Here is a 288358-nt window from a genome sequence, read left to right on the forward strand (position 1 = left end):
GAATTTTAAATTCTTGTTTATCAAACTCAGGAGATTATGTGTGAAAATTACAGCTAAGGTAAACTATATTAGGTTAAAATGTTTTGGAGTACAATTATTTACCATGATGTACTTCGAGTTTGAAGTTTGGGAGTCTTTGAAATGTCAATCTTTATGTTTCTAGAAAAATCACAAAAACGAGGCCGCACGCTGAATAAGTCATATCAGTCCATGTTGTTGCTGAGTGCATTAGCCATGTTCCTTTATCAAAGCTAATATATGAAAGAAAAGAAAAAAACTACAGACTATACCGCAAATCTCTTCATGTATGTTCTGTTTTCTAGAACAAATTTACAGTTATACATGGTTTAACAAATTAAAGATAATTTACACACATAGTAGCCTACTTGTAGTTAGGCCTTTACAAGGACATGAAGGTGCTAATTACAGAACAAATGAAAAAGGAGACATTTGACATATCACAAGCTGTATTTTTATCAAGGAATTAACTGTACAGAGTCAGTCAGGATCTGAATCATACAGCATTCATTCATTCATTCACTGTTTCCATGTGTATTAGTGTCACCCTTGAACAGTGGCTGTGAGTGAGAATGAGAGTGGTTTCATCATGCACAGCAGTACCATTACAGGGACAATGTTATTCATGCAACCTGAATTGCCCAGTTTCCTTTCAATTGATTTCCTTTGAGCTTTGGAGAAATAACCCCACGGATATTCAAAACTGATATTAAAACCCATAAAATGTTCTTATTTCACAGCAGAAAAAAAGAGCATTTTTGTTTGTACAGAAGCAATTACAATTTGTACAGGTCATCGAGCTGCTGAGCTAAAACCAGTGGTGCTTAAGGGTCTGAAACTATAGACATGACATGGGAAGCGAGTTTCAGCCGTACCCAAACATTTAAAGAGGATAAAAATATTACTATGAGGGTTCATCTGCCATAAAACCTGCTTAACGTGTGATACTGTATATATAAAAGTAATTAAACAACTTTTAAGAATATAGACATCACGAGAAACTCGAAAAAACAGTGGCTGAAGTAGACAAGGCTATTAAACCATAAAACAATATGTATTTACTGTCGGGGGTTGTGCTTTCTGTTGTTTCAATGGATCAGATCCTTCTTGGATTTAATAACATTTTATAAATGTTTCCAAATGCTTCCGGTTACACACAAAAGCTTGTACTGTACGTCTCAACAGTTTCACGTCCATCAACTTGCATGTGACGGAAGCAGCAGGTATTAAATGTGTGTGTGCATTTGTATGAATGAGAGTGCAAGCTGGTGGCATTCGTGATATTTTAAAATAAGTAGTGAAATGAACACATTGTTTTATGATACTTGTAGCTGAGCTGATCACAAAACACAGCAACTCGTCCCAGACCCTCAAGCACCAATCCTCCGCTCACAATAGCACTGTGCAATGGGGCAGTAATTTAGTGCAAAGGAAAAGTTGCATAAATTTTCTACTTGCAAGTGTATACATTATTTCCGTTCGCCACCACATTGGATACTTTTACTGCGTACCCTCTGCCTGTATAAGTTATTCTATTGCATAAAAATAGGATTTTTTTGTACCAAAAAGTAGACTTGGAGACAAAACCAAGGGCGTCAAAGGAAGAGAAATTTAGACCCAGACACAGAAAGCTCTTTCGATATATATACAATGCTTTAAGATTGTATAGAGAAATGAGAGCTGACAATTGTATATTTAAAAGCAGGGACATTACAAAAGCATTTGCATGATGCTCTGTTCAGATAAAGGAACAAACATGAGCTTGCAAAGAGAATACGACTAACTTTTTGATTGAAAAAAATGGTATATGAACATCATCTCCTCCCTCTCAATGATTGGTTTACATTTCTCTTTACAGAAAGAGGACCATTGCTTCTAACGTAATTTAGCTTCTTTTTTTTTTTTTTTTTTTACATTTAAAGATGACGTGTTAAGGACTACAGTTGACAGATTTTAGGACAATGAGGCACAAATATAATACCTGAAACCATTACGTTTCTGTTTAACACACACTTTTGACATTTAATTTCAACCCTGTATGCTGCATGAAAAATCGCATGTCTTTATGTAGTCACAATGTAGTCAGCTCATTTGTGTGCATGTATATGTATGGATCTCAAAAGAACCAAATTGGATTTGTGTCAACATCTGCAGAGCTGTCTAAAGCATGTACCGCTTTTCTTGCAATATACCTTGCATTTTTGCTAGCTATGGGCTTTCTATACTATTACCTGCGGAACTACACAATTCAAAGACATATTTATCCCAGCTTCTGCCAATCGGGAGACAATCACATAATATCTACATGGCTTTCAGCTGCCATCTTGCAAACAACACCAGTTAAATCAAACGCCTGCATCCATTTAGCCCTCAGTGCAATGCTTGGAAATAATGCTGGGAGAAAGTGACAAAAGGAAAAAAAACTTGTGGAGTTTTACAAAACAATCAGTTCTGTGCTTGGAAGACATCTGAGTATAAATAAAATGATGTAAACCCGATCTCGCATTCAGAATGGCTTGATGACGAATACGATGTGTACATGCATAGACACATACACACAACTGATTTGGTAATCTGTCATTAAAAGAGCAAATGAACTCACACTCGACATTTAATGCATAATATGAGATAAATGGTTGAGACTTGGGAAAACTCATGTACGAAACCAACAAACCCTAGTAATCAAATCTGAGAATACACACTCACAGCAGGTGAGCTGCTTCCCTTTATTTGAAACAGACCATTTATTTCTTCAGTTGAAAGTTAAACCTTGTAGGCATGCTCTGATATGTCATACGGCGTTCAAACATGTGGTCTACAAAGTGGCAAGACGAGAATCAAAATCGTGTGGAAGAGCCAATGAATACAAATCAACACTTTAACAGTATAAAAGAGCAAAACAACTTACAAAATAAACAGACAAATCATGCTCTTCAGAAAAAAGACCAACCTTGAGAAAGATTTTGGCATACTTCCATTCTCTTCAGCGCGAGATTGTATTGAACTGATGTTGAGACGTATAATATACAAAGAGAGAGACGGGTACACATACATATGGGTCATCTTTTTCACAGACGGATTAGAAAATAATCTTCATGAGCTACTTTACTATAACATCTTTCTCTTTTATCCTCCATTTGCCTATGCTATCAGTTCTTTGGCCCATATGGAGCTCCTGAATTGTCATGGTCCTCGGCAGCCACTAGAGGCGCTCACTGACACATGAGCTCCGTGCTCCTCCAAGTTGCCTGATTCCATACTCAACTGGACAGCAAGACATAAAGGGAGTTCACAGTGACGCCTTCGTTTCCTGATCCTGTCAGAGCACTTTCTTGGATTTCCGAAGTCCTGGCTCCTGTCTCACTGCTATTGTGTGCCTCATTTCTTCTTGCCTGTTTTTTTCTCAGGCTTTTCACCCTTGTCTGAGCGCACAGATCCCCCGTCGGCTCGGTCTGACTTTTCCCCTCTTTCCGAACCGCCTGCCCTGCTGCCATCCCTGCGCGTTCCCTCGTCAGTAGATGAGGTAGTTGGATTGGTCTGCCCCCGTTTGGCAATCTCTTCATGCTCACTTATACTGCTGTTTATACTTGTGATCCAGCTTTTCAGATCGTCCTGCAGACCAAAGAGAGATTGAAGACTTCACGTAAAAAGGTTGACCTGAATCAATGTAATGAGCTACAACCAGGACCGCTCAGAATCAGCAGAAAGAGGGACCCCCATAGAAAGCTTTGGAGATTTCTACAGAATCAAACGACCTGTCATTCACAAAGTTCTATACATTCCCCAACCCTGGTGTTTTTCTTTATTAAAGGGTTAGTTCACCCAAAAATGAAAAGTAGCCCATGATTTATTCACCCTCAGTGCATCCTAGGTATATATGACTTTCATCTTTCAGATGAATACAATTGGAGTTATTTTAAAAAATGTCCTGGCACTTTCAAGCTTTATCATGGCAGCGGGTGTTTTTGTTCAACAGTCCAAAAGAAGTGCAATGAAGCTCCGGTAAAAGCTCCAGTAAATAAAGGCCTCCTGTAGCGAATCGATGTGTTTTTGTAAGAAAAATATCCATATTTAAAATGTTATAAACAGTTTTCTCTAGCTTGCATTAACTGTCGCACACGGAAGCAGGTCCAGCGGATGACGTAGGACGTAGGCGTAGCACATGCGCCGGTGAGAAGTGATGAACACGGAAGCGCGAAAGAGAGAGCAAAACAAAACACATGAATTAGAAGTACACAACAAGGATTTGTAAAGAAAAATGTCAGAGGATTTCGATATAAGCCCAGAGGAGACTGACTTTCCTTTGCTAACGTAAGGAAACGTTCCTTCATTTGCTCCTGTGTAAACAAATGTTGGTTCTCGCGAGACTAGCATATGCTCACGGTGCATGCGCTACTTATATGTCCTACGTCATCCGCCTGGACAACAGTTAGCACAAGCTAGAGAAAACGGTTGACAAAATGCATCGATTCGCTACAGGAGGCCTTTATTCACCACCGGAGCCCTGTGTGGCACTGGATGCGCTTTATTGGACTTCTTTTGGACTGTTGAAAAAAAACACTCACCCACTGCCATTATAAAGCTTAGAAGAGCCAGGACATTTTTTAATACAACTCTGATTGGATTTGTCTGAAAGAAGAGGATGCCTTGAGGGTGAGTAAATCATGGGCTAATTTTCATTTTTGGGTGAACTAACCCTTTAAATATTTACATTTATTTGATTAATGCTTTCTGCCAATAAGTGTGTAGTCTGGACTACAAGCTGGTGGGACTGGCTTGGTCAGGCTAGTTCAAGCTGATAAACCAACTTAAAACAGCAATAAACCAGCTTCTACAGTATGCTACGCAAGTCAGCTTTTCTGAAAATGTCAGAAAAGATTTAATCTAGGCCTGGTTAAAAATTTATTACAGACTGAATTAAAGTCAGCCCAAAATTAGTACAGAACTGAAAACAATTTAAAAATCAACTAGGATACAAAAAAAAGAAAAGCAACTCACCTCATCTTTAGCATGGAACAGAAACTCACTTCCATCCTTAGTTCTAAAATTATAAAGCAAAATGAATGTTATGCAAAGAGAGCACTACACAAGTAACCAATCTTTTTGGAAAAGCTAATGAAAGTGCTAATGAAGTACTTGAGAGTGAAGACATTCTTCTTCTTTTTGTAACCATTGTTGATATCACAGGCACAACGGCTCAGGTTGATAAGCGGCTCGTTGTTGTAAGGTGTGGAGGTGTTCTTCGCATCCTTATAGAAGCCCAGCTCACCTTTATTCAGCACACAGTACAAGTTCACCCAAGATCTGCTGTAGTGTGGGAGAGACGGCAGAAGATTTGACCATCAGAGCCCAGATGACACCATGCACTAACTAGCTACTCACCTACTGAGTCTGGGATGACCAGCCTTTACGACTGAGCAAGACCAAACTGCTGCAGAAATCATTAGACCTTTAGAAAGAGACAGACAGACCATGGCTTACCTTTGTAGAGAGGGAGAAGAACAGTCAGCGGCAAAGAGTGCATAAGAAAGAAGAGAGATTTTGGTTAATGAGATATACTGCAACGTAAACGCAAATGCTAGTATGAAAATGGCTTCAGTGGACAGGCAGATTATGTGCAAATCATGCTACAAAAGAACAGACAGCCATTCTTTTGAGTTCCTTAAACTCCTCAATGCAATGAGTTGTTTTGTGTCTTGGGCTGCAAAGGTGGCGTATCCGGTTTTATACAAAATGGCTGTATAAAGCTGTGAAGGGTGAAGGCTTCATACCTTGCTAGCCATGGCTTCAGAGACCCAGCATCTGTTGGTCTTCTGACACAGTATCATCCACCATCCAAGCTGATTTTAGTATTACCATGCAAGTGGCAAGCAGTGCTAACAGCTAGCTATTTTCTGCCATTGCTGGGTATGAAACTTGTAATCAGAAATGACAGCCAAACAGCTGCTCCTCAGTTTAACTTCAGGAAACATTTTAGGCTCGTAAAGCATTCAAGCATATCCCAGTTTGACTTGAAACTTGGTGAAAGAAAATAAGAGCTGCCTTGTAATAACAAATGTTAGTGCTCTAAGCATAAGTAGCCTACGCAATGCTAATATCAACATTAGCATAGCTTTGAATAACCAATCATACTGATTGGCATATTTAGTTTAGCCATTTCCATGCTATTTCCATGCCATGTGCCCATAATTTTTAGACCACAAAGACCCACCTGTTCGAACTCTTCTTTTGGCCTTCAATGTCTACTTTGCGGAAGAGGAACCCTTCACGCTGGGCCATATGGGTAGCCGGCTGGGGAATTGGTGGGCTGCTCTGGGCTGGTGCAGACCTTGAGCGCCGTGTTTCGCCAGCTGTTGGCTCCTTGGGTCGTGGTCTTCTTCTCGGTTTGGGTCTGTCACGAGCACGTGGTCGGTCCAGTTTAGAAGACTTCTCAGGAATACCATTGGGTAGACGTGGAATCTCTCCTCGGGCCTGAGTTGGAAATAAACAGTAATGTACATGTGATAAAATGTAGTTTAAAACAAGATACACAAACATTAGATTGTCCACACACCTGTGCTGCTTCTCTTTCCTGAAGCTGCTCCACAATCTCAGCTAGCGTTGACCTTTTTTCCCTGCCAACATAAAAGGGAAATTTTGATTGAACAGAACAGAAAAAAGTTGCTTGGCTACTCCAAAGTCAATTGGGGCTTTCGTACCGCATAGTTCTAGGAAATCAGTTCTAGGAACTAGCCAGCATGTTGGTTTCTAGAGAACCAATTTCCCCCTTGGGCCGTTTTCCTGGTTGCACGTCAGCGACGTCTTTACTCGCACCATTTACAGACATCAACAACTGCTGGATAGAGGACGCCATGATCGGAGCTGTTTTTGTTGTGTTTCTTGGGTTTCATGATAACGGAGGTGAAATGTAAACGCATTATTTACGTTACTGAAAGAGCATGAAATTCTGACTAAATCGTCTATGACAACTTGCAGTGTTACATTTCGTCAAGGCTGAGAAAAGAACACAACAATGCCATCATTGCTATTTTCCATGTTCGTGGAGTAAATCTTTTTTTACATGGCTTTTTAAAAATACCAGGTGGCCAGTGTTTTGTGTGCGTTTGGCCAATCAGCACACACTTACGTCACTGATAGTTCCTATGTAATTATTTTAGACCCTACTCTGAAGTAGAAGCTATAAATTAGTTCCCCCAAGCGGAGTTCCTAGAACTAAAACCGTTCCTAGTTCCTGCGGTGCGAACACGACAAAATTCGCAAACTTCCACCAATAGTTCTAGGAACTATGAAAAGGTTCCACCGGTGCGAAAGCCCCTAATATGGGAAAGCATTTACAATCCTTTTACGTCCTTCATGTGACAAGTTAAACAGTTCAACAGGCAATGTACGAGAAGAATTTATCCATCTGGAATCGACTGGATCATGAAAAGTGAATGTGCAGTCGAGAAGTTTTCTTACAAATCTGTCCGTATTTATTTGAACCTCTGCTTGCTGTGAACTGACTTAGTGACCAGCATGTGGAAGCTTAAAGGTGATGTCCACATTCAGGAGAATCTCAACATATCAGTATATATCAGCAATGCTGTGACGTTTGTAATGTCTTTTGTAATGTTGTTTGTTTGTGATCACAAATACAGTCACTCACCCGCCACCAGAGCGTCTGTCCGACTGCTCCCTGGCCTCCTGCTCGCTGCTGTCCTGTCTCTCTGGTCGGTGTCTGTCCCTACGCCGCACCTCATGGCCTTCCTGTTCACTAGACGTCTGTCTCTCGAGCCTCCTCTCTGCCCTCTCAGCTCGTTCCCTCCACACCTCCTGAGGCAGCTCGTCCCTGCGTGCCTGAATCAGCTGCTCAGTAGACAGTTGTCTCTCCATCCGCGACTCCCTCGGTGGGGGATGCTGCTCCACCAGAAGCTCTGAGCGACTGCTCCCGCTCCCTCCCACCATGCTGTTAAGGCGTTCCCTTCCTCCGCCTGGCTCCTGGAGCACCACCTCTGCCATTACGTTCTCATGATACCGCTCCCGTTCCTTCTCTCTCTCCAGCAGGGGGTGGACCACCTCATGGATATGTTCGATCTTCTGCTGTGGGACTTGGACCTTGAATTCCGTTCGCAATTGGGTGACCTTGTGCTCCATAGCAGTGCCCAGTCCTGCAGCCACTCCAACAATCCCAGAATTCCTGGCTTCCTGAAGGCGATAAGTAGCAGCTCCATTCATGATGGGAGTGTAGTTGGCCACAGTAGAACCTAGTCTGCGGGCCACGGAAGAGGGAGATGGCTGAGGGGTGATGCGCTCCACCCGGGCCTCGCCCTGTTCGTATATGGTCTGTCTAATGATGGAGGAAGGGCTACTGCGAGCAGGAGAAGAGTCCTGAGGGTCCAAGAAAACCTTCCGTCCCAGCAAGGGAGTTGGAGGAAGCTTACTCTGCTCTGCTTTTATCTTCTCTACCTAAATCGTTAAACAAGAGAATGTGTTATTATTTATACACCCAAAATTCCATTATGTAACATTTATAAAAAGACATTATGCTATACACAATTTACCTTTTAGTAACACTTTTTGAATTTCAGTAGGTAGTCTATTGACAAGTTCAAACTATAGTAAAATTAAAGAAAAGTTTCCAACTAGTAAAAACTGCACAAGTAGAATGTTATGATAGTGACATCAGTGTGGATCTGTTTTGCTGTTATTAATGTTGCTCAGGGGTTGCTTGAATCATGCTCCTCCAGGGCCACTATCCTGCAGAGTTCAGCTCCAATCCTAATAAAAAAAAAACTGAACCAGCTGATCAAAGTCTTCAGAATAATTCAAAACTTCCACGCAAATGTGCTGGCCAGGTTGTAACTAAACTCTGCAAGACACTAGCCCTCCAGGAGCAGGACTGGATACCCCTGACCCTTGGGTTTGGTTGGCTGGTCTCTCTTACTGTGGTAAGACGACGTAAAGAGCTGAAGCGTTCTTCCCACGTGGCCGCAGCTTTGCGAAAAGATTCATGTCTGCGAATCAGCTGTTCAACCTCATCCACGCTGCCGCCCAGTTCATTACTACTTAGGAAGGGTTCCTGAGCAGTGAGCCAGGCCTCTGCTACCACTGCTTCCTGAGCAAACTGATGCACCTCCAACACTGAGAAGGCACAGAAAGAGAATGATATGTTGGGAAGCACATGACACCAATTACATAATTTATGCATAATGTTTGTTCTCCATTAGCCTCATTTCACCCACTCTGCTGCAACTCTTCCCAGTGTTTGTCCCATTTCTCAGTGAGCTCTTGCTGCTTGGCCAAAACCTTCTCCAGCTTTTCTTTAATCTGAAACGGTCAATACTTCGCAGTCAGGTACAGACAGAAGACAGCTTGGAATATCTTTTTAGTCATCATCTCTTAGACCAGAAACATGCTTTACACAAGTGCACCAACAGAGACAGAAATGCAGGCAGTTACATCGTACATACTTATTGTGCTTTCTTGCATTGCTGTGGCAGTAACAAACCACCATATTCAGGGGGGAATATTATTATTTGGGTCGCTACTTAAAAACATGCCAACTTCAAGCATCTTTTTGAAAGAGAATATTGATTGTAGAAGAAATGTTTATGGTAATACACACTATAGCACCCCTTCTGGCAATGTTGAGAATGCAATATGTAATTGCAGTCTGAAACATTTTGTACTACAACAATGCATGAAATTAAACATGCATAGAGTATGTTTTGGGCCTTGCAATGATTTCAAATTTCCAATAGTTTCTGAACAAGTTGTGCTTGCTGTTTTGTGTCACCTCTTCTGATGCAGGGTTACGGGCGGCCAGTAAAGTCTTGCCCATCTCGATACACTGTAAGACGCTCTTGTTTCTGGCCTCCACTTCACTCTTGAGGCTCTGGTGATAGTTCATCAGGACCTCCACAGATGACACGTCCCTGCAAGCACCAGAGACCCCATATCCCATTAAAGCTCTGAGGAAAGAGCTGACAGTGAGAGGAGAGAGAGTTATTCGAGCAAGAATACATGGGCCAAGTCTGCCCATAGAAAGAAATAGCAAAAGAAGGCCATTTTGGCACCATGAAGAGCAGGGGCGTCATGCACTCATTATATTTGAGGGGGCACGAGTTGGGGGGGAGGGGGGGGTCGTCATGTTACACACAGCAGCCACAACAGCACTTATGTTTTATTTGTTTTTTCCTTTTTATTCGAAACATTCCCAAACGCATTAACTATATCATGAAATATCTTGATTCTCACCTTTATAGATTATATTAGTTGATCTAGTGGGCGATGGTCAAAGTAACCTAATAATGTAATCTATTAAATAGGCTATGGGTGTCATGCCATAACATATTTTAATACGACTGACTTTATATTTAATGTGAATTTAACATTGAAAGTTAATGTGAATAAAAACATTGTAAGTTAGGCTACTAATCATAACACTTTCATTGTACAGAAAGAGCAAAGAACATTTTTACTGACAGAATTCAAGCACTCTCAAAAACTCCCATTAAAATCACTGAAGCTGTTTACACTATGAAATGAATAACTATAACTCATTTGAACGCCTCTGATTGGTCATTGCATTCATAAGCTCAACAGAATCGTGTGTGATTGGTTATAATGCATAGCGCCAGCCAGCGAACGCAGATTTGAATTTAGCAGCTAATGATATGACACACTGAACGTTTTAATCACGCCGGTGTGATCTGTATTAAATATAGAAAATATGAATCGACTATTTTTTGTCTTTTGGAAGCTGCATTCAAAATCCACTTGGCTCAAAAATCACTTTGAATGGGCATGACGCCTCTGATGAAGAGTGTCCATAAATGGCTCCTGAGCTTTTGCAGTATCACCGGTTCTTCGTTAAGATTTTCTAAATATGCCAAAACATATGCACTATAGCTCTGTTCCAAAACCTAGTAAGCTGCCAACCTAGACCTAAGCATTTTAAGGCATCTTAGGTGTGCTCCCGATGCCAGCAATATTATACTATGATAACATCTTTTGGCAAAATACCTTGCATGTACCCTTTACTCCAATACCTTTCATACTTGCATGTATAATAACTCCATTGGAATCAAATATTGACTATCGGAATATTTCTACGTTATTTTTAATAATTTCTACGTTAAGTCCTCTGTTCATTTCCCATAAATTAGTGTTTCAAAAAGGTAGTTGCCTATATAGGTACTGGACAACACAGCAGCTCAGTAAGTTTTCTAACAGATCTATTGTGTTGCCATACAGTGCTCCTAATGGGTACTAGTATGCTTAATCGTAATATGATGTACAAACACTATTGTGGTTCATGCACTTACCAACTTATCACTTATTTGTGCTCGCGGTATGATACCTATAGTACACTCCAGCGGCCACAGTGGATGCTCTTCAGCTGACCTGATGCAAACCTTCATGCATTACAACGATAAAGCATCTTAATGAGCTCCTATAAGCAGAGAGCAAGTGTCCCAGCATGTGTCCTACCTTGGTTTCTCCCCAGTTCCTATCTGACAGATGATGCTGTCCATCCACATCAACTGATCACGCACCATCCCAAAGAAGCGTAACTTGTCTGTCGCTGTGGTGATCTGCATTCGGCAGTCCTCACAGGATATGAGCAGCTCTTTCCATGTCTGCATCACTTCATGTTCTTGCATGGCAATAGCTTCTGCTTTCTCCCCGGCATAAACTGTTCGGAGCTGGGCTGCACTCTCCTGCAACTGTCTTACCTGAGGAAAACAACCCTCTTTATACAAATGCTGCCACTGTCATGAACTGTATTTTATCATCAAGTAACTAATGATATCTACAAACTATCTACAAACTTTACATATTTATCTTTCACTCCGTGCACAAGGATGCGTTGCATCAGTTCACCTGTGTAACAAGTAGCTGAATATCATGTTCAAAAGTCTGCATAAGTCTCTGCAGAGTGCTGGTATTTGAAGTGCCTCCTTGACATGCACGAACCTCAGGTAACCTCCGCTGCTTATCCTCGATCTGTGCTAAAACCTGAAACACACACACAGACTCATGCTATTCCACACCTGCAGACACATGAGACCACTGTGGTCTAAGCTTTCATACAGCATGAGCACTGCTCCTATTTATCATGTACACACAGTAAACACACAAACAGAGCTTAGACTCAGTCTCCTCAACACCTGCAGCAGAAGAACAAACATGCCTCAGCATTATCCCACAAATACCACAGTAATAAAACAAAATATATACACAAAAAGCTTCCCAGGGCATTAAGGAAAACTAGGACTGTTATTCAACCAATAATATCAGGTACACTGCCCATGCAACATTCTTGGAAAAGTTGAGATCCACTCCATCTACATTTTGATCATCGTTCTGAATCCGATCCAGACGTAGTCTTCGACAAAAATGCACATTTCTCAGCTTTTTGTTCAAAATGCTTTTTTTAGGAAACTTGCCCACATTCAAGTGTCGATAAAGAGAAAATGCATGAAGCTAGAATAAAACATTTAATTTAAAAGCAGAGGCTCTGTTCCTTCTTCTGACATATAATTGCACATTCAGATATTCATAAAACAAAATATTCTGGAGGCCATGAAAATTTTGTGAAGATAATAAAAAATGCTGGCATTTTATGAAACTATCTGTTTTATTGACATGCATCCATCCAAGCAACCATATAGCAATGCATTAAGCCAGCGTTTTTCAAAAAAAGTTGCCGCCCTGTTGAAAAATCCAGCATATGCTGGTTAGGTATGTTTTGAAGCATGGCTGCTGGTCATGTGCTGGTTCTAAGCTGGTCCTGAGCAGGAGCCAGTTGCTTAGGACCAGCACATGACCAGCTAAGGACCAGCTTAAACTAGCAGCCATGCTTCAAAACATACCTAACCAGAATATGCTGGCTTCTTTCAACAGGGCAGCAACTTTTTGAAAACACTGGCTTAATGCATTGCTATATGGTTGCTTGGATGGATGCATGTCAATAAAACAGATAGTTTAATTAACGAGCATTTGAAGAAAACCCCATGAGCAATAGTGACAGTGATAGTTAAGTATAAGTACTAGTCATAATAATGATGGCCTTAGCAAATCACTCAATTTAGATGACTTAATTAATCTGATGAAAGAATTCTTCTTTCTTCATACCTCTCGGCAGTCAGAGAAGAACTTGTGTAACTGGTGTGAAGCAGCGAGCATCTGTCCTCGCGTCTCCATCAGCTCCAGCAGATCCGCCCAGGCCTCGTTCACTCCATCCTTCCATTCAGCGATGGTGGCTGCATCCGCATGACCGTAATCAATGAGCTCGTCAACCATCTGGTTGACAGCTGTGACCCTCTCCTGCCCCAGGCTGCCAGTCTCCGATGCAAACTCTGTAAATTTCTCCTGCAGAATCTGAGGATCAGGATTTGAGTGCTAAGAAACCACGGAAGAATTACAAGAGCTACAGTTGATCATGTTTAAGAGCAGATAAATATGAAATAGCTGAAGCAACTGACCGTGACATGCTCAAAGTCCTGTCCGAGTTCAGTGGAGCTGGCGATGACCTCCCTCTCTGCTATCCACTGCTCAAGTTCATCCACCTCTCTGTTGAGCTGATAAAGCCAGTACTGCTGCTCCAGACGAGACTTCCTCTCCTCCGACAGGTCCTTCAGAGACACGTACAGCCTGTCGATCTGAGACTGATGCTTACTGATCTGCTCACTGAGGCACAAGCACACACACACACATACTTAGATTTCATTCAAAGGAAGAAAATCAGTGAAATCTGTTACTCTTGAAAGCTGTTATCACTGGAGTACAAAGAATGGCATCTGTGATTGCACAAAAGTGAAACTAGATAAGCCAAAAGATTGTTGTGTGTTTGTATGTTTGATCGGGTCAGCGAGTACTGCTGCACATTTACCAGTCTGGATGTCCGAGCTCCAGCAGCTGTCTGCACTGCTGAGAAAGCATCCCGATGGTCTCGGCATAGTCCTCTATGGTCTGCTCTAGAGCCAGCTGTTTCTTCAGCAGCTGCAGAGTACTGGCTTCATCCTTAAGCGAGAGAGGACACAGATCAGATACACATTGCTCCAGTGTCGTCATCTATTTATAACATCACAGCATCCCAGAAAACTTCCTAGGTATCCTTGCCTGAAAGTAAAGTTCTTAAAAACGTGCATTAAAAACATTTTTGGTCCAAAATGGTTCAACAATTTCCCTGGCCCCAGCAAAAAAAACAATAATTTTTTTTAAAATTATGATTTATTATTTATTTATAAACAATATTTATAATTAAATATGAATTATTATAATTACTGTTACAACCTTTTACTTTTTTTTTAATGCATTTCTGCATTTCTCTGCTCTAGCCTGTTTCCTAGTCTAGCTTTCAATAAACCTAGCATTGTATTCTACACATAGTATATTTATAATGAAATATTATTAGAATTTATTAATTATTAATGATTTAATTACATTATGACAATTATTACAATGAATTATTTTTGCAACACTTATTTTATTTACAACTTTTATTTTTGCACATTTTTTTGCTCTAACTTGTTTCCTAATTTTTCGAAACAAATGAACAATTTCCATTGAAAATCTGGAATATGAGGGTGCAAAAAAAATCAAAATATTGAGAAAATCGCCTTTAAAGTTGTCCAAATGAAGTTCTCAGCAATGCATATTACTAATCAAAAATTAAGTTTTGACATATTTACGGTAAGAAATGTACAAAATATCTTCATGGAACATGATCTTTACTTAATATCCTAATGATTTTTGGCATAAAAGAAAAAATGTGTGTGTATACTGTATAAATATATATGAGCCAGAAAGCTAACGTTTTGTTGATTAGAGTTATTTATTTGATACTATTTTATTTAAACAATATTTTACCCAATACCTATCACCCCAGTATGGCTGTTTGGTGTTTCCCGCCCCCACACGACCCGTCCGTTCTCTTCTCCTACCTTTCCCGTCTCCTCATTCATCATGTGCAGTTCCTGCTCGCTGAGCCAGGCCTCCACCTCTCCCGCATCAAAGTAGTACTGCTGCGCCTGGTACATGACATCCAGCCGGAGCTGCCGGTGCTCGGTCTCGGTCCACAGCACCTCCCACAGCTGATGGAGCTGCTCCATGCCGGCCCTGATGCTGTCTGCCTCAGGACTGCGGATGGACGCGATCACACCTGCTCTCTCCAGAACATCCTCCACACGTCCACGATGACCTTGAAGCTCTCTCTGCAGACTCTGAGAGGAGATGACCATGAGAAATCCATATTTCACGTTTCTGTTCAGTAGTTTTTTGATGCTGTCTTACTTGATTCTTCTTCATGAGTTGCTGTACAGCTTGTAAACTTGTGCCATGTTCCTGAGAAGTGGCCATTGGAAGACGCTCTTGCATCCACAACTGCGGACAAACACATTCGCAACATGTTGCACATTTCAAAATGTATTGAAGCTAATAGTTATAATGAGGTTGCTAGACTCACAATTTCGTCTTCAAGGTCACGGCCCACTTGGTGCACTTCTTTAGAGGCCAGCAGGATTCGACGTCTCTCTTTCAGAGGCTCAATCAGTCGTACAATTCGCGTTTCCACCCCGGCTTGTCTCTCGCACACCTTTTCCATCACCTGCCCCTGCTGAGGGATGGAGGCCGCCTGCGCCTGCAGCTCTCCAACCTCTTTATACCACTCCTCCATATGACACTCCATCGTCTGTTAGAGGTGAAGGTGGAGTGAACACGATGAATGAGCAAAAGAACATCAATGAAGAGATCGTTTGAAGTGTAGAACAGGAAAGACGGACAGGAGAACGAGGTGGATGTCAACGAGAGAAGGTTGGAGAAATACACAGTTCAGCACAGTGGAGCACAGTTAAAAATGTTGACAGTATAGATAGTGGGAAAGAGGAGAGGAAGAACACCAGAAAAACCAAAGGAGACAGGAAGTGAGTTATGACATCATCATAAACCTTTCAAACTTCCAAAGAAAACGCTCATTAAGGTCAAAATGTGCTTGGAAAAAGCTTAATTCCTCAAAAATGGCAAATTACACTAGGTATGGTAGCAAAGACCTACAATAAACATTCAAAAGTTTGGTGTCAGCTAGATTTTTAGAAAGAAATTCATACATTTATAAAGACATGATTAAAAAAAATATTTCTATTTCAAATAAATAATCTTGAGAATAAAGTATAACAGTTTAAAAAATATTTACTATTGATAATAATAATAAATGTTTCTTTAGCAGCATGTTATTAATGATTTCTGATCATGTGAGACTGAAGACTAATGATGCTCAAAATTCAGCTTTGATCACATTAAATGATATAAAAAATAAATACAAGTTAATAAAATAATACATTTTAAAATACATTAAAATAGAAAACAGCTATTTTAAATTGCAATAATATTTTGGATCAAATTAATGCAACCCAAACTTTTGAATGGTTAGTGTAAAGAAAGATCCACGTGCCGCCCGTAACCCATTCGGGTCAGATGTTACATAAATTACGACAGTGAAGTGAACCAGAGTAAATGACCAATCCAAACTCATATATCAAGGGCTACAGTAATTACAGTAATGGGATTCAAACCGGTGACCCATTATTACAAATACACCTTCTGAAATGAGACGCAGCAATTCATTGACTTAAACACAGTTAACGTCAAACTAAAAGAGACTTCATGTACTGCATTATTATTACTACTATTACAAAAAATGCAAATGAACCTTAAAAAGTATCTAGAATCAGAATTACTACTTGAAATGTTTAATTTTGACTGGCATACCTCCAGTAAACGGAGAGACAGAGAGCTAACATTAAAAAAAATAATAATAATAATTGTTTTAGAGAGCCTACATTTTTAGTTACAGTAAATGCTACTGAAGACAAAATGTTTGAAATATGCTGATGTATAAAAGGACAGGAAATATAACACAATAAAAACCACACACTCCCATACACACACACAGGCGCTTCATAGGACTGGTCACTCTGCATTGACCGCTACCTATGATATGCACATATGAAATCTATTCTGGTGAAGTAAAAGCAAATTGAAGAAAGAGAGAGGGCATGTGCAAATCAAGAAAGCGAAATGAAGATGCTACAATACCGCTGATGGTGATGAGGGTGGAGTGACGTGGGGACAGAGCTGAAACTGAACTCAGATCAGCTGAGAGCCATGGCATGCTGTCAGAGAGGAGAGCCACACCAGCGACATGAATTACACTCATACGGTGGACAGTGATGAGGCTCATATTACCAGTAAATGCAGCAGTGGAAAAGAAAATAAAAGTCTTCAGCACAGGAAAGAAATAAAGAGCAAATTAAGGCACGTTGGAAACCAGCAATCTGACAGATCAAAAATAAAAGCAAGATCTGGAGGAAACGTCATCTTGACGCACAAAGCGTTTCTAAACTGAAAGCTGCTGATACATGTGTCTGTGAAATAAGAGTAAAAGACCTGTAGTTTCTTCAGCTGCTTGTTGACAGTGGTCAGGTCCTGGCCGTAGTCCACGTGTGCCAGCTGTCCCTCAAGCTGCTCGAGTCGCTGGTCCAGGTTGGAGTAGCTCTGTACCAGCAGGTCGGCCCGGTTGGCTTCAAACAGCTGCCGGGCTTTGGCTTGTGTGGTGCTCTCCAGATCCTGCCAGCACTCACGGATCTCCTCCAGCTTCTTCTTCACCAGCGCGCTCAGCTCTGGCTTCTCCTGCATTAACCGCTGGCCCTCCTGAGAAAACCCATGACACACAGAGAAAACCATCAGCACTCAAAGGTGAAAACTGTAATTTCTCTTCCTCTAGTGGCACACAATGGAACTGCAAAAATAAATGAGAGCTTCCAGATAGGATTCCCAAACACTGCTGTAAAGAAATACATGCAAAAGTGCACTTTAGCATATTATAAGTTGAATATGTTTTCAGATCCTTATTTGCATGTTATTTATAATTAAATTATTATAATTATAGTTTAAATGTATATTAAATGTAACCTAAATATTACAACTTTATATGTAATTTCATAGTTGAAGTAATTATAAAACTTGAATGGCACGTATTTAAACATATTTGTAATCACACATTTCTAATGATAAAGTTGCAATTTAGGACATTTTAAATATATTATCTTTAAATGTAATATTGAATAACACACTACACTTAAAATTACTTTACATATGCTTTACTATGTTGTTCAACAAAAAATAAGTGTATATATATATATATATATATATATTAAAGAATATTTATTTAACTTTTACGATTTGAAGTACACTATAAGTGCACATTCAATACAATTAAGTGCATTTCTTTTTCACAAGGGTGTAGTATTTTATATACACAGACACACACACACACACACATTTAAAAATTTGACTGTAAAATGAACTTGTGCGGTAAACAGGCTGAGTCATGACTCGAACTGAATCAATGAATCTTTTTTTAGCCAGTTCAATTAAACTGAAAGACTGGAATCACTTAAACGTATCAGACTTCCCAACACTAAACAAGCTCATAAAAGCCAACATGTTCCAATATGGAAACAACAATAGCACTGGCAGTCGTGACGCCAACATCCTCCATCTCTGCTTTTAGCACTAAAAGCAAAAAAAAAAAAAAATACACTGGCCAAATCTGATGAACTAGTCATTATCAGCTCACAGCGATCATAGCTCGGTGTAACAGAGTGCTGAAGACTGTGATTCACACGAGTACAGTTGGCCGCGTCTGGACTCCAGCCTACCTAAAAGAAAACTGCACCTGCGTCACTTCAGATCAGCTCAGGACAGAGAAAGCTGATCTAACGATGAGAGCAGATGCTCCATCACAGACACACAGATTATAAAACTGCTAAAGTCTATTTGTTCCTCAGACACTCATCTGTGCCTCTACATTTAGATTAAAAAGTTAGAACTATATAAACAGTGCATAGTTTTAAAGCTATTAGCTACTATTACTACACTTGTGAAAAAAGCGCGCTTAATTGTACTGAAAGTGAACTTGTGGTGTACTTCAGATCTTTGACATACAAAGATCTTGACATAAAAGTTTCAATAGAAATTAATAGATATGTAAATTTATCATTAGCAATGTTTCACATTTGCATACTTAAAGGGATAGTTCACCCAAAAATGAAAATTCTGTCATTGATTACTCCCGCAACCCTCATTGCGTTCCAAACCCATAATACCTTCGTTCATCTTCAGAAACCAAATTTAGACATTTTTGATGAAATCCGAGAGCTTTCTGACCCTGACAGCAATGCAACAGAAATGTTGCCAGGACTTTGTTAAAATAGTCCATTTACGAAGCTATGAGAATACTTTCTGTGCGCAAAGAAAACAATAATAACGACTTTATTCAACAATTTTTACCCAGTGTGCATCATCAGCTGCAGGGCTTGTTTATGAGCAGAGGAATGCACATGCATGCGTCAAACATTTCAGTTGCATTGTTGTCTATGGAGGGTCAGAAAGCTGTCAGATTTCATCAAAAATATCTTAATTTGTGTTCCAAAGATGAATGAAGGTCTTATGGGTTTGGAACGACATGAGGGGGAGTACTTAATGACAGAATTTTTATTTTTGGGTGAACTAACACTTTAAGTACTGTATATATTTTAACAGTATATTATTTCCGTAATAAGTACTCTAAATGTGCTAAAGTGTACTTCTTTTTCACAAGGGTAGTGCTCAAATTGTTAGGGGTTTGATCCTAAATATTAAGAGTTGGCTTGTAACTCCCACCAATCAGAACGTGCTAGCAATTCCATAGCAATATTAAAAAAAAAAACAACTCATGTTTTTGGTGAACATTTTGTATTTGAATGCATTACAGACAGGTCTACAGAAGCTGGCACGAGCGCAGACTAAACTGGTACACCACACACACACACACACACAGCCCCTCCCCCCACCTGATCTCCACACAGAACACGGGGTCCCAAAACACACATGCACATACACACACATGCAGCATCCCTCCCCCAACACAGCCAACCATTATAATTCATCCTCTCTGTCAGGACTGGCTGAAGGGAAGGGGGTTGGTACAGCGATACAGCAGTGAACATGGAAATGATGCCCATGAGCGCAGGAATCAGACTGGCTGCTTCCCACACACTCACACACACACACACACACACACGCCGACAGCCAAACAGTGACATCACAGGCTATCTAAAGTATGTGAAAAAACAATGCTAGATGCATGTAGCTATGAAGTGAAAAAAAAAAAATAAAATGTGTAGGATTTTGTGGTAAATTTCAAATAATTACAAAGCAAGTAGTACATTGAATTAAACATGACATTTTGAAGTTGTACAATGTGAATGCAGCACAATTTTCTTTGTTTCATTTACAACTGATTGATAAATCTTTTTTTTTTTTTTTTTTTTGCAGTGCATGCACAGCATATGTTATCCAATTAAAGCATAATTACATAATATATTGAAAAATTAACCCTTTGACCTTTTTTAAACTCTGGGTTAATTGAGTTTAAACACTGGAATAAGCAATGTTTCACATTTATGAGTCCTGCTAAATGATGCTTATTTAATTAAATATTCATGCTTTTTAAATATATAAATGTGAGGTTAACACAGAATGATGACTATAATGGCCAAACACATGATTTAGCCCACACTGACATACATAGTTTCCACATTATTAGCGTCTCTCTGTGATGTTGCATATGTGCAATCTGATGGGAGTCTGTCCCAGTCGTGCATGTCACATTGCAGCAGCTGCCGCCAAGTCTTTTTTTTTTTTTTTTTGGATGTGAGAAGAAAGCTGGGAAATAGGACAAGTGATCTCTAAAGGTTACATTAGCTGTGTATTATAAATGGATATTTATTGCTCTGAATATGCCTGAAGATGAGATAAGAACACAGAGGCTGAGAAAGGGGGCGTTTACATGACACCGTTTTCAACTAAAAACTAAAACCTTTTCATGCATCTTGGCAGTTTCGTTTACATGACAACACCGTTTTGGGAGCCTGAAAACAAACGGGTTTTCAAAGTGCACATTTTTTTTAAAACAATACTGTTTTTAGTACATCATTGGTGTTTAAATGTACCCAAAGACATATGCTGTATGGATGAATCACATGTCCAGGCACATTTCACCCCAAAATCCATAGAAAAATATAGACAGAATCCATAAAAATTAGATAGCATTTGTGATCCTGGAACACAAAACCAGTCTTAAGTCGCTGGGGTATATTTGTAGCAATAGCCAAAAATACATTGTATGAGTCAGAATTATACATTTTTCTTTTATGCCAAAAATCATTAGAATATTAAGTAAAGATCATGTTCCATGAAGATATTTTGGAAATGTCCTACCGTAAATATATCAAAACTTAATTTTTGATTAGTAATATGCATTGCTAAGAACTTCATTTGGACAACTTTAAAGGCGATTTTCTTAATATTTTGATTTTTTTGCACCCTCAGATTTTCAAAAAGCTGTATCTCAGCCAAATATTGTCCCGATCCTAACAAACCATACATCAATGGGAACACTTATTTATCCAGCTTTCTGATCATGTATAAATCTCAATTTCCAAAAATTATGACTGGTTTTGACTTTAATTTCATGAGAATTAAGAATTCTCATTATTGAAAAGCATCCAAATGTTTTACTTTATCACCATTAATTTATATTATTCTTAAAGGGTTCTCATTACTTTAATACAGTAATACCTAAAAAAAAAAGTGTTAAAGATAATTTTTTTAAATTATGTTTAATGCCAGTACAGCATATAGCATGAAAAATGAATACCTAAAAATATATCTTTTTTTTTTTTTTTTAAATTACAGTGATTAATTGATTGATTGATTAATTTCATTGCCAATTTCTTTCTTTCTTTTTTTTTTTTAAGAAAAAAACTACTTCAATGAAACTACTTACCAAAGCTAATATCAGTACCTGTATCTAGTACTAATGGATTTGGGAAAGCAGCACCTGCATCATACTGGCATCTGTGGTTCAATGAAGAACCTTTAGCTGCCATGAAACCTTTCCACTGATCAAAAGCTTCTTTATAGCACAAAAAGGTTCTTTAGGTTTTTAAAATGTTCTTGACATTAAGACAAATGGTTCTTCCACATGTCATCGCCTGCTTTGGAAGCTTTATTTTGTGAGCTGGAGGACTGTAGTGGTTTGGGTGTGCAGTAGAGCGGCTTCACGCAGCAGAACTGGGCTAAACACAGTGCTGCGAGAGGCTTTACGTAACATCTCTCTCTCTCGATGACAGCCTCTCGTTCTCTTTGCCTCCTCAGGAATCTGGCCTGAGCTCCCAACATACACCGCGTGCGCTCACAGTCACATCGTTGACTTCAGCGTCGCCGTGCTGTGGCGATAACAAAACACTAAAGAGGGTACACTTGAGAGAAGGGTGGGTGTGGGAGGAATAAGATGGATAATCTGTGTCTGAGTGTGTAATGAGTCACAATGTAAGACTCTTGAAGTTTCATCAAAGCGATATTGTCTCGGTGATTTTGCGGCAAACTAAAATCAGATTATTGAAACGTCAGTAATTAATATGCAGGAGATCACACGCATGTGAACACACAAGGAACCAATGACACACAATACTGAACTGGTGAGGTACCATATTGCTCTGGGAATTAGTTTCCCCAGGCCCAGCTGTTAGCACGATTCCCAAAGGCGCAAAACGTAATAAATACCCTCCAGGAAACATTGTTTTGGCAGGAGATATTACGCTAATATTAAAAAAGGATGAAAACAATCATTTAAGGACAATTGTAAGAAATGGAGAAGGATTAATTGACGATGGATTAAAAACTTATGAGGGGCCAAGAAAAACTATTTGGATAACACTTTATTTTAAAGTGATGTTGTTACACATTATATGCACTTACTATAGTAACAGTAATTTATGCATAATTACAAGCAACTAATCCTACACCAAACCCTAATCCTAACCTTATAGTAAGTGCCTATAGTAACACTCTTAAAAACAAAGGTGCGATGCCATAGAAGTTTCATTTTAATTTTAGCTTCTGATAGTTACAATTTTCAATTATAGTATTTTTTGCTGCTTTAGCCCTAGTTATACATATTATCACATAAAAATGTGTACGTTATTTTATTTATTTAATTTTTGGGTGCTGTAAGAGGAAATAATTTATCAATACATATTGACATCTTTGTAAGTTACTTACATGGAAGTATTTGTGACCCTGGACCACAAAACCAGTCTTAAGTCGCTGGGGTATATTTGTAGCAATAGCCAAAAATACACTGTATGGGTCAAAATTATTGATTTTTCTTTTATGCCAAAAATCATTAGGATATTAAGTAAAGAGCATGTTCCATGAAGATATTTTGTAAATTTCTTACTGTAAATGTATCAAAACTTAATTTTTGATTAGTGATATGCATTGCCAAGAACTACATTTGGACAACTTTAAAGGCGATTTTCTCAATATTTAGATTTTTTTGCACCCTCAGATTCCAGATTTTCAAATAGCTGCATCTCAGCCAAATATTGTCCGATCCTAACAAACCATACATCAATGGAAAGCTTATTTATTCAGATGATGTATACATCTCAATTTTGAAAAATTGACACTTAAGACTGGTTTTGTCGTCCAGGGTCAAATTTGACACAGAAGGACAACAACATATATTGGTATGCATGTTTATATTATAAAACAAACAAACAAAGAAAAGAATGTCTAAAATGTCCATGAAAATCATATCCAAATATTGTCCCTGAAAAGGTCAAACGGAAAAGGTCATTTCTGGAAATATATGGGTTGAAGTCAAGACGTCCCATTTTGGTGACCGCATCAAATTAAATTGACAAAAGTTATTTTATATACACAGAAATCATACTAAATGCAAGTACACTGAAAAGTAAGTGGTAAGTGGTTGCAAACAATTTATTTTACCTATATTTAAATAAAAAAAAATAAAAAAAAATGTTAAAAGTTAGTCAACTAAATTTGTTTATTTAAATTTAAATTCAATGAATAATTTTTTTCAGTGTATAGTGTCTACTTTAATGTTTCAAAAACATTTTTGAAAATAAAATTGTTCCATTGTCATTCAGTGTAACAGATATATTTTTTATTAAGAATAAGTGATCGTACTAAATTTTATTATATTTTAAATTATTATAAACTTCTTGCTGACAAATGGGTAAAACATAGTGGTAAGATTTAAAATGACAATTAATTAGTTTCTGGCGGCTGCACTGATCCTTAAACAAAGTCTATTAATGTGTAATGATTCTAGTTATAAATATGGCGTACAGGATTTTTAAATATATATATATGTATACAAACCATTGTTAGACAATTACTTTTTTTCCTGTAAATCATGGTAAAAATGTATGAAAGTCATTATTTGATCAGAAAAAGTACAAATTAAACAGGACACATTCTGATGTTAAAAAACAACGACAACAGCAAAAAATGTAAATAAAAATGTTTTTTTGACCCATTTATACAGTATATGCTCAATATAAGAGACAAGAAAACAAGAGACAGCAAAGAAAGCATGGAGGAGAAGTGTGTAAAGAGAGATACAGATCACATTCACAAATCTTCCCTCAGGCTTTAAAACAAAGCAGTCCAGGTAATTGTGTGGTGTTAATTGAACATGCTTGCTAGATAAATCTCAATTACATAATGAGACCGTTTAATTATCTTCTGTGATAAACATGCCATTTTATGTTAATTATTATTTTTTTTTTTTAAATAAGCATCATTATTGCAATATCACTTTATATATTTATTTTGCTTTTAAAGAACCATTTCAGTATTAATGTTTTCTGGGTCACACTTTACAGTAAGGTTCTATTAGTTAACTGCATTAGATAAGATGAATTAAGTAAGGGATAATCAACGGCTAGCTGTGCATTAAACGATTTGAATGCATGACGTGGAGGCGAAGAACCCCCTGACGCGCAGCGGAGGGTGGTTGCCGCCGCAGTGCATTCAAATCATTTAATGCACAGCTAGCCGTTGATTATCCCGTTTATGCCATGGTCATTTACCAGCATTCACATATTAAAGATGTTAATAATATTTGCCCGAAACGATAAAAATGACGGTTATTTTCGTCTGTATTACTATTCAACTGTAACTGTATGTTACTATGGTTACCAATGTTTATAGGAAGCGCATTAATATAGAATTATATACCTGTGCAGTTAAACGAATTTAATCAACACCTGCCAGCCAATCAGAATCGAGTATTCAGACAGACCATGGCATAACAATAAACAATACTTCTAAAACATTCATTAATATCACTGTTACATTATATATACATATATAGCATAGAAATGCATAAAACAAAATAAAAAGTGTTAGTTTTGTTTTCTGGCATTTATATGCCACCACCGCACCTAAACCAAATCATGCATATCATTATTCCGGTTCATACTGACCTGGAAGTGCATCTCATCACTTCCTGTGAGCTACATACATGGATGTGTGAAGAGGAGGCAGCACAAATGACCTTCACACATGGGAGATCTGGGGATGGGGGGGTGAGGAGACGGTTACCTAGCAACAGATACATTCTCCCTCCCTCCCTCCCTCCCTCCCTTCCCTTCACTTGATTTGGCATGCCTGCTCCATCTGACAGCTGCTGGGTTAGTGACATTGGAGCAGAACTAGTCAAAACAGCATGTTGTAATTATAACGCATGTGTCCATTGCAAGGGTGAGGTGCTGCATAACGCTGTTTACTGGAGAATACAGATTAATGAACAGAAGCTCTTATTATATGAGCATATAAAGAATATACTGCTGCATATCAATGTTATTCCATAACAATGTTATTATGTTTTGACGAATTGGTGGCTAATTTGAATGAATCTGTATGATCGGATTAATTTGTTTTTGTACGATCTGCTGGCGGCCCAGTGGCAGTTATATCTAGTTATGTTCACTCAATACCATCAACTCAAACTAAAATCAAATATGAAATGAACTGCAGATAATGGAAACTCAACCAAAGTGACTTCTCTAAGTATCAACATGACTGACCACCAAACTCCACCAAATTCATGAGGACAGACCACTGCATAATAGATGTTTCGTTTTCATTATAATACACGATATTAGAGAAAGCAGGCATAATTGTAACACTCAATAAATGTAACCCTTAAAAATGGCCAAAAATGCTTAAATTCCTGACAAACTGTATTTTGTATATGGGCGTTTCTTCAACTAGGGGCACTTTTAGCCTTGTGAAGTTGAATAAAAAAAACTTGTTCAAAAGTCACGTAACACAGTCTCATAAGTTTCAATAATTTGTCTAGTTTTAAGGTCATTAAGAGGACAAACTTAGATTACAAGAGAAATTGTTAATATTTTACATTTTTCCGACCTGCAATGAACAAATGTCATTTCCACCACATCTCAATATACAGCTGTTATTTAAATATAGAATAACTTATGCCACTCAAGAATTGTCTAAGATAATTTTTGTAACTAGTTTTACCAGCAGAGATATTTATTAGAAAAAGTCTTAAACTCATCACACTCATTAAACTCAATTCACAAAGTTATTATACATATCAATTATACTTTGTAACCATAAATGTCATTTCCACCACAGAGGCAGTGTGGTGGAAATGACATTTCTGTAGTTTTTTGTGAAAAAATGGAAGATAGCTTCACTGATTAGCTTTGAATTAATACTTAGCATTTCATTTATGCAAAATACTCTTATTTAACTTAAGATTTTTAGCTTTTTAAAAACACCCTTGAAGGTACAGCATGTTTGGAAATGACATAGAATAAATATATTAACTGATCAAGCAATATTTACCTTGATTTCATATGTTGTTGATGAAAATTTAAATTTCCTCCATGTCCAACATGTGCTCTGATGTCACTGAACATTTCCATAGAAACCACCTAAACAATCTTTCACACAAACTTTTTAAAGGGACATTACAGTGTTGTGGTGGAAATGTCACCAATACTGTGCGACAGCTATATTTTGTATAAAAAGTAATATTGATAGTGGTCTCACATTAAATACTATAATGTATTTTAATTATTTTACTAGTGCTTAATTCAGGTACATTAATAGTTACCAGATAAGTCATATTTTTAAACTGCATTTTCATTGTTGAAGTTTAAAAGTCTGGGTGTGCGACAAGGAGAAAACAGTGATTTTGACACCTATAAGGAGGTTGAAAAGTATGAAAAAATCATAATAGAAAGGTAGTAAAACGTTTTTAAGGTGGTTTTATTGTTAGTTTGACAAAGAAAGAGGAATTTGTCCAAAATTATATGTATTTTTAAAAATTTGACCAAAGAACATAAAAGTGCACATAGTCTAAGAATCACCCATATATAGGGGTACATATAGAGTAGGTAAGCCATTTTTCTCTTAACCTAACAAACTAGGCATCATTTTTGACCACATATTTAGAAAGAGCCTGTCATAAGCAGCTGCATGTGATTGAGAGATGCGCATGAGCGAAGCCATTTTAATGCTAAAAACAGCTTGTAGCACGTCAAAGTACATTTTATGCATGGCAGATAAAATGAATTTTATATCAAGGCTAATTAATCCAATTGTATATTATACATGTTGGTGAATTGCCCATCTTTTTGGCTAAAGATCAGCGATGAATTATTAAACTAAGACACTATGACCAGAGCAAATACAAATTTTGACAAATTAACACTTCTGGTTTGCTGAACAGTAGGGCCAAGTACCTTTGGGGTTATAAAAAGAAAAAAAAAAACTGTCCAAACAAAAGATTGATTTGACCCTTGTGAGTACACCTGTGACCACTGTGAATGTGTAAAGCATTTATGTAGCAGGGACAGCAAGGCAAAGCTGTCCAAACGGGCCAAATTCAGCAGAAAATAAGAGCGTGGTACATGAATCCAGGTCGCTCTTATAAATATGTAGCCAACACAGTTCAGCATATTTCTATTCCTGGTAACTAGTTTAAGGTTATATGACAGAGAAATTAAATAGGCCCCAGCATTCAGCTGTCTATGGGAAGTACTAGGTCAAGAGAAATCTGCGCACACACACACACACACACACACACACACACACACATACACACACACACACCTAACATGCTATCACACACTATCAAGCATTTCCATTATATTCTTGATGATTATGCTGGTAATATCAAACAAACAGAATGTATAAACAACTTGAGTTTTGTGATTATTTTGTGTCATTTGTTTTGGTGTTGTCTCGGTAGGCCAGATATTAATAGCGACTTTAATTTAGGCTTCAGTTGCAAAAATAGGCATTAAAGGAATATTTCACTCAAAAATGAAAATTTGTTTAGTATACTAACTCTCAGGCCATCCAAGACGTAGATGAGTTTGTTTCTTCGTCGTAACAGATTTGAAGAAACACCTGATAAAAACATCACAATAATCCACACCACTTGGAATCACTTGAAAAAGCGTTATTATGGATTATGGACTCGTATTGTGGTCAAAAGCGATGGTTAAAAGTTAAAACGTCTTGATGGATTTGTTTCTTAAACACGCAGCTTTTCACTTCACAAGATGTTAACTGATGGACTGGAGTCGTGTGGATTATTGTGATGTTTTGATCAGCTGTTTGGACTCTCATTCTGACGGCACCCATTCACTGCAGAGCATCCATTGCTGAGAAAGTGAAGCAATGCTAAATATCTGTTTCCACAAAGAAACAAACTCATCTACACCTTGGATGGCAAATTTTCATTTTTGGGTGAACTAATCTTTAATAAATTCAAATCCTTTCCGTAGATCAGTTCAAACTCTGTATTTCAATGAATAAATTCTGATTTAACCAAGAAAATATACATATACTGTACATATATATAACATTTTAAAATGACTTTTTTTATTCACCGACCCTGTCACACACCCATATTATCTGTCCTGTCAGATTCACACACATATTCCTACTAATATGAGTAAATACGTCTGATTTGTTCCAGGTATCTCACACTTACTGACCCCAAAATACAGTTTACATTCACTGGTGTAGAAAATCTTGGCATATGCAGAATACATCAAACACACAACCTTGTCAAACCATACACAACAACAGTATTCAACAACAACATCTCTCATCCTCTCTTATTGCAGCTGACCACAGAATAAAATGTTTAATGGATTTTGCGAGATGCCTATGATCATTCTAGACGAGGAGGCTGAGGGCCTTGGCAGCTGAAGACAGTCCATTCAATCCAACAGCAATGTCAATAAAACAGTGTAACTGGCAGATTAAACGACATCAGTCTTTCAATCGGACATCAGTGTGCTACAAGCACCAGGGCTTTTTACATCTATCCAAAATTCACTTCAGAAACGCTTGATATTGTGCATAATCCATACAACCCCATAAATATGACTAACAATAATTACTAGCGAAACAATATAGAAAGTGTGTGTGCACCACTATATGTAAATGATACACTAAGTGGATATGCCCTTGTTAAATGCTATGTCATCTCTGATTACTGGCTCTGTTTCACGCGAGCCGTTGACTATAATGGAATATGAGTCAACGGAGAAAGACTTTCAGCTGAGTCGTGTTTTCATTTCAAGGTGCCTAACAGCATTTTTCAAGCTAAGTGAAGAATGGCACTGAGCATTTGCACACACTTAATTATCTGACAGAGAAAACCCTTTTATATTAACTACTATTAGCAAAGATAGTGAGCACAGCATAACCCTGAGAACTTACTTGCTCCATCTTGTCCAGCCACTCCTTATTCTGAGCAAGTTCTGCCATGAAGGTCTGGTGTTTCAGCCACTTCTTATGAAGCTTCTGAGTCTCGTCGCGGGAGGTGTCGCGAGCCATTAGCATCTTTTCTGCCACCCAATCTCCAATCTGTGAAACACACATCAACACACGCGTTAGGAATCACACTCAAAACTCATGTCAAAAAAAAAAGAAGATATAAGCAGACATAACTTGAATACACATCTTCTGTGATAAATGTTTTACATTTAATTTGAATAATATTTCATTATCATTATATTAGTATCAGGGTCTGTGTGGCATACCAACATGCATGTGCCATTTTTTCATGCATCAAGAATATCATAAAACAGAAATTTTTTTTAATGACTCTCTTTCAGAATTAAGAAGACTTTAAAATGCATAATATTTGCAAACAAATGTGTTTAAAAATTAGGCAAGGAAAAATGTTATTACTTTTTACTTTCACCACAATTTAGATTCAATAAATTAAATTTAATGCAATTTTTTATTTAATTAAAAAAAAAGTTTTGCTTGAAATTCCACATAAAATAAAATGAACATTACATTTCAAAGAACTTCATATATGTATTTTAACCTATATTTTTAAAAGATTTTTCTTACAATAGATCATATAAACAATTAACAGTAACATTTGTGATACACTACGTAGAGAATGCATATAGAAAACAACAAAACATTTACCATAGTAAAAGTATGTTTTACACTAAAGTATGTCACTAAAGATGATCAAAAACGACCCTTAGAAAGTTTCCAGTGTACAAACAAGTGATCCCAAACAAAATACCACTTTATCGTTCCTCTTCAAACAACAGTATATCATATATCTTTTATTATATTTTATAGTAGTTGTCAAGTAAATGCCGTGCTGTGACAGCAGTGTGACATGCATTACTTCATCAAAAACTATTTTAAACAACATCTTTCTCATTCTTTTGGAATTATTTATGTGTGATAAATATATAGTCAACTGCAGGACTATTTAATTGAACTGCAAAAAAATAAAAAAAATTTGATTAAAACAGTGAAAAACAGAAAATTGTGAACAGTACCTAAAATATACACTTCACATACAGTAACATCAAGAAATGCGTAAACATATTTCATGATGCAATATATAAAAATGGCAATATAATAATAGGAAGAAGTTGATGAGCATGTTATTTGTAAACTCATGGTTTATATACATATATTTTGAAATATTATTATAATTACCACCTGAATCAGTTTGTGAAGAATCTGTATCAGTCAAGTTCCCAAATCCACATGTTCACCTGCAGCCCAGGTGAGCAGCTAAACCCAGCGCTGGCCAGAACACACACGCAAGTACAGTCCAAAAACAAGACATGTGCGGACAACTCAGCGAGCGCTATTTTTGGACCAAACTAAACCCTTAAATGACTGTATAAAATCCAGAGCACACAAGAAGCAGTAGAAAACAAAGAAAATCCCCAAAAAGGTACAGGATATTAGCTGTCTGGAGCCCGAGTGGAGGCCCCACTGAGTTACAGCGAGGAGAGAAATGAGCCCAGTAGCGGTGATTATTGATGTACAAACACTAGCCACGGACGGACAGAGAGAGAGAGAGAGAGAGAGAGAGAGAGTGGGCGTTGGAGAGTGTCAAGAGGGAGGATGTGGGGAGCGTTTTTCCCTCCCCTCCTCAGAGCGATCCAGACACACTCCTCATCCCGTTTATGCAGCGTCTTGCATCTCAAACAAATCCATATTGTCTTCTTTCAGTCCGTGCTGCCTGTTTTCCTCTCCTCCTCCTGTTTTGTAATATAAGCTTGACTCAATACTGCGGTGCCTCTCCTGCCTGAGCTGAAAGACCCAGTTTCTCCCGCTGCAGCATCCACGATGAGAGAAAAGCATGCGGAGAGACAGATAGACGGAAAGCAAGGGAGAGAGACGAGGAGGGAGGGGGAGAAAACCATATTGAGAGAGAAAGAGAGAGAGAGGGGGAGCCTACGTAGTTACAGGCGTCAGAAGGACAACACCAGGCTCTTTAAGCGAATACGAATGAGCGACTGAGGTGCAGCGAAGCTACAGAGAAACAGAGGTTCAAAAAACAAGGGAACGAGCAGCAAATGACCTAAATCTGTCAGATCACAACCTGTACTCTTAAAAATAAAGGACCCAAAAGAGGGTTTTCACAGCGATGCCATAGAAGAACCCTTTTTGTGAACTTTTCAGTGATCATTTTTTAATGGAAGCTTGTTTCTGCCAAAGGATTCAAAAAAGGAAATTGTACATTTTTTTCCTCACAATTCTGAATTCATATCTCACAATTCACACAAATTGCGTGATAGACAGTCAGAATTGTGAGATGCAAACTCAGGATTGTAAACTCACAATTCTGAGGAAAAAGTAGGAATTGTGAAATGTTAAGGTTATAAATTTGAAGCTGTGAGAAAAAAAGTCAATTGGTCCAATTGGTAGAACCAAAAGAACAGTTTCCATAATTTTTCTTTTTAGTGTGAAGAACAAAATCTAAAAAATTATCTTTTTACACTGTATTGAATGGAAAGGTTCCAAGGATGTTAAAGGTTCTTAACGAAACCATCGAAATAAACTTTATTTTTAAGAGTGTGCACATATACTTTAGGACAAATTTAACCTCTCTAATGCCTACTGAACACTACAGTGACCTCTGCCCTCATGAGGCACCCAGCGCTCTCACCCATAAAGACATTCAGGTCAATCAAGGTTATTCCTCAAAGAGACCCTGGGGTGGAATGGAGCAATAGATCCAAGAAAGAGTGAATGACCTTCCAGGGACATGGGAATTAATTATCCAGTAAACCGATGGTTAACTACACCACCACCAACACCAGAGAGACATTTAAACTAACTCAGACAATGATGTGATCTTCAGATCAGGAAACATTTCAAAGGAACAACAACTGAGAGCAAAGTATTTCTGCTGTAGGCACTATACACTAGGCTGCAAGATCTGGGAGAAAAAAAAAAAATCTAATTGTGAAATCAATTTGTAATTTAAAATTGTAAAAAACAAAAACAGGTTTGCTGTGCTTGTTTGTAGGGCTGCACAATTTGGCCAAAATGTTGTAATATATATATATATATAATTCTTCTTCTTCTTCTGATAATATATAAATATGGCTATAATAATAATTAACTAACTAAAAACTAAACAATATTTTTTGCAATTCTGAGAAAAATTGTGGGAGAAATATATATTTTTTTAACTTTTTAAAATTTAACTTATAAAATTATTATTACTTTTAAATAAAATAAAAACAAATAAATATTACTATACTGTAGTAATGTTTCACTGAAAAAATTAAAAACTATATATTTAATAAAAATAATATTACTACAAACGAGTATTGTATCCCACAATACAATGTGCTCAGTTTGACTATCCAAACCATGAACAATTGAACTGGAATTAATATCAGCTCTGATTTGTGACTTTTTTATGATATATCTTGTTCTCGATCTGCAAAGAGATGTTACACAAAACTAGATTAAAAATGCAAAACAACACTTTCATTTGTACATGCCACTTGCTGAATTAAAAATGCAGGTCTGGTTACAAGACAACAGTGTAGTCCTGTTTAAAAGTTCACTGTTGTATAACGTTCTGTTTGAGATACAATTAAAAAAAATAAATAAGTAATAAAGTGTGTTACTGCATAGATTGCAGTATGCATTGATTCCCAGTCTAGCCAAAATCTGCCACTCACTCAGTGTTCAAAATCATACTGTTTAATGCAGGACACTGCCTACAATATAACAGGTATAACGCAAAGACAAAACATTTCAAACAGTAGTATGCAACAATATCCAGAAATCATTAGTATTTACAGTGCGTCAGAGAAACCAACAAATCCACTGATTTTGATTTGGATTGTGAAAACAAACAGTTATTTACTATTTTTAATCCAAAAATAAATAAAAAACATACAGTATACACACTGCATACACATATATTATAATTACTGTCTGCACATTATTATATATACTGTATACTATTTTACATTCTGGATATATATACTGTTATTATGTAAAAATACACTATGGCTTTGCATAGGACGTATTTCTGCTATTTGATTTTCTAAACACAGTGCATAAGAGAAAGTGATTCAGTGCACTCGGACCATCTCTGATCATTGTGTTCTCAGTCTCCACACGTGTTTGACAGCTCTTAGAGAAGGCAGAGATCCATCCCCAGCCCTGCAGTGAACACACACACACACACACACACACATATACACACATATACACACACACACACACACACACACACACACACACACACTCACTCACTCACTCACTCACTCACCCACCCACACACACACTACTGAAGTTCCCTCTCTCTCAACTGAATAAGTGATAAGGAGACCTGTTAAATAATTGAGCATGAGAAGGGAAGAACAAGCAAAGTCTAAATAAGCCTGCAGGTTTGGGCCACACTGGGAGCCTCCTACTGTACAACTGCTTTCACACGGCATTTACCCACAATGCTCAGCTGTTCAGAGTCATTTCAAGACACAAACTAAATGCCACATGTACTGGATGACTTTTGTAAAACATGACTAAGTCTTACCCGACTGCACAAATGTGTTTCTACGGTCTAAAAATGTTGTTTACTACAACACAGGAGACAAAACTGTTCATTCTGCTTTAGGAAATAACTGAACAACTGACAGACACCACCAAATTACACACAATACTAATGAAAAAAGGTCCAAAGAGATTTACAAACATCCAAAAAAATGGAAAAATTGTAAGCCTAATGAATCAGTGTCTCATTGTGAAAAAGAAATACATTTACAGTAAGTATACTTTTAAAAAGAGTACTCGTTATGGAAATAATATACTTTAAGAGAATATACTTGTGTGAGAACTAAATGTAATGTTTTCGGATTAGAAATTTCTGATTATAGTTTAAATTCCTATTAAATGCAAAAAATGGCTTATCTTACTTGGTATTTTTGTCTTGTTTCTAGTCAAAATATCTAAAAATTCTTAAATCAAGATACTTTTACTAGATAAGCAAAATGACTTAAGATATTTAGTATTGTTTCCAGGGGAAAAAAACTAAATTAAGTGCATTTTGCTTAAAACAAGTAAAATTATCTGCCAGTGGGATAAGTAAAATACTTAGCCCACTGGCAGATAATTATACTTGTTTTAATATCTTGACTTAAGAATTTAGATATTTTGACTAGAAACAAGACAAAAATACTAAGTAAGATAAGCCATTTTATTTTTTTTTGCAGTGAATTAGTTAAAGAGAGTGCTTTTTACCCACTTTAATAGGACTTAAGTATATCTTTAAATTTAATTTCATTAAATGTACTGAAATCTGGAAAACTAAAATGTACTTTAATGTAATTTCTATTAAAATCTGTATGTCATGCATTTAACAATATATAATGTTTTCTAAGTTATATAGCACATTTCAAATATTAACTTTAACTGTAATATCAATATCGTTTGAAATATGGATATTTTTCTTACAAAAACGCATGGATTCGCTACAGGAGGCCTTTATTCACCCCCCGGAGCTGTGTGAGGTACGTTTTATTATGGATGTGTGCACTTTATTTAACATCTCTTGGACTGTTGAACGAAAATTTGTTTGCAATGATAGAGCTTAGAAGAGCCAGGACAATTTTTAATATAACTCCGATTGGATTCGTCTGAAAGAAGAAAGTCATATACACCTAGGATGGCTTGAGGGTGAGTAAATAACAGGCTAATTTTCATTTTTGGGTGAACTAACCCTTTAAGTGTGTTAAAGCAACAAAGCCATGAAAGTGTCTCTCTTTAAGAGCACTTAAGTAGTCTTTTATTTCATTAAATTCTATTATCTTAAAACATTTACTTTTAAGATTAAAAGTGCACATTCAATACAATTAAACACACTACTTTTTCACAAGGGTCAGCAAAGTTTCCTGCAATAATTTGTCCATAGTGAAATGCAAATGCTGTGTCAAATCACAGTCAATCAAACATATCTGATGTTTAATGTACAATCATACGGAGCAGGGTTTTGGACCAATAAGCTTTTACTGTGGGTGGGATTAACCAGAATGATGACACTGTTTTTAAAACCAAGTGACCATTAAAATGTCCTGCAGCTTGACTAAAACACATATATCACTTTATTGTACTGCATATGGCTAGGACACTTCGTACGAGTAATTTATTTTAATTTCTCCAGAAACGGTTTTACATGTCCATTTACAACCCTAGAATGAAATGGTCTGTTATTGGGTTATTTGGAAGGGTCATGAATAATAATGTTGAGCTCTGCTCTGATTGGCTGTTTCACAGTGCGGCTCATTTCAGTAGCTCACAGCAGGAAGGAAACACAGGGAGGAAAATATATATTTCAATACTTTCTTGCGCAATTATATCGTTGGGTAATTATACTGTAAATAAAATGCGGGCATCAGGGAGCCGCTATTAATATGCGGGGCACTGAAACTGCTTTCAAATGCACAATCGCTTTTTAGTTTCACTTTCACTTTGGAGATTCGCGATCGCACGAACTCTGTTTATACTATGGAGCGGTAGTACTTACCACACATTTTACAAGATCAGATGCTTGTCAGTGGTGCTCAGGATCTGTAAATCATTCGCCATAATCCTCAGGCATCTCTCCTTACTCTGTTTATGTGGTAAGTGAAATCTTATGTACTGTAATGTAACAGGCTACCGCTAGCAAGGAGCTAACCATGTCCCTTTAGTGTTTCGCGTTATTTTATTAGAACACGTTATCTGCTTTCCGTGCCTTTCTGAATACAGACACCAACCCATCCCTGCACTTCACATCCCCTGCACAGCCTGGAACATAACATTTATTTCCATGATCTGCCATTTTCGCTGTTGTCCTCGCTTGTTTCTTCACAATACCTGCAGAACTTCTGATGGTTCGGCTGGCGGCTGGCCTAGAACATGGGCGGTATATGCAAATGTTGGGGACGTACATATTTGTGATCCCAACTGTAACATCACACTCGGTGTTATGTTCTGATTCGCCTATTTTTCAGTGGTCTTTTGCATTCACGAGATTTACATAAGAAGGAGGAAACAATGGTGTTTGAGGCTCACGGTATGTCATTTCCATGTACAGAACTCTTGTTATTCAACTATGCCAAGGTAAATACAGTTTTCCATTCTATGGCACCTTTAAGAAATGCTTTTTATAATACAAGTTATAAAGAACAGGAGAAACAAGCGTGAGCTTACGTCTAAACATTTACTTCAAAATCCTGCACTGCTGTCCACACTTAAGTGATGCACAGATTTACTTATAGAGAGGCAAACATCTTGGTTCAAATATCATCACTCGCACAAGCTTCACACAAAAACAAAGACAAAGCGTGACACAGTTTTTACTGTTTGTGCTCGGCTGGCACTCATCTACCTCATGGCAGTCTTGTAGAAACCTCTGGAGCTCCCACTGGTCATTGAGTTTATGAAGCCACTGCTGAGCGTGTTCACGGTTCTGGTTCCCTCTGTGAGACGCACACAGACACAGAAACAATCAGAAACTCGTTTCTTATTTGTGATTAAACAGTAAAAAACTCTTAATAATTATTTGTGACAGTGTTTCATAGATGAGTCTCCGTTTAAAACAGAAGGTAGACTGGGCCATAACAGATTCCATACACAAATACGCTTCGAAATCCAATTTCACGCTCCTCACTGAGACTGCATTCAGATCAGTGACCATGGATTCTCAGCGAGTTTCTTTGTTATGCCTCTATGGAAAAAACATTTGAAATTCAGTGTGTCTATAGGAGCAGCTGCACGTTCTGTGCCACAGTGAAAAGGACGGCAGATACAGATGTCAGGTGGTAGGTCGTCTTACAAGTACAAAAGCACTGCTTTTACAATGAAAGTGCAACACGGTTTTATTACCAATGCTACTTGATGACAGAATAGAGGTTTTGCTATAAAGAAGAATTAAAGAACAGTTGAACACAATACAGTTTAACAAATTGGTAAACTGTGCCAATTCTGCATCATTTATGACATACTAAGGATACAATTAACAGGATACTAAGCTTAGTCTTCTTATTTGATAAAGTCACAGATCAGTGTTTTTTAGTGATGCAAAATAAAAAAGTTTGTTTTTCATAGGACCATTTATCACCATTTAATTTAATGGAAAAATGTCAGACAGGATAAACAAGAAAAAAAAACAACCTAACGTTAGCTTTTATTGAAATTAAAATAGGTTTCCGTTGTCTATATTTCTTTAATAGTCATGTTTGTATTTTCAGGCTGCAACCTCTTGTGCAAAAGAAAGCACAGTTGAACTTTTGAGAGCTTTTTTGACCCACTTAAGTGGGACATCTTTATATGTAATTTCATAATTACTTCTATTGTCTTTGAAATATGGTTAAAGTGTACTCCCAAACGTACTGATAAGCATTTATTGTAAATGACTCCTTACAGTAATTTTCTCTTATAGTAATTTTTTAAGTGCACTTAGGTGGCCTTTTATTTAATTCAAATATTTTATCTGCAAGTACAGTTTATTAAAAACATACTTGATAGTTTTGAAGTATGCACTTTTAATATAATTACAAGGGCTGTTTAACCCCAAAACACTTCAACGCAACCAGTTTGACAATAGAAGTATCATGGAATATTAACATATTTTTGTTTTAATTAAAATGTGTGATTTATAACAGGGCACACAAAAATTAACCTAAATTTCCTCAGTCATCTTTTAGAATATAAGTAGCCTGTAGGATTTCAAACTTGCTGTGAAGTGGTTAATGTAGCGCTTTTAACTATTGTTACTTTGCAAGGCTGCAAACATAATTTATGGATTAAGGTTAATAGTTATTATTAATATTTATATTCAGTTAATATTTATTACATATGCATATTTTTTTGACCGATAATCTGAATAATGGATATTCCCTGACTTCTTATGTAAAGCTATTACATTTTAAAATGAAATCAGAAAAATTCTGGAAGTTTTTGGGACTAATTAATTTATTTCCTGAGAACCAACCTGGAAGCCTGTTTCAGCCACTGAACAAAAAAAAGAAAAAAAAGAAAAGTAATTGCGACTTTTTATCTCAAAATTGACTTTTTTCCTCGCAATTATGAGATATAAAGTTTCAATTCTGAGAAAAATGTCTTATTTACCTATTTTCTCAGATTTGCGTCTTTCTTAGAATTGCAACTTTATATTTCGCAATTGCTTCTTCTCTCAGAATTGTGAGATGCGAATTATAAAGTCCAATTGTCCAAGTTTATATTTCACATTTCTGAGAAAACCAAGTAGTCAGAACTGCAAGAAAAAAATATAGAATTGCTTGTTTATATCTCAGAATTGCGCAATTCTTACTTTTTTCTCACAATTCCGAATTTTAGAATTCTGAGATAAAAAGTCGCAATTACATTTTTATGTCGTGATTGGTCATGTGGCATGAGGGAAGCAATGCCGTTTCTCAAACTGCTCTGATTGGCCAAGATATCCACAAAAGGAAGACATTTCAATATGCTTTCATCATTACCCAATTCATTTTATTAAAATAAAAATTGAATTTTGAATTTTATGAAAAAATATCTGAAACCAAAATATATTTTAAACATAACTGTAACTTTAACTTCTCTTCTGCCCTATCACTTTTCTAGAAATTTGTTTAATATAAAAGTTTTAGAAGTTGCAATTGCCTTTTTTATTCAGTGGCAGAAACGGGCTTCCATACCAACCAGCTCTATGCGACATAAATGTTTTTATAAGTGTCGTGGTTTTGACCTGTTAGCGAGCAGATCCACTCTCTCTCTGATGCGCTCTGAATAGATGTTGTTCTGACTGATGAGGCTCTCTCCCGCCTCTATGACAGCTTTAATGCGGTGCAGGTTGAGCTCCATGGTGGTGGTAAAGTCCTTGTGCTTTTTGATGGCTGCCTCCACCGTCTCCACTGTGGTGGGAAGCTCCACATGGGCCAACGCTGACTCCTGAGGAGAGGAGAGGAGAGGAGAGGAGAGAAAGACAGGGTGAAATACTGCATACAGAAAGCATCTGAAACGAGTCCAGATCAATTACACTAAAAGCAAATCCATAATCAGGGCAAATGGCAAGCCGTTGGTGGTACTGCAATAATAAACACTTTGAAACAATATCAATGCTCACATATTCTTCTGTGACGATTCCACAAATGTTTTCTAACTCGGTCAGTTCTACAGATTGAAGGCACAAATACAAACGGTCTACTTAAATTCATTTTTCAGATATTAAATGATGGAAACAAAAAAACAATATTGATAAGTCTTAAAACCATAATTGTTAAATGTTGAGTTGTCCTTACAATGTTCTCATTTAGAAAGGTGAAAAGTGGCTAATGAATGCCACTGCCATGTGTTACTGCAAACCAGTTCACGCTCGATGACAGTGCGGATTCTTATTCTGTACCCGCAGGCAACAGAAAGCGACTCTGGGCTTTTAGCAAACCAGAAAAGACACAGCTTCTAACATACAGACGGGGTTGAGGAAATGCATGTCCTCTGGCATTTACGATATTCTTATGAAGTGATGACCCAACATGCAAGCAGCAAATGTCTCTGAATGTGAACCGAGCAATGACCTTAAACTGCCCTGATGCTCCTGACATTTACAGATGTGACCTGAAAAAGATCAGTCAGATCTGTTCTTGTGTCCTAATTGTCTGCTGACTCTAACCCGTAGAATAGAACGGTCATACATGAAGTGTCTTAAATATCTCAATTGTTTTTCCTAGATGGCAATGAGATCTAAAGGGGAGCAAATGGAGACTTTTCCACTTTTTTTCTCAATTGCATTTACCTTTTTACTCAGGTTTGCCTCATTTCTGAGGGTGAATTGGTTTGGGCTAAACACACGGCAGTATTCAAACCTGCCATGTCTAAACCCTAGCTTCAGAAGAGATCTCAACAATTACACCTATTAACATTTTTAATTTTACAAGAAACATTTGAGACAAAACTGGTAATTAAACAGAAGTACATTTATCTGTATTTGACTATATTTAACCTCTCCTCTGCTCTGTCACTTTTCTAGCAAATTGTTTAATATAAAAAGTTAAAATGTTTTTTTTTTTTTTTAAGTATCTTATGATCACCCGTGTGGCATTCATTTGATCAAAATACAGTAAAATTGCCATATTATGAAATATTACTAAAATTTAAAAGAATGTTTTTTTTTATTAAAAAAAATAAAAATAAAAAACAATCCACAAAAACTGTTTTTTAACATTTAGAATAATAATAAGAAATGTTTCTTGATCGTTGGAGCTTATAACTGGAGTAATGATGCTTTGCATCACAGGAAAAATACTCTTTAAAATATTTTCAAATAGAAAATTGTGATAATGTTTCACAATATAACTGAACATGTGACCCTGAACCACAAAAACAGTCTTAAGTCGCTGGGGTATATTTGTAGCAGTAGCCAAAAATACAGTGTATGGGTCAAAATTAGAGATTTTTCTTTTATGTCAAAAATCATTAGTATATTAAGTAAAGATCATGTTCCATGAAGATATTTTGTAAATTTCTTACCGTAAATATATCAAAACTTAAAAGTAATATGCATTGCTAAGAACTTTATTTGGACAACTTTAAAGGCAATTTTCTCAATATTTAGATTTTTTTGCATCCTCAGATTCCAGATTTTCAAATAGTTGTATCTCGGCCAAATATTGTCCGATCCTAACAAACCATACATCAATGAAAAGCATATATATGCAGCTTTCAGATGGTGTATAAATCTCCATTTCGAAAAAATGACACTTAAGACTGGTTTTGTGATCCAGGGTCACATATAACTGCTTTTAATGTTTTTTTTGTTTGATCAAATAAAGGCAGCCTCGATGAGCAAAAAATATACTTTTTTCAAAAACAATAATTATTTCTAAACTTTTGACTGGTAGTGAAACTAATTTAAGTAGTGTACGAATCATAAATGAGATCTCCTTTAAGATTCCTCATCTATAACAGAGCAACTTAGGAATAACATTTAGGAAACAAAAGCCTTATCTTTCTAATTTAAACTGTGTAACTACCACAAAGAGGTATCAGGGGCTTCACCTGGTTATTGAGGAAAGCCTCGGCCTGCTTGACGTCCCTCAGGAAGAGATGGAAGATGTGAGCTTGCACCAGCACCTCCCTCCTGCTCTCCCACATCTCCAGCAGTTTGTTCCAGCCCACGTCCAGCTTGTGCAACCACTGCTGCAGAGCTCCGTGAGGCAACGGCGCTTCCTCCGTCTCCAAGAGATCATTCACAGCCTGGAGACGCTCGTAGTCCTCTTCGTACCTTCCAATCTCCTCCTTGAGCGCGGCGTGCTGGTTTATCAGCCGTTCTGCATCCTCTAAAGCATTGGGAAGCTCATCTGAAGCAGCAGCTGTCTGAGTTTGCACCAACCAGGTGAGGAAGGAATCCAAGTCTTGGATGAACTGTTGCAAGCGGCCAGCGACGGTTAAAGAGTCTTCACAGCCTTGCAATGTATGCTTTAGCTCTTCCCACTCCACGCTGATGCCCTCAAAGGGAACCAGGATGTCTACGGCCTTGTCCGGATGGGATGTGGCGAGCTCCTCTGCTTCCTCCTGAAGGTGAAGGAGCTTAGGCTCGAGAACCGTCAGAGCTCCCTCCATGGTGGAGAGACGGCGCTGCAGAGCCAGCACGCTGCCCAGGTCACTGCCCACATACTGCGTGGCGTCTATGGCTTTCCGCTTGTCCTGAATCTGGGACTTGATCTCCGTGCATTCCAGTAAGTAGTTCTGGATGCGCAGGATCGAGTCCAGGTGATCTTTCTTCTGCTCGACCAGCTCCACGATGCGGTTCCACCTGTGATACACAAAAAGAAAGCAATTTAGTTGATTTTCTTGATTTCAGACAAGTTTAAACATTTGTATCTCTGTTAAAGTGAATCCATTCCGTTTCAAATCTTGCTCCTTCTTTTGTTGTGTTACTAAGTGTGCCTTGCAAAGTCCGTATGCTCCCTGCAAAGTTATTATACAACACTAAAAACTACAATCAATCAATCAATCAATCAATCAATCAATCAATACTTGAAATAAAATAAACATTATCTAAAATAAAAACTTATATTTCATTTAATAAAATAAGGAACATTTCTCATTTTCATGTACTTATTCTTGGTGTACTAAAATAACTAAAAAAAGGAAAAATGATAGACATTTAAAAAAAATGAAAGTGGAAAATACAAAAACAAAAAATAATTTTAAATGTAAAGCTATAATAATATCTCAATGCTAATAAAATAACACTGGTTTGCAGGGAAGTATATGCAATTTTATCCTATTAAATACTCTCTAGAACAGTGGTTTTCAACCTTATTGACTTCACGGCTATTCATTGTCCTCAACAATATTTGAAGGCCCACTACTAGTTTTGCAACTTCTTTTAATCAATAGGCACTCATACTTTCTGTAAATTAAAAAAATAATAACTAAAATAATTATAGTCAAAATTTAAATATTTTCTTTTCAAAATTCCATAAGCTTAAAGAGCCACTGATCTAGAATGAGAATGTCCTTCTCACTAATAAACTTATTTCACCAAGCAGCACTTGTTTCTTGAGCAACATTCTTGCTGGTTCTTGAATAACATATCGATCAACCAAACAGGCTTTATTTTTTAAGTTTCATCAGCATAACTAATTTACATTTATGTATTTAGCAGAATGTTCCATGCTCAAAAGCATGCAGCTCTGCTCACTACGCATGCACAACGACTCTTACAATGTTCCTAAGGTTTACAAATGTGTCTGGTACAGACAGGCTGTTAGATGATGATCTAAACATTAAGGATAATTGGAGGATAATTAATATAAATGGCAAATATAAAGTTGTATAAACTAACAACTTCCTATTTCAACAGAAAATGTGAATTAATAAATGTTTTAATAAATTAAATGTTAATAAATGTTAATTCAAAATAACTTTGACTGGAAAATTTGTACTACATCCCATTGTACATAATTCTGTTACGATCTAGAGTAAGGCTTGGATGATGCATAATAAAAATGACTCTGTTCCAGAAAACATGACTCAGTCTGAATCATTCTCAATTCATGGACGCACACACACACACATCAAGGACCCACCCACACAAAAAACAGTCCGAGGACACACCGGTGGGCCACAGCTCAAGGCCTGAGACACAATATCACAAATCAAACACAGATTTCCTACAGGGCACTCTTTAATGAAACATTCTTTTAAATGCACTGTGGCGTTAAATATTGAAGAACACAATAGCTGTGAATGTGTTTGGGTTCGGCCCGTAGTGCTTTTGAGCCGGGTCAGGCGCGCACTGTATGTGGCAGCCACAGCAGATGGCAGCACGCTGAGAGAGGCTATTTATGCCAAGGTCGGTCTAAAACGGATCACTGGAGTTTTTCACACATACGTCACAGCTTGCCAGTTCAGTGAAAGCTTGTGAAAGCAGCAGCCCATTTTCTAAAGACACCCATGTAGAGCCGTGTGTTAAAAGTGACAAACAACAGCAGCATCAGGAATGTGCAGGGTTTTCTGAATGACACCATTTCAAAATGAAAACAAATTTTCACAACAAAAAACAAAATTAACACATGTAATGCACCTCCCTGCCCGAGACCTACAGGGTACGTAGGGCATTTTTCATTTCATATAGTTCATTGGTGATGAACATGATGCAATACTAATTGCAGGGTAAATACATTCATGCCACCTTTGAGCTGCAACAAATAGACTAAATACCAATTCAGATGCAGCTTCTGAAAAAAAATATGGCCGCTGTAGCCTAAAGGTTTAATCAAATCAAATATGTATTTCTAAAGCTACTTTTTGTCTATTTGATCCTCTTCTCATTTAACACAATAGGATTGTTTTGTTAAGTTTAAATTACGCTAACGAATGGTTTCAACAGCAGTATATAATCAGTTAACAACCAAGAGCTCATGGCATGGTCTATCTTGAAAAGTTTTGTGCAATCATTAAAAATCTCTATGGAGAAAATGAAAAGAATTTTTACGTCCTGTTGCCCTCTGTGGTATTTGCCATTAAATATGCAGGATAATGCTATAAGTCACATAAACTGTACATATGATGTGGAGTTACCTGCTGTTCAAGTGATCTTGACAGCCCCTGACTTCGGTGGAACTCGGGTGGCCGCTGTCTAAGAGCTGCTGGACGATCTGATTAACATCTAGTATCCTTCCCATCAGGCTGTTCATCTCCTGGTCCAAACTTTCAAACCTAAAATGCAGAACATTCACTTCTCAGATAAGAAGATATTCAATGGTAAATCACAGTTAGGCTTTTGTGTCCATAAAAACAACTTTATCTGTGGGTAATTGCAAAAATGCAACATCTGGAAAAAAAAAAATTAGTAAAACACCAACAACATTTATTCCTTTTCACACAAATTATGATTAATTTGTAAATGAGCAGCAGATTATCAATTAATAAAGACTTATTTTCACACGGCTCCAAGCACAATACTATGTAATGATCTCAGAGCACTTAGCCATAGTGCATGATTTGTAAACTAATGCATTTTGAGGTTTGCATCATATTACCAGCTCCATATGCATGGCTTTTCTAATGTAGTAAACTTGCTCGATAGCACACCTGGTAAAGCATTGCACTTGCAATACAAAAGCAAGGCAAGGCAACTTTATTTATACAGCACATTTCATACACAATGGTAATTCAAAGTGCTTTACATAAAAGGAAGTAAAATAATGGAATTTAAAAACTGATTTAAAAATTGATTTAAAATGAATTAAAACAGTTAAGAATAGAAAATGATTACACATAAAATACAGTGCAATCAGTTCGGATGCAGCACAGTGCTCATTCAACAAGTCCACAGCTAAACAGATGAGTTTTGAGTCTGGATTTAAATGTGGCTAATGTTTTAGCACATCTGATCTCTTCTGGAAGCTGGTTCCAACTGCGGGCGGCATAATAGCTAAAAGCGGACTCCCCTTGTTTTGTGTGATCCCTTGGTATTTCTAACTGACTCGATCCTAATGATCTGAGTGGTCTGTTAGGTTTATATTCAGTGAGCATATCTGCAATGTATTTAGGTCCTAGGCCATTGAGTGATTTATAAATGAGTAAAAGTACTTTAAAATCAATCCTAAATGTAACTGGAAGCCAGTGTAAGGATCTGAGGACTGGTGTGATATGCTCAGATTTTCTGGCTCTTGTCAGGAATTAAAAAATACAAAGCACTTGCAGAAATGACATCACAGGTGTATTTTTCTAATGTGCCTCAGTTGCAAAAATGTCTCAAAGAAAAAACATTTCAAAAATTAGATTTCCAATGCAATGACATTTCTAAATATTTTCTGGGGTCAAAGTAGACAAGCAACACCTGGTGAACGCTCCTACCTGTGCGCGATCACCTCCACATCCTCTAGTCTTTCGGGAACCTCCATCCTGTTCATCCACTGCTCCTTCTCATCGATCCACACCTCACAGGCGTTCACCTCACTAAACATGCGATACACAGCCAGCGCGTCATGCAGCCACTGCTGCCGCAACACGGCAACTTCCGCCACCTCTGCGTAGAGCTGCTCCGTCTCAGCCATGCGTGCTCGCACCTCATCCAGCTCCCGATAATGCATTGGCAACGCAACCATGTGTTTCCGAAGGCCCACCACTTGTGTGCGGTGTTTATCGATACTCTCTCGGACACCTCTGTGCTTTTTAAGGAGAGACTGCGTTGAATACTCATCATGTCCAAAGTCCTCGCTAGAAACGAGCCTGTAAGCGTCCTGTAGCCAAGCTAGAAGATCGTCCGTCTCGGTGCTGAACTGAAAAAAGTCCAGCGCCTCCTGTAGGTTACACAGCCTCTGTGTGGCCTGGTCCTCCAGTCTCTTCCACTCGGCCTTGACCTCCATCAGTCGCTCTTGTATTCCGGCCGTACCGAAGCTCTTCTGGGTGAGGATCTGCTTGCCCTTCTTCATGGTCTGCTGAAGTAACGCACGTCGCGCCAACAGCTCTCCAGCTACGGTTTTGTGCTTCTGCAGCAGTCGCAGGACGCTGCTCAGGTCTTTCCCGCAGCTCTGTGTGGCCAAGATGGACGTCTTCTCTCGGATCCAATTCTCTGATTCCTCTACCTCTTGAAAGAAGGCCCATAGCTCACACGAATCCTCCAGCTCCAGGCGCCGTTTTGCAGCCAGCTGCTTTAATTCTTCCAGGCAGGTGTTGACGTGGTTGACCCGGTTACAAATTACCTGAGGGTCACACGGCTGGTAACCTGAGTCAGAAACAGAGACAAGAAGAAAAGCTTCACTGATTTGTCACCAAAGTAATGTTATTTAGCTGGCTAACAAAGATGAGGTTTTGTCAGATTAGCAAAAATGACTTGCGAAAGTTTTGAAAACTGCAAATTAATCAGTATGTTCTGCGTCTTTCATTGAGATACACTATAGCTGTATAATTTCCAGCTTGTTGCAAATTTTCTTTTAGTAATGTATGTATATAACTTTCTATTCAAAAAATCCTGAAAAAAATATATCACCATTTCCACAAGAATATGAAGCAGCACAACTGTTTTCAACATTGGTAATAAGAAGAAATGTTTATTGAGCACAACATTAACATATTAGAATGATTTCTGAAGGATCATGTGACACTGAAGACTGGAGTAATGCTGAAAATTCAGCTTTGCATCACAGAAATAAATTGCATTTTAAAATACATGAAGATAGAAAACAGTTATTTTAAATTGTAATACTATTTCTGTATTGTTAATCAAAATAACACAGCCTTAGTGAGAATAAGAGATATTAAAAATCTTACTGGTCCCAAACTTTTGAGAAAGAAACTCTTTTGTAAGGGAAACGTAATATTTAGTTAATTAGTTAAGCTTAACATTTAGTTCAAAGCTGAAAATACTCATTATTGAGCTCTGAACCAACAAGGAGTAGTAGTGTGTGCTGAATAGAGAGCAAAGCAACTCCAGCCCTCTTGTGGCGCATTATGCAAGCTCCTCGTGTAATATTATTTTACACACTCTACCCTGCAGAGGTCTCTGGACATCTCAGTGAAAGAAACGCATCCAGTAACCTTTATATCACAATCTGCCATCACATCTTGACCCAGACAGTGTCTCTGAATCAATATTCATCATGTTACTGTTTTAAGGTGCACTCACCTTCAATAGTGGTAAATTTGAGAGCTGCAGTGTTGAGGATTTGAACTCTGTCTGCTTGTATAGAGATGTCAGCCTCCTGTAAACTCTGTTTCTGGAGCATGTCCTCCACTTCAAGAAGATGTTTGCCGTAGTCCTTAGAGAGCAGCTTAACCTGGGGCAAGAATATGGGACTTTGGTCAAGAAAAGTATGTTTGATTGTGTCAATTTGACTACTGAATGAAAATAGTGGTAATACACAATGTATGTTTTAGTGGGGATTTTAATCACAAGTCAAACTGGTACAGTCGACCCACCTGCATCTCCTCCATCCAGTCGATCATGTAGACCATCTCTTGGAAGGTCTTCTGCAGGGCCAGGTTCTTCTCCAGACGGACTTTACGTCCCACCACCAGCTCCTTCAGAAGGCTCCACTGGCCGAGGATGTTTTCTTTGCGTGCCAAGATACGTCGGATGTCATAGTACCCTTCCGACTCCATCTCATTCGCCAGCTCCATCACGACACTGATGCGCTCCTCATATGATAGGATGTCTGCTTCGATCGCCTCGTGTTTCTTCATGGCAGCTTCTACCGCTGGCAGGTCATAGCCGAAGTTATCCTGAGGAAAATGCAGCACTCGTTTAAGGCAAAACGTCACCTGTTTTATTTTATACAGTTTTATTTTTTCTGTTCTGCACACCTGTGAGACCAGACGCTGGTTTTCATTCAGCCAAGCCTGCCTCATAGTGGTCTTATGATCGAATCGTTGAGCTAGAAGTTCTAGCTTTTCCTGACGAATCAGCTCTTTTCTAAGAGCCACGCCCCTCTCGTGCTCCGCCTTCTCCAGTCTCTCCCAGGCCTTTCATGAGAAAAACAAAATATGGGGATTGTTCAGTGAGACAATGTCAATAATCATACAATAATTTTGATTAATTTATTCAATAATATATGAATAAAATAAAATGTGAAAAGGGTAAATAGTAGGTAAATATTACTTCCAATAATAATAATATTTTAAAAAATTATAAAATTAGACACTATTGGTACTTACACAAATATTTTTTAAATAAGTCTTTTATTCTCACCAAGGTTGAATTTATTTAACCAAAAACAGTAAACACAGTAAAACACTAAAATTGTGAAATATTATTACAATTTAAAATAGCTGTTTTGTGTTTGAATATATTTTAAAATGTAATTTATTCCTGTGATCAAAGCTGAATTTTCAGCATCATTACTCCAGTCTTCAGTGTCACATGATCCTTCAGAAATCATTCTGATATGCTGATTTGCTGCTCAAGAAATTTTCTTCTTATTTGAAAACAGTTGTGCTGCATCATAAATGTTGTGGAAATCATGATACACTGCTATTCAAAAGTTTGGAGGAAGTACAATTAAAAAAAGACAAAAAACAAAAACAAATTAATACTTTTATTTAGCAAGGATGCATTCAAAAATTAAAACGACACTAAAGTCATATATAATGAAGCAAAAGTTTTCTATTTCTTTGAACTTTCTGTTCAGAGCTCTGAAAAAATTATCATGGTTTCCACAAAAATATTAAGCAGCAAAAACTGAGCACCATTAGTAATAACTGAGCACCAAAATGATTGATAATAACTAAGCAGAAAATCAGCATATTAGAATGATTTCTGAAGGATCAAGTGTATGGAAGCAGAATAATGACAATAGTTTTTGAAACAAAAAGCATGCTGAATTCCACAAATTGAAAAAAAGATGCATTGCAATTAACAGTGCTTGCATTTTTAGGTCCTGAAATTTAATTTGTTTACAAAATATTCAATCTGTTTAAAAATACGATGTATAATATTCGACGGGCAAATTTCGGTCATTTTATTTCACTTTCCAAATTCGCTGCCACAAATTCAGTGGTTAAAATTCGGGACAAATTTCAGCGTTGCACATCCGGGAACTGCAGGAATAGCAATAGAGCACCGATGCATGATCTCCAGCTGCTGTCAGCCGCTCACCAGCAGGTGGCCATATGTGGATCAACTCATTCATTTACAAAAACTGATTTGCAGAAATGAAGCAAGCGCTAAGTATAAGTTTTGATTATCAGGGCCAGTATAAACATGTGGAAACGCTGATTTTGTGTATGTTTAATTCATCTTCGCTGTTTCCCGTAGCCTACACGTAAGCAGCTTTCTCTACCACAAAGGAGATTATAATACTCTTTTACCCAACGCTGAAGTACAGAACTAACATTACATCTGAGGAAGACATATATTGCTTTCGGTTGCTTAGTTTCTGTAACTTTGTATCATGGCTTGTGTGACGCTGTGCTGTACGTCACACTCCAGGATTCCCCAACGAATTTTTTTCATCTTCCAGCGGTTGTAGGACGTTGCTAGATACAGAACTGACTTACTACAGGTTAGATTTTGCCAATATCTCCCTTATGGTTTGTACAGTACACAAATATCTTTAAAGGGGTGGTTGATTGCAATTTCACTTTTTTAACGTTAGGTAAAATGTTGCTGTTTGAGCATAAACAATATCTGCAAAGTTGCAGTGCTGAAAGTTCAATGCAAACAGAGATATCGTCTTTTAAAATTCTGGAAGTTTAATGCCTACAAAAACGGCTGGTAAGAGACTACAACGAACTACTTCCCGGGTCTGATACGTCACGGACCCAGATAAACCCCGCCCTCGGGAACATGTAAGGAAGGGGGCGGGGCCATGCTGCGCTGCTTTAGAGAAGAGGAAGAGAAAACTAGGGGTGCACGTAAAAATCTATTCATATATGATTCGCGATTCTGTCTTCTAACGATTCTAATGGATTCACAAGTTTCAGAATTAATGTTCTAAAACAGCGGTTCTCAATCCTGTTCCTCGTGTCCCCCTGCTCTGCATCTCTCTCTCTCTCTCATTCAGATCATCAGATCAGCTCCAACAAATTGTTCCAATTATACATTTTCACATAGCAATGAGAAGCGTTATACATGGACACGTGTGCGGTTGCCGTACTGTATTAAAGCTTTAATCAGAATAAAACCGTATATTAAAAGCTAACATAAGCAGTAGCATAATAACAGCATATCTAAAAGTATGAGACAACAAACAGACAAACATACCATTAAGAGCCGTGCTTGCACAAGTTCTGTGCGATCCTCTTCACTAATATCCTCTGCGTCTCAATAGGGCTCAAATTGATAAGCAATATAGACGACGCCATTGTTTACAATACAACCGGAGCACATGCCGCTGAGCTGAGGGGCGGGACATTTAGACGCACGCTCGGTGGTTTAGTGAATCACAACACACTGAGCCAGCTAACCAATCAGAGCCCATCACGTATTTCTGAGGGAGGGGCTTCATAAAAACAGGAATTAATCGAGGCGTTTGTCAGAGAAGGGACAGAGCGGTGTGGAATAAAGGTAAATTATATGAAAAATAATGTTTTTTAAAAAAACGAAGCATGAACACGTTAGACTGCACCCCATAAATACAATCAAGCCTAGAAAAAAAAAGTCAACCACCCCTTTAAAAAAAAAAAACTACAGTAATTCATCAAAAGGGTTTTTCATGTTCCACAGGTTGTAGTACGTTGTGAAATTTTGCCAATATCTCCCTTACTGTATGTACAATTCACAATTGACCTATCGGTAAGCCCCGCCCCCCTTAGTTACTGTTGCTCCCTCCGATAAACAAACAGAGTTGCTCACTGTCTTTCAATGACAGCTACAGTGTGAAAACCTTGTCCCACAATGTTTTTGCACAATTTTGGACACAGAAGGCCACCAAATGGGAATTAAATATTCCATGGAGGGATTTATAACATATTTAAAAATAAATACGGTGGGTAACTCGAAGGAGGGTTTACAGATCACAATGCGAGCGGGAGAAGTCTCATATAGAGAATGAGGAGTTACGTCACAATCTCATTCTCTATTACGGTCGGTCATCACGATCGCGGATGACAACATGCAGGATCAACACTGTTCATGTATCGCAGGGTACGATTAAATTAATGTACATTTAACCAGTTTAATATAGAGAGGCACTGAAATGTAGACCTTCGTTTATGTGTTTTTGACCTACACTGTACAAGACGCGAGAACAGTCCGCTATTTAGGTTTGTACATTAGCATGGATTCACTAACTTTACCGTTAGCTAGTTTTAGCCAGAGATACCTTGCTGAAGCACAAGATAACATTAACGTTCTGCTTGAGCAGATGAAAATTGTAACTTAATGAGTGTATGACAACCGGAAAATGAATGTTTTTGTCTTCATTTGTACTGGGGTTTGAATACTTAGGAACATTTTGCTCTGTTTTGTTTGGATTCAGGAAATGTAATAAAATAAATTATATTGCCCATCCTCTCAGGATACCTGGAATCAGTGTTACAAGTACCCCAGACACATCGTTTTTCCATTTTTGAAGCATAAACCCCATAAAACCGATGAGAGCTTCGGATCTTCCAATGATTCTCTACGGCGCTGAATCCTAAAGATGTCTGAGTTCCGCTCCCCGTGCAGCTGATACTCGACTGCCATTGGCTAGTCTGCGTTCGAGGGGAGGGGCTTACCGACAGGTCAATTATTTAAAACAAAAACAAAAAAAATCTGTAAGACCTCAAAAGGAATTGTTCATGTTCCAAAGGTTGTAGTATAAAATATTTATGTACTTTATGCACATTAAGGGAGGTATTAGCTAAATTTCACCTAGTCTAGTCACTAGGAATGTACTACAACCTTTGGAGCATATTTAAAAAAAGAAAGAAAAAAAAAAAACTTTGTGAATTACAGTAATTTCTTAAGAATAATTATGTACTGTATGTACAGTGAGGAAGATGTTGGCATAATTTCAACTGTAGTAAGTCACTAGTAACATACAACATTTGGAACACGAAAAATCCCATCTTGGTGAATTACTGTAATTCTTTTTCTTAAAAATATTTGTGTAGTGTACATAGGGAAATTATTGTTTAATGGCGAGTTATTGGCAATATATATTTAGTCAGTTTGAGTAAATTAGTCATTTACTGTAAACATTAATTACAGTAAATTATAAATTATTGTAATTTAATAATTAAATTTAAATAATTTAATAAATTATTACTTCGTTTTGTGCAGTGAGGTAAATTTGCAGATGGTCCCTAAAACAGCCTAGGCGAATATGCAGCTAATATCAAACCTAAAACTATCGCACGACGGCGTTTAATGCCATGTTAAAAAATTAAAAAAATCTAAAATTACGAGATTAAAGTCATAATATTTAGAGAATAAAGTCGAAATTACGAGAATAAAGTCGAAATATTACGAGAATAAAATCGAAACACTACAAGAATAAAGTCGAAATTACGAGAATAAAGTCGAAATATTACGAGAATAAAATCGAAACACTACAAGAATAAAGTCGAAATTACGAGAATAAAGTCGAAATATTACGAGAATAAAATCGAAACACTACAAGAAAAAAGTCGTAATATTTCGAGAATAAAGTCGAAACACAACGAGAATAAAGTCGAAATATTTCGAGAATAAAGTCGAAATTACGAGAATAAAGTCGAAACACTACGAAAATAAAGTCGAAATATTTCGAGAATAAAGCGAAATACAAACAATATGTAGGCTATATTGCAATAATGTGTTTGTCAAGCGGCATGTGAGTCAATCATCTTTCCAATTACAATAACGCACGACGAGACATTATTTTCATTATAAATTAGGCTAAACTGTTTTTTTTTTCATGCCTTATGATGTTCCTTCACTTTATATCTTGCTATAAACTTGAAATAAAGAGCAAAAACACATTTATAATTTGTATTTCGTTATAAAACTGGCAGAATTTGAAAGCTGAGCTGTGTGTAAAAGCAACAAAGCACAAAATTGTTGTGATTACTGGTTGGCTGGCGCGCTACAAATAATGAATGGAAGACGTTAAATATTATGTCCTTGTTTACAGTATACCCTGACTAAAAGAGCTTGTGAATAGTCACTTAACGTTTGCAGCAGAAAAGACAACAATATAATGTATGTTAACAAATTTGAGTCCACTTCAACCTTGAGAACGTTTTATTGCTGTTCAATTAAACAGGTTATGTGAGGAATGAAAGTTTGGACACCACAGACGTTTTTGCGGAGTAGGTGATGGAATTTTCACAATAATTTAATGAATTTATTCACATAAATACAGCGATCTGTCACGCCACATTAAAGATCTTGAAAATCACATTATTGTAAGACACATAATTTGTGTTTCGTTATAAAACTGATTTTGAAAGCTGAGACTTTGTTTTATATTAAAAGCACTAAAAGCACAAAGCTTAAGCTATTGCTATTGTGTGGCAATAATGAATGCAATGGAAGACATGAAATATTATGTCCCCGCGAGTATGACACATGGTATGATTTCTGCTAATAATCCCACATATATTTGTAGTGTATTGAAAAAGGGTTATATAAGAGAGCTACAGCGCCCCCCCCCCAAAGGAATGTCGATTGAGTGTGTGAGCTTATGTTAAGATAAACAGTTGTTCCTGTTTAGTCTGTTAATAAATATCATATTCTTGATATTAAGCTGTTTCCGCAAGTCTTTAAAATTGACATCCCAGTGAGATGATGCGGCCGCTCGGACGCAACAATATTCAAATCAATTCCGGTGGCCTGGCAACTTCTCCCGGTGCTCTCAATGCGGGCCATTTGCATGCGCAATATAGGCTATACTCTCAAAATATTATAACTTTAATTTCTACGATTTAAATTCTTGAAACATTTTGACTTTATTCTCGTAACATTTCGACTTTATTGTTGTAGTATTTCGACTTTATTCTTGAAACATTTCGACTTTATTCTCGTAATATTTCGACTTTAATCTCGTAATTTTAGATTTAGAAAATTTTTTTTAACGTGGCACTAAAATGCCGTCGTACTATCACGCTTGGTATTCTATGGGAGAAAAAATGATTTGGTGAAACTTGTTGGTTGTGGGCTCATATACATAATATACAGTAATATATTTTATTAATTAGATGCTGAATTTAATCATTTATTATCACTGAGGCAACCACGTTAAGTGTTTTCTTTGTGGGAAATGTTTAACATGCAGTTTTGCGCGTTAACTTGCATTCATATCCTTATCTGTTTGCATCATCAGTAAGATCTGAGTTTGGTCTTTCAATAAGCTTGTTTGAGATGAGCAAAATCTGCGCAGAACCGATCACCGCGAGATGCATGCCGGTCAGAAAAGTGTCCGAGTTTTTTATTTTTATTTTTATTTTTTTTATTAAACATATAACATTCACAGGGGATACAGTCAAAGCAATAAAATACATACACAACCAGAATACATAACAGTAAATACCTCAATAATAGTAATAACAAAAAAGAAATATAAAGAGAAAAACAAATAAATAATAGTTACCATAAACATCTTTTAAAATAAATAAATAAAAAGTGTCTGAGTTACGTCCGCCTTGTTCTGATGTCATGCTGACGTGTGCCAAAAAGCTCTCGCGACGGCGAGGCGGCTGAGTCAGATTGAGCAGTCGCGCGCAGTTGCTCTCCACCGACTGTGCTGATCAAAAGCATGATGGGAAACGACTTGCTGACGACACAGCTTAATGCTCATTGGTTCAGACAACTGTGATGCTACTGTGAAATCTGCTTTCATGTGATTGTGTATTTAAATTATGCATGAATGTTCCCAAACACTATGACAGTGCGATCTCTGTGTGAGATATGCGATTGTTGTAATATTTCTATAAAAATCTAAAATACATGTTTGTATTAAAGTAGAAATGGATGACAAATAAGCCTTTCATATGGGATTAAATAGCAAGCACTTTGAGTGTCTTGTTCATTATATTTATATTCATATAAAAGCAACAGAACTGAAATTATATCACATTTATTAGCAGCACAGCACATGAGTGAGAATAACGCGATATCTGCCTATCTGTTCCACTTCGAGAAGGCAGAACTGTCTGTCTTGACTGTGCTTATTTCAATCCTCCCCTCACTGCAACCGCCTACATTTCAGGCGAGGCGCATCTCAAACAAGCCTAATAGCTGTCATTGTGTTAGTGCACTACTGAGCCGCGTAATGTATTTTCTTTAACCGATTTCTGAGGGAAACAGCGTGAAACCTTGCGCATTCGTTCATATTCTACATCAGTCTGCTTAACTGTCGATATAATTCGCATAATCATCAATAAAGTGTATTCTGAGAACTGAGGTCTTATATCACTGTATTAGTTCACTGAGGCGCATTACGCGTCGTCGGGGAATCCTGGAGTGTGACGTATGAGGGGAACCCCAGTATTACAGCACAGCATCACACAAGTCATGATACAGAGTTACAGAAACTAAACAACCGAAAGCAATATATGTCTTCCTCAGATGTAATGTTAGTTCTGTACTTCAGCGTTGGGTAAAAGAGCATTATAATCTCCTTTGTGGTAGAGAAAGCTGCTTACATGTAGGCTACGGGAAACAGCGAAGATGTTGAATTAAACATACACACAATCAGCGTTTCCACATGTTTGAATACTGGCCCCGATAATCAAAACTTAGCGCTTGCTTCATTTCTGCAAATCAGTTTTTGTAAATGAATGAGTTGATCCACATATGGCCAGCTGCTGGTGAGCGGCTGACAGCAGCTGGAGATCACGCATCGGTGCTCTACTGCTATTCCTGCAGTTCCCGGTTGTGCAACGCTGAATTTTCTCCCGAATTTTAACCACTGAATTTGTGGCAGCGAATTTGGAAAGTAAAATAAAATGACCAAAATTTGCCCGTCGAATATTATACATCGTATTTTTAAACAGATTGAATATTTTGTAAGTGAATTCTGGAAGGTGAATATGAATTATTGAATTTTTTATTATGAAAATGTGTGTGAAATATTTTGAATTGAAATATTCACAGCTTAAATAAACAACTCAGGACCTAAAAATGCAAGCCCTGGAAATACAAGGCATTAAAATGCAAGCACTGTTAATTGCAATGCATCTTTTTTTCGATTTGTGGAATTCAGCATGCTTTATGTTTCAAAAACTATTGTCATTATTCTGCTTCCATACATGTTACACTGAAGACTGGAGTAATGATGATCAAATTTCAGCTTTGCATCACAGGAATAAATTATATTTTAAAACATATTCAAATCGAAAACAGTTATTATAATTTTTATTATTATTATATTTTAATATTATATTTTTACTGTATTTTTTCAAAATTGAGGGTTTTACAGTACATTAAAAATATTCTGAAATATTACAAAGATTATTAAATATTCCAAAACTTTTGACTGGTAGTGTATATTTCTTCTTTAGGTCATTAGTTAATATTTCATTCAGATGACATGACATGACATTTATACTTCCATACTGTCAAAAAAATGTTCTTCCATACTGTCAAAGAAAGTATTTTTCTGAAAGGTAATCTATGGAAGCCTGTTTCCGCCACTGAAAAAAAAAAAAGTTATTGCGACTTTTTATCTCACAATTCTGACTTTTTTTCACAGAATTGTGAGATATAATCTCGCAATAGCGAGTTATAAAGTCAGAATTGCGAGATATAAACGTACAAATCTGACTTTTTTTCTTGCAATTGCGAGTTTATACCTCGCAATTCAGACTTTTTTTCTCTGAATTGTGAGATATGAACTCGCAATTGTGAGTTATAAATCCAATTTTGAAGGGGAAAAAAGACTGATATGTTCTCGCAATCGCGTGTTATAAAGCCAGAATTGCGAGATAAAAAGTCGCAATTACCTTTTTTATTTTTTTATTCAGTGACGGCTTCCATAATAAATCAGCCCTGTTCTAGTTATACAAAAATACAAATTTGACACTGTAACCAGTCAAGAACCATATTAACTAAACAGTACACACCTTATTGATGTCTGAGATAAGTTTCCCGTCATGAGGCACATATGGCTTCTGATTGTTAGCTCTGAGCTTACTTTGGATGGTGAAAAGCAGCACCTCCAGGTTCCCTTTCTCCTGGAATCTGTTAAAAACAATCCACACTATAAATAACGACACAAACTGCACTACATCTGTCAAACAAATCTCTTTCCTAAGACTCCCTATGTGTTTCCATTCAAAACAGCACAGATACTTACTATTTCAGACCACATAACAAACTGTGCGTCAGTGTCAGTGTACAGTAACTTCGGTCACTGGGTGTTAAACAAGCTGCAGTACTTGCAGTGAAATTAACAGCTCTCTCAGGTTTCAGCACATTCCCTGATTGCAATATTTGATAAATGCAATAGTATGAACAAGTCTTTATGCCAAATGGACTGATATAATTAACTTAAAGCTTAAAAGCTTTAGTCCAGTAAACATGAGCCCATCAGCTGAGCACATCGACCATATTCTAAAAGTGAGTTTACACTGACAGTATGTGATAAAGTGACCAAAAATCACTCATTTTCAACAAGAGTTGGTGATTTTGTTTGTTCATAATATGAAAAGACAAACACTTTCTCTACAGAATGTTAAGCAGCAAGAAATTTACAATAATACAGCCTATTTGTGGTCAGACATTGAATAGCTATTAGTTTCACAATCTGCCAATAACCAGCAAAATCCTTTTGAAACTAAATACATTTTACAGGTAGGACACTTTTAAAAACAGTACTTATTACAGAAATAATATACTTTTAAAACACTATACTTAAGCACAGACTGAATGTAATGTTTTCAGACACTTATGTTAAATCCAATTAGCTGAATTTAAGAGTGATTTTATTTAACCTGCTTAAGTAGGACTTCAGTACAACTTTATATGTAATGTCATTAATACTTCTATTGACTTTGAAATATGGTTAAAGTGTACTGCAGACTGTACTGACAAGCATTTATGGTAAACTAAAACATTTCTATTGAAATTTGTATGTCATGTATTTAAATAAATTTGTAATGTTGCAATTTACATTTAAAACATTAGCACTTAAAATATATGAACTTTTAACGTTAATTTCAAATAACAACATACAGTTTAATTATAACCACACACAGTACTTCACATGTGTTTTAGTATGTTAGTCAACACAAAAAAATAAAGTGTACTTCTTTAAAGAACAACAAAAGATTATTAAAGCACACTCTTGCACTCTTTGCAAGTGTATTTAAAAAGAAAATTTAAAAATGAAACTTCTGTCATAATTTATTTATCCTTCAGTTGTTCCAAACCTATATAAGTTTCTTTCTTCTGTTAAACACAAAAGAAGATATTTTAAAGAATGTTGGTAAGCAAACAGTTGCTAGTAGCCACTGACTTATATAATATGGGGGAAAATACGGAAGTCAATGGCTACCAGCAACTGTTTGGTAACCAAAATTCTTTCAAATATCGTCTTTTGTGTTCAACAGAAGAAAGAAACTCAAACAATGACAGAACAATTTAGAACAATGACAGAATTTTCATTTTTGGGTGAACTATCCCTTTAAGAGTGCTAAGAAAATGTCATGAAAGTGTTCTCTCTTTAATTAAGTGCACTTAAGTGGCCCTTTATTTCATTAATATTATCTGCAAGCACAGGTTTTTTAAATATACTTTTAAGATTTGAAGTACGATACAAGTGCATGTGCAATATAACTAAGCGCACCTCTTTTTCTCTAGGGTAGGAACACCTTTGACCAACAATACAGTGACTAGTACCCTTAAATGGTAGCGTAATAAAGCAGTGAAAGAACCAGATGATTCACAGTCATAGTTTGAGTATTTTTCTGGCAGTCATGGGGCATCTGCCAACACTCAGACCTCTGTATCATTTATTCTCTCTTACTTGATAGGCTTCTCAATGGTGCAGTAGGTGGTAAAGGCTTGAAGCTGTTGCTGAACACCTGATAGCGAGTTTGCAAACTTCTGGTTGCTAATGATGCTTATGGTTCTCTCAATCCACTCTAACAGGTCGGATGCTAAAGCCTCGTAGCGGCGAACGATCTTCTCTGCTTCTATAGCATTGTCCAGCACCTAGAAAGAGAAAAAAGACAGAGAGAAAATATGCATCTGATAACACACTCGAGTTCATTTAAATGAGGTTTAGCTCTATCAAACATGCACAAAAACACCACCTACCTTTCCAACTCTCTTCCCTTCTACAATAAGTGCTTTCATTTTGGAGAAATAATGATAGTAGGAAACTACATAAGTGATGATGGACTTCTCATCTGGATTTTCTGTGTTTACATCTAGGTGGGAGAAAATGGTTGTTTTGAGTGATCATTCAGCTATTTAGCTGAATCAATATAACAAAAAATATCAAATCTGGGCCCCAACTAGTGCATTTAAAGGTTCATATTGTGTTAACTGTATATAGTGAGAGTACAATGCTGTTTGTTACCCTCAGGGTCTAGTAGTTTGGTGAGTCCGAGACTCTGTTCAGCTATGTTAAAGGCTTGCTGGAGGTTGTGTGTTGCATTGGATCTGGTCAACTTGTGGAATTCAATTAAATCAGGCCTGTGAAACACATAAACAGAAATCAGCTCACATAACAGCCTCTATCAATGATGTGAATGGAAGGAAGCCAAGTCAGTATGATGTGTGTTTGTCTGACCGCTGACCTGTGCCTGTGAATAAGAGCGTTGAAAGCCAGGCCGTCCCTCCAGCAGGTGGTGAAGTTGTGAATGTTGACCTCAGGATACCTGGGGCAAAACACATGAAACACCGCAGCATCATGAAAGATGTACAGGAAGATCATGTGTATTTCTATAAAGGCCTAAAAGAAAACATACACTACCAAACACTATCAAAATTTTGGAATAATTATGCTTTTTTTTTTTTTAAAGGTTTCTGAAAGAAGTCTCTTATGCTCACCATGGCTGGATTTATTTGATCAAAAACAGTAATATTGTGAAATATATTTTTTTAAGTTTTCTATTTGAATATATTTTAAATGTCATTTTATTCCTATGATGACAAAGCTGATTTTCAGCATCCTTACTTAAGTCTTCAGTGTCACATGAACCTTCAGAAACCATTCTAATATGCTGATTTGCTGCTCAAGAAACATTTATTATTGTTCTCATCAGGGCTTGACATTAACACCTGACAACCCGCCAAATGTGGGTGGATTTCAGCTGTGGCGGGTAACACGGTCACTCCTACTAGCCACTCTGGCGGTTTGAATTTTATACAGTAGCAGAGCTCGACATTAATGCTTGTCCGGGACAAGTAGATTTTTTTGAAGGGGCAAGTGTGATTAAAACTAATCTGATTAAAACATCTAATTGCACCGAAATTTTGGCGAGAACGGTTCTGATTTTATTACATTCGATGTAAACGGCCATTGATAATGGATAATCAGTAACAACAAGACGCAGCCTGTCTATGTGAGAGAATCTCGTGGAGAAATCAAAACAAAATATAGCTGCAAGCAGCGATTACCGGGGTTTAAGCACTTAAGACATTTAAGCACATAAGGAAAAAGATTTTGTGTTAAAATGGCTGTAACCACCTAAATTAATGATTAAAAACAGCATTTTGGACAAATGCAGGTAATTTACCAAAGAAATATGATGATTTTTAACAGTTCTGACTGTTGTAGCGCCACCTACAGTCCGATCTCCATGAAACTTTGCATGCTTGTTAAGAGTTATCAGTTAAATGTTTCGTTTCGTAAAAAGTTTCATAAAGTTTTGAGTTTTTGTTTAGGTTTTACAGGCTTTTGGGTATATTTGGCCACTCCCCTTTAATAAATGACCCCGTTATAGCTAACCAAAGGACAAAATTCTAATTTTTTTTTTATAATTATTGATCTAGAGAGTCCAGAGAATATTACTTCACCGGTTTGATCGAGACTGATCTAAAAACCTAGGACTAGTTCGCAAAAGTATGTTTTTAACATATTTGTGAATATTTAATGAACGATTTGATGCACAGCATTACTCCCAGAGGCAAAGTTGTTCAGACTGAGGAGATCTATCATATGATATGAAGATCATGTGTTTGTGTGAATATATGAATATGTTCTACAATTTGAGGTCTTTTTATACAGAAATATTGTGTTTTTTCGGCCTTTTTAACTGTTATAGCGCCATCTATGGTCTGACCTCCATGAAGCTTTGTATGCTTGTTAAGAGTCATCTGACACATGTTTTTACCAAGTTTCGTAAAGTTCAGTTTTTGTTTAGGTTTTATAGGCTTTTGGATATATTTGGGCACGCTCTTTTACTAAATTACCTCGTTATAGCTAACCAAAGCACAAAATTCAAAAATTTTTGATAATTATTGATCTAGAGAGTCCAGAGAATTGCGCTGTAGTGGTTTGATCGAGACTGAGCGAGAAGCCAGGGACTAGTTCTCAAAAGTAGTTTTTTAACATATTTGTGAATATTTAATGAACTATTTGATTGACAGCAATGTTTCTTGAGGCAAAGTTGCTAATTATGAGGAGATCTATCAAATGATATGCATAATGTGTGGATGTGTGAAACTGAGCCATAAAACTCATTAGCGCCAACTAGTGGTCGATTTCTTTCAAAATTCTTACAGACCTTTAGGTCCATGAGTCAAACATGCTCACTGAGTTTCGGTCTGATCGACCTCCGTTAACCTTGTCAAATAGGTGCTTAAAACTTTTTGGCCAATGGCAGCCATGTTTTTTGAGATACGTGAATGTCCTCAAAGACACGCGTGTCACTTCGGACAAAGACACTGCATACCAAATTTCAAGTCGATCGGACCAACGGTTACCCAGTCATAGTTTTTTGATCTTATAGCGCCACCAGGTGGCAGAGCTGCACATTTTTTTTATTTGACCAAAGATTGAGCTCATACACTTGTGTACCAAGTTTGGTGAAAAATATCTCATTTCGTTTACGAGTTATAACCTTTTTTGTCAAATTGGCCCACCACTTTCGAACGTTTTGGCAACCCATTGTGACAGTGAGTCGAATTTTCAACTTTTTTTTCATAATTATTGATATTCTCTGTTTAGAGAATATTTCTGCAGAGGTTTGGTTCCGATTGGGCAAAAAACCTAGGACTAGTTCGCAAAAGTAGGTTTTGGACATAATTGAGAATATTTAAATAACACTTCGATTGATGGCAGTGATCCTAAAGACAAAGTTGTTCAGAATGAGGAGGTCTATCATATGATATGAAGAGCTAGTGTATGTGTGAATATATTAACTTTTTTTTTTACAATTTACGTTCATGTACAATTGAAATATTGTGTTTTTGAAGGCTTTTTTTTACTGTTATAGCGCCAACTATGGTCCGATCTCCATGAAACTTTGTATGCTCGTTAAGAGTCATCTGACACATATTTTCACCAACTTTCGTAAAGTTTCAAGTTTTTGTTTAGGTTTTATAGGCTTTATGTGGCCCCTTTTTTAAATGAGCCAATTATAGCTAACCAAAGGACAAAATTCAAATTTTTTTTGATAATTATTGATCTAGAGAGTCCAAAGATTATCACTGCAGTGGTTTGATCAAGATTGAGTGAAAAACCTAGGACTAGGTCGCAAAAGTAGGTTTTTAACATATTTGTGAATATTTAATGAACGATTTGATTGACAGCAATGTTTCTTGAGGCAAAGTTGCTCATCATGAGGAGGTTTATCAAATGATATGCATATTGTGTGGATATGTTAAACGCCACGTGATTACAGAGCCATAAAACTCGTTAGCGCCAACTAGTGGCTGATTTCTTTAAAAATTCGTACAGACCTTTAGGGCCATGAGTCGAACATGCCTACTGAGTTTTGGCGCCCCATTGCGACAGTGAATTGATATATTGATATTCACTGTCCAGAGAATGTTTCTGCACTGGTTTGGTTCAGATTGGGCAAAAAACCTAGGACTAGTTCGCAAGAGTAGGTTTTGGACATAACTCAATTTTGCGGAAAAACCAGACCTCGCAGGGTGAATCTGATTTTTTAGGCTTTTAATCTTGTTGACCCAAGGATTGTACGGATTCTATTGAGTCTACGACAAGCGGTTTAGGAGTTATGAGCAGTTTTGCGTTTTTGATTGCTGTAGTCATTTGCTGCTATCATTTGTCCAAGTTTCAAGTTTCCAGACTTTAAGGTTTGGTCTGCACGATCAGTTTTACGGCGGAAGAATAATAATAAAAATCCTAACAATTACAATAGGGTTTCAGCACTGCACGCCTTGAACCCCTAATGAACGCAACTGCACACCGAAGAAACATAAAAATGTAACTTTTAAAAATGTAAGTTTTTATATTTATAACAGACAGCCTAGTTAAGCAACATAACACGACCAAGAGAGGGAAGTTCCCTGAAAACCACGACTGCAAATTTGAATTATACAAAAATTAAAATGAGTAGTTAATAATATAAATTTTAGTTCAATATTTGAATTTGAATTTATTAAAAGGATATATTGTCAGCATTGACTGTTTTTGCTCCATTTGGTTACTGAAAATTGTTCCAAACAAAGATCACAGCAGAACAGACGCTCATGTCTGAGCAACACACAGCGGTGTTTCGTTACTGAATGATTTGCGTTTTTGAATTTTGAATTATTTGAGTCAATGATTCAGTGGTCCATTCATGAGGACAGGCACTTGCTTCATTCTTGAATGATTCAGCTGTCTGAACGAATCGTTTGAAGGCATGCTTCAATGACTCATTAATTAAGACAGTCACTTTCTGCCACCTACTGGCGGTTAACTTTCATAGTAGCCTATCTTTGCATTTTTTCCAACATTTTATATCTGTATATTAATATATATACTGTATATATATACATATATATATATATATATATATATATATATATATATGTTTGTTTTTGTTTTTTAAACAGAGCTCACAACATTTATGCTGTTATAATTTAGCATGCAGTGTAAATGCATTCGTGTTATATTTCAGCTACATTGAACTATCTGTGTAAATGTATCTGAATGCCGCTCCAGTCACTTCTGTTTCTTCTGCAGTGGAAAGATCAATTTTGTAGATAGCCTACTGATTTCATATGATTGGGAACAGCCCTATATTATCTTATTATATTAAGTGAATTTATTAATAAAATGTAAGAATTTGATATGAAAGATGATGCATGCATTTAATACGGTTAGGGAAAAATGCCCTGGAAATCAATTTAAATAAATTTTTGTTTGCCGTATCAAGTCATATAAAAAGTAATTTCCCAACAACAAAATTGTGGCCAGTGAAAATGCTGAGTGGCTAGTAAATTTGGAAAACCACTAGTCACAGTGGCCGATGAGCAAAAAAGTTAATGTCAAGCCCTGGTTATCATGATTGTTGAAAACAGTTGTAATATTTTTGTGGAAACTGTGATACACTACCGGTCAAACGTCTGGGATAAATAAGACAAAAAAAGAAGCAACAATGCATGAAATTGATCAAAAGTAACAGTTAAGACATTTATAATATTACAGAATTATAGAAATTTGCTGTTCTTTTAAACTTTCTATTCATCAAAGAATCCAGAAAAAAATGTATCACAATTTCCACAAAAATATTAAACAGCAAAAACAGTTTTCCACACTGATTATAATAAGAATCATTATTGATAAATGAGCAACAGTGATAATTAAACAGCAAATCAGCATATTAGAATGATTTCTGAAGGATCATGCGACACTGATGGCTGCTTAAAGTTCTGCTTTACCATCACAGGAATAAATTACATTTTAAAATATATTCAAACAGAAACAAATTATAATAATTTTTAAAAAATTATTGTTTTTCTGTATTTTGATCAAATTAATGCACCCTTGGTGAGCATAAGACTTCTTTTAAAAACATTGGAATACCTTAATTATTCCAAATTATTATTTTGACCAGTAGTGTATATATAGTCATGGCCAAAAATATCGGCACCCTTGGTAAATATGATCAAAGAAGGCTGTGAAATTTAATCTGCATTGTTAATCCTTTTGATCTTTTATTTTAAAAATTCACAAAAATCTAACCTTTCATTGGATAATAAGAATTTAAAATGGGGGGAAATATCATTATGAAATAAATATTTTTTTCTAATACACATTGGCCACAATTAACGGCACCCTTTTATTCAATACTTTTTGAAACCTCCATTTGCCAGTTTAACAGCTCTAAATGTTCTCCTATAATGCCTGATGAGGTTAGAGACACCTGACAAGAGATCAGAGACCATTCCTTCATCCAGAATCACTCCAGACCCTTTAGATTCCCAGCTCCATGTTGGTGCTTCTTCTCTTCAGTTCACTCATGTTCTACAGGGTTCAGGTCAGAGGACTGGAATGGCCAGCAGAAGCTTGGTTTTGTTCTCAGTGACCCATTTTTGTGTTGTTTTTGAGGTTTGTGTTTGGATTATTGTACGGTTGGAAGATCCAAACATGGCCCATTATAAGATTTCTAACAGAGTCAGTCATTTATTGATTTTTTATCTGTTGGTATTCGATAGAATCCATGATGCCATGTGTCTAAACAAGATGTCCAGGACCTCCAGCAGAAATGTAGGCCCACAACATAAAAAATACAGCAGTATATTTCATTGTACACATGGGGTACTTTTTATCCCTGTGTTCACCAAACCCATCTTGAGTGTTTGCTGCTAAAAAGCTAATTTTTTTAGTTTCATCTGACCATAGAAGCCAGTGCCATTTGAAGTTCCAGTCGTGTCTGATAACCGAATATGCTGGAGTTTGTTTTTGGATGAGCGAGGATAATTTTTCTTGAAACCCTCCCGAACAACATGTGGTGATGTAGGTGCCGTTTGACAATTTTTTTCTTTAGCCACTCAAACTCTCCTCCTCACCGTGCATTAGGATGATATAGACACACATCCTCTTCCAGGCAGTTTCCTAACATTTTATGTTGATTGGAAATTCTTAATTATTGCCCTGATGGTGGAATGGGAATTTTCACTGCTCTAGCTCTTTTCATAAAGCCACTTCACTAATTTGTGAAGCTCAATCATCTTTTGCTGCACGTCAGAAATGTATTCTTTGTTTTTTTTCATTGTGATGGATGATTAGGTGGAACTTCCCATCACAGCCATGACGTTGTTTTATAGAGGGACAGTAGAGAGTCTGCTGACTTATTGTATCTCGTCCTGGTTTGGAAGCTGTACAGCAGAGGAGAGACACAATCTCAGCCGGATTGTGTGAACAGCGGAGAAAATTATTGGTGTCTCACTACCACAGCTACAAGACATTTACACAGAGCGCTGTGTACGGAGAGCTGGTAGTATCCTGAAGGACTGCATACATCCACTTAATGGATTGTTCTCATTGATGCAGTCAGGAAAAAGATACCGCAGCATAAAAACCAGAACTTCTCGGCTGTTGAATAGCTTTCTTCCCACAGCAATTAGGCTGCTAAATCAGAGTTTGTGACTCTTTTGTGATTTATTCTTTTAACATTTTAGAGCATTTGAAATAATTTTATTAGAATATTTATGCTTTATTATTTTAAATAATTTTATTGAACTGATTTATATGTATTATATAATGCACTGAATTGTAAGATGTGGACGTGTGAAACACAATTTCGTTTCTATGTGACATAGAAATGACAAATAAAGTATCATCATCATTAAGGGAATTTGGGCTTTGTTTTCCCTCCTATTTATATTTCTGTGAAACAGGAAGCCATGGCTGGATAATTTCATGTTCATAATCACCCAGGAGTGCTCAAAATTGTGAATATGAATGAGAATATACTTCAGAGATATTTTACTCATAAGAATTTCTGGGGGTACCAATAATTGTGTCCAACGTGTATTTGAGAAAAAAACATTTATTTCATAATGATGTTTCCCCCCATTTAAAATTCTTATTATCCAATGAAAGGTTAGTTTTTTGTGAATTTTTTTAATAAAAGATCAAAAGGATTAACAATGCAGATCAATTTTCACAGCCTTCTTTGATCATATCATATTTAATTTTCACAGCCTTCTTTGATCATATTTAGCAAAGGTGCCGATATTTTTGGCCATGATTGTATATATATATATATATATATATATATATATACTGCATATATACACACATACACACACACACACACACACACAAAATGACTGTCTTTGGGTTGGTTATGGGTAGTTGTGGGATAGATATATAGATGTTACCCTGCTGTTTTCATCTGACACCACAGAAGAAGGGCATCTTTAGCGGAGCGTGTCTCTCTGTTGTCCTCCGTCTCAATCTTAATCACCTGGATCTGTTAGGAATAAGAAACAACATAAAAAGTGCAATCTGAAATTCACAGACATTAAATGATTATGAGCTTTTTAAGGGATTAATCACAGGCTTTGCTTTCCTTGCTGGGATCATGAAGCCAAAAAATGTCATATTCATATTGCAATGAAACACCTGAAAGCACACCAGGAGAACCATGGACTATCCCAATCTTTAAAAAAGCGCTACATCTTGGCTGTTATTTTTGAACGGAAAACAGTAAATGTGTATTTGTTTTTTTAATGAAATGATATAACAATTCCCAGAAGCAGTATCAACAAAATTCTATACTTATACTTTTACTACACAAAATTATATATTTTTTTAAAAATTATTATTTTAGGTCTTACTTAAAGGTGGGGTATGTAATTTTAAATTTCCAAAACTCTTTAGAAAACTGAGTTGGTTACGAGTACCAAAACAAACTTGTAGCCAATCAGCAGTAAGGGGCGTGCAGGGGCGGATCTACCGGGGTGGCACCCTAAGAAAAAGCTGTGCCACCCCACCTGCCACCCCAGAATTATCACAGAATAAAATATAAATGTAAGCAGTGTTTCATGTGCTACTTTTCAGCCGCGGCGATGACCGCGCGCGATGGTTGCACGCGCACGCAGCGCGCCCAGTGTAGTCGGCTTCATTAACAAATGACTCTTAAGAATCGGTTCTTTTTGAGTCAAAAATACAAAGCGCAGCCCATTTGTTCGTGAATCAAATACTGCTTCTCGGTTTATTCAGAAATCCTCTGAGAAATCTAATCCCGTCCGGATGTGTTCTGAGATTCATCCCGTAATTGTTTGGTGATCCGATTCTCTGACCGCTCGCTCCACTTTCATCATGGATATAGAGGCCTTTCTGCCATATCGGACGAAACAATAACATGAGCCGATCACGAAAACTAATAGCAGAGTTAGGTAAGAATCTTGTATTGCAGTTTTCTCTATTGTTAATTTAATATAACTGATTTTAGTTGGCCCATTTTCCCAAACCATTAATTCAGTTCTCAAAACAAAGACACATTTCTCAAAAAGTTTAACAATGAGATTAGGCAGCAAAACTGATGACACCAATCAGAATCTCTGCATCCTAACAACGGAGAGAGCTGACCGAATAATATACATGGGTTTTATACTTACACATTCAATATAATTACAGTACAGTACCAGTACATGATGGAAATTTCACTCTTCTATATGTACAGTAAACTCTAGCACATGTTGTACACCTTCAAACGTGTGACTGTCAAATTTTATCTGTAACCATCTTTTATGTGTACTGCATGTTTGCAGAACTTAGAAATGACTGCCTTGAGATATAGTCTTGTGTCAGGAGACCAAGAAACTGCTATAGTACTGTACACTGTAATGAAATTTGACCAAATGTGCAGAGGATGCTGAATTTACTTTATTTTATTTTATTTTGTACTGTACTGTATTGTGGTGCATACCAAGTTCATATACAATTCTTTGGTATTTTAACTTTTCTAGTGTTTTTCATCTACTGCAAGATTACTTTCCAGTTGTAAAATTAAAATTATCCGTTCCCAAAAGTTAATTGCTGAATTATTATTATTATCTGTAATTTAATTTATGTTGTATACTGTAATAGACATGATTGAGCTGCAAAAATAATTGAATCCTAATAAGAGCTTTTTGTTAAGTGTTATTGATCTCATGAGTGTTCACTGGGCAGGAAAGTCATCTGTGTATTTTAATTGTTTGTAAGCATTTAAGAATAGGCTACCTGTAATAACTAGATTGAAAAGTTTGAAAGACAATTTTATGCTGGCTTGTCTTAAAGTCTTATTTAAGAAAAATAAATAGTTTGGTCAGTTAGATGTTCTAGATGTTTGCTAAAGTGTTGCTAGTTGGTTGCTAGGATATTCTGGATGGTTGCTAGGCTTTTGCTATGCAGTTGCTGGGGTGTTGCTAGACTATTGATAGTGTTCTGGGTGATTACAGACATTCCCACCTCTGGTAATAACAGAATGTCTTCTTTAATTATACAAGCTCAGAAACATTTATAACCTGTTGAAGTTTTTCATATTGTGTATTAACTTGGTGCCATGATGGATATTGAAATGTTGTTATTTATTTTTCATTTTAAACAGTATAGATGATTACTTAATGGTAATGCAATATTTGTGAACATAACTGTGCACGTCAGACAATAAATTGCCGGTTCCCGCCTCCTTCTTCCCGTATCTACGAACTGTGTTACAATCTCATTTTGCAGTTCATTTCACTCTCACTCTGAATGCGTGTTGTGTATGAGTATGAACCGTTTGCACTCTGGATGTTTACAGTCTCAATGCTTCATTATTGTGTGCCTACAATCAAGAATGTGGCTAATATATAGATTTTATTCAACACAATTTAAAAAAGAGAAATTGCTCTGTCTTAGAAAAATAAAATCAATCAAAAATGTCTGAAAAACTTACAAGGGTTAAAGAGATAGTTCACCCCAAAATGAAGATTGGTAACCAAACAATTGACAGTAGCCAATGACTTCCATAATATTTTTTATGCCATACTATGGTAGTCAATGGCTACTGTCAACTGTTTGGTTATCATCATACTTCTTTTGTGCTCAACAGAAGAAAGAAACTCATACATGTTTGGAACAGATTTGGTGATTAAATGATGACAGAACTTTCATTTTTGGGTGAATTATTCCTTTTTTATATTTTCTAAAGAAAACTGTGTGTTTCTCGGTTTCTGGGTAGCTGCTAGATGGTTACTTACTGGCCCAAGTCAAAACATTCAATCTTAAGTCAGGTCTCTCCTTCAATGAAAATTTATGATATTTTATTTTTCCCACCTATGTCAGTGCCATAATGATTAATTTTTTTCTCCCAGATTTTTGCAGCCCAAACTGGATAAATTTGCTTCGGCTTTTCTAAAAAACTGTGGTGATATTTACATTTTTGTTGCTTTGCAATAAAAACCCACCAATAATCATTAGTGACAATAAAATATTTTTTGTGAACAATTACTGAAATCAACTGTAGTCCTTGGAATTAGTAGTTTGTCCAAATCCCAAACCCTAGTTATTGTATGACTATTAATAACTACTCATACAACGGTTTTGCTTAAAACACTGGGTAATGGCATGTATAGCAATACTGTATTATCATTACAGTATTGTATTGTATTAGCCTATCTGCATTAGCCTATCTGTGGTTTAATAACTGGCCTGTTCTGTCAATCGACAATATATACACCAATTTGTTCATTTTTGACATACCGTAATACATAATAATGAGTGGCACAAGGACACACTCCACTATAGTGCGACATACAGTAGGTGAACCAAACACACACACACACACAAACATCTCCAACACATTTGTGTAAGCACATTACAAAACAACAGCGTCCCAAGATCATTCGTCATATTGAATTTCTCGCATCATGCAGTCAATACATGATCGATATCTACAACCTCAGAGAACAGCACTGCAAAAATCTGTATTTTAGTCTTGTTTTCCAGTAAAAAAATCCTTAAAACAAGATCCATTTGTGACATTAAGTTAGATAGGAAGACTCTTCCTCACAGAACACTGTATATCTTGAATTATGTAACATTTTTCTTATCCAGTTGAACGAGACTGCTTTTATTGCTTTAATTCCCAGATTTTACAAAGGTTATGCTTAAAACAAGAGTAGCCAAATTCTACAAAGGAAAGAAAGGAAATGCAAACACAGATTTATAATCAATAATACATAACAAGAGAAAGCAACTATGAAACCATTATCAAACTATACAGTTGTGATATATAGTTCTACATCTGTAACGTTTCTGATCCACAAGATTCTGAAGTTTGCATGTTTGTTTTGCCTTACTGCTTTCCCATCTGCCCTCTTCCTAATTCCTCCCTCTCTCTCTCTCTCTCTCTGTTCATCTGCTGCAGTGTTAGGCCTTACCTGCTGACTGGGCAGAGTGAACTCCAACAGAGATGGGGAGGGTAGAAAGGAGATAAACAGGGGAGCGGAGAGATATTCCGGCATGTATGGAGACAGGATATAAAGAGGAATATGGAGGAGGGAGGCGGGAGGCGGGAGAATGAATGAGAGAGGGGATGAGGAAGACTCACGAGAGGACGAGAGGTGAGCGTGAACGACAGCCCCACCCCGTGATCTCTACGGCACGCTCGTGGATCGAGTGACACTCCACCTCTTTCCGTCCCTGCGTCCACAATCGCCACAGCATCAGCTTACTGGGCTGCAGTCAGACGGCATTCTGGGTAACCTGCCACTGCTTTACTGACGGAGCCGAGAGATGACAGGCAATACAAACCAGGAGCTGCTCTGCGCTTTGTAGTTACATGAACAGAGCGCTTTAAAATATTCAGAGCGAGAAAATAAGACCCTGATATCCCTTGTGAAAATGGAGTACACTTTAGCATACTTCTAAAAAGCACTCATCACCATCCCACTCAACACCATTTCATTTTATTTAAAAATGTAGGTTAGATAGAATAAACAAAACAAACAAAAAATGACCTACATTTAGCTTTTAATGAAATTAAAATATCATGCTTTTGTTGTCTTCATGGTTTCTTTAATAGCCATATTTGCATTTTCATCCCTTGTGTAAAAGAAGTACACTTTAGCACACTTTAAAAAGAGTACTTAATTAAAAATATATATATATATTAAGAAGTAATGTACATACATATATATATACAGTATATTAAATATATTTAAAAGAATATAGTGAAGTGGGAACTGAATTGAATGTTTTTGGAAATTTAAGTGCATGTTATTTACAATTAAATGAAAATGTGTTATAGTTTACATTTGTATTAAATTAAATGCAATTAGTTTAACTTAAAACTGCTCATGGGTGCTTTTTTGACCCACTTAAGGAGGACTTAATTACATCTTTATACATAATTTCATAATTACTTCTATTGTTTTGAAATATGGTTAAAGTGTACTGCGGAATGTACAATAATTTATGATCAACTAAAATATACTTTATCGTCATTTTAACTGAATGTGTGTTGTTTATTTAAATATATTTGTAATTATATTCGTAATGATGAAGTTGCAATTTAGTTCATTTAAAATATATTGATTTAGTACATAATTAGTTAATTTAGAACATATATTAATATAGTACATACAAAATATATATTTGATAACTGTTTTAAGAAGAGACTCATCTTTTCAATGCTGTCTTGTCATTGAGTGTATTTATTTTTTATTTCTTATTACTTTATTGTTTTTATTGCGATGATTTTATGCCGAGCAAAGCTTTGGGTTTAAGAAAAGTTCAATAGAAATAATATGCATCATTGTTATTATTAATAATAATAATATAAATATTATATTATATATAGAGTATTATATTATTATTATACAAATGTAATAATCAAATAACACTACACTTACAATTATAATCAAGTACTTTATATGTACTTTAGTAGGTTAGTAAAAAACATAAATAAGTATACTTCTTTAAAGCGTTACAAAAGATTATTAAAAGATAATGTTTACAAATGTACTTTTAAAAAAGTGCACTTTTTAAAAGTGTACTTAAGTGTGTTAAGAATCATAGTCATGAAAGTGTTCTCTCTTTAAGTGCACTTAAAGGGATAGTTCACCCAAAAATGAGAATTCTGTCATCATTTACTCACCCTCAAGTAGTTCCAAACCTGTATGAATGTCTTTGTTCTGCTGAACACAAAGGAAGATATTCTGAAGAATGTGGGAAACAGAGCAGTTCTGGGGCACCATTGACTTCCATAGTATTTCTTTTTTCCTACTATGGAAGTCAATGGCACCCCAAAACAAGCCTGGTTACAAACTTTCTTCAAAATATCTTCCTTTGTGTGTAAATTTTCATTTTTGGGTGAACTATCCCTTTAAGTGGCCTTTTATTTCATTAATATTACATTATCTGCAAGTACAGTTTTCAAAATATATATTTTTAAGACTTGAAGTAGACATTTGATACAGGTAAGGACACTCTTTTTCACAGGGTAATCCTTGGTTGAAGACATGAAAACTGGGCAGAGTACATGAATTGGTCACCCTATGGTCTTGTGGACTTCACAGTCATATGCATACTGCGGCCATTGTAAGTAGACATGAAGTGAGCCATTTAGGACAGAGCCTTTGACTCAACTGTATTCAGCTAACTCCACTGCTATCAGTACTGCATACCTACAGAATGTAATGTAGGTATTGACAATCGGCCATAGAGACACACAGGCACCACACAGACAGTGATCACACACTCAGCAGGGACCATAAAGGGCAGACAGGGATCAAACACCCCCACAGGGTCCAAACATGGCCACCTCTTTACAGATCAGACCGCATCAGATCACATAAATCCATTGCTAGTCAATGACAGCATAGAGATCAGAGATCAGTACACAGAGCTTTCTCTTAAAGTCCCAAAGCAGTCTGAAGAAATCCAAGCAACTCTCACCTGGAAGCGGAGGATGATGGTCCAGATGAGGCCGAGAGTGAGGCGGTGGTTCCCATCAACTATATCATGGGAACCAACATTTTCTAGATGAACCCTCTGTTCTTTGAGGAACTGAAGAGCCTTATCCACATTCTCCAAACAGTGAATCCTCATCCTGCCTCTCGTGGGCCGAGGCTTAAAACAAGAACATGCATGAAACACACAAGCATGAACCTTGAAAGACAATTAATAAAGTATAGCATGTAGGCTGAATCAGGGTTATTATCATTAATTGAAAACTGAACCTATTATAAATAAACGTTATTTGAAAAAGATACAATATAAATATTTGGTGAAAAACTTAAACTAAACAAAAGCAAGATATTTTCCCATGAAAACTAACTGAAATATGTTTAATTTGAAGCAGAAAAATTACTTACTAGAAATAAATAAAAACTAAAACAAATAAAAATAAATTAAATCTGAATAATATAAAAAAAAAAAAAAAAAGTAAAGTAAATGCACATCCCAAAATTACTATACTTAAAATAAACACTGAACATATCACAATATATAAAAGCTCATTTAAAATAATAATACAAATTCTAATAGTATATAAATAATATTAAAATAACACTGGGCTGAATCAAATCTTAGTGCAAGTTATTAAAAAGAAAAACATGATTTTTTTTTTTTTTTATAGTATCAACACAACGCTGAGCGTTTTCATGACACTGCTATGTGTTGCTAGGTTTCTGGATGATGTTTTACTGGTCAAATCACCAGTAGGCAAAAATATTAGGTCAATTCCTATCTTCATTGAGTCAAATCAAAGCTATCATTCATTTGAGTTGGGCTCAACCCAAATAGAACAGCAAAGTGCTTGCATGTTATGATACTAGCAAGCAACACTAATAATCAGTGATGCACCAAAATTCTGGCAACCAAAAATATTTAACTGAAAATAAAATAGTTTTGGAAGGCAGAAATCATGGACCAAAATAAGTTGCTTTGGAAAAATGCATAAATGTAAAACCTTTGGGTGGAAAAAGGTTGTTCAGCTGGTGTTTTCTGAGGAAACTGAGAACTCACCAGCAGCTCTCCTGACAGCACCTCCAGCAATCTGATGAGCATGTATCCGTCTCTCAGGTCATTATACAGGTCAGCGATACGGCAGGACACACGGGCCAAGTGAGAGTTCACCCACTTAGTAAAGGTTTTCTTCTGGACTGCGTCCCTCTCATCTGGTAGAATGAGAGAGACAAACAACAATGTAAAGGATACACGATATCGGTACCATATCGGTTATCAGATATATTCTTTATTTACCAGTCAGTATTATATAATTCATAGCATAAGCTAATTTCTCCTGCTTTTACATTTAGATTATCTTTGTCGTGGTCTTGTTTAATGTTAAGCTTTAAAAAAACACCAGTTTAATAATGCTGTTAAATGTAATCTTTAGCAAATCTCAGAATTAATATTTATTTTGCATTCTGTAAATTATAAAGTCGATTTGCCTAATTCAATTGAACAATTGTTTTTCATTTTTAGTGTTTTATTTTTGACAAAGTGTTACAGAATTTTTATTTTAGCCATTTATTATTTCTCATCCATAACAAGAATATGGGTGTAGAAGAATTGTATCCTTATTATATACACTACCGTTTTAAGTTTGGGGTCGGTTTTCCAACAGTTTTGAAAGAAGTCTCTTATGCTCACAAAGGATGCAGAACAGTAATATTTAAAATGTGTTTTCTACTTTAATATATTTTAAAATGTAATTTATTCCTGTGATGCAAAACTGAATTTTCTCTAGTCTTTTGTGTCAAATGATCCTTCTTATTATTATCAATGTTGAAAGCAGTTTTAGCCGATTCATATTTTTATGGAAACCAAGATATATTCTTTCAGGATTTTTTGATTAATAGAAAGAACAGCATTTGTAAAATAAATGTCTTAAGTGTCATTTTTAGTGCATCGTTGCGAAATAAAAAACATTCATGTATACATCAAAATATAGACATACACATTCACAGATCTAGCAGATCCTCTACTCACCTGCTAGTGCTTTGATGCGAGAGCACTCAAATAGTTTGGAACTGGTGGTCTCTGTTTCCCAGAATCCTGTGCTTGCAGGCCTGTTGTTGTTGTTGAGCTGTCTCTGGGCCTCAGCATTGTCCAGGTCTGTTGAGGCATTGGCCATCGCGCCTGCTTCCTCAAGCAGCCCTGCATACAATGCAGTAAAAGTCAGTTTCCACAGTACCACCCAAACACATACAAACACAAACCTAATAGAATCCAAATCACTATTCATAAAAGGCACACAAACACAGACTTACACGCAGATATAGATTTCAGATACAGTTTACAGTAGATACAGACAAGGAGACAAGGCACTCACAGAAAAATGAATAGATCAAATGGCAACTCAACATGGCCAAATGCATTTTTGACATTTGGTCTTTTGTTTACTGTCAGATTTATAGCTGATTTGACATAATGTTGGTGAAATGTAAATTTGGCATGCAGTTTCAGTCTTTTCATATTGAAGTAGAAAGAAGCTGTTCTAGCATGACTAGGAACTAGCTGCCAAGGGGGTGTTATCAAGATGGCCGCCAGGTGAACTAACTTGCCTTAAAGGGACAGTTCACCTAAAAATGAAAATTCGGTCACACTTTATATTAGGTGGCCTTAACTACTATGTACTTACATCAAAAATAAATACAATGTACTTATTGTGTTCATACTGTATTGAAAAACACTATTGCTGCTATTGAGGTGGGATACAGGTAAGGTTAGGAGCAGGTTTGGTGGTATGGGTAGGTTTAAGGGTGGGTTAAGGTGTAAGGGACGGGTCAACAGCGTAATTATAAATGTAATTACAGAAATTAATTACAGATGTAATTACATATAAGTATTTTTAAAAATATAAGTACAATGTAAAAACATGTATGAACACAATAAGTGCATTGTACCACATGATTAATTCAAATGTAAGTACATAATAGTTAAGGCCACCTAATATAAAGTGGGACCGAAAATTCTGTCACCATTTAATCACCATCATGTCATTCCAAACCCACAAGACTTTTCAACAAAGGTTCATTGGGAAAAAGTGTGTTTGACAACATTTCTGCTAATAGTACATTGCTTTTGCATATGTCAGACTTTCAAAGTGAAATGTGCAGAGAGTAGCGCTAAAAGCACGTTCAGTTTTATTTGAAGCAGATGAACGTGAATCTGGCAACAGTTTGTTACAGTATGTTGGTTCTTGTATGTATCACAGCAATTTGGAAATTAAAAGTATGGTGAGTAGTGCTGAAAATGCCACCTACACTAAACACTACCTTAAAACTAACCGATATTGTTAACAAAATCAAATGTAACGCTTGCAACCATGCCATTTTAGCTTATTTATACAAGTGTTTGACCTTTATTTTTTAAGCTTACTTGTGATTCATGCGTCACAGAAGACTTGTACCTAAATGCTGTCAATGCTGTACCGGGTGTGCTACCGAGCAAGTTTACCATGTCAGAAAAGCCATACATATGGAGCAGGTCATGTAATGTAAACATAAAAATGTATTAGTTTACAAATGTTTTACTTTTTTCTTTTTACAAAAAATTGTTTTAGAAAAGTTAGAAAGATGTTTTTGAAGTTGTTTTACAGCCTCTATTTAATCTGGAAACTGCTGTGAATTGAATGTACAGGTGCATCTCTGGAGTTTTAAAAAAAATGTAGAGGCATGTTTTTTTCCCAATAAGCCTGGGTTGACTTTTCTTTATCTTTGAAACACAAATGAAGATCATTTTTAAATCTGAGAGATTTTTGTTCCACCATTTCAAGCCTTGTTCCATCAAGTCTTGTATGCTTCAAAAAGTTTAATAAAGAGATCATAAAGCTAATCCATGTGAATCGAGCTGTGCAATCAATGTGAATAATATGTGAATAAAAGGCTAAATTAAATCTGTTCATCATATAAAGCAATTATGTCCCTTCACAAAGATTGGATTTTATCACTCAATGTGGATTAATTTTACTGACCCTTTAAAGTGACGTTGCCAACATAAAGCTACACAGAGTACAGGTTTGTATGTTACAGACAGGGTTTCTCTCTGATATGCTTGATTGTCACATCTAGTGCAATTTACAATCACACACAAATATATCTAATTGTCTAGTAACCAATTTAATATGAAGAAAAATGTTCCTTTGTGTTTACTGCGGTGGTGTACAATGACTGATGGGTATATTTACCATTTTCACTTTCTGTGAAGATATACTGTACACTTGCCTTTTTAGTGTCTTTGAGACTGAGCCTAGATGCTGTCTACAACTAATGGCTTAATACCCTGCGAAGTCTACTTTGCAAGGCACTGTGAAGTGACTGGAACACAGCCATGGCTCCCGACATGTAAACTAATGTAAGGCCTATATGTGCTGTGCAAGCTAGCTTAACAGGTGTTTTGCGTCACAGTTATGAGCCTACTATGTTATCTAAAGTAGCTCAGAAACGCTGCATTGGCTCTATTCAGCATCCAGGACCGGAATGATTTGTTTTATGAGTCAGATCTTTCTGTGAAACCAAAACAAATAACTGTCCCATTTCCCCTCAAGCTGATGTACAGTAACTAGAGGGTGACGTCACAGGGTGACCTTTTTACAGGAATACAGAACAACTGGGTCAATTCACCTACCAATGTAAGAGAGAGCACCCCCTCTTTTTTTTTCTTCAGCGTCTTGAGAAGTGAATTTAGTATGAATGAATTTCTAATAGATTTAGGAGGCTAATCCTTCACCCCATCCCCCTTCCAGAAGCCTTTCCACTGTCTGCCAGTGAACAACCAGACCATCATTGGTCTGCTGAGTGCCATATGTGCTGTTCCTCGAATTTCCATCCATACAGTCACTGTTCTCATGGTTATAAACAAACACAGAGAGTCTTTGACAGGTGTGATCTGCTCTTTCTCCTCACACATTCATTGAGATTTCAGTCATTATTGTAGTGAGAGTATGCAGCACACAAATAAAGAGCGTTACCCTCCCCCAGTACTCATAAACCCAAAATCTCAACAGCACCATCCCCCCATAATAACACACACACACACACACACACACACACACACACACACACGTGCACACACACACACCATGGTTTTGGACATCCTGACAAATATTCCAAATGGCACATAAAGAGACAGAAAGAGATACGCTGAATTTATGTTTTGTGTGACAGATCTATGCCATTCATTCTTATTTCAAATATATATTTGCATTATATACATTTTCATATTTCACTTGTACATTCATATTTTTATATATTTTTACATTTATGAAGCGCCAAACATGAAACCTTAATAAATAAAATCTTAATATTTAAATGTATTTATTTTATATATGGAAGTAAATCAAAATATATTTTTATTAATCTGAATATATAAATGTAAATCGGAATATATATATATATATATATATATATAGTTGTAAGTCTGAATATATGGAATTAAATCAGAATGTATATTTATGAATCAGAATATATAAAAGTAAATCAGAATATCTAAAGATAAAAATCTTAATATATAAATGTAAAATGTGAATATTATAATTCTGAATATATAAATACAAATTGCAATATGTAGATATATTCAGGCTTACAACTAGTCAGCCACCAATTGTGCAAGTTCTCCCACTTAAAAAGATGAGAGAGGCCTGTAATTGTCATCATAGGTATACCTCAACTATGAGAGACAAAATGAGAAAAAAAAAATCCAGAAAATCACATTGTAGGATTTTTAAAGAATTTATTTGCAAATTATGGTGGAAAATAAGTATTTGGTCAATAACAAAATTTCATCTCAATACTTTGTTATATACCCTTTGTTGGCAATGACAGAGGTCAAATGTTTTCTGTAAGTCTTCACACACTGTTGCTGGTATTTTCACTCAAAATCTCACGATACATGGCCCCATTCATTCTTTCGTTTACACGGATCAGTCGTCCTGGTCCCTTTGCAGAAAAACAGCCCCAAAGCATGATGTTTCCGCCCCCATGCTTCACAGTAGGTATGGTGTTCTTTGGATGCAACTCAGCATTCTTTCTCCTCCAAACACGACAAGTTGCGTTTTTACCAAAAAGTTATATTTTGGTTTGATCTGACCATATGACATTCTCCCAATCCTCTTCTGGATCATCCAAATGCTCTCTAGCAAACTTCAGACGGGCCTGGACATGTACTGGCTTAAGCAGGGGGACACGTCTGGCACTGCAGGATTTGAGGCCTTTGTTACTTTGGTCCCAGCTCTCTGCAGGTCATTCACTAGGTCCCCCCGTGTGGTTCTGGGATTTTTGCTCACAGTTCTTGTGATCATGAATTCTTGTCTTCCATTTTTTAATAATTGCTCCCACAGTTGATTTCTTCACACCAAGCTAGTTACCTATTGCAGATTCAGTCTTCCCAGCCTGGTGCAGGTCTACAATTTTGTTTCTGGTGTCCTTTGACAGCTCTTTGGTCTTGGCCATGGTGGAGTTTGGAGTTGGACTGTTTGAGGTTGTGGACATGTGTCTTTTATACTGATAACGAGTTCAAACAGATGCCATTAATACAGGTAACGAGTGGAGGACAGAGGAGCCTCTTAAAGAAGAAGTTACAGGTCTGTGAGAGCCAGAAATCTTGCTTGTTTGTAGGTGACCAAATACTTATTTTACCGAGGAATTTACCAATTAATTCTTTAAAAATCCTACAATGTGATTTTCTGGATTTTTTCCTCCTCATTTTGTCTCTCATAGTTGAGGTATACCTATGATGAAAATTACAGGCCTCTCTCATCTTTTTAAGTGGGAGAACTTGCACAATTGGTGGCTGACTAAATACTTTTTTGCCCCACTGTATAAGTAAAAAACTGTAAAAAAATACATTCTGATTTACTTCTATATATTCACAATTTACATTTATACATTCAGATATTATATAATTATTTCCTGTTTGGTGCTTCATATAAATTATACTGTATATATTTGCATATATTTAAATGTGTGTGTGTGTGTATATATATATATATATATATTCATGAATGTATGTATGTATGTATGTAGGTACACACACACACACACACACACACATATGTACAAGTTTGACTTTTTTTTTTTTTTTAAATCCTCATGATGTTTAAACAGACTTGGCTCAAGAAAGTGTTTCAGATGTTTCACAGTTGGCCTATTTTCACAGATTCTTCACAAATCATGAGATTTAATGGGGAGGTATAGTATGTGGGCCATGTATTTTATGCAAAAAGGAACTCATGTCTTTAAGGCACACTGACATTTTCCGTTTTGTCACGGAGTAAAATTCACAATCACAATCCACTTGGCACATTCTTTTGTAATTTCATTTGATTTTTCAATGTATTAATAACACAAAAATACCCAAAATAGACTGTAGATAGCTTGGAAAATCATTTTTAGAACAAACTGTAAAAATGAAAATGATCAAATACTCTGTATCAAAAAGCAAACAGCAAAAGGGGGCACTGAGATATATCACTATCCCCAAATGAGAGACATATAAGTTTTCTTATCACATTAAACAAGTTCTTTGTCAATTAGATTAAGCACTGCAGTCCCACCACTGGAAAGTGAATTAGTCTAGAATTTTAGTAAACCAGAAATCTATGTGACCACAATTTAAGTTTTCAACAAATGAGTTTAGGATTAAAAAAAATAAAATAAAAAATCTATAAGCCAACATTTGTAATTAATTTCAGAGAGTGATATGTATCTTGCTAAACTGATCCCAACCACATAATATTAAAATGCAAACCTGACCTAGAAATATTACTCCCACTTTTGGGAAAATACACCCACAAAGTCTGTGAGCTGTTCAACACAAGCTCATAAGTGTGATCTCTGGTGAGAAATCAGGAAGCTTGTTCTAATTCATCTTAGTTGGTGTTCCACAATCTCTTCCTTTATTTGCAGCCTCATTTGATTAAGTGTGGGATTGTGGAGAATCAAGAATATCAGAGAGAAACCCTGTCTGTAACATACAACTTGTGCAGCAAAAAATAGTGTAATTTAAATGTTTATTTCTGATAAATACTTATTTAGTGAACTTTTAACTTTTTTAAATCTCAAAGCTAACATACATTGATTAAAAGACAAATGCTTTTATGTCATAGGATTAGTGCTGGGCAATGATTAATTGCGATTAATCGCATCCAAAATAAAAGTTTTTGTTTATATAATATATATGTGTACTGTGTATACTTATTATGTATATATAAAGACACACCCATACAGTATATATTTAGAAAATATTTACATGTATATATTTATTTTCATATAATTTATATTATATATAAATATATTTAATATAGAAATATAACATATTTTTCTTAAATATATACATGCATGTGTGTGTTTTTTTTTTACAGGATTAATGGAATATACTTATAGGTCCAAACTGAATTTAATGTTTACTGACACGAATGTTGTTACAATTAAATGAATATGTATTACAGTTTAAATTACTAAATGCAATTAGTTGAAATTAAGAGTGCTTTTTAACCAATAAAGTAAGACCTGAGTGCATCTTTATATGTAATTACTTCTATTTATGGTGAACTAATTAAAAAAAATGACAAAAGTTATTATATCATAATATATAATAAAATACTTTAAAGTAAAACTTATAATTTGACATTATTAAAAAGTGCACTTTGTAAAAGTGTACTTAAGTGAACACTTTAAGTGCACTTTCAACACAATTAAGCGCACTTCTTTTTCACAAGTGTTCACATATTAATAATACACAAACAACAGGAAATCTACACACACAAATTTAGCTAGTAAGAAAACAAATTTGCAATGTATCTCTTACACAACCTGTGTATCGAATGACATTGGGAGTCAGTATAATGTACCCAGGGCTTCCCTGACCACTTCTCCGATACCAGTAGTAATGGTTTGACCTCGTGTCAGGCTCTCTTGTCCTTATACCAGGCCTGTCGGGGCTTTATTCCTGCCCAGCACCTGGTGTCCACGGACATGACAGGCGTCTGACTGCAGGATCTGACTGACATGTGTTTCTCCCTGACAAACAAACACAGCTGTGAGAGGAGCACGAGTCTTCAGGCGTTCACAAGTTCACAATTAACTGCACTCCTCACAGGCTGTCTCAAGAATCAGACACGACTGCACCACACACACACACACACACACACACACACACAGTGACTACGTTTGATTCAGGTCATTTATCTTCTGAGGTTTCAGGCAAAATCAGTAGTTCTGGTTGATGGACTGTGGATTTTAGCGAGTAAATGTGTCGAAAAGGCCTGTTTTTTTGAAGGTGGGTAAATCAAGGAGTTGAAGCCTTATTCTACCACTGTTCCTTGCAGAGTATTGCTCATTATTATACGGCTTTGGCTGTGCTCTGGACCTTCCTCACAGTACCGGCCAGTCGATAAATCTCAGCCTCTCTTACAGAGCTGACAAACGTAAACTCTGCTCAGCCTTTCACCTCCTTAGAGATACACAGATTCACCAAGAAATGATGAAGGGACAATGATGTAATCAAAAGGACACTATTCAACAGCTGACCATGACACTGGAGTTAAAACGACCGTGTCATTTATTTAAAGTAATGGTCTAATGAAAAATCATGGTTTTGTTCGGTTTGTCTATAGAAGCAAATACCTTTTTCAACATTGAACAAAATTAAAGATTATTATGTTTAAAGTTCCCTTGACACCAGAGTATTCATGTGCAGAACATATACTGTACTAGCTTTACTTACTGCAGAGTTTTTTTTTAAATGATAACATCTAAATTTACTGGTTTTATTCAAATATAAAATATTATTTAACATGACTGCTTCCACATTGATTTTTATGTGTAAAAAAAGTTAGAAATAATTATTTAAGATGACACTTTTTACAGAGTAGTACATAACATAAAATATTATATTTTCCAAAGACATCTCAATGAATATTAAAATTAAACACTGACTTAGAAAGTTTTTTTTGTTTTTGGTTTTATATTAATGAAAATTGATTGAAAATTGGTGTATGGTGAAATTATGTTTTAAAAAGCCAAATGCCTAAAGAAAATATATTATTAATTTTTACTTTGTATGATTTTTTTTGTCTTATGGGAAATAAAATGTTTTTATTAATATTAAATAAAAATTTAAGGTTTGAATGAAACTATAAATAGTAATACTAATACTAAACGAATAAATTTGGCTGTAACAAGAGTATTTTTATTTATTTTTTTTAATTTGGTCCAAAGTATAATTATTTCAGTGCATAGGAAATTTTCACAGAATTGGAACACATCAAGTTCTGCACATGTCCCACTGCTTGTTTATATTTTTATTAAATATTTGAGCTAATTTAATTATGTTTTCAGCTATTCAGCATTAAGAGTGTAGTTCTTTCAGCTCATTTGAACACATTTTTACCATACCACGAAATCCATTTCTCAGAATTCCACAGATGTTTGGCCCAGAAAATACAATATGATTTGGTCTGGGCCAGCTTATATTAATTAGTTAGCTCTTTTTAATTTATGAAAGCAGCAGGTACCGTCCACCCTGTCTCCTCACGGTCAAGAAATAAGCATTAGGCATAAGCACAAATCTGCTTTAATATCATAATGACATCATGTTCCTAAATCAGTTTCCATCTTCTCAAGACAATGTGAGACAGACGGACTGGATGTGGATAATCTGACAGAAGAATCTGCCTCAACAAAAACAGCGGTTGCCCTTTAAAAAGGACATTCTACATTTAAACTCAAATAGGTCAGATATAGATCAGGAGCTGGGGCTTCGTCTCAGACTGTATAGGTTGCTTTCAGGGGAATAAAAAAAGTGATCCAGTCCTCAAAGAGTCGAGGAGGACCTGAGGGAGATCATGCCATGCTGCATTAACATGAAGGCCGTCAGTCCCCGGGCAGAGGACTTCTCTCTCTCTCTCTGCTTGCTGCCACCTTCCTTCATTTCTTGATTGAATTAAGTAGATATAGACATAATGATGAATTTATTCCACTGAAAATCTGCTTGGGGATCAATGACATCAATAGAACTGGACTACACATTAAACACATGCACTTATAAACAGAGCTGTGCATATTGTGTTTCAGAAACCCAATATGATTTGATTTTTATTTCAAATTTATTTTAAAAGACAACCAACCGATAGGTGCAATAGTGAACGTCAACACTACGGACTATGACACTGGTTAAAATATTTGTTACGAAATCTATTGCTAATAAAGCAAGCATTCAATCTCTTCACTGTAAAAGACTGAATTATTAATGTGCAAAAAAAACTCTTTTTAAAAAATATGCATTTGCATCAAATTAACTGAATGCATAAGTATCAAAACAAGTGCGTGTTGCAAATAAAAAAGTTGCTCTGTGTCTAAGTTGAGCATCAATAAATTTATACCACAATTATAGTATAAATCTATTAGAACACCAACATACTGGTATGCAGCAGTGTTTGCAAATATAATGACACATGTATATGGTTTCATACATAATTGAGTGTCTCTACACAGCCCAGTTAGATGGCTCAAAGTGTATTTTAAAAGGTACAATTTCATATTATGTAAAATAAATATGATTTAATATAACAAGCATAAATACATTTTTTATAATTTAAAATGGTTCTTCTTTTTAAATTTTATTTTTAAAAATGTATTTTAAATTGTTGTTTTTAAATTAAACGATTAATTAATTTTAATATAAGTTTATATTATATTTTTATTGCATTTATATTCATTCATTATTTTTTTCATAATCATAAAACATCAATTTCATAACATTATTTTTGCTATTATAACTCCTGTGTAAATGGATTTATTCCACCTGCTCTATGTGCAGAATTTAACAGTATGCATAAACAAACATTTTTGTGCCATATATGCTGCTTTAGGTGCAGCTTCTGTGCCTCCTTTGCAGTCTAAATACTACATACAGTAAGGTTGTGCATCGATATCGGGAGACTATACGACTGGAGCAATGCAGACACCAACATATATAACCTACTGATTGCATTTAACCTTACTATGACTCATACGTCCTGCCTCTTGTTTCAACTAACCAAGATCCGAAAATTAGACACCTCACACGAGACTATTCTTTTAATGCTGCTAAATGGATGGCAGTTTGACGTTTTACACAAAAAGTCCACTCCTGCTGCTAATTTCTGACACATGACTGGAGCTGTGGGTGCAGCTAGAATGCATGGATGATGTATTTCTTCAATGCCTTTACCGCATTGTTGACCATTATTCCCATCACCGTTTACACCCAGCGCTGTTTATTCTCGTCGGTTTACATATCTGCTGTTCATGCCACATATTAAATATTTTCTTCCATTCAGGCCTGTCACTTTACATTGGCACTTATTGGGCTTACAAGCAACTTTCCTCAATGTGGTCCAATGGGCAGTGTGTTGGAAAATGCAGCAGCCGCGTGCGGATAGAAATATCAGGCCTGGCTTTCTTAAACACAAAACAAGCGGTTGACATTTACAACAAGCACAATATCGCTGAAGACACGGCCCAGAAATGACTGCAGTGTGTGGCCAGCACAGGCCGGTGTTCGCTGCATTCACCGTACAGGCATCAACGGACATTATAACAGCGTACGTGAATCACTGTTCTCCAGTACGGACCTCAATGCGATTCACTGCGTCCTTACCTGCACACCCACTCCTAAGGATGAATGATTATGGCACAGATCGGCGCGGTAAAATGCTTCTCATGCGATGTATGAATAATCCCGGATGGATTGAGCGCTGTCTCTTTTCTCTGGCATACTTCAGTCAGGTGCGCGATGAGAAGAAGGGGATGCGTGGCGCAAAACGACACTCGGTACATTCGATGACACCGGTCAGTGCGCGGCTTCTTCAAGGGTGATATCACTCGCATCACATTAAAAATGTGTCTGAGGCCAGATTTGCTTGCTCGGTCAGATCGCCGGTGTGCTCGGATATCCCGTGCACCGGATACTCTCTCTCTCTCTCTCTCTCTCCCCTGCGCTCTCAATAACGCGGAGGATACAGCAGCAGTGTGATGGGGGAGCCACGCACACACACGCACGCACGCACGCGCACACACACAGGTACAGCCTAAGTGACTAGATTAAAACCCTGACAAAAAAAAAAAAAAAAAAACTATTTATGATAGGCTATAAACTAGTCTAAACTGGTACTTTACTGAGTTAGTCTCACAGCCCTCTGTGCACACACACCCGCACACACACCCACACACACACACAGCGGCGTCATGCCCATTCAAAGTGAGGGGGCACGTGCCCCCTCAGATTTTTGAGCCAAGTGGATTTTGAATGCAGCTTCCAAAAGACAAAAAATATCCTATTCATATTTTCTATATTTAATACAATCGCACCGGCGTGATTAAAACGTTCAGTGCGTCATATCATCAGCTGCTAAATTCAAATCTGCGTTCGCTGGCTGGCGCTGACGTGTTTTACAGCACTGCGCATTATAACCAATCACACACGATTCTGTTGAGCTTATGAATGCAATGACCAATCAGAGGCGTTCAAATGAGTCATCGCTAAAATGCCTGTGTTTTCTTCTCTCGCTCGCTGACTGAATACCTCTTTCTGGCGAATTCTCTCTTTAGAAACAATAAAGTGCAAATGTGTGTACGAATATGTAAGTAAGATATTCATTTCATAGTGTAAACAGCTTCAGTGATTTTAATGGGAGTTTTTGAGAGTGCTTGAACTCTAGACTGTCAGTGAAAATGTTCTTTGATCATGTAAATGTTCTTTGCTCTCTTTCTGTACAATGAAAGTGTTATGATTAGTAGCCTAACTTAAAATGTTTTTATTCACATTAACTTTCAATGTTAAATTCACATTAAATATAAAGTCAGTCGTATTAAAATATGTTATGGCATGACACCCATAGCCTATTTAATAGATTACATTATTAGGTTACTTTGACCATCGCCCACTAGATCAACTAATATAATCTATAAAGGTGCGAATCAAGATATTTCATGATATAGTTAATGCATTTGGGAATGTTTCGAATAAAAAGGAAAAAGTGCTGTTGTGGCTGCTGTGTGTCACATGATGACCCCCAAAATAAACTTATTTTATTTCAGCTAGTTGCCAGAACAAGATTTCTAATTTTCATTAATTTTAAGATAACCAAAATCGCAACTGATAAAAAACTTAAACTGAAAAACTTTAGTCTATAGACATATTTAAAAATAAAAACAATAAATTAACCAAAATAAAATATACTAGGCCTATATTTATGTCACGAATCTGGTTCGTGGTCTTCCGTCCACTCGCTAACCCTTCCTTCATATTGACTCTTACACCACACAGACATGTCACTCCGGACTACAGTTCCCATCATCCATTGCACTGATTACACATACTCAGCTGAATGCACTGAACACACAGCTGTCAACAATCACAGGCTCAACTGAGAGCCATTGCACACACTACATAACACCCACTCAGATCCTGTTCAGATCGTTGAGTATTGTCTGTGTTTAGCACTCTCCTAGTGTTAGCTACTTACCAAGCCTTTCCATGTTTGTTTTGTGTTTAGTCTCCTGTATTGTTCTGTGTGTATCACTCTCCTAGTGATAGCTGTCTTACAGAGTCTTGTTCTAGTTTAGTCTAGTCTTTTCGGATTGCCTTGTTTCCTGCTTCCTGCTTGTGTACCTTGGATTCACCCTTGTCTCGCCGCTCGGACTCTGTCTGTACCTCGTTTGGACTATTGCTCATGTTTCTGGATTACTCTTCTTGTTAAGCCCTCTGGATTCTGTTTTGCCCGTGCCATACCTGTTTGCTAGTGTTTCGATGCTGCCTGTGTTTGTTGACCACGTCTATCAATAAAAAGCTTGCACATGGATCCGCACGCCTCACGCTTCTGTCACTGTTACAGTTCATATACTTTATTTAAATACTTTATATATAAAATATAATAAATGAATAAAATATACTAGGCCTATATTTCTATACTTCATATGTAAAATATATCAAATTATAGCCTATTTAATGTTACATTTAAATAACAAAATTTAGTAAAAGTATTATCGAAAGTATTATCAAGTAGGCTAAATTTGCTTTAATGTGTTAAAAAGCTTAAAAGCATGACAAGAGATTATTATAATAATAGAATAAAATAATAGAAACATTTTAAATTTTCATGTGACATTATTACATATGAGCACTTAAGTGTGTTAAGAAAAATAGTCATGTATACATGTTTAAGCATTTTTAAGTTCATTTAAGTGGCCTTTTATTTCATTAATATAACATATGCAAGAACATTTATTTAGTAATCGACACAGTTAAGAGCACATCTTTTTCACAAGGTACAGCCATCTTGACTCTGTTATATCACCTGCATTATCATGGGGGTAAACATCAAGACTTTTGTATAATTTGGTATATTAACATTGAATTAGTTATGAAATATACACTTTAATAAAAACCTAAACATGATTTAACAGTATATTATTTTGAAGGAGGTTTTATTTTTAACCGTGAGTCCATAGCAGGTGCATGCCAAAGATGTTCATTGTAATTCACTTACTCACACCTTGGTTGACAAGTAGACAACACACAGAATCATGGTAACCTATGGTAATAAATTATGGTTTCAAAATGAACTATTACAAGTGAGAAAAGTCTAAAACCAACTGCATTTAATGACTGATAATAGCCTAAATAACCCATGATATTCTAAAAGGTAGTTAAAATACTAGTGAGCAGTTTTGAATTTATTTAGGAGTCGTTTCACCTTTAAAAGAGTTTTAGGAGGAGTTAAAGGCGTGTTACATTCGCCCACCGACAAGCTCCGCCCTTGACCTGAGCATTCTTGCTGTGATTGGTTAGCGCTAGTCATAAGCATTCAGCGATTGGACAGTTGAGAAGTCAGTCATGTAGCCGTAGCAACAACAGCAAACAGAGATCAGATCAAAAGGCGGGGCTTGTCACAATACTACGCACGCTCCCTAGTTTCCTGAAGGAGGCGTTACATACATGATAGCAGTGACATAAACGTTGAAGATCAAGATTGCAGCAAAACACACTGCTAGTGACAGAGCGCGGGGTTTCAGTAAAATCTCTCTTTGCACGTGGAATTGACCGAGTGCATTTCTACTCAGGATGACTGATGCTGTAAAAAATGTGGCAATATTCGGCAGCACGGGGATGACGGGGTTAGCGACCTTACCTATCGCAGTGGCCGCAGGTACACTTACACAGTGACACTTGGGATATACTGTACATGTTATATAAAATGTTTTTTTCTTCTCCTATGCGCTTAAGGATATTTAAATGCAGCGCTTGTGTTTGACCTTGCAAAGGTGTGACTTTGATTAAAAATAGAAACTTGTGTGGAAAGTTGGGGTCGTTCAAATTTACTAAATGCATGCAGGATTAACAGTTGCATAGTTGTTGATTAATAACACGGCAGATGTTGTTAAACTTTGTTTAAAAGTCTTTGTTATTTTTGTTTTATTTGTTTTGTTCCTTCTCTTATGCATTGTGATCACGAGATGTTTGCGAAACTTCTTAGTCATGCATAATAACTAACCTGCTGAGTCATAGTATGCGTGTTAAAGATAAGCATAAACTGACAGTTTTTATCTGAACATTGCAGAGGTCTTGATCAGCTTGCCTCCACTTCAGTTGGATTCATTGTCATTTTTGTTGAGAGTAAATAACTATGCATGAATATATAAAGGTGGGCGATTAACATAAATATAATACAAAGTAGTGCTCAGTTTTTGTTTCTTTTTAAATAAATTGTCAGTAATCAAATATTGTACTTTTATAAAATGATTGTCTCATTTTCGTATGAGCTGTTTCAAAATTATTTTGGCTGCACTTTGCTTTATTGTGATATCTTATGGTCACCTTGACCAAACAGGCACGGCATCTTGCATGACCTTTCATTTCAAGCAGTATTACCAAGTCTTCTCACTTAGATGTTTGGCTGTTCCAGGTTACAATGTGACTGTGCTGGTGAGAGACGCTGCAAGGCTTCCTCCAGACCACAAGGCCTCCAGAGTGGTGGTGGGAGACGTTCTGAACAAAGACGATGTGAAGAAGACCCTGGAGGGTCAAGATGCGGTCATCATCATTCTGGGGACAAGAACTGATCTCAGTGAGTCTACATAAACTCAAAGCACGTTTTTGGTTATATGTGACCCTGGACGACAAAACCAGTCTTAAGTGTCAATTTTTCGAAAAAGCTGAATGAATAAGATTTCCATTGATGTATAGTTTGTTAGGATCGGACAATATTTGGCTGAGATGCAGCTATTTGAAAATCTGGAATCTGAGGGTGCAAAAAAATCTAAATATTGAGAAAAACGCCTTTAAAGTTGTACAAATGAAGTTCTTAGCAATGCATATTACTAATCAAAAATTAAGTTTTGATACATTTACGGTAAGAAATTTACAAAATATCTTCATGGAACATGATCTTTACTTAATATCCTAATGATTTTTGGCATAAAAGAAAAATCGATAATTTTGACCCATACACTGTATTTTTGGCTATTGCTACAAATATACCCCAGCGACTTAAGACTGGTTTTGTGGTCACATATATGCATCATTCTTACTATAAATGAAATAATTTTACTCAAAATTCAAAATAAAATCAGCATGAAAAACTGGTTTTACTTCCGTATTGTGGCGTAATTTAGAGTAAAAAAATCCTTTGGGTATTAATTGCATCATGAAATATGATGCTTGGATGGAAGGTTTGAAATAAGTGGTTGAAAATCAAACAAGCTTGGCGTTACTAATAATTGTATCCAAATATTATTCAAGTAAGCGCACTTTATTTACTTGTTCTCTGAAATTTTGTCTGCTGGTCCCACAACGATGATGTCCGAGGGAACCCGGAACATTCTGGAGGTCATGAAAGCCCGTGGAATCCGCAAAGTTATTGCGTGCATGTCAGGTATCTATGTCTGAGCCGTATTTCTGCTTCATTAGTGTGCAAGTGCATACTGACATTTGAAGAAACTGCTGTATCTCGCTTTTTTACTTTTCACAGCGTTCCTCCTGTGGGATCGTGCCAAAGTTCCTCCTCGCCTGGTGCCGGTCACTGAAGATCATGACCGAATGTACACTGTCCTGAAGGAGTCGGGATTGGACTATGTAGCTGTCATGCCTCCACATATTGCTGGTAATAATGAGCACTAAAAAAATCGACATCCCTAAAATATGGATTTAATTATACAGTATTTAGTCTGTTTCGGTTATTTTTCTACAAGGACCTTTACTGTATGTTTAAGAAAATATGTCATTGTTGTCTTTCTAGGTGACAAACCTCTGACGGAAAAATACACTGTGACTGAGAACATGTTAAAAGGAAGAGTTATCTCCAAATATGACCTGGGCCATTTCTTTGTCAAGTGCCTTTCCATTTCTGAATGGGATGGAAAGACCGTTGGAGTTTGTGGAGAATATAGTTAATCTACTCAGGGGCACTTAGTAATTGTTGATTTAGTCTTCACTGGTCAAAATGACTTTACTTTTGCAGCATCCTTATTTTTTATTTTGCTACTCATGCCATTGTAGAAGTGTCAAATAACTCAAACTTTTTTAAAGTGCCCCTATTATGGATTTTTGAAAATTACCTTTCATGCAGTGTGTAGCACAGCTCTAAGTGAATGAAAACATCCTGCAAAGTTTTAAATCTGAAAGTGCACCGTGTGTAAAGTTATTGTCTCTCAAAAGAAAGAGTCGACTCTGAATCATTCAAAGGAGTCGTTTTTAAAACGAATCCCAAGCCGTTATTGCCCGCCCACTTGTTGCGCACGCAGACCTGGTTAAGGCTAGAAGGGATACGTATGGAGCTACTGGGCATGCGCACATCAATACAGCGTCATTTATGTCACACTGTACAACAATAATTATTATTTTTACATTATTGTAAGGGGTGGGTTTAGGGTTGGGGTAGGTGTAGACGTTAATAAAAACACAATCTAATAGGTAGAAAATTAATTTCATAGTTCGTTTCCGGTCGGAGCTGTATCCCTTCTAGCCACAACCCGCAGACTTGGGAAAACTTGATTTTCGCGTTGGTCTGAATGAAAATGCAAATTCATTCTTTGCCACTAGATGCCGCTTTTGGAGAGTTAAAAGCTCACAAACACTTCTTTAAATGAAATCGACCAATCACCGCAGATTAGCGTCATGCAAAGGAGGAGTTTGGAAAAATGAATCGTTGAGCGAATCGTTTGGGAGTCGTTGAGCAAATAAGGTAAAAAATAAAAGCATATTATAAGAAAATGAAAGTGTTTTTGACCTCGCATGCATGTCAACCTGTTGTTGGGGACTCCCAAAACCAAAATATGAACCTTTCATAACTCATAATAGGGGCACTTTAAAGGTACTGATTGCACATATAAAGTTTTTTTGTATTTTTTTTCATAAACACATAAACTGACCAGCCATAAGTGTATCTATAGTTAATCTTAGAAGTTTTGTTCTTACTGAAAAATGGATTGTAGGAGAACTCGCTGTTTGTTTTGCCTTAAGAATCATTGAATGAAAATGTAATGTGCCTAATAATGTAGTCATTTTATGTTCTGTTTTTAAATAAAGATGTTAATTTACAAAGTTATTGTTTCTCATTTACGTTGGTAGTATATTATGTGGTGTAAAAGCTATTTTGTACCCGCTTTAACTATCCTCTTTAGATACACAAGAGCTAGCAGGTACTTATGCAACTACAATACCCAGCGTTCATTTCGCGCGTGACGTCAGAACTGATTGAATCACTGGCGGGACAAAAAAAACTCCAGCAAACGATTCCAGTCACCCGACGCCTCAGCAGCGTTATATAATCAACAGAAGTCGAATGAATATAAACCTACAAGAGTTACATCGATTTTGGAGTTCGTTTACATACTTTACAGGTGAGTAAAACATGTCATCCAGAAAGTAACGGTGGGTAGTTAACATGCTAAGCTAGCGCACTGATTTCTGCTCACACAAACTTCTGGATACATTGAATACTTGTTTTTGTGTCGATTTAAAAGTTTTACTTTTGTAACGTTATTCAGTTGCTGTTCCGGAAGGCTGATATTGTAAATATGCCAAGTTCAATTCTAATGAATGACTTTTTATATAAAACTTAATAAGTTGTCGCAATGCATACAGGCCCGTGTCGTCTTCGAAATAAATATACGAAATAAAATTAAATATGATACATTCCGTCCTACACATCTGGAGTTTGTACAACACCTGCCTTCGTTTCTGTCAGTTATAGTTTAGGTTGTGTATTTAGATAATTATATTAAATATGATAGGATAAGACGAGTCCCACCTTCTTTTCTCTCTTGATGATAAATGGCACAAAGTCTCATCTCAACTCATTTAATGAATGGCTTTCCTCTTCTTAATTTTGTCATTTGATCTGGCTGTGAACATATGTGAGATTCAATCACTCAAACACTTAATTAAGCTCTTTTTGGAAATGTGGAATGTTTTTAGGATTGTGGAATAAAAATCTTTTTGCTAAGATGCTATTTTTTTTTAAACTATTTAATTTAAAACTTAATTTTTGGTGTACTTAATGGGGATATTATTGAGTAATTCAATTAGTTGTACATTTCAGACATCTAAACTGTTCATTAAAACCTATAGGCTATTTTGACACATCATCAATTTAAATATGGGAAATTAAATATTTATATATTCGCATGTATTAAAGTCACTGAATAAATTTACCTTACAGATTAATGTTTTACTTTTTGCTTTTCTGTCTTTGAGTATTCTATTATCAAGTCTCTAAATTATTAAAACAACTTTAATTTGAATAGTTGATTTAGTACTTTACATGAATTGTATGAAAAACCATTTATACATTCTGTAAAGCTTTAGCAAATGGTGCGGTAATATGTCTTCTTTCGCTCTACTGTGTGAAGGGTATGTTTTGCATTTTTCATAAGAGCAGACTCAAACTCACTGTTGTTTTGCAGTGTGAGAAATGGTGGCCAAGGGACAGAAGCGTAAACTCCACGGGGAGGATGAGGGAGGAGGTTCAGCGTGGGAAAGTCAGCTGCAGTCCGTGTTGGACATCTCCATGGATAAGTTCCACCGCGACCAGGCTCTCGTGGAGCCCTGCTTATTACGGTCGGTTCTGATCAACAACACACTGCGGCAGGTCCAGTCCGAGGTCCGGGCGCAGGTCGAATCGCTGTCCGCTGTAAATATTCCCACAAAATTAAAACCAGAGCCCGATTTTCCACAATTATCTCCTCCAGCGGAGCATAATGCACCTTTGTTCTCAGCGAATGCTGAAAATACGGAGGATGAGTTCATGGCCTGGACTTCAGAGGAGGATTTCTCTCTATCTTCAGCCATTTCTGCCATTCTCAAAGATCTAGACACAGTCATCGACGCCGGTCAAGGGCCTTGTGCATCTCAACGGGCTCCGCTCAGCTCTCTAGAGAATCTAACACAGTATCCTCTGAGGACTGAAAGAACGTCTGACATAGCATCGTCCATCAAAACGGAGGTGATGTCTCCAGGTTGTCCTCAGGATGGAGCTCTAGATAAATTTCTCCTGGACATCGACGCGTCTGTGTTTGAACCAGAGGTGAACCTTCTGCAAGGTTTCTCCGTCACGGCCGATGATCTAGTGAAGTATCTGCCATCCCTGTCCAAATCCCCATCAGCATCCTCTTCCTCATCTTTAGTCTCTCACAGTCAGGCCACATGGGAAATCCAGGAGTTAGAGCATGTTATGGACATCTTGATGCGAACGTACCCGCAAAGCTGATTTTGATGAAATCATGTTCCTGACGTTTGAGGTTATAAACAGTTTTTATGGAGGTATACTAAAGAAATTTCCACTGAATCGAGTTATGTCACTAAGGCTTTGCTACCTCATGTTTACCAACTTGTCATGTTGAAAGTAGTTGATCTCAATGTCAGATGGTTTAGTCCTCTGGTTTATGCACATCTCGTTCTGTTTCAAGAAATGATCTTTCATGCAGATTCATTCAAGGCATCACTTAACAAAGTTCAGCGACTGTTATACACTTTTATTTTTTTTGAAGCGAGTCATTCCAAATGTGCCATTTTTTTTTTTTTTTATTGCTTTATGAAATAATGTTATTCTCTGACATATGCACTTTCCATTGAGTTTGTTAAATATGGATTCTTACACAGTTTGCAGGTTACCATTAGGAGTAAATAGACCAAGGTCATTAAAATATGAGTGTGTATATTTTTAGTTTAAAGATATGATGCGCAGTAAATGTTACATGAGCATTATGAATATACTGGTGCTGTTTCAGCAGATGAACGTGTAGTTACCTATGCAAAATATTTACTATGCCAATATGAAATTATAATGTGAATATTAATCACTTTGTATTCTATTGTTGTACTTTAAATAGAGTGGTATTTGGTGACATCAAGTGGCTGAATGAGGAATTATTTTTAAGAAAAAGACTGTTCCTATACTGGACCATGTCAAATTGCTATTTGGAGAGAAAATGTAAATGGGAATTATTTCCTATATGAAAGAGATAAGAAACATGCCATTTTCAAGCTACAAAATTTTACAAGGAAAAGATTTTTAACCAATCCACAGGAAAAATTGTCACGTGAAAAAAAACAAAACACTAATTTGATTAATATTTCAGTAATAATAGTCCTAATATGTACCGAAACAACATGGGAGATGGGAAACTTGTTTATTCCACTTAGGTTTTTTTTTTTTTGATTGAGTGGTAGGTTATTTAAACTTATCTAGGCCTACATACTGATGTTTATCACAGGTTTTCTGAAACCTATTTAAAGAGCGATAAAACAGGGTGTGTAAAGTACAACCTTCCTTTAACTCCACAGCTACAAACATAAGAGATTTTATCACACCTAGCCATGCAAATGCGTCAAATCAGAATAAAGTATCAAAATTCATTTTATTTTTCTGTGCATGCATTTCTTAAAAATCCATTTGTTGTTCTGACAGCAAATATCAGGCACCTTTTTCTTCCTTACAATCCAACATTGAAAATACAATTGCAATGATACAAAGAATATTTAATGAACATACAGTACTATAATAAAGACAAAAAGATTGTGTTCAGCATAACCACTGGCTGCACAAACCTAAGTAAAAAGCCAATTATAAAGTGCATCTGAAGTTCTCCACATGCCTGGACATCAAGAACCACATTTAACTAGCTATGAAAACAGTGATTCGATTCCATTCTTTTCTCACACACACACACACACACACACACACACACACACACACACACACACACACACACACACACACAGAACAGTATTGGATGGGTGGCAAGCAGCAGCGTTCTCTTCCTGTTTCTGTGGTCCAGAACGGTCTTGGTCCATGCGACAAAAAAATAGTCACAATCTGAAAACAGTCATCAGTTACGAATCCTACACAAAACAACACTAAAGATGATTCACACTTAGGACACAATGAGCAAGTTTTCAATTTCCTAAAGCAATGTCAATATCCCTATAGTCTTAAAGATCAGATTTGTCATATGGTTCATGAAAATGTTCTTCCCAGATGCTTTGCTCCTACAAAACATCAGCGAGGTGTACTGTATTGCACGTGTTCATAGTCGATTGTCTTGACCTTAAATTGCAACGTGTTGGTGTTACATGTCCAAACAATTACAAGTGCAGGACCACTGTGAAAATAAGTGACCTCATCTGAATGTGGAGCAAACTGGTGTTTTATCTATTGATGGAGTTGTAGGACACTTGAGAGCTGGGATCCAGAGGCTTAACTGAGGCCTGCTCAGCCTCCGGCGATTCTTCATCAGGCTCTCGCTCTATTATTGGCTCTTTATCCTCATCTTCCTCGTCGCAGCTCGGCAGCTGGAAGAACGCAGTCCAGCCGTGCACATCTGCAAGCTTGTGGAAAGTACGAAGGACCAGGAACATGACCATCAAACCCACAAACAGGTAGACTGTAAGGGAAAAGAAAGAACTCGTGTAACCAAACAATTCAGACAACAATTTCAGGTGCAGTTTCAAGTATTTCAGAGCTTTTCTGTTGGAGAAAGGTTTAAAAGGCCTTTCTTGGTTAAACCCTTAAACAAGCAAAAAGTCTCTCTAAAAGAAACCAGCATTACTGAAATTGGAAAGTGGCTTCTCTCACCCATGACTGATATCTTGTACAAAGCTCTGAGTCTCTGTCCTGGCTTTTCTGCCGGCACAAAGTCCCCCAGTCCTATAGTGCAGAGGGAGATAAAACAAAAGTAGAAGGCGTCTAAGAAGGACCAGGTTTCTTCTATGGCGCTGAACACCAGTGCAGGCAACACAAAGAAGCCGAGCACCACCAGAAACAGCAGTACGATGAAGTGCACCACACTGGCGGCGCGTGGCTGCAGGCCTGCCCTCCGCTGGCACACAGAGATCGGCCCGTAGGTCAGAGGGTGCATGAGGCGCTGGACACAGGCTGTGAGCACTAGCATGGTGAAGGGCACTCCGATCAGAGCGTACACGATGGAGAAAGCTTTACCCGCATCAGAGAGCGGCGTAGTGTGGCCATATCCTGGAAAAGAGGGAAAGAAAAATAAATATTTCCAACAAAATGCAAGAGAAGTCAATTTTATTTTTCACAATGCATATTGCTTCAAATCTTGTCTATAATGCTTGAAGTTGATAATACTAGATAATTCTTGCTATATTGTATTTATAGTGTTGTCTAGCACATATACAAGTGCTGCAGTGACTAAGCCACATGTCTGAACATTCAAAGTCAATTAAAAGAATCAAATATCGTTCTAGTAAGAGATTTCTAACAAAAAGGGAAGTTATTGTCCCATGAATAACACTAAAGGGGAAAAAAAAAAAAAAAGTTCTAAGAACTGTTCACTGAAAAGTTTTTATAAGTCTTTATAATGGAAAGAGATTCTTTAGATTATGTTCTTTACACTAAGAGAAAAAAATCTGTCATCACTCTGAAAACCTCCTTTTGGAATTGGATTTAGATAATGGTCAATTTTGTTCCAAGTGAGACTATTCTCAAAATGCAATAAATATACAGTTGTCTTAAGTGAAAAATAGATCGCCAAAGAGTGTGATGCGAGTTTAATATTTTCCAAATCTAATTAGAAATAATTTACGCACAGATGTTGGCATGTATCTTCCATTTCAATTAGTCATGTTTATGATTACAGACAGAAGTACTATATTGTGAGGTTCCTTACTGTGGTTAAAAATTACTTACTGTAGACTGCATCATGGATAGAAGATTCTCAAATTGGTTAAAGATTTAGCATTTTCATGTGAGATTTCTTTGTGAGATGCTCTGACTTGCATCAAGGACATTTTACCTAAAAATGAAAATTCTTATGTCACGGTCCAAACCTGCATGACTTTCTTTTTTCAAAGGAACACAAAAGAAGATATTTTAAACTGTGTATATTAAAAAAAAAAAAACAACAACTTTGGACCCCACTGACTTTCATTGTGTGGATTAAAAAACAAAACCGAGACATTTTTCTACATTTCTTTTGTCGTACAGATTTGGAACCACATGAGGATGAGTAAATGTTGACAGAATCTTTATTTTTGGCTGAAATATCCCTTCATCTTACCAATTATACAGTGCACATGATTTCCTGACAGCATAAAGCTTTTAGTGTAATCTAATATAGAGCAGGGGTCAGCTAAACAGGTTAACATGCTCAAAGGATTGATTTCCCATGATACTGTTTGCAGGACCTAAACTGAGAAGTCCAGTTAAAGCAAACAAAGCTTGCACTATGCCTAAACTTAGAAGACTGAAACAGAGTCATATGTGGGTTTGCCAAAAACAAATTTCATCCAATAACCTTAACATCACTTTTAAGGATAATGTTCATACACCAAACACGGAACTGCGGTCTGTCAGAGCTGTAATGCATAACTCATGCACAACGCAATTTGAATGTTTCCGCACACATTTGTGTTGCATGCAAATTTGAAAACTCACTATTCAAGAGGAAACAGTTATTTATAACCTTACGATATAATTAATAGGTCAGATGACAGCTACAATTAAAATGGATGAAATCATATGGTAGTTATTCTAATTAAATGCCTCACAAATACATGAGAAGTATTTAAGCTATGTATACACTGCACTCGAAAAACTACACAACACTACACTTAAAATGTTAGTTATTGTTATAGAAAAAAAGAAGAGATACTGAATTACTTCTCATTTGAAACCATACTTCCACTTCTGTTATCCTGCACATTTTTAATCATAATTAAATGAACAAAGGGGTGAATTTGACATATTTTCAATTTCTAACATGATTCAAGAAGATTAAATATTTTATTTGTTTATCTGCATGTCATGCAACAACTGACATAACAGAGCCTAGAACAATTAATTCAATTAATTGAAATTTTTAAAATCTTTACTTTTAAAGTAATTAAAAGCTGACAAATAACTTTTGAGAATCCATTAACTAAGTTTTTGTTCTGCTGTTTAAACATTTGTCAGAAGTCATGTTATTAATCAAATTTTGTTTTAATGAAAGGTCTAGTTTTGTTTGTTTGTTTGTTTGTTTACACATGAAAATATGTTTCTCCCTTCACATTTTAGGCAGAAGTGCAACACAAAGTGCAATCAAAACGTTTGAAAAACCCTGTTGCCAACATTTCCATCCTGTTGAACATCCTGTTAGTTCTGCCATTGTGCAAATAAGTAAAGTTAAATATACTTAAGTGACAAAGTGCCTAGGCGAAGACTGATATCTATCTATCTATCTATCTATCTATCTATCTATCTAGCGAAGCAACAAAATTCAAAAGCACTGTAACAGAAATGAACGCTACTCCACTTTTTACTGTTTACACTTGCTTACAGTAGCTACTAGTTAGTTCAGTTCTGGCGAACTTTGGAACTTTTGCAGCACTTGTAATGTCTGTAGTGTTCTCTGAGATGAACTAACTGTGGTATTCTACACTCGCCTATTCAGATAAAACTGACTACTAAACTTATAAACGTCCGAGTTGAGCAGCATCGAGCAAACATCGCGCAACATCCGTTAAACTTCGTTCCTGTAAGACTCACCCACTGTCGTGACCATCGTGTTCGCGAAGAACAGAGAAGACGCCAAATCCCAGTTCGTACGGAGTGTGGCGTTTTCAAGCACCGACACGCCGTATTTATTCGCTCTTAAAACTTTTTCCAAGAAGACTTCAAGAGCCGTGGCGTTGATGCAGCTCAGGTTGAGGAACTCTGCCTTCAGGGAGCTCAGGTCTGATTTCAGTGTTTCTTCGACGGGCCGCTCGATGGCAGAGAAAACCAGAGCTCCCAACAACAAATAAGTGATGTACGCCAATATGAAGCCGCTGAGCACAAAACAGGACCTGAACGCCGTGGACATGATGGGATTTGTGAGCAACACGATGACAGCGATTCTTAAGCTGCTGCACTGATGTGCTGGACTGATTGAACTCCACCCTCTTGCAAAAGTTGGCCACGGTGGCCAGGAAATAACCCGTGTACTCAGTCACATGGGTGATGCTTTGAATTGTGTGGGGTTGCATGGTGCCTTTTCGTCCCTCAAACGAGCGCTTTCATTTACACTCGACTGAGAAATGCATTATACACCTATAGTGCAAATGCTATCAGGAGCTCTCATCGCAGTGCCAAGAGACTTAAAGGTGTACTCTGTCCTAAAAAAGTTTTACCCCTACAGAAAATAATAGTTTTGGGATATATCATTAAATGATGAAGACTCACTTCAGTCTTCTAGATAATGCTGTTTTGTTTGCACAGAGTGAGTGGGTGGGTCGCCCCTTCGTGTTGTATTTTTAATTTTTTTCCCTCAGAATTGTGAGTTTATATGTCATACTCCAGGGGCCTGTTTCATAAAACAAGTTTACCAAATAGGTTTATTTCAGTTAGTCTGACTTAATGTCAGTTGATTTGGTTGAAAATAAGTCAGACTAACTGAAATAAACCTGGCTTATTTGGTAAGCTTGTTTTATAGACCTGAACTTGTGAGAAAAAAAAAAGTCTGAATTGTGAGATATAAATTAAGAATTGTGAGGGGGAAAAGTCACAATTATTATTATTTTTTATTAAATGGCATAAGCTTCTATAATGTTAACTTAACATAAACAAAAACCTTTATGAGTGTGCTTGCTTACTAAGCAATTACTAGTATTGTGTTATTTTACTCAAAAATGTGATGTATGCTTATAAAAGTAATCGATAGGTTGATTATTCCAATACTGGACGTCTTAATACAGACTGTGAGTCTTAGGTGCCCTCCATTGGGCAGTACCGGTGCTTTCTATTGGATTGAATTTACTGTTAAGTGAACCAATGAACTTTGGGTGATTTCCACCATGTGGCAGGTACAACACAAATAGCCTAAGTTTGATGTGAACACTTCCAACCAATAGGAGCAATAGCAACCAACTTTTTAATAAAAGTTTTATTAAAAAAGGCCAATCTGTCCAGATTCCACAATTTAAAAATGAGCCAGGTGGACCATTAATTACTTGTGGGAAATCAGACAAGCGAAACCAATAAAAAAACCAGATAAATCAATAAAAAATACTGATAAGAACAAGGTATAACTATGGGTGCCTGGACTGACGGAGACTCGGATGCATCTCGACTTTCTTGCTTTGGACTTATTTTGACATCTGGAACTCTGCTTCTCGAGCTTCATTGACTTCATAGAGAAGACCATTGCTTTCTCCAGTTTTACGCTTAAGCTGTAGATGTTTATTCATGTGCCATACTGTATATGATGCAGTGGTTTGCATCCTGTATATATTACAGTACTTTTGGACAATTTTTGCACTGTGGGTACATCATGTCCCAAAATTACCTTAATTCTCTCACTTTATAGTTTTCTGGCGAAATACAAAATAACAGAAAAAAAAAACTCAAACTCGTGATGGAGTCTGTTGTGAAGATGAAGTGAGGGAGAGAGTCACATGTCGCTGAGGGGATAGAAATAGCTGCAGTCTCTGTCAAAACAGTTTATTGCATTTCTCGTCATATTGTCGACTCGGAGTAAACAGCCCTCACTGCCATATACACTCATGATGAGGGTGTGTGAGGACAGCAGTGTGAACAGCTGGAGACAGTGAACTGTTATCTTGGTAAACAAGCAGCTAAGTCACTCAGATCAGGCAAAGTTAACCAATGTCCTCAAGTGTTTTGATGGCATAACTGGAACTAAAGCTTATGAAATGTGCTTTTATTATGCAATATTAAAAATATCATGTAGATTTGTGCACATTAGTTGAAATGTGCCTTAAATTCGTTTGTGTTCATAAATCATATGAGCTTTTCTCACATTTGCTCAGGTCTCTTATCAAACGTTAAATGGTTGATCCCTCAGTTATCCACTTCATTCAGTCCTTCAAAGATGTTTTAATTACGTCAATCAACAAACAAGCGTACAGGTTCAATTTAAAATGTCAACATTCATTTTAAAACACTTCTGAAAATATGGTCTCTATTCGTCAGGAGTTAAAAATGGTACACTACAGTGTCATATTTAGTACTTCAAGCACAGGGAAAAAAGACATGGAAACAAGAAAATTGATTCTGTGTGAGGTGGTGTATGAAAATACATTTTGTGGAAATTTGCTTTGACAGTTTTCAGGCGAGGGAGAGATTGCGGGGAGCCATAGTTGATCCTAATCTCCCTAAAATCACATTATTACTTTTTATACAATTTTACGTCATGTGAGCCAGTAGAAAGGAAAGTTCGGGACGTGGATCAGGACGTGACAGGCCAGATATGAATCTACATCCCTGTGAGAATGTGCACTAACTGGTTTGCTATGACTCTTATTCTAACAAATATAATCCATAGCAATGATTGAAAGTAATACACAAATGCATCTTGACATATTTTCATCTGATTATATCAGTTATATCAAAATGGGTCCGATAACTGGATTGAACAATTTGGCAAAGGGTTTTTTAACTTGACATTTTTTATATTTGTCCTAATTCAACCCCAATATTCTGAAATGCTGAAAAACATATATGTGACCCTGGAACACAAAACCAGTCTTAAGTCGCTGGGGTATATTTGCAGCAATAGCCAAAAATACATTGTATGGGTCAAAATTATACATTTTTCTTTTATGCCAAAAATCATTAGGATATTAAGTAAAGATCATGTTCCATGAAGATATTTTGTAAATTTCTTACCGTAAATGTATAAAAACTTCATTTTTGATTAGTAATATGCATTGCTAAGAACTTCATTTGGACAACTTTAAAGGCGATTTTCTCAATATTTAGATTTTTTTTGCACCCTCAGATTCCAGATTTTCAAATAGTTGTATCTCGGTAAATATTGTGCGATCCAAACAAACCATACATCAATGGAAAGCTTATTTATTCTGCTTTCAGATGATGCATAAAATCTCAATTTCGAAAAATTGACACTTAAGACTGGTTTTGTGGTCCAGGGTCACATATTTGGTTGAACATAGGTCTAGTGTGTCTTGATACACAGCTGAATGAGAAACAGAATCTACCAGACACTGAGTGAGAACAGACACTGAAAGAAGAAATACACTTTAAATAAACCTCGAATAGAAGTCAATCTATGGAAACTCAGTTATTCAGTTTTTCAGCATGTATTTTTCCTCTGTCCTCTATTTCCTGTTTTCAAGGAAGCATAGGTCAAAGAGGTTCAGCAGATATAGAGACTAGGTCATGATATTTCTGTTGAAGTCATATGACAGTCTTCTCTTAGCATTTGCAGCTAATTGCTGGTTGGACGTTGGGAGATTTGGAGAAAATCTGGCACTGGTCTTCAGTCGAACTGTTGCACATTCCTGAGGCAGAAAAGGATGATGGTTATTTAAAACATGCACTTAACGGGGGTTTCTTATACCAAGCTATATTTATGGTAAATACAGAGTATATAAATCCATTTGCTATTTCAAATTACATTACGTGTATTCAAGTGTTTGATGTAGCAAACTCTCACCAGGATTATATATTATTGCAGTGGTTTTATATTTCATTACAGCAAACTCACAGAGCTGGGACGTTCCAAATGCAGTGACCGAAGGAGAAGTTTACAGGACGGAGACTCCGCCCTTTTATATTTCACACCAATCATCCGGTCCAGATCCTGGAGGCCATCAAGTAAGCTCTGCTCCCTTTGGGCCAAAGCAAAATGATTAACTCGGAATTTTATAGCATGTAACGAGAAAAACAAATACCGTTATTTTACATGAAATTATGAAAGAAAGACTTGTTTTTACATTTTCAGTCATCTCGAGGATGAAATACAAAATTTCATGCAAAACAGTAAGTCCTTTGTGCTTTATGTGATGCAATGCAGTAGTATTTTCTATTACCACAAGGTGGCGATAGAAGACTAATATACTGTATGTCAGGGTTTTTTTTAAACTGTTCAGCATTGCACATTTTGGATGTTTTCCTTATTAGCCGACAAGTGTTAAATAAGGGAGGCATCCAAAATGTGCATTCATTTGGAGGCTCTAAGAATGGCCTGAAAACCCCTGAAGTATGTCTTTAAATAAAAATATTCTAACTAACTTTATAAGTAAGTCATAATTAGTGCAGCCCAACTACAAATAATGCAACATACTTGTGCTCCCCTGTATTGCTGTTTTCAGCTGGTCCTTGCAGAAGCTGCTTCAGACTAGGAATGTATTCAGGATCTTCACAGGGGGACTTTTCTGAGGGAAAGGCCTCTAGAAACACATTTGACTACACACACAAACACACACATACAGTAAGAATCACTAATCATCAGAGCATCAGCAGTGATGAAAAGATGTTTTAGTTACTCATTTGTAAAGTTACAATATTTTAGAATTTAAAGATTTTTTTAGTACAATGTATAATTGATTTTCTATTCATATCACAGGGTCTCTTTTATCTCACATACTGTAAAAATGTACATTTATTAATTGGAATAATGTACATTCATTAGGTCAAGGTTAGGACAGATTAGGACACCAATATGAAGGTGCTGACACCACATAATTGCTAACTGCACTCTTTTCAGTGTCTTTAAAATACTTGAGAATAATCAAAAAACATAATTCTTATAACAGAGCATAAACTTTTACCACATTATGGAGAGGAGAGAGAGGAAGGTTTGGCTTTTCGGTAGAAGGCCACCACTGGCCACCAGGCACTATCTTCAGCTCCACAGTCTCCTGGCTGAAGGCAGTCCATGTGCTCTCTGACTGCTGGAATGACTGGACTGCAGTCCAATCAGATGCCCAGGATGCAGGTTCATTTGCATCAGCAGAACTTGTGTGTTCCTCTGAGAGGAGATAAAGGCTCATTTAAGTCTTTATAGTTTCATTTTCAAGGCTCTCATACAAAAACTCTATGTTACTGGAAAGATGTTCTGCTTTCTGCGGTGGAAAGGTTTCACACACTGTACAACATGTGCAATAACTGACAAGTGGTGAAAGTGTTTAACCAAGCTTCGGTTCTCATGTCTAATGTGGTATTTATAGACCATGGTGGAAAGGTACAACATAGGTTCATAAGAAAAATGTGCCTTTACCTATATTTTTGCAAAACTTAAAAAAACACCTATACATTCAATTCACTAGAGCTGTAAAACACCAATAACTTATATTCCTTTTCACACAAATTATGATTACAGGGCCAGATCATTAATTAATAAAGACTTGTTTTTGTGCGGCTTCTTGTGATTACCTCAGAACATTTTTACCATAGTGCATGATTTGTAAATGAATTAACTAGCTTCATATGTATAGAAGTGCTTTCAAATCGATTAATCGCATCCAAAATAAAAGTTTGTGTTTACATAGCATGTGTGTACTGTGTATATATCAATATATATTTTTTCTTAAATATATACATGTATGTGTGAGTATTTATATATACATATAAATATACACAGTACACACACACACATACTATGTAAACGCAAACTTCGATTAATCGATTTGACAGCGCTATGGTTTTTCTGACATGGTAAACTTGCTCGGTAGCTCACCTGGTACAGCATTAGACTTGCGATGTGGAACACTGAGGTACGAGTCCTCTAAAACATGAGTCACGATAAAAAAATAAGTAAATCAAAAGACTTATAGAAGCAAGCTAAAATGGCTTGGTTGCTTCAGCAAATGTATTTTATCTCGTGTTTGCTAAAGTTTAGTGTAGGTGGCACATTATTAAGGCATTAGAGCACCACTCACCAAACATTTAGTTTCCATTCTGCCACGATATATACAACAACCAACATAATAAAACATTACCAGATTCGTGTTCATCTTTTCAGATAAAACTGAACACACTTTTACCACCACTCACTGGATATTTCACTTTAAAATGCATCATGAAATGTGCAAGAAACAATGTAATATGATTCTGAAGAAATGTCTCAACAGGATAGCTTCTAGAGATAACTTGTCATTTTAAATATCTACTTGTGTGATGCAATTTCAGAATTAAAAACTATAAAAAGTAGGTTAAACCTGTTTATGCTCACTACCGGAATCACCAGGTTTTCAGCTTTTTAGAGAACAGGATTACTCCTGTGGATTAAGATTACACAGAGGTTGCCAAAAATGGAATTGAATCCATAAAATTATTAAGTGGAAAGTGTTTGTGGTTACACTTTATTTTAAGGTGTACAGTGTTAATCATACATTTAAGTACTGAGTAATATTAATTAACTACAGGTACTTACTATATGGTTAGGGTTAAGATTAGGGTTTGGTTTAGGGTTATTAGAGTTATCGTTATTCTAATAGTAAGTACAAGCAACGTGTAATAAGCACCTTAAAATAAAGTGTTACCGTGTTTGTTTTTGACCTAAGATTATAGTTAGAAGACGTACTAGATGAATAAACAATGAAGGGTTTGTCGTCTATTTTGATCAAGCCATTCCCTCTAGACATGCTGCCTTTGGCATTGTGAAGGTTGGCCTCCCCTCTTGTCCCATTGGCCTTGTGTTTGCATGTCTTTTTAATGCTGCCTCCTGCCTTAGGCTGGTACACAGCAACAGGGGAAGAGTGAGTGGTTGGGGGTAGGAATTCCAAGCAGTGCTTTAAATAATTAATATCTTCACATGAGGTCGGGGGAAGCGAGGGGGTCTGCAGGAATCCAGGTCAATCCAGCCAGACTATTTAATACATTGGGACTGCATGTTTATCTGCTCACTCAAACCCAAACAATGCCAGATTCCTACTCCAGAAGACAACTTACTGTACCTTTTAATTTCTGTGACAAAATGTTTTACCTTGCTACTTTCAAGACAGCGTACTTACCACAGTTGTAATCCTCAGCCAACTGTTGGACCTCATTGAACCCATCCGTCCACAGCTGCTCTCCACCTGCCTGCATGAAAGCCCCAAACTCATCCTCCTCCTCCTCGCCCACATCAAGAGACCCCTCGTCAGTGGCCACCTTGTCCTTGTCGTCAACTCTTGCCAGCTCTGATAGCAACTCTGAGTTCACCAGAGGCAGCAAGTCTCCACCTCTAGCCCCCGCCTCCCCCTTGCTTAATGCTGGGATGGCTGTTGCTATGGCTGCGGTGGTGGTAGGGGCAGGATTAGGCAGGGAGTGAATAGTGGATACAGTTATATTGGCTGTTGGTGTACTAAAGCCTTGTGAAGAGGATTTGTCAGACTGCTGTACTTCAAGTTCTCCATGCTCTGTGATTAATTCCTCCCAATGCTGAGGTGAGCACATGGACGGCCTCCTTTTCTTTTCTGTAGTGCTACATTCAGCACCCCCTGGAGTGCGGCCCTCAGGCACAACTGTATTCTTTGTGTCTGGAGTCCCATCTCTCTGTGTTGCAAGATCGCCAGGCTCCACCGAGTGTAGATTCTCGCGGTCCAGTAGGCGCTCGTCTGGCCTGGATTCTTGATTCTTCTGAATGCTGACAGGGACTTCAGAGGGAGTTATCATGGGAGAATGATCTATGCTTGGCTCAGTATTACAGTTTGTTGTGGTCAATTTGATTCCTAGACTATCAGAGTGAGTCTCAGATGCTACAGATGACCCTAGGTTTGGCACATCAGCAACAATGTTCTGGCGATCATTTGCGTCAAGGTCACATTTACTGACCTCGGTGTCACCTTGTGCATTGGCACAACTTGATTCTTCTTTAGAACAGTTATCGGATTGATTGCTCATCTCATCTTCGGCCTGCTCACCTGGTTTGGCAGAAGAGCAGCAGGTTTGTGGATCTGTGCTCTCGGATGTGACAGCTTTCACTAATATGGGGGAATGAGCCCTTTTGTCTTTGCCCTTCAACTTCAAGTCGTCCTGACTTGGATAGCTACCCGTCTGGTCTTGTGTTATTGTGTTATCTGGTGTTACATTAAGTGGCTGCACGTCTGAAATCACTGCATTTTTTTGACTGGCGTTTTCCCCTTTGCCGTGAGCCGCTGTTCTTTTCTCTGTTGTTTTACCGCATTTCCTCCATTTTCGTATGGCCCTGGGCTTGGCCTTGAACAATCCTCCATCGTCTGGCCCATCCTGGCTCACCTTCTGCCCTTTAGAGGAACATCTATGCTCTTCCTTTGTCCCTTCAAGAATGACAGCGTGAGTCCGTGGACCCGTGACTCTCGTCCCAGTCCCGCGGTTTCCAACAGCACAGATGTAGCTGCCCCTTCCCTGGGCCTTGAGAAAGAGGCAGCGCGTCTGAGTCTGCCTACCACCCCCCTCAGTGCCCTTCAAAGTGGCCACAGTTACAAGAGCGCCAAGACCGCCTTGCCTGACCCCTGGCATTCTGGTTGCACTAATTGTGCTATCTAATGTGTGCCCATAGCCACTGCTGACCTGACCTGACCAGCTTCTCTGCCCTACCCTGTTTTCAGGAGGCTGTTGGCATGTGCCCTGTGCCCGAGATCCATTAGCAGCCTTTCTTCTGGCTTTAGAGTAGCCGCCACTCACAGCCCATGCTCTCAGGCCTTTAATCAGGGGTATGGCTCCAAACTCAAGGGCACTGGCGAATGAGACATTGGTTCTTCGGCATTCATGCAGTAGCTCCCTATGGGCCATCTCCAAGCAGTTATTGTTGTTGTTCTGTTGCAGCATTCTTCTTGGGGGTAATAATATCAGATGCTGTAGTGGGTAAGAATGGCATTTAGAATGTCAAAATCTTGAAATCCTTCTTTACAGCACAGCATTTAGCAATCAGTTAAGGAAGGCAAATTGCATATATGTTAATTTAATGATGATTTAAGTTCAATACCTGACATTCAAAGGTCAACATACAAGTGCAAGCTCAAATTTTAGTTTAGGTCTTTGCAAATTGTCTTCAAATAAAAATATCCAGTAAAATAATCCAGTTAATCAATTTAATCCATTCGCTCCATTAATTTTAAATTCTCTCTCTCTCTCTCTCTCTCACACACACACACACACACACATAATTTTCTTGCAATATTTAAAACTGTAATATGTATTGTAATAGTTTTTAAAACTGTAATACAACTTGTATACAATTACTTGTTTATATACTACAGTTTTGTAATTTGTATTCTTGACAATTAAAGGTCAATGCAAAAAACAAGTGCAGGCTCAAATATTTCTTTAGGTCATGACAAATTGATTTGAATTAATATTCTATACACTATATATTCTATGTCTATATACGCACACAAACTGTGATATACTACAACTTGTATATAGACTACAATTACTTTATATACTACAACATATAGTATAATTTTGTAGTTTAATGTATATCATAATTATAGGCATACTGTAATAACTATGAAATATAATAATGTTAAATAAAATACATATTCAGTATTTAAAATGCAATTTTTATTTTTATACTCTTAGTTTTTTCAACTATATTAAAAAAATGGATACTGTCATGTCAAACCACGTTCTATTTCTACTTAATATGATTATTCCTATATTTTATATGTAGTTATTATAACTGTATTTTATAATGCACATGATTGTTTTATTTGATAATGTTATTTTATTAAGAGCTGGTGCATTTAATACTGAAGTTACTGTATAATGTATCTTGTATAATCATTTTTCTCTCGTGTCACGAACTGTGTCATGATGATCAGAGGACGCTGCGTTACGTCGTCTACACACACAATACGTGATCACATCACTTGCACCAAATCGGGAGTCTATCATTAACTAATACTTGCCCACACAGATGTATCTTACATGAGGTAACCTCGGGGAGGGGGGATTATCTGCATCGATTCTTTTCGTGGTTTGACAAGATAATATCCATCTTTTTCGGGATATCATAAATAACCCATCTTTCTTTCTTTCTTTGTATCCTCTTACCTTTACAGTGTGCCAGTCATTTTCCTCATACGGATGCGATGTCACGAATCACACAATTCCAGCTGTCGTGCGTTGTGAAGATGCTGCTGGGCTGAAGGATTTTGGCTTTAACCTTCATGAGGATTTTGAACCGTCTAGAAATGATGATATCCATGACACCACTACGTTTTAAGACAGCATATCCGAATACAGACCACCGTAGATATAGTATAACCTATTATATCCCGTGTACGGCTCAGGTGCTCCGTTGAAGTGAACGTCACGCTACTCCTCCGTGTCTCATCATAGCGCAGGCTGCTTTCACTGGCAATGCAACGCAGAGCCTCCGCAATCTAGTGCGTGCGCTCAGCTGACCAATAGCGGTGCTTTAACGCTTACGCACACGCGCGCGAACACATTACTTCATTATAGCTTTTCGTTTAGCTCTTCAGCCAGCTCTGGTGAGTGGAGGCTACTTTTGCACTCACTCTTTTGCTCGACTTCGTTTAGCCATAATTGGTAGGCTATAGAAACTCAATTTAAAGAGACTTTTGTGTTAATAACATAGTGATCTATGTTTATAGTAGGCACTTTGATTCTAATCAGAATCATTCATGTGCAAACTAGTTTAGTTTCATTTGTGTGCGATACACGGTTCACACTTCAGAGAAAATGAACATTTTCATAATTTACTCACCCTTGTGTTGTTCCAAACCTGCCTATGACTTTATTTCCTCAGGGGAAAATAAAAAGGAAAATTATCTTTATTTTTCAGAAGACATTTGTGTATGAAACACAGACTCTTTTTATGTCACTTTAATGATGCATTTATGGTGTTTTTGTGTTTTGTTGCCTCCTTTCATTGTAATTACTTGGACAAATACAACCGAGACATTCTTCAAAGTGTCTGTTTTCATGACAGAAAATAAATTATAAGGGTTTGGAATGACATGTGGATGAGTAAATTATGATCACATTTCTTTTTATATGTTTGTACTATGTGGTTTCATCTGGATGTGGGTTTCATCAATCATGAAACATTTTTAGATATTACGGTAGGATATTGCAATCTTGGGGAAGGCTGTCTGCTGTAGTTTGTACATTTTTCTTTCCGTGTCAGTTTCAGAACTGGACCACTACTCATCATTAGAGCTGCCACATTAGAAGAATTATGAGAAAATCAGTGGAAAACATACATCAGGAAATAATTATGTACGACTAATTAGAATGTTAATATTTTATTTGACTGTTCTATTTTTGCATTAGATGGAGATAAGCATCATCTAAATGATTGTTTCAAAAAAAGCAACACATTACAAGCATGCAGTTCAGAATGAAACCTGCCTTAAATGTAATATATATATATATATATATATATATATATACAATGATATTGCTTGCATGTAGGTCAATTCCATCACCAACACAAGAGTTAATTTTAAAAAGAAAATAATGTCACACTCAGTGTTTTCAATTCATAATAATTCAGAGCCTTTCTCCTGAGCAGAGAAATGCTTTCTGGTACAGCATGTCACAATCCTTAGAAAATGTGAATGAAAAAAACTTCATATTGTTTAAATTCATCTTAAAAGTCACAAAATATGTATCACAAAAATACTCTACATTACAGGCTTTCTTTTTAGTGTCTTATCTGTACAGATCATGCATATAAATATGTAAAAATAGTACATGTATTTCTAATAATATCTAAAATAAACAAAATTCCATAACAACAACCAAAAACTACAGAGACAAACCAGGCATCGAAAAACCAATATTACCAAAATACTGTAATTCTACAGCATAAATGTCATGCAAGACTGCACAAGAAAAGCATGAGCAAATGTAAAAATGTAATGCTTTTAAATATCTTTACATCTGTCTATGTTCTACAGATTTGTGCCTATGTTGTTTTTTTTTTATCTACAACTAAAATATTTTTGTGTAAATGTGTGTGATCTTTACAAAGATATCAATTTAAAGTGTCATACAGATTGGCAAGTTACAAAACATGAAAATAATGTCTATAATAAATAATTTTCTTTTTGTAGCAACATTTTCATTATGTATAAGTTATGTTTTTCTTGCAAAAGCTGGAGAAAATATGTTTGCTTTCTGTACTTTAAATAGAATAACACCCGCAAGACTGAAACAATTGTCACATATACAAATATGTAGGCCTAATTATTATTCCACTACCGATTGTAACTGAGATTGTTACTGTTTCGAACTGGTACATTTTGTTTCTGTATACTTTGTCGTCTTAGTCATTACAGTAAGAGTTCCCTCTGTTTTAGTAATCAGATGCTCTGAGGGCATTTCATGGGTCAAAAATTCTACGCTTGGCATCTTCACATAGAAACCTCCAGAGGCTTCCTCGCTAGAGCAAGGAAGAGAGGACTTGCTTCCTTTTGGAGAGCTTTCTGGTGTGATATGAAGGATGCCAGTAGAATGGGGACTAAGGGTGACCTTGGGTACTTTGAACCATGTTTTCTCCTCTCTTTCTTCACACTTCATTACAGAAACGAATCCAGATGACACTGTGGGTACTGGAGACTCTGATCCCTCCCGTTCTGCCAACATTTCAGTCCTTGCTTTTGAGAATACTATAGTACTAATCTTTCTCACCTCCTCATCCTTCTCTGTTTTCTTCTTGAGACCTGGGAAAGACATTGTGCCTGATATTGTCTTTGACTCCTTGCTCTCTTTGCTTTCTGCTGAGGTCTCCTTCCTGAGTTTCATGCTTGTTTCCATTTCCTCTTCCTCACTTGCATCTTTTGAGTATGGTGAGAAAAACTCCACTTTAGGCAATTTAAGCTTTCCAAACATTGATTTGTCATCTTTGTCACCATTTAGATTTGGACTTGTTCCATCATCAGACCCACTCGGTGTTACATCAAATGATCCTCTCTGCCCAGAAGAAAATGTGACTTTGGGCAATTTAAGCTTACCAGTTTTTGACTTTCCCTCAGTTTCCACCTCATCTTCGCAATATATTGCTTTCCCCTTTTCATTTGATCGACTTTTTGACTTGCCAAAACTTGGCTTCATTTTGATCTTTGGCTGTTTGAGCTTCACATCTCCAATTTCTGCACTTGCTTCACCACCTACACTAGCAGAGCTCTCCGTTTCTGGATTCACCATAACAAATACAGCTTTTGTTACTTTTGGCAAATGTGGGCTTTCATACTCTACCTCGGAGTCTATGTTTATAGAGTGACCTTTTCCCTGAGATGATTTGATGTGGGCTTCAGGTGAACTTAAAGAAGGCAGAGGAATCCCAAACTTTGGAATTTTAACTTTACCAGTCTGCTTTTTATCTTCATTGGAATTATTAGTGTCAGCTTGGGCAGTCTCAATGTCAAAGTCAAGTTCGGGAATCTTTGGTGCTTGTAAATCAGCTTTCAAGTTTGCATCAATTCCTCCTTTTAGAAATTTAGCATCCATTTTTCCAGACTTCTTTATGTCGGTTTCTAATCCAGAAATTATTACTTTTGGCATTCCAATATTAAATTTTGTACCTTTAACTTTTGGCCCTTTTATTTTTTCTTTCGGTGCGGGTTCCAGATCAGTGTCTTGAAGTTCAGATTTCTTTTTATTCTTTTTTCCGTCTCTTGATAAGCCAAGATCCAGCTCTATATCCACATTAGACATCCTCGTCTTTTTACCCTCTTTATGTGAATCCTTAAGGCTTGCATCAGTAGAAGGATCTGACATGTCTGCATCTCTAGACATTCCTATATCTAGTTTTGGGATTTTAACATTTGGCATTGTCAATTTTCCACCCCCTCCTCTAGATTCTCCCTCTTTGGTATCAAACTCTCCAGTTCTACTTTCTGGTAATGATATGTCTACCTGTGGTATCTTAATATCAGGTATTTTACACTGTCCACCTTTTACTTCCACAGATCCCCTAATCCCAGGGATCATGACTTTACCTTTTCCTACATCAGGTTGAAGTTCTTTAGATTTTACAACATCTTTAGATTTTATTTTAGGAAGGGGTATATCAATTTTTGGCGTCTTTAATTGTCCACCTTCTAGTTCTGAATCAAGTGTGTGACTTTCTTCTTTCCTTCCATGAGGTAGTGATAAATCTATTTTAGGCACTATAATGTCTGGCATTTTTAATTTACTCCCTTTCACTCCAAATTCTATATCAGGATCATCATTTTCCTTTCCATGAGGCAATGATATTTTTGGTATTTTTAGCTTTTCACCTTTAATTTCAGTGTCAGTGTAAGTTGTGTAATGTTTTGCATGTGGTAATGATATTTCCACTTCTGGCATTCTTAATTTACCCTTCCTTCCAACCTCCACCTCATGGTTATCTGTATCACCCATTTTTGCATGAGGAAGTGAAATGTCTACTTTAGGGATCTTGACATGGGGAAAATTTACTGTACCCCTACTACCATCAATGTTAAAGACCGAAGAGTCCACTGGTTCATGAAGTTTCACCCTACGCAAGGAAACATCCAAATCAACTTTTGGAACTGATATGTCAATTGTTGGCATCTTAGGAATTTTTAAACTGCCCTCATAACCTCTGATATCTGCCTCAGATACATCAACCTCAGTTTTAGGAAGCAATACCTCACATTCTGGAATATTTGCTGTTGGCAATGATATCTCAACTGCTGGCATTCTGACCTTTCCTTTGTTATCCACATATCCAGGCATACCTATTTCTACATCTTTGACCTTTGCTTTAGGAGTAGGTGTCTTGAATTTGGGGAATTTGAGCTTGGGTTTGATCTTATCTTCAGAACCCTCTACTCTGAATTCTGGTTTTGTAGTTTTTCCAGCACCTGCTTTTATCTTCATTTCAGTGTCAGGACCAATTATTTCAGTATCCTTTTTAGAAGGTGATGTTTCTTCCATTTCCAAATCTATAGATAAGTCAGGACTCTCTAGTTCTAGTTTGTCTCCACTTTTCAATTTTCTGCCAAATTTAGGAAGTGAAATTTTGGGCATTTTTACAGAGACTTCTGGAACATCAAAACTTGCCCCAGATGACGGCCTTCCACCCTCCGCCTTAAGAAGTTCGATGCTTTCTCTATCACTGCCCTTTCCCTTGGGAAGAGTAAAGTCCAGGCCAACTTTAGGAGCAGATATGTCAACAGTTGGTATTTTCACACTTGGCAGCTTGATGTTCCCACCTAAAGTTACTTCAGGGACATTTAAATCACTAATTTTGGCAACAGAGGCTTTGGTCTGTATATCAGAATCATGAGTCAAGTTCAAGTCTATGTCTTTCTTCTCTGACCCAACTTTTAGTTCACGATCGGTTTGTTTCATTTTAGGGACAGAGATATCAACAGTGGGCATGTGAAATCTTAAACCTTTTTTAGTATCATCTCCCAGTTCAAGCCCTCCCTCTGCGATATCTACAGAGGGAATGTGAAACTTTCCACCCTTGATATCGGGACCTTCAACATTGATTTCACCTCCTGATGGTTTGAATTTAGGCAAGGAAACATCTAATTTAGGCATTTCAAATTTTCTTCCTTTTCCTGTATGCCCTTTAACATCTACATCTCCTTCTGCTCCTCCCCTGGCAGAGAGATATCTATAGACGGCATGTGAATCTTTCCACCCTTGATATCGGGAACTTCAACGTTGATTTCACCTTCTGATGGTTTTAATTTAGGCAAGGAAACATCTAATTTAGGCATTTCAAATTTTCTTCCTTTTCCTGTATGCCCTTTAACATCTACATCTCCTCCTGCTCTTCCTCCAGGCAGACAGATATCTATAGAGGGCATGTGAATCTTTCCACCCTTGATATCGGGGCCTTCAACATTGATTTCTCCTGCTGATGGTTTTAATTTAGGCAAGGAAACATCAAATTTAGGCATTTCATATTTTCTTCCTGCAGGTCCTTCAACATCTACATCTCCTCCTGCTCCTCCTCCAGGAAGAGAGATATCTATAGAGGGCATGTGAAACTTTCCACCCTTGATATCAGGACCTTGAACGTCAACTTCACCTCCTGATGGTTTTAATTTTGGCATTTTAAATTTTCTTCCTTTTCCTGCAGGTCCTTCAACATCTACATCTCCCCCTGCTCCTCCTCCAGGTAGAGAGATATCAATAGAGGGCATGTGAAACTTTCCACCCTTGATATCGGGACCTTCAACATTGATTTCACCTCCTGATGGTTTTAATTTTGGCATTTTGAATTTTATTCCTTTGCCTGCAGGTCCTTCAACATCTACATCTCCCCCTGCTCCTCCTCCAGGCAGAGATATATCTATAGAGGGCATGTGAATCTTTCCACCCTTGATATCGGGGCCTTCAACATTGATTTCTCCTGCTGATGGTTTTAATTTAGGCAAGGAAACATCTAATTTAGGCATTTCAAATTTTCTTCCTTTTCCTGCAGGTCCTTCAACATCTACATCTCCTCCTGCTCCTCCTCCAGGCAGAGATATCTATAGAGGGCATGTGAAACTTTCCACCCTTCATATCGGGACCTTGAACGTCAACTTCACCTCCTGATGGATTTAATTTTGGCATTTTGAATTTTATTCCTTTGCCTGCAGGTCCTTCAACATCTACATCTCCCCCTGCTCCTCCTCCAGGCAGAGATATATCTATAGAGGGCATGTGAATCTTTCCACCCTTGATATCGGGGCCTTCAACATTGATTTCTCCTGCTGATGGTTTTAATTTAGGCAAGGAAACATCTAATTTAGGCATTTCAATTTTTTCCTTTTCCTGCATGTCCTTCAACATCTGCATCTCCTCCTGCTCCTCCTCCAGGCAGAGATATATCTATAGAGGGCATGTGAAACTTTCCACCCTTCATATCGGGACCTTGAACATCAACTTCACCTCCTGATGGTTTTAATTTTGGCATTTTAATTTTCTTCCTTTTCCTGCAGGTCCTTCAACATCTACATCTCCCCCTGCTCCTCCTCCAGGTAGAGAGATATCAATAGAGGGCATGTGAAACTTTCCACCCTTCATATCGGGACCTTGAACGTCAACTTCACCTCCTGATGGATTTAATTTTGGCATTTTGAATTTTATTCCTTTGCCTGCAGGTCCTTCAACATCTACATCTCCCCCTGCTCCTCCTCCAGGCAGAGATATATCTATAGAGGGCATGTGAATCTTTCCACCCTTGATATCGGGGCCTTCAACATTGATTTCTCCTGCTGATGGTTTTAATTTAGGCAAGGAAACATCTAATTTAGGCATTTCAAATTTTCTTCCTTTTCCTGCATGTCCTTCAACATCTGCATCTCCTCCTGCTCCTCCTCCAGGCAGAGATATATCTATAGAGGGCATGTGAAACTTTCCACCCTTCATATCGGGACCTTGAACATCAACTTCACCTCCTGATGGTTTTAATTTTGGCATTTTGAATTTTCTTCCTTTTCCTGCAGGTCCTTCAACATCTACATCTCCCCTGCTCCTCCTCCAGGCAGAGAGATATCTATAGAGGGCATGTGAATCTTTCCACCCTTGATATCGGGGCCTTCAACATTGATTTCTCCTGCTGATGGTTTTAATTTTGGCATTTTGAATTTAGGCAAGGAAACATCTAATTTAGGCATTTCAAATTTTCTTCCTTTTCCTGCATGTCCTTCAACATCTGCATCTCCTCCTGCTCCTCCTCCAGGCAGAGATATCTATAGAGGGCATGTGAATCTTTCCACCCTTGATATCGGGGCCTTTAACATTGATTTCTCCTGCTGATGGTTTTAATTTTGGCATTTTTAATTTTCTTCCTTTTCCTGCAGGTCCTTCAACATCTACATCTCCTCCTGCTCCTCCTCCAGGCAGAGAGATATCAACAGAGGGCATGTGAAACTTTCCACCCTTCATATCGGGACCTTGAACATTGATTTCACCTCCTGATTGGTTTTAATTTTGGCATTTTGAATTTTCCTCCTTTTCCTGCAGGTCCTTCAACATCTACATCTCCCCTGCTCCTCCTCCAGGCAGAGAGATATCTATAGAGGGCATGTGAATCTTTCCACCCTTGATATCGGGGCCTTCAACATTGATTTCTCCTGCTGATGGTTTTAATTTAGGCAAGGAAATATCTAATTTAGGCATTTCAATTTTTTCCTTTTCCTGCATGTCCTTCAACAACTACATCTCCTCCTGCTCCTCCTCCAGGCAGAGATATCTATAGAGGGCATGTGAATCTTTCCACCCTTGATATCGGGGCCTTTAACATTGATTTCTCCTGCTGATGGTTTTAATTTAGGCAAGGAAACATCTAATTTAGGCATTTCAAATTTTCTTCCCTTTCCACCATGTCCTTCAACATCTACATCTCCTCCTGCTCCTCCTCCTGGCAGAGAGATATCAATAGACGGCATGTGAAATTTTCCACCCTTGATATCGGGGCCTTCAACATTGATTTCTCCTGCTGATGGTTTTAATTTAGGCAAGGAAACATCTAATTTAGGCATTTCAAATTGTCTTCCTTTTCCTGCATGTCCTTCAACATCTACATCTCCTCCTGCTCCTCCTCCAGGCAGAGAGATATCTATAGAGGGCATGTGAAACTTTCCACCCTTCATATCGGGACCTTGAACGTCAACTTCACCTCCTGATGGTTTTAATTTAGGCAAGGAAACATCTAATTTAGGCATTTCAATTTTTTCCTTTTCCTGCATGTCCTTCAACATCTACATCTCCTCCTGCTCCTCCTCCAGGCAGAGATATCTATAGAGGGCATGTGAAACTTTCCACCCTTGATATCAGGACCTTGAACGTCAACTTCACCTCCTGATGGATTTAATTTTGGCATTTTGAATTTTATTCCTTTGCCTGCAGGTCCTTCAACATCTACATCTCCCCCTGCTCCTCCTCCAGGCAGAGATATATCTATAGAGGGCATGTGAATCTTTCCACCCTTGATATCGGGGCCTTCAACATTGATTTCTCCTGCTGATGGTTTTAATTTAGGCAAGGAAACATCTAATTTAGGCATTTCAAATTTTCTTCCTTTTCCTGCATGTCCTTCAACATCTGCATCTCCTCCTGCTCCTCCTCCAGGCAGAGATATATCTATAGAGGGCATGTGAAACTTTCCACCCTTCATATCGGGACCTTGAACATCAACTTCACCTCCTGATGGTTTTAATTTTGGCATTTTTAATTTTCTTCCTTTTCCTGCAGGTCCTTCAGCATCTACATCTCCCCTTGCTCCTCCTCCAGGTAGAGAGATATCAACAGAGGGCATGTGAAACTTTCCACCCTTCATATCGGGACCTTGAACGTCAACTTCACCTCCTATTGGTTTTAATTTTGGCATTTTGAATTTTCCTCCTTTTCCTGCAGGTCCTTCAACATCTACATCTCCCCCTGCTCCTCCTCCAGGCAGAGAGATATCTATAGAGGGCATGTGAATCTTTCCACCCTTGATATCGGGGCCTTCAACATTGATTTCTCCTGCTGATGGTTTTAATTTAGGCAAGGAAATATCTAATTTAGGCATTTCAATTTTTTTTCCTTTTCCTGCATGTCCTTCAACAACTACATCTCCTCCTGCTCCTCCTCCAGGCAGAGAGATATCTATAGAGGGCATGTGAATCTTTCCACCCTTGATATCGGGGCCTTTAACATTGATTTCTCCTGCTGATGGTTTTAATTTAGGCAAGGAAACATCTAATTTAGGCATTTCAAATTTTCTTCCCTTTCCACCATGTCCTTCAACATCTACATCTCCTCCTGCTCCTCCTCCAGGCAGAGATATCAATAGAGGCATGTGAAATTTTCCACCCTTGATATCGGGGCCTTCAACATTGATTTCTCCTGCTGATGGTTTTAATTTAGGCAAGGAAACATCTAATTTAGGCATTTCAAATTGTCTTCCTTTTCCTGCATGTCCTTCAACATCTACATCTCCTCCTGCTCCTCCTCCAGGCAGCGATATATCTATAGAGGGCATGTGAAACTTTCCACCCTTCATATCGGGACCTTGAACGTCAACTTCACCTCCTATTGGTTTTAATTTTGGCATTTTGAATTTTTTTCCTTTTCCTGCATGTCCTTCAACATCTACATCTCCTCCTGCTCCTCCTCCTGGCAGAGAGATATCAATAGAGGGCATGTGAAACTTTCCACCCTTCATATCGGGACCTTCAATGTTGATTTCACCTCCTGATGGTTTAAATTTAGGCAAGGAAACATCAAATTTAGGCATTTCAATTTTTTTCCCTTTTTTTGCATGGCCTTCAACATATACTTCTCCTCCTGCTCCTCCCCCAGGCAGAGAGATATCTATAGAGGGCATGGGAATCTTTCCACCCTTGATATCGGGGCCTTCAACATTGATTTCTCCTGCTGATGGTTTTAATTTAGGCAAGGAAATATCAAATTTAGGCATTTCAAATTTTCTTCCCTTTCCACCATGTCCTTCAACATCTACATCTCCTCCTGCTCCTCCTCCTGGCAGAGAGATATCAATAGACGGCATGTGAAATTTTCCACCCTTGATATCGGGGCCTTCAATGTTGATTTCACCTCCTGATGGTTTTAATTTAGGCAAGGAAACATCAAATTTAGGCATTTCAATTTTTTTTCCTTTTTTTGCATGGCCTTCAACATATACTTCTCCTCCTGCTCCTCCCCCAGGCAGAGAGATATCTATAGAGGGCATGTGAAACTTTCCACCCTTCATATCGGGACCTTGAACGTCAACTTCACCTCCTATTGGTTTTAATTTTGGCATTTTGAATTTTCTTCCTTTTCCTGCAGGTCCTTCAACATCTACATCTCCTCCTGCTCCTCCTCCAGGCAGAGAGATATCTATAGAGGGCATGTGAATCTTCCCACCCTTGATATCGGGGCCTTCAACATTGATTTCTCCTGGTGATGGTTTTAATTTAGGCAAGGAAACATCAAATTTAGGCATTTCAAATTTTCTTCCTTTTCCTGCATGTCCTTCAACATCTACATCTCCTCCTGCTCCTCCTCCAGGCAGAGAGATATCTATAGAGGGCATGTGAATCTTTCCACCCTTGATATCGGGGCCTTCAACATTGATTTCTCCTGCTGATGGTTTTAATTTAGGCAAGGAAATATCTAATTTAGGCATTTCAAATTTTCTTCCCTTTCCACCATGTCCTTCAACATCTACATCTCCTCCTGCTCCTCCTCCTGGCAGAGATATATCAATAGAGGGCATGTGAAACTTTCCACCCATGATATTGGGGTCTTCAACATTGATTTCACCTCCTGATGGTTTTAATTTAGGCAAAGAAACATCTAATTTTGGTATTTCAAATTTTCCTCCTTTTCCTGCAGGTCCTTCAACATCTACATCTCCTCCTGCAGGCAGAGAGATATCTATAGAGGGCATGTGAATCTTTCCACCCTTGATATCGGGACCTTCAACATTGATTTCTCCTGCTGATGGTTTTAATTTAGGCAAGGAAATATCTAATTTAGGCATTTCAAATTTTCTTCCCTTTCCACCATGTCCTTCAACATCTACATCTCCTCCTGCTCCTCCTCCTGGCAGAGAGATATCTATAGAGGGCATGTGAAATTTTCCACCCTTGATATCGGGGCCTTCAATGTTGATTTCACCTCCTGATGGTTTTAATTTAGGCAAGGAAACATCAAATTTAGGCATTTCAATTTTTTCCTTTTCCTGCATGTCCTTCAACATCTACATCTCCTCCTGCTCCTCCTCCAGGCAGAGAGATATCTATAGAGGGCATGTGAATCTTTCCACCCTTGATATCGGGGCCTTTAACATTGATTTCTCCTGCTGATGGTTTTAATTTAGGCAAGGAAACATCTAATTTAGGCATTTCAAATTTTCTTCCTTTCCACCATGTCCTTCAACATCTACATCTCCTCCTGCTCCTCCTCCAGGCAGAGAGATATCTATAGAGGGCATGTGAATCTTTCCACCCTTGATATCGGGGCCTTCAACATTGATTTCTCCTGCTGATGGTTTTAATTTAGGCAAGGAAACATCTAATTTAGGCATTTCAAATTTTCTTCCTTTTCCTGCATGTCCTTCAACATCTACATCTCCTCCTGCTCCTCCTCCAGGCAGAGATATATCTATAGAGGGCATGTGAAACTTTCCACCCTTGATATCGGGGCCTTCAATGTTGATTTCACCTCCTGATGGTTTTAATTTAGGCAAGGAAACATCAAATTTAGGCATTTCAATTTTTTCCTTTTCCTGCATGTCCTTCAACATCTACATCTCCTCCTGCTCCTCCCCAGGCAGAGAGATATCTATAGAGGGCATGTGAAACTTTCCACCCTTCATATCGGGACCTTCAATGTTGATTTCACCTCCTGATGGTTTAATTTAGGCAAGGAAACATCAAATTTAGGCATTTCAATTTTCTTCCTTTTCCTGCAGGTCCTTCAACATCTACATCTCCTCCTGCTCCTCCTCCAGGCAGAGAGATATCTATAGAGGGCATGTGAATCTTTCCACCCTTGATATCGGGGCCTTCAACATTGATTTCACCTCCTGATGGTTTTAATTTAGGCAAGGAAATATCTAATTTAGGCATTTCAAATTTTCTTCCTTTTCCTGCAGGTCCTTCAACATCTACATCTCCTCCTGCAGGCAGAGAGATATCTATAGAGGGCATGTGAAATTTTCCACCCTTGATATCGGGGCCTTCAATGTTGATTTCTCCTGCTGATGGTTTTAATTTAGGCAAGGAAACATCAAATTTAGGCATTTCAATTTTTTCCTTTTTGCATGTCCTTCAACAGCTACATCTCCTCCTGCTCCTCCTCCTGGCAGAGAGATATCTATAGAGGGCATGTGAAATTTTCCACCCTTGATATCGGGGCCTTCAACATTGATTTCTCCTGGTGATGGTTTTAATTTAGGCAAGAAACATCAAATTTAGGCATTTCAAATTTTCTTCCTTTTCCTGCATGACCTTCAACAGCTACATCTCCTCCTGCTCCTCCTCCTGGCAGAGAGATATCTATAGAGGGCATGTGAAATTTTCCACCCTTGATATCGGTACCTTTAACATTGATTTCTCCTGCTGATGGTTTTAATTTAGGCAAGGAAACATCAAATTTAGGCATTTCAATTTTTTCCTTTTCCTGCAGGTCCTTCAACATCTACATCTCCCCCCGCTCCTCCTGCAGGCAGAGAGATATCTATAGAGGGCATTTGAATCTTTCCACCCTTGATATCGGGGCCGTCAACATTGATTTCTCCTACTGATGGTTTTAATTTAGGCAAGGAAACATCAAATTTAGGCATTTCAAATTTTCTTCCTTTTCCTGCAGGTCCTTCAACATCTACATCTCCCCCTGCTCCTCCTGCAGGCAGAGAGATATCTATAGAGGGCATGTGAAACATTCCACCCTTGATATCAGGACCTTGAACATTGATTTCTCCTGGTGATGGTTTTAATTTAGGCAAGGAAACATCAAATTTAGGCATTTCAAATTTTCTTCCTTTTCCTGCATGTCCTTCAACATTTACATCTCCTCCTGCTCCTCCTCCTGGCAGAGAGATATCTATAGAGGGCATGTGAAATTTTCCACCCTTGATATCGGGACCTTCAACATTGATTTCTCCTGCTGATGGTTTTAATTTAGGCAAGGAAACATCAAATTTAGGCATTTCAAATTTTCTTTCTTTTCCAGCATGTCCTTCAACAGCTACATCTCCTCCTGCTCCTCCTGCAGGCAGAGAGATATCTATAGAGGGCATTTGAATCTTTCCACCCTTGATATCGGGGCCGTCAACATTGATTTCTCCTACTGATGGTTTTAATTTTGGCAAAGAAACATCTAATTTTGGCATTTCAAATTTTCTTCCTTTTCCTGCATGACCTTCAACATCTACATCTCCTGCTCCTCCTGGCAGAGAGATATCTATAGAGGGCATTTGAATCTTTCCACCCTTGATATCGGGGCCGTCAACATTGATTTCTCCTGCTGATGGTTTTAATTTAGGCAAGGAAACATCAAATTTAGGCATTTCAAATTTTCTTCCTTTTCCTGCAGGTCCTTCAACATCTACATCTCCCCCCGCTCCTCCTGCAGGCAGAGAGATATCTATAGAGGGCATTTGAATCTTTCCACCCTTGATATCGGGGCCGTCAACATTGATTTCTCCTACTGATGGTTTTAATTTAGGCAAGGAAACATCAAATTTAGGCATTTCAAATTTTCTTCCTTTTCCTGCAGGTCCTTCAACATCTACATCTCCCCCTGCTCCTCCTGCAGGCAGAGATATCTATAGAGGGCATGTGAAACATTTTCCACCCTTGATATCGGTACCTTTAACATTGATTTCTCCTGCTGATGGTTTTAATTTAGGCAAGAAACATCAAATTTAGGCATTTCAAATTTTCTTCCTTTTCCTGCATGACCTTCAACAGCTACATCTCCTCCTGCTCCTCCTCCTGGCAGAGAGATATCTATAGAGGGCATGTGAAATTTTCCACCCTTGATATCGGTACCTTTAACATTGATTTCTCCTGCTGATGGTTTTAATTTAGGCAAGGAAACATCAAATTTAGGCATTTCAAATTTTCTTCCTTTTCCTGCAGGTCCTTCAACATCTACATCTCCCCCCGCTCCTCCTGCAGGCAGAGAGATAGCTATAGAGGGCATTTGAATCTTTCCACCCTTGATATCGGGGCCTTCAACATTGATTTCTCCTACTGATGGTTTTAATTTAGGCAAGGAAACATCAAATTTAGGCATTTCAAATTTTCTTCCTTTTCCTGCAGGTCCTTCAACATCTACATCTCCCCCTGCTCCTCCTGCAGGCAGAGATATATCTATTGAGGGCATGTGAAATTTTCCACCCTTGGTATCGGGACCTTTAACATTGATTTCTCCTGCTGATGGTTTTAATTTAGGCAAGGAAACATCAAATTTAGGCATTTCAAATTTTCTTCCTTTTCCTGCAGGTCCTTCAACATCTACATCTCCCCTGCTCCTCCTGCAGGCAGAGATATCTATAGAGGGCATTTGAATCTTTCCACCCTTGATATCGGGGCCTTCAACATTGATTTCTCCTGCTGATGGTTTTAATTTAGGCAAGGAAACATCAAATTTAGGCATTTCAAATTTTCTTCCTTTTCCTGCATGTCCTTCAACATCTAAATCTCCTCCTGCTCCTCCTGCAGGCAGAGATATCTATAGAGGGCATGTGAAACATTTTCCACCCTTGATATCAGGACCTTTAACATTGATTTCTCCTGCTGATGGTTTTAATTTTGGCAAAGAAACATCTAATTTTGGCATTTCAAATTTTCTTCCTTTTCCTGCAGGTCCTTCAACATCTACATCTCCTCCTGCTCCTCCTGCAGGCAGAGAGATATCTATAGAGGGCATTTGAATCTTTTCACCCTTGATATCGGGACCTTCAACATTGATTTCTCCTGCTGATGGTTTTAATTTAGGCAAGGAAACATCAAATTTAGGCATTTCAAATTTTCTTCCTTTTCCACCATGTCCTTCAACATCTAAATCTCCTCCTGCTCCTCCTCCAGGCAGAGAGATATCTATAGAGGTCATGTGAAACATTCCACCCTTGATATCAGGACCTTGAACGTCAACTTCACCGCCGGATGGTTTTAATTTTGGCAAGGAAACATCTAATTTAGGCATTTCAAATTTTCTTCCTTTTCCTGCAGGTCCTTCAACATCTACATCTCCTCCTGCTCCTCCTCCTCCTCCAGATAGAGAGATATCAATAGAGGGCATGTGAAACTTTCCACCCTCGATATCGGGACCTTCAATGTCCATTTCACCTCCTGATGGTTTTAATTTAGGCAAGGAAACATCAAATTTAGGCATTTCAAATTTTCTTCCTTTTCCTGCATGTCCTTCAACATCTACATCTCCTCCTGCTCCTCCTCCAGGCAGAGCGATATCTATAGAGGGCATGTGAAACTTTCCACCCTTGATATTGGGGTCTTCAACATTGATTTCTCCTGCTGATGGTTTTAATTTAGGCAAGGAAACATCAAATTTAGGCATTTCAAATTTTCTTCCTTTTCCTGCAGGTCCTTCAACATCTACATCTCCTCCTGCTCCTCCTCCTGGCAGAGAGATATCTATAGAGGGCATGTGAAACTTTCCACCCTTGATATTGGGGTCTTCAACATTGATTTCTCCTGCTAATGGTTTTAATTTAGGCAAGGAAACATCAAATTTAGGCATTTCAAATTTTCTTCCTTTTCCTGCATGTCCTTCAACATCTACATCTCCTCCTGCTCCTCCTCCTGGCAGAGAGATATCTATAGATGGCATGTGAAACTTTCCACCCTTGATATCGGGGCCTTCAACACTGATTTCTCCTGCTGATGGTTTTAATTTAGGCAAGGAAACATCAAATTTAGGCATTTCACATTTTCTTCCCTTTCCTTCATGTCCTTCGACAGCCACATCTCCTTCTGGAGCTTTTACTTTTGGCAGTGAAACATCAATTTTTGGCATTTCATACTTTATACCTGTTCCAGAATGGCCTTCTATATCAATGTTTGTCTCTGTTTTATCTTTAGGCAAAGAAATGTCAAGGGAAGGTGTGTGAACTTTGCTTCTTTTTACCTCAAGTCCTTCAATATTGACTTCCACAGATCTTGTTTTAAACTTTGGAAGTGACAAATCAACTTGAGGGAAATGAAACTTGCCCCGCTTACTGACATTAACTTTGCCATCTCCCTTTACCTTTCCTTGTGGAAGAGAAATGTCAACATCTGGCATATCTATCTTTCCACCTTTCACTTCAGGTCCTTCAATATTTGTTTCAGTCCCTACTGATTTTATTTGTGGTAAATTAATATCCAATTTTGGCATTTGAAATTTTGTGCCCTTTTTGGTTTCTCCCTCCAGACAAACATCACCCTCTGTTTTAACCTCTGCTGAGGAGATATTAAAAGACGGTATATTTAATTTGCCACCTTTGAATTCAGGTCCTTCCACGCTGAGTTCCCCTTTGGTTGATTCAAATTTTGGTAAGGAAATATCCAGTTTTGGAATATCAAACTTCCCTATTTTTCCTGAATGTCTCTTGAGATCAACATTACCTGTGTCTGTTACTTTTGGAAATGATATATCAACAGATGGCATGTTCAATCTTTTGCAGTCAGGCCCTTCAATACTGATGTCACCTTGTGGCGACTTCAATTTTGGCAAGGAAATCTCAACACCAGAAGCTTTCACTGCAGGCAGAGAGATATCAACCTTTGGCATTTCAACCTTTCCACCTTTACCAGAGGGTTCCACATGAATATCTTTTTGATCTTTTCTATGTGGCAAAGAAATATCAATTGCTGGCATGTGAAACTTCCCATCGGTTCTTTTAACATCAAAATCAACTTCTCCTAATTTGAGTTTAGGTAGATTTATATCAGATTTAGGAATCTGAAACATATCTCCCTTCTCAACCTCAAGATTTATCTGTTCATTTGTTTTTCCTTTTGGTAATGAAATATCAGCTCCAACCTCAGTTTCGCCTGTAGGAAGTAAAATTTCAATTGATGGCATACTCAATTTTCCTGCTTTTATATCATGCCCTTCAGCAATGGCATGCTCAGATGATTTCACATTAGGTAGGGTGACATCTACTCTAGGCATTTTAATCTTTCCCCCTTTTCCAAAGTGGCCCTCAATATTTGCATCCCCCTCTAGCCTTTCTTTCGGCAAAGAAATGTCAACCTCAGGCCCTTCAATATCAATTTTACCTTGTGGTAATTTCATTTTGGGGAGGGAAATGTCTATTTGTGGCATTTTCACACTTGGCCCTTTCTCAGAATGACCATCCACCTTTGCTTCACCTTTACCTTTTGGTAATGGAATACTGATGTTTGGCTTGTGAATTGTTCCACCTTTTCCTCCAGGTTCTTCAACTATGATGTCACCCTCAGGGGATGTTATTTTTGGAAGAGAGATGTCTAATTTTGTCATTTCAAATTTTACCCCAGTACTCGCATGTCCCTCAGTATCAATGTTTTTTGTAGCCATCTTTGGTAATGACATATCTAATGTAGGAAGACCAATGTCCACATCTGACGTCTCTATCTTGGGCCCTGCAATGTCAAATTTGGGGAGGGAAATCTTATGCACTTTGTCCATGGATCCATCAATGTCATCTCCAAATTTTTGTTTTACATCAAGGTTTAGCACTGGTAATGATGTGTCAGGCTTGGTGGTGTTGATTTTTGTTCCTCTTACAATGCAATCGGGAACTTCAACATCTTTGAATTCAGCCTTGCCCTTAGTCTTTGAGAGATGCAAGTCCAAATCCACATTTGGTGCTTTAATGTCAATCTTGGGCATTTTCAGTTTATTTTCAAATGTATCGGTTTCTTTACTTGCCTCTCCATCAATTTCATCTGAATGAGAAGAAAGTCTTACCTTTGGCAGTTTGAACTTTGGGACTGTCACCTTTGTATCTGAGACATCCAGATTTATATTTGGCATTTTTATCTCAGGACCCTCTCCTTTTCCTTTAACACTAACCTCGAAATTAGAAACATTAGTTTCAGCCTTGCTCTGAGGGATGTTGAAATCACACTCTACTGATGGAGGCTTAAATTTGCCTTCTAGTTCTTTCACCTCAAAGCCGTCATTTGAAGATTGTACATCTAACTTTGACTTTTTAATTTTTGGGAAATTCATTCCAAATTTTGGACCTTTCGTCTTGGCCTTCAGCTTGGATCCAGAGGCCTCTCCCTCATGTGTTGAAACATCTACATTAAACTTCCCTTCACCAACAGCAGCATCCATGGCCTTCATCTTTGGAAATCTGATCTTCCTCTTCTTCTTAGTACTAGTGATAACACCCTCCAGATGTTCTGATCCATCTGCAGTGGCCTTCCCACCTTTCCTTATCTTGAACTTCGGGAATACAAACTCAACATCTACAGGACTGAGGTCTGATCTACCAGGTGATCCCTCAACATCCAGCTCTGCCCATGCTCTAGCTTTTTTGTTCTCTTTCAGTCTTTTCAACCCAAATCTTCCTCCTCTCCTTTTCTTGGTTTTGAATGGTTTCACACTTTTGACGCTCTGCAAGAGAAAGGTTATCATTCCTTCTAGTTTCTACTGTTGTAAGTTCTTTTGTTAAAATTAATTCACTTTAAGAAATACTGTGGATGTTCAAAACATAATTCTATTGTATAGCAATATTTCAGCATGTACCATTTTTTGCATCTTGGCCTTAGGTCCTCTGAGCTCAAGATTTTGTGCACCTGGATGTATGCTGACTTCACTTCCTGGCACAGTCCTCTTCAAAAAGAAGGACACTTTGTAGGGTTCTGCACACTGAAGAATTTTTAATGCGTCCTCATATTTGACGTTATCAAAATACACCCTGGCACTTAGCAGTTGATCTCCTGCAATAACACATCATCAAAAAATAATTATAACTTACATGATTTGTCTTTGTATTCTTAGTACATCAGGAAACTAAATCAATTACTCAACATGGAATTTTTGTCCATTAATGATTATAAGGTTAAAGTTGTTTCTCCTGCTTGTCTCTTCAAGGACAGTGTACAGTATTTGACATTGCACTTTGTAATGTAAAATACAGTCCCTTGGTACCTTTCTGTAGACTGAGGTGCTTTGCAGCGGGGGAGTCTTTCAAGACCTCTTTGATGAAGATGCCTTGCTCCCCTCCACCCACAACACTGTACCCACTAGCTCCAACCTCAGCCTCTGTTTCAACAACCACTTCCACAAGCTCTGACAACTGGTTGTCCTTCTCCACCTGTTCGTTAAATTTACAAAATCAACTTTATTGTCATTTTTAGCACATTGCATGGCAATGGATAAAAATGAAATACATTTCCTTCAGAAAACAATAGTGTATATATGTGTGTGTATATATATATATGTATATATATATATATATATATATATATATATATATATATATATATATATATATATTAGTGCTGTCAAATGATTAATCGCATTCAAAATAAAAGTTTTTGTTTACATTATATATGTATATGCACTGTGTATATTTATTATGTATATATAAATACACATACATACAGTATATATATATTTGAAAATATTTACGTTTATACATTTATATTTTCACATTCTTATATTTTATATTATATATAAATATATTTAATATATAAACAACATATTTTTCTTGAATATATATATATGCATGTGTTTGTATTTATTTATACATAATAAATATACACAGTATACACATATTATGTAAACAAAAACTTTTATTTTAGATGCGATTAATTGCGATTAATCATTTGACAGCAATAATATATATATATAGAGAGAGAGAGAGAGTTCTGATTCATTTTGATTGAAGTAAAAATAATAATAATAATAACTAAATAAATAAATATACATACTGTGTATATATATATATATATATATATATATATATATATATATATATATATATATATATATATATATTAGTCGACATTTGAAGTGGATCATAACCTTTCATCAAACTAGTCCTAAAACCTAAATCCAAAATGCATTATTGTCTTAGGACAACTTTGATTAACTTTTTGATCCACTTCAAATGTTGACTACTATATATATATATATATATATATATATATATATATATATATATATATATATATACACAGTATCTTCTCAAGGGACAATACTACACAAATTAAACTTGTGTGCAGCTTGTATAGAAGTACAAATTTACTGTCCTCCAAATATAACTCAACATATAGCCATTATTGTCCAAATAGCTGGCAACAAAAATGAGTACACTCTAAGTGAACATGTCCAAAGTGTCAATATTTTGTAGGGGCACCATTGTTATCTAGCACTGTTTTAATCCTCCTGGGCTTGGAGTTCACCAGAGCTGTGCAGGTTGTTGCTGGGATCCTCTTCCACTCCTGACATCATGGAGCTGCTGGATGTTAGACACATTGTTAGACACATTGTGCTTCTCCACCTTCCGCTTGAGGATGCCCCACATGTGCTCAATAGGGTTCAGGTCTGGAGACATACTTGGCCACTCCATCACCTTCACCTTCAGCTTCATCAGCAAGGCAGTTGTCATCTTGGCAGTGTGTTTGGGGTCGTTATTATGATGGAAAACTGCCGTTCGGCCCAGTTTCTGAAGGAAGGGCATCATCTTCTGCTTCAGAATGTCTCAGTACATGTTGGAATCCATGTTTCCCTCAATGAACCTCAGCTCTGCAGAACCGGCAGCACTCATGCAGCACCAGACCATGATGCTACCACCACCATGCTTGACTGTAGGCAAGATACAATTTTCTTGGTGCTCCTCACCAGGGCGTCACCACACATGCTGGACACCATCTGAGCCAAACAAGTTTACCTTAGACTCACCAGACCACAGGACATGGTTCCAGTAATTCATGCTCTTGGCCAGGTTGTCTTCAGCAAACTGTTTGCAGGCTTTTTTGTGAGCCAGCTTCAGAAGAGGCTTCCTTCTGGGACGACGGCCATGCAAGCCAACTTGTTGCAGTGTGCGGCGTATGGTCTGAGCACTGACAAGCTGATCTTCCTCGTCTGCAACCTCTAAAGCAATGCTGGCAGCACTCATGCGTCTGTTTTTTGAAGCCAGCTTCTGCACCTGACGCAGAAGGACTCAACTTCTTTGATCGACCCTTGTGAGGCCTGTTCCGAGTGAAACCCGTCTTGGAAAACCTCTGTATGACCCTGGCCACTGTACTGTAATTCAGTTCCAGGGTGTTACCGAACTTCTTATAGCCTCGGCCATCTTTGTGGAGAGCAATCATTCTGATTCTCAAATCCTCAGAGAGTTCTTTGCCATGAGGTGCCATGTTGAACATCCAGTGGTCAGTATGAGAGAATTGTACTCAAAGGACCACATTTTAACTGCTCTAAAACAAGATACACAAATTGGTATAGTCCTGTCAAGCAGACAAAAACATGAACATGATGAATAGGACATGTGGCTTTGCATGGTTAAACGACATATAGCTGTTTTCACGTAGGGTGTACTCACTTTTGTTGCCAGCTTTTTTGACAATAATGGCTGTATGTTGAGTTATTTTCAGAGGACAGTAAATCTGTACTGCTATACAAGTTGCACATTGACTACTCTAAAATATATCCAAGTTTAATTTCTATAGAATTGCCCCTTGAAAAGATATACTAAAATGATTGCCGAAATGTGAGGGGTGTACTCACTTTTGTGAGATACTGTATATATATATATTACACGGTATATACTGTATATACAGGGTTTGAAATTAACACCCGCCAACCTGCCAAATGCGGGTAAAAATCAGCTGTGGCGGGTAACACTGCCAAATCACTAGCCAATTTGGCGAGTTACTTTTTGTAAATTATGTTCACTCTTTGATTTCTTGGGCAGGTTCATTTAAGCCAAATCTGCACAGATTTAGCGCACATACTGAACTGGTGAGCCATCATGATATATTAAATACAGCCTAATTGCGCAGCATCTGTGCATATTTAGCTTACTTGAACATACCCGATAAATAACGGTGCAGAGGGCGCGCTGGTTTCCTTTGCATTAAAGTAAATAACTAAGAGTCGAAAAACGATTTTAGACTCACACCGTGTCTACAGCTAGATGCAAGCGGCACGACAAAATACAGTAGAACCCATTATGATCAGTGACGCTGTCTACGCTGGATGCAGCAGGACACGACAAATCCCCGACAGAAAACTGATGCCTCGTTCTATTTATAACTTACTGACATACTGGCCATCGGGAGCACCCATATTTATTATAAATGTTACTCTTATTACTTACATTAAATAGTGGGGAAATTATTTAAAAAAACATAACCATGGTAATAAGTATGATGGTTTTACTTCTTGTGACCACCATCTCGCTAATACTAATTCTAAGCAACAACTTCATTCTCTTTAGATGTTTAGTTCTGATTAATTTAAATTGAAGTAAAATATTAATTTATTAAGAGTTTGATTAAAGATAAATATCAGCATCTTATATAAATTAGGTGTTTACAATTTACAAATATTAAAGCTCTTAAAGTTTAATTCCACCAAACATTAACTTTTTTAAAATAATTTTTTCATTGCAATAATTTCACTTTCAAATTTCACATTTCATCCTTAAATTAATGTACAAACAACATAAAGACAGTATGTTTTTAATATTTATATAATGGCATATTTGTTTATGACTGAAGGCCAGTCTCACTGATACCAATACTACTGATGTCTCCAGGAAATTTTTTCCCAAAGATTTAGCCATTGACTTGCCATTCATCGTTACAGTATAATTGAGAGCTATCAATTTTAACATTTATTAGACTACTTAAATATACAGAAATTTAATAAGGTTCTTTTAAAATTCTTTACTCAACATCATGTCATTCCAAACCTGTATGGATTTCTTTCTTATGTGGAATGAGAAATTCAAGAAGTTTTTTGTCCATACAGTAGAAATCAAGGGTATCCACAATGTTTTGGTAACATTCTACAAAATATCCTTTGTGTTCCACAAAAGAAAGTAAGTCATACAGGTTTGCAATGACATGAGGGTGAGGAAATGATGACAGAATTTATTAGCAATAAATATCCTGCATTCTAGCTCAAAATCAGTGCATTTCTGTGACAAAAATGCATTATTAGTTTGTTGCATTTGCAGTGAATTCAGTAATATCTATCATTGTTTTATTTATTCATTTATTTACTCCAATTGAAGGCCCTATAACCCAGCAAAACATTCACATGGGAACTCATGGGCCGGATGGGCTGGATTTGTCCCATTCCAGCCCTGCTTACTGACACAAAGTTCAAGTGATTTGCAATGCCCGCTTTATCACATCCAGTGTGGACAGCCACAAGCTGTTGGTTTAGTTTGGTTAAAACTTTGGTAAACTTTGGGCTAGTAGAAGTTATGAATGGCTGGTAACTTAAAAAGTTAGTTGCCAAATTGGCTTGTGAGTAAAAAAGTTAAATTCAAACCCTGTGTATATATATATATATATATATATATATATATATATATAGTGAATTACTAGGTGAATATAAAGTATTTTATATACTGTATATTGTATATAACGTTTAAGTATAAATTGTAAAATTTTAATATAAAATGATAAAATACAAATGTGCAACAGTGAAGGCTGGGGGTTAAACAAGTCATTTAATTTCAAAAACAGATTTCGAAGACTTTCTAAAAGCTAATAATCTTACTTAAACTTTGAGTTGCATACATTACATTTTTTTAAAGGAAGTTCAAAGGATGTTGTTATTATGGGATGTTTTCATTCGTACCTCATTCTTATTGTCTGTCTTGGGGGGTTCCTCCATGTCTGTGAGGGTGGATTGGGTGTCTCTAAGCTGGCTTCTCTTTTGACTCAAAACTTGTTTTAGTTCTGCATGGAGTTTTTCCTTCTGAACCTTGAAAAAACAATTTTGGAAGTAAGATCGAGAGAGGTCTGAGATCCACATCTCCACATGGCTGGGCTCACAGATTACATCTGTAGTACTCACAATTCGCTCTGGGCTGTCCTGTTCATCAGCAGAGATGCTGTGGTGTGTACTTAGATGAGCGCCAAAGGGAGGCCTGTCTGAGGGCGGAGAGCGTTTTTTGTTGTTTACCTGTTTGTAAAGAGGCAAACACGGCAGACATGAGATCAGTAAAATAAAACAGCCATTTTTATTGGCTTTAATGAGGTAATAGTTTGACAAGTGACAACCTACAGGTAAATCTCTGGCTTCTGGACTCCCATGACTGTCCTCTCGGTCAGAGTCTGAAATTAGAGCAGGTTTACAGTGTCAGAAGCCATCAGTCAAAATTACTTGACTGTAATAATGCATTTAGGCCCATTTAGACCAGGTACAGTATGTAAATTATATACTTTAAAACGATAACATACTTAAGAGTGTTTTCAGACACGTACAGTAATACAATTCAATTGTTTAATTATCGTTTAACTTAATTATTATTTAAATATTAATGTATTGAATGCAATTAGTCGAATTTTTCTCCCACTTAAGAAGGACATAAGTACGTCTTTATATGTAATTTCATAATATTGTCTTTGAAATATGGTACTGCTAAATGTACTGACAAGCATTTATTAACTATAACTGTAATATCAAATAATACACTACAGTTATAATCAAGTACTTTACATGTGCTTTAGTATGTAAGTCAACACATCAAAATAAGTGTACTTCTTTAAAACTTTTAATTTGGAATTATTAAAGTATACTTAATCATGTTAAGAAACAGTAATAAAAGTGTCTCTCAGTAATAAAAGTACACTTAAGTGGCTTTTTATTTTATTAATGTTATATGTGACCCTGGACCACAAAACCAGTCTTAAGTCGCTGGGGTATATTTGTAGCAATAGCCAATAATACACTGTATGGGTCAAAATTATCCATTTTTATTATATTCCAAAAATCATTAGGATATTAAGTAAAGATCATGTTCCATGAAGATATTTAGTACCGTAAATATATCAAAACTTCATTTTTGATCAGTAATATGCATAGCTAAGAACTTCATTTGGACAACTTTAAAGGTGATTTTCTCAGTATTTAGATTTTTTGCATTCTCAGATTCCAGATTTTCAAATAGTCGTATCTTGGCCAAATATTGTCTGATCCTAACAAACCATGCATCGATTGAAAGCTTATTTATTCAGATGATGTAGAAATCTCAATTTTGAAAAATTGACACTTATGACTGGTTTTGTGGTCCAGGGTCACATATTTTCCGCAAGTACAGTTTTTTGAAATACCTTTTTTTAGATTTGAAGAACAAGTGCGCATTCAATACAATCAAGCACAAGGATATTAAGAAGCATTTTATGTGATCCAGTCACAGTTGACCACACATCACCATTTACATCTGGTTGTAAATGCATCTTAAATGTGTCTCGTGTGATCAAATGTGTTTGAATTTCATGGGAAGGGGAACTAATTTCATAACGGACTACATCACTTGACATGGTTGTGATAAGCAGGGAACAAAAATAAAAAAGGAAAAGCTTTACATGATTCTCTATCCTCTTGAAACTTTTCAAACTCATTCTGTGATATTACAAGGCCTCCAACTTTGCCTATAGTGTAAACCTACCTCACTATATCAACCCTGCTGTTATCTATGGGACTAAAAAAAAATCCTGTCCCACCATAGATCAAGTTGCCATCAGGTTAGTAGGCCTGCAAACGGTGTCCTCTCTCTGCATGCTTCTCATTCCTCATTCTCCAGTGGTGTCTGGTATCTGTGTCTGTCGTAAGAGTGTGTAACCAACATTTAAGAGATCTGTAGACTAGCGAGCGGGTAATTTCTAATGGGCTCAGACACCCACACTGGATAACCTAGGCTGTTACACAAGACAGGCACACATAACACTAGCAGGTGCTCTTTTATCGTGCTGTGCCAGCTGTCTAAGTAAAAAAAAAATTACGGTAAAAAACCGGCAGCTGTGGTTGCCGGAATGCTACCGTAAAATATACAGTAGCAACATTTTAGGTTTTACGGTTTTAACTTAAATTTACAGTTAAATACCGTAATTTCATTAACTGATATAATGTTAATATACCAACCTATTGAAGTACTGAAATCTGTTTTGTACCTTTGAAATACACTGATAACCACCAAATGCAGGCGGTGATGAGAGTCACATGATGAATCAAAGCCCATCACAAGCAGCTTTTAAATAATAACATATAGAAGGTGCACAGTGTCATTCACACAAGCACTAAACACCATTAAACTGGTGAGACTCATTAAACTGAAATATGCAATAAACATTAATTTTACAACATTAGATGTAATATACAACCCTAATAAACATAACTGATAAGAAAAAACTAAGAAGAAACCTAGTTATTTCAAAGAAAAAACATCAAATTGAAACAAAATTTGAAATGCAATGCAGGGAATTCTGAGAACGTCAATTTACGTTTTTTCCCTGTAAATTTTACATTCTTTTTCGCTTCCATAAGCGGTATTTCACCGTATATATTAGGTGAACTTACCGTTAACCATTTAACAGGTTTTTACCGTAGCTTTTTCACAGTTTTTTACCATTAAAATCATGGTCATTTTTTACAGTGAGCGTTTCCCAACCTTATTTAGCCCCTCATCAGTAAGACTGCAAGACGATAAAATGTGTGTAACTCACGTTATTCTGCATATGTTGCAATCATGAAAAAAATGATTCATTGAATTTACTGCATTTTTTTAAGGTAAGTGGTTGCAATCAATTTATTTTAGCTACATTTAAATAAACAAATTTTGCTTGTTTATTAAAATGTAGCTAAAATAAATTGATTGCAACCACTTACCTTAAAAAAATGCAGTAAATTCAATGAATAATTTATTTATTTCAGTGTATTACTACAGTCACTTTTACAAAAAACACTTTTAAAATAAAAACACTTGACACTGTGGGTGAAAAAACAAACTTTTGGTTTCTTTCTTACTGGAAAAAATATTTGTATATGAATGTCTGTGTGTCTATGACAGTGTTACGTTTGTATTATTTATTCACTGTTACAGTTTTTATTAATTCATTTTATTTTTGTTAAATTTTTAGTAGTTTTTGTATGTGCTTATGTCATTTCAATAGTTTTTTGACTTGGTTATTTTAGTAATTGTAGTACTTATTTCAGTTTTTGTCTTTTTTGTCTGTAATATTTATATTTAATTTCAGCTTAATTTCAATAAAAAATATTTATAATAGTTTTAGTTTTAGTTAACAAAAATAACACTGGTTTGCGGTCGACTGGCCATCCTGTCAGGGTGCTACGGCCAGAAATGCTGGAAGAGACTCCAGCATACCTACGATAGGACAGTTGGTTTGGAAAATGGATTGGTGGATGTCTGTGTGTATATTTGTGTGTGTGTTTGTGAGTGAAAGAGGCAGCTGTTCCCTAGTGATGCTATGTGTGTCCAGAGGAGGGGACAGAAGACTGGAATGGTACTGCACATATCTGATCTTTATATAAACACGCGCTGGCCTGACCTACATGTGCTTGTGTATTGACAGAGCTGTTCACACTGGAGCTCCTACAAATGCTGCCAAGCAATAGGCAAGCTGGGCACACATCAGCCAAACTCAACGGCGGTTAATGAATGCTCTTGAATTATATAATGAATACTTGAGGAAGAAGCTGAGAGACTAAAAGGTTTGTCTGAAAGTAAGAAAAGCTCATTTATGCAATTTAGAACAAAAGTTCAGGAGATTAATGGCTCTAACTGATTCATGGGTACTGATGCGTAACACAGAGAACAGTGATAGAGAGGGAAATTAAGATGTGATTTTCCAGTTCCTTGCTAAATTTGTTACTTATGATCATGAAAAATGTTTTGATTTAAAGACTTGCTCTTTATATAAACATAAAATGTTTAGCATAATAATTAGTTTAGTATATTTTTCATTTATTTATCTATTTTTTGGTCAATGCATCATTCCCATACTTTCATTTATGTTATTTTTGATAGTTTTGGAAAAAAATGTAGAAATAAAAAACAAGTAGGTCCAATCTTTTGACTGGTAATATATATAGCTGTACAGAATTAATATAAATTGAGTTAGCTCCGATTCAGTCCAGCTGCCTCAACCTCCACTGTTCAATTATGTCCTATTGAACACACAAGCCAGCCACTTACAACAGAGGATAGAGAAGTAATTCTATTGCTGTTGATTCAATACAGTCACAAGATCGTTTCGTATGAGAATAGGCACTTGATAATGGCTCAAGAGTTACAACTGGACCAATGCCTGAGCCCTTACCCATATGGGTATTTGTGCATCCCTAATCCAAACAAAGACACGAGGATAAGTATGTGTCATTAGATACAACGGTCCAAAATAAACAACTAAAATTAAAAAACTTTGAAGGGTCACAAAAAAATCCAAATTTTGCAATCCTCAGAAAAACAAAGCCACGTCAAACGCTCAGTTATGGTCACTGATGGCTGTCAATTCTCTGTTTATAAGAGGACAATAAGGGGAAGCATTGCTGATATTCTCAGAAAAGATCCGAGACTGTCTGGAGGTTTCATTTGGATGCTAAGAAGACGAGTTTTGGTTTTGATTAATGTGTTTATCTCTGAAATCCTGTCTTTTGGCGACCGTTTAATTTGGTATTTTGCAAAACTTAGAGCCCATTCTAAAACGTAAAAGTATGACAATGTAATTTGTTCCTAATGCAGACACAAACCACCCCATTAAATCAAAATTAGTTTTCAGACTCTCAGTTAATACCTGTGTTTGTTAGCTTTGAGTTCATTATTATGTCCTAAATGTTCGTAGATGTTAATCAAATTCACTTCTGTGTTCTCTTTGAAAATTTACAGTCTCGGTCTTCCAGCAAAATAGAGCAAAATATTGGTGACGCATCCTGCATTGTAGATTTTGTCCAGATTCTTGTCTTTAGGGAAATGAGAAACATTTATTAGCTGTAATTATCTTTGTGGGTAAAAGTTGCTTCTACAGGGAAAAATAAATAAATCTCTCTTTCTTGGTTTGTCAGAATTTAGTATTTTTACTCGGCACGTACGTCCTGCCTCAGGGGAGGAACACATGATGGAGCAGCCTCTCCTGAGGGCGTGTAAAGCCAAGGAGGAAATGCCTCCCTTTAAACAGGAAACTAGGATATTTACTAAGATAAAATAACAACCAACACCAAATCTGAGAGAGAAAACAAGTTAGTCGGTAGTTAGTAAGTCCAGTTGACCAGAATGATGTCACATGCGTCAGTGCTGTTACAGGAATGCATGATTACCCTTTCCGCTTGACCTTTAACTTCCAACCTAATAATATATCATAAAATAATAATAAAAATGGAAAAAAAAAAACGTTCCCACTTTTTATAAATCAGTAATATATAATTACAAATATTGTAAACGCTAAATATACTGTATATAATTTTGCAACTTGTGAGCATTATTTACCTATTATATTAAATGTGACCCTGGAGCACAAAACCAGTCTTAAGTCGCTGGGGTATATTTGTAGCAATAGCCAAAAATACATTGTATGGATCAAAATTATTCATTTTTCTTTTATGCCAAAAATCATTTGGATATTAAGTAAAGATCATGTTCCATGAAGATATTTTGTAAATTTCTTACCGTGAATGTATCAAAACTTCATTTTTGATTAGTAATATGCATTGCTAAGAATTCATTTGGACAATTTTAAAGACGATTTTCTCAATATTTAGATTTTTTTGCACCCTCAGATTCCAGATTTTCAAATAGCTGCATCTCAGCCAAATATTGTCCGATCCTAACAAACCAAACGTCAACGGAAAGCTTATTTATTCAGACACTTGTGTCAAAATTGACACTTAAGACTGGTTTTGTCGTCCCGCGTCACAAATAGTTAACTTTTAGAAAATAATCGATAAGTGGCCTATGCATTTGTAATTATTTTGAAAGACCTTCCAGAAACTCTTTTACAGTTTGTGTAGCATGATACCATTCATCCGCTGCAATTTGTTACCTAATTGTGCAATATTTGCACACCGTCATTGCATTTCATGTAATTGTTTGTATTAAGATACAGTGTCTCCAAAAGGTATTTGGACACTTACGCCACACCTCAAAAATGTCATTGCAATGCATTGGATAACAAAATGTCAAACTACTTTTCAAGCAAAGCATTTCAGAAAGTATTTAGATACTTTCTGCAGTCACACTGCATATACTTTTTGGGGATGCTGTATATAATAATTAGCTAGATTAGTAAAATAAATGTGACATAACCTCATCCACAGCAGCAGCATCAGTTTGAACAACAGCTTGATCCTCTTCCTCCAAACAGAACCTGATTAGCGTGTGAGAGTCTGCATATTTCAGCAGCATCACAGCCTATCTATAGTGACATAGACAAGTCTCAACTCCGAGCCCCCCGTACCCTGACCCCCTCCCCAGCGCAACGGTGTCCCATTAACACATCTGACTCCTGAAACATGGCAGGAATGGCACTAGAATCACACACGCAGACATTATTCCCATACTCATGTTGGGAGGAGCTGGCTGAGGGATATCGCTTCCAGTGAAGCACACCTGCAGCGTTTATCAAAACATATCAAACATCGCTGACAGAGTCTGCAAGACATTGAGCACTGCTGTAGAGCATAAAATTTTTTGACAAAAATAATAAAGCATAAAGTCTTAGAGTTGATTAATTGCTGTTCCCCATTGACCGTTAGGTTACAAACATTCTTCAAAATATCTTCTTTTGTGTTCAGCAGAAGAAAGACATTCATACAGGTTTGAGGGTGTGTAAATGATGGCAGGATTTTCATTTTTGGGTGAACTATCTCTTTAACTCTCGCTGTATTTCATCACATGCTGCTATCTTAACTATGGCATGTTGGGCCATGAACTCCACACAGTACCGTGAGACTGATCTTATGACCAGGGCCGCAGCTGTTGCAACTGTGTAAGACTAATACAGAAGAAACACACACACACACACACACACACCTCTTCAGTGCCACTCAGCATTTCAGTGCCTTCAGCAAGTATGACTGGCAGTACAAGGAAAAACATTAAGATGCTCAGGTAAGCTACATCTGTTCAGCATTTAGAGTTTCTCCTATTATGGGCTTATAAAACCCCTAGCACAAATTACATTAAATACATTTAAAGCAGTTGGTCTCTTATCAGAAAAATAATGAAAGCACCAAAACATAAATAAAAGTAACAAGCAATCTTCACCAAATTTGTGCAAATCCTCAATTTACCAAGTTCATCCTACACATCTGTATTAAAGTTTCCACGTCAGTCTGAGAGTCTTGTCATGTTGTTATTGAGCCAGACAGTAATGTCACCCAACGTAACCCAACACAAGTCCTCTATTACCTACCTTTATTGAGTGTTTCCTTGTGCAGAATCAGTTATTCCCTCAGTAACAAACTCTCTTTCTCCCCCCAACTCTCTGCCAGCTTATTCTCTGACTGACGCCTACGGAGCGGGACATTTGCAGTATTATTATGGTTTCTGTTAGGGGAGGCGGTCAGCAATCTAATTGGATGAAGCCAGTGGGATGCCCCATATACAGAGGGTGGGAGAGCAGGAGTCAGAGCCAGTCTTATACGGACACGGACAGTTTACTATCATAACACACAAGAATATGACTCAGGGCTGATGGTAAGTTCAAGTCATGTCGGAAAGATCGTATTTTACAGGTTGAACGGACATTAACGTCACCAAAAAGTCGTAATTCTGAGCGGGAAAGTAAACTTTTTTTAAGCCTGATTTCTGAGTTGTGGGCGTGTCAGTGAGAAAATGTCAGACGCCATGGACGCACACTGTAAAAAAAAAAATTTGAGACAACTTAAAATTTTAAGGCAACCAGTTTCAACTTCAGCAGATTTTTGAGTTTTCTCAACTTGTTGTTTTAAGTTTATACAACAAAAATTTGAGAATCTCCCACAAAAATAAGTTGAGCAAACTCAAAAATCTGCTGAAGCTGGTAAAAATTATTATTTTTTAAATTCAATTTTTTTTTTTTTTTACAGTGCAGTCTGATGATGAATTTGTTGAAAATAATGAAATTACGTATATTTATTCTATGCACAAAACAATATTGTACAATTACGAATATATAATGAATAGATTTAAGTCTTATAGGTAACTCACCCTTCCACAAATGAATTAATAGCCTTAAGGTAAAAGTTTAAGTTTTAAATAAAGTTTCAAGTAAAATGAAATAAAATTAAATGTAAAATAATAATAAAAAATATATATTTCAGCTAGTTGCCAAAGCAACATTTCTCATTTACAATTAGTTTAACTTGATGCACTAAAATGACAAAATAAAAGACATAAAATCACACAAAACCTAATTATATAATAACATAAATATAATATATAAATATAATTAAAAAATAATATATATGACCTTGGACCACAAAACCAGTCATAGGTAGCACAGGTAGGCTATATTTGTAGCAATAGCCAACAATACATTGTATAGGTCAAAATTATAAATTTTTCTTTCATGCCAAAAATCATTAGGATATTAAGTAAAGATTATGTTCCATGAAGATATTTAGTGAATTTCCTACCATAAATATATCCAAACTTAATTTTTGATTAGTAATATGCATAGCTAAGAACTTAATTCGGACAACATTAAAGGCGATTTTCTCAATATTTTGATTTTTTTTTTTTTTTTTGCACTCTCAGATTCCAGATTTTTAAAGAGTTGTATCTCAGCCACATATTGTCCTATCCATACGTCAATGGAAAGCTTATTTATTCAGCTTTCAGATGATGTATAAATCTCAATGATACTAAAATAACACTGGACATGAGTTGTTTTCATATTTTCAACATTTTCATATTGATGAATTGTTTTCTTTAATTGGTCTTTAAAAGGCCTTTTAAAAGTCTTGCATGAAACTCTTAGAAACCCTGTCACTCAACACCTTCATAAAAGAAATAAAAACATAAAAAAGCAAAACCACACCTGATGCGCATTCTTTATTCATCAGTATATCATTTGTAGAAAGAGAGTTTAATAAAAAAATGTGTTGATTTTTTTGTAGAAAAGGTACATCGTCAATCACTATCATGCGCAACCAAAGTGACCTAATAGTGTAACTATGACTTCCCAACTCATAAATACGCACTTCCCCGGAGGACTCGATGCAGATTTACAGTGAAACAGTAACAAACAAAACTCTATTCAAACAAGCAAAATCCAAACATCTGGAAAAGTAAAAAGAAGTTATGATGGGGTATTTTCGGTCCTCTAAAGCCAAAAACAAGACGGAATGATAGGCCTGTGTTTATTCTAAGGGAAAATGACAGTTTGACTTTCTTGAGGTCTGGCAGCTGTTGTCTCGGGCTTAACACTCAAGGATAGCGCTTGCACAAGTAGCTTTCTATTCAGCAGCGAGGCATGTCTGCTTGTTTTTTGGGCAACCCGCCCGTGTTGAAACCGAGCCGGGCCGGTGCCCAAACAACTCTTAACCGGTCACAAGACACTGCCAAAATTCATTATCCCCACAGCGTGACATGCAGGTGCATCCACGGGGTCAAAATAGCAAAATAGCACTTGAAGCCTGTAGCCGGGCACCCGGCAGTCGGGGTGTTCACATTGTTGTAATGCCTGCATTGTTTCAAAACATAAAAGTAGGATAAGCAGCATAATGGGATGGACAGGCATTCGAATGAGCTGGAGCGGCTTCCCTGGCACAAGGTGAGGTGTCCAGTTTATTAACGAATGCAGCTATCAGCAGAACAGACAGCTGGGTGTAGATGACGCTGATGGACTAACAGACAGGCATTGTGACTGATCACATGACAAAGCAAAATAGAGGGATGAAAAATGTATGTTTTCTACGATATCTTTCGACATTGATTCATCACTGAAATCCTGATCAAGAAAAGCAAATATAGATCCGCCATTCTTCCTTTCTTTCTCAGATAAGCCATTGTAAATATTTGAAAGACAAAATCTGCCAACTCGAAAACTTCACCTTTCTTTTAAAATGATTTGTAACTGACAAGCTGGGGAGCAAATGAATTTAAGTCATTTTAAGTAACTTTAATAACGGAATCATTTCAAAGCTCTGTTTAGAGCAGATGTTACCGTTTTTGTTGTGCTCCTCTAACATGCAATTGATAAATAATAGATTATTATGAATTATTAACTGTGTCCTCTGTTTCATCAAAAAGCCAGATCCTTAATGACATCATTCACCAGGAAGTGACATCATTTTCAGCAGGAAAACAACAACACAAACATCAGTAAGTTTTAGCTTGTAAAATGCTGACATTTTGTGGTATTAATTGGTTTATGTCATTTACAAAAACATTTGATATAAGAACAGAAATTAGTATAATACGGTAATAACCAATTTCAAGTGATGATCGCAAAACATCAAAATGAATGTATATAACCAAGTTATAATTAGTACCGTTAATGTGTCGGAGCTTGACCACCCTTGTAAAAGAAATGCACTTTAGCACACTTTTGAGATGGCACTTAATGTACTTAATTTGTGACCTGAATGTAGTTGCTTGCATGTTAAATGAAAACATGTTAAAAGAGGAACTGGTTTGATTTAAGGAGAAGTCTGAGCTTCTGATCTGGATCCAACAGTATATATATCACTGAAATGAGCTTATAAGAAACTTAACCACTATCTTCAACTTCTAGTGTATAAAAGAAGTTTGAAATTGAGGACAATGCACTATAGCCACACACTACTGACTGCAGTCCCTTGTGATTTTAGCATACTTTTAAAAACAGTAATTATTACAGAAATAATATACTATACAAACAGAATATGCTTAATTGTGAATTGAATGCAATGTTTTTGACACTTAATTGAATGTTATTTACAATTAAAGTGTATTATAGTTTTTTTTGATAGTTTGTTTTTTTAAGTGTCACTTGAGTACAACTTTATGGCCTGGTTTCACAGACAGGGCTTAGACTAAGCTGGGATTAGGCCATAGTTCAATTAGGATACTTAAGTCATTTTTATAATCGTGCCTTAGAAAAAAAAAAAACATTACTGGTGTCCATCTTGAGACAAAACAAAGACATCGATATATTTTAAGATAAATCAGTGTAAGTTTCTTTCAGTTGAAACAGCTCAGATTTACATTTTAGTCTGGGACTAGGTTTAAGCCTCGTCTGTGAAACCGGGGGTATATGAAATTTCATAATTATTTCTATTGTCTTTGAAATATGGTTAAAGGTTCATAGTAAACTAAAATATACTTTAATGTCATTTCTATTGAAGCTTGTATGTCATGCATTTAAAAATATATGTAATGGTAAAGTGCAATTAAAATATATGTGAACTTTTACTGTAATATCAAATAACACTATAGTTCAAATTACAATCAAGTACTTTACATGTGCTTTAGTATATTAGTCAATACAAAGTGTACTTGAACGTAAAGCTTTTAATTTGACATCACAAAATCACAAAGTGCGCTACTTAAAAGTGTGTTAAGAAACATTGTCATGAAAGAATCTCTCTTTAAGTGCAACTTAAGTAGTCTTTTATTTAATTAATATTATATTGTCTACAAGTAGTGTTTAAAAATACACTTGTAAGATTCGAAAGTGAACATTCAATACAGTTGAGCACACTTCTTTTTCACGAGGGGTCAGCAAACCCACCTGCATCTGAAGAGGGTGTCCAGGTGACACGGAAGATCCCTCGCAGACACTCACACATGGCAGAAGACAAGATACACGCTCACGCATCCCACGCACCACTGATACGGGTCAGACCTCGGGCCGGGTGCTGTGAGCAGATCACTTCCAGCGAGCATGAAGCGGAGACGGTCACTGACTCGGGAAGAGAGGGCAAACCGATACAGGAGGGGGTCGGAGGTAGACACAGAGAGTGTGATTTCGGGTTTCTTTGTTGGGGGGCATGTTGGTGTCAAAAGTGAACGAGAATGCAGTGGAGAAAAAAAAAAAAAGAGAAGGATGTGGACAGAGGCCGACAACAGGGAGACAGGACAGAATGCTGCATTAGCTGGCGCTGAGAGTCAGCAGTTTGCGGACCCCTGACTAAAGCTCCTGTCTTTTGTTCATCAGTGCCGTGGCTTTAGTCCCGGCCCAACAGGGCCTTGTTATCGGGCTTAGTGAGAAACAGCTATCAGGGCTTCTGTCAGACAGAGCTCAACAGCTCCCACAATATAATTAAAAGAAAAACACATTCCCTCACTCACAGCCACAAACAGGCCCGGACAGGCATCACTGCCAGCACACCTCTGCACTTCCTTCACTGCCATTGATTCTCAGATTGAAGAGGCAAGGGCCTACATCCATGAAAAGGGGACTGTCAAAAGATATACAGGACAAATATGCATGATTGTGGTTAGTTTGAAATGGATAGATCTGGTCCTGATTGGTCAAAACAGCATCCCAGTTATGCAATATGCACCAAAGACCAACATTAGTTTATATGTCAAAGTTTGACACACTTCATATGTTTTAAAAGAGGCAGTGTGTTCGGTTTGAATACTTTTAAAAAGAGTAATATTATGAATGTAACATTTTCAGACACTTAATTGTATGTTATTTACAATTACATTAAAATGTGTTGTAGTTTCAATTTATATTAAATGCAGTTACTTTCTTGACCTACTTAAGTGGGATTTAAGTACAGCACATCTTTGTATGTAACTTTCTATTTGAATATATTTTAAAATGTAATTTATTCCAAAAATAAATCAAAGCTGAATTCTCAGCGTCGCTACTCGAGTCTAATGATGCTAAAAATTCAGCTTTTTAACACAGGAATAAATTTCATTTCAAAATATATTCAAATGGAAAAGAGTTATTTTAAATTGTAATAATGTTTCAATTTTTTTTTTTTTTAATTAAAAAGATTCAGACTTAGTGAGCATAAGGGACTTATAAAAAAAAAAAAATAAACTTTTAAAACCGGTAGTGTACATCATTTAAATGCAGTTAGTTGAACTTAAGACAACTTTCTTGACTCACTTAAGTTGGTTTTAAGTACACTACATATTTGTACATATTTTCACAATTACTTCAATTGTCTTTGAAATATGGTTAAATTGTACTGCTGGATGTACTGACAAGCATTTATGGTACACTTAAGAATATATGTCATAGGTACATTACGTATTTAAATATATTTGGAATTAAATTTATTACATTTAAGATATATTAACTTGAAATGTAATATTAAATAATATACAGTTAAAATTACAAAATGTATTTTAAAAGTGTACTTATGTGTATAAAGAAAGAGTAATGAAAATATACTCTTTAGTGCCCTTTAATTTCATTAATATTATATTATATGCATGCACAGTTTTAAAAAAAATATATACCTTTAAGATTTGAAACCACTACAAGTGCACATTCAATACAGTTAAGCACACTTATTTACTTTTTTCACAATGTAAAGCATGGCCTCTTGTATATTATTGCCCAATTATGACTATTTAAGTTTTGATGTTTATAACTGGAACTATGTGTTGTGTGGTAATAGTGGGTTTCTTCATCCAAGGCAAAACTAAAGCAGTTTTGAAACAGTTCATAAATGCACATGTGGCAGATTATAAACCAACAGCCTCCCTCTTAAACCATTTTCTGGATGAAGCCACTTGAATAATCTTAATTTTTCACACATTAGAACCACAGACTCCAGGCTCATGATTTTTCATTTGAGCTATGGTGTTTGTAAACATATTTATAATTCATGCTCAGCGAATAATACTGTCTTTAAAATGCATGACTACCTCGTACAACAACTTAATCTACTTTTTGGAGTAAAGGCCTCAGTAAGAATTGTATACATCAGCCTAATTAATACATGCCATAAAACTCAAAGCCTTCTAACTATACTAAAAATACTTCATCTGCTGTGCAGACCACAAACACATGATTTCTTTTGACTAGAAAGTATCCTGTTTAACTGTTCAAATCAAGATTATTCACGAACAGGATCTGAATCAAAGGGTTATTTATAGCATTGCTCCACTTTGAGGAAAGCAAATCAATCAGTGGACTGTCTTTATAGCCTTCACATGTAAACTGAAGCTCACTGACTAAAGATCAAAACAAAACACACCAGGACTATATACAGCAAATTAATTTATTCAGCAGGACAATTTATTTACAGTGGCAATGGCACAGAGACATACAAAAAGTAAAACCTAATTCACAATTGTTTTGTATTACAAAAACAATTCTATAATATTTAGTATTATGTTCTTCCAGTATTTTTTTGTTTTTGTTTTTTAAACATAATCAAACGTTTATGCAAAAACAGCTACTTCCATGTCTTCATAAAAGCTGACTTCTGGATCATTCTCATTAGGAGTCCTGAAATGAAAGAAATATGAAATCAGACAAAAATTTTACTGGTTAATTATGAATAATAGATTAAGTAATGACGTAATACACTACAGGTCAAAAGTCTCTTATGTTCATCAAGGCTGCATTTATTTGATAACAAATACAGTAAAAACAGTAATATTGTGAAATATTATTACAATTTAAAATAACTGTTTTCTATTTGAATATATTTGAATATGTAAATTATTCCTGTGATACAAAGTTGAATTTTCTAATGATTCTGAAAATTCAGCTTTTCATCACAGGAATAAATTACATTTCAAAATATACTTAAACAGTTATTTTAAATTGTATTAATATTTGATAATTTTATTGTATTTTTGATCAAATAAATGCAGACTTGGTGAGCATAAGAGACTTTAAAAAAAAAATTCCAAACCGGTAGTGTATATCATTTATCAAAAGTATACACGTCAATTAGGCCACCAATTTAGATTAGAATCTCCTGTAGCGTCATTTTGAGGGTGTATGACCACATCACACCTCCACCCATCTTCCCCTGGGTGACACACACACAACACACGAACACACAAACACACAAACACACACGCTAATGCTGTCGAGGCGACCCCGGGCGCAGGGTTTGAGCCTGTAACAGGCACTCTGCGGGGTTTGGGGGTCTCCTCTGATTGCTGTCTGCACCTTCGTCACCATACCGGCCCACCGACAGGGCTGGATGGTAATTAAAATGCAAGAGATTTCACAGTCACACACACACACACACACACACACAGAAAGCTACAGTCTCACAACAAAATACTGTAGATGCTGAAATGGTTGAGAACCCAAATTAAACCCCAAGCTGTGAGCTAGATACGTTGTAACCTTGAGTAATCAATTATTAATAATGGTTCTTATTATTATCAATGTTGAAAACAGTTTTGCTTAATATTTTTGCATGTTGATTTACTGCTCAAGAAACTTTAAAAAAAAAATTATTATTATCAATGTTGAAGACAGTTGTGCTGCTTAATATTTTATGGAAACCATGATACAATTTTCCAGATTTGTTTTTAATGAATAGAATGTTCAAAAGAGCATGATTTATTTGAAATAGAAATCTTTTGTAACATTATAAATGTCTTTAATGTCACTTTTGGTTAATTTGATGCATCCTGAATAAAAGTACTTTTTTTTTCACTTACCCCAAACTTTTGAAAGTTTCCACAGATATGTGACCCTGGACCACAAAACCAGTCTTAAGTCGCACAGGTATATTTGTAGCAATTGCTAATAATACATTGTATGGGTCAAAATGACCGATTTGTCTTTTATGCCAAAAATCATTAGGATATTAAGTAAAGATATTTTGTAAATTTCCTACAGTAAATATATCAAAGCTTAATGTTTGATTATTAATATGCATTGCTAAGAACTTAATTCGGACAATTTTAAAGGTGATTTTCTCAATATTTAGATTTTTTTGCACCCTCAGATTCCAGATTTTCAAATAGTTGTATTTCGGCCAAATATTGTCCGATCCTAACAAACCATACATCAATGGAAAGCTTATTTATTCAGCTTTCAGATGATGTATAAATCTCAATTTCAAAAAAATTGACCTTTATGACTGGTTTTGTCATCCAGGGTCACAGCACAAGTGTTTTCAACATTGATGATAATCAGAACTGTTTCTTGAGCAGCAAATCATCATATTAGAATGATTTCTGAAGGATCATGTGACACTGAAGACTGGAGTAATGATGCTGAAAATACAACATTAACATCACAAGAAAAAATTACATTTTAAAATATATTCACATAGAAAACAGTTATTTCTTACTGTAATAATATTTCAAATTATTACTGTTTTTACAGTATTTTCCATCAAATAAAAATGCAGCCTTGGTGAACATAAGAGACTTCTTTCAGAAACATTAAAAAAATCTTTTGGACTTTATTCCAGAAATAGTCTCATAGTACTACTAGTGACTTGTTGCTTTTTTGAAGCAGACTGTGGACACAGCAAAGAAGCTGATAGTCAATCCTGTGATCTCTGAGACCTTGTGGAGGTCCAAAAGTCTCAATGAAAATCACACCGCAGTCATTTTTAGATGTTACAGCCAATTTAAAGAGGAGGGCACATGCTCCTCTTGTGTATAAACACAGGACGTCCTTGCAGTGACCCTCAGCTTCAGTGGCGATGCCCAGCCACAGACACACCCTGACTGACCACGTACAGGCTGCAAAATAAACAGTTATATAGCCTTATGCAGTTTATAAGCCTTGATATGGACTGTTTCAACCATTTAAAACTTGTCTGAAATGATGAAAGTTGTAGCATCGACCTTTCTGATTTTATAATGATGACACACTGGACATCATGCCTAAAAATTCAATGCAGACTCAGAGTTCAAATGATTACATTTACATTTAGGTTATAATTTCCCTGTGAAAAATACATTTAAAAGAGTATTAAATAATATAAAAGAATATACTTCAGCGTGAAGTGAATGTAATGTTTTTGAACACTTAATCGCATGTTAATTGCAATTAACAATGTATTATAGTTTAAATTGATATTAAATTATTTGACATTGAAGAGCGCTTTTTAACCCTCTTAACCCTCATACATCTTTGTACGTAATTTAATAATTACTTCTATTGTCTTTGAAATATTGTTAGCATACTTGGGAAAATACTGGTTCTGAAAATACTAGTTATGTGTATGTCATGTTTCAGTATATATTTGCAATTACACATTTATAATGATAAAATTACACAATTTTGTTAGTTTAAAATATATTCACACTACAGTTTAAATTATTATCAAGTACTTTACATGTGCTTTAGTGTGTTGGTCAACACATCGAAATAAGTGTAGATCTTTAAATAACGACAAAAGGTTATTAAAACATTATTACAAAAGTGACATTATTACAAAGTGTACTGCTTACTCTCTTTAAGTAGCTACACTTCAGTTGCCTTTTATTTTCTTATATTACATTATCTGCAAGTGTTTTTCAATGTAGGCTACTTTTAAGTACTGAAGTACACTACAAGTACACTACAAGTGCACTTCTTTTTCACAAAGGACAGGTAGCCTACTCTGAAAAGAGTTTTGTCGCATTAAAATGGTAAAATGTTGCCGTAAAAAAAAAAAAAAAAAACATAACATAAAAAAATCTATACAGTTAGTACCAATTATCAAGTGCTAAAATCGTTAATGGAATCTGAACTGTTATGTAGGTGTCAGGTTTGTGGTTAACATACTGCCCTCTGGTGTAAAGTTATATGCAAGACAAAAGAAGATTATAAATCTTGAAAGAACTGCATTTATTTTTTTAACATTAGTAATAGAAGCAGAAATATTTAGCTTAAGAATGACATAGGCTGACCATAAAAATACGCAAAATAAAATATAGCCTACCTGTTTTTTACTGAACACCAATTTTACAGTGAATACCAACAAGTGTCTAACGGCCCAAATCTAGGCATTCATTTCAGCCTCAGTGTAAAATTACCTATGTTACATCTCACTGTGTTAAAACAAGCGCGAATTTACATTCAATTTTCATTGTGTGCATAAAAAAACTAAAAAAAAAAACTAAAAAAAATAAATAATAAATAATAAGCAACACCCACCACCGCTGCCTGATTAAATGAGATGAGCCATAACACTCAAATCATACAGATGTCTGACCCATTGTGTAACGTAATGTACATTATTTTCCATTATCTTTGACTGTATTTCTTCAGTAAAATCTCAACTTTTCAGTTTCTCCGCCCAATCGAGCAGGCTGGAGATATGATAGTCAATTATGAATGACATTGGAGTCGTTCATACCCAATGCAGGAATAAAAAAAACGCGTATATATTTATAAATGATGTCTTATTGTGTATCGAGCGAACACTCACCGCCATCTTCAGCTCTCTGCTGCGCTCCTCCTCCACAGACAATCCCATTATTTTCCAGGAGTGTTCCGACAAATCCCGCCTTCGATTCATCACGGTTTGCTTTGATTGGTAAAGCTCTATGAACGACTTCTTAACTGTCCAATCACAGACTACACATAACTTATATTAGCCAATCGTACACAAGGAGGCGTGGCCTGTTAATACGGGCGATAAAAAATAACGCTGAGAACATGGTCCATGAGAGATGCCCATTTATGGGAATAAAGCCAAGGTTACATTTACATTTACATTTATGCATTTAGCAGACGCTTTTATCCAAAGCGACTTACATTGCATTTAAGTTACAGTTTTTACATTTGATCAGCTCTTGCTTTCCTGGGACTCGAACCCATGATCTTGGCGTTGCTAGCGCCATGCTCTACTATTTGAGCTACAGGAAAAAATAGATCAAATAATTAAACGCTTGAAACTGAGTTTGTAGACAAATGAATAGTGCCTACGTTGTTGTACAAAACGAGCATTTAAAGAGATGGTGAAACAGAATTTAATTTAAGAATTTAAGGTGGAGGATGGTGACGCAGGTGAGATTAAAAATTCAGATTGCTAACATAAATAATAAACCACATTTTTTATTTTTATTTTTCACAATCCGAGCATCTGAGTCCTTAGCTATCTTCAAGAAACGGCTAAAAACGCATCTCTTCCATCTTTATTTGACCCTCTAACTCTAGCACTCTCTATTCTAATTCTATTTAATCTATTTATTTTCTTTTTTTTATTTTAAAAAACATGAACCTTTAAGACTTGCACTCTATTTGTTTTCTATAAAAAGACCTCTAACACTAACTTTCTGTTTTCTTTTTATCTATTATATGATTAACAAAAAAAAAAAAGTGTTAGGCTAACTGAGACTTGTTATAGTACTTGCTTATTATTGCTCTTTTATTGATTGTGATTGCTTCCATTGTCCTCATTTGTAAGTCGCTTTGGATAAAAGCGTCTGCTAAATGACTAAATGTAAATTTATGTGATATGAAAGAATCAAACAATCAGAAGAATGAACATGTTACATTGCAACTGGGATAATATCTTATCAAGCGTATGAAAAGTAATTAAAAAAAGTGAGTGTGGCGAAAGGGTGTGTACTTCTGATTTGATTTGTTTTCATGGCATGTGTTAAACATGTTGTCCCTCCTAAACCATCTGAAATAACCCGTGCCTTTATAAATGCATTGTTTGATGGAAGTCCAGGAGAATCCAGAATTATTTTCTATGCTACGACAAGAGTGCTGCAATACTAGTCAACAGCCATTTGAACAACGTAAAATGACTTAGAAATGACTAGGAAAAAAAAGTTGCATTGGACCAAGTGTTTCTTTATTTGTAACAGTTTACACTTTCATGAAACACAGCTCCCCCCCCAAAAAAGAGATGTAAAATGAACTTAATTTGAAAAGAAACTCCCTTGAAAAGGTTTATGTTCAAAAATAAAAATGTTTTAAAAGTTTAAAACTGACTCACACATCCCTCATTACTTGCTCACTGTTCCTCTTTATAAAGATGAACATGTGTAGCAATGACTCTTTTACATGAACGCCAAGACATTTTCACTTCCAGATTAATAGACAATAAAAGCCCACATACTTCTCAATTTCTCACCTCGCAAGTCTTGAAGTACAAACTCGCGTGTGGTGTGTGAATTAAAACGGTCAAGAGCTGCTGGTGACACGACAACAAATGCCTTCAGAGACGTTCATGACGATAGACTGCCGATTAAACCCTGCTTCTTTGAGGAGTCAGATCTGATTTTTAAAAACATGAATACTGTTGAGATTATTTTTAAATGCAGCATTTGAAATCACTTTAGAAAGAGAAAGCAGCTATATATGAACAACACACTGAATCAATGAAAATACGATTTTTCCTGAAAAACCACATTAGAAATAATCAACAGGAAAGTGTTTCTGTTAAGAGGTATTGCATTGCATTGTCATTTAAAAGACATTTTGTGCAAAATATATGCAACTGGTCAGAGGTGAGAGTGGCATCATTATTATTAAGTGCAAAAGTAGCTCATGGTAAGATGCTCAGGGAAGCTGGTATTTTTGAACCCAGAACCCAGAACCTTATACTATATACGCCCTGAAAACCATCCCCCAGCAAATGCCATTTAACAGTGTTTTGCTCTCTCCTGCGCCCCCTGCAGCGTGAAGGCCACAGCACAGGCACAAAGCCTGGCCTAGCACATGTCTTTGCGGTTGGTTCTGTGGTTGATGTCAGTGCTGTACGGAGAGTCCCAGTCTCTCTCAAACACTGCCTGCAGCTGCTCCTGGACTGTAGGGGTTGTGGACTGAGCCGAAGTCTGGTTCACCACTAATGCAGACCCAGCTGTGTTCACAAAGTAGTCACCTGACCAATTAGACGTGCCTGGAAAGTACAAAGGCAGTAAGTATAGCAACAGGATAATCGTTTCTGATCATTCAGGTCTTCAGAAGATAAATTGGTTTAGATGTTTTAGAAATGCAATAAGAAGAACAGAATGGAAAAACGAAAAGTAATGTGCCGTACCTATATAAGCAACTTTATCTGTGACCATGTACTTGTTATGGTTGACTCTGGCATAGGGAATTCGTTTCTGTTGAGGGTTGGCAGGCACAGTAAAAATCCTCTGTGAAAGGAAAAATGGTTTGTATTCATTTATTGCAGACATATTAAGCGTTTTTTATTTAGCAAGGACATTTTAAACTGATCCGAAAGTGAAAGTTAAGACAATGATTTCTAGTTCAAATAAATGCTTTCTATTCATCAAAAATCTTGAAAACAATCTAATAATATTTTACAATTGTACTGTATTTTTCATCAAATAAATGCAGACTTGGTGGTAACATTTGAAAAATCTTAAATCAACCCCAAACCTCAATGAGACTGTATGCAATGTGCATAAATGCAAGGCAACCGTATCATGGCCTCCGAGGTAATATATCACACAACCTGTCGAATACTTAAAGCGCACCTCTGAGGGCACTCACCACTTGAATGTCCAGCTTGCTCTTGTTCTGTAAGGAAGCTAGCGAGTGGAGGAAAGGGAACATGATGGGGTTGGTATTGTCCCAACAACTGATCAGCAGACGCACGTGAACTTTACGCTCATAAGCCACGCGCCGCAGCTGGGTATCGATATCCGCCCAGTACCTGCGGGGAATCAGGGAGAGCAAGGGTTAAACTTTAAAGGTTCAAAATGTGCAGTGATCAGACAGCTCCATGTAGACTGAGACCATTCTGCTCCTGTGAACTTCTAAGTGATCTATTTGGTCCTTTATTGCTTCACTTGGACTGGGAGGGCCCAAATACTAAAAGAAACTTGTTGCAGCAGCAGGGTTATTTTCATTAACTACAGCTAAATTAAACCATAAATTGTTTTTTTTGTTTTTTTAAATCACTTGAAATAAACATTAACTGAAATAAAATTATTTCAGCTAGTTGGCAAAGCGAAAGTTATAATTTTCTTTTAGTTTAAATGGCAGTACTAAAATAAAGTACAAAAAATAACAACCTAAAAATAACTTGGTAACACTTTATTTTAAGGTGTCCTTGTTACAGGTTACGTGTAATTACTATAGTATTAGCACAAAATTATGGATAATATCATGCAATAACCCTAAAGCAAACCTAAACCTATAGTAAATACATGTTGTTAATTAATATTACTCAGTATTTAAGCGTATAATTACACTGTAATAGGGACACCTTAAAATAAAGTGTAACCGATAACTTAAGTTGAAGTACTAAAATAAAAAATTTAAACTTTATTATATTAAAAAGAAACTAAAAAAAAGACAAACCCCCCAAAATGACTAAACTAGAACTAAACTAAAAATACACTGTTAATAACAATATTAACTATAATAGTGCATCAGTGACACTAAAAACACTTGCTGTGTATGCTAATAATTTCTTTTTTGGGACTGGGGAGGAACTTTTGAGCTTCCTCATAATATGCTTACTGGTTCAAAAAGCCTATGATAAGCAGATTTCATAATGAAGGCTTTAGGCTGGTTGGTTATGAATGCATGAAGGAGGAGGCAGGGAATACACCACAGACCTTTTGTGGCTGGAGTACTCCATAGTAGGGAGATAGTTCATCACAGCGATGTAGACGAACTGCTGGGCATCAGCAATCACACTGAGGATAGACTGCAGGTCTGGAGTCCGGCCCTCGGCACACAGTGAAGGAGGAGAGCTCTGTGAGAGAGAGGAAGACTTCCTCAATAATGCCAAACAAAACTGCAAACAGCTCAGTAAACATCACCAGAATAAGGAACAACAAAAGCCACAAAAATTCCAATAGCATTGACAGAAACACAGTTACAATCAGTGCATTAGTTTTGTCTTTGCTTTACTCCTTTTCATGATTGAGCTCAGTTTATTCAGTGTTTGCAGGATCTCTCTTACTGATAGATAGGCGCTGGCATCGGTCCCATTGAGTGACAGCTGCATGGGTGTGTCCTTATTGTACAGAGTGGAGTATTTTTGGGGCCAGTGTGCAGGAACGGTCTCGGTCTGATTCAAGTACCAATAAGCCTCGAAGATCTTCCCGAGATCCTTAGCAAGACAGCTGCAGTCATACACAACCGCACCCAACTCCTTCACCTGAGCATAAATCAACACATCAGACATATAAAACATACACAATACTGCTGAGATCCCAAGGAGATGAGAAATATATAGAGTATTGGTGCTATTTCTGGGTGGATTCTAGGTGGTTAATACTTAGGAAAGTATTAGCACATCTCTTCTCCTGTATTAAAATGTTTATATTCATTATCATTCAAAGGTTAGGGGTCAATAAGATTTGTAATGTTTTTTTTTTCTTTCACCAAAGCTGCATTTGATTAAAAAAAAAAATACAGTAAAAACAGTAAATTGTGAAATATTATTACAATTTTAAATAACTGTTTTATGTTTGAATATATTTTAAAATGTAATTTATTCATGTGATGCATTCATCATTAAATGCAGACAACAAATTCTGAGTATGGGTTACCATACTTGGCCACATGTTACGTTATTTTCACTTTACTCCGGTCTTCAGTATCACATGATCCTTCAGAAATCATTCTAATGTGCTGATTTGCTGCTCAATAAACATTTCTTATTTGTGATACATTTTGTTTTTACAGGATTTTTGATGAATAAAAAAAAAAAAAACAGCTTTTATTTGAAATAGAAGTTTTTTTGTTACATTATAAATATTTTTAAAGTTTTTATTCAGCAAGGATGCCTTAAATCAATCAAAAATCAGTAATTTCTTTAAAAAACATACACTTTTGAATGGTAGTCAAACTTATTTCTACTGTATAAGAGATGTATGAGTTGGTGAGGAAGCAAACATTTTAAAGGTTATAGGACATAATCCTTAAAAGAAAAAAAAGACTGACCTGTGTTAGTGACCTCCAGTCCATATTGGCGCTTCCTATGTAAATGTGCTTCTTATCTACAATCCAGAATTTAGTATGCAGCACACCTGACGTCAGCTCTCGCATATTCACCATCCGCACATCAGCTCCTGCAGAAAGTAAGGCTTTATTTAATATATGTTTATGCCTGTGCTTATATACTTTGTTATTTTTAAGTTGTCAAGCTGACTAACCAGAACCAGTCAGGAACTTAATGTCATCCATGGGTTTTTTATCTGATGGTTTATCGACTGCAATTCGGACAGAGACTTTCCCCGAGAGCTGCCCTAGTTCCTGCAGAATCTGCTCACCCTAGAATGAACAGCTCACTTGGGTGAGACGTCGCTAACACAGCCTATTATTCAGTGAGAAGTCAGTACACGTCACATCCAAACCTGATTAGCTGTGGCTTCGTGTGTGTGTGTGTCGTCATTGGTAAGAGTCCAGTAGAAGGAGGCGATGTCCAGACTGGATTGAGCACCAGATATAAGGTTGAGCCAGGCTTCATATATGGACTGATGAGTGGTTGAGGAGTTAAACACCAGCCCCTCAGGAATACTCTCCACTAAAACAATCCTGTAAATGACACGCATATAAACTATTGTAGGCAACAAATCCATGAATGCAGACTTCATTGAAAGTGCAGATGTGAAACGGTGTGCTATGGTTAACCTCATTTACCAGCAGACCACTAAAACACTCAAAAAACAAAGAGATGTGTGACAGAATCATAAGTGCCCCAAATAAAGTTCCCTAGGTGGGCGTCTACCTGCAGGGATCAGTACAGGTTTCTCTGATTAGAAGGTGCTCCTGCTGTCCAGATGATTTTGAGGAGGAGGAGGAGGATGTTGTTATGGGAACAAGCAGGGTTTGTAGTGACAGGAGTATCAACAATACTGTGATTAAACTGGTGAGGATGATCAGACACCTGTAATACTAAACACAGAGATGGACATGTTCAAAATCCCTACAGTTACTGGTCATTATGACAGTCATCATTCATATGATGACCATTATCCAGCTCATTACACAGATACTTATAAAAATAACTGGACATGTAAAATGATTTGAACTGAAATTATTTTCATCTAATCAGAAGAAAAATGACGCAACGTGTAATTAAAAGTACTTATACAAAATATAATGGTACCAAATCTGTTACTGGTTGATATTAGAGATTTCTTTTTGATTTATCATTAACAACACTGGACATACATCAGCTCATAATGGATATTTAAGTGTCCTAAGATTTTAAAAAAAATAAAAAATGAGTCACACATTGGCTGTTAATTTCTGTTACTTTTTTAATGAAATCATATGAAACTAATTTCCCTATAGTACTAACAATAAAATTATGTTTATGTTTAGGTCATTTAGATTTTTGTGTGTGTAAATTGATCTATTTCACCATCATTTTTATAAGCAAATCTTATAAAAATCTGTAAATTTATTTCCATTTCTATAATTTATACAAGTTAAAACAAAGAAAATATGAGAATGTATCATGGATTTGTTTGCTGGCTATCTGGTGAAGAAAAATCAAAATAACCTGACTTCATATCAGGTCAATGCAAGAATTCTAGATTTTAAGCTTTGAAAATATACATTTGTATGTTTAGACAATATCCAACTATTATATGTCAAAGTTTGATATATATATATTTTTGAAGTCTGTGTAAGAGTGTGTGAATCTTTCACTCTGAATGTTTTACAGTCTCACCTTTTCATTTCTGTGTTTGTTCAACATTGTGGCTGATACACACATTTTATTCAAGATATATGAGAAAAAATATTTGATAGATTTTGACCACGAACAGCCAATGTGTGACTTTTTTTTATAACCACTTAGACTCATCCAATTAAGCTTAATTTGTTGTTTAAACTGTACATGTGACATTTGACTTCAAGAGAAAATAAAGAAATTGGTCAAAAATGGCTGAAAAGATTATTACGCATGCTTATTTCTTATTTTGACATGTAGATTACATTTGCTGTCATCTAAAGTTGATCTTTAAAAACGCCAATAATGTAATAACAGCAATACCTCAAAGTAATGATCTTTAGCTATTTTTCCACACTGTTCATTACAATGTCACGAGGCCTAAACTGACTTGTAGCATTTAATACAGGATCAGGATACATTGATTTAATACCTTTTGTGAGCCAAGATGCGTTTCTCCTCTGCTTAGCTCCACATCAACCATCTTGATCAAGACACGAAAATAAAAAGAATTGTGGTTATTTAAACACAGTGTCTGAAGTTTGCACATTCGTTTATAAGTTAAAACCACTAGATAACAATAAGTGCATTTAAAGAGCGTAGAAATCAGTAATCATGTGTAACACACCTTTTCGTATGGTATATCTGACGTCATTGTGTCGAGGTTCACCAGCACATCAGGAGGAAATACAAATCCTAAAAAAAAATGAAAGATGAGTCAGTCTTGCTCTGGGGAATCTGTGTTCACGTAAGCTGGATGGTGAACATTTGTGTGCGTGTTTGTGCCATTCATTGTTCTGTCTCCTGTGTCCAGCACTTCTATACAAACAGGCTTTTTGCCAGCTCATTATAGTGAAAGAGCCAGACGTCAGCATTCAGACTGAACAGCCAGGTGACTGACACACGAGTCTCGATGAGCTTGGCAAATCTTTCAAAGTGGATTTCAAAAGTGGAAGTGTTTTTGAAGACGCGAGGAAAATGAAGAAATGTTGATGCTGTGCAGAGTCATGAGCACGGGGTCACGTGACTGAGCTTCCTGATAGTAACATGATCTAGTTATGCGTTTTCTGTAACGGTTTGCGCAATCTTGTTGACAGGAGGAGGAAAAGCAGAAAAAAAACACACTTTCATTTAACACACTCAGTGTACAAATCAATGTGTGAATTGCTTAATTATAACTAATCAATTACCTAAGAATTTCAAATGCCCTTAAGTTACTAGCATGATCAAAACTTCGCTGAAAAATCTGTTTAGCATAATTCTAAAAACATCCACCTTCAGCTCTTGGTTCACGAGATTTTTCACATGCTAGTAATATTTCAAGATGAACAATTATTGGACTGAAGTAACTTTTTTTTTTTTTTTTTTTAAATCATGTTTAAATATATCAAATATGATCTATGAGCTTTTGAGGAATGTTTATTTGTCCATCTCTCAATCATCACTGCATTATATTTGACCTCCACAATTAAAACTACAGATATTTGATCATAAAACTACATTTACATTTACATTTACATTTATGCATTTAGCAGACGCTTTTATCCAAAGCGACTTACATTGCATTCAAGTTACAGTTTTTACATTTTATCAGCTCTTGCTTTCCCTGGGAATCGAACCCATGATCTTGGCGTTGCTAGCGCCATGCTCTACTATTTGAGCTACAGGAAAGATTTTAAACTAAGCATTTAAAATCAGATATGTATATGTATATCCATTTTATGTAAGGAGTCTGATATACTGTTTAAAAATCTTAATGATTTCCATTAAATGCTATCAGAATTTCATCTTACTTTTTGGCCATATAAATACCAACTACGCCAAACCGAGCTCCATATTCTCACAATATCACATTATATGAGACATAAAATCATAATGTATCAAATAAGATTTTCTTTTATATTTTGGCTAATAGTAAAATGAGCTGTTTACATTATTATTGTTTACTTTGAATTGTTAACAAAAAAAAAAAAAAAATGGCCTTATTTTTTGACTCTTTCAGAGACTCTTCTAATGTATCCCATGACATAACTGTGTGTAAATGAGAACATGGTCTCTTGTGCAAAATGAGTCCTCCTCACATGAGTCTAATCATGTACATTAAGAAGTCTTGAAGATACTTTTATCATATATAAAATATCCATAGTATCTGTGCAACCTTAAAAGGATCATTTGCCCTACAAAGAAAGTAAGTCAAACAGGTTTTGAACGACAGGAGGGTGAGTAACTGATGACAAAACATGTATCGGTGAAATAGTCTTTTAACTAAGATTTGTGAATGCCATGTACTGACACACACACACACACACACACACATATATATATATACATATATATATATATATAACCCTAGTGAGCTGTTTACCGAGATAGCGTCTTCACTAATGTTTGACACACAGCCGTGGTCTATTTTTGCTTCCGCAAGTGTAGTGTACCTACAGTAAAGCACACATCTGTAGTTGCTGCATACTGAATGCGCAACACAACCTTTGTCAAAACACAGCGTTTGAGAAGTTAAAGGAAATGTTAAGAAAAGGTAACGTTAGAGGAAATGAAGGACGTACCTGTGATCTAACAGCTCTCAAAGCAAACCATCCCGTCTGAGACACGGCGGTAAATCAGCTATCAATGAGCTCTATTTACAGACGAAAACAAGTGCTCTCTGTTAACAATAACGAGGTGAAATCGGCGTAACGTTAAACAATGAGCACCGTTCTCTGTTTGCGGTACGCTGTTGTCCTTCTTCAGCTCCTACTGTATCGGGCTCGCGAGGGTCACGTGATCACATTTAAGTAACCTATGGGTGAAAGCCGTGACAGTGACGTAGGCTGTAAAAATTCACTTTAGTGCAGATCAAGGTTATGTTGAAGAAAACCGTTTTCTTAGAGGAACCGGAAACAATAGGACATCGGTTAATTGTTATTTCACGAGTTATTATCAGATTATTTTTCCACTGCCCTCCGGTCATAATTAGTTCTGCTGTGTTTTATTTATTTATTTACTTTATTTACTATTATTTTCAAGTAGACCTACATAAAAGCAACAACGACTATATCTACACCATTTTGCTGTTTATATATATATATATATATATATATATATATATATACACACACATTATGACTAGTAAATCGATATATACTATTTTTGTAAATTAATTATAATTAATTAATTATAATTATAATTCCAACACATTTTGTCAATAAACACGAATGTATTTGGTTTGTATATTTGTTATAGATAGATAGATAGATAGATAGATAGATAGATAGATAGATGTTATGATAGATATATAGCTCTGCAAAGTGACCTTGGACCACACAACCAGTCTTAAGTCGCTGGGGTATATTTGTAGCAATAGCCAAAAATACATTTTTGGTCAAAAATATAAATTTTTCTTTTTCTTTTAAGTAAAGATCATGTTCCATGAAGATATTTTGTACATTTTTTACTGTAAATATATCAAAACTTCATTTTTGATTAATAATATGCATTGCTAAGAACTTCATTTGGACAACTTTAAAGGCGATTTTCTCAATATTTAGATTTTTTTGCACCCTCAGATTCCAGATTTTCAAACCATACATCAATGGAAAGCTTATTTATTCAGCTTTCAGATGATGTATAAATCTAAATTTCGAAAAATTGACACTTAAGACTGGTTTTGTGGTCCAGGGTCACAGTATGTTAAATAATGAAAAAGACAATATTATATTTAGAATTATTAATCATATTCATTTATGTTTAAAGATACACTTTTGACTTCAGGACCATAAAAAGAAAGAAAGAAAGAAAGAAAGAATGCACATAGCGGTGGAGTAACAACGACAATCAACAGGTGAAGGCCTATTTATGATAAGTTGAGTGTGTTTTTCTCCAGCAGAGGGCGATATGGGACTACATTTCATTTGAAGACTAACATTGCACACGCGGCGTGATGGTGGTAACTTTGAATTTAGTTTATGATGCCAAAATAATGCGGTGAGTAATAATGATTTATTCATGTTAATCTCTGGAGGCAGTTCCTTTAATAAATGATACTTCATCATAAAGGTGGCAGACAAAACTAACTATCCACGGTGCCACACGTAGGCTATGAAATGGCACTCCAGAAGAAACCTCATTAATAAATTAAATAATATTATATTTGTTAATGCTCAAACTGAACGACTCAGGACTGAATTAATTGTAAGGCTGGCCTGGTAAATTAATTTTCCTCAATATTTTAAATCGCCAATTTTGAATCCTTGGAAGAAGTCACATGATAAGAAGCACAAAATTAGCATAATTCATAAAACGAACAAACATGCGAACGTGAAAAGTTTCCTTCTGACGCTGTTCTGGAGCGCGCGCAGACCGGTATATCTGCCCTCGGGCTGCACGGCAGTTATGGGAGAGTCAGGAACCTTCCGCCTGTCCAGGATGCAGTCAGGTGTCTATCCTTAAAAATAAAACCCTCACGTTACTGACATTAACGGATGAGTTTAACATAGGCCTCCAGCTAACAGGGAACGCTCTCAGAATATCGGCGGACGCGTTGGTGACTAACGTTCTCTTCCAGTTACATTAATAGAACGTTCGGTCAGAATTGTCCGGTCTTTACAAAATGTGCTACATTGTTCATGCAACTTTTTATTTTATTTGATTTTTTTCTGAAACGTTTTCGTTTGGACATACGTCTAATGTTTTAAACATTTTTATTACTATTGTTTAGAAAATGTCTGCAAAATGTTAAAACGGAACGTTCCCTTAATGTTCTCCCTTAACGTTCACATAACCAATAAAACATGTTTTTAAACCATTTTAAAAAATCTGTGAACATTCGAAATGAATCTCCTCATAACTTTATGGCAACATTAGTAAAACGTTCTTAAAATATAGGCTGTTTTTGAATAAAATGGGATGTCCCTTTTCTTTTTGTGTTTGCTTTTCTATTTTAGTGCCCGTTCAACCCTTATTACAGCTCCCTGAAAGAGATTAAACATATGTGTTTAACTTTTGATAATGTTTTATTTTGTCTAAAATATTTTCTCAAATTATTTGCTATAAAAAAAAAAATTAAAATGAATCATGCAGTGGATCACAATAATGACCAATCACCAAAAACAAGAACAAGAGTTGCTACATTTTTATGACCCCACATCCTCCTTTAATTGGATGCTGTCATACTGTTTATATATTCCTGTGCAGTTTTTTTCCAGGAACTGAGAATAACACATTTTTTTTTTTTTTTTGTCATTGCCATGGTTAGATATTGTAATACATATGAATATATAAATATTATTATATTAATTTCAAGGCTGTCAAGGCTCCTTATATTGGCTCTGGTGTACAGGGATGTAGGTTGTTGTCTTTGTGGTTGTTACTCAGAGCAAATGGTGTGTGTACATTACAACAGGTTACTTCATTAGCATGCAAGCTCCACAGAGGTGGCTTTACAAGAACTGAAGATTAAGATCATAGTCACAAAAGCTATTTTTCATGTCTGCATTTTAAACACAAAACTGAACATTAACATGAAAATGTGAGCAGTTGTGATATTTAAATTCCCTTTGACCATGTCATGACCGTTTATCCCACGCACTGTCCTTTTGATACGTCACAATGCCTGTGTTCTCCTTTATTCTCAGCTCTCGCTCACCTGTACACATCATAAACCCAGGTTAGTCATTTCCCACCTGCCCATTTGCTTTTACCTGTTCTAAAATGAAACCTGTGTTGTAAACCTGCCTCTCATAATCCCACAAAACTTATGCAATTTCCTGCCAGATGAAAGGAGACTTTAAAAACGCTTTATTGGCAAATAAGTCCCCCTCCACCCTGCCATTGGAAATCTCCTTCAAACAGCCCGTGTGGAGAGAGAACGAAAACAGGCCAGTATTTGCTCTCTGGCGCTGTATCTCTGATAAACGTCACCTGTATGTTCTCATTCATCCACAATAGAGACTGGAATATGTGTGGTTGGGTGAAATGAACGTGAAAAGCACACGCAACGCACACACACGAGCTGGTGTAAATGTTGACCGAGAGCGATTGGAGGCATGTATTGTCATATGTGTGCGCTTCGGGAAACTCTTCACCTTTGCCTGTTTGTCTTTGGTCGTTTTTTTTTCTTTCTGCCAGGATCAAGGAAAAGAGAGAAACTTACACACCTATGACCACCCAAACACGGAAGTAACCAGGACACACCCGGAGTCATAAACTGTGGCAAAGAGCCAAACCATTGCACATAGAGAAACAATACCTGAAGCACAATTCCTGGTAAATGAGCAATAGTACAAAGCGAAGGAGTAATAAACACAATAGTGGAAGAAAGAATGATGGGGATATGTGTAATAAAGTTTGCTCCCCATCTGACATGGTTTACTATAGTAATCAAGGCTTTTATGTGACCTAAATACTGTTTCAGATTCACTATATAGAAACTTTCTCATAATACTAGTTCGTAATATAACAATTATTAATTTTGTATCATTTTAAAAACATTTTATGTAATATAATTTAACCGCTCATTTTCTGAGTCAGCGTCGTATCACATATTTCACTCATCTTTTGATACATGTGAGAAAGTTTTTGTTCTGAAATACTCTCGCCGCTCTCAATGTGGCTGTGAAATAACCTGCACGTCAGGTTGGTGTACTGGCCACCTGCATCATTTCTGACCAGGATGCGGTTTGTAATCCCGAGGCTCGGAGCCGACCATTGTCAAAGTCACATAGCGTGTAAAAAGGCTCCAGACACAACCTGTGCACACCCGCCTCTGGCAGACCTCGCCCTTTCCAATACAGATTGATCCCGGCCTGCAGTCTCACGGCAAACATCAGCATCGCTCCAACCAGAGTTATAGTTTATGATACTCAATGTTCTGATGCTTTCAATAATTTTTATAAACTGTTACCCCTTGAGGTTTCTCTCAATGCTTAGTATACTGCAACGAATGAAATGAATTGAATGAAGCTCGCAAATTGAAAACCTGAAGACAGCTATGATATGATATGCCAGGGATTCACAAACTTGTTTTGTTAGCCACACCCCTTTGACCTAAAACTTTCTGAGATATATATAAGTTCATATTTCAATTTTATAATTGAATATAATAATAATTGAACAACACATTCACATGCTCATTGTTCTCTGATGTTGATTAATGGTCACATGACTTGCAGATAAACAATTATTGTCGACTTTAGTTTTAAAAATGATTTATTTATTTAAATGTTATATATTTTTTTATTGAATGTATTGACATGAATTTAAAGTTAAGTCTCATAACTTACTTTAAAAACTTAATTCAACGGATACATTTGCAGATAAACCCATATTATTATTATGACTTGAATAAGTTTAACTTGAAAACCTAATGTCAGCTGTGATAGTGCTTTAACTAGTATTAATTAATTTTTTGATCTCTGTTAACATTAGTTAGTAAAAATACAACTGTTCATTGTTAGTTTCTGTTAACTCCGGTCCATTAAATAATAATGGTAACACTTTACAATAAGGTGTCATTTGTTAACATTAGTTAATGTATTAACTAACATGAACAATGCATGTATTACACTATTTATTAATCTTTGTTAATGTTAGTGAATGAAAATACAGTTGTTTGTTGTTTATTCATGTTAGTTCACAGTGCATTAACTAATGTTAACAAACACAACTTATGATTTTAATAATGCATTAGTAAATGCTGAAATTAACATTAACTAAGATTAATAAATGCTGTAGAAGTATTGTTCATTCTTAGTTCATGTTAACTAATGTAGTTAACTAATGAACCTTATTGTAAAGTGTTACCAATAATATTAACAGATACAACTTTTGATTTTAAAAATGTATCAGTAAATGTTGAAATGAATATTAAGATTAATGCCTTAAAAGTATTCATTGTGAATTCATGTTAACTAATGTAGTTAACTAATGTTAACAAACAAAACCTTTGTTATAAAGTGATTCATATAACCTTTTACAACTTTATATTTCTTGCAATGCACTATAAAAATTGAATTGAACTTGGTGTACAACTTTAAATTTTCTAATTCATTAAAAAAGCATGCTCTTGTATACTGTTGCTCTCTTGTTGCTTTGATTACTTCTATTGCTCTCATCATTTGTAACTCGCTTTGGATAAAAGCATCTGCTAAATGATTAAATGTAAACGTAAATGTTCAATCTCAAATAAACTATGATAACTGATTACCATTTTGTTTCTCTTGATTTGAATCAAATTATTTGAACTGAAATCAGTTGAATTGACTCACAGCCTTATTGCGACTGTATTTTCTAACCGAATGTTGGCAGGATCGTCAGCGTGGGCCAGTCTGAGTGGGTGAAATAAACAGAGAGCAAGAAAGCAAGAGAGGGAACGAGGATCTAAACAGTTTGTTCACCCGGGTGAAGGCTAGAAGATCAAGGTGAGTCACTGTGGAGGAGGGGATCAGGGGTGTGGGGGATTGGTTAATGGGGGTTTGAAGGTGCAGAGTGGCATAAGTAACTCATTACCCCGCCTGGTCGAACAAGGACGGTGTGCGGGAAGAGGTGGACCGGCAGAAACCTGCTTATTGATCCAGTCTTCAGTGTGTGACCCACTCACACTCCATGACACAGTGTGATAAGCCAGGATTGAGCAACAGAACTGTGCAGACTTCACAAACCTGCAGAGTGCAATTGAAATTAAGGTGGAATCAATGTTAAATGCACACAATACACACATTTAAAGTCAGATTTCAAAGGTCAGACAGACCTGCCACAGCCATCACATGCATTATCAAACTGATCAACAGCTCCAGTTGTGCTAAATACATGATATAGCAACAACGTTGTGTGTTTAGGATTAAATGCCAGCTATGAAATCAGCCTTGGCAGGACAACAGATTTTTTTTTAGAACTGCTCAAAATGTCAGAGCAACAGCATGCCAACATACGGTGCAATACAAAACGGTCGATTTTGTACGTTGTGTTTTTGCTATTTTGTACATTGTCTATTTTGTATATTAGTATATTATTCTTTTTATTACCTATGTCTTGTCTTGTCATTCTGTCGCACCTTGTATGTGTAAACATACCTGGCAATAAAGCTCATTCTGATTCTGATTCTGAATAGTGCTTTGGGCGACCTGAGATTACGGTCCTTTCCTGATCACATTCCACTGACTTCTCTCCAGTCATTCCCTGACCTTCCTTGAACATTCTTTTCAAAAATAGAACTAAGATGTTCAAAATGTCATTTTCAATACATAATTGAAGTTGTGGTGGGAGTTTCACAAGTTTCAGAAAAAAAAGGAAATGCTAAGATTTTGGTGTGAAGCATGCATTTTCACTGTTGGACAATGTTAGACAAAAAGAAAAATTAAATGAATATTGTAATACATTTTTATAATAATAATAATAAAAAAATATATATATTTTTATGTAAATTTATGTTTGTTTGATTTTATTTTAAAGACCATGAGTAAAAAAAATAAAAATAATAATATACCATTTCCAAAACATGAAGATGTGGTGGAGGTTAAAGTTGAATCTATCCATCCATCCATCCATCCACAAGCAAGTTTCATCTAAATATTTAACTAAAATGTTCCAAATGTGATTTACAAAACATAATTGTAGATGTGGTGGGACTTTTTACAAATTTCAGAAAAATTACAAAAAAATAATAAGACTTTTCTGTGATTGATGTATGTTTAGCCCATACAATGAAAAACAAAATAAAAAACATTTAAATAAATGTAAAATGTAATTTATTTTGTTTGTTTGTTTTAAGGATCGTGGGCATGATTCCACTCTTATCATAAAATAGAATTAAAAATGTTAAACATTTCCAAAACATAAGTTTCTGAAAAAAATTAAATATGAAAGTGTGTTTTAAGATATATCTTATCTATATATAGATTAACAAGGCCAAAAGTGCCCTGAAACACCATTTAATTAATGATTCATATCATATTTTTGTTATGCAGTAACCATTTCATAAAAGGTACTTAAAGTCATGCTAACGATTATAGTCATGGCTCAGTGGGTTGCAGGCACTCAGCTTTGCATCTGGCCTAATGTTTTTCCGTTTTAGCCCTCTTATCTACCGGATTGCTTAAAAGTGATGTATAATTTTTTTCAGTGTTAATATACTTCTCCAATCTCCAATCCAACAGCTCTATAGTGTAAAAGTCATGTGGGCCGGATACCGTTATATGCTGATGAATATAGGCTTGTCTCTTAGTAACGGCAGGTCATTGATATCTGTGCAACACCTCCTCCAGTCCTCCCTCTGTTTTGCGGTTGTTTTCTCTTCCCCCTCTCCTGGTCATGTCTAGTCTTATCAGCTGCTGTCCTTGGCCCCCACACCTGTAACAGAGGGCCACAACTCAGCACAGGCTACTCATTAACCAGCATTTCCTCCTGCACAACAGACACAGCTGAGTTTGGCCATCGGTCCGGGCTTCGGCCGTACAGTGGTTTTGGGTCAGAGAGCAGCAGCCAAAACCAACACAATCTCATGACAATACGTAATATATTATGTTTTAGTGAATTGGTGACTATTTTGTAAGTATTTGCTCCACTGAGCCCCATGTTTAGGGGTGGGGCTTCATGCAAAAAAAATTTTTTTTTTTTTTTTGAAGTTCTGAATAAAAAGCAAATTTTACTGGAATATGTTTTATAAGAAAATACTATTTCAGTCTTTCTACTTCAAAATTTCATGTTTAATTTAATGTCATTTTATGTAAATCTTATATTAATTTGTTTTTCAGTATACTTTTTCGCACAAATCACATCATACGAATCGATCTGAAATTGGCACCTTGTAAAATAGTTGTTTTATTTTAGATATGGTTTATGATTGCAAAAATCCAGCAATTCAAAACTGGACTAAATTTGGTTGACCATACTGTGCTTTTCAAAAATAAAAAAGGCACTTAATTAGTTCACTTTACCTAATGCATTAACTGATGTTAACAAACCTTATTGTAAAGTGTTTCATTTAGTTAATTTAACTCATAAACTCACCCCTGTGGCTAATGTTATGTGCTTTGCTAGACTATAATGTGTGCTACTATATGGTTTGCACCATTATTTGTCACAGACACTTTTGTAAGCGATCCCAACTGGGATAAATACATGGGAATTTCTCCTGGATTTACATTTTTGTTTGGGCACTGTTTTACTCAGTCCTTCACTACTGTACCTGAAGCTCTGCAATACTTTTCACATTCCCTCAACAAAAAACCCAATAGGATTTTCCCATTGGCTCTGTGACCAGCAAAAGTTTATGATTCGTACGTGCTTTGCTCATCGGGAAAATCTTCTCAAATGAAAAAAATCTATTATGAATTTAAATAAATACAATCGGCAGATGGAAAAAGTTAAATAAACTACACCAGAATAGACACCACGATCACATGACTTCAACATTACCATCATTAAACTCTTTGTGGTTATTTAAAAAATTTTTCCTGAAAGTTTGAGTTAGAATAGTTTGCAAGAGTGCAATGAGGCTGTGAAAGCAACTAGTGAGTAGATGAGTTTATCTTTTTGGCCTGATGACGTTTCACATCCCCAACAACCTCTGTAGTCCCATCTAGGCACTTGTAAGAACCACCTTTTTCAGGACAAGTAAAAGTAAAAAAAAAATTATAATTAAAATCTCACAAGTGTGGTTTACTGATGTATTTTATGTCTTAGAATAAAACGGGAAAATATAACCATTTAACCAAAAACCCATGTAAAAAACCCATTGACTTCAGGGCGATGAATTCAGATATGCTAAAATGCTAATTCCTAGATTTTTGACAACAAAAATACATCAACCGACTCAACCCTGTAGCACACTATTGTGGCATGCAAGACTTACAAGCAATGCAATTATGCGTATAAAGAATGTAGAGAGCAAGTCAATACCAACACAAAGCCAAATCCTAGACATTTTAGGCAAAGTCCAAAAAAGAGGTCACTCGGTTATACTTTATTTTAAGGTCCATTTCTCACTATTAACTAACTATTAAGTGTGACTTTTGCCTCAATAAACTCCTAATTTGCTGCTTGTTAAAGGTGGGGTATGTAATTTTTCAGAAACACTTTAGAAAACTGAGTCGGGGGCGAGCACCAAAACAAACTTGTAGCCAATCAGCAGTAAGGGGCGTGTCTACTCATGATGTGGAGGAGAGAGCGTTCTGCACATGACAGACAGCCGAGCGACAGAAAGATAGAGATGGCGGATAAAAAACAAAAGAGGAAAACGTCTCCAGAACAATAAGGCAAGAAGTAGGACCCGTGTAAATATCGGATCAGCTTTCCAGCGCTGGAGAGAACTCAAGGAACTGAAGGCCTGCGATCGGACGCCGAGGTTGCTTTGTTTCTTCTCGATAGGTGAGTAAGGCCCCGATCACACCGAACGCATTTTGTTTTCTGTTGGCAGTGAGCGTTCTGCACGCTGTGTCTGCGCCCCAGGCGCCTCGCGTTTTTTCGCCACCTGCAGTGTCTGAAGTTGAAAAAAAAGCAACTCTGAGCGGAAAAGCGCCCCACGTCATCACGTTTTTTTCCATTGTCCAATCGAATGAAAGGAGAGGCGGGCCTTCCGTTGTGGTGACGAAAGTTTACGGTTGCTTAGAAAGTCCGGAGACTGCAACGATGGAGGAGAAACGTTTTGGTGTCTGTCGCGGGTTACCCGGAGCTGTATTTTTTAAGGTTTTTGCTATTATGACAGTTTACTTAAAAGCAAAAACCAAAGATTTTAGAGAGCTCGTGCTATAATCCTGATTAGACTGACAGGACAGATTTAGTGGTTGCCTAGCAACATAAAAAAACCGCAGCGCACTGCTCTTTTTTTAAAAGTCACCAAAAAGACAGTGAGGTGCGCCTCGCGTTTTCAGAACTACAAAACACGTTCGGTGTGATCGGCGCCTTACACCGTGTCTACACCGGACGCGCCACAACAGCTAAGTCTGACTACACTGGACGCGATAAAGCGACCGTTGAAAATCATTTGAAATTTGTGTCAGCACGTCATAAATAGAATGCGGCAGCAGTTTTCTGTCGCTAACAGTCGCTAATGAGGCATCTACGCATATATATCTATGGTGTAGACAGCATCACTGATTATAATGACTTCTATAGTATTGTGTTGCGCCGCTTGCGTCCGGTGTAGTCACGGTGTAACATTGGTTTTGCTTTGTTTCACAGAACTAATCGTTGCCTGGGTTGCGTAGGCTACGTATGTGTGGGGCGGAGCTATCAAAATAGGGGCGAGACCCTTTTGGGACAGGGGCATGTTTGTTTTGGATGATTTCAGATATCAACATTGGCTACCAGGAATCGCTTACCCCACCTTTAATAGTTAGTAAGCTAGTTGTTAAATTTAGGCATGGGGTTGGATTAGGGGATCTAGAATATGCAGAATAAGCCATTAATAAGTGCTTTATAATTACTAAGAAACAGCCAACATGCTAGTAATAAGCATGCTAGTTAATAGTGAGAATTGGTCCTTAAAATAAAGTGTTACTGGTCACCTGATAGACTCATGAAAAAGTCCCAATTTTCCACATAATTTGTGTTTTATAGTTGTCTTGCTGCCTGTTAACTAATTAACTAATGTTATCAAGATGTTAAAGTACCTTTCATGCCATGTCTGGTGACGTAAGCTTCCTTATAAAGCTTTTTTTCTGCCTGCTTTCTTTAGTTCCTGAACGAATGTTGCCATAGCAGTGTTAGAACAGATTGCTTTTGTTGGGTGGAGCTCAGACGTGGTCATTACGGAAAGATCCTTCATTTTACCTGCCGGGGGGTTCGTGCTCCGGCCCGGGACTTGACCAATCATTAATAAAGATGGTATGTGACTGTGTTATCAGTTGGCTTTGGGCCAGGCCTGTGAGTGGGGACTGAAAGAGTGTTATCTGTCCACAGTGGACGACACAAGCACCTCTTAACCTCTCCAACTTTCACAATAAATGCTCAAGAGATCACTTACCCCAACCAGGGGTCGCTCAATAAAATGCAGTTTACGAACCCTTATTTGCATGCTTTGCACATTGCACGTCAGAAATAACTCGAAAATGTGTCATTTGCATTAGTTCCAGCTCTGCCTTGGCATATGCGGTGAGTCACATTTAAATGGACCAAACGATCAATAGATTATCGAGAAGAACATTCAGAGAAGAACAGCCTCTTTTTCTGTCCACTCTTCAGAATTTAAAGAGATAGTTGACTCAGAAATTAAAATCTTGTCATTCTTTACTCACCCTCGTGTCATTTCAAACATGTATGACTTTCTTTCTTCTGCAGGAATGCAAAAAAGTTATTTTGAGGAGTTTCACGTGTTTTAGTCCACACAATGGGTTCCAAGAATGTGATTTTCATTGTAAATATGTATGCGACTTTCATTTGAAAATACTGTATTCCAAAGAAGCAAGAATGTCTGCTTTGGCACGACATGAGGGTGAGTAAACGATAACAGAATTTTCACTTTTTGATGAACTATCCCTTTAAATTATGTTGTTTGATTTGAAACTTCCTGGTTAACAAAGCATGGTGCAATACGCTTAGTCACATATGAGTAAAAGGAAGATCAATGATCAGTGATCTGGTGGTTTTTAGATCCTTTAAGTCATAACTGCATACTGATCCTCAACCAAACTCTCTATGTTAGCTCAGCGCTTCTCTCTTTGGTTTCGCCATACTCTCATCAAACACAAGACTCATCACTAGGTCATATAGTACATCATGACTCGTTCCAGCTGATGGCCTTCATTCGTGTAGCACTGAGAGAAGAGTAGGAGAACACTGTTGAGTAGGAGAACAGCCTATGAAAGAGTTGAATGCCTCTGTCTCAAAACTGCCAAAACTCAGTGGGCCTGGCGCAGCTTTTCACAGTCACACTTCCTCTGTTGCTCTGCTCATGTTGATGTCTGGAGACCTTCCTGGTTAACATCATCCATCTGTATCTTTAGGTTCTGTCCCAGGGATCCTGCGCATTAATGCATAAATAAATTAATAAATAATAAATAAACACAAAATCTCCCACAACAGTGTAATTTCCATCAAATCTCAGTTTTTAATTATTATTATTTTTTTTAATTTTCATTCTGCAATGCAAATAACATTTTTAGAATACAAGAAGCCAGTTAGAAAATAGTGATCAAAATAAAGTGATTTACCTACTGTAATTTGTCAAACAAATTCTGTTTATAAGCAATATTTTTGGTACCTTGATTTGTCTTTATTTTCCAGTACTTTAACGTAAAAAATTAAATGACACCAAAACTGAGGAACAGTCATGAAAAAATTCAATGTTACATATAAAATAAATAATAAATGGTTTATTATTTCATTCTGTGCTTGGATGATCATAGTTTTGAACATGGAATAATTCCTATTTTTATAATGGATTACTTTCCATATATTATATGGTCATACAGAATATGTGCTTTATAAGCACTAATAAACATCCAATATGTTAATAATATGCATGCTAAAGTAAGCAACTAGTTAATAGTGAGAATTGGTTCCTATACTGAAGTGTTACCTATGTATGTGATCTTCATATAACAACAATGAAAAGTTGAAATCTGTTGGTTTTGCCGAATAGGGGCATTATAGGTTTTGGTCAGAGTGTCCTTCAGCTGTTCCGCTCTCAACTGTCCCATCACAAAGGTGTCTGTGCTCCTGAGAGTGGATGTGTGTTTGCATTTACGTGTGCTGGATTACACGGGCCCTTTCAAGAGCAGTAATGAGAAGTGAGCTTACACTTACCCGACATCCCGCTGTTGGTCAGGGCAGGGCTGAATCTCACAGAGGCCTCTAGTTGATCCCATTAAAAGCAATCAGCCTACTGTTTGCACAGTGGTAAAAGCTTTAAAGCTGCCCTCCTCTCTCGCTCGCTCTCCCCGGCCAGGTGCGGGTCCTTCACTTCTCTAAAGCACTCACATACTGCACACACTACATACTGTTATTCTGCTTCGCACAAAACACCCGATACGTGAATGCATGTGCATTTACATTGACTCAGTTCATTATAGATATCTGAGACTTCATCAAAATCCCGTGACAATCGGAAAAGGCTACATATATGAAAGAAAGATCAGTTTAATGCCTTAATTGTTATTTTATTAAATGGTGATTAAATGGAGAAGTCTCATGCTTCTAAGAGTTTTCTCCTCTATGTAATCTCAGGTATATCTCAATGATGATTTGCATAAAATATCTCAGTAACACTTCACAATAAGATTCCATTGGTTAACTGCATTACATAAACTAACAATGAAAATTTATTATTCCCAATTAAAGTTAACACCAACAATTACTAATACATTATTAAAATCAAAAGTTGTATCTGTTAATTTTATTTAATGGATATGAGCAAACATGAACTAACAATGAAAGAAACACTAGATTTTTGAAAGTTCTTATTAAAACAAAGATTACTGGATTACATTTGACAAGATTACAGATTTTTTTTACTTCAACATTTTACGTTTAATTCAATGTGTTAATTAATTATATGATCAATAAGTCATGGCAACATATGTTTTCCCATTATTTTAAATTCATAAACTTAGTTTAACCAATTTCATTTTAATTTTCTAAGTTATGCAAACATCAACTTGATTTTTAAAGTCAGTTTAACACAATTTAAGTTGAAATGACTTGTGCAGCCAAGCACCAATTTTTTTTTTTTTTTGCAGCGAAATGCCATTGTTAGCAATATTTTGGTGAAATTTTTTTTTTTTTTCAGTGTATTGCACACTGGTAGTTAACTAACGTTAACTAATGGGACCTTATTGTAAAATGTTTCCAATATCTATCTCAATATGAATGAACCAGTTGAGATGTCTCTAAAACTCTAAAGCTTTTCTGAATGTCTGAATGTGGTTTTGATTTTTAGGAGAACCATCTGAGACGTTAATATTTAAATTACACATAAATGAGAACTCGTTAAGTATCCACAGCAAATCATTTTAGGATCTAACAACATATATTGAGCAATAAAATGCTGATTGGTCCTGATTGGTTCATTGTCACAACAGAGTGCCTCCTATTTTTATTCATTCACATTCTATTGCCAGCCTCATCTTCACGGGAAAACGCATGGTATTCATTCTCTGGGTTATGAAAAGCCATGCAACCTTTTTTTCCAGCAGCACATGTTCTGCTCCCATCATTGTCTCCGGCAGCAGCAGTTCTGTCCGCTACATCTAATCAACTGCTCAGGTGTCAGTGAACAGAGCCGTGCATCTGCCTGCCTGCTGGGTGAGCAAACAGACGGTACAATACCTGCGGCCTGACCCACCAATCTCGTTTCTCTTCTCTCTCAATCCCCTCTGTTTCTTTGGAGTGGTCAGGCATTGTATTTACCTGAGTGATCTCTCTCTACATCCCTTCTTCATTCCTCTCAGGACTCCACCCTTCTGCTGATAAGAAACACTTCACTGTTTACTCCAGTTAAAACTCTAAAACCAACACCAAGAAAAGAAATCTGACACTAAAACCTCTCCATGAAATTCTGATCATTGATAATAAAGAGCAATCTTTCACTCTCTAGCCTTATTTTTAACACGAGTGGCGTGGCCATTTGTAACAAAACAGCTCGTTAAGCTGTTTGATATTGTAAACTGCTAATTATTATCATATTATTTTGTTGTAATTAAAAAAGCAAAAAACAAACAAAAAAAAAACACTGGTTTCTAGCACAAATACTTTCACTGTTTTCTGTTATTATTCTAGTTAATCGTAAGTCTTGCATATTCAGAGAAAAATTGCTTACTTTGGTTTTGCAAAATAAGATGGATTTAAGATCTCATTAAATTTGTCAAGATCAAATTTTAACCCAAGATCAAAAGAAGGAAATAAGAAATTAAATGTTTACATTTGCATAAAGAAAAACACAGCATATTTTAATACTAATATTTTTGTGATAGTATCACTTTCCTCCTTAATTCTCTTGAACAATTCTCATATTTTTCAATGCAAAAAATCTCATTCTTATTACTGTAATATAAAATAAATTTAATTTAAATTATATTTAGCATTAAGTATTTAATAATAATAATGGTGGTATTGAGTATTTAGTATTTATTCATCATAGTAGTATTGATCACACTGCATTTATATGTTTACTATTATTAAATATTTTTAATAAACAATGCATTTTTTTCACCGTGATGCAGTAAAATATTACTGTTTTACAGTAGCGAGAACTTAATGAGAATCACTATTTGCCAAAAAAACAACAACTCAAAAGTCAACTGTCCAGATGTATTAATTTCATGAAAACAAAAAGCAATAAATGAGTCCTATAAACAGTCTGTTTTAAGAGAATAGTTTGAATGTCATTTTTCAATTTTTAGAAGAAACGTCCGAGACAAAGTTGTTTTTTTCACTATAATGCCTAATGAGCATCACAATGTGACAATAACAGGAACAAAATGCAAAAAAAAAACAAACAAAAAAAGATAAAAATCAAAAAAAGGTGTTTTATCTATAAAAATGAGCATTTTCATTTTGTTTCCTCTTGATTTTGTGGATAAAATACGATTCTGCACATGTTATTGTGAGGGTTAACCAATTACAGTAACACCCAAATTGTATCTTGTGTCCTTAGACTGACCTAAAGTTATGTGTAATGGCCATAATAACATGCACGTTTAGCGTCCCGTGCTCTAAGGGTTTCGCGGACGGTGCTCTAACTAGCACAGCGCAGGTCTCTCTGGTCCCGAAGACCCTCCACCCACACGCCATATTGAGCAAACATGACGAACAAACAGCGGGGTGTGCCTCAGATACCCCTCTCTGTCTCTCGTCTCTCCATCTCCAGCGCACTCCACCCAGAGCCCAGGCCATTAGCAAACACTCCGAACAAAGGGGCGGATGAATAATCGGAGGGAAATGTCAACGTTTCATCATGGCCGCCTGACTGCGGCAGTTATCCATTAACCACACAGAGAAGTGCTGTATCGGCCAACCACCTAAACCACAGCGCTACAGTCAGAGAGACAGGTGCGGACAAACACATTTCCCTATAGAGAAGTAGATGGAGAAACAGACAGACACATTTTTCAATAATGAGAAAAAGAATAGAGAACAATGAGAAACACACATTCACACAACATGAAATCTGAACGGTCAGTTTTTTTTATGAGTTCCGATTGTTTTTACAAATCTGAGGTCATTACAAAGAAGAAAAATCACAGACTGAAATCTGTTTCTCCTGAAAAAGACATCTCAATAATGGCTCAGATTTGCCATCAAAACTCAAAAACTTCCTCACTACCACGACCAAAACTACCAACAAGACTAAAGTTATTTTCATAGCTCTACAAATGCTTACTGTATTTCTCTAAAGAGGTTTTTCTTTGAAACAGTTTGTTAACATTACTTGAAAAAATCTTGCTAACTTATTGCCTCAGAAAAATCTAGTTAAGTTTGCTCAATATATTCAATTTATGGAAACTTGAATATACTAAGTAACCTTAACTAAATTTTTATGTTTTTAAATTTAATATTTTTATGCAGTGTTATTGAATTTAGTTGGCTATAACTAAAATTAAAACCATAAAAAACATGTTGATACTCGAAATAAAAATAAACTGAAATAAAATAAAATATAAAAAACCTATTTCGGATATAGTTGCCAAGGCGACATTTCTCAAATAACTTGAGTTTAAGTTGATACTAAAATAAAAAATAATAAAAATAAAAAAGACAAACACACACACACACACAAAATACTAATAAGAAAATGAAAAATAAAAACTGATTCAAAATATTAATAAAATGAACAATAAAAAAATGCACATTATTTTGATGCCATCTTCTAACTGACATGAACAATTAGCGTTATATATATTTGTTGTATTTATTAGATAATAGAAAACAACAACTGCTCTTTGTTAGTTAGCTCAGGACCAAATAATATAATATATCAAATAAATAAATAATATAAATACTATTAACAGATACAACTTTCAATTTCAATAATGTATTAGTAAATGTTGAAATAAGAAATGTCAATGTAGAAAGAACATTAACTAAGATTAAGAGGTATTTTTCCTTATTAGCTCACGTGAACTAGTGTAGCAAACTAATGTTAACTTTTAGAACCTTATTGTAAAGTGTTACCAAAATGATACATAACTGCTTTATTTAAGTTTCCGGAGATATAAAAGAGCAACAACCGACCAATAAAATAGTTCTAGAACTCTAATTTAGTAGCAAACATCATTTCTCTTCCTTCCAACCAACTGATGTAAATGAGGCTCCAATCTATTTATTTGCTTTCATTACATAGGTGCACTGTACAAAAGACAGTGTGTTGAACCCAGAAGGTCTGGGGGAGGGAGACGAAGCAGCACAGCAGGTTTTTTTATTCCAAACGAAGCCGAGCTGAGGATCTGGAGAGCCAGAGGCCTGCAGCACAGGTAAATAAGATGTCTAATTCATGGAGCGGATGTTTTGAAGGAAACTGTCTGAGGATGTCGCTGTGCAGACCTGCTCTCCGACTCTGCCCTTCCAAACTCCGTCTCTTCGCTGCCATGTCCGTCCCGCTGGCGTCGCAGCATGCGTGCGAGCGTTAATGTGTGTTCGTGCGAATAAAAGTGTGTGTGCATGGCCCCCAAAAGCATTTGGACTCTTAAGACTAAGAAAAAGAATGCATTTATCATTGCATTGCCTTGTGAAAAAGAAGTGCGCTCAATTGTATCGAATGTGCACTTGTAGCGTACTTCAAATATTAACAGTATATATATTTTTAAAAACTGTACTTGCTGATAATATAATATTAATGAAATAAAAAGGCAGGCACTTACAAGCCACTATAATAACTGTTTCTTAACACACTTCTAAGAAGCGCACTTTATAATTTAACAGTGTCAAATTAAAAGTTTTACATTCTTAATAATTGTGTTGTAATCATCTTTTGTTGTGCTTTAAAGAAGTACACTCATACACTTATATTGATGTGTTTAAAAGTGATTATAATTTTAACTGCAGTGTGTATTTGATTATATTTAATGTTTAATATATTTTAAATGTACTAAATTAAAAACTTTTACATTAAAAACATTACATATATTTTTTAAATAGATGACATCAAAGTATATTTAAGTTGATGCGAATGTAAAACTATGCATTTAGTTCACATTTAAGTATATTATTTCCATAATAAGTAGTTTTTATAAGCTAAAGTGTACTTATTTTTCACAAATGTCAGAAAAAGATCAATCCAAGTGCCATTTATTAAAAAAGAGACACTTTTCAAGCAAAACATTTCCCTGAATAAAGTTTGTTACAGGCTTTAAATGATAAAATGATCCATATAAGAATAATTTTTGGATCATGTTCTTAATGTGATGAACTACAAATGTGCAGATGTTGACAATCAGACATTTTAAGTCATTCAAATACTTGACGCCAGCATGGCCAAAATATATTTCTGTGCTATTCATCATCTGTTAAAACGCAGCTTGGCAAAGGAGGCTGTTCTTTTTCTGGTCATTAGTGTTTTTCAGGCAGGTAAGAATACTTCCTCTAGGAGTGATGCTGGAAAGTTAGCGTCAGGACAGCTGAAGTATGGAGGCCCAGAGCGAAGCCTGTTAAACTGAGCTGACCCACACATTAAAACGCTATTTATCCTTTCCTATTTGTTCACCTATTTATGTTTCGAGTGGGAAGGATTTTTTCAGCTTGGAATGTCTGTATGACAGATAGAAAGAGGAGGAGAGAACAGTGAATGAGCCGGTGTTATTTATTTGGTTTGGAGCAGTGAAAAATCACCCGCCGTATCACTAATTCCGTCTCCCCCCGGCCACCGGACGAATGAAAGCACTTTGAGAGCCAAACAGACCAGAGCAGTGTGTGTCGGACTACAGTGGACGTACAGCATCCAGCCGCTGTCACACACTCGCACACACTCGCTCTCTGTCTCGCGCACAAACACTCACACGCAAACTCACACTCGGGCAGAGGTGTCAACCACACCGCACCCATTCAATGGAAGCAAAACGCTGTTGTTTGTGCTTTTATGATTTAAAAACAGAGTCTTTGGGGTTTTATATATTTTTTCCCTTTTTTGGCCATATTTCATTATTACATGATTCTTAAATAAAAGTTATAGACATACACATACACCAAGCTACTTCTAAAATAAAACAGCTCTGATATCCCTTTTCCTACAGTCTCTCTCTCTCTCTCTCTCTCACGCACACACACACACACACACACACACACACACACACTTTATGTATGTATAATTATTACATAAAAGATTAAGACATTTTTAAATAAAATATATTAAAAAAGATTAAAATGTATGTATGTATATGTATATATATATATATGTGTGTGTGTGTGTGTATATATATATATGTATATAATATATTAAAAATATTACTTAAATATTTAAATAATAATTAATGCAAATTAATAAAAATATTTAAAGATGAATTAATTCAATTTATCAATTTCTATACAAAATATTAGTTCAAATTGAAAAGCTTAAAAACTACTTATTGAATTTGTTTTTGTAAAAATATAAAAATATGCACATCATTTTATAAAAATGCACATATATTCATATAAATATATTCATATAAATAAATGCAAGCAACTGTAGAATAATACGAATATTATTGTAGAATAGATTTTATATTGAAGATTATATATACAGTATTTATTTTTCTTTGGTGGTCTGGCCAGTGGAAAAAATTGTTGACTCATGTAAAAATTAATTGAAAGTGGTCTGTATCCATTTACACTGAATTGAATAACTGGCTGACTATGGCTAAATAAAATTACAAGACTGCTAATTATAAGAGAGACAGATCAAATGATACAGAAAACGAGGGAGAGAAGGAGAGCGCGACAGGAGAAGGCTAAAAGGTTGAGTGAAGTTTAAGCAGCCATGAGTCATGAATGAGCACACATTGTTAGCTCAGTGAAAATCCTCGCAAGTTCTTGGAAAAAAAAGTCCTGCGTGACACCAGGATGCAAGACAGAGTCGAAAAAAGAACAGAGAAGAACACAGCTGTGCTTCTGCTAACATTGCAGCTCCGGCGTTAATCTACAGCGCAAACCAGCCTCCCGCCGCCAGCACTATTCAACCTACACAATGACTGACGCACGGTCTCACATAATGCCTTAAACTTGCCTGAAGACGGCTCAAGATTAAAAGAGTTTCGATATTTCCACTCCCTATTTAACCTAGCTATTTTTTTTCATCTGATCCCTTTCTCTGTTTATCGTCTTTTTCTGGCCTTCACCTTTCCTTCATTTGAATAAAGTACACAGCTCGTTTACGGGAACTACCGAGGAAAACCATCACTCCTGGCCCCTGTTTTCCGCTCTCACACTCTCCACCTTTTTCCAAATGGTTTTTGCGAACCTAGAAATGTTTTTAATTTTACTCTACGCAACAACCCGCACCTAAGAAATGGACAGCGGTGAAGAAGGAGGCTAAATATAAACCTGTAAAAGGTAGCTTTGTGAAGGCGGGCGCTGGAGAGAGTGAGAGCTAGAGACATTCTCCCTGCGGCCTAACTGCTAGGAAGGAGCCAGGGGCCGAATTTTTTGCCCTCAATGAAAGAAGCGATTGTCCGGGGCCCTGCAGAGCCAGGAAAGTTACCCCAGTGGTCTGGTCCTATCTGGCAGGAATGCAAAAGAGAGAAAGAGAGGGGGACAGACAGACTCGCATTCGTTCGGTCGGATGCCTTCCACCTTTCAAGAAAAAAGCAGCTTTTGAGGTGTTTATAAATATCACCTGTGAAGCGTGCAGCGGGCTGACTTAAAATGAGCGTGTTGGGAACGTTCAAAAGCGACTCTCGACTTGTTTGTTTAGACAGCGAGAGCGGGACAGGGGAAGAGAACAGGTATTTTAGGAGCAGATTCATTGAGAAGAAGGCCCCATTGATGATGATGATGGTGAGGAGGGGATGCTCTTAGGAGAACACACCGCTGTTTGACCAGCCACGGAAATCTCTAGTGTCATTTCATAAGGTGTCTTCCTATTATAACACCAGCACTGACTTGAGAACAATGAGCTTCTGTGAAGATATGAATACTCAAAAACATAACTAGGAAAAAGCATTTTAAGCGCAGCTTGCGAAGGTAAACAACCCTAACCATTGGCTGGAAACATAAGTCATTTAGTTATTTTTCACCTGGCAGATGATAACAAACGTCAGGATTCATTTTTCAAACACTTTTACTCAAAAATTTAACTCTGGCACATAACTTGTTCTCAGTCTACACTGTAAATGATTTTCAAGTTTCAAGATTTTCAACAAAATTACATTTTCTTCTTTCTACTAAGTCTCACATTTAATTCAGTGTGTTCCTTTGTAACTATTTGTGAAATTTACTAGCAATTTCTGAGCAAAAATGGTTTCAAAGTAAACCCTACACCAATTTTTTTAAGCTAAGCTAAGCTAAAAGCAACTCTTCAGAAAAAGTAGCTAGCGTAGTTAGCGTAGTTTTTTTTATTGTGTGACATATTAAAGACAATAAACTTTAATTTGCTCAAATGCCTGTTTATTACACAAACATCTCCAAAGCTACTTCTTTAAAATAAAATAGCTTTGATATCCCTTTTCCTACACTCACACACACACACACACGCACACACACACACACACACACACACACACACACACACGCACACACACACACATATATTAGCTGCCAAGAAAACGTATGATTTTTTGAAAAAAAAAAGTAAGCATGACGGTCCACCCTAAACCTAAGATTACATGAAAACACACATATTAAAGCAAATGAATTCATAGTTAGCCACCAATTTGCCAAACTGTAACTTAGGTACAAATAGTTGTGAGATGTGTGATTGATTCAGCCCATGCCATCAAAATCTCACTCCAGCCAGGGGACCACAAGATATTTCTTTTGCCTCGACCCAAAACACCCTTGCAACCATATAACAAGATGCTAAAAACCACTCGGAACATCTCAGCAATGCTCTGGCAATCCCTCCACATCATGATTAGTAAGACACTATTCAAATTTTGTTCAGAAACTGTAAAAAAAAGAACTTGTCAGAAGTGTTTTACTGTGGAATAAGACATTTGTGTGTCACACTCATAGAAACGAGCAATGAGCGCTGCTGGACATTAGCTCTATTCATCCCTCTCCCCCTCCGCTCCAGCCACGGCTGTTTATGGACCCCAGCAGCCTAAAAACAGATAGATGGAAAAAGCGAGGGAGGAGAGGAAAAAAGGTAAAACTCTGTTCTGTTCTGGATGAACTGCTCCAGTTCGGGGGGGAACCTCCACCCATTAAAACATTGACAGGTATTTTACCGACCTGTTGCATAACTGTGTTATTCAGATTCAATTTACTTCACTTAGAGTTTCAGGAGAAAATCTGATCATGCCCTTTTTTTTTTTTTTTTTTAAATTAGGAGTGTGAATTGAGTATGTGTGAGAATGTTAACTGAGTATACTACTGTTTATTGTAATATTTTGTCCATTTCCTTGACCTTAAGCAGTTTGGAGAATGGATGGATGGATAGACAAATCCCATTTTCATTAACGTTTGTTTAATCTGTGCTGTACTTTTTAAATAATTATCCTATATAGTAACACTTTAAAATAAAGTACCATTAGTTAATATTAGTTAGTGCTTTAACTAACATTTGTTACAGTATTTATTAATCTTTGTTAACGTTAGTTAATAAAAATGTAACTGTTCATTGTTAGTTCATGTTAGCTCAGGTCCATTAAATAATATTAACAACTTTTGATTTTAATTATACTAAAATAATAATAATTTATATTGTTTACACTTTATTTTAAGGTATCCTTGTTACAGTGTAATTACACATTTAAGTCCTAAGTAATATTAATTAACTACAGGCACTTACTCTATGGTTAGGGTTTGGCTTAGGGTTACTTGCATGTAATTATGCATATTATATTGTTATTATAATAGTAATCGCATGTAACGTGTAACAAGGACACCTTAAAATAAAGTGTTGCCTTTATATTTAAGTGTTTTTGGAAGTATTTTTCATAGTTAGTTCACATTAAATAATGTAGTTAACTAATGACCTTATTATAAGTGTTACCGGTGTTTTTTTTGTTGCTCAGTTGACTTTTTATTAAAATTTTGAATTGTAATTATCGTTTTACTTACTGATCCAAGTCAAAGTCTGATGTCTGGATATTGCTCGGGTCTCTCCAGTTTAAGGGATTTCTGGGGATCATCTGTTCGGCCAACAGACTGGGATAATGTGAATATTATGTGTATTATGTACAATAAAAAACACATTGTTAAACACTTTGACAGCAGTGATATTATTTCTGTTACATTCCCCGAAACCTGCCCTTTCTGAAGGCTTGCCTGTTCTAGTTAAAGTGTTAAAGTGTTCACCCAAAATCATTTTGTCATCCTTTATTCTGTGAAACGTTAAATTAGACATTTTGAGAAGTGTCTCAGTTTTTTTTTTTTTTTTTTCACTCAATAAAAGTGGGATTCAATGTTGTTTGGACCCTAACAATCTTCAAAGTAGAAAGAAGCAAGAAAATCATACAGGTTTGGAATGACACGAAGGTGAGTAAATGACGGATGCTTGATGGAAGACTACTGTTCTTTAAATATTACATCGAAAGGTTGTGAGGCCCAATGTCACAGTCAGCCTTTAGGACGGACAGGAACCTAAAAGTGATTTGATCTGATGTAAGGGACAAAAGCAGCCTTAGAGAATGATCTATTAGAGTTTCTGCATGGTGAACATAAAGAAAATGTGTGTTTGTGCTAGATAAATATACTGGTAATGCACACGTGAAGGGATGTGTGTGTATGTGCGAGTGGAATGTACAGATGTGTGTATGAGAGCAGACATGAGAGAATGTGCGAGGGAAGTATTCGACACATTCCAGTGCTACGGCTAGTGAATGATGTGATTCTCTCTTTCTCACACGCGGGTGTTGTTTTTAGACCCTCGCACTGCTATAAGGAGAGGAGGGTGCTGGTGGACCATTAATTTAGCCCAGCTGGATTCCTGTCATTGCTAATTGGTGCAAACGAGGGGAACCTGAGATTGGCAGGGCACGAAAACAAACCCCCCAGTAACGGGACCGTGGCAAGGGCTGGGAAGCTGGAGGGGGGTGAGAACTTGGTGGCGCTTTACTTTCACCAGAGATGTTTATCTGACCATCTTCAGCGAGGTGTGATGCATCGCTGCCTTCCAAATATAATTGACAAGAGTTACAGTTGTGGCCACAGGCAAAAAGCCTGTCGATTGAACACATCACTCAATTGGCCGAGACACTACAAAGACTGCGATGTTTCCCTCGGGTGATAGATGCAAATGAGAAGCTGCTTTCAAGACATTTACTTAAAGAAATGCAAAAGAGCTAGCAAATAGTGAGAGTGAGCGAGAAAATATTTTAATACTTTACTTAAATTGTAATACTTTTTTAATACTTTTATTTACATTATTTTATTACATTTAATAGAATTCCATTTTATAATATTTATCATTTAAATATTTTATTATTAATATTTTTAATTGTTTATTTATTTACTTATTTTGTTTAAAATGCCTTGGAAATATTGTATGGAAGCATAATTGAAATATACAGTATGTATGTGACGGTATAATGTGATTTGACAAGGAAGACTTTTGAGACAAACTGTCTGCAGCCAAATATTGTATTTAATAACCACCAAATTATTTAATTGAGCATAGTCATATCACTCTGTGGACTCTTTATTCATTTGAAATAAATTGTAAATTTAAACATTAAAATAAAAATATTTCACGTGCATTTAAATTGATTTGGTCAGAAATAAAGAAATTCAGAATTTTCAATAAATAAGAAAACCAGAAGTTCTGCATTTAAAGAATGTTAAGACAGTTTTACAGCTCAATTAACACTCATTTTTTGAAGAATTAAAATTAGTACTTTAACAAACATACTAATTAACAAAATGAACAAATAAATATAGGTCACCACAAACCTCCACAATTCCTAATAAACATTCCCTGTAATTGCATTACTGTAAACATGATTTTTCTCATGCAGCACATGTTGCTATCAATACAATTGATCTCAAATACACATATTATGTAAGTGGCAATTGGCTAAGAATAGTTTGTAGTTTAAGTGAAAAGTAAAGGTATTGTTGCTGCTTATTAAACGTGTTTCTTGAGGAATGCAGAGGACAGGTAAAGTATAGCTATTAACATCATGAATAATTTATTAGATCACTGACATGCCAGAATGAGTATTCATGGTGGATGAGGTCATACATGAGAGGGCGGAGCCTATGGCGAACCGTGACCAATGATAGTAGTGTGTGAGCAAGGAAGAGGAGGCGTGTTCTGCTTCAGCAGATAATTCGACACAATTTGTCTGCACCTGCTTGTTATCAGTCTGCCATATTTTATATTTGTGTTATGACCGACAGTCACTCATCTGTAGTCTTTTGGTCACTTTTAGTTTAGACCCACTAACCTCAGCTTACTCCAGACACTATCACTATAACGAGATAGTTTTTATTACTTATGGAGGCGTGAAAGAAGATAAAACACGGCTGTATATATATATATATATATATATATATATATATAATAATATGACCAAAAAATGGCAATCCTAATATGGAGATTCAACAGTGGAGATAAATGAAGCATGTAGAATAGTGAAAGGTTTTGGGAAGGGCCTTTATCAATTCAGTCAAGTTATTTGATCTCGAAAGTGTCCTTAGAGGCCAAAGGTGAGGTTTGAGGGTTTGTGTGTATGTTTGAAGACACTATGGGAATGAACTCAACTGGAATGTCTGTGCACATCTGGGGTCCATGTGGACATAAGGGGACAGATCAGGAAGAAAGTGTCAGTCTTGACTAGACCAAAAGACAACACAGCCTGACTTGACAACCACCATCCATGGCCTCGTAAATCACCAAAGCACTAATACACACTCACACGTATCACAGCCTTCCCTATGTGAATTTTAGCCCATATAAACCTCTTTTCTTCAACACAAAAGAGTAGTTTCAACATAGTTTGGTCAGTTTTACAACCAGAAAGTCAGGCACACACATAAAAAAAAAAAAAAGTACTCACTTAGTCTGACCTATGTTTAAAAGCAGGGGTGAAAAGCACTCACTTACTATGCAAGCATAATTTTCGTGAATGTTTTCTTAACCTAAAAAATGCACTTGTTAAAGATGCATTTACAATTTCATTCAGACCATCTAAGTACACTTTGCATGCTATTAAAGCAACACTAGAAGATTGTTTGGTTAAAAATGAACGAAATTACATAGAGCAAGTAGCCTACTACACAAAAATTGTGTTCAATTTTCCTTTCTTGCTTTTCTCGAAATGTTAGGATAGGCTTATTATATTCATTTAAATTTTGATCTGTCGGGTCGTATTCCGCGCGAAATCCCATGCCTACGTCATTGGCTTTTGCTTGTTTACACAGAATGTAAACACAGAAGGTCCGGCTAATATATCGCGTAGCCTATAAGGGTGCATTTTGTTGCTACAATAAATACTGTTGTTTAAACTAGTTAGCTAGCTAGCATTTAACACAGACATTTCTAACAAGAATCCCTAACAAGTAGGTAAAGCGGCAGAGTCGGTACCAAAACAAGATCCGAACCACAACGGCAGATAGCCTACTTAAAGGTTCAGACGACACTTTTTTTTTTTTTTTTTTTTATGAAATAATCCGCTTTGATATGGTGATCACCTGTAACCACTGACCTTCAAAAGCATCGGATTGTTCCGGAAGCAGCGAAATGCCGAAGCAGGACTCCGTAAATGACGTGTAATTTTAGGTTTCAACCACAGATGGCGATAAAGAGACCATTCAAACAAAAGTTTTTTAGTGCAGCTTTAAATATTTCAGTTTATCCTTCTTACTGAGCTAACAATCAAATCAGCTTTCATTTAAACCCAGAAAAATCCATTAGATAGTAAAATATAGCTAAATGGACATGGAAACCTCCTCCATTGATTTCATGAAAAAAAGAGAAAAGTTTTCTTTTAAATACTGAAAGTACATTAACTGGTTATTATTATTATTTGTTTAATTTTACTCCTGTTGTTTTTGGTTAGACACTTTGTGTAAAATGACAACAATACTTATGTAAATGTCTATGTGCTTTTTACACCTCTGATTCAGAAGGAAGAAAATATTTCAACACAGCTATGTGACGGATTTAGAGCATTTAAGAGTAGCTAGGACTGGCTCTAATGTGTGCGTTCAAGGTAGAATGAACTGACTCCATTGACAGACTGCATTTGACTGCGGCTATGAGGCCTATACAGTGACGAGAACAGCAGGTCTCTGTTTTGTTGACACAGTGATCAAGCCAAGATCAATCTGCCTCTGAAAGGAAAATTTAATCATGCTGTTCGGCTGTCGTTGTCTCTGTCTGGCCTAATCAGCAGCCATTTTACCTCACCCACAGCATGCCATAGAGCAAAGTCCAGCCCTTTATCTGCCTCTAACCTGCACACTATGAATGCTCCCTGTGACACACGCTCGCTCTTTCCCGCTCTTGTTTATGTTCTTTTGCTGGCTCAGTTTCTTCACTGAAACCTGTTGTAGACAGAGAGCCAATGGAGTGACAGTAACTTGTGCTCAAAATAGCTTATGGATGGTTTAAAGTAGAAATACCTTGAAAAAAATGTAGAAAGACAAAATGGCCAAAGACACAGCAGGCACATGCAATACTGAGAAGCGTTATCAATATGGGTTTTTCAATGACTGATTCTAAAAGTTTTACATTTGGTCCCACCCATGCACCTTGATTATTTGGTTTCATTCTCGATTAGATAAAAAAAAAGTGACAACAGTTCACTCAAAACCACATCATTTACCAGTCATTCATACTAATAAAGTCACTTTCTACTTTCCATTCTGGAAAAAGTACATTTTATTGATATGCAAATGCTTCAAATGAATGTCACTCTGACAGACTCTTTATGACTAATATGCAAATGGATCGTTTATCATCATAAATATCTCAAACGTCAGCACTCATAGAGAAAAAAAGGAAAAGAAGAAAAGAAAGTTTAAATCCATCCGCCTCAGGGCACACCTTGAAAAAACCTGACACCTAAGCAATCGCCTGTGGCTTGAACAGGTTGTTGCTCCGTGAGGCCCATAAGCACGTCTTTAAAGAACGCCCGCTAAAGTCAACAGTGCACACCCCTCCTACAGGATACAGTTAAGGATGCTGCGCTCGTCATTTGCATAGCACATCTTCTGGGATGACCAAGTGCGTGTGTTAGCTCTCCTTTTCCTTATTCCCTTCTCTCCGTTTCAGTTTTCTTACTTTATCATTACACATTGTGCAGTTCTAAAAAAGTTTTTGTCCCCGGTCAAAAATGACTGACCTTTTAAAAATAGCTATGCTATATTATCACCAAATCTTGGATTCAGCTTTTTGCCAAATTGTTTTCTTTCAATTAGCAGAAGTTTTGTATTTCTTTTTGGAACTGACTGATCAAAGGCCTCGTTGATCTGGGCTTATGCACTTTAGGTTTTAAGTGAAAAAAAAAGGCATTATTTGTCAATAATTTTGGCAATGTTCACTCAAAACCTGAAGCTTACGATCAAAATAAATATAAAACCTGTGCTATCTGAAAGAAAACAAGTTGAAGGTTTAATCTAAGATATGGTGATGATATAGCAAAAGGAGTCATGTACAAGCAATGTTTAAAAGGTCGGTCATTTTTTACCCAAAACACCAAACTTGAGTTAAAGGTTTTCTTTTTAGAGCATAATGAAAAACTTTTGAGTAAGCTGGTCATTTTTGACCACAAGCGTGACAAAGTAGGAAAAAAAAAAAAATTTTGGGAAAGATATTATACCCTGTGTTAGCAAAATCAGTAAGTTTTAGTTCAATAAAGGTAAAACGACCAGTCAAGTCAAGTCATCTTTATTTATATAGTGCTTTATACAATACAGATTGTGTCAAAGCAGCTTTACAGTGTTTCACAGAAAAATAATGTGTCAATAATGGAAACTATTTTTTTTAAAGGGAAATGCTGTTATAATTGAATCACCCTCATGTTGTTCCAAACCTGTATGACGTTTTATTTCATCTGTGAAACCCGAAATAACATATTTTGAAACCAGAACCCAACATGAGGATCAACTGTATTGCATATGCTCGATTCACTTTAAAAAGTGACGAACAGAATGAATCAGAAACGTGGCAAGACTAAAGAAGCAATAGAGATGAAAGTGATTTTATACACGAATGTCTCTTATCAGCGCCTGGTGTCCTATCAGCAGAATATGGCTCCTAACAGCCTGGATTAATACTGCAAGAACGGAAGTTATTACTCACCTTCACAGTGTCCAGTAAAAGACAGACGCCACAAATGCCATGTTTTTCCACAAGCGCTGTGTAGCACCTGTTGCATTTTAAACACTCTGTGGTTTGGTGTATGAGACTATTAGGGCTAATATTGTTGTGATCATTAATCTTGTTTGTAAAAAAGAATTGCACTTAATAGTATCGAATGTGCAGTGTGCTTCAAATCATAAATGTGTATATATATACACAGTATATATATTTTAAAACCTGTACTTTCAGATAATATATTAATTAAATAAAAGGCCTCCTTAAAGAGAGACACTTTGCTTTTAAAAAGTGCAATCTGTAATAATGTCAAATTAAAAGTTTTACTTTAAAGTGCATTTTAAATCATGATTTAATAATCTTCAAAAAAGTCAGGCTTCAAAGAAGCACACTTATTTTGATGTGTTGACTAACATACTAAAGCACACGTAAAGATTATAATTTTAACTGTAGTGTGTTATTCAAAGTTAATATATTTTACATGCTCTGCAGCTTCATCGTTACAAATGTGCATTTTTGTTGTTGTTTCTATTGAAATCTGTATGTCATGCATACACATATTTCAGTTTAACATAAACGCTTGTTAGTACATTCAGCAGCAGACTTCAACCATATTTCAAACACAATAGACATAATTATGAAATTGCATATAAAGATGAGTGGGGCAAAAAAATCAGTCTTAAGTTAAACTTACTGCATTTAATATAAATTTAAACTATTATGCATTTTCATTTAATTGTAAATAACATACAATTACGTGTCCAAAAATATTATACATTCAGTTCACACTTAAGTATATTCTTTTTTTTCTGTAAAAAGTACTCTAAATAAAGAGTATAATACTATATAGTGTACTTCTTTTACTAAAAGGCTTTCTATTTTTTGACATTGCATTTAAAGGGACAGTTCATCCAAAATTAAAATTTTGTCATAATTTACTCACCCTCATGTTGTTCCAATCCTGTATGACTTTTTTATTTCATCTGTGGAACCCAAAGGAACATTTTTTGAAAATGTTCCAATGTTGTTTGGGACCCTACTGACTTCCAATAAACAGTTTTCGCAGAAGAAAGTAGGTCATACAGGTTTGGACCAACATTAGAGTGCGCATTTTGCAATGAACCATTTAAGACTGAAACAAGCAAAGTTTTTAATTAGGTCACAAAGGAAAAGGTACGTTCCAGTTTAGTCATGATGGGAAGGGCCCTCTGTTCCTTGTCCTTAATTTGCCATTGTGTCACCGTGGAAACCATATCAGTGGCGTATTGGCGTATCTTATCAGGCTAGAGCCCCAGCAGCAAGGTCCCTTTGTGTTTCTCATGAAGAAATAGCTACTATAGATTCCCACCAGGAGACCCAGGGCAGAGTCTACTTTACATTCTCTCTCTTTCTTTCATCCTTCCCTCGCTTTTGCATGTGATCCGCTCTGCCTTTGAAAAAGCTCTCCAGAGTGACGTGACAAGAGAGAATGCTTTCACAGCTCTCTGCGATAAAACAAAAAACACTGAGCTGAACCGTGGCTTCAGAGTTCTGCCGCCATCAATCTCACAAGAGAGAAGTAACGAGACAAAAAGAGACAGGGTGGGACATTTCACACCAAAATAGAAGATACACAATAAAATGCATGTTTAAAAATGATTCTGTGAACTTGTTTGGTTCTTGAGGTATAAATGATTCATTGCCGGATGCTCTTGGGACAATAAAAGATGATAGGCTTATTATCCTGGCAGATGGAACATGTCTGCAACGTGGTTATTATATTGCTCATGCTCATTTTACAGTAAGGGGCTTCGAAATGTCACTCTTCAGATTGTGAATTGTTTTATTTAGACATTCAGTGGGCTCCACTAGTGAACATGCTTCTGTTTTCTAACTTAATACAAAAGTTTGCATTACAAATGATATCATCAGCATAACAATTTGACTGCAGCACTCTAGCTGCATTAACTCCACACGTTCATGTCAAACCCAATAATTATGTTGATCTCAAATTTCAAAACTGGTCTCAAATGGGCTCAAATGTATGTCTACATCTTACAATTCTGCATTATTCTCTAGTTGTGCAATAAACAGATCTGCTTATATTGATTATTTCTGCACTCTACACACACAAAAAAAAAAAAACCTTTGTTCCTTATCTACTACTAAAAGGTGCATATTAGGGTATGAACCTCTTAGGGGAAAATTAGGTACCATTTTGCTCATTTTTCCTGTCATTGTACAGTTTTAATTTGGTGTATTGTAGTATTTTAAGCCATCACACAAATTACAAAAATTCACACAAAACCTGTAAAACTACACTGTTCATGTCTATTTGTTCTAAGATTTAGCACTGCATTATATATATTTAAAACCTTAATACATTTTAACGTTTTCAATAGTCACATTTTTACTTTAAGAACATGTAATAATGAAAAGAACTCCAAAGGATATGTGAGGGTTTTTTTTAATAAGAAAAGAACATAACAAACTTTAAGAACATACCATGAAACAATCAACCAAATAAAGCAATATATATATATATATATATATATATATATATATATATATATAAGACACTTATCTTTTAAGCCCAATGGCCAAAAAGCTGGGTTTAAATAAACGAAACAGTACAAGAACATCAATTCTGACCTGCTTTCTTACAAATTTCGAAAAGACTTGCAAGAATTCGTGAATGACATGATGGCTTGAGACAAAGTTTTTATTATTGAAATGGCTTTGAAATCTCTGAGGGAGATTTTTGAATGACGAGATCTTACAAAAATACATCATGGCAAATTCAATAGGGTCTGTACGATTTTCTGATAAAAAGGTAGTTACAAAGCATTGTTGTAACAAAACGATCTCACCCCTCCCCAGCAGTGAAGAACAGAGAGGTCACTAGTGCAAGTATTGTATGGAAATGGCCCTTATAGTGCATTGTCTGCTGATCTTACTAACAGCTTCAGCTGAGCTGAGCAGACCATGAGGCACACTGGAATAACAGTGAAACACCTTCAACCTCTTTTTCGTGAATGTTATTGCCAGCATTTCTAAAAAGGGAAGTCTGTAAAACAAATAGTTGGATTTACCACAGTTTTATCCGTCTTTGTCAAACTTTTATCTCTATTTATACTTAACACAAAACTCTTCAGAATATACAAAATGACTTCATGGCCAAGAGTAAAAAAGTAATTTCTTCAGCTTCTCTATAGGGACAAGCATAATGATACACACTCTCCATACACGTACACTGTATGCTAGTGCACTTCAACCGGACATGCGTTGTGCTGTAACACAAAACAGGAGAGTTTCCCTGTAACACAGTAACACCTGCTCACAGCAGTAACCTGAACTCAAACGCTTCCGCAATCACGCTCACGTCCTCTTATTATCACATTGTTAACGTTGTAACTTCACGACACAAAATCATACAAGATATATTAAATTCTTCCCTTCATAAATAAATGCCTGACTCCTGCTTCCCCAAAACAGTATATACACGTGGCATCATTTGTATACATCTTCTGTGTTACATCCGAAACCAGAACCTTTAGTTCCTGAATATATGTTAATTAAATTAGCTTCTGGAAATAAAAAGCATCGCAACTCGTTCCTTGGTTCTGGTAAAAGCACTTTTCTCAGCACACTCTTAAAAATAAAGGTTATTTATTGGCATGGATCCATGAAGAACCTTCAAGATTCTTCACACTGAGAAGCATGGCTCTTCTAAGCACTGAAAGGTTCTTTGAGCAGCCAAAAACGGTTCTTCTGTGGCATCACTGTGAAAACCCCCTTTATTTTTAAGAGTGCAGGAACCGAAGCTTAGTTATCAATGGCGAAGCAAGCTCTGTGTTGAATATGTAAGAGTCCTGCCATTAAGAGTCTGTAGAGTTCAAATGGCTGGTAAACACATTAGGATGCATTGAGGACAGACCTGCTGTAGAGGGTCTGGTAGTACGCACCAGAGTCAATGGCGGACGGACCTGCGCTGTCATAGATCTGTTTGGTGGCCACCGGAGAAGTTGTGGTGTAGCTGTTGTAAGCCATCACCTGGTCCTGGTACGACTTGAGGTCCATCTTCTGCTCGTTGGACATGAGGTTGGTGATGGAGAACGGATGGTTGAAGTTGTAGTGGGGGTCCATGGACTTCAGTGGGTCGTTCTGCAGATCCAGGTGCTGCATCGGGCTGGCCAACAGGTGAGGGCTGCCGCCCATTCCCTGAGAGTGCAGGTGTGAGCCGGACGGGGGCATGGAGGAGGACACCGAAGACGGGATTGGCACTGGCGAGCTGTGTGAAAGACTCGGGGCTTGGGACGGGCAATCCAGCTGCACCAGGCTCCTCTGCTGCTCCTCCGAGGCATGGGAGCTGTCGGAATGGGCAGAGTCGGCACCTTCGGAGCCGGTGGCGGGACTGTGCTCCTCTTGAATCCCCTCACCGCTGTGGCCGCCCTTGGTGCTGCTGCTGCCATCCTGAGACTTCGCCGAGCTCTTTTTGCCAGATTTCTCCTCCAGCTTGAAGCGCTTCTGGCGACGCAGGTAGCAGCCGTTCTCGAACATGTTCCCGGAATTGGGATGAAGCGCCCAGTAGGAGCCCTTGCCCGGCTTGTCGGGGGAACGCGCCACTTTGACGAAGCAATCGTTGAAGGACAGAGAGTGGCGGATGGAGTTCTGCCAGCGCTGCTGGTTCTCGCGGTAATATGGGAACAGATCCATGATCCACTGGTAGATTTCGTTGAGTGTCAGCATCTTGCTGTTGGACTGCTGGATGGCCATCGTGATGAGGGATATGTAGGAGTACGGTGGCTTGGCATGGGTCAGCGAGCGACGGTAAGGCTTTGGCATCTCCTTAGTCCGGTTGAGAGAGGTAGGAGAAGGGTAGCTGATTTGGGACATTGGTTGACCCATGCTTTGGTAATGCGAGAGGGGACCCAGGGAGGAGGCAGGAGAGCCCAGCTGGGTCAGAGGACTGGGGTTCAGAGAGGAGCCGACAGGGGACAGGCTCATGTGGTTGGGGCCTCCACCCATGCTGCTCAATGGGCTGCTGTTGAGACCTGTGCTGGGATAGCCCATATTCATGCTGGATGTGGAACAGGCAGAGTTCAGATTTATGTAGCTGTTCAAGCTGCTCACTGAGTTCATGGCGCTCGGAGAAGAGTACATCTAAAAAAAGAAACACCACAGAACATTAATGTTTGTCATCAACTCAAAAGCAAAATCTTATCATTTATAAACACACAAAATTATAATATAAGGTATTTCACCTAGGCTTCTATATTATAAAGTTTATGCCAAACAAAAATACATTTGAACTATATATATATATATATATATATATATATATATATATATATAGCCTATATATATATATATATATATATATATATATATATACCACTTCATTTCGTTTAACATATAAAACTCATTATTAGTTAAACTGACATCATGGGTCGATGTTTTTAAAACTCATCAGATTTATTAGAGTGAATATCAAAAACAGAATTAAACAAATAAAAAATAACAATAATTCCAATCTCACGCAGTGTTTGCGGTCACAAAGTAGCTGTGCGCAGAAATAACAGTAAATGCAGAATGGAGAAGAAAATTAGAAGTTAATGCTGCTTTATATGTTTCATAGAATTCACAAAGAAAGTTTTTGTCGGATCTACTGAAATGTAAAATTGGTACACAAGACTGTAACGTGAAATTACAAAAGCTAAATGTGGACCCTTAAATAGGCTATAATATATAGCCTATTAATAAAGTAAGATTAACTACTTGCAAATATTACAATACATCATTTTTGTCGTACAAACATTTACATGTAATATTTAAATGTTACTTCGCATTTTATTTTTTTCTTTCTATCTATCTATCTATCTATCTATCTATCTATCTATCTATCTATCAAGAACATATATAGGCTATATATATATTATTATCTAAATAAAAGAATATTGCAGACCTTCTCGAACTTACCTCACTTGCCTCGCTGTAGAAAGCATTCCATTCCGGAATTTCATGAGATTCCATCTTCACGGAGCTCAACATCCCCAAATAAAGTTGTAACTCGTAAGAAACGCGATATTGACAGGAGACTAAACGTATATCAAAATGTCCTTGAGTTTTTTTTTATATTTTTTTAGAGGTTTTCTTAAAAACAACGTCCCACAAGACGACACACTTTGTAATTCCACGTAATTTTACAGCATGAACTGTAATAAAAAGTTTAAAAAAGTGAAGCTCTTCTATTGTCTTCAGTCCCGTGGATCAATAAGTTGCTTTCTCATGATTAGTTGACTTGGTTCACTCTGTTTTTTTGCGTGGCAGGACCCGTAAACATTTTCAAGTAATCCTGAGAAGTCCAAAGTGAAGCTGTCGTGGAGACGGCGTCAGGTCTCTGTGGTGAGTAATGTAGGAAAGCCTCACCTCAGGCTTTAAACAGGCGCAGGTGAGGGACCGCCCAAGAGGCCCCGGGACTCAGGAAGACGTCCCTAAAGGCCTCCCCTGCCCCCTGCTGTTCTGTATATTGGCCTGCCGACGCGTCCATCTCAATTGTCATCCCAGACAACTTCAGGCCTACAATGAAAATGAATGGAATTGAATGAAACGAAATGGAGAAGGGAATCTGCTGCAATTTACAGAAGGACGGGAGTCTTCTTTACACAGATAAGTCAGGCTGCTCTGTGCCTGCTCAAAATTCTTGTAAAAATGCATAACCGCATTAAAGCCAGATTAAATGATACCTGCTCTGTCCCACCTCAGCTCCTAAATGATCAAGCTCCATAAAGGTGCATTTGCTGTGTAAATGCGTTTGTGCCACTTCAGAAGCGCTTCTGTGCCACCTTTGCGGTGTAAATTTGGACTGGCGTTATATAGCCAATTGACGTCTGTTAGTCTAGAGATAGATAGATAGATAGATAGATAGATAGATAGATAGATAGATAGATAGATAAGGGTTTTTTCATGACCGATGACATAGTCTTACTTTTGATTTGTCGTTATCAGTCAATGGTTTAATGCTTCTGTCATCAGTGATGTGTTCAGGGTGGTATAAACTCATCAAGGCTTAAACTCATCACAGCAGGGGTCCACATCAGTAATCTGAGGTGCCAGTTTTAAAAGTTGTTAAATCCCCTCGGCTATCACTTTCACGTCGGTCACAGTGAGCGAAGGACGGTCATTAATTCTCGAGATTTAAAAAGATGCTCTCATGCGGTCTTTTCTCAAAAATAAAGCAAAATAGCCTACAACAGAATCGAAATACACCGATTTGATTGCTAAACAGAATATGATTCGAATACTCGAATATTCGAATACTTAATTTTCGTTTTAATTTAATATTTCTCTTATTTTGTTTTGACAATTTTATATAGTCTATTAAGCTATATTCATTTGAATTATATTTTCTTCTTGTTTTGTTTCAAACAAATCGCCATGCAAGTTTATAGTGGTCAAACTTACATATTTTTCTTGCACAAGAGCGGATTTTAATTTTGAAGACTTTTTCCCCACAAAATATCAACGTGAGCAAACTTTTCTTGGCTTGAAATGACCCGTGAAGAAGCAGCAACAGCGATGCGCGACTGTGGTAGCCCAGGCTCTGTGAATACACATCTGTTGTTAGGCGCAGACAGGAACATCACAATGTCAATGCATTTCCTAATGGCTAATGAATGGAGATGTAATTGATCAATTGGCGGGGGGTCGACAGGATTAGGAGAGACCTGACCCCCAAAATGCAACTTTATGGGATGTTCCCACAACCCTTGTGGCACCAAATGTCTATCTAAAAGAGTCTACAACTAGAATTATTTACAGGATTCCTTCGATTCTTGATTAGCCATTGCTTTTAATTTTATGATAGCCTGCATCAGATCAGAATGCTTGCGATTGGATTTTTTTCACTGCAAATGTCCCTCTAATAGGTTAATTGAAATGCCTAGCGGTGCACGATCACAATAAAAATGTCTTGCGAACTTGCAAACGTGTCTATCTAGTGTTCGGCACGCTCTTCTTCTCAGTAATCCCTGCAGTGTCTTGAGATGGTGTATTGGCGAACACACATCTGAACATCCTCCTGCTGTCTCAGCGCTTCTCATGCCAATGCAGCGGTGCATCGTTCATTAACACCTCTATAATTGGATAACAATAGTCTTAATGGGTGACGCTAATGGAGGAAGCAGAATATTAGAAACGTGTCTTAAGGCTTTTGAGGACGACAAACAGCAGTGAGTCATTAATGATAGTCTAAAACACGGAGGATTCACACGGAAGCCTTCAAATAGGCTAACATGCAGACTTCAGGCAGGAAGTGTGATAATCTGTTAAAATAGCCTAAATGGGCTACAAGAAGTAGCCTATGTCTCGCAAGAACAATATCAGTATAGCCCAGGCTATTGTGATATGTGACCCTGGACCACAAAACCAGTCATAATGGTCAATTTTTTGAAATTGAGATTTATACATCATTTGAATAAAGCTGAATAAATGAGCTTTCCATTGATGTATGGTTTGTTAGGATCGGACAACATGTGGCTGAGATACAACTATAGCGCATAGCCTATTTGAAATCTGGAATCTGAGGGTGCAAAAAAAAATCAAAATATCGAGAAAATCGTCTTTAAAGTTGTCCAAATGAAGTAGCAATGCATATTACTAATCAAAAATTAAGTTTTGATATATTCACAGTAGGAAATTTACAAAATATCTTCATGGAACATGATCTTTACTTAATATCCTATAGATAGAAATGTATAATTTTGACTCATACAATGTCTTTTTGGCTATTGCTACAAATATACCTGTGCTACTTATGACTGGTTTTGAGCTCCAGGGTTACATATAATAATATCGTGATATTAATATAGCCTAATAGTAGGCTACATAGGCCTATGTATAATAGCATATGGTAATATTATTATTATTTTATGTTTGTTTGTTTATTTATGTATTTATTCATTTGTGGCCAATAAGCTGAGGCTGTACATTCGATTCTGTTATAACATAACCTATAGCCATAGCCTATGTTCGATAATTCTGTAGAAAAGTATATCTGTAGGATTACACACAGCGTTCTTTGTGGGTTGTACAGGTACCAAAATGCATGACTATGTGAGAAATGTTGATTTAAATCTAAAACTAGCCTATTGCCCCTTTTCTGTTGTGTTGTTGGTATTTTTGAAAACTCCAACTTATAGACTTTATAAATTCTGTCATGTTCCATGAGGTCAATTTATTGAACATTACTTTTTGTTTAGCATTTAATTCCACCGTTTACTCATTTAAGTATCTTTCTGTTGGGAGAATATTTCCATCTGCTGGACAAAGTTTAGCATTACAGCAAAGAGAGACTTGTGCAAATCCCAGAGCGAGATTTTCTTCAAGCATTGGTATTTTAGTATTATTTATATACTAGTTTTGTTTTCCGTTTTTATTTTAATTGTTGCTAAAGTTTTAGTAATTTTGTTGTGTGTATTTTGCTGTTTGTAAACTAAATGAAAACGAGAACTTTGTCTTTGGTGACTGAAATAATTTCATATTTATAATATTAAAATCATATTTTATTTCAGTAAACATTTATTTGATTATTTTTAGTTAAGTAAATAATAGCCCTTCCATTTTGACATTACATTGCAGCGGGTCACAGATTTGAACTAACAAACATTGCATATGTATGACAATACTGTAAATAAATCTAAACTCTGTTTGAAATCATGTCCTTTCCCCACACAAACACAGCAAACACGCTCTGACCTTGAACAGTTCTGAGTCTCCAGTACATATAAAAGCAACCCAGTGAGGTTTACACATAATCACACTTTCATAATGATCTATTCAAAGTCCAGTGCAGTTCCACCTTTTATTGGGTCATACCGTTTCCACACTGCACTGTGCAGTTACCCAAGCCAAATATACTGTAAAAATGTTTTGCCAGCTAAAAGTGTAATTTTTTTCCAAGTCAAAGAAAGTATTACCAGTAAACCTGACTACACTGGGTTTCACAATGAAAATCATTTGAAGGATTAGATCATGGAGAAAAAGCTAATTCAGTGAACAGTGCGTTCACTTTTATGAGTGCAAAATAAAAACAAAGCATAAACAAAACAGAGGTTTAGTCTGTAATAAATAAACTCACACTGAACAACATCACTTGTTTAAATTAATCTAAGGTCCCCACTGCAAGAAGACATATTCAGATGATTAAAAACAACGATACTGAATAGCAGATATGACCAGAATAACAAAAACCGATTTCAGGGTTAAAATTGAGCATTTCTGCAGACTTCTGCCAACATCTGTATGACTAAAATAAATGCAAATTTAAAATGAACACCGCATTAGCCTGAGGGTTTGTGAAAAGTCAAATTTAATTTAAATACAATTTAAGCTGTAACATAAATGCCGATTAAACAAAGGTTTTACAGAACAGTACTTGTGCATTTATATATTTAGTCATATATTTTCCAATGTCATAAAACAAGACTGAAGACGTCAAAACAATACGGAGAACCAAACCTACAGTGGTCCCAAAAATATCTGGAAGTGTCCAAAGAGGTTTGGGGCCGCTGTATAACAAGACTACATGTCTACTAATAGATGCTGGCTCTTTCAAATCTTTTACATGAAAACAATTGTCATAAAGTATGCCTTTGACATGTAAAAATGGAAAACAATCTGGACCATATACATGTGAAAAAACAAACAAACAAACAAACAAAAAAAAAACTGAGTGGATCTGTTGTCCTAATATTAAACTAGTCATCGCCTCCAAGGATTTAAAAGCCAATGGGTTACAATAGAAAATATAGTGATCTGCTTACTTGTAATAAAAATCTATTGTGTGTCTACCCATAAAGGTTTAAATATAAGTTCCCAATGTAAAACATTCCCCACATCTGTCCTCGTTATCTGACAAAAGCCACAAAACCATTTTACCACAAAAATATATGTTATAGCATCATATGATACGACAATATTCAGCATGTCTATCTTTGGTTGTCTATTCATTCAAAGACTTAGTGGTACATAAAGCAACATAGTATCAAATCTAGAGATTGCACATCTATAACCACTGAAAGGGATAATTCTCGTACAATCTACACGGAGTAAAAAACATAGATATCTAATATACATGCTGTATCAAGAAGCAATCTGAAGGAAGGGCTTTTAGCACTTAGTAATATTCCTGGACTATTGAACAGTTTTATGCAGCATAGACGACAGCAAAAACAAGAGTGGGTCTGTAGTCTGTGATTGTAAAGGAAGCTACGTTTCCAAACAAGCTTCCCGCTGTACAATCTGCATCTGTCTGGTGGCTTGAAGCACATTCTGGGAAATCACCCCACCGGATCTTTGAAATGTGTGTGTTTTTTTTTTTTTTTTCTCTTATCATAGTCAATACAACACGGTAGGTGAACCTGGTTTTGGTTTGCAGACTAAAAGTTCTTAAAGCGCTGCAGAAGAATCGACGCGGGCCAACAAATCTGAAATAAGTGCTGCTGGAGGGTTTAATACGTGGGCATCTCTAAAGAGAAAAATGGCTGTATTCTCCATCGCGTCACCCGAGAGTGAGACAGTGGAGGGAAGGAAGAGGAGGAGGGGGAGGAGAGGGGGGGAAGACAGCAAAAGGCAAGAGGGGGCCTGGGTAGATGGAGGGCGAGGACCTGCCCGCCAGCAGCCGTCTCTTCAGTGCTGTGGGCCACACGAACACGGCGGCCATCTTTAGGGCTCAGGATCGCACCTCCCTCAGACTGAGGTTTGAGTTCTGTTAACATAAAAATGTGGCATTATTTATACTATAAATAATATATACAACATACACAATGTCATTCAAAAGTATCTTATGCTTATCTAGTGAAAAATACTGTAAAATCAGTGATATTAATACAATTTAAAATAACCGTTTTCTATGTGAACATATGTTAAAATGTAATTTATTCCTGGGATGCAAAGCTGAATTTTTAGCATCATTACTCCAGTCTTCAGTGTCACATGATCTTCAGAAATCATTCTAATATGTTGATTTGCTGCTCAAGAAACATTTTTATCTTAATCAATGTTGAAAACAGTTGGTCTGCTTCATATTTTTGTGGACACCATTTTCCAGGATAATAACTTATAAAGCACTACACTGTCACTTTTGATCAACTTAATGCATCCGTTCTGGATAAAAGCATGTTGTCAAACCTGCTGCTGGCCGTTAGGGGTCTCTTTCCTTCTTCACCTTCACATCACCTGCCAGGATTGTAGAGATCTCGCCTTGCATGAAGGCCCACGGCACGTTGGAGCCCACAAGGGGGCACTTCTCCCCACTGGGGCAGTACACCTCGTTCCCTGAGCCCTGTCTGCAGATGAAGTCCCGAGTGCAAGGGAAGCAGAACTTGTGCCCGGGCACCGACGGACACTGGACGAAGTGTGTGTCCTCCAGGCGCTCGTGGCAGATGGTGCAGCACAGTGGAGCACCCCCTCCTCCTCCAGCTCCTCCTGAGCCTTCGCCTCCCATAACGGCGCTCTGGTCAGCGAGGGACGCGGTGACGGTCGTGGTGGGTCCTCCTGCGCTACTTCCCGCCGATGGTTCTCCGTTGCGCGACACAAGCCGCCGCTGACCGCCTGCGGGTGAAGGACTTGCGCTGTTCTGCCGCCCTGCTGAGTGGGCACCGCTGCTGCTGCCCGGAGCATCTTTAGGGGACTGGGTGGCCGTGCCGACATTGTCAGCCACACTCATGAGCGCCGAGATGGGCGACGGGTCGCTACCATGCACCCCCATGCCCTCTGGAGGCTGCCCCACGCTGGCTAGCGAGGTTGCAGGCATATGGCCGGGCAAACCGGGATACACACCAAGAGGCCAATGCTGCCGCATCTCCTCGGAGGTCATCCTCTCGGCTCCGTCCGGCTCGGGCGAGGCTTTGCGCCTGCGCGCTCTTGGCTGCGTGGGACGGCCGATGTGGCAGAGCGCGCTGGGTAACATGGAGTAGTTGGGGTCCAGGTAAGGCTGCGGGAGGGTTTCGGGGGCCAGTGCGTCTTTGAACGCCCGCACTCCATCGCTGAGAAGCTCCGACAGGAGACGCCAGTCGCCGGTGCCGTGCCTTTTCTCATACTCCACATATTTGTACCCCGAGTTAATGACCTTTCCGGTGTCTTTCTGAGAGTCGTGGAACATCTGCTTGACCAGCGCTAAGACGCTGGGGAACACGTTACCGGATCCGCAGGGATACTCGATGAAGACCTTCAGCTCAAACTCAGCCATCAGCTTGCCGTCAAAAGCGAACACCCTTCCCACCAGGCCGTGGTCTTTCTTAAAGCGCACATTGAACGGGGTGCAGGCCGAAAGGGCGTGCAAGGCCTCGCGCATGTGTTTGGGGCGTCCAGCCCAGTCTTCCGCCCGGTTCCGGACGCTTTCAGAAAGCTCGGCAAGGGCTTCAGCGTTCCTCTGCTTCTCCTTGAGCTCCTTTTCGAATTCCGGGCTCATGAAAGACGCCACACCCACATTCATCCCCATACCTATGGCCTGTCTTTTGCTGAGCTCGTTTAACATGGGGGCGGAAATGGTCAAGGGGGCGCCTCCGGCTCGGGCGTTCAGACCAGGCATGGCAGTCAGCAGGCCATGAGGGGCTGCGACAAGCCCTTGTGCCATTAAATTGGGTGGCACAGCCCCCACTAAAGTCCTCCTGGCAGTAGGACTCTGTCTACTAACCTCAGGCGGACCTCCATCTTCCAGTCTGGGCAGCCCGTTGGGCAGCCTGGCCGACACGTATTCTCCCCTTCCCCGTTCATATCGCTCGGAGGGCGGTCTGCCGGTCTCCATAGGACCCTCCTTACCAGCGGGAGCGTGTTTACCGCCGGGCTGCGGGCCTGGAGATCTGCCGTCTTGCATCACATGTGTTCGCTTGAGCTGCCGCGCCGCGTCGATGAGCAGCTCTATTCTGTCCGCGCCCTCGTAGTTCACACAGCCTCTGCACACGGCCTCGCTGAAGTCCCAAATCATGGCCCACGGCATCTTTGGCAGGTCGCAAAGGTAGCACCATTGCCGCCTGGAAGATGCCTGCGAGGAAGAGGACATATTTGATAGGCCCTCGCGATCTTGCGTTCTCAAATCCACCGTGAATCTCTTTCACAGCCAGCCTCCGAGCGCTTGCGATCGATTATTTCCTCGTTACGGGCGAGTATATGCAACTCCTTTGGATTTTGTGTCATTCAGAATCGAGGTGTTTGATGTTTCTGCCAAGTCGCCTGGGCCGCAGAGTTTCTCCTGGAAGACGTTCCGAAAGTTACGCAACACTGACCCGTGGAATTGTGGGAAGTGTAGTTTTGGACAGCCGAGCGCGCTCTTTCCTCGTAGTGCTTCTGCCGAAACAAAGTACTTTATTTTATTTTTTTAAACGAAGCCCCCAAAATACTTATAGAAGAGAGGAATCGGACATCATATTATCTTTTTTCTTTCTTCTTTTTTATTGTGAGGCTCACAATATATACGTGAATTCACTTTTTTAACTATATTTATTGCGGAAATAATTAGTATGTATTTATTTTTTCACTGTTTTCTCTTATTTATTTAGAATATATTTAATATAATTTAATTAGATTTATCGGACTATAATGACTTATACTGCCTCGTTTATTTATTAATTATTATTTTTGACTATGAAACGCCATTGTAATGCCTATTCAAATAAAACTTAACATGTCTAGCAATATTACATTTGAATAATAACAACGTGTTCTTGCAAAAAGTTATTAGACTGCAATTCCCATTTTAAAAATAGTTGACGTCACTTCCGCTATTCCCAACCGCTTGTTTCAAAAACTTCCGGACGGTGTTATGTTACAGAAGTGACGTTCCGTGTCACTGTAGTAAGCGCTGTTCTTCTGTGTGTGTTTGTTTAACAATTTAATTCTGTTTATAAGATACTTACGATATATAGGCTCGTGATACTTGTTTATAACGTTGCTTAACGTTAACATCGCTGAAACGGCCAATTTACACAAGAAACGTCTTATAATTTCTACTATTTTATTTGAAGTTTAGCGTTTGGTATGCTAAGTGCAAATAGTGCAAAAGAGCAAATCACTTATTTTACATCGTAAACGGGAAATGATATCACAGAACAGTACATGCAAAAATACTGGGTGAATAAATAATTATACATATTACAATACACAATCACTTACAGTACAGTTTTTGTGTATTCTGATAACAACATTAAAGAAAAGACAAAAAAAAACAAACATTGGGTTTGTGATTCTAACTTAAAATGCTGATTGTTCTGTAATATTTTGTGGTGGTGATTGTGGACCAAGATCCTGTCTGTCTGATCCATATTTATCCTCCAGAGCAGAGGATGGCCGGTCTGTATTAGTTTCTTCTGCAGATTTGCGGAGGTGCTTACAAACTGTGTACAAGCCTTGTAAGAGGAAGAGCACAGAGATGGTGCTGTAGTAACCTCCATATACAAGAAACTGTAACAGAAGGCGCAAAATTAAATACAATGTAACACATTTAAACAAACACTCAGGTTTATTCAAATATTCCACATCCGAATGCCTTGATTCATGTTATGCATAGATCTCTTAAAAATCTTTATAACATATTCAATACATCTATTTATCAATCAACATGTTCAAAACTTTCTGAAAAATGTGTACACAATCTACTATATGCTTTCTGTCATCTGATTGATAGTTTATATTTTTAGTATAATTATAAAAATGTTCATTATCAGGCTGTGGTTCATGTGTCTTTTTTATGCATGCTACGGAGATGTGGAGATACAGAGTGACAAATGATACTTATATGCATTTTACGCAAGTAGCTCTTATACAGTAATAAAAATGTCACTGATTTACATTAGAAGTTATCAGAATTTCATCTTACATTTTGGCCATATACGTATGGACCACAAAACCAGTCTTAAGTGTGAATTTTTCGAAATTGAGATTGATACACCATCTGAAAGTTAAATAAGCTTTCCATTGATGTATGGTTTGTTAGGATCGGACAATATTTGGCCGAGATACTACTATTTGAAAATCTGGAATCTGAGGGTGCAAAAAAATCTAAATATTGAGAAAATCGCCTTTAAAGTTGTCCAAATGAATTCTTAGCAATGCATATTACTAATCAAAAAAGGACGTTTTGATATATTTACAGTAGTAAATTTACAAAATATCTTCATGGAATATGATCTTAATATTCTAATGATTTTTGGCATAAAATAAAAATCTATAATTGTGACCCATACAGTGTATTTTTGGCTATTGCTACAAATATACCCCAGCGACTTAAGACTGGTTTTGTGGTCCAGGGTCACATAGCTACATCTGCATCAAATGCATAAAAAAAAAAAAAAATTCCTTTAGTTCAGTGTAGTGAGAGCTTACCTGTGTCACAATGTCCAGTCCCAGGGCTGAATTGTCCACCACAACAACAGTAAGAATAGTTTGAAGTGTAAGAGCAACAAAAGTGTTAATGCCAAAAGTTAGCGCATAACATTCCATAGAGAGGTTAACTGCTATCTGAAACCTTGCAGCAAAAAGGGGAAAAAAGAATAAGGAAAAAGTTAGAGTCAAGGAAAAAATACCTGTATTCTTTTTTCATTACATATCTTATGCTTCCTATATCCATTGTGTAATGACTAACTTACATTGTGACTGTGATGAGGAACATGTATGACGCTTTGAAGATAGCGTAGCCTGCGTAGCACAGCCATATATTGTTGGTGAGGCCCATGAGGAAGACACACCCTGCACCTACGGCAGAGAAAACACCCAGCAAGAGCTCGCCCCACACACCCCACTGCACTCTGATATAACCCACAGAGAAAGCTGCCGCTGCACCTGAAAGCATCACAACATGAATCACAATAAGGGAGATGTCAAATCTGCGAACAAAGAAGAGGCATGACGCAAGGCAACAATTAAATTGGGGAAATGCATTTAGACTGCATTTTTATTCTGTATGGCACTCATTTATGTTGCCTTTGTTTGAATGTTCTTGTCAAGGCATCAAAACTGAGAGACATTCTCTTCTGCTGTAATTAAAGGGACTACTAACCAAACCCCTACTGGTGTAATTGCTTAAATTATCTTCCCTCACTGCTGCTGAATTCCTATGCAAACTGCATAACAATTAAGCGTTAGAAGTCTTCTGCACAACACATATTATGATTCAACGTATGATTTGCAGATAAAGCAGGATTGGTTTGGCTAGGCATATTCTGATATCTTTCACTATAAAGATAAAGGATTTATTACACTTTTGATAGTTGTTTATGGTTAATGAAGTCTTTGAGTCTCAGATACACTCATACAAGTAAAGTTTCTTTATTGGCATCTATGGTTCAGTGAAGAACCTTTAACATCCATGAAAACTTTGAAAGGTTCTTTATTGTGGAAAAAGGTTCTTTACCACTTTTAAAGGGATAGTTCACCTAAAAAAAAAAAAAAAAAAGTCATCATTTACTCATCGTCATGTTGTTTTAAACCTATATGAATTTCTTTCTTTTAATGACACATAGTATTTTTCTTCTTCTTCTTCATATTATGAAAGTTAATGTCTACCAGCATCTGTTTGGTTCCAAAAGGAACATGAGGAGTTTTCGTAGTGATGCCATTGAAGAACCATTTTGGGTTCCTCAAAGAACTGTTTTTTAAAAAAATTTTTTTTTTTAAAAATGGAACAATGAAAAGAGATGTTATAGGTTCTTCATGGATCCAGATGCCAATAAAATAACTTTATTCATAAGGGTGTAGATCTTTTAGAAACTTTATTTATTTTATTATATTTTACCTTTAGGCATACTATGATATCTTTCAATATAAAGATAAAGGATTTATTACACTTTTGATAGTTGATTATGGTTAATGAAGTCTTTGAGTCTCAGATACACTCTTAAAAGTAAAGTTTCTTACTTTTTTCTACTAAATGTTCCCTTATTGGCATCTATGATTCAATGAAGAACTTTTAACATCCATCATGAAACCTTTCCATTGCACAAAAGGTTCTTTATTGTGGAAAAAGGTTCTTTGCACACTTAAAGGGATAGTTCACCTCAATATATATATATATATATATATATATATATATATATATATATATATATATATATTGTCATTATCTACTCACCCTGTTGTTTTAATCCTGTGAGAATTTCTTTCTTTTGTCCCAACATTTTTCAAAACATCCCCTTTTGTGTTGAACAGAAGAAACTGGGGGTTTTCGTAGTGATTTTGGGTTCCTCAAAGAACATTGTTTTGAAAATGGAACAATGGAAAGTTTCCATGGATGTTATATGTTCTTCATGGATGCAGATGGCAATAAAAAAAAAAAAAAAAAAAAAAAATTAAGAGTGTAAATCATTAAAATATTTTTCACGCTAAGAAAAAAATGGTTATTTTAAAAATGTTTTACTGAAAGGTCCTTTGGGGGACCCAAAATGGTTCTTCTACTGCATTGCTGTGAAAACGCCCTTTTGGAAACTTTATTTTTTACCTTTATTTACTAAAATACTCCACAAAATGCCTCACCTACAAGTGCGCAGACCGCCTCTACTCCTCCATTATACACAGAGGATGTACTGGAGGGCTCAATGTGGTCCCACATCAGCTGAACGTAGTTAAAGACCTGTCCATATCCAGCTGTAGCCAGAGCCCACCAGAGGGACCACAGCACCAGCCTTCTAGAGGAGTAGGACTCTTTGAGACTCTCCCACATTTGGTTTCCAGAGGTTCTAATGTTCCCCCAATCACAGAATGTTCCTGTAGCCTGCTTTCCTAGATCTGTTTCTCCCCCAAGTGCATCTGTAACCTCATTCAGTGGGCCCGTAGACACCTCCACCTTCTTCTTAAAAAACATTCCTTGTTGAGGCATCGGCAGGCCCAAAGAAATACAGAAAGCCACTGACATTATGCCCAGAGTAATAGTGTTTACATGGAAGTAGCTTGTGTCAGCAAATGAAATTAATAGCTGTCCTAATGTAGCTCCAAAGGTGTATCCCGTCAGCATGGCACTGCGAACGTACCCTGTGGCCCGTTGGTAGCATTCGGGAGGAATAACACTGTAGATGTATGAAAAATAGGCCACTTCGGTGGAGGTGACCATTGCAAAGTTGAATTGTAGGTAGGTCAGAGCAATTAAACTGGTAGCAAAGCACAGAAGTATGTAATTTGTGACAAGAAAAAGACCTTGAGTTACTATTAGAGGTTTGTATCTAAGCAAATCTGTCAATAGGAAGACTGGGCAGAGCACGGCCAGATATGAGTATGTCCAGATGGGGAACAGGTAGTTTGTTACCTGGATGAGTGGAAAGAAGATGGTTTTTGGTCATTTGAATCAGAAACAGAAGGAAATGTTTTGGTAAATTATTTGAAATCAGTGTGGCTACTTCAAGGTATATTGCGTAAGAGATAAGACTCACAAGGCACGTGCATGTAGCATGAGTGAGGCATCACTATTGTAGTAATCAGTAGAGAATACAGTTAATACACTTAACCGATATTTTGACTATAGTTTTAGTTTAATTATAAGATTCTGAAGTTTTAAAACTGATAATATGATTATTTTTTACCTCGGAGAAAAGTTTGGGTAAGGACACGTTTTCAGGGCACCTATTATAATACATCTAGCTTTCAAAATCCAATCAGCACTAGACATTCATCCTTTATCATTCCCATTGTAACGGGAGTATTTGCAACACTATACATGCTTGGTATATAATGGCGTAAATTGTACTGCGTGTGCTTGTTTCTCACTGTTGTTATCAGTCTGAACCCTTAAACAATCTCTCAGCCAACGTGGAAAAACAAACGCAAAACCCAATACTCACCACTTCCACTGAAATGTTTTTGGGTCCCACCAAGTAAGGAGTAAGGAAAGGCTCTGCCGGTCTGCAGTTGGCAAAGAAACCATAAAGAGAGAGCAAAACAGTGGGAAAGACCCAGTCTGACCTCTTCATTTTCTTCCAGAAATTCATTTTTATCTACCTGTGTTAACCTGTATTTTCACTACCACAAGATTGCGTCTCTCATTTTAGGTCCAGTAGCTGCTGGTCTGGTGTATCTGTGGGTGTTTTTACTGTGCAGTGTAAAGTAAGCCAAGTCCAGTCCCTGATTTCCACATAAGCAAGGTGGGTAAATGAATATATTTATGATGGAGACTTTGATCTGTATGCATGTAGGCACTTAATTGTTGATGTATGCGTATGTGTGTGTTTGTGTTGATTAAAAAAAAAAAAACATTTTGAGATTTGAATTATTTAACTGTATTAATTCATGTTTATCTGTATAGCACTTTTTACTATTGTTTCAAAGCAGCTATAAATAACTAAGCAAACTACAGATATATGACCACAGTAGCTTGAGAAAATTCAGAATGTTTTAAAATAAGGCACTTAACTAATCTGCGGCGTGTCGTAAATATTATGTAGCCTAATATTTTCAGTTTCATAATTGTATCATATTGTATTTGTATTATTTTAATTATTGCAATTATTTCAACCCGATCTCATGAAAAAATGTAACTATTTTACGAGGTGGCGATTTCGTATGAACTCATGCGATGTTATTCTAACAAAAACGCACGGATTCATAATTAACCATTCATCATAAAATAGTCATGAATAGCAAACAGCACGCAGAACGTGCGCATGCGCGGTAAGCAGCACATGTGTTTCGTTACCTTAGCAACGGTTTGTTGACAATCTTCCGTGGCGTGATGAGACTGAAACGGCTACACATACGATACTACCCACCAGGTAAAATACATATTTAAAGTTTTATATTGCATACCATTCACCCAGTACAGTTTTGCTGAGTGCCTGGTTCAATCTGACACTGCAAACGATTTGATCGAAAGTTTTGTTGTTGTGCAGGAATATTCCTGGACTATGAGAAAGGGGGGCAGCTCAGGACGAAATCCATCGATCTGTTAAACTTGACTCCAGAGTATGACTGTCAAACTAGTTCATCCATAACTACAAATTCAAATTCCTCCGTTTTGTGATGTCTAGGTTACAATTTAAAATAGTGTTCTACTTGTTAACAGTTATATATAACGCTAACTGACTACCTGTTCATCTGATAAACAAGTCTACATCTTCTTCATTATGTTTTCCTTCTCTAGGACTGATGTGAATGAGTTACTGTCAGACATTAGAGCAGCTGAACCTCTCATTACCTCATCCTGCGTGGAGCAGGTGAAAGTCCTGATCTGCAAACTACAAGAGAAAGTCGGCCAAAAGGATGACCGCAAGTTCTACCTTTTCAGGGTACTAATAAATACTGACCAATCATGCACAAGTATATTTGGGTCATGCATATTTGATCTGTTTTGCACATTGTGATTCTATTCTGAAAAATGTTTGGCTGTCTAGTCCTTCGTCTCTAGGGTAATACAGTGTCCTGCAGTGATAGACTTCATCAAAAACTAATTTAAAGGAATAGTTTGCCCAAAAATGTAAATTTACTGAATATGTAGTCAGCCTTAGGCCATCTGAGATGTAGATGAGTTTGTTTCTTCATGAGAACAGATTTAGAGAAATTCAGCATCACATCGCTTGCTCACCAATGGATCCTCTGCAGTGAATGGGTGCCGTCAGAATGAGAGTCCAAACAGCTGATAAAAACATCACAATAATCCACACCACTCCAGTCCATCAATTAACATCTTGTAAAGTGAAAAGCTGCCTGTTTGTAAGAAACAAATCCTTCATTTTAATTTCAAACGAGTCTTCTATCCATTTCTCTAGTGAAAAAGTTGTCTTGTCTGAATCAGGAGAGAAATATACACGGATAAAGCACACTTTACAAGTGAAGAAACACTCCAAAACAGTTTTAAACAAATATGTGGGTAGATTTCGATGTGAGAGGACAGCAGGGAATGGACTTGTTCACTAGAGGAAGTGTTATTATTGAAATTTTGTCCAGAATCGACAGTTTAAAGTTAAAGCATCTTAATGAGGGATTTGTTTTCGACAAACATGCAGCTTTGGCCTCAAAGAGATGTTAATTGATGGATCGGTGTTTTGAGGATTACATTTTGATTATTGTGATATTTTTATCATCTGTTTGGACTCTGACGGCACCCATTCACTGCAGAGAAACCATTGGTGATGCAATGCCAAATTTCTCCAAATCTTTTCTGATTAAAGAAAAACAAAACAAAAACATCTACATCTTGGATGGCCTGAGGGTGAGTAAACTTTAAGCAAATTTTCATTTTTGGGCGAACTATGTTGCTGCTTCATGTATTTTTTATATTCCCCTTTTTATAATTGAGAGACATGCCGGTTGTACTTTTATTAATTCATTTGTCACACAGCACGACTAGTGAAAAGGACTTGTGAAGAAGCCATGATATTTAATTATTGAACATTACATCATTATTTTATCCAAACTTCCATTCTGCTGCTTTTGTTCATTACCACCACAATCACATATACCAAAAACAGCCGAAATTAAATGCATTTGAATGATTTTCTAACAACATTTACTCTGATTAACACGGCTTAGATCGATATTACCCACTAGGTGGCAGCAGAGGGAAAACTGCTGTTTTTGAACATCAAAGCCATAGTAATTATGTATGGAAATTACACAGTCAGGCTTATAGATCTGAAATGAATTAATGTGGTTAAGTGCATCCCCCCCGAGTATTCGTCTTCTCTGTCTTCCTCTACAGGCACTTCAGGCTCACATCTTGCCCCTGACGAATGTAGCCTTTAATAAATCAGGATCGAGGTGAGTTTATCAGCTGTGCTCACATGCCTGCTCTCCCTCCCTCCCTCTAATTCTGCCTCTCTCCTTTACTTTCCGTCTGTTTGCAGTTTTATAACCGGAAGCTATGACAGGACTTGTAAAATATGGGACACCGCATCCGGAGAGGAGCTGCACACTTTGGAGGGTCACAGGAACGTTGTGTATGCCATCGCCTTCAACAACCCTTATGGGTAACAGCAGGGCTCTTGCGCATTGGATCACTTGTGCCCCGAATCCTTCATCTTTCCCTTGTTTTTTTGGTTTTTGTATGAAATAGAGAAAAGCACACTCAGTCACCTCTCTGTCTCTTTCTGCAGGGTTAGGGCACTGCAGGGTAACTGGTGTTGTTATTACAATGGGACCATTTGTCACTTTGAGTCATAACAGGAGCCCTTGTCCTTTTTTTTCTCTCTTTCTGCCCTCTTTCTCACTTGCTCTCTCTTGTTTTCTCTCTCAGAGACAAGGTTGCCACAGGCTCCTTTGACAAGACCTGCAAATTGTGGAGTGCTGAAACAGGAAAGTGTTTCTACACGTTTAGAGGGCACACAGCAGAAATCGTACGTCTGCATTCTCATTGCATTCACTCTAGTCTCAGCAGTTTAAAGAACAGTTCACCTCAAAATGATAATTCTGTCCTCATTTACTTTCGTTCCAAACCTGTATGACTTTCCTTCTTCAGGAGATATGTCCTGGCATGAGACACACTGAGACCAATGACTTCAAGCCTGGCCCAGTGTGTCTTGATATGTTTCAGTGTATGTGAACTTAGTGATTTAAGTCATTTAATTTTCAGTCTTAACTGAGTAATATCAGTGATACTTTTATGTTTGTTGCCTTTTTTTGAAGCTTGACAGCCCCATCCCTATAAATTTGTGTTTCACAGTGTTTCACAGAAGAAAGAAAAACAAATGGGTTTGGAATGTCAGGAATACGGGGAAATGAACACACTATCAACCAAATGTGGTAATTTGTATGCAGAATGTTGGTTAGCAAACAGTTTCGGTTCCTATTGACTTCCGTTGTATTTTCGGTCTATACAATGGATGTCACTGGGAACCAAACCTGTTTGTTTACCAACATATCTCCTTTCTGCAGAAGAAAAAGAAAGTCATATAGGTTTGGAACGACATGAGGGTGAATTGAGTAAAGGCCTGTTCACACCAAGGATGATATCTGTAAAGATAAAGAGTCCACACCACAACTATAACGATAAAGGCACAGAGAAACGATATAGCTGGAATCACTTTCAGAACGATTTTTTCTTTTTTCAGCTGATGAAAGATAAAAAAACCCTATCAGAATCGATCCTGCTATAACAAGCTGGAGAATTTAAAGCGGCGGATGAGATTACGCTTAGAATAAACAGAAATATTATCTTTATAGTTATCATTCTTAAAAAATGACAGAATTTTCATTTCTGGGTGAACTATACCAATAAGACATCTAAGACTGATTTTTACAAGAAATGCTGTCCCTTAGAAGCAAAAAATGCAAGCTTGAACTAACACTTTTCTCAAGAATAGATCAAATTAAATCCATTTATGCATGTGTCTGATTGTGTTCATTGATTTTTGGGGGTAGTTTTTATTTCTTTCTATTATTTTAAAATGAAGTAGGACAGGACATTTAACACAACAACTTTAGGGGGACTAAATTGGATTTCAAAAGACAATAGTGTAAAGGGAACGTTATCTGAGCCCCTAACTAAAGTGGACCAAAATGAGATCCAATCCACTTTCAAGGTCAATGACAGTGTGAATGCAAATAACATGTTCATTTTATATATTCCTAACTGAAAAAAATGGCTGGCAAGGCCATTTAACACATGATTAGGGGACGTATATTCAAACACATAGGGTCCCATCTCTTAGGGGGCACCAAATTAAGTATGTTGAACAAATTGTGTCTGGGGGTTTGACTTAGGATGTCAAATGGAGCAGAAGCTTTTGGAATTTATCAGACACCATTTGTGCTATTAATCTCAAATACTGTCTGTTTTCTGTGTGTATCTACTATTAGGTCTGCCTGGCCTTTAACCCTCAGAGTACCTTGGTTGCTACGGGCAGCATGGACACCATGGCTAAATTATGGGATGTTGAGAGTGGGAAAGAGGTGTCCACATTGGCAGTACGTCTCATCCTGTGCTTTTTCTGTATTCTTGTTCAATCATAAACATAGCCACCTATCCTGCTTAATCATTTCCCCCTCATCTGTTTATCTCCTACGGGATTTTTAATGATTTCTTTCAAGTGATGAGTGAAAATTCATCCATGTGTGTGTTTATTAATGGAATTGTCATCAAATCTGTCATTACGACCATTTATGGGATAATTCATGCATTCCACTTTTAGTCGAATAGCAGCATACCGAATACAAACAGATGCGTCATGCAACGCAGTCTGAACCGGAGCTGTGTATATGTGAGAAACGTGCCACGGGCCGAAGGGAGAGGGGAAGAGACGGAGACTCCTCTCCGCAGCACATGGCAGAGCAGTGTGACTGAGCGCTGTGTGTGTGTGTGCTGCGTAATTACCCCTCTTAACTCTCCAATTATTTCTCTATGAATCTAAATTATGAATAGCTCAGTGAGTTCTTACCGATGAATTGGGGAAATTAATATGATATTTCTTTGCTGAAGTGAAAAAGGCCGCCTTTCTATTAGAGCTTCCTCTCTCCACTCACAGCGTTTCTCTATTCAACACTTTCTCAGGGTCACTTCGCCGAGATCATCTCTCTCTCCTTTAACACAACGGGCGATCGTTTGGTCACGGGGTCGTTTGACCACACTGCCATTCTTTGGGACGTTTCTACTGGCAGGTCAGTGTTGTAACTTCCTTTTCACTACAATCCTGGCCAATATTTAAATCTTTTAATTGCCTTGAATGCACAGATATGTCACTGCAGCACTGATATTGATTGACAACACTATAAATAAATATAATTCAGCAAGATCTAAATCAGTCGTATCATTCTTAAATATTGAGATGGGTCATTGCACCCATCCCTAAATCTAAGGCACTAAGGCGTAATAGACATAACAGTTGGACTTTCTGTAAAGTTGCTTTGAAAGGATGTGTATTTTGAAAAGAGATTTTGAACATTTCTCCATTACTCTTTAATTCATTTTACAAAAAACAAACCAAAAAACTTAACTAGAATATGGAAATAACGTTTACTGTACCTTCTGATCACACTGCAAAAAAGTTGTTCTTCCTCAGTATTTTTTTTGTCATTTTCCAGTGCAAATGTCTAAAGTTTCTTAAATCAAGATATGTTAAGATAAAAAGTCTTGTTTTCAAAGAAATTGATCAAAATGAAGTGAATTCATGATTAATACAAGAACAAATATCTGCCAATATGTGGGCTAAAGAAAACAAATTTTACAGCATAAACTCATTAGTCTCAGAAAACAAGTGCATTAGATTCAATTTGAGTCAATTTCAATTTTAAATAAATATATATCTTGATTTAGAGTTTGTTTGGAGAAAAATACATTTAATACCACAGCTTTATGAATTTAAGACTTGCTACTGTGATAGACCTTTTTAAGTCCTTAATTTGTGCAAATTCAGATTTTTTTAAGGCCTGTAGAAACCCTGAATGAATTGGACTTGGCTTTTCAGACAGCGTAATGGATTTTGTATTTTGTCTGTCTCTTCTAGCAAAGTTCACGTTCTCACAGGTCACCGAGGAGAAATCAGTTGCGTTCAGTTCAACTGGGACTGTTCCCTCATCGTCACGGCCTCTCTGGATAAAACCTGCAAGGTTTCTGTCTCTCTTCACTCTGTAATTCTCATTCTGTCTCGTAAAATAACCTCTTAAATTATGATTTTTCCCCTGGGGTCCTTTTATAATAATTTTGCATCCAAATTTAGTTTTTCCCTTACCAGGGTTTGACGTTTGCATCAGAAGCAGCATAATAGCAAGATGCCGAATCAAATGAATTTGGTTGTCATTCGTTTTTATTTATATATTTATGTAGCTAGGTTTCAGACAGTAAATCTGGAACAAAATGTTTTTGCAAATGGTCTTTTTGAGTTTCGAGTTCTGAAACTATGTTTACATGGTACACGACTGAACTCTATTACTTCAAAAGATGAAGGGCAATTCTATTTTTCATGATGTGACCCCTTTAATGTTTTCATGTTTTTTTTTTACATGCTGCATTCACTTTCATCTGTGTAACTCTCTTCCTCTGATTGTCTGTCTGTTCCTAGAAGTGTGAGGGCTCTTAATTATTCAGCACAGTCTGATGTTTCTCAAAAACACAGTGAGACAAAGTCAGTGTCAGTTCATTTGGTGGAGTGTCTGTGGTTAGATAATAACACAGAGATGTCTGCATGCATGTGTCTGTGTTAAATTAAGAGAATGGGCAAATTCCATTGAACGGGACACACACTGCACCCTTCACAGCACTTACACTTCATAAGGGAGCATGCCCACTTTCTAATGGAATTCACTCAATCTGGCTAATACACAGTGTGTTTGTGAGGTTATTTCGGGTCGTGGTGTGGTTTGTGTGTGTGTTATATAACAGGCTGTGTGTGTGTGTTTGTGTGTGTGTAGGTGTGGGACGCAGACAGTGGTCAGTGTTTGGCTACTCTCTTGGGTCATAATGATGAAGTGCTGGATGTGTGTTTTAACTACACCGGTCAACTGATCGCTACAGCCTCTGCTGATGGTGAGACATCTCAATCCCCACACATCACAACCCTCTCATATCTTACACAACCCCCAAAACAGTCTTTATTTTCTATATGGAAAAAATATTTTGGGATTGTGGGGTACGATTTGCAATGTCCATATGTTTAAAAAGGCTACAGCTACTTGTGATGAAGATGCTACATATATATATATATATATATATATACACACACACACACACACACACACACACACGGCCAAAAATATCAGCACCCTTGCAATTCTGTCAGAAAATGCAACCCTTATCTCAGAAAATTGTTGCAGTTGCAAATGTTTTGGTACTCACATGTTTATATTTCTTTTGCTTGTTTGCATTGGAACAACACAAAAAAAGTTAAATCTGATACAATTCCACACAGAACCCAAAAAATGCACTGGACAAAATTATTGGCACCCTTAACTTTATATTTGGTAGCACCCACTTTGGAAAAAATAACTGAAATCAATCGCTTCCTGTAACCATGAATGAGTTTCTTACACCTCTGTCCTGGAATTTTGGACCACTCTTCTTTTGCAAACTGCTCCAGGTCATTCAGATTTGAAGGATGCCTTCTCCCAACTGCTGTTTTGAGATCTCTCCACAGGTGTTCTATGGGATTCAGAATCGCCTCTGGGCATTTCAGAACTCTCCAGCTCTTTGTTTGTAACCATTTCTGAGTGCTTTTTGAAGTGTGTTTCGGGTCATTGTCCTGCTGGAAGACCCATGACCTCTGGTGGAGACGCAGCTTTCTGACACTGGCCACTACGTTGCGCCCCAAAATTCTTTGGTAATCATCAGATTTCATACCGTTCACACAGTCAAGGAATCCAGTGCCAGAAGCAGCAAAGCAACCCCAAAACATCTTTGAACCTCCGCCATGTTTGACTGTAGGGACTGTGTTCTTCTTTTTCTGTAAACAGTGTCATGATGTCCTTTACCAAAAGCTCTACTTTTGTCTCACCTGTCCACAGTACGTTCTCCCAGATGGATTGTGGTTGTCACATAAGTTTTGGCAAACTCCAGTCTTGCTTTTTTAAAGCCATTGTGCAGTGGTGTCCTCCTGGGTCTCCTACCATAGCGTCCCTTTTCATTCAGATGGCGACGGATAGTGCGAGCTGACACTGTTGTACTCTGTCTGCAGATCAGCTTGAATTTGTTTGGAAGTTAATCAGGGTTCTTTATCCACCATTCGAACAATCCTTCGTTGTAATTTTTCATTAATTTTGCTCTTCCGTCCACGTCCAGGGAGGTTAGCTACAGTGCCATGGGCTGTACACCTCTTGATGATATTGCGCACAGTGGACACAGGAACATTAAGATCTCTGGAGATGGACTTGTAGCCTTGAGATTGTCCATGTTTTTCCACAATTTTTTCTCTCAAATCCACAGACAACTCTTTACACTTCTTTCTTTTCTCCATGCTCAGTGTGACACACAACACAAAGGTTGAGTCAACTTTTCTCCATTTTAACTGGTTGCAAGTGTGATTACTTTATTGCCCACACCTGTTACTTGCCACAGGTGTGTCTAAATACAAATTACAGGAGCATCACGTGCTTGAAAAGCAATTATTTGTTACAATTTTGACAAGGCGCCAATAATTTTGTCCAGTCCATTTTTGAGTTCTGTGTGAAATTTTATCAAGTTTTACTTTTCTTCTCTGTTTTTTGTGTTTTTGCAGTGCAAACAAAAACAATAAGCACGTGAATACCAAAACATTTGCAATTGGAATAATTTTCTGTGTTGCATTTTCTGACAGAATTGCAAGAGTGACGATATTTTTGGCCATGACTGTATATATATGCAAAACAATATTATTTATATAAATATAAAAACAAAAACAATTAAGTGTTTTTCCTAAAATGCCAGCTTAGGGCTGTGTCAGTGTCTCAGCTTGTAGTAATAACTTTGCCATAAATTGCAGGAATACTACTACAAATACTATTAATATTTACATATGTTTATTACAAAATATTTGTTCACTATATTCAAATGTTCTGAAAAATTAAAGCTTTTTTTTCTGCCTTTTTATAAAAATTTTAATATGTGCTGTGAAATAGGACTACTTAAGGTGAATTGTTTTCATTTCTGTTTTCATGCATTACCATATAATTCTGTTACTACAGAATAAAACTAATATGACACAGTTTATCCCATAAATATAGTTGCTTTCCTCTCATTTCAGGTGATAGCAGACATCCTGACATATAATTAGGAATATTAGTTTTACATATCTCTTTGCCTGGAGGACAACTTAAAGTCGCAGCAGAGCTTGTTTATTTTGACGCTGATCCAAGTGTAATGGATTATTAAAAAAATAATAATAATAATGTAGGGTAGGGACTTGGTGATATTCATTAGATGTTAATTGGATTTTGCATTGTGTTCAAATATGAATGCGACTTGCACTTGATTGTGGAGGGGCTGAATTACAAGGTCATTTTCTTTTAATAAATAAAAAATGCATAGATGAATCCTTCTCATCTATAACATGCATTTACAATATTACAGAGCTCTGCACATGACACGCAGGAACAAAAATGATATATCATGGCCACAAATTAAGAACTTGTTCCCACACCTCGTTAATTCATAGCCATGATTTACTAATTGGTTCCCTCGATTTAGTAAACCGTGGCTACGTTTTACAAATTAGTACATCATGGCTTAATTCATGGCAACAGTATATATATATATTTTTCCCCATGTCACGTGCAGTGCTCCATACAAGATTTGTCGACTCAAAGTAGCACATCTTACCCCACTCACATCTAACTTGATTTTGTGACCTGGACATGCTTTTGTGAGATTGATCTATAATCGAGTCGGATCATGTGTTTTTGTGCGCAGGTACATCAAGAGTGTTCAGCGCAGAAACCTTCCAATGTTTGTGTCAATTAGAGGGCCATAAAGGAGAGATATCAAAGGTAAGAAATCACATTATCTCTCCATCCTCAGCCTGTCACTCCAGCTTCAGACTCAATAATCCTCTCGTATCTCTTCACTCAGTCTCTTTCTTGGTCTGCTCAGGCGCTCATTTCCTGCCGTTCCTGTCATTTCCTGTCTAGGTCCCTTCCTGTTTATTTCCACCTGTTCTGCCCTCTTGCCTCCATCCCAGCATCCTGCCTGTCGTTCGTCATCTTCTCTGCATATTCATACGGCCGTTTGCATTCTTATTGCTCTCTTCATCTCTTCTTTTCTCAGGCCTATCCTTAAACCATCTTGCCATAATATCCTCTCCTTTCTTTTCCATCCCCCTCCGGACCGTCATCACCATCAGCAGAATATTTCCATTTCCTGTATAGGGGTGATAACTCAAGTACGCACATACACACTCGGTTCTTCAGCGCTATAATAAAACGGCTGTCATACTGACACGGGTCAGATTCAGTTCAGCTGTCTCTCTCGCGCTCTTTCTCCTCCCGTTTTTCTCCTGCACGTTGAAATAGGATGTTCCACATGCAAAACAAAAAGTAATTATTTTATGATGGAATATGATGAAGAGCCGTCCCAATGCATTATCATAACAAAAGGCAGAAATATAATTAGCTTTTTATTTTCTCCCTCTCTCTCGCCGTAGGTGTGTTTTAATCCGCAGGGGAGCCGCGTTTTGACGGCGAGCGTGGATAAGACGGCTTGTGTGTGGTGCGTGAACACGGGAGCGTGTTTGCAGGTGCTGGAGGGACATTCTGATGAGATCTTCTCCTGCGCTTTCAACTACGAGGGAGACACCATCATTACAGGCAATTACACGCACCTGCGTAACACTCATAAATCCACAAACGTAATCATACGTCAGTAATTTCATGCCTTGTTGTCAATCTTTCTGCAGGCAGTAAAGACAACACCTGCAGGATCTGGCACTGAGAGAGCGGCCTGAACTCTGATCTTACAGTATTCCTACATCTCTTTTGATCATCTTGTCACACTGCAATAGTGTTTCAGTTCACAGAGAACGTGTATGTGTGGAGGACATTATGGTAACGCTTTACTGGAAGCCGTTATGTATAATGCATTATAAAGGTATTCATAATGCATGTTGTGATGCATTATATCTTTCATGAATAACTGTAAGCAAAGTTAAAATGCTTTATAATATTTGCAGATTCTTTGTATTGTTTAAAAATGGTTGTTTGTCATGTTTTAATGCATAATGATTTTTATAGGTGTAGTGTAGAATAGATAAATATTATAATTTATTATAACTGATTATTCATGAGATACAAGGCATAATTAATGCATTAAAATACTTGTATAAAGCATTATAATATAGGGCTTTGAGTTAAAGAGTTTTGCTGTTATTTTTTCCCCTTAAAGAATATTCTGGGTCAAATTCATGCTGTCAATTATCACAAAAAAAAAAGAATGATTCATACCTGTTTATTAAACCAAAAATAATGATAAATAATTGAAGTCAATGGGAAAACTGTTGCTCTATAATAGACTTACAATTTATGTGCATGCTTGTCAACATTTTGTTTTTTGATTTTACTTTAATACTTCAGTATTAAGGCTTACTATATTAAATCACAGTTATTTTCTGGTGTATTTATCCTGGAATATCTCCTTTTTAGCAAGCAAGTCAAAGGAATAATTCACCCAAATATGAAAATTTGCTAAAAACATACTCACTCTCAGGCCATTGCAGACGTACAGTAGATGAGTTTGTTTCTTTTATCAGAATAGATTTGGAGAAATCTAACATTCCATCGCTTGCTCACCAATGGATCCTCTGCAGTGAATGGGTGCCGTCAGAATGAGAGTCCAAACAGCTGATAAAAACAACACAATAATACACAAGATTCCAGTATATCGATTAAGTGAAAAGCTGTGTGTTTGCAAGAAACAAATCCATCATTAAGGTGTTTTAACTTTAAACCATCACTTCCGGCCAAAAATTGACTCCATCATCTATGATAACGCTTCCTTCCAGTGAAACAATTTCTATTGTCTTCTGACATCAAAATCCACCCATTTTCATTTAACATTTTTTTTTAATTTTGGGTGCACTACTCCTTTAACAGCTGGTTGAATGTATATAATCTCATTTATTCAAACGTGTGGCTCTTTTCAAATAAAGGCTGCTGACATCAAACTCACAAATTTTATTTTGAAAAGATAAATACATTCAGGTATACCGTGACAGACTGGATACAGTTGTGTGCCTTCAACGCTGATATTAAAACACATTACTATTATGTTACTATGCGGAGAAAACCATAACGCCACCAGATTTCACGTTTACACGTCAACTTCTACGTGACAAAACTGTACTTGTACTTTAAATATACTCTTTTATGTTCATACTTTTATATTCAAACTTTTACAGTAGTCTGGTGAGACTTTCAGTGCTGTGATCCCGTCCGTCTGCGTCTTTGCGATCATAAAACATAAAAACTGAAATTTCCATTTGCCCAAAGATACAATAGCTCACAATCTAAACTATTTACATCTAGCCAAAATAAAATCTCTTAAATAACAGTAGTCACACAAAACTAAACATACAATTCAGTCTCAGAGGTACAATAAAATGACTGAGCGTGTTCGCCAATGTAAACTTAAAACAATAAAGTGTGTTTGGAATGGGATCTCACTATATTTCACACTTGAAATACAAACATTTAAGTATCTTTAAATCCCTACACCAGAGCTCGCACGTCCGTTATTCTTGATAAAAAGTCACGTTGTGCATTTGAAACGGGTTTGTTGTACAGTAAAAATCTGCAAGCTACAAAACGTCAAGGCTGATTGGTCGGTTTAAATCATGTTCCTCTAACCAGTGCTGGCTGGTGACCGGTGGATCTAATGTTGCGTGCGCTTAAAGACAGGAACATGCGTAATTTAAAGGGAAACATCCTTAAATCACAATCTATGCGAATGTGCATCTCTAGCACATACTTATGGACAAGGCATTACTTCCTACAGTATATCCCATAATTCCTGTGATCTAGCAAAGACATATACAAGTGTGACGGAGATGGTGGAATGCAAGCTGTGAATCTGAAGGATATTGAATGTGGATGTGCTGGTGGTCAGAGAGGGCAAGTTCGGTACTAAGGAAGCCTCATGCTAAGGATCTTGGGATTGGGAGCCGTTACTGCGTGCGAGTGTGTTGTAAACCTTGCTATCCTGTGATAAACAGAGTTTCACAGCTGAGCTCTAGAAAAATGTGCTCATGTACAGTCATGGCGGTGGCTGTGGATGAGTCTGTGGGATCTACGAGTCTATAAACAGTTTGCTTGTGTGAGGGTGTATTAGCGGCTCAAATGGGATTGGTGTTTGGTGTTTTCACACTGGCTCCTGACTATATACGTGTGCTAGCACAGGACGGATATGTGGCATCTCCAGCTCCTGGTCCGTAGATGGGTGGCGCTCTAGCGCTTGGTCTTCAGTATCCAGTCGAACAGGCTGGGCACGGGCCGTCCTCTGTGCTCCAGGTCCTGGTGGAGCTGACAGAATTGAGCCACAGCGCTGAACAAGTCACCAACACGCCAAGCCTTCTGACCTGCCAACTGCACCACTCTGTGGAACTGAGAAACAAACACACGCTGTTCAGTTCTTCATGTGCCATGATCATCTTTATCAGCAGTCAGTGCAGTTATACCCCTTATTTTAGTGTCACTGATATACTATTATAGTTTTTTTTGGAATTAGATTTTATTTTTCACTTTATTTTAGTTAAAGTATTGTTTTGTCATTTTGTTGTTTGTCTAAAAATATCTATTATGTAAAAAAAAGAAAAACAAAAAGCCCATTCTTATTTCAGTTTTAGGTAATAAAAAATATATATATATATTTTTTTGTTCAATTTTAAAATGTACACATCAATTTTGTTATGCAGCATACGTGTAACAGTAACATATATGCATATTTATGCATATAATACAAAACAAAACGATACCAGTTATGTATAATTGCCAAAGCCATGCAGAACAAATGAAGGGGGAAAAATAGGTTACACTTTATTTTAAGGTGTCCTTGTTACAGTGTAATTACACATTTAAGTACTAAGTAATATTAATTAACTACAGGAACTTACTCTATGGTTAGGGTTTGACTTAGGGTCACTTGCATGTAATTATGCATCATTTATTGTTATTATAATAGTAAGTACATGTAAATTGTGTAACAGGGACACCTTAAATTAGTTTTTTGTAAGCTTACACACATTTTCAAAACTTTGCCTCTTTTTTTCCCCCAAAATTTACTACACATAAATCCAAGAATTGCACACACAAAATGCAAAATGCCTCACATCTCTTGCAAAATGAAGCACTGCATTCAAAATATCACAAACACATCTCAAAAGCATTTGCAAACACCTTTGCCATAATATTAATTCCTGTCAAATTTGTGTGTGTTACATAGAGAATTGTGTGTTGTGTTTTGCAAAAAGTGGTTTATGAAATTGAAAACTGAGTCAAAGGCCGAGAATAAGTGTATGGTTTTGCAGATTTGGTGTATAGATTTTTGTAGATTTTACATATATACACTATATGGACAAAACCATTGGGAAAATGCAAAATTCACTTTTCCGTGGTGTTTATATATTAATGTGTCTTAGCAGTGTGTGGACACAGCCACCCTACGATGACAAAAATCCATTCATTCCTCTTTTTTTAATCCCCCCAAAACCTAAACAGTCTCAATTATCAAGCTGTTTTGATGATGTCATACCGCTCAGACCCCGCCCACAGACTGCCCCGTATATATTAGCATATTTCTGCCCTCAGCCAGTTGTACGCACTCCACCATTTTCTCTGCACTCGATCAGCTGTAGCAACAATAATGTCTCGTAAGCAATGCAGGTGTTTTGTAGTTGGACGTAAAAGTGAACATAAGACTTCATTTTCTCCTGACATCAGAGCCACTGAGGACGCAGTGGATTAGTTTTGTTTTTGAAGGTAATGCACCACCGAATACACAAAAAACAGAAGAGGGGATGGAGTGAGCAGTAGCTCATCATCATTTAAAGAGCCATGCACCGAAACGAGTCGCTGTGAACAGAGCTGTTTTTGACAGGGTAAAAAGGGTGGTGTTTTACATGACCACTGCGGAATTTCTGCGGACATTTCATGAAGACCCTAAAGAATCATACCAACTTGTGGAAAATGGGCATCCGATGTCCCCTTTAACAACATTGCATTCTAAATACATAGATGTTTATATGGAGTTGGTCCCTCTTTACTGCTATAACAGCTTCCACTCTTCTAGGTTTCCAAAAAGCACACCAATAATTTCTTGTACTTTATTTCCTCTAAATCTATGAAAAATGTTGGTGGCTACAAAAGCGCATTGGTTTATTTAATTATTGCATATATAAGCTATGAATGATAAAAAACAGCATCAACTCTACTGGCTTCTAAATTCATGTTTGAGGTACGAGTGTGTGTAATTTGTGTTGTCCAACAAAATGTGAAAGTCTCTTCAAGTTATTTTACTCACAAATTGAAAAAAAAAAAACTGCTATTCTAAAAACGCATTAGAAATTCCAGAGAGAATCCATGCTAATTGTTTTACAGGTTTTAGAACTACAAACTGCACAGCTCTACACCCCTGGAGCCTTGCTGAAGGACAAAGTGACATTATGTGCACTGTTTAAATGTTTTCAAATTGTAAAATGCAACATTGTAGTCACATGACCGTACTGCATTCATGCTGTATGTTTTCATCAGTAAAATGAGAATAATGGCCAGATGGATTTCACAGTTTGTTTATATTTATTTTTTATTTTTTATAAGATGGATTTAAAATGTAAGCAACGTTTACTCTGTTTAAACTCTCTGAATGACAAGCGCTGAAATTTGTGTAGTTCTGTGGATGCAGATTCTGCTCGGACCTGGTTAGTTATTCTAACAAACGTACGACCTCCATTTGTCCTCACCTTAGCGAGATTGTGCTCCTGAGTCTTTCTGAAGTAGAGCGCCGGCACGCCGAGCTCAGACGCAGCGATCCACTGCAGCGCCGCTCTCAGTTCTCCATCCACACACTCTGAATCCATGTCAAAGTTCAGCACCAGGAGCTCCCGCTGACAGCTGCTGCCCGCTGTGGACAGACCCGACGTGACTTCTGAGAGACAAAACCAGACCGCTCACTTTCAGACACTACTCTGAGTGTGATTTCTGTAATTCTCTAATATTTTGCAAACAGAATGAAATGGAAAGGTATGAAAAAGCATTTGCTGGTGCAGAAATGAGTAGATCTAATAAACATGCATCTTTTAACACTCTGATGGTGTTTGGTCATTTTTAACAGAAAAATGTTGCATTTTTTAAACTTCATTGGAATGGTATGAAATTTGGTAAAGGTTTTGGCACTTGCTATGTGGTAACGATTGTACTGTTCGCGTTGGAAAATAATGGGAAGTGAATTTCATCTAGTGGAAATGTTTGGTACTGCACCCAAACAAAACCTTACTGAAAGCCCATTTTTTGAGATATCAACTTTGATATCTTTGAGACGCAACTTGTTTAGATTTATAAATAATCAGGATTATTTATAATAAATCATTTAATAGTAATTAATAATTTAATAGAATTTTGTGCATTTTTCGTAATGAACTAGATTTTTTTTTGTTTCACTTTTCAACTATATTTATTTTATTATTTTGTATATAAACGCTAATATGAATTCAGCTTTTTAGTCACATTTTAGTATCCATGAGACATTATGTTTTAAGCATTTGTCATGTTGTTGTGTGCTATTGAGGATAATAATTTGCACATTTTAGAGAGAACAGAAAACTTTCTCATCTGTCATTGCTTATCTTATTGCTCTGATGATCTCATGTGCAGCTTCTTTTTCCCCCCTCTATATTATTAAAAAAACAATTTTCAGACAGTTTATTTAAATGATCATGTTACATTTGGTTGCATTTATGAGTTAATAAAACTGTAACTTGCATTGTAAAATAGGCACATCATTAGTGTTACTTTAGAATCATTAAGATACTATTATAGTTTTTATTAACTGTTTGATAGTTTTCATAGTTTTTTTTAGTTTTGTTTGTTTTAATAAATTTGTTGCGTTTTTGTCATTTGTATTATTTTAAAAAAAAAAGTCTATATTTTTTAATTCATTTTAGTTTTGTTTTAGTTATTTTAGTAAATCAAGATAAATTAAATAAAAATGACAAACAACAAAATTATAAAACAATGAAACAAATAAAAACATCAAACTGCTGTAAAACCTAAAAGTGACAAAATATTAGTTTAATATTTCAGTTAAAGTTTATTTATTTTTAACAAAGTAACAATTTTTAAATGGTTTTCTTTTAGTTTAGCACATAATATCATAATATTGATATCTTGATTGCAGACCCTGAATCTAATCAAATCATGGCAAGTACCAGCAAATATAGTATCATTGACTAATAGAACTGATGCCAGATCATATTGTGATGGCACGTCTGATTTACACGCCTAGTGCTTATGCATTGTAAATTCACATGATAAAGTCAAAAGCCAAAATTTGTGGCAGGTCGAGAACTTTACTTTAATATCCACCGTTCTATATGAATGTGGATCAGTGTGAATGATAAAGAACTCATGGGAAATAAAGAGAGAGGGGCTTAAACATTCACACAGCCCACCGTCTCACTGCTAAAGCCTATTGTTTTACAGTCATTCTAGGAAAGGTGGGCTAATCTCTTCTCCCTCCCACTTTTCTCGACTTAGAACATTTTTCTTGGTTCTTAGCTTATCTCTTCAAAAGCAATTCAAGCAGTTCTTTCTTTTTCTTTGCCTCAGTAATATTTATTTCATCATGACATCTCTATCCTCCTCCTCAGCGCTCCAAAAACGTAAAGATCTGTTCCAAAATTAGTCTGTCCTCTGTTTTCTTGCTTCCCATTTTAACACCCTCTCCTCATCCCTCCATCCCTCTCCCAGCAGGATGATGCTTTGCCTGTCAGCTCCTGTGTCTGAACGTCTCTTTTGTTCTCCTGCATGTGAATGAATCATTTGTGAGGTGTGAGTTTGTGCTGGCAATACAAAAGTCTCTTTAGCTTTCTCTCTCTGCTCGAGAGCATCTGTCCGTCTGCCAAACACTAGAAGCACACTGAGCGATGAGGGGCAGAGGGCAAGCAACACTGCTCAGTAAGACAGACTGTGCGCTGATACAAGAGACGAGAGCACATGTACTGCAGATGTTACTCAGATAGAGGATGTCAAAGATTAAAGGCCAATCACACGAGCAACAGAGAGAAAAATGCACCAAGGTCGCGAGTAGGTTTGGAGGAACCAGAACAGGGCTGTACAGTGCCACATCTGTGCTTGCAATCTTTAAAATTATATTAAGGAAAACTATTTTAAACCCTTTGTATGTGTGAGGTACCGCAAGCTTCATTTCTGGCGCTTGGAAAATCAAACAAACAACACGTGCACTGAGTATAATGCTTTGCTCTTGCCAAATCCTGAGTGCTCAAAGAGCTGCGCTGCACAATTTTTTATGTAGAGCCCAAGACACAGAACAGTAGAAACTGAGATGATCAATGAAAGACAAAAGATCAAATATTACTCTTGTAATAATTCATAGCGCGGCAGTAGGACACATTCCACTATTAGGCTATTTAGATCAGAGGTGGACATAGGTGTGTTTTCAGTGGTCTATTCTAAGACCATTAGAAATACAATGTTAATAAAACATTAAAAAGTAAGATTAGTTCCCCAATAAATAATAAAAAAGAAAACAATTCTGACCATACTCTTTTGTGCATTTTACAATCTGACTTTATGGGAAATATAAGATCTGCTCATTAAGGGATTTGCAAGTAATTATAAATATGCCATAAAAATGCAATCTCTTTAAAATACGTTAAAAATGGCAATTTAAAATGCAATTAAAAAACTTCCAGGTTTTCTGTCCTTGTTTGTAATATGACAACAACAACAACAAAAATAATTATTAACATTATATAATTAGTAATATTAATCTTACCATCTTAATATTTGATTGCCATAAAAGAGTATTTAAGGAAAATAATATAATAATACTATTTTCTTTACAGTGAAAAATGACAGTGCTCATATAGATGTCTGTCTTTCTTCATTTTCAAATGTTAAACCATCAAGCTTTTCTTTTGGCAGAAAACTGCAGGGAGCTCTTAAAGCTTCTCTTTGTTGACAACCGCTGATTTATAAGTGCTTCTCAAGTATGGAAAGATGGTTGGCGCATGTTGTGTTCCCAAATGCACGTTAAATGACCCAAAGTCAAAGCTGGTGCAGAGATGGGTTCATGTGGAGCAGCATTTACTGTGAACCGAGCCACTCTGAGATCACGAGCTGCTCATGTGTAAAGGAACACAGTGCCACGCTTCACTCTGAAACACGCAACACATTTGCATTTGCATGATGCTGGTTGTATTTTGATTAATCTTGCAATGTTTGTTTGTTTGTTCCTGCGGTACAACATGTTAATTTTTGGCTCAGAAGCGTCCCGCCCACTCACGCTGCCCCCTCAGATTTCAGAGCCAAGTGCATTTGAATAATTACATTCAACAACTCCCAAAATCAAGTTCTAGAGATTATCCTATATCACAATTTGCATGAAGAACAACTAAAGTTGAAAAAGTATCTCATCCAGCCTTAAAAATCTAAAAATCCTTTCACTCTCGAAAGTTCGCTCTCAAGAACAACATGTAACATTTATATATAAAAGATCAGACTGACAGAAAATGAGAAACTCAAACGGCTTCAGACTGAATACATTAGCACAGAAGTGTGAAGAGCAGCCATAGCATGATTTCCTTTTAACTCCAAACACAGTTGTGAAGTTCCAGCAATGAATGATCTTTCATTCAAATATGTATGCGTGCATGTAGAGGGCCGTATCACTCACCGTCCGTCTGATCCTGACAGTGTGACGCCTTCCTCTCTCTGTCCTCGCTGCAAACAGAGACACTATCATTATCATGCTGTATAGAGCAATGCTGGCCGTGTTCCAGTCACCTCATGGAGCCTCTCAGGGGCCATGACTATATTGCACTCATCTAATAAGGGCTCAAAATAGTAAATGACTGAAAGCTTTTGACGACAAAGCCCATTAGAACTGTCCATGTTTGAGACTGAGCACATTTACATACACCACTCTAATATGACAGAATGTGATCCAAGTTTGACTTTAATTTCTCGTCCTCTAACTGTGGCCGTATCCTCACGAGGGGAGCTGCAGATGTGAGGATTTGGACAGCACTCTGGGTTATGGATGAGTGTTTAACAGCCATTAGCTCCGCTGCTCTGAGCGAGTATTTCTAAGTGTGCTGCGGTTAGCGTGTTGCTGTTGGATACCTGATTAGGTTGCTGGAGATGGAGTAGTCTAGAAAGCCCTCCAGGTCTGCCAATCCCAGACTAGAAGCGCTGCTGTTCCCATTTCTGAAACACACACACACATGCATATAAAAAGATTAAATGTGTACACATACACTGCCAGTCAAAGGTTTGGAATAATTATGACTTTTAAATTTTTGAATGCTTTTTATGCTCTTCAAAGTTGCATCAATTTGATTAAAATAGAGTTAGAACAATAATAATGTGAAATATTATTACAATTCAAAAGAAATGTTTTGTATTTGAATGTATTTTAAAATATTATTTATTCCTGTGATGCAAAGCTGAATTTTCACCATCATTGCTACAGACTTCAGTGTCACAGGATCCTTCAGAAATCAATCTAATATGCTTTGCAATTACTACTGGTATTTAATTATTAATAATGTTTATTTGTATCAATGTTGATATTTAATATTTTTGTGGAAATCATGAACTCATTTTTTTTCCAGAACTTTTTGATGAGTAGAAAATTCAAAAGAACAGCATTTATTTGAAAAATCTAAAATGAAAAAATCTTTACTGTCACTTTTGGTCAATTTAATGCATCCTTGCAGAATAAAAGTATTAGTTAATTTTTTTATTTTTTATTAAGGCTTACTTACCTGAAATGTTTGAATGGCATCTGTTCTTCAGATTATAAAAAGGCAAGAAAGAGATGATTGTTTAAAGAACCTTTGACTGAATGGTTGTTTGTGAAACCAAAAATGGTTCTTCTATGGCATCGCTGTGAAGAACCTTTTAAGCACCTTTTGTGATTTCTGAAGGATCATGTGACACTGAAGCCTGGAGTACTGATGCTGAAAATTCAGTTTAGCATCACAGGGAAAATAAATACATTTTAAAACATATTCAAATAGAACACAGTTCTTTTAAATTATAATAATGCTCCACCATATTACTATTTTTATTGATCAAATAAATGCAGCCTTGGCTTCTTTCAGCAACATTAAAAAGTCTTAACTGTTCCAAACTTTTCCAAACTTCCTCTTGTTGGATCTTTAAGGGTGTGAACAATGCAGAAGCTACTAATTTTCTCAGCGATGATCACTAAGCCGTGGACAGCAGCGGGTCTTGGAGTAGAGCGAGTAGGTATGAGCATTGGCATGAGATTCATTAGCATGGGCATCACCAGCAGCTCACTGCCAGCTGATGACTATGAACGTGAGCCACCTGTGCCCGTACCGGCAACAGCCGGATGAACAAGCAGAGAGTAACCTTTCCCCCGACAGGGCGGAAAGACAATGAAGTGGGGGTTAAAGCCAGATGGAGGCGGATAGCCGGATACCCAGACTTGAGTAAGTGAGGATGGCGTTGAGTTGGCGCAGGTTAGGAAGCGTCAGTGAGCGTGGCAGGCTGGGCATGATTCAATCAGCAAGAGGGACTCGCACACCCATTACATCCTTTTCATTCTAGACTAGAGTCAACAGGATGTGACATATGGCACCTGCCTGTCAGTGTGAGGCACATCCTGTCAGGACTATAGGCACTGGCTGTGGAGTCTTTGGGTGAGAGCTCTGCTGCAGACTCCAGTCATGCTGTCAGAGTCGTTTACTCACACAGCTGTCCTGGACTAGACTCGCAAATGGAATCTCTCTCACTTCAGAGAGTTACACTACCTCAGGAACTGGCTTAGAGTGCGTTTACATCTGTGTGTGTGTGTATGAAGGGAAATAGTCAAATGTGAAAACAAATGGGTCATTCCTGTTATGCAGAACATTTTCATGTCTCTGTCATATATACCTTAGAGCCTGTCCTCCAACAAAAAACGACCCTATAGGTCGTTTGTGCAAGCCCTTATTACGACCTATATTTACGTTTTAAAGTTAAGCGCCCTCTAGCACGCGTAAAAATAATGACAGTCTCGTGTTGTGTCTGTCGTCATGAAATGACGTATGACTGTCATTACCAATCAAAATGCGTGTTTATTTAAATGCAATATGTGGACCTTTTATACCGATCTCACAGTATTCGTACATATTTTACTAGGTGGCTAATTCGTACGAATGACCACACCTAACCCTACCCCTAAACCTACCCCTTACAGGAATCATGCAAAATCATGATTTTTAGTGCACATTTTATGAGCGCGTGCGTTCTCTGGGATCGAACCCATGATCGCATGATCACGCAATTACATATCGTCGTATAACGCAATGCTCTACCAACCGAGCTACACGAAACCCAAACTATGACGCAGATAAAAGAGTACAAAACATTAATATGAAAATGTCCTGTTGCCGATAGGGGCGCAATTGTAGCATACGCTCTGATGGGTCGTATTTCAGGGATTTGGACAAACGACCTATACGGGCGTATTGGTTGGAGGACAGGTTGATACCTTAAGACATACAGTATAGCATAAAAAATTAAACTGAAAATTTGGATTTGGAAATCGTTTTAGTTTTATCACAATTAAGTTTAAATCAGTGATGTTTTAGTATCACTGAGATACTATAATAGTTTTATAATCATAGATCTATATAGTTTTATTATATGCTTAAATTATAATATTTTGCTTTAGTTTTTATTTTTACATTTTTCATTTGAATTTTGATTAAAGTTTTAGTACCTTTGTTGTGTTTTTGTCATTTTTATTATTTATTTATTTATTTTTTATATCTCCACCATTTTTATTAAAATGTATTTCATTTTAGTTCGAGTTAGAACATCAAGTGAAACTAAATGAAAATGCTGCTTTAGCAACTACCTGAAATAATAATACTTTTTATATGTATATTTTATTTTATTTCAGTTAAAGCTTATTTATTGTCAATTAACAAAAATGTATTTTTTTATGGTTTTAATTTTATTTAAACTACAATAACCCTGGTTTAAATGAATTTTTTTTTTCTGATTTGAGTAGATGTTGCCATTTTCCCCATATACTGTAATTAACATTAATAATAACAAAATGGGCAATTCATTGAGACATATGTCAAGTGTTTCTTCATATTTTTAACTTCTCTGATCAAAAGGTTTTAAATAAAAACATTTTCAGCCATGTTTTCTGCCCAAACTTGCTATTAGTTTGTTTTATCTATGTCCTCAACTTTGCCTCCACTTTTGCAATATCCCATTAACTAAAAAAGTTCTTTATGACATTATCTTCCACAAAGTAACATTAAATTTTATGGGGGGGACCCCACCCCACCCCCACTTGATTATAATGTATTAGCAAAGGATTTGATGTTGGTTAATAAAACAATCCATGTTGTTAAAATTACTACAAGATACAAAAGATGGTTAAGAAAAATATCCAAATGAACAAAGCTGACAGCCTCATGTAATCTAGCTCTAAATTAGCTATACTGACTTTCGGTTCTGTTCGATATCCCTAAATAATTTTCTTGCCATTGTGTGAATAATGAAATAATTAAAATGAATAAAGCTTTTAAGTGCCTCAGCGTAGGCAGAGCACTACTGAAAGTCTGGCATAAACTATAAATTACAACACCAGCATATTCATTGTCTAAAACTTACAGAGCTCAAAAAGTGCTACATAACAGGAATGACATTAACGTCTAGTAGGCAATTTTCTTATATTTATTCTTTGTATGTGCATGTCTCTTTAAGCCATTATATCTGATTCTGTATCACTGTGTCTGCGCATTTGTGTGCTAGACAGTAAATTAAGGAAAATGCTACAGACTTTAAAGACAACACCATCTGGCTGAGGGCTAATCACATAAGCCACATCACATTAATATCAATTAAGATATGTCAAAACTGTTATATTAGTTATACAGTGAGGGCAAAGTAAGTGCTTTAATGCTTAACTCTCATCGGAGCTCTAATGTAATAAATTGTTACTTTAAAGATGAGGAAAGCAGACTCGCATATGGGTGCTACACTGCGCTCTGGACGTGCCCAGCGCTGTCAAGGATTGCATCTAGCACATGTAGCTTAATGAAGAGCCAAATGGAGAAGCCACACTGTCCAGCAAGGCATGATGGTCTACTGGAAGACTGACCCCTCGCTTAGCTGGATAAAGCTACTGGTGGTCTCCTCCTGGGGGTCGTCTTCAGGTGCAATCTGGGCCCAGCTGCCTGAGCCACTTTCCTCACTGCTAGCGCTGAGAGAGCGTCGCTCCACCTCCACACCTGCAGAGGGCGCTGTGGCCACTGAGGAGGCCCTGTCTTTGTCACTGCTGAGGGGGGAAAGAGGACACACGGCAAAACTGCAGTGTCACAATGAGCCAGTAATTCTAATTTTGCCCCAAAGCATCCTTTACTGTCCAGAGCCTGGGTCAAGAAAAGGAAAAACCAAGGGAACATACAGTATGTATAATGTCAATCTATGTTTCTCTATTTTTTTTTGTTTAGCAGTGTAGGTAAAAATGGGTGTTACAGAGGAGAACCCCTTTACAGAGATGTGCTGTTTGGTTTTATAAACACCACGTGTGACAATACATGAAGCAAAATGTTTTGTGTTATCTTCTGAAAAAGGGGTCATGAATTGAGAATTTTCCATGATCTATAAGAAGTCACTGTACTACAGAAAAACACTGTAAGTTTCTAAACATCCTTGTTAGTCCAAAAACAGCTTTTATTGACAGCCAAAACAATTAATTTTGTACTTCCTTCTCTTCATTGCGTAATAAAGATTAATACAACAGCACAAGACTGCCTTCAGAGACACAGATCAGTGCTTACTTCATCACTCCCTCTTTGGCCCACCCACTGGCGTGGTAAAATCAGGGTGGAATACAATTTAAGAAAAAGGCAATTCATGACACCTTTAACATTTGTGCAATCCTTCTCTCGTTTTTCTTACCAACTTCATTCTCGCACACATTGTGCTGGGAGCAGTTATAAGAACTAAGGCTTAGCCTCTGAAACAAAGGATGTGGGTGATATTATGTACCTGCTTTTGGTTGCTGTCTCACTCTCTTTGACACTTTGTGGCTGGATCTGATGGGATGCTTCTATGTGGTGGGGCCCAACCCTCCCCCTGTCTTCTGAGGCCTCTTCTCTTTGATCTGGTTCAATGTGGATCAAAGGTACCTCCCTCTGTCCACACCACGCTTGCCTCACACAGGACGAACTGTGAGAGCTACCGCAATATTCCTGATGCTCTACACTTGGCCGGTTTCCACTATTTTCACGACGAGACTGCTTAAAGCCGTGTCTCCTTTCTCCAACTGGAATTTGACAAGCAGTCACAACACCATCCTGCTGGCCTCCAAGCAGGGACTTGCCACTCTCTACGATGTCTGCCGCTAGACGGTTAGCAAAGAGCTGAACATGTGGCTGCGAGTCTGCTGAATCGAGCTCCACACTGTCCTCTGAGGGCTCCGCTATTATCTTATTCTTGCGCATTAGAGACTCAATAGAGCTGGCCCATGTTTCGTGAATCAGCATGTCTGTGATTTGGTCCGTTTGGCCACGCTTATACAAGCATGAATCAGACTTGCAGAGTCCCGTTGACGACACAGAGTTGGTTGGATAGATGCTGAGCGAGTCCCCGTGTACATTTCGAGCAAAACCATCGAATGAATTGGCCTTGATGGGTGAGTTTACAGTTAGTCTGGAATCTGAGGATCGCCTGTCAGGAACAGAAGACTGACGGATACAAAATGGGGTTCTGGGGGACGGGGGTAATAGGCTATTACTCCACTCTTTGGTCTTGGTCAGACTGTAGTCCTTGTTCTCCTTGTCCATGTCTTTTAGCATGAAGCGATAAAACTCCTCAGTGATACTCTCAGTGCTAGACTGCTTAGAGAGACAAGATGATGTGCGCACATTGAGGTGTCCATTTTTTTTACTGGCAGCTTGCTGAACAGCTGCTGCAAGGATGCTGCTGGCATTTTTCCCAGCATAGTAGTCCAGCAGAAGGTCAAATCCTCGACCTTCTGTCTCCATCTGGTTCACCATGAACCGAGAAAACTCATCTGTAATGCTCTCACAGCTGGATTGCTTGGAGATAGAGCTACCTCTGCTTAAATTATGCCCAAGCCTGTTTCCTGGTCCCAAAGTGTTTGCTGTCCCAGAGGGATCTGCGTCCTCCTCTGGAATGCTCTCGTAGCTTGATGCTTTGCCCCTGCTGCTCCATCTCTCACACTGCAGGCGGCTGCGAGACGACTGGCCAGATTTGGAAGTGTCCACCACACTCAATTCCGGGCAGTTCATTATCCTGGCTGTGACCTCTGACGCAAAGAGTGCAAATGGATCAGAGGTGGTAGGTTCGTCTAGATTGACAGTTTCGTCCACGACACGGTTGACCAGGCGCTCCATGAGTTCGGGCTGTTCTTCGGTTTTACGTTTGATTTCACTGAGACGTGGAGGTCTGTGTTTCTTGGTGACTGTGGTGCCATTTTGTGTCTCTTTCCGGCGGAGGGCTGCGGCTGTGCGGCAGGGCAGAAGCAGTCCCTCTGGACCTTCTGAACCACCCTTTAAGGCGCAGAACCACGGCTGCTTTCCGCTGGAGTTCTCCAGGCATATCGCTGCCAGCTCTGTAGCCATGGAGACCACCGTGGTCGCCAAGTCTTCAGCGAAGCATGTGACAGGAGTTCTGGACTCACATGAATCCATTTTAAGTGCCACAAGTGCTCCTGAAGAGGACGATAAAGACTGCTGCCTGGTCTCGCCCTCTCCTCCTGCCCTCCCTCGTGGCATGTGAAGTGGTGAGCTTTCAGCTGAAGGAAGCACAGAGTCTGCGTTCTTGTCACTCCTGCCCAGGTCAAACTGCTCTTTGACCGTGGCAGTCACTCTGTTCAGAGTAAGTCTGTAGGGTTCTTTCAGTTTTTGCTCGCTGTCTCTCTCTTCCTGTATGTGCTTTTGCTCTCTCTCTCTCTTCCCTATGAGAGCAGACAACTTCTCCACACTACTTCGCCTCTCTCCATGATTATAAGCCTGGCTTGGCTCAATCAAATGCTGTAATTGGCTCAATGCTTCTCTGCCAGACTTGGTATCAGTCTCATACTCCATAAAGCTGATGCTGCCTTCTTGCCTGTCACATGATCCCATGTTATATTTTGAAATGTCACCGATTTTCCTTGATGTTACACTCAAGACATCAAAGAGCAAATTATTCACACAATCCAAGAGGAAACCCTCGATGTTTGGGGCATCTTTGCCAGGACCCTCGAGCTCTTTTCTCTTCTCAGCCTTCTCAAGGGCATACTGAAAGATATTATCTGATATTTCCTGGGTAAAGTTATCAAGATCCTGTTGTTCCTGATAGGGCCTTCTTGGATTTGTGATGCCATCCACTATTTTGTTATGTGTGGTCTCAAGGAAGTTTGCAATGCTTGAGTAACTTTGTCTGTGGGTGAGTACAGCTGAAGCTTCCCTGAGGAGAACTTCAGCAACATTGGCTCTGAAAGCCTCGACGCTGGTGCCCTCTGCAATGCTACAGTGGAGAGGCACTGCAGTTGAAGCTTGGGCAACTGACAGAAGTCCCATAGAAGCAGAGTAGATGTCTGTCGAGTCGTCATTATCCCCAGAGTCATCTGCTAGATCTACCACGGCTACAGCTCCAGCGACCTGAGACATTCCACATACTGCAGAGGAAAACGAATACTCCCCTTGTTCGGCTTCACTCTCTTCTTCTTCATCCTCACACTCATCTTCTTCTCCTGACTCCAGTGTGAGTTGTTCTGTGACCTGAGGGGTGGTAATGGTACCGATGACACTCGCAGCACACGCTAAAGCTATTTCCACCGGCTTGGCGGCGTGTCCAATTGCCGAGTTGTGCATCCTATTTCCTCTATCATGCTCTGTTGTCCCATGTGACTGAGCTTCCGGCCACTCTGTTACCTCCTCACTGTTGTCCGGACTCTGGACAATCACGATTTTAGGAAGTTCAAAAGAGCAGGCTCGAGCCCTGCGTGGCTCTTCACTGGAATGGCTTATATCACTTGAGTGCTGCGAGGTGGTGGACACACTCACCGCTGCCTCCGTGACAAAAGAAGGTTCGTCTTGTGACAAATGAATAAAAGCATCCTGCAGGACTGACTCAGCCAGATTGGTAGCATAGTGACCGGCTGACTCACTGGTGTGACGACTGACTTTTTTGGGCGTAGCAGGTGGGCCTCTTGGGGTTGTGGAATATGTTCTTGAAAGCTTTTGGGAGTTGGAAGAGGGGCAGAGGGTCTCAGAGTCCTCACTATCCTCTCTCTCTATTTCACTCCTTCTTTGAGCGTGGGCTGCTCTCAACACCTTAACCGACTCGGGCATGATAGAAATCTCAGGATCTGCAGAAAGAAGGACATGTGGCAGTGTTAGTGAGAAATGGGGTGGGGGCACAGAGAGGGAGGAAATAGACTAAAGCCAGACCTCTGAAAACAGTTTCATAATCCTATACAAAAAGCCAAATTTAATGAACATGTAAATGAAGCCCATTCACAGGCCAAGTCAGAGATATGGAGAAGGAGATGTGAGGAAGTGTGAGTGAAAATAAAGGACAAAACTGAGAAAGGAGGTAAAACGTGTCAAGATTGATCTTCTCCTGTCTCCTGTCACCTGCTATGTCCAATGGATATAGTGAGGGTCCATAGCACACTGTTGTATTTGTATCCGTTTATCCTTTTCCATAACCAAGAACATACAAATGCAGATCTATATCTGGGCTGATATGATTATGAATATTACATTGTCTTTGAGGAGAGCATAACCTTCACACAGTGTTACTTCTAATTTCATATGAGAGATTAATTATAGATTAGCCCAGCAGAGCCCAGTGTATCTTGTCTCTTTAATATTAGACTTGGGGCGAGTATCGCCGCATGTAGACATTCTTAGGTTTGGCTTACTGTTAGAGGCCAAAGCAGTAGCACAGAATAATGCAAGACAAACAAGCTTTCTGACATGCACAAAGGAAATGCACAAGACATTTTGGGGACAGTGCCTCTTTGTTAGGGAGTCTTCCATGGCATATTCCCATAAACAACCTTCATAAAATGTTTTGTTATTCTTCCCGTTTGTCTCTCTTTCTCTATCACACACATACTCATTAACATAGACTGAAGTGAATTAATTGTTTCACTGCTGTATGTTCTTGTGCATCCATGCTGTTGCTTGGTTACTTTGTATCTAAATAAGTATAGCAGATTGCAGTTCTGATTAAGATTATTATAAGCAGTGCAACCTAGACAGAAGTCGGGATCCAAATTATTCCCAAAGGCAAAACTAAAGAATTTATTTATATGCTTTTATGGATGCAAATTTATTTGACATGCCCAAATTGTTTTGAAAACCATAATCTCATTGGTAGCGACTAGGGCTATACTAAGAAATAGCCTTGGGGTGGAAACATTCCCAAACAGTCCTCCAAATAGGTCCACTCTTATCGAAGCAGGCTCACAGAAAACAAGAAAACGTAAAAGGCTGAATGCTCTTTCAGCCATAATTCAAGCAATTTTCCGTCTATTCGCAAGGTGGACAGGAGGGAAGATGCAGTCAATGTGCCAGAGCTGCACTGAATTTGAGTTTTCTCATTACATACGAGCAGCAAGGACATAGAAAACACTATACAAAAGATAAGATATGGAACTACAATGACTGAATTTCTGGGTGGAATTGGATTTCTGGTAGATGGATGCACTGTTTACCATTTCTGAATGGGTCATCCTCGCTGTCTTCCCCAAGCTGTTCAGAGGCAGTGAGGAAGTCTTCTTCTATGGATGACACAGAGCGGTTGGTGTCATCTTCAGCAGCCCGCTGACCAACCAATCGGCCATGCCTCTGCCTCTCTTGCCCTGACTGTAGTCCAATCAGGAATTTGTTGATCTCAAAAATTACACTGTTGGTTTGGGTTGGGCGGCGCCCACAGGAACAATGCACCAGACAGACATCCACTGTTTTCTGGCTCTGAGATACACGTACATAAACACAAACACAGTTCAACCAGGCAGACTGTAAGCTGTAAAATTATGTCAGATGTTCCAGTCTGTATTCATATCCTACCTGTGGGTGGCTGGGGTCATGCTGGCAGGAGTCCGGTGACTCTAGGCTGCTGAGAAGCAGAATCTCATTTTCTTTGGGTTGCCGCACTCCGAGAGACTCAATTAACCGTGGCAGCTCTGGGCACACTGAGGCCAGTTTCTGTGGGGAAATTTATGCTAATATTCAAGTCACATAAATGTGGGTCTTTGCTTGCATTATCTTGGTAATTTGTATTGTTTCTAATTTCCCTTTTAATTAGATGAAACATTGTTTATGTCGTACGCTTAGGAAATGATGAAAGACATTCATATATTTGTTATTAACTTTAAATGAATTAGAAATGAGAAGGGTAGAGGGGGGTGGATATTTATTTGGATATTAATGAAAAAGTCAACTGGGAATGGCAAAACACTAGACTATTTATTAGTAATTGTTTAAAATTTTGCAGATGCTTTCATCCAAAGCAAGCAATGTTTTTTATTTTTATTTTTATTTTTTTTTATAGCAGTATATGCATTCCCTGGGAATCAAACCCACATCTTCATATCTTTAAACAAAGGAAGGATAATCTCAACCCACCTTAACATAGCTGTCGTCATGCCGTTCAGCAGTATGTCTGTCCAGGTTTACGAAGCAGATCTGGAAAGAGAGAGGCTGAGCTTAGAGAAATAAGCACATACCTGAAAAGTAAAGTATCTGTACATGTGCTTTAGCACACAAACACAGTGTGCCAAAAATACACACAGGAGCAAACACAACAGCAGCACTGAAAATCTTCTCATTTGTTGCAGCTTTCAAATGTCAGTCTTCATTCTGCATATTCATCACTTTCATTTACAACATGTCAAATCTCCTGCAGTGTTGCCTAAAAGTGCCACATTTGCACTGAATGCAATGAATAATGACTTTAAGGACAAGTTCACAGAATTTCAACCAGTTTTGTATTGTTACAATGTCAGTAGTATATGTAAATACAAAATGTGTAGTGTTTGCACATTTGTCAGCAAAGGTCCATTGGATGACACAAAATCACATTTGTGAGCTCCAGGGCTTTCGTTAAAACTACAGATCAAACATCCGCATTTTTGTATACCCAACCACTGGCAAACGGATCAGGTACTGCTGTTTTTCTATGTTTCTTCTGGTCATGTAACACCAATTAAAAAAAAAAAGTTTGATTAAAAACCCATCTTACCAGAGGTGAATTACCCCTTTAAATGTTAAGTCTTTTCCTCTCACGAAGCTACCGTTGAGCTTCAGACGACTTGGAATACAGTGCACGACTCACACGGACCACTTTATGGTAATTTTATGGTATTTTTTTGTCGGGTTTGACAGCTGTGTCACTATGATCTGCCATTGTATGGAAAAGATTTCTTCTTTTGTGTTCCACTGACAAAAAAGCATACAGGTTTAGAATGGCACAAGGTTGGGTAACTTTAAGCCATTGCATATAAAAACCTTTGTCTCTTTCTCTAATGTTTACACAGTTTGATCAGCACTTACCGCTTATTTATCACTCTTTACTGTTAAACAAAACTTTTTCATCTGCGTTCATCTCACATCACCCTATTCACTTGACATTGTTTTGATTTTGAGAGTTTTAAGTGGTTCTTTAATGTGGGCACATTGACTTTCTCTCTCTCTCTCTCTCACACACACACACACACACACACTAACATAGGCTGCACCTTACTGATTCTGATGACTCATCGGTATCTTAAAAGCATATCATGTCGCTAGTTGCATGTTTGTTTCAAATGTGTCCTTCTGGATGTGTGTGTGTGTGAGAGAGAGAGAGCTCTTCTTTCATTCTTCACTTAAGACACTTAAGATCACATTAGTGACAAATGTCTCTGGAATCTGTAGGTTTCTCTGAGCGAGGATGGATTTCACCCTCAGGTACCACAGATGTAGCACTTCATCTCTCTTATTCCAGCTGCTGGTACTTAATGCAACAGTAAATGATCTAGTGCATCCATAAGAGTTTATAAACTAAGTGTATGAAGCAGTGGTGTAGCAAATCATCCCCGGGCCCATATGCAAAAAATTTGTACGGGCCTCCCCAAAAGATATGGGCTCCAACTCGGTTAACTTGTTGATTTTTCTGACATAAATAACGTTACGTGACTATTCACAAGCTGTTTTAATTACGGTATTAATGCAGTTCGGTAAAGTTGGCAAGATATTCACTGACAACTCACGAGAAAAACGTTTTTACTACACAAATGACGCCTCTTTTTTTCGTAGTGATGTAGAAAACGAGCTACAAGTGCGTTTTCTTCAAAACAAGCTTTCCTTCTCTCTGTACAAAAAAGACGAGTCCTAAGGGACCGTCTGCAAAGTGTGAAAAGCGAAAAATGTTACTAATAAAATACTCAATAAATTCACTGTAACACACTGTAGTGTCACCAAATTCAGTTCACACATCACTGTTCTCCTGCTGGTTATACTACAACACTCATTTTGAATATAATTGCTTTTACACATTTGTTTAATGATTTTTTATTATGAAAAATAGTCATTAACTTCATTGTTATTGGACAAAATAGTTAATAACTTCACTGTAACACACTGTACTTTCACCAAATTCGGTTCACACATCACTGCGCTCCTGCTGGTTATACTACAACATTCATTTTGAAAATAATTCCTTTTGCACATTTTTTATGATTATTTATAATTACAAATATTAATTAACTTCATTTTTATTGGACAACACTAATTAGGAAAAGAATTGCTTTTGGATGATTTTTAAAAATATATATATATTTTTTTTACATTCAATAACTTCACTGTTCTTGGAAAAATAGTTAATAACTTCATTGTAACACACTGTACTTTCACCAAATTCAGTTCACATATCACTGTATACTATTCAGTTCACATAGTACAGTGTGTTATAATGAAGTTATTAACTGTTTTTATGATTAAACAATCATAAAAAATAATTAAAAGCAATTATTATATTTTAACAAAATGAGTGTTGTAGTAAAACCAGAAGGAAAGCAGTGATGTGTGAACTGAATTTGGTGAAAGTACAGTGTGTTACAGTAAAGTTATTAACTATTATGTCCAATAACAATGATATTATTGAATATTAAAATGAAAAACAAAAAATCATCCAAAAGCAATTATTTTCAAAATAAGTCTTGTTGTATAATCAGCAGGAAAGAAGTGATGTGTGATCTGAATTTGGTGAAAGTATAGTGTGTTACAGTAAAGGTATAACTATCATGTCCAATAACAGTGAAGTTATTAACTATTTTTCATAATAAATAATCATACAAAATATGCCAAAGCAATTATTTTCAAAATAAGTGTTGTAGTATAATCAGCAGGAGAGCAGTGATGTGTGAACTGTTACAGTGAAGTTATTAACTATTTTGTCCAATAACAATGAAGTTAATAACTATTTTTCATAAATAAAATAAATGTGTAAAAGCAATTATTTTCAAAATGAGTGTTGTGGTATAACCAGCAGGAGAACAGTGATATGTGAACTGAAATTTGTGAAAGTACAGTAAATGTATTTTGCACTCTTTTATTTGTAGTGAGATAACTACATTCACCTGTGAATCAATGATATTTTCCTCTTTAATATTTGCAGCAAGAAATAAACATGAATAAATATTTGAATGCATATTGAAAAAAAAAAAGAAATCAGAACAATTTAATACAAAATAATGTCTCATGAAATCGATCAATTAGAGTTTCAAAAACATCTATAAGCCTATGTTTTATTGCTGTTCGTGTTAAGAATGACAGGTTGAATGCCACAGACTTTTTTTTGTATTTTTTTGTGGAGTGTAATTTTCACATTAACTTCACGCAATATAACATGACTTTATTATCGTAATTTTGACTTTATTCTTAAAATAGTATGACGTTAATCTTATTTAGTTACACTAAAATGCCGCTGTAGGGTATTTGTACTGCATGCAAACACAATCTTGGCACAGCGGCCCAAAAAACAAAACTAAACAAAACAAAAATAGGAACCAAAAAAAACAAATCCTGATCCTGACTCCCCATATCTCCTCAGAGAGAAATGCATCTTTACGGATTACATATGCTAATGAAAGCATTTTTAATTTTTGATTTGAATTATTTTGTTGATTACGGCGTATTTTAATTTTCCACTCTTATTAAGAAAAAAAAATGCAAGTGATCTCGCTAGCACCTCCATGTCCTTCAAAGCATGCTTCAGCTTCCACTTTTAGCATAAATGATTGGATATTTGTCACACATTTATCTTAAATTTTTTTATTTATATTGTGAAATGCATGAAGTTTTTTATGTCTTAAATTGCGTTAATCTGATCAAACATATGCTTAACTCACTGTCTGGAGCTGGCCGCTTGGTATTTAAAAAAAACCAAAAAAAAAACCTTGAATTTAACAAACATAAAATGTTCCAATCATGTTTCTAAATGAACTTAATAAAGAAACAAAACTAGATTGGAATTGGTGTGTTATGTTTTGTACTGTCCTGAACTGACTGCCAATAAAATAATTGTTCCACTTTGAAAACCACTTTGCCGTTAAAAACCAAAACTGAACTTTTTTTTAATGGCTGCAACAGCAGCTGTGTAAAGGGGAAGAGAGCGAGAGAGAGAGAGAGAGAGAGAAAAAGACGGGCTCGGGTCGGACTCGGGTGGAGAATTCTGATAAGCTGATAAGCAGGGCTCTATATATGTTCCCCTTCGGCTCGGCAGGCCCACAATCTGCCCGGGCCCATATGCACCTGCATACCCTGTATACCCAGACGCTACGCCCTTGGTATGAAGTGTGTTAATAGTTCTGAGGAGTGCATCTGCTATTGAAAGACAGACTGTGAGAGCAAGAGAGAGAGAGAGAGAGAGAGAGAGTAACCTGCCATAATTGTCCTGAACTGTCATATTCACATAAGAAACCGATCTTGCGCTGGAGGTTTGGAGCGTCTCAGCTGTCAGGTGGCACCATTAATGTACTGTGTTGCTGATAGGTGGCTCAGTCACTGCCTTTTCTGACACACTAAGCCAGGGGTGTCAAACTCAGTTCCTGGAGGGGCACAGCCCTGCAGAGTTTTGTTCCAACCCTGCTCCAACACAAAAAGCATGTAGTTTTCAAATAAGCCTGAAGGACTTGATTAGTTGGATCATGTGTGTTTAATTAGGGTTGCATCTAAACTCTGCAGGGCTCCGGCCCTCCAGGAACTGAGTTTGACATCCCTGCACTACACCTAGTAAACAACTAGGAATGTAAACAAATTTTTAAATATATATATATGCATTGTGCTTGCAAAAGAAGCTGCCATGATATTAAGGTGCTGGTTTGCGATCATTCTGAATGCTAAGACTTTGCTAGGTGACTGTTAGGGTGTTCTGAGTAGTTGCTAGGTACCATTTGCAGAAAGGAAATCAGCTCGTATATGATGCAAGTGACACAATGGCCGCTGTTTGTCATTAACATGCAAGGAAAAACTACCAAATAATCATTTTAATAAGGATTTAAACATATATAAAAAAATATATATATAATGCAAAATCATGTTTGGAAAAATATTTATGCCTAGTTATGTTGGCAATAAGGTCCTTTTTGACCCCGATTTGAGGTGTCATTCTTGTCCATAGGTTACAAATCCAAAAAATAGCAGTGATACTTGCTTTAGCAACACTAATATTAAACTGGATTCTCTGAACCAGGGTTATTTTAGGTTATTTTAACTAAACTATAATTTTATCTTGTTGCCAAGGTAACATTTCTTATTTTCAATACAATAAATTTAGTTGAACTTGATGTACAAAAATAACTTAAACTGAAAAAAATATTTGACAAAAACTTGTTTTTAAAAAATCAGAAACTATTAAAAAAGGCAAAAACACAACACAAAATTACTTAAACTTTCACAACAATTAAAAAGAAAATGATAAATATAAATATTAAAACTAATTCAAAATATTAATAGTATCTAAGTGATACTAAAATAAACCTGATCAGGCCATTCTGAACACAAGCTCTCATTCTGGAAATGACAACAAACATATCGCATCACCGACGAGTGAACAAAACTGATTCACATGAATATAACGTGACATACAGTTACAGAATGACTAGTAGAGGAGCTTGCTAAAGGTTTTAAGGTTGAGCTGGATGCATCAGATGTGATGGAGAGGACTTATTAAATGAGTATATTAAATGAAATTGGAAAAGGTAAGTTAACAGGTGAGCCTGAATTAGACTCTGTTTATGTAGAGTGGAAATTTGCATCTCCTGCTCACTCATTCTTGTACACTTGTACACATTCCCGTCCGATTTCCCATCTGTCTGAATTTCTGTACCACTCTATAACATTCATTTACTTCAGTGTACTTAAACACCACATACTGGATGCTCTCTCTCTCTCACTCTCTCACTCTCTCACAGACACCACACATTTGTTTGTCTATCATGGTGAGAACTTTCCATTGACAACTTCTGTTCATACTGTGCTAATGATATTTTCACCCAGACTCATTGGAAAAACGTGAAAAAACCAACAATCCAACAACTTTTATTCCTTTTTGCATAAATTATGATTAAAGGGGTCATGACACGAGAAATTAAATTTGCCTTGATCTTTTGGCATACAAGAGGTCTTTGTACCATTAAAACATCCTGCAAGTTTCCTAGCTTAAGACGTCCTCCTCATTATAAACAAAGCATTTATTTAATCAAGCTCCAAAAATGGCTCGTTTTTCGATCTGAGGGGCAAGGTGACATCACCTGGGTGCAGTCATTTGCATAAACACCGCCTCCAAAGCAAGACATCGACGAATAGTCTTCTTTTCAACATAGGCCCCACCCACTGGCATTCAGCCGCTTAACGGCTTGACACACAATCAAGCTGAATGCAAGAAAAGCAAATATAAATCTCAATCACTGCTGCTATCTTGTCTACACTGGATACAGTATACAGATGCGCGTTTGCTTTCTGACACAGTCCAAGCGCTTGAGTCTGTCAATAGGATAAATGGAGTGAAAGAACGCTCGCTTCTGACGCGTTTGGTTTAAATAGCGTTCGCGTCTTTGTACAGATATCATAAGGATCCCAGCGTAAGGAGCAAGTGGACAGTTTATTTTTAATGGCATTAAAAATAAGAGGATTGATCCGGGTATTTTGTTTTGTAAACAAGGCACAGGTACTAGATCTGACTGCAGCTGCATAACAAACCGTAAGTAAATGATTTCATAATGCTTTGCCTGGAAATGACAGTTTTACTTTGATTACGTTGTCAAAACACACATGCAATAGCGAGGGGGCATTGATACTGTTTCCTATGCGAGTGGTTCTCAACTGGTTTGGCTTTGGGACCCACGTTTTCCCATGGTCATCAAGCCGCGACCCACATATTGTTAAAAAAACAAAAACAAAGCAAATTTATTTCACAAAAATTAAGTTAAGACGGTTAAGAATATGACTAACACTGAATAAACAGCCTATAAGGTAAGGCTATTAAATAGCAGTCACAAACTAGTTTTTGTTAATACAATTAAGTTTGTATGAGCCACCACGGTCATTTAAACATATACAAAATGACACAAAGTGAAAATAACATGGAATTTTTGGGTTATGGAAACAACCGTTACCACAGTGAATATACAATACTAACATGAACTTGCTAATGAAATGTGGAAAGGACTCCTGAATAGAATGAATATCATACCTTCATGCAAATCCTTCCCAGTTAACACGCAGTACCAGTTATGTGGTTTATCGGTACTATACTTTTATTTCATGCGTTGCATGCTCATATAGTTTACTGCATTTTAGTGATATGCAGCATGCTGCCGCATTGTGCTATCGAAGAGTGTGCACTACGAGCGCAATATAACATCTGGCAGGACAGGATAGTTCGTTTTTTTAAGGTGAGAGACTTTATATTTCATAAGTTACGAAATAACGATTAAGCCTATCAACATCTCATCTGACCGCATGCTGAATCGGGACAGCGTGTTTTTCTCAGGCACTCTTTTAAACTCCATCAGACAGAAGTGTCAACGGCTTTCATGCATGTCTTTTAAAATAAAAGTCTTGCATCAGAAAAACATTTAATATCAGGTTTTTTTTGTTGATGTTGTTTCTTTGGCTGTACACATTGCGGCCCACTCAGAGAGGTCTCGCGACCCACCAGTTGAGAAACACTGTCCTATGCAAAGATGTTAGCCAATCATAACAGTGGCCGATTACTGAGAAGCCTTAAAGGACCCACCCCTTAAAACCAGGTCAGTTTAAAGAGAGGTTCAGAAAGAGGGTTGAAAATAAACATTTTTCCACATATTTTTCTTTTTTGTGAAAAAAACTTTAGGTTACAATATAAGATTACAAGTAAACCTCAAGGAACTTATTAAAAGATTAAAATAAAAATCCATGTCATGACCTCTTTAAAGAGGTAGATTATTTTCATGTGTTTCCATGCATCGCATGACCAGCTGGTACCTGGTACAGCATTACACTACTGATGTGGCTGGGTTCAAGTCACAATAAACACAAGTGAAAATAAAAGAGACCAAAGAAGCTAAAATGGCATGGTTGTGTTTTATCTCAAGTTTGCTTTAATACGGTTAGGTTTAGAGTAGGATTTAATGTAGGTGGTACATTATTTTTATGTTATTTTAATGTCACTCACTGAACATTAATAGCCAAACTGCCACAATACTTACAACAACCAACGTAATAATATTTTGACAAATTCACATCCACCAGATTAAACAGAACACATATTTAATGTCACTCGCTGGACATTTTACTAATATTGAAAGTGTCACAAAACGTGCATAAGCAACATATTACCACATTGCTCAGGCTTGTTTATCCAATGAGCCTTTCTTTATGTTTTCATTAAGATGCACAAAAACAATATAAAAAATAACTATGCCTTGTTCTCTGGCATAATTTCTGGAGTTTTTTTCATACTCCATTTTAATGTGCTTTAATTTTAGGATATATTGTTCCAAATTTTAAAAATATATTTATGTTTTGATGTGTTTAGAACTTACATTGTCATGCAATTACATTGTAATCTTTTTTTAAGCGTCCTACTATACAGGATTAATGTGTTTCTAATAGCCTACTCTACTACATTCTTCAAAATAAGATGGTTTCTGGCTGTCAATGTAAATCCCAGTATAAATAAAGTTATTACCAGACCCAGATGAAATCTGCAGTTTTTTTTTTATTGTGCATTTTCTAGGCTGACTTTGGAAGAAAATCTGTGTAATTCCATGGAATGGATTTATATGTTGTAATATGTAATACACATAGCTGGTTACTTCATTCCTCTTCAGCTGCAAGTATGATCAAATTGTCCGGAATATTTTATAAATAAACACATAAAGGATGGGAATTCACAGAACGTTGAGAATGGTGAAGGTTTCAATCCTGTGGAAATCAGCCGAGATTTGTGTGGGTGCAATCATGTCCCGTTAAAAGTCACACAGACTACAAATCGAGTAGTTTGAAATGCTTCTCACATCCTGATCATTTGCTGTAATACTACATCCCAATCACAGGACACCAGACTGCGCATTTTGAAAGATCTGTTACAAACCTGAGCAGAAACACCACACAACTCTTTACTTATGCAAATATTAACATTCCAGACAGCATTTATAAGGAAGTTATGTTTCAAAACACCATTTACCATGCATGTGTAGTTAAACCAAGTCTAGAAACTATGGTGTTTTGACATACATGTTGTACAGTATATTACAATCCTGTACTCCAAACCTGAACCAGAATACCTTGATTAACTGGTTTAGGTTTGTTCAATTGGGACTGAAGCTAAACTTAACTTTAGATTACCACGACCATTGTATTTATTTGTTTATAAATATTTGTTTTATTGAAACTATATTTATCTCGAACTATAGTAATGAGGATCAATGAATGGTTTAAAGTGTGTTTATCATGGTTAAAACTTTACAAAACTATGGTAAATTTAAAAAGTAGAATCATGAACTTTCAAAGCCTCCCAGTTATTTTCCTCCTGTGTAATATATGTGCTGTTCTAATGAACTGATGAAATCACTGGCTCTGTTTGCCTTCAGAAACTCCAAGCTGTGACTGAACTTCAATAATTAAGATACTGATGAAGGGAAAACAATATCTGTTAAGGAGTCTCAAACTCATTCTGCCTGCTGTGAGAATAATTTATTTTTCAGCCCAATATAAATTATGTGCTAATTAACATCCCAACTCAAAACCAATGCATATTAATTTGTCTACTGGATGAAATATACAAACGAAATAGCAATTTCATGATTGACTTCTGTTCTAAAAGTGTTTATTTTACTGGTCCGTTCCTCCAATCTGTGCTTCCAAATCAGATGCCACTGCTCTCACATGTTAGTCTGGATCGCTGCCATCATGTGGCATGTCAACTTTTCATTTATTATTCATTAAGCACACAGGGTTATGGAAGCGTGTAGGTCACACAGTGTGTGCACAATTAACTAAATATAGAGGTTTTTCTGCTCACTATTGCTCGAAATGTATCCATCTTAAAAATATTTGGTATTTTTTCTCACATAAGAATGATAATTATGCATCTCTGACATCTCTGACATCATCTTCAAGTCAACCCACTGCGAGAATATAATTTATTTTTCATAATTGATTAATATATTTTATATATTAATATAATTTATATAATTTGTAAATTAACAAATAATGTATACCAAAACGCATTCATTTATACATGTAATTTCTCTTGACACATACCAGTTTATGTATGTTTCTTACATAAGGATGATCATTATGCATCTCTGACATCAATATTTTTGGTAAATACGCACAAGAATTATTTATGCATGTTCAATATAAAAAATAATTTGCAATGGGACTCCAAGACTAAAATACCTGCAGGATTATTGTGTATTACCATTATTTAAGCAACAATAGGAAGGAAAAAAGAAAGAAAGAAAAAAAATATATATATTTATATACTTTTCAAAATTTGGGATCATTACATTTTTGTTTTTTAAAATTTTATTCTGCAAGGATGTATTAAATTGATAAAAATGACAGTAAAGACATTTATAATGCTATAAAAGTAGCCTAAGTAATTCAAATAAATGCAATTTATTTGTAAATTGTAATTCAAATAGTTTTCAACGCTGATAATAATAACAGCAAATCAGCATATTAGAATGATTTCTGAAGGATCATGTGACACTGAAGACTGTAATGATGCTGAAAATTCAGCTTTGATCACAGGAATAAATTACATTTTAAAACATTCACATAGAAAACTATTTTAAATTGTAATAATATTTGACAATATTACTGCTTTTACTGTATTGTTAATCAAATAAATGCAGTTTTGGTGAAAATAAGACTGACAGACCCCAAATTTTTGAGTTTTAGTATGTAACACTATATTTTTATTTAATAATAAACAGTAAAGATTACCAGTAATTCAGGTAATGCTTTTGCACATTTGATTACTTTTTTCAGTTTTTGCTATTAGATGCCTACAGCACTGTTTAGTTGTATCTTGGTTCTATTGCTTGCAATTAATTTCTCTGTCCATGATTTTATCACTGATATTTTGATGATATGACAACCCTAGTTCAGACGATCTGTCACTGTCTCACTTACGCAAGCACTGCACGAGTCCTCAAAATTGCTGGGTTAGAGAGGTCAACTCACAACTTAGAACATTTCACTCTTCACTGGAGTGGGAGACGGCAAGACAGATGGGAGAGAGAGAAATACAAGCTTGGAAAAGAGGAGGGAGGCCGAGAAAGAGTGGGGGAGGAATTTGTGGGAATGAGATATCGAGACAGGGATGGAAGGACAGAGATGGCTGTGCGTCGTCCTTGCCAAGGACAAACTCATTTCACCCATTATCATCAGAGGGGAGACGGCAGACACTCGCCACCGTGGCTAAAAATTACCTCCGCTGGGACGCGCCGCCACCTCGCCGCTCACTACACTACTGAGATAGAGAGAGAGAAATGAAAATAATGGAACGGGATGGAGAGAAGCAGATAAAAGAACAAAGCTGGGGATCATGGGAGTGGAAAGATGTTGTTTTGAGATGTTGCCATATTGCACTACTGGAACAGAGCAGACATGCTCTTTATCATTTCCAACTGAGTGGGTTCACACACACCGATCTGCGCTTTCACATTCACTGAGCCTCTAAATAGGGCATGGAAGGAGTGAAAAAGCGGACACACGCTCCTGTCCAATGGCAAATCTGTGATGTGGCCTGTTATTTGAAGTAATCAGAGCCCTTGACAGACCGTTACGTCACAGAGAGCTCAGGTTCTCGTGGTTTTGACATACGTGTGTGTGTGTGTGTGTGTGTGTAAGAGCGTTGCCTGAGGCCTCAAGCCTTGGTTTACTAGGCGCCCAGTGAGGAAGTACATTCACATCTGTGCCCTTGGTTATGACCACGGATGGCTGACACATCCTGAAGGCGAGATCTGCCTGCAACCATTAACCAGTTAAAGCCCCGTCTTAAAATCCTTAGAAATCAGGCGCAGATATCATTGTGTGAAACTGGCTGTTCTTTTCTCGTATCTCATTTTGCTTTAAAGTTTTGTTTAAAGAGGAATCTTCCCATTTCATGAAATTTTTGATTGTTGCTTAGGGCAAGGAAAAATGAGCACAGGAAGTGATGCTGTAATTGTATTTTCTCTCCAAAGTTGCACAAAACTCTCTAAAACTGCTTACCAGCTGAACTAGGTTGGTTTTTCAATGTTATTTAAGGACATGTTTCAGAAAATAATGCATAATGCTACACCTATGAAATATTACAATTTAATAAGGAAAACTAAATGAATTTTGCACAGTATCCACTACATTTACAGGTAAAATGTGATGATGCAGTAACCACTATGCATATATCAAAATGCATAACTAAAATGACTAAGCATTCTATGTTTAGCGAAAATGTTTGCAGGAGTATTTGTAGAGTACAAGATGTTATATAAGGAGATTCATACTTCAGACAAAACAAATAAGAGTGTTAATGAATTCTAATCTGTATACATGCAAATCTCCACAACTGAGAATATTTCAGATAGGTTATACTAATCAACACACACAGTAAATACCCACAAAAAGCACAATCAAACCCATGTGTGCCTTAAAGGGTTAAAAAGCATTGAACGGATCATAAATCACTGTATCTTTCAGAACACTTCCTCTGCAGCTCAAAAAGACATTTTACTGAAACTAAATTGCAAAAACAGCGCACTGCAAACTTTCTGATCAAATAAATGAACACATGGACATCTGAATACATTTCAGCACAGAGTGTTTTATGAATCTGTCATGATGTATCGCAGGCTTTGCAAAGAGGCTGGTGAGGGATGGTTTAGTGGCAAATATATTGGACCTAGTGACTAAACAGAAAACAGCTAATTCTGAAAGGTCATCAATGGAGAGATATGCTTTATGGGTCTAGATGGTGTAGTTACAGCATCTACTAGCAGAGATTAACAACCTTGTAAATTATAAATGGACAAAGAGAAGATGGAAAAATTATATGACAAATGTACTGTGACCAAACCTCTAACACAGGAGGAGACTGAAACATCATACAAGCTCAGCTTGTCTGTTCCTCTCTGTTTCGCAATCTCCTAGATCTTCTTCGACTGACTTATATAATGATAGCTGTCATTAAAGCCCAGCTTTAAGGGTCCGATAATAGTTTCAAATAAGTCCTGTCAAATCGCTGACCTTAAGAAAGAGGTGAATATGGGGTTCATGGTTAGCTTGGTTGCTGTCAGATGGGATAGGACATAAACACATTCAAAACTCTGAATAAAAGATGATACTCCTGAGCGATCAGTGTGTAAGTGTGTAATCTCATTTGACCAAACAGAGACTAGGGTGGCCTACAGCTTTGGTGCAAAACACACATTCACACACGTCAAAATACAGACGCACATAGTCTCTGTCATATCACACTACATGCAGTGCCCTTCACAAACCCTCTGTCTGTCTCTTAGGGCATTACATAACCTCCGTGGGTCTGTTCAAGCCTTCTGCTGCAACGAGACAAGATGACAGACAAGAAGAGAAGAGATGAGAACGGTTGAATTGAGATGGGATGAGAGACAAGAAGAGAAGAGACGAGACAAAAAGAGACAGAAACAGATACAACAAGAGAAGAGACACAAGGAAATGAAAAGAGAAGAGATGAGAAGAGGCAGGAAAATACAAGCCGAGAAGAGAAGAGATTGGAAGAGAAGAAAGACAAGAAGACACGAGCAAAGAAAAGATGATGAGACAAGAAACAGACCAGACGAAAAGAGATGAGAAAAGACAAAACAAGGCGAGTAAAGAAGGGAAGGGAAGAGAGACAAGAAGACACAAGAGCACATGAGAGAAGGCGAGGAGATGAGAAGAGAAGAACCGAGGTGAGAAGTGAATGCAAAAGATGAGACAATGTGAGACAAAAAGAGAAGAGAGACAAGATGACACCTGAGAAGAGAAGGGGCAAGTCAAGGAGACGATGAGAAGAGACAAGTAGAGATGGAGAAGAACGAGACATGGAGTCGAGAAGAGATGAGAATAGGTGAGAAACAGACAATGGGAAGAGATGAAAAGACAAGAGGAGACAAGATGAGAAGAACAGACATGAACGAGATGAGAAGAGAGGAGAAGTGATGAGAGAAGAGACAAGACGACAGAAGATGAAAGGGGGAAGATGAGAGGATATGAGATAAAGGGACAAGAGATGAAACAAGAGAAAGGGAAGATGAGAGGAGCCTTTTAAAAGAGTGAGAACTTATAAAAACAAATAGAGAATCAGACGTTCTCCACCTTAGCTACTGTCCACATTTGCACACTCACAAAAACAACTTTGTTTAATTACAGACTGAAGCTATCAATTATGTCATTCCGTTTCCACGGTAACCTGACACGGCCTCCTAACTAACCCCAGCCTGCTGCTGACCCCTACACACACATCATAATCAAACTGAATTTAATCAGAGAAGAACATTTTTGGGAGGGTTTTATTCTAGTGGATTATTTTCTGATCTACTAATGAAATGGATGTACATTTAATCCCAGGTATGAGTTACCCAACAACTGGAGGCTTCTTAACTCATTTAACTCATGAAACACACCGAACACCAGGCTGCTCCAGAGGGACTGGCTGTGCAATTAGCATTCTGTCCTCTTCCTTTACAAGAAACTGTCTGCTAAATGACAACTAATAATCTAAATTAGAATGAATGCCAAATTAATTTCTCACACGCCGGTTTTGTGGACGCACGATTCCTCCATGTCCAGCTGAGATCAAAGCACGAGTTAATTGCTGCAGATGAGAGTAAAACACTAGATTACACAAAATCTAATGTCTTGTGATTTTAGACCAAAAAGAAAACAATCAGACGATGAAGACAAGGGAGAAGAGCTGGAAAATGTCAAGAAAGGTACAAAGAGATACTGAGTGCATTTATATGCATGAGCTTATGCTTAATGAACTGACAATGTGTAAGGTCACATTAACACCTTAAACTATTCAATTATCAAGAAGAGGTCATGAACGGGTTAAGCAAAACCCCACCTGTTACCCTGCGTGAAATCACTGTCAGTGGTCTGTCTGCTAATTCAGCAAATTTGTGCAAGTACACTATTATTTAAATGTTTTGGGTTTCTTAAGTTTTTTAAAAGAAATCTCATTTATTAGATCAAAAATTGTGAAATATTTTTTTTACAATTAAAAAAAAAAAACTTTTCTATGTGAATATATTTTAAAATGATCAATGAATTTTCAGCATCATTACTCTAGTCATTAATGTCACATGATCCTTCAGAAATCATTCTAATATGCTGATTTTCTGCTCAAGTAGCATTTTTTATTATCACCAATATTGAAATCAGTTGCTGCTTATTTGTGGAAGCTGTGATGCATTTTTTTCAGGATTCTATGATTAGAAAGTTAAAAATATAAATCTTTTTATAAACGTTTTTAATGTCAACAACTGAATGCCACCTTTCTGAATAAGTATTAATTATTATTTAATTAGTACGTAGTATTAAAAAAAGTAAAAAATAAAATAAAAAAAACTTTGAATGGCAATGTATGTATGCTTATTATTTGATGTCAGGACCAGAGAAAAATACCATAATTTCTGCAGTTTGGTTTTCATTTGGTTTGCATTTCACACAGAAACATTAGGCAGTATAAAGCTGAATCTGCATTAACTCTAGTGTTTGTTACGTTTTAAAATTCCTATTTAAAATATATTTATAATTTTATATGGTTAAAGAACCTATGCAGTGTGAAAACAAGTTGAAACGGGTAATGTGAAATGTATTATCAGCCTAGAGGCAATATCTTTTTTATGCATGTATAGCTTCAACCAACGTGATTCTCATGAAACCCATGAAGTTCATGCCTCTGCATTTTCACCAACAAAATGGAGTGATTACAGCATGTCTGATGCGCTGCGGAGGATATACAGCTGATTACTGATAATGGCAGTGAAAGCAGCTGCGTGAATGTGTGATACATTGTTGCTGTGGCTTTGATAAACAGCAGAGCTGTCATTATTATACTATCACTGGCTTTAGAAGTTCCCTATTCAATTCAACATGAAACTTTTTTCAAACGTCTTGAACAATTTAATTATTAACCATGATTAAGTCAAATCATTAATGATAGGTTAGTTCACCCAAAAATTAAAATTGTCATCATTTACTCTTCCTCGTGTTTTTCCAAACCCATAAGACTTTCGTTCACCTTTGAAATACAAATGAAGATATTAAATTGAAAATGATTTCTGTCCCTGTCCCTTGAAAGTCCATTCCACAAAAACCTTTACATTTTATGAAGACACTGTAAAAGAAATCCATATGAATCAATTGGTTTAATCAGAGTCTTTTAGACACAAGAAACACAATTGCTTTAAACGATGAACAGATTTAATTTAGGCTTTTATTCAGATAAATATTGATCACTGCACATATACAGAGCACAAGTAATATGGTAATTGAAAGCATGACCTGTGAGAACTAATGAGGTTTTGTTCTTGTTTCTCAAGCTCATTTGAGACTTTTGGGTGTAGAACGATATAAGGCTGAAAAATTAAAGAAATAATTTTCATTCTTGGGTAAACTATCCTTTTAGTGATAGACAACATTCAGAGATTTTTTGAGTAAATACTATGTAGAATAATTTTTGATATAAGGATCATATAGAAGAATCAGATAAGATACAGTTTCTGCTTAAAAACTGCTCCAAAAAGTCAACATGCCACATCTTACACTTATTTCACTCTAGAAACAAATTAAAAATAACATTGAGTGTGCTTCTAAAAAAATTGTTAAAGAAATTTAATAATTTGTAAGCATAAACACAAATTTATAAGCTGATGTCTCAAAAAAAAAAAAAAGAAGTTCTATTAAATAATTTGTATAATTGGTGGTGGCCCTGGAACAAATTCATTGAATCTATTTGACTTCAAATTAACAGCTTGCACATGTAAACTATTTAACATGCACATTTAATATTTAATACATATTACTTGTTCAATAGCCAAATGATAACTACAAACACAGCAAACTTCAACAAAACAGAAACTCATATAAATATCAAACAGAGCAGCATCTTTAGTAAACAGGTCTTTGCTAAAAACTAGTGCTGTCAAAATTAGCATGTTAACACAGGCTATTACGTTTTCCAGTTTAACAATGTTAAAAATATTTAACGTAAGGTTGACCACCCACTCACAACTGCTGTTTATGTCTCTTTTTTCTTGACAAAATTGCATTTATTTAGACGCAGAACATCTTTACAATAACATCAAACAGCTCTTCAATTGCATGCACAAATACGGCAGCACGTGCTGTAGCCTATATCATTTCATATTAAAGCGTGAATGAAACTATGAGCATGCGTGTCAGATCCGTCACATTCAGCAGCGGCAGCTCTTAAAGTCATCAAAATAACCTAATTACCCAGCTGCTGTGACGTCTGTTCATCAAAGAACAAAAGAAAAATAGGAAATAAATAATTTGTAGCTTTAAGGATTCATCTAGGCCTATATTTAATTTAGAATTTAGTGTTTGATAACTTTATTCAATTTCTGTATATTTCCTACTTGCTGAAGGGCACAGGTAAATATGACATTCCTTATAATGGGGTTATGTGAAGACTGTTTTAAGGTCACTTAAATTAGAGTTTTTTTAAAGTCTAATAAATGTTAAAATTGATAGCTTTCAATTATACTGTAATATTAGTATAGTCATCAATACATATAGTCAATGGTTAAATATTAGGGGGAAAAAAACGATTTCCTAGAGACATCAGTATATTGGTATCAGTGATACTTGCCTTCAGTCATGAAAAAGATGCCATTAAACAAATATTAAAAATATACTGCCTTTATATTGTTTCTACATTAATCTGAAGATTGAATGTGAAATTATTGCAATGTAAAACTATATTTAAAGCTGCAGTCCGTAACTTTTTTTGTGTTCAAAATTTATATAATAAGCGAGTTCATCATGAATCCATTTTCCAAACCGTGTATTTGACTTATCCTGAATCACTATGGCACAGCTATAATAAGTTTTTATATTCGGACTATTTTAGACTGGTTCTGGTAGGAAGCGCTGCAGGGTAGCCCAGTACGTGACTCATAAACAGAGAGAAGTAGCTCCGTCTACAGTGTTTTTCCACAAAACACATGCAGTTCTGTTTATTAACCGCTAGAGTGCCAAAAGTTATGGACTGCAGCTTTAAAAACTCTAATCTTAGGTCAGATTAATCATGATTAATCGCGATTATTTTCTATAAAAAAAAGTTTAATTTTTTTAAACTGATTGACAGCACTACTAAAAACACACAAAGTTACTACACTTAATTTCAAGTTGATCAACATTATGTCAACAGAACTCGTCAAAATAATGTTTCCAACTTAAAATATTTAATTTCAATTGCAACCATGCATTTTTTGAAGTTATGGTAATGTGTCTGCTGAATTTCTTTAGAGTGTGTCTTTCTCACGTTCTCTCTCTCTACTTGAGTGTAACGTTGGCACTCAGCGCTGGCATTAGTATCTCAGCGCCAGCTGGTGTGTGTGGGTTTGATTCCCTGTGCGAAGCTTTTGTGTTAAAGGAACATCATGTGTGACATCAGTGCAGTAAAAGCACAGCCCTGATGAAACCTGTTCTGACTGCACCTGAGCCTGCGGGCGGAAGAGTCACAATCTGACCACCCCAGCGCACTGATACGGAACATGCTATGCGATTTTCTGCCATCACAAATTACGGGTTGTGGTTTCCTGGCTACAGAACCAGCGATCATCAGCCCTACTTTGAGCAATTAAAATAGTACTGGATTTTATTTCAATGTGCGCTAAGTAGATTTTTGTTTCACTGCAAATCTAACTTGCAAAAAGTTTTCATAACAAATGTATTTGTTTAAAACCTGTCCAAATGTTGTCCAAAACTAAGTCATCGGAACAAACACTTATGTTAAACAATTTTGTTTTTCAAGTTTCCAGCATAAATTGCAGCTTGAAATAATTTTGTTGTAACTGTTATTAAAAAATTTGAATTTTTACATTTGTTAGAAGAACTTTATGCAAGATGGATTGCAAGATAGATTTTTTTAACAGTTAAACAAACAAGAAAAAAACAAAGCAAACAAAAAAACAACTTAGTGCACCTGAAATAAAAACTAAATTCTGAGAATTTTTGAAAAAAACAAAAAAAAGCTGAATTGCGAGATATATAGGAATATCAAGATATAAACGCAGAACTGCATGATATAAACATAATTTTGAGAAGAAACATATAAATACATGCAGTAATTCTGAGAATTTCTGAGAAAAAAGTCAGAATTGCGAGATATACAGTAAACTTCAAGATTTCAAGATAAAAACACAGAACTGGGTGATACAAACCATTGTGAGACAGAAACTCACAAGGAGATCAAGAAGAAAAGTTCAAACTGTGAAATATAAACTTGAATTCATAGAAAAAAGTCAGAATTTTGAGAAAAAACTGGTCTTTAGAAAATTGGTCTGAGATGAGGTAAAAACATAGACACTGGTTCATGGGTTCAAAGAGCGCCAAACCATTGAAATTTAATTACAAATGATTCGCAAAGGTTTCAACACTCCACGAAGAAGCACCTGTAACTAGTTGATTTAACAAGTTGTCTGCAATAGGTTGACAATTTTTTTTAAATCTAGCCCAATTTTTTAACAGTTTTTCTAAAAACCGTCTCAGGTTACGTATAACCATGGTTCCTCGAGGGAACGAGTCGCTGCGTTGGAGGACGCTATGGGAATGCCTCCAGCGTGACCGCGCTCTGAATCACATGTGTAATCTGTCCAATGGATGGGCGAGACGTCACGGGCGGGTGACGTAATGACCAGCTGGTATAAAAGCACGTGCGGTGAAACCGGCGTCAGCTTCTAGGAATGAAGCAAGCGCTGGCAGGGATGTCGGAAGTATGGTCTCGAGACGCAGCGTCTCGCTCCCTCGAGGAACCATGGTTACATACGTAATCCGAGACGTTCCTCTTCAGGAACTCGAGCTGCGTCGGAGAACACTATGGGAACGAGATCCCCACGCCGCCAGACTTTCAAAATCCCTGCCTAGTGTGGATGGAGCACAGCTAGGGCAAGAGAAAAAAGGGCCACGAATGGCTAAAGTGGGCGGGGCCAGCGTCCCGAAAGCCAACTTCTGAGAAGTGAGTCTTGGTCCCCAAGAGTGGGGAGAGCAGAGGACTTGAGGCTGTTGAAAGCATCCTCATCCACCGCAAGCATAAGCTCTCCCTCTAAAACTCTGTAAGCGAGAGGAGACTTGACGACACTCGCCGAAACAGTCGAGCTTTTGGAGCGGAGACCTCTGCATACTGACTCTCTAAAAATCGAGAGGAGGTCTACTGCGCTCCACACGCTGAACATCCTGTAAGGAGACTCACCTAGAGCCTACCACTCACATAGCTGTCCTAGCGGAGCTCTGCTCTGGAGGAAACATGTAACTACGGGGTGTCTACGCACTGACTGGCCACCGGGAGGGGCGCGGTAGGCCGGTAAAGCTGCCACGTAGACCTTCAGGGTGAAGTGGGTTAACCTGTTAGCCAGCACCCCCCATATTGGGATTCACAGCAGAAAATGACCTACCTACCTTAAAATTGTAACAGTTCCTGACTTCAGTCTGCTACACACACAGTATCTTTGGAAAGAAGGCACTTTAGGCTTTACTATCCATCAGAGTTGATAATGCTCAAAAAGATAAAAAGTTATAGACACTGAAGTGCCTTGAAAATTTTTTTTTTTATTTCATATACAAATACATGAAAAAGTAATGGTTTGAAAGTCACATGTCTCATGAGTTTATATTTCAAATTTGAAGAAGATACCATGAAAAATGAGATTCTTGCAACCATTTTTCTGAGAATATGTCTAGTCTCGCCCCCCCCCCCCGTTTGAGAAAAAAAAACAACCAAATGTGAGTTCTACAAACTATTTAGTCATTATAAATACCACTGCATAGTTTTTCAATTATAAAACAATAGACAGCATCTTAGACATCGTATAAGTGATTTATTTGAGCACTAGAAAAATACAATAAGAATAATATTTGAGTAATAAAAAGAAAAAAAGAAAAAAGAAAAAGCTTTGTATGTCAAGTACATCTGATTGCCAGACATACACTGATATTGCCAGACATTCACACTGATTGTTGGTCATAGTCAGTAATCAAACGCTGATGTGCTGTAATACAGATGATAATCATACAGATGGGCCATATAGTAAATAATGGCCGATCAGCATTCACACTGATAGCTGTCATACAGTCGGTAATCACACGCTGATTATCAGTCACACAGATGCTAATCATACAGATACAGCCACATTCCCCACAAAACACAAACACACATATATGAAAAATGTTGAAGAAAAACAAAAAAAGGATTATTTTTCCAAAAAGCCGATCGCTAAGTTACGCCCCCATTAGATGACAGGTGCGTCACAGCGTGCGTCACGAGACGTCACGAGAGAGCGCCAGAATTCAAATAAACAATATTCTGCGTATCTGTGACTTTTTTTTTTTGGATGGTCTCATTCTGTTTGTAACACTGCGTGCTACAAAACCATGTTGTTGTTTTTCCACCAAGATGCTGTTTTTGAGCGTAATTTATTCATTAAACAATTTATTAAACAATAACTCTCCCTGAAGAAATGAGACGTAAACAAAGGAATGTCCATCCATATTACAATGTTATTGTTTCGGACTAAAAGTGCTCGATGGGATGTTGTTTCGTGAACCCTTACCTCTCTAACTAAATCGGGATTTACAGCAGTGGATGCGTTTGTGACTCAATAATACGACGAAACTGATATGTACTGCATTTTTATTACGGATGTTTTGATGTGTACTGCTTACACAAATTTAGCAAATACATTCCTTGTAAGCTTTCCATCGAAAAACAGTGATCTATCGTCAATGCTTGAGGCTTAGACCTTCAGAATGATATATAGCCCACAGTGTGGGAGAGACCCCGTTGAAAGTGGTGCCGAAGCGCCGAACTGCTTCTACAGAGCGCAGGACCCATGGAGACACATTTGGCAGTTGTTTCCACGCTGCCAAGTAATCTACTAAGGGAACCAGTCTCTCGAGACTGGCCTCTGGTGTACCTAGAGCTGCTAGCTTGGTGCGCTGAAGCAGAGGACCGGCAGGAGATGGCCGAACCAGCTGCTCTAAAGACCCCCGAAGGGGCGGTGAGCCTCTTAGTTCCGCTACGTTTCCGGGCGGAAGAAACTGAGAGAAGTGCTTGAAGGAGACCACTGCGCCCTGGAACACTAGCAGGGTTGGCAGACCGATCTCGGGAGGGCACTGAGGAGAGACAGGCATCGTGAAATGCGATGTACACCGCTCTTCCCCAGAGGGGCCTGCCCTCATCTAATGAATTGAGAATGACCTAGGCAACACGCGCTGCAACAGCGAGCTCTCACTCAAAGGTGGAAGCTTCCAGCCCTGAGCAAGAGCGCTAGATCTGGGGAAAGTAGGTGGAGATAGGGCGAACCCATCTCCAACCCGTCCGCCAGATCCATGTGCGATCCCCGCGATCTCAGTCGCCACCGTGCCTCAGCAACGGCAGGACCGGAACCAAGAGATCATATGGCGGGGAGACGCACAATCAGCCCCTTTCCTTTCTAGAACCGACGGTGCAAACTCCGTAGCTGTGCAGGAATGCTGCTATAACGATATTCTCTTTCATAATATGTTTGTGCAAACAATACTTGCACAACTGCTTTACAAAGCACATCGACTTCCTTCACGCCCACCTCCTCGGAGGAGGACAGGCGGAGCATCGAGCCCTCTTTCCGGGGGGAAGAAACCGCTGGGAATGCTTCCGATTCCAGAGAGCAGGCGCTGGATCTAATGGGAAAGGAAGAAGATAGGGGCTCGCCCGTCTTCATTCCCTCCACCTGATCCATGTGCGATTCCCACGAGTGCAGCCGCTGCTCCACCTCGGTGAAAGCGGGGCTGGCACCGTGAGGAACGCTGGTGAAGGCTCCCTCCTCAAAGAGAGCCCTCCGAGAGCAAGCATACGCAGTGACAAGTGCTCACAATGTGGACAGTCAGCTCCCTCGAGAGCTGATTCTGCGTCCTCTGCTCCCAAGCAGACCACACACAGACTGTGTGTATCCCCAGCAGAGACTTCTGCAACGTTTGCAGGGAGGAATGTGATCTGCTCTCGCCCAATTGCTTAGTTTCAGCAGCACTTTTAGACATTGTGGAGCTTATTTTAAGTGATTGTGTAGCAGGCACGTGCAGAGGGGGGTGCGGTGGGTGTTTAAGCACCTGCCCCTTTTCCCCTTGATGCCCAAAGTGCCCTTTTGTCAAGGCAATTTTTTTTTGTAATTAAATGCACTTTTGTGAAGGCCTGCCCAATCTAACTATTAGTAAAATTAATTAATAATAATTTTGCCGTAAATAAAATTATCCACATGATGACCTTTCACCTGACAATCTCATCCGGGACGATCCCTCACATTCAGACACCTTTGAAATTACCTTTGTAATTTAGGGCATTACCAGGATGCCTTCAATAACGTCCGCGGCTGCCGGTAAGTGGAGTTCTCAGCGAAGCGGTGTGCTTGTAAACTTATATTATTGAATTATTATTATTTTACGAGAACGGCGTGAAGAGATCATACACAGCTGTTGTTTATATATTGCTGTGTGTAGCATGTTGAAGCAAGGTTAGCTGCAGCAAGGGGCTACAATGTTTTTGTTCAATGTTTTCCTAATGACAATTTTATGACTGGTTTATAGGGGTGTAACGGTACGCGTATCGTGTATTGAACGGTTCACGGGCAGTTCCAAATGGAAGTGATCATCCCTATCCCCTTGACATCTGCTGACGCACACCGTGCTGCGTCACGGGAACATCCCATTTGAAGATTATGAGGAAATTACGCTCCCTTCACCAACTGCATTCCAAACGACTACATAATGACACGCACGTGCCCTGCTCACTCCAAAGTCCCCACTCCAAGGGGATAGGGATGATCACTTCCATTTGGAACTGCCCGTGAACCGTTCGATACACGATACGTGTACTGTTACACCACTACTGGTTTATAAAGGCTACTACGAACACCTTTTTCCCATTTTTATCACAGAATAATTCAGGAAATATATTTTATAGTTTCTATACTAAATGATATGTCAATCAGTACTGCATTTTTCATATAGTTTATTTATGTATTTATTACCTGGAGATAACTTGAAAAACACACATAAACCATATATTTTCGCAATTGTGTGTTTGTCTTCACGTTTCATCAGTAAAAACGTTAATGTTTCTGCTTTTTATTCAGCTCAGCTACAGCGATAGCCGTGGTTTGTCCATATTAGGGATTTCCTGCATGATATAAGTTTCTGCATGAGAGCGCCCCCTAGCTTCGAGTATGATTGAAGCATGCACTGCACGAGAGTGTTTAGCTCTCTGATATTCACATCTCCTCATTTTGGATACGAATAAAACGTCAGGTCATGTCTCTTTTAATTTAATTCTAGATTTAAATCTAGAAACCTCTATGTGAAAACACATGCTCGAGCTCGAATAAAGTGCGGGGGACGAATTTACATTTTATTAAAATTAATATTAAATATTAAAAATGCAGCCAACGTAGTTCTACACACAGCAATGGTGCTTGTTCTCTTTCATTCTTGCTGTTTGATTGGGAAAAATTTAAAGCGCGTCGAGGTGCCTTGTCTTTTTTATGTTATCTAACTAAAAACTATTCATACTTTGAACTATTATTATTACAGTATTTATTTAAAAAACGTTGAGTGCCTTAAAAATAATTATCACAACACTGGTAAAACAGGCTTATACTGATTTTCTCGTCCTCTGAATTATACTTATCGATCCTGTTTTTATAATCATTATCATTCAAAAGAACAGGATTAGAATAGAATTCTATTTTAAATTCTAAATTAACAGGAATATTTTTTTCTACAACAACAACAGTAGTGTTTACAACAGCAAAACTACCATACCCTGTAAACTCAACAACAACAATAATAATAATAATATAATACGTCTTTTCTGTTCTGTGTTTCTTTTTCAAACCTGCGTGATGGCATTTGCTGCTGTATTAATACAGAAGCATCCATTTCGATACACATATCAGTAAGGAGCACAGTCCTATTAAAAGGCATGTTCCATGTGCCCCTTTTATACTCTGAGCACCTGCCCCTCCAAAGGTCTCTGCACGGCCCTGTTGTGTAGCGACAAACAACACTAAATAAGACTCACAACACAGATCGACAGACACACACAGAGTAGCGGTTGCTGAATGACAAAAAGCTGACGCCGGTTTCACCGCACATGCTTTTATACCAGCTGGTCATTATGTCACCTGCCCGTGACGTCTCGCCCATCCATTGGGCAGATTACACATGTGATTCAGAGCGCGGTCACGCTGGAGGCGTTCTTCAATGCAGCTCGAGTTTCTGAAGAGGAACTGACAGCCGTCAGTGAGGAGGCATGATATTTTTGTTTAGTAGTTTTGCCAAAATAAGCGCATGCTGAAATAACGCACACATTCTAGTCAATCAGAATTGAATATGGTAGGCCTATATTATATTTTAAAGACGTCTGCTGCATTTCTCAAACTAAATTCCTAATTTCAGTTAGTTGAATTCTAGTAAAATGCTCCAGACCTAACAAAAATTAAGGAAAGACTTGCAGCACCGAACAATCCTAGCGCTAAATTTCCATAAAATTAGCATTAGGCAGATAATCAGACAGGTAGCGTTTCATCCCCAAGGAGCAGAAATGCTAGCATGATCATGGCATAATGTTATGCACAGTGATATGGGCGCAGCTCCGTCATTTACATGAGACAAGAAACTTCTCATTAAAGTAAAGTGAGGTATAAAATCTGTCATTAGACTCTAATTATCCTATCCTACAGTTAGTGCAGCTGTCATCCATGTGCAGCTAAATGTATTCTCTCAGTTCAGGGAATTACTGCATATATTATTCAGCCACAGCCAACATCATGCCACATTATCACCCCAATCAAGAGCACATTTATCAGTGGGAGGCTGAACACAATATAAATGCCACCGCACTTCCACCCAGTCACACACACACCGTTAATCAAACGTATGGACATATGTGTGTAGATGATTTCAGCACTTCTGAGAGTGTGATATGTGAGAGAGACTCACTGTAGGGCAGCCACCATCATGCTGGTCCTCCAGGAACCCAATTCTGCAGAGCGCCTTATCGTTCTTCAGCCAGTACTCCGACGAGTCCAGAACACTGTTACTGCACAAAACCTGACACAAACACACACTTCTTTAAGACTGAGGCAAAGCATTAAAAAAAAAATTCAATAAAAAAATACATTTTTGGAACTCACAGACCCTGTTTATATCCGTATCGGGTGAACCGCTCATATGTGGTCAGCCAAGACACCTGTCGGCAATTTTTTAATATTGTGCATAAAATGTGTGACGTTCCCATGTGTGATCGGATTTTATCAAGAAAGGTTTCAGATTTCATGCCATTTCATGCCAGCGTAAATAATGTTTTGTTTATCTCAGACACATTTTTTTAATCGAATTGGGTTGAAAATTCATATCTAGCTGGAAAGTTTAAACCTATGGAGTACTAGTGCCATTTAAATGTAAAATGAAGTCTTACATGTCTAGAATCAATTTAAAATTGTCAAAAATGTTTCATTTAATTATTTATTAATTAATAATAAATTATTTTTAAGGGAAAATTATGTTTATTAAATCAAATGCGTAGACATATGTATTACATTTAATTCATGTTTAAAATGTTAGTTAAATGTGATAATATGATAACACTAAAATAACTTAATTTTAGATGCAGTTTAGATGCAGTTTTTAAATGTTAACATTTATTTGTCAGTTGTGTTTAGGGATTGGTGATACCAGACGTTTTTAATTTGATACAATAGTGAGTTTAAAATTATTATTATTATTATTATTATTATTATTTTAATTTTAACAATACCAGTACTGTTTTTAAATGTTTTTTCAAAATAATGTTAATTCTTCTTGAAAAAATAAAATAAAATAAATAAATAAAAAAGATAATTACACTTAAAAGCCGGTCACATCCACTTGACATAAAGGCCATTAATAACACATTTATTGCAAAAACAAAAACATGTTTTTTTTTACCAACAGGTGCAAAAATAATCACATATTTTACACAAATATTGTACTTAAATAATAAAATACAGACAATATAAAACATGCACATTTAAACTTTCTTAAATTTTTCTTAATCCTGTACAGTTTATTATTACTCTACCATTCAGGCTTCCTGACAGCAATGTTCTTTTAAGTATCTACATATTTCAAAGTTTCAATTACATTATCTGTGCATTCCAATTACATTTTTGAACATAAATTAACTTAAGATTATTTTTTTTGAATGACTGAATTATTAATTTCTTCATTTTATTTTAAACAGCACTCCCAGTCCTCCATTTAAACCCTTTGGCACAATGCTAATGTGTTAGTTTGAGCAAGCAGCCCTTCGCCGTCGGGACTCTGGGAGTCTTCAGGACACATTAGCATTTACACTACAAATGTGAAGTGGCCACGTGTATCACGCGTAATCACCTCTGAATATGCTTTGACTTTCTCAAATTCATTTACACCTGTATTTAGCACGTATTACTGATCAGATCGCCCAAGATAAATGACAATACTAGGATTACTAAGAGGCCACACTGTCCAAATTACCCCAAAATTTAAAAATCTAAAATTTAATTACCAGTGCATATGAGCTGAATTGCTGCATTATATGATCACAAATTTAATTTATTTTCTGTCTCTCCCTCTTAAATTATATTTCCTCAATCAAATATTCAGCATACTAACCTATCAGGACAAGCAAGCTTCGACCTTGCCATGTCTGTGGTGATTGGTAATTTATTATCATCATTTACATATGAATATTTAATACATACTGCTGGCAATCATGCTGTCACTGGTGTGTAACATACCAACTTCACAGCCAAGCAACCATGTCAGTAATGGACTATTATAGATTATTAATGAAAAGTTGAGCGTGTGGCCTGTCAGTGAACCGTGCTGAACATGTAATATTTCATAACATGAGCTTAGAAGCATAAGTCATGTGCTCAACTCAAGCACAAACAGATGCAAACTGAAAATGTTTGTTAAAAATATAAAGCTCTAATTGAATTAGCACTACTACTGGTGCGTGAGACATCCCTAAAACTAACACAAACTCTCTCTGTTAGCGTGTAACCTTCAGTTTGATTCATTATCAGTGTGGCTATGTAAGCATTGATTATCTCAGTGTGTATTTAAGCAGTAAACATATCCGTGTGTGTATGTATGTGTGTGTGCGTGCACATGTTTACTTCGTTTAATTAGAGTTTGTGGGTGTTTGTGTGTGTTTTTATGTGTGAGCACGTGTGTATTTTCTCTGCCCTTGCTGTGTGTGCCATCTGTACCGACTGTTTTCCTGGCACAGTCCACCATATGACAGGGTCGCTGGGACAGTTGCGTCACGGTTCACCGTGGTTAAACTACTGACAGAGCTAATATGCCATTACCGGAATGGGTAACCTTCGGCAGATGGGTAATCATTAGCACGCAAGGGATAAGCGTGAGAGAGATGAATATGTATTTATGTTATTTGGTAGTTTCATTTAATAATGAAGTTAATCGCATCTGCTTGCCGAATTAAATGACCTCTCACAGTAATCCTTCCTCATCGTTACTCAGCATGTTTTATTTAGATATGAGATGTGTGGAAATAAAGATGATTTTTTTCAATATTGGGTTTACCAATAAGATTCAACATTGATTTAAGTAAGACGAACACTTTAAAGTAGCAGCTTTAGATTAGGCATAGCCCAAAACAAAGCTGTGACAAAACAACAACAACATAATTTAATTGTAGCAATTATTTAATTTTAACCATAACAAAAACAACAGTTATTACTATATAAAATCATTAAATGCATAATGATTAAATAATATAAATGAATTATATCAAATAAAATATTATAATACACTTATTTATCATTAATATTGTAGTTGTTATTATATTATAACAATGTTATTAATAATAATAATAATTAATAATAATATATATAGTATATAATTACTATTATTAAATATTATGCATAGTCTATCTATCTATCTATCTATCTATCTATCTATCTATCTATCTATCTATCTATCTATCTATCATTTATCCACTTATTTGAATAATTATTATTTATTTAATAATATATGAAATAACAATAATAATAATAAATAATTTTATTTTTATTTTATTAAAATTATTTATTTATTTTTATTTTATTAAATTTCTAATATTATTATTTAATAATTTCTAATATTAATTAATAATGCATATTATTGTTTTATTTAGTTTTTAAACATACCAGCCCGATGCAATTTGTTACGACCTCACTTGTACAAATTCATACTATTTTAGCTAAATCGTATGTATTATACGAGTTGCACAATTCGTATGAATTTGTACAAATGTGCACCTAACCCTGCTCCTAAACCTACCTGTCACAGGGGTCTAGACAAATTGTACGAGTGAGGTCTTATGAATTCGTACGAATTAGCCACCTCGTAAAATGCGCTTACGTATTATACGTACATTATACGTATTACACCTATTTATTTATTTATTTATGTCCAAAAGTAGAAATAAAACAATCAATTCTACGTAACAACTACTGGACACTTAAAAGTAAAAATAAGCTGTATCAGTATCAGTAAAAATAGCATTGCATCTAGATGTTAAGGCAAAGTGATTTAAAAAAAAACAGGAACACAGAAAAAAAGTCACCTCATTTCAATCAGTTTGTGGCTCCCTGTGCTATTCCCATCAGTAATGACCCATCCACCTTAATCTCACAACGGCTCCTATGAGAGCTACAAAACTGATTAGTACAGTGTCACGCTATTGTAACTTCCTCTTCCCCTGATCCGGAATCTGCTCCCACAGGGGCCGCTTTCCTTTAAGACCAATCCACTAATAAAGCGCTTGGCTGAATGAGACAAAAGTTAAAAGAGCTAGAAGACAAGGGAGATACTGGATTAATCATGCTCCTTGTTCTGTCACACTACCGCTTTCTCCCTGTCCTTTCTCTCGCTCACACTGGCAGAGCATCAGCTAATGTAACCTGACTTGTAGTGCAGCTGCCTACAGAGTAAAAAGTGCTGATGGCAAAAAGCCACAGTCTCTGTTCCCTGGACAGGTGGGAGAGTGAGCCAATCAGTAAGGCTTCATGTTAATCACACTCTGATTGGAGCATGAGATTCTCGCTCGTGCTCAACCACAAGAGCTCATATGGTGAACACGGCGCCTTGGGCCAGAAACCTACTGCACACTAACTAGATAACTTTGGTGTAGCTGGAAGTGTTTGCGCTCATGTACTTGCGTGATTTGGGTTTTAACACACACACACACACACACACACACCTTCCTGCAGGCGGAGACAGAGGACCCAAGGGTGCTCTCAGATTTGACTTCCTGTGTGTCCGCGGACTCAGACCCCTCAAACATGGCAGATGATTGGAAATTACTGTGGAAAAAGAGAGAGACAACAACTGAATCCAACATCAATTCAACAGAGTGCATTAGTGCCTCTCCAGTTTTTCAGCTGGATTGATTCCAGAAGCATTTTTCTTTTTTTCCATTGAGATTTAAAAGTAAAAAAAAGTCTTTGTTAAACCATTATAAGCCATGAACCAAGCCAACCAGCTCTGAGGTGAATCACAACATTACAGTCTCTTATTTGAAGCAAAAAATTATTTGAAAATTAGACAAAAAGACAAAGGTAGGAAACTTAGTGGCTTTAAAGGGTTACTCCACCCCAAAATGAAAATTTTGTCATAAATCACTTATCCCCATGTCGTTTCAAACCCGTAAAAGCTTAGTTCGTCTTCGGAACACAATTTAAGATATTTTGGATGAAAACCGGGAGGTTTGTGACTGTCCCATTGACTGCCAAACAATTAACACTGAATTTAATGAAGCGACGAGAATACTTTTTCTGGGTAAAGAAAACAAAAACATCAACTTTATTCAACAATTCGTCTCCACTGCTTCAGCAAAGCGCCATTTTGGAGAATATCCGCTGGACGCAAACTGCGTACGATCTTCTGTGTCAGCCGCACCACACGTTTTCTACGCTTTGATTTGAATGAAAACAGTGTATCCTTGTGGTGTGGTTGACACAGAACAGCGTACGCAGTTTGCGTCCAGCGGATATTCTCCAAAATGGTGCTATTCTGACAATGCTTTTCATACTTTTCTGTACCTTGACAGTGTTAATTGTTTGGCAGTCAATGGGACAGTCACAAACCTCCCGGTTTTCATCCAAAATATCTTAAATTGTGTTCCGAAGACGAACTAAGCCTTTATGGGTTTGGAACAACATGGGGGTAAGTGACTAATGACAAAATTTTAATTTTGCGGTGGCGTATCCCTTTAATGAGGGATAGAACTACAATCCCATGAAGCAAATGACAATCAAATGAAGAAGAAATATAAAATTATTCTTTTGAAATCGATGATTATATCTACAGGAACAATATATTTTAACAATATATTTTAAGTTTACTGCAAAATATGCATACACAAATGTAAGTATTTTATTTTTTAAGTATTTTCAGCTTGGAATGACACTTTGATTGGTGAACTTTTCTGTGCAGAATCATGGGTAACGCAGTTTTTCACCACAAATTCGGCTTTTAAAGCAATAATTCACTCCAAAATGAAAATTATCCTCATTTACTCACCCTCACATCAATCCAAACCTATATGACTTTCTTTCTTCTGCTATTTTTTTTGAAGATGATGATTGTTTTTAACCAAACAGTTAATGGTAGTCATTAACTGTTGTATTTTTTCCCAAGTCAATGTCTACTGTCAACTGTTTGGTTACCAGCATTCATCAAAATGTCTTCTGTTGTGTTCAGCAGAAGAAAGAAATTCATACAGGTTTGGAATGACGTGGGCAAAATGTGAGAAAGAATGACAGATTTGTAATTTGTGGGTGAACTATCCCTTTAATCAATTATTTTAAAAGTTGAAATAGTGTAAATGGATGGCTTCAACAAAAGCATTTACCATTGATTACCAACCTCAGAACTCACAGTGGGTCTGTCGTTAAAAATCAAATTCCCTACAAACAAAAGAATGCTTTTACTTCCAAAACCCGATTGTTGCACTCTATAACAAAATATCTTATTTGTTCCTTCCTGAAAAACATTAGGTCTGAAGAAGTGCTAGAATGGGTTAGCAACTTTTAGAAGTTGCAAGTCTGGATGTGTGAATAAAATGCAGCAAATGCCATTTGTAGATAAAGACGCAGTGAAAAGAGAGTGAAAGGAAGGAAAATAACATGAACTGTTTAATTAAATTTGTCAAGATTAATTGACTACTGGGGATACATTAAGGATGAAACACCACAGCCAATCCTCCGAGGTGACAGAAGAATAACATTATGCAGATCATACATCATGCAGTGATGTTCTTCTGCTCCAGAGCATTTCTATCAGAGCTCCATATTCTCCCAGAACGCAGACAAATATTATTTTGTTATAATTATAAATGAACCCGCATTTTATTCATAAATTTTCCCTGCAGAATGTACTTGCTCTCCATTTTTATGGCAGCAGCGGTTGGTCCCTGGTCAGGGTTAATTGTGGGATCACAACCGAATTGCATGTGAAAGGGATAGTTTATTTAGAAATATAGATCCTGTCATCATTTACTTACTCTCATGCTGTTCCAAACTCATGCCGTTTTATTTTCTCTCAATTGTGAGATTTTAGCCTGCTCTTTTCCATTTACATGGACAGTGATTAATACTGTCGACCTCACAAAGAGCAAAAAGCACTATAAAGGACCATTAAACGATCTGTTCATTAAATTAAATCACCATTAAATGTCATCAAACAAAGCAAAAAAAACAAAACACAAATGACATTTGGGAGCCACAAAATTTAAGACTTGGAATGCAGTTTTACTACATAAAAGCATCTAAAAGTTTAAGTAGATACTTTTACCGTGTTTTCTGTCATTTAGGGGCTTGCAGTATAAATCATCATACACTTTCTTGAAAACTTTCCTCCTAAGATTTCTTCTTGTGTTTCGCTGACAAAATAAAATAGGGGGTCAAATTGACATGACACTAAATGATGAACCGATGCCAGTGTGAACTCAGAACTTGAGTTATTCTTTATTATCTATAAGTACATCTAGTGCCTTCTGTAATGGACTGTAAAACACGTTCACGATGGTCAAAACTACTTACTTTCAAAATCATTTATTTTGTGGTTTATCTGAATGATACCAGACTTGCTCTTGTATTCAACAATGTTTTGAGCGCAACAGAATGGAAGAGAGCAAAGACGAGACATGTTTTTCAATGTCTGGACTACTTTTAACTGATTTAAAACACAAAACTCGTGACAGAACGCTGAAAAACAGCTTGAGACGTGACGCATATGACATGACATCTGTCTGATTGTGCACGGTTGTAACATTTCAAAGAGGGCTACATACCGTGCAAACTGTCTAACAGCTGAAACACAGCATGCTGTGAGCAAGCTAAAAATGTCAAAACAAGAAAATAAAATCTAAAACAGTTACTAGTCCATTACTGTGACTTATGACTTGTGCGAACGTGTTTTTATTCCAAGTCTTTTCTCTCACTAATCCGACTGTGTACTCAAGCCACCCCTGAGAAAGGGCTGGTTCTGCTGGGCTTTCCTCAAAGTCATGAAGGTTACATAGATAGTAAATGACATAAGCTTTCCAGCCAGGAAGGCAAACACTTGAGCGTCAGAAGGCTAAACCGCTTCGTTCTGAGGAGCTGTCTCGGGATGTCAGCCTATATTCATCTAAAATATTTATGAATATCTTTCGGCCTCAATCGATGATTACCTGAGAGCCTTGAGGAATCTTTTAGCATTAAACGCTCAAAATAGCTGCAACTATGAGCAATTGTGTTGCTGTAATGTGTGGTTTGGTTGATGAAAATGAGAAAAACGTACTTCAGATCCCTTCTTTAAACACTTTGGCAGATCGAGAGCCAGGGCTGCCATGTTAATGACAAAACACAGTTCTTTCTTAGTTATTCTAATCTAATTTTGAGCTTAGCTTGTCAATATGATCAATAATTGTCCGTTTCTGGCTATGTGACTCAAACATTGTGTCCAACTTCAATGACAAGCAATTTGTCTGTCAACACCAGACGAAAGTACAAGATGCAACAAAATCAATCACAAATCACAGCCAATCAGAAGAGCATGTGGGCGGAGCCAACACTGCTGTTTTGCACTCACAACAAAATATGACGAAACAAATACATACTGAATTCATTTAAAAATAATTATTTTAACATGATCAAAAAAAAAAAAAAAAGGTACATGGTGACTGACATAGTCTTTGTAATGGAAAACACTTGTTAGTTCACAGTTTATTTTATTTTCAAGATTTGAAGTAAATTACCCATTTATTAGTGTGAATGAGTTCTAAGCGAGACAGCCGTGTGTTTGTGCTATGCTCAGGTCCAGCTTTTTAAGTCATGCAAAAATATATTCAAACTCAAATTATAATATTTTAATATTGTACAAAAACAAACAAGCACCCAAGATAATCATTGAGCTGTCACAGAATTAGAAACCACAAGATAACAATTACGATTAACATGGAAACGATACCACTTCACATCTGGTTAGGACACAATGTAAAGCATAGGCATCGACTATACTTTTTGCCATTTTTCACCATCACTATAAAACTGCTTGCAGCAGGATTATATCTAAAACAAATGAAGCATCTCATGAGATATATCGATGAATTCATGGAATATTCAGGCAGGCGAAAGTAAATTTCTCTAGTGAAGCAAGCACTGTATGAAGGGTCAGCTTGAGTTCTGTAGTCAGTTGGTCACAGTTCCTTTAGTCTAATGGTGAGTCTGCATTTTCTCCTTAAGGCGTATTCACACAGAATTGCATTTTTGCTTCACTTTTGCACTGCTTTGCCAATGTCAACACGTGCTAGATGGACGCCTTTAACCACTGAACTCATGTTGAAAGCTTTAAAAAACACAATTTTGAGACCTCACTTTTTTTCTTCCATTGTTGTCTTGTGTTTTTAAATGCAAAAATGCTTTTTAAATGTAGAAACTAGTTTTTAAACACAAACACGATTTCTGTGTGAAGTCTGCGTTGGTATTGATGTCTTGAATTAAGCAACAGGGTCTCTGCACACATTTGTTCGGTGCACATAAATATTTGTAATCTGACGCTAGCTGCGCAAATGAGTGTCTGCTGTCTTGAAAATGCTACAAATGGTAATGGTTTTACAGTAAACATATTGTGATTTCTTCTTGAGCAGTGGGAAAGGATGTCACTAAATATGAAGGAAAGATCCTTTCCCACTGCTCAAGAAGAAGTCACAATATGTTTACTGTAAAACCATTACTATTTGTAGCATTTTCAAGACAGCAGACACTCATTTGTGCAGCTAGCGTCAGATTGAACTCTTTCTCCTTCTAATGCAATGGGTTATGACACGAACACATAAATGCCATTTGACAGCTATCAAATGCACCACTCTTGTGATTGCTTTGCAGCTGAATGAAAACAGATGTTAAAAATCCTCAAATTATCCCTTGAGGACATGAGCGCAGCTGCCTGATGCGTTTGGATGTGTCGTGGGCCTGAGCTACACTGAAGCTCCAGTCTTTATGGAAATCGTGTCGATGGTTACATGAAGAGTCGTCATTATTTATTAACAAAAAAGCTGGAAACATTTTATAGTCAGAGGACAGTAATGGTGCGTAAAGTGAAACACGATAAATGTAGAGAACATGCGTGAAATACACACTCTCGTGTGAGTTTTGCTCATGATGACCTGTCAAAAGTGAATTCAATTTTCTCAGGCTGTCAATCACAGCTTTGGGAAGTGAATGCAAATGCCGTTTTAAGCCTGTTTACACCACCAGTGAACTCAATTTTCAATGAGAGCTGGTGACTTCTAGTGGCATGACAAACAGTGACCTTTGGCGAGAGGATGCGGGCACATGACAAGGATGAGAAAAGTTTAACTTCATGCAAATGCAGGGACTTGATATGAACATATACTTCTGGAGTTTACGTGGTTTCATTTTACTGTAAAATTGCTTACAAATTAGACTGTTTTTCACCATAAGTGATCGACACGTGGAATAACATCATTAAAAGAATAATACATAGGTTGAAGTAATGTCACTCCTTCTGCTACAGACACTAAGCCCTCGATTTTGATAAGCATCTCTTAAATGGACAATGAATGTAATTGCCCAAATTTCTGCAACCATAAAAAACGAGTCTCCAAAAAAATGTCAACAAACCTGAACATCCAAAATGACTGACAGGCAGTAAACCTTTCTGATTGGCTATATAAGGGCGGGCCGTTCACCCGACTCTTTTATTCTGTTTACAGGAACTAGAACTGTCACAGACGATTATGTCACGACATATATTTTAGTTATATCTGTCCATTTGAATGAACAATTTACAAGTGGTATTAAAATGCTTACAGCGCCGGTTTCAGGTCTGTCAGTTCGGTCATTTTACTGTAACTGCTTAAAGCTAAACAAATGTAAATAATGGGACGTACTTGTACACAAAAGCAAAATATTACAGTTAAGTTGTTAATTAACGATTCCGAGATTTGTTGAGAATTGTGACAGAACGTGCCGCACGAACCGTGACCACAGACAGTTTCTTTCTCTCTGGCACCTGTTCCGTCAAACCGGGCAACGTTTCATCTTTAATTTGATCTGGTTAATGAGGTTTAAGATTGTAATGACACTTCGCTTTAAATAATTCATTCCGCTGTCACGGTTAGTTTTAAAATGACCCTGTTGACCGTTTAGGTCAGAGACTGAGGTGAAAGAAGAACCGCTGCTTTACACGCTTCCCACGGCTCAAAATCATTTCAGATTGACAACCGAGCCCAGATATCTGTGTTACGTGCAATCGCTGTCTTTCATCAAATATCTGAGTAACCGGTGGATCATTCTGCAAAAGGAAAAGAGATCAAAATAAAAAGGAGCGAGTCTCCCCAAAGCCAGCGCGCGAACAGATGCGCAATAAATGAGCGTGCATTCCGCGACGTCACGAGCCACCTGAGATAAATGGGTTATTTTATCTACAAAGACACCTTATCTTGAGCTATTTTCTCCACACAGTCGTTGAGAGACACGAGCATTAATTCTACTACATTGCCTTTAACATCTATTCTGGAGGAGTGAGCAAACAATTCGTAGCTGAATAAACAGCACGGCGCTCAATGCATTTCAATCTAAACAAACAGTCTGCAAGTAAACATTCTAATGTTAGCAAACCAAACAAATTCAAATACACATTCATGCCACATCGTGCAGCTTGTGCACTTTTTCACGTCTTGCACATGCCCCATGGAGCGCGGGCACACGAGCCCCTGCACAATTCTTGTTTACTGATTTAAGTCTTTTTCGTGCCGTTTAAGTACAAGTGAATTTGAATTTAATACCGCGAAACGTTAAACTATGCTGCTAAGAAGCAAATTAGAGGATCGGTTTATATTAAGCACAGTGATTTATGATGGAAAGGTTGAAATGCGCACACTTACCCCAATATTTTCAGAAGGCACTGGGTTTCTGCCACTCCTCCAAGAAAAAAACCGAGCACTAAATAGCCTTATGTGCCTATATTATCCTGCGTGCCAAGAAGCCCGAGCGCTGTGGCGCGTGCCGGTGCCCCTGTCCCGAGCGCGAGCGCGAGCGCATCACAGTCTGTCAGAGCAGCGGAGGAATTTCCAGCGAGAGCTGCGCACAGACTGTAGTGAAAGCCAAGGCTATGGACCGGTCAGGCATTATCAAAACAGCGGGGGAACTCTACGTCACTGCGGATTCATTTGATAAACACAGCGCGGTAACTCGACTGTGCGCATAGAAAGACCAATGGTAAAAGGTAAACGGAAGACAAACAGGCATAACGACAGCTCATGAAATGTGGTGTGTTATACGGAATATGCAGACCGACATCAGCACATATAGAAAAACTGTCTGGACAAGACATATAATAGATGTTTAGGTAGGCTAAATAACGTATTCTCTAACTTTTGTCCAAATTTAAAGTGAAAATATTAGGTTTAAGCAATTTTGGCCACATACACAGTATGTCAAAATGTATATCTTGCATTGTAAATGGTCACCATTTCTTCTTTTCACAACTGAATCACATTTTATTCATTTGAAATGATCCTGCAAATTATTTTTTTGAAAGGTAGCCTACAAACATTTTATACTACTGAACAAACGTTTATTTGTAAAAAGTCTCATATGCTGTGTTTATTTGATCCAAATGCAGTAAAATGTATTCCTGTGATCAAAGCTGAATTTACAGCATCATTACTCCAGTCTTCAGTGTCACATGATCTTTTGAAATGATTATAATATGCACATTTGCTGCTTAATTATCACTGGTGCTCAATTATTATTAATGGTTCTTATTATTATCAATGTAGAAACAGTTTTGTTGCTTAACATTTTTCTCGAGACCATGTACTTTTTTTTTTCTTTCATGATTCTTTGATGAATATTAACTTTAAAACAATCAGTTGCCACAAAATTATTAAGCAGCACAACTGTTTTCAACATTGATAATAAGAAAAAATGTTTCTTGAGCAGCAAACCAGTACGTTAGAATCATTTCAAAGGATGTTTGACTATATTTTGATCAAATAAACGCAGCCTTGGTGAGCATTAAAGACTTCCTTCTAAATAAATAAAATAAAATCATTCCAGACTTTTGACTGGTATAGCCAACATGAGGTCATAAAATCTACATGTACAAAAATAATTACAGAAGAATCTGAAAAGTTTAGTTTCAAATAGTTTTAGTCACACAGCAGGACACTGGCATCACTGCTTTTTAAGATTGTCTTGTTTGCTGCTCATATAGAAATGCTTCTCATTTACATAAACAAGTGTTGTGACTCTGTGTACTGTTTATTTAATTTTTCTGTACGAACAATGTGAGAGAATGTATAAAACTTGCAGTGCATAACAGATGACAAGGCTGACAAAATTGTGTCATTTTCCCCAGAGATCCTCAGTAAGTATAACTAGTATGATTCAACCCCAATGGTATATTTTCACACCCTGCAATGCAAAAAAAAATCTTCTTTCCACCTCAAATTCCCAAGTCAAGATTAATGGAATATTTCACCCAAAAATGACAATTTGCTGAAAATGTACTCACCCTCAGGCCATCCAAGATGTAGATGAGTTTGTTTCTTTGTCAGAACAGATTTGGAGAAATGTAGCATTGCATCACTTGCTCACCAATGGATCTTCTGCAGTGAATGGGTGCCGTCAGAATGAGAGTCCAAACAGCTGATAAAAACATCACAATAATCCACACCACTCCAGTCCATCAGTTAGCGGCTTGTAAAGTGTGTTTGTAAAACACAAATCCATCAAGATGTTTTTAATTTCAAACCAGCTAAAATATGAATCGTCTATTCATAATATTCTCCAGCGGAAAAAGTCATCTGGTCTAAATCAGGAGAGAAATATGCGCAGATAAAGCACCATTTACAAGTGAATACAGGTCAAAACGGCTCTAAACTAATATGTGGGTGGATTTTGATGTGAGAGGACAGCAGAGGATGGAGTTTTTCAGAAGGAAGCATTATTATGGATTATGGACTAATATTTTAGCCAAAAGCAACAGTTTAAACACCTTATAAATGGATTTGCTTCTTACAAACACGCAACGTTTCACGTCACAAAACATTATTTATGGATACACTTGTGGATTATTGTGATGTTTTTATCAACTCATTCTGACAGCACCCATTCATTAATGAGCAAAGCGACGTAATGCTAAATCTCTCTTTCTGTTGCCTTTAGGAAACAACTCATCTCATCTTGAATGGCCGGAGGATGAGTAAATATTCAGAAAATGTTTTATTTTTGGGTGAACCATTCCTTTAAGGCACTCTGCAATAAAAGCTGCCTGAAAATGTGTCTCTTTAGGGACTTGCTCTTATGACATTATTGTATGCAGAAGGCATAGAAGCAGCAGATGTTTAATCATAGCTTCTACTGACATTGTTCTGAGAACACATCTGGTTTGATTTACTGCTTCTTTAATGACTGATACGAGTGTTACTGGCCGAACACTGATACAGCACTGACATGCATCTGGCGGCGTGACTCTGACGTCTCTCTCTCTCATCCGTCTGTTTAACATGCATTATCTAGTACTGCCCCTGCTGGGCTCGTGATGGCGACTGACAGCTGTCACTGTGACTTTGATGACAGCAGAGAGAGCTGGCCTGAGGGTTACAACATGGACACGCAATCAATTTCTCTTTCTCATTAAGTAGTGATTTCAGTAGGTATGCGCTGATATTCAGTATTATATTGGTATGATATCGACCTTTTTTGTCAGATCAGATATCAGTCAGACAGGGCCGATCCAAGTCTGATACTCTGGATTATGGATGTTACTATTAAGCTCAATAAGTACAACAAAGTATTATAAGAACACCATCGATGCTTTGTACTCTATAGTAGGCTAAATGAAGACATTCGATAGCTTTATTTGAGGAACAGACAGTATATGACATTTTTTGAATTTACATTCACAGAAGCTCTCCCTTCCGCTGCAGCAGTCACGTCACGTCACATTATTTTGTGCTCAAAACTTTCCATTATGAAGCGACGCTCACTTGTGATTAAAAAAAGTGATGTTGCTTTAAAGCACATCATCATGCGCATGAGCGCTTTTGTGTCATTCTGCATTGGAACCTTTCTGTTTTTCACAGTCGTGTCATGATAATGTTTGGCCTGTACACTCTTAAGAAAAACGGTTCTAAACCGTACCAGAAATGGGTTCTCCGGCTTGTAACAATAGCAAAACCCTTTTTAGTGCTAAATAGAACCTTTTTTATAGGGTTCCATATAGAACCATGCTTTGAAAATGCTATATAGGACCTTAATGGTGTTATAAATAACCTTTTTAATGATAGTTTTTCATTAATATTAGAATGTTAATATCATTAATATTAGTATTATTTGTATATATTATTTATTAATATTGTTTTTTTTTACCCCTCTGTCTGCCTGGTCTTATAATATCTTGTGTCTAGGGTTTTACATAAAATCAACAACAACGTGTCAATTAGGTACTTTTATTTTTTTTTAATGACGTGAAATCGTAGCAAAAATGACTGTGTTCTAACAACAGTTATTAGCAGAATACATTAATGAATGACAATGGACATTGAACATAAATAAATGCTTAAAGAAGTAAAACAAAATAGAACATAAAGACCGAGCTCCAGTGAAATATCTTCACAATCCTCTAAGTTAATCGTCATCTGTATTTTGGTGTGATTGAATGGCAGTTTCTCTCTGCAGATGATGAGGTTGTAGGATGTGACAGCATATATATATATATATATATATATATACATACACACACACACACACACACACACACACACACATACATATATGTATATATATATATATATATATATATATATATATATGTGTATGTATGTATATGTATGTGTGTATATATATATATATATATATATATATATATACACACATACATATATGTACACATTTTTGTTGTGCTTAAGATTTTCACTGGAATTACAGTTAATGTTGTATTTAATGTAGGCTATTTATGCTGAACAAAAGTTTTTTTTTTTTGAATAATAACTGTTTACACAAAAATATTAAGAAGCATTGATAATAATAAGAAATGTTCCTGAGCAACAAATCACAGATTAGCATATTAGAAGGATTTCTGAAGGATCATGTGACACTGAAGACTGGAGTAATGATTCAACTTTGAAAATTCAACTTTGTCATCACAGGAATAAATGACATTTTAAAATAAATTAAAATAGAAAACAGGTATTTTAAATTATAATAATATTTCACAATATTACTGTTTTTATTTTTGATCAAATAAATGCTGCCTTGATCAGCATAAGACTACTATTAGTAATGGTTTTTATACTGCACAAACTGTATTTTCTATCACCCTACACCTAAACCTACCCCTCACAAGAAACATTCTGCTTTTTTATATAAAAAAAAATATATCTTTTTCTCATCTTTCTGTATGATTTATAAGCTTGTTTCCTTATGGGGACCTAAAAAATGTCCCCACAAGGTCAAAATTTACTGGTATCACTATCCTTGTGGGGACTTTTGGTTCCCATAACGTGATAAATACCAGGTACACACACACACACACACATGTTAATGAGGTATTGATATTCTAAATTGATCAAAAACGGTACTGGTATTGAATCCTGAAAAGTATTGGACTGGACATGAAAAAGAGGTATCAAGACTTTTGCCATGATGTTGTGTAGATGATGAAGTGAGGAGGGAAATAACACAAACGGCAAAAGAATACTAAACAGCTTCAGACTGAAAACCTCAGAAATTCAGAGCCTTTTCCCAAAACGAAAAACTGTGAAGGCGCCTGCTTTGATGAAATAAGAAAAGTGAAAACGAGAGACTCAGACGAGAGAGAGAGATATGGAAATCAACCGAGAGTATCCACTGTATACACAGACAGATGAAAAGAAACGTGAGTACGGAAGAGGCCATGTAAGGAAAACGATGGAGGAGGAAGACATGAGGAAGACGGGATGTGACTCCGACCGAGATATTTATGGGATATAGGTGCATGACCCGCAGGGCCCAGGGGCTCTTGGGAAAGGGCAGGCCTTGTGACGTATACGCAGAAGTGTGCTCCTTTATGACAAGCGCAGACGCCAGGGGCTGCATTAGAGTTATGCAAATCACATGCAAATTTCATGTGTCACTTTAATGATATGCTAATTCCCAGCGTTATCTAAATGCCGTAAAGACAGGAGTCTGTCATCTAATTAGGAGGGATGCATATGAGTCAGGGCAAGGTGTGTTTACAGATGCAGGAGATGCTATCGTGTGTGTGTGTGTGTGTGTGGATTACGATACAGCTGTGCTGGAGAACGAAATTAAATTGAAAGTTATTTCCACCTAATCCCACAGTCAGATAAACGCGGCCTTTTATCACATCATCAAAGACACCGAGTGCCCTTTGTCAAGAGTACATCCAGCACACGCCGCCGCACGCTCTCCAATCGAGTACGAGCACAAATAGCAGAGTTATTGGAGGAGGCACACAGGGTTTGGCCCACGTGGGTGTAATTAGCGTTAATGGGATAGTTGATCAGTATAATTACTGAGACTCT

The 288358-nt window shown here is 37.0% G+C and overlaps 12 protein-coding genes and 1 long non-coding RNA gene across 29 annotated transcripts; 3 read left to right on the plus strand and 10 right to left on the minus strand.

Moving 5' to 3' along the window:
• Positions 1 to 285: 285 nt before the first annotated feature.
• LOC131524278 (spectrin beta chain, non-erythrocytic 4-like) lies at positions 286 to 87517 on the minus strand. 8 transcript variants are annotated; one of them, XM_058751243.1, is made up of 38 exons: positions 87147 to 87516; positions 83318 to 83524; positions 76494 to 76661; positions 75525 to 75676; positions 74454 to 74627; positions 67904 to 67995; positions 60415 to 60495; positions 60195 to 60310; positions 59930 to 60042; positions 59637 to 59824; positions 57733 to 57850; positions 48568 to 48726; positions 48184 to 48486; positions 47891 to 48041; positions 46120 to 46990; positions 44839 to 44976; positions 41806 to 42562; positions 39497 to 39699; positions 37139 to 37229; positions 29695 to 29841; positions 17449 to 17712; positions 15470 to 15694; positions 15298 to 15387; positions 14949 to 15227; positions 13895 to 14025; positions 13488 to 13692; positions 13138 to 13404; positions 11884 to 12018; positions 11491 to 11735; positions 9794 to 9980; positions 9240 to 9324; positions 8942 to 9138; positions 7664 to 8463; positions 6572 to 6632; positions 6230 to 6489; positions 5155 to 5325; positions 5017 to 5059; positions 286 to 3630 (listed from the first exon to the last, which is right to left on the minus strand). In XM_058751243.1, the coding sequence occupies exons 3-38, from the start codon at positions 76636 to 76638 to the stop codon at positions 3397 to 3399; spliced, it is 7878 nt and encodes a 2625-aa protein (XP_058607226.1). In that variant the 5' UTR covers positions 76639 to 76661; positions 83318 to 83524; positions 87147 to 87516; the 3' UTR covers positions 286 to 3396. The 8 variants fall into 8 exon arrangements, with proteins under 8 accessions (XP_058607226.1, XP_058607231.1, XP_058607229.1 ...); XM_058751248.1 differs by lacking the exon at positions 83318 to 83524 and having other exon boundaries at positions 9794 to 9932; positions 87147 to 87517; XM_058751246.1 differs by lacking the exon at positions 83318 to 83524 and having other exon boundaries at positions 13138 to 13374.
• Positions 87518 to 90448: 2931 nt separating this feature from the next.
• Positions 90449 to 94088, plus strand: blvrb (biliverdin reductase B). Its single transcript, XM_058750647.1, has 5 exons — positions 90449 to 90696; positions 91453 to 91614; positions 92332 to 92421; positions 92518 to 92649; positions 92785 to 94088. The coding sequence occupies exons 1-5, from the start codon at positions 90612 to 90614 to the stop codon at positions 92937 to 92939; spliced, it is 624 nt and encodes a 207-aa protein (XP_058606630.1). The 5' UTR covers positions 90449 to 90611; the 3' UTR covers positions 92940 to 94088.
• A 125-nt stretch (positions 94089 to 94213) lies between these two features.
• On the plus strand, positions 94214 to 97234 carry sertad3 (SERTA domain containing 3). Its single transcript, XM_058750646.1, has 2 exons — positions 94214 to 94387; positions 95453 to 97234. Exon 2 carries the CDS (start codon positions 95461 to 95463, stop codon positions 96253 to 96255), a length of 795 nt encoding a protein of 264 aa, XP_058606629.1. The 5' UTR covers positions 94214 to 94387; positions 95453 to 95460; the 3' UTR covers positions 96256 to 97234.
• Positions 97235 to 97386: 152 nt separating this feature from the next.
• On the minus strand, positions 97387 to 102170 carry kcnk6 (potassium channel, subfamily K, member 6). Its single transcript, XM_058750645.1, has 3 exons — positions 101536 to 102170; positions 98623 to 99018; positions 97387 to 98431 (listed from the first exon to the last, which is right to left on the minus strand). The coding sequence occupies exons 1-3, from the start codon at positions 101849 to 101851 to the stop codon at positions 98196 to 98198; spliced, it is 948 nt and encodes a 315-aa protein (XP_058606628.1). The 5' UTR covers positions 101852 to 102170; the 3' UTR covers positions 97387 to 98195.
• A 1677-nt stretch (positions 102171 to 103847) lies between these two features.
• On the minus strand, positions 103848 to 112815 carry si:ch211-14c7.2 (uncharacterized). Of its 4 annotated transcripts, none has more exons than XM_058750641.1 (7): positions 111751 to 112815; positions 108747 to 110550; positions 107471 to 107518; positions 106563 to 106762; positions 106076 to 106197; positions 105497 to 105620; positions 103848 to 105290 (listed from the first exon to the last, which is right to left on the minus strand). In XM_058750641.1, exons 2-7 carry the CDS (start codon positions 110521 to 110523, stop codon positions 105162 to 105164), a joined length of 2400 nt encoding a protein of 799 aa, XP_058606624.1. In that variant the 5' UTR covers positions 110524 to 110550; positions 111751 to 112815; the 3' UTR covers positions 103848 to 105161. The 4 variants fall into 4 exon arrangements, with proteins under 4 accessions (XP_058606624.1, XP_058606626.1, XP_058606625.1 ...); XM_058750643.1 differs by having other exon boundaries at positions 108747 to 110596; XM_058750642.1 differs by having other exon boundaries at positions 108747 to 110599.
• Positions 112816 to 112951: 136 nt separating this feature from the next.
• On the minus strand, positions 112952 to 148589 carry prx (periaxin). The gene is given in 21 exon segments (XM_058750828.1): positions 112952 to 117235; positions 117310 to 118165; positions 118209 to 118441; positions 118443 to 118613; positions 118691 to 119158; positions 119663 to 119814; positions 119925 to 120331; positions 120418 to 123259; positions 123372 to 123520; positions 123667 to 123896; positions 124075 to 124312; positions 124626 to 124791; positions 124919 to 125883; positions 126030 to 126839; positions 126885 to 130734; positions 130867 to 131060; positions 131272 to 131437; positions 135946 to 136071; positions 136165 to 136272; positions 136375 to 136424; positions 147801 to 148589. Coding segments are annotated over 21 exon segments (15528 nt in total). The 5' UTR covers positions 147859 to 148589; the 3' UTR covers positions 112952 to 113946.
• Positions 148590 to 156497: 7908 nt separating this feature from the next.
• Positions 156498 to 170656, minus strand: pld3 (phospholipase D family, member 3). Of its 2 annotated transcripts, XM_058752047.1 has the most exons (13): positions 170625 to 170656; positions 170062 to 170213; positions 162188 to 162255; positions 161993 to 162043; positions 160609 to 160775; positions 160235 to 160415; positions 160034 to 160151; positions 159822 to 159949; positions 158836 to 159033; positions 158486 to 158625; positions 157413 to 157575; positions 156952 to 157051; positions 156498 to 156810 (listed from the first exon to the last, which is right to left on the minus strand). In XM_058752047.1, exons 1-13 carry the CDS (start codon positions 170639 to 170641, stop codon positions 156623 to 156625), a joined length of 1671 nt encoding a protein of 556 aa, XP_058608030.1. In that variant the 5' UTR covers positions 170642 to 170656; the 3' UTR covers positions 156498 to 156622. The 2 variants fall into 2 exon arrangements, with proteins under 2 accessions (XP_058608030.1, XP_058608031.1); XM_058752048.1 differs by lacking the exons at positions 170062 to 170213; positions 170625 to 170656 and adding an exon at positions 164124 to 164341.
• A 1433-nt stretch (positions 170657 to 172089) lies between these two features.
• Positions 172090 to 191320, minus strand: LOC131524747 (uncharacterized). Its single transcript, XR_009267064.1, has 3 exons — positions 191271 to 191320; positions 177298 to 178955; positions 172090 to 176512 (listed from the first exon to the last, which is right to left on the minus strand). It is a non-coding gene; the product is annotated as an uncharacterized LOC131524747 (long non-coding RNA).
• A 4742-nt stretch (positions 191321 to 196062) lies between these two features.
• On the minus strand, positions 196063 to 200447 carry foxa3 (forkhead box A3). The gene is made up of 2 exons (XM_058751516.1): positions 199844 to 200447; positions 196063 to 199027 (listed from the first exon to the last, which is right to left on the minus strand). The coding sequence occupies exons 1-2, from the start codon at positions 199913 to 199915 to the stop codon at positions 197780 to 197782; spliced, it is 1320 nt and encodes a 439-aa protein (XP_058607499.1). The 5' UTR covers positions 199916 to 200447; the 3' UTR covers positions 196063 to 197779.
• Positions 200448 to 204215: 3768 nt separating this feature from the next.
• Positions 204216 to 208137, minus strand: irf2bp1 (interferon regulatory factor 2 binding protein 1). The gene is made up of 2 exons (XM_058751744.1): positions 206054 to 208137; positions 204216 to 205631 (listed from the first exon to the last, which is right to left on the minus strand). Exon 1 carries the CDS (start codon positions 207924 to 207926, stop codon positions 206067 to 206069), a length of 1860 nt encoding a protein of 619 aa, XP_058607727.1. The 5' UTR covers positions 207927 to 208137; the 3' UTR covers positions 204216 to 205631; positions 206054 to 206066.
• A 333-nt stretch (positions 208138 to 208470) lies between these two features.
• On the minus strand, positions 208471 to 213971 carry slc19a3b (solute carrier family 19 member 3b). Of its 2 annotated transcripts, none has more exons than XM_058751746.1 (5): positions 213688 to 213971; positions 212390 to 213155; positions 210508 to 210613; positions 210245 to 210386; positions 208471 to 209323 (listed from the first exon to the last, which is right to left on the minus strand). In XM_058751746.1, the coding sequence occupies exons 1-5, from the start codon at positions 213832 to 213834 to the stop codon at positions 209114 to 209116; spliced, it is 1371 nt and encodes a 456-aa protein (XP_058607729.1). In that variant the 5' UTR covers positions 213835 to 213971; the 3' UTR covers positions 208471 to 209113. The 2 variants fall into 2 exon arrangements, with proteins under 2 accessions (XP_058607729.1, XP_058607728.1); XM_058751745.1 differs by having other exon boundaries at positions 210508 to 210700.
• Positions 213972 to 214521: 550 nt separating this feature from the next.
• daw1 (dynein assembly factor with WDR repeat domains 1) lies at positions 214522 to 225841 on the plus strand. Of its 2 annotated transcripts, none has more exons than XM_058752075.1 (13): positions 214522 to 214614; positions 214732 to 214804; positions 214983 to 215127; positions 216540 to 216598; positions 216685 to 216777; positions 217074 to 217173; positions 218636 to 218743; positions 219327 to 219433; positions 220279 to 220381; positions 221183 to 221297; positions 224151 to 224227; positions 224881 to 225043; positions 225133 to 225841. In XM_058752075.1, exons 1-13 carry the CDS (start codon positions 214575 to 214577, stop codon positions 225165 to 225167), a joined length of 1218 nt encoding a protein of 405 aa, XP_058608058.1. In that variant the 5' UTR covers positions 214522 to 214574; the 3' UTR covers positions 225168 to 225841. The 2 variants fall into 2 exon arrangements, with proteins under 2 accessions (XP_058608058.1, XP_058608057.1); XM_058752074.1 differs by having other exon boundaries at positions 214523 to 214614; positions 216685 to 216807.
• A 544-nt stretch (positions 225842 to 226385) lies between these two features.
• Positions 226386 to 282945, minus strand: sphkap (SPHK1 interactor, AKAP domain containing). 4 transcript variants are annotated; one of them, XM_058752071.1, is made up of 12 exons: positions 282710 to 282945; positions 275516 to 275618; positions 271222 to 271332; positions 245092 to 245151; positions 244534 to 244671; positions 244179 to 244437; positions 239492 to 242822; positions 238599 to 238775; positions 234587 to 234670; positions 234138 to 234184; positions 230185 to 230369; positions 226386 to 227830 (listed from the first exon to the last, which is right to left on the minus strand). In XM_058752071.1, the coding sequence occupies exons 2-12, from the start codon at positions 275597 to 275599 to the stop codon at positions 227675 to 227677; spliced, it is 4632 nt and encodes a 1543-aa protein (XP_058608054.1). In that variant the 5' UTR covers positions 275600 to 275618; positions 282710 to 282945; the 3' UTR covers positions 226386 to 227674. The 4 variants fall into 4 exon arrangements, with proteins under 4 accessions (XP_058608054.1, XP_058608052.1, XP_058608055.1 ...); XM_058752069.1 differs by lacking the exon at positions 282710 to 282945 and adding an exon at positions 281445 to 281502; XM_058752072.1 differs by lacking the exons at positions 238599 to 238775; positions 282710 to 282945 and adding an exon at positions 281445 to 281500.
• Between the last annotated feature and the right edge of the window lie 5413 nt (positions 282946 to 288358).

Source organism: Onychostoma macrolepis, chromosome 18, assembly GCF_012432095.1.
Source record: "Onychostoma macrolepis isolate SWU-2019 chromosome 18, ASM1243209v1, whole genome shotgun sequence".
Lineage (NCBI taxonomy): Eukaryota > Metazoa > Chordata > Actinopteri > Cypriniformes > Cyprinidae > Onychostoma > Onychostoma macrolepis.

Bases quoted from the DNA above. Each gene is read 5' to 3' on its own strand.
- LOC131524278 (XM_058751242.1), bottom strand. From the start codon at position 76,638: ATGGCCAATGCCTCAACAGACCTGGACAATGCTGAGGCCCAGAGACAG. The intron at 60,043-60,194 runs GTAACAAACAGC...TCTCCCACCTAG, and splicing joins CAAACTACTAGACCCTGAGG to ATGTAAACACAGAAAATCCA. The intron at 59,825-59,929 runs GTAGGTGGTGTT...TTCTCTTTCTAG, and splicing joins AAGGGAAGAGAGTTGGAAAG to GTGCTGGACAATGCTATAGA.
- blvrb (XM_058750647.1), top strand. From the start codon at position 90,612: ATGACTGATGCTGTAAAAAATGTGGCAATATTCGGCAGCACGGGGATG. The intron at 90,697-91,452 runs GTACACTTACAC...TGGCTGTTCCAG, and splicing joins ACCTATCGCAGTGGCCGCAG to GTTACAATGTGACTGTGCTG. The intron at 92,650-92,784 runs GTAATAATGAGC...TTGTCTTTCTAG, and splicing joins CATGCCTCCACATATTGCTG to GTGACAAACCTCTGACGGAA.
- sertad3 (XM_058750646.1), top strand. From the start codon at position 95,461: ATGGTGGCCAAGGGACAGAAGCGTAAACTCCACGGGGAGGATGAGGGA.
- kcnk6 (XM_058750645.1), bottom strand. From the start codon at position 101,851: ATGTCCACGGCGTTCAGGTCCTGTTTTGTGCTCAGCGGCTTCATATTG. The intron at 99,019-101,535 runs GTGAGTCTTACA...CCTCTTTTCCAG, and splicing joins CACGATGGTCACGACAGTGG to GATATGGCCACACTACGCCG. The intron at 98,432-98,622 runs GTGAGAGAAGCC...TTTCCCTTACAG, and splicing joins GTACAAGATATCAGTCATGG to TCTACCTGTTTGTGGGTTTG.
- si:ch211-14c7.2 (XM_058750641.1), bottom strand. From the start codon at position 110,523: ATGCTGCAACAGAACAACAACAATAACTGCTTGGAGATGGCCCATAGG. The intron at 107,519-108,746 runs GTAAGTACGCTG...CTCATGTTTTAG, and splicing joins GGCTGAGGATTACAACTGTG to AGGACTCGTACCTCAGTGTT. The intron at 105,291-105,496 runs GTGAGTTTGCTG...TTTCTGCCTCAG, and splicing joins ATTTGGAACGTCCCAGCTCT to GAATGTGCAACAGTTCGACT.
- pld3 (XM_058752047.1), bottom strand. The intron at 162,256-170,061 runs GTAATGAGTTAC...ATTTTTTTTTAG, and splicing joins TCCTTGTTCGACCAGGCGGG to GATTTGTATTTCCTCCTGAT. The intron at 158,626-158,835 runs GTAAGAGAGATC...TCTCTCTCACAG, and splicing joins ATGCCAGCGCCTATCTATCA to AGCTCTCCTCCTTCACTGTG.
- foxa3 (XM_058751516.1), bottom strand. From the start codon at position 199,915: ATGTTGAGCTCCGTGAAGATGGAATCTCATGAAATTCCGGAATGGAAT. The intron at 199,028-199,843 runs GTAAGTTCGAGA...TTCTTTTTTTAG, and splicing joins TCTACAGCGAGGCAAGTGAG to ATGTACTCTTCTCCGAGCGC.
- irf2bp1 (XM_058751744.1), bottom strand. From the start codon at position 207,926: ATGTCCTCTTCCTCGCAGGCATCTTCCAGGCGGCAATGGTGCTACCTT.
- slc19a3b (XM_058751745.1), bottom strand. From the start codon at position 213,834: ATGAATTTCTGGAAGAAAATGAAGAGGTCAGACTGGGTCTTTCCCACT. The intron at 213,156-213,687 runs GTGAGTATTGGG...CCACTCATCCAG, and splicing joins AAAACATTTCAGTGGAAGTG to GTAACAAACTACCTGTTCCC. The intron at 209,324-210,244 runs GTAAGCTCTCAC...CTTCTGTTACAG, and splicing joins GACTGGACATTGTGACACAG to TTTCTTGTATATGGAGGTTA.
- daw1 (XM_058752074.1), top strand. From the start codon at position 214,575: ATGAGACTGAAACGGCTACACATACGATACTACCCACCAG. The intron at 216,808-217,073 runs GTAACAGCAGGG...TTTCTCTCTCAG, and splicing joins GCCTTCAACAACCCTTATGG to AGACAAGGTTGCCACAGGCT. The intron at 220,382-221,182 runs GTTTCTGTCTCT...GTGTGTGTGTAG, and splicing joins CTCTGGATAAAACCTGCAAG to GTGTGGGACGCAGACAGTGG.
- sphkap (XM_058752069.1), bottom strand. The intron at 271,333-275,515 runs GTGTGTGTGTGT...TGTTTGTGTCAG, and splicing joins CTGTCTCCGCCTGCAGGAAG to GTTTTGTGCAGTAACAGTGT. The intron at 242,823-244,178 runs GTAAACAGTGCA...TTCTTTCTGCAG, and splicing joins GGATGACCCATTCAGAAATG to ATCCTGAGATTTCTATCATG.